Source organism: Prenolepis imparis, unplaced genomic scaffold, assembly GCF_030444845.1.
Source record: "Prenolepis imparis isolate NDT839.2.m4 unplaced genomic scaffold, iyPreImpa1.0 SCAF_4, whole genome shotgun sequence".
Lineage (NCBI taxonomy): Eukaryota > Metazoa > Arthropoda > Insecta > Hymenoptera > Formicidae > Prenolepis > Prenolepis imparis.
In genome coordinates, this window is record NW_028141162.1 from 1170139 (window position 1) to 1413931 (window position 243793).

The following is a 243793-nucleotide window of genomic DNA, read 5'->3' on the forward strand; positions in this document are numbered from 1 at the left end:
GAAATTAAATTTTCCACGCCATGTAATCTTGTATGAGATGAGAGTTTGTACAGTGAATACAATTTTATTCGATAATATCTTTATCCTTTTTTCGGAACTGATTTAATTGCGTAAATGAAAAATACATACGCGCACGTTATTGCATGAAGGATTTCAATTATTAATTATTAATTGTGCTCAGGATGTAATTAAGATCGTGGAAATTTTTCTCCTACATTTGCTCAAGATGATTATTATTTTATATTTCTCATTCTCGTTCCTTGTGCAGTTAATTAATTGCACCACTGATTTCAGTTATATATATATCCGCATTGATTTAAGCATTTTAATAAAGGATATATTTTCATATTTCGAATATGTATTAACGTAGGAAGACTTTGGAAAATTGAAACGTGGCGTCAGTCTTTTCCATGTGAATTTCGAAAAAGATGACGAAGAGAAATATGTGCTGCAGAATATATATCTGCAAAAGAAATGGGATTACAAGAAAAATTGAATAACACCAAACAAATATAAGATGGTCTTTTACCATTTTCCTCTATCTTTGCTTGGAAAAGAGTGTCGGCCAGTTTCAGTTGACGGAAGTGTACTGTATAAAAGAGATATTTCATATCTGAAAGATCTTTCTCTACTCAATACAAATCATATCCTTTCGAATTTGCACGAGATAATTCGCACGAAGTTAGAAGAATTCGTTAAATCTCATACGATTGATTATTCTTCGAAGAGGTCCTCGAAATTCTGTTCACGATCAAGACGACGGTTAAAATAGATCGTGTGTAACGATAAAAATTATATTGTTGTGGCTTATTCTGCTAATTACTATACCTTGTGCAAGCTGAAATTCTTTGGAAATTTTCATCTTGGCTTTGCTCGTGATGAGAGTGCTTTGAATGCTGCTGATGACATCGTTTCCACTTACGCGATTAATATCTAATGTGATATATGCAACTCACGTAGCAAAGGTACGATCTCTTAGATATTCGACGTATATATGCTCTTCTTAGAGACCGAGACTTAAAGAAAGCTTACTGCAGTTTATAAAAGATGAAACCACGAAGATGAAAGAGAAAAAGAGGAAGGTTAACATTATTGTTTTAATTTCGTAATTTTACGAAATTTTTCAAAAATAATATTATATAAATATTTAACAAAATTTATGGATACATATCTATTACTTAAAACTCGCAAATATCGAAAATTTATATACATATATCCTAATCAAAGCTACAAATATCTTTCACGTTAGCGAAAATCTACTTTACGTTTTTATATACTTGAATAAAAACGTTTCAGGCACTTAAAAGTTTTTTTGTAATATTTTGCAACATAATAATATTATCACATTTATTATTATGCATCGAAATTGCATAAAGCACCTCGATACATCGTAGATAAATCGCAATAAGCGATTCCATTACAATTATCGACATAATGGTATTAATAACGAAATGTGAAATCTCGCGTTCCCGATTAATTACGCTGTTGTCAAACAAAGTGTGAGATTAATAATTTTCCCCCTAAAATTACGCTAAATCGTATATACTTATACATAGTGTAACATCGTGGAATTATTGACTCGCGAAACGACTCTCCCTTGGCGACAAATTACAGTAACTTAAATCGCTTTAAGCTAATGTGCAGTGTGTTCTACTTATTCGATTTTCACGTGCAACACGTTTCGGCAACACGCACGTCACATGCATAAAAAATGCGTTTTCAATTCCGGGCGCGGTACATTTCTGACGGAACGATATCGTAATGGATGGGACTTTAATCGGGCGATAATGAATTTGTGAGTGAGAGCCTCTCGCGCTCTCTCGTTTCATTTCAATATTTAAACATAGTGTTTCTCTCGTAACCAGATATACACATCGCGTATACATACACATATATATGCACACGACGAATACACTAATTCTCGGTACAAAATGTTTACTATGTACATACGGCGTACACTTTACTTTACGCTAACCGAGTGCTTGTCACGAATAATGGCTTTTTACCTCTTCACATGTGCAAGCAGCAATGTAATGCAATTAGCCACGTGTCTGATACCTGGCGAAAGATATATAGAGGAAATATTTGTAAGATTATAATGGTGCGAATGTTCGTAGGAATTTAAAATTTTCATAATTTCTCGAAATTCATTCGGGTTTGAAAACTTGATATTATTAAACTTCATTAAATTTTTTGAATTAAATGTGATATTAAATTATTAGATCTATTATTAAATTTTATTGAATTATTCAATTTAAATGATATTATTCAGATCTACGATTTGGAATCCTAAAATAATTTCGAGATTTTTAAAACACTCGATTCTATATATTCGCACATTGTGAAAGAAATCAATATTGCAAGAAATAGTAAAAGCTTTTTGGAAACCCCAAAGATCGTTGTCTAATCTAATTTGTTACTTTACATTGTATTGCAAAGGTGGAAATATCAGAAATATTTTGCGGCCAACATAAATGATTTTGTTGATCGAAATGAAAATTTCAATCTTTTGCGGTTTTATCCGTGCATATTGGGTCTCATGTTTCAATTTAACTGAATTATGCATTTATTTAAATTACTCATATACTCGTGTAATACCTGTAATGAAGTACATATATATATAGATACATATAAATACATATGCGTTTTATTTAATGATAGAAATATATGAATTATAATAGAATATGCATGATATGCTGCTGAATTAATGACAGACCGAATCGGTACAAAATCAGCATAATATTTCGACCGTAGAGAGTTGCAGTTTCGCAAGAAAGCTTAGTAAATTAATTACATTTAATTCTTTTTTTTATTTTTATTTATTTTATTAAAAAGTTGCATTTAATAATTTTATTTTAAAAAATTTAGTTTAATTTATTATTTAATTTTATATCTGCTTTACATGAAATTTTTTTGTGTTATTTTGCAAATAAATTTTTTATCTCTTTTTCCTCATTATTTTTTGCCTTCTTCAAAAATTTTATATGAATAAAATACTGATCATGTGGAAAATGTTGAGCACGTAATGTACAGTATATCAAACAAGAATGAAAAGTGTGTTGGCGTTTATATCAAGGAGAGACTTGAACGCGAATCTAAAATCTCTCGATTCACCAGGATCCTCGCGAAATGATTAAGCTCTCTCTTATTTCTTCCAGTCCGAATTAAAGTTTGCTCCGCAAGGTTTTAAAGAAAGCCGGAGCCAGGTTCTGTTTCTCCCTCGCTTGTGATCGAAGCTTTTTCAAGCCCGCATAATTCGATGACTATGCTTCTTCTATACTTTGAAGAACGTTCGTTTCATGGCGAAAGCGATAACGAGAATCATAACTCGGTGAAGTCCTTCGTGGTAGGTGAACGTGGAAAAATATGATCCGTCTGGCGCTAAGATCCATCGTGGTAGCCATCTACGAATAGCGGTAAATTGTTCGGTAAATCTTCTTAATTTTGCTTCATTGATCATGGCGGGACGAGGGCGAGATATCGTGCTTAATAAATCAGGAAAAGTAATCTGAAAATCATGATTGATTGATATTACTTTTAGATTGGAAATTTATATTTTATATTTATTTTTATAAAAATATAAAAAATAATTAATCTTGTTTTCAATGTCTCGGAATAGCGGTTTTAGCATTTGACGATATATTTTACTTCAAAAGTTTCGAATGAAGATTGATTTGCGCGAGGGAATCTAAATATAAAAGTTTTTAAAAGAATGAATAAATTAAATGTGATAAAGTCTAACTTTAACTTTTTTTTCGCGTATTATCACACTTCAACGGACACAATTTTAATAATGAAATAAACGAAATATATGGTGAATAAAATGAAGATATATATATCGCGAAGATTTTATCGCACGGGAGAGAGATTACCAGAAAAATTTATATAATACGATAACGTTTTTTTCTTTTTTTTTCGTAAATCGTTGACCAAGTTTACTTCACGTTGTTAATGTAGCTCTAATGAGACGTCTCTGGCAGCGTGAATTATTACTCTCGGGCCAATTACACGTCTCGCGTTCGACGGGGACGACCCGTTTTCCGCTTCAACGCAAAAGTTCCCGAGGAAATTCTTTCCGGTCTGAAATTATGTCTCGAGGCAATATCTTCTTTTCGTAGCGCACCGTGATATCGCTTTTTGCAAAGAGACATCGAACACGAACACACAATCGTCTTTCTCGCAAAAGATCAATTTTTTTGCTCGCCAGGATAAGACATCTTCGAACGAAGAAATTTGCTCTCGATAAGAACGAACGCATATGAGAAATCGAGAAACGATATACATGTACGATATTAATTTTCTAATTTTTTTACTTTACTTTGTTTTTATAATGTGATACATGTAATTTTATTATTAATTTAATACACGATATTGCATAAAATGTAATATATATGTATTTGTAGGATGTGTTGCCATATTTCTCGAATTACATATATGTATATGTAACTCTCTAATGATTTCATCGAAAGAAATGTTTCTGAAAAAAAGATGTACTGTAAAATTTGCATTACATCCCCTCAAACTCTGTTTCACTCGCATATACCGCAAGCCAAACTTATTTACTTTTTAATTGAAGTGTTGGGTGCTGTAACTCGGGAGCATTCGTGCATCTAAAGCAAACTACAACAGCTATAGTAGCTATCTTGCGAATGCTTCGTGCAGCTCCTGTTCGAGGAAACGTGGGGAGCATGCCAACGGTGATTTTTAATCAAAACTCGTTAGATTACGTGATCACCTGTGTGTATGTGTGTACGTGCTATGCTTTTTCATAGCTTTTATTATAATGGTGGAGGTTTATTGGAAAAAATGTGTAGCGAGGTAGTTTCTGAGAAAGGAGTATTCTTTCTCACTAAGTATTTTTCACCGTCAACTGTTAGGACGTAAATGTTTCATCACACGCATTTATATAAATCGTTACCTCGCAATAAACAATGTTACTATTTTTAATTATTTGAAAATATCGTGTATTTAAAAAAAAAAAAAAAAATTATCGTAAAAACATCGTACTTTTTATTTTAAAATTTATATTTAACCATTATATTTTTAATTTTAAACATATAATGCTATATATAAAATATGCACATGCATGTAGATAAAAATAATATCGTAAGTGAAAGGAAAATTGACTCTTTTATTTATTATTTTTCTTTTAATTTTGCTCACACATTATAGATTTTCATTAATATTTTTTTCTTCTTTGTTTTAATCTTAGGATTTTTTAACGAAGAAAGTTTCTAGGTCGAATTAAATTTTGAATTATAAAATTTATTTTATAATACATGTCTTATGTGCGCGCCTGTAAGCAAAAAAACAAAGCCGTATTTGTTTTAAAATGAAAATAAGCTAACTATTCTGAAGTCGTAAATGTACAGTCATTCTTGACTAGCAGCCTTTTACGAGCATCCGGCAAACGTGCTGTATTTGCATAGGAAATTTCTCATTTCCCGACATGTTAAGGGCGAATGTAATAATGTTCATTACTAACGTTGACGTTTTCTCTGAAAGGGTGCAAGAATATCGTATACATATATTGGACTGTTGTCTTTAGTTTTTAAAAATATTTTATCTTGCTTCTATCTGTTATAATTTTTTTTTCATTTTCAGCAATTATAAATAAATCATGATTTGAATATGAATGTAATAATCAAAGTGACCCTCTCATTGTCAGAGTTATTACATTTTTTTTGTTCTTAACAAAAGAAATAATAAACTTTTAACGAGTTTCGCAATTACGCGTCTCACAAAGATATTTAAAAAACTGAAAATATTGAAGTGTAAATAAATGTTACTTATTTTAACGCCGTTGTAAAATACAGGTTCTGTAGTTCAGCTTTGCTTTTCCATTACTGAAACAACATTGAGAGATCTTTATTTTATTTCTTCAGAAATCAAAAAGAAGTAAACACTTGACAATCGAAGAACAAGAATCTCGCGTAAGGATAATAACTGTTTTGACGTTTTCTTAATGCATTAGACATGGATAAATAGAGATGATATTGTTCATTTTCCGATGCAACTTTTCTTTTTTTAGAGAAGATAAATAAAAAGAAAATCTTTAAAATAAACTAAAGCTAAATAGTATTTATAAAACTTATTATGGGTTTTCAATTTCTCTGGAAAAGAGCACAGAATTTTATATTAGGAGAAATTAATAATTAACGTTACATACGATATTCCTTGCTATAAAAAGACTACTAAACTGTCTTGTTTATCATGTTTTAAACAAAATTAATGAAAATTAAATAAAGATAATTTTTTTCTTGTTTCTTTCGATAATAAATAATTACACAGCTGATATGAAAGATTATTTAAAAATACACATATAAATAAACCATTGAGTGATTTTAAAAAACAGAATACGAGGTTGTAGCAGTCTTATTAAGTTGATTTTCCAGTTTCGCTCTAGGAATAACGGAAGAATATTTTACGATCGAATGCAACTTGTGCATGTGAAACTCGCGTTAACTTAGATTTGATAGGTACGATAGCGGAAAGTAGATACAGCCTCATTCGTTTCTAGATTAATTCGAGCGGACAAAGAACGCTTCGCGTGCTCGGTCACAATACGGTAAGCACTTTTCCACAAAGGAGCAATTGACTGAGAACGCAGGCTAAAAATCAGCCCGTATATCTGCAAGCGACTTAGAGTTGTTTGTATATAGCGTGTTTTTCAAGCATTGCACGCGGTGCATATGGGAAATCGAGTGGAGCAATCTTTGATTAGATTATTTTACGATCAGATTATTTACCGAAACACTTTTCTTATGTGCGACGTGCAGTGTAAAAAAATTTAGTAAATTTACACAAATAATAGGTGTAAAAATTACATGATTAGTCTTGTAAATATAAGAAATCATGTAATTTTACAGAAATTATGTAATTCCACAAAATTATGTAGATTTGTCTTTTATTGTGTAAATATATCTTCTTTTATATGGAAACTTACGAAATAATATGATATTTTAAAGATTTTATGTAATTATCTAAATTTTTGTAATATTACTCAATACAACAGTAATATTCTATATATCGTGTTTAATAATAATATGTTTAATAATATATTGTGTTTAATAATAATATGTTTAATAATATATTGTGTTTAATAATACGTTTGATAATACAATTATAAAAAATATTTTTACATTATCGTTTTATAATTTTACATACATATTGTAAATTTATTTTTGCAATCAGCTTAATTACAAATGAAGAAATTAATTTTACTTGTATATACTGCAAATTTACAAACGCGTGGAAATTTACAACTATTATAGTGGGTCTTAAAATTACCCACTATAATAGTTGTAATTTTACACAAAATTTTTTTACAGTGTGGGCTACAGTAGGTTTTTCGAAATAACGTTTCGGCGGTTGGATTATATATATAAAATAAAAATGACGCGGATGATTTTAGCAGAGAGTAGAATAATATCGTTACGAATTCTGCGAGAAAGACGAGAGGAGGAGGAGGAGGATTAAAATAGGTCAGTTATTGTAAAGTGGGTAAACAGTTGTAATGTAAATAACAGTTTCTCTTATTCAAAGGACTATAGTGCCTCGAATTTTTCGTCGACTGTACTTTTCCTCCTTCCTTTATCGAGCTATTTAATTAAAAATTGTTTTGTTTGAATTTTCACTTGCATTGCCAAAACTTTAATAAAACATTTCGAATGCAATTATACATGCAAACTAATATAAATGTGAACATGTGGTAGTATGTAGATTTAAAAGAACGGATTAAAGTATCCTCGAAGGAAAATCAGATATGGTTTTTCGATGATAATCCTTTCTTTGCTTCGTGCGAATTATTTGAATATTTTTTTTTAAATACATTATCTGATAATGATCATGATACCTCTACTCATTACTCTTTTTATCATTACACAGTAGAAGAAATTGATAGAACGTCGGAAGATGTCGGCGAGCACGAAATAAAAAAATCGAATGCAAAATATATATTTTTTTCGCACTTGATTGATGGAGAGGAAGCTAGATAAATTTTGTAAATTTGTTCCAAGACGATTAACGTAAATCACGTATTAAATTTGAATTAATTATTTCAAGTTTTCGTAAAAAGCAAGATGGATTAGAGGGAGATTATATCATTATGACTTTGGCGGATTTTGGAATTAATTAATTGTCAGTTACAGTAGCATATAATCGAATCACTATGTTTAACGCGGAGAAGGAACAAGAATCTTGCTCCGTGCTTATATGCAGTGTCATAATTATCGCACAAGTTTGTTCTTTCAGCTGCGATATTAAATTGGAATTTAAATTTTCGTCGCGCGCGACATAATCGAGGAACAAGGTGCAACTAATTTCCAAGTCGAAGTTTTGCATCCGACAGGACACCCTCGCTTCGTTGCTCGCTGTCAGTTCCGCGACGAGAGAGAGAGAGAGAGTTTCTCGTCTTCTTTTTTCTGTCCCTTCTTCTCTATTGTGCAATGACTTTTCTGTGCATGTCGCCTCTCCCGCGAACTAGGCGTATAATCACCAAGTTTCGACCTTATTTATTCAGTAGGGATTCGGATCTTTGCCAGATTTCTGGCAGACAGCTTCCCGTTTCCCAGGATGCTACTGCTGCTGCTGCCCCGCTGTGTGTACCATCGCGTTTGTTTTTATTTTCCCACGAAAAACGACAGCGGGACAGGCGCGGCCATTCCGTAATCCCGTAAAACGCAAAGTGCACTCGGCAAACTGTCGCGTTTATCGACTTTACGCGTCGCGGCAATTAACGTCGCGATGTATCGTGGCGCCAAACCTTTATCGTTGAAACCTTTTTTCACGGGGGCGGGGGGTGCAAAGGCAACGGGATAAATAAATTTAGCGTCACATCGCGTCACACGGTCGACAGAGTATTCAGCGAATGACTCATTTTTCACGATGTGATATGGAGATGGACAGACGGACACGAGGAGAGGAAAGGATGAAGGATTGTCTGATTTAACCTGTATGAGGGGATGCAAGATTGACTCGGAAAGAGAGAGAGAGAGAGAGAGAGGGAGAGAACGGAGACATGAGTGATGAAACCCATTCACGTACTCAATGAAATACGTAACAGACTATAACTGTATTTATGTCGCTTTCGAGTGAGATCGTTCCCCGAGTGAATGAGTAAAACTTTTTTTTTTTTTGCAAGACCACTGTTGGCCGTAAACATATCGACTGTGGCCTGCCGTAAGATATTATCAATCATAGTTCGGCATGTGTTAATACGCGATACGAGAATCGCAAAAGTCATGTTGTATATCGAAAGGATTAGTTGTTGAGGAAAATATGCGTGTGATTTTCTGTTCAGATTTAAAATGAGAATCTAAATGTAGAAGAATATCTGAAGAGATGTTAATTTAATTTTAAGCAAATATCTTGAAGGAATTTGAATTTAGAAATAAAAATTTTCCATCTTTTTATCGTAGTCATTAAAAGTTGTATATAAAATAACTCTGTTGACTTTTTTAGTATACTTTTAAAAATAAAATTTATCGCTAATATATTGTATACACGCCTGAGGAAAAAAACCCACTTTACGCAACTTGGCGTAAAAAAATCGCATCAATGTTAAATAAAGCCATCTCGCCCGAAGCGAAAGTCACCCACTCACTCGTACGTAATCCTGCATCCTAGAATGAGTGTGCTCGTGAAATCTAGGCTGAAAGAGTGCAAGAGTGAAATTAGAATGACAGAGAAAGAAAATAGAATAGAATGCGAGTATTTGGGAACAAGAGAGAGAGAGAGAGAGAGAGAGAGGCAACCCGTGTGGGTTCTCTGTCTTCTTCGCAGATCATCGGAGATCTATCGTCAGCGACACGCTATTTCGAGCCACCGGCGATCCTTGGCGACTAAGGCAACTGGTGCAGGATTAGCAGCTACCTCGACGACCTCGGAATCGCAGGAGAGCTACGCCCTCGACGCCGAGGTACCAGCAGCAGCCAGAAGGCCCCGTAACACGAGGGGTTCGCAAAAATGGAGTAACGTACGCGCGGTCATGGCGTTATATTCCTCTCTACGCAAAATCAAGAGGTATTCCCGCCATTAGTCGATACGGACGGTGACCTCCGCCACTGTCACATCTCTCTCCGCACACAGAAATATATATACCTTTACACTCTCACAGTCTGTCCTTCGGGATTGTCTTGGGAACCTGGCACGATGGCTTGAATTCTCAATCTTGTAGTCGTCTTCTCTCCCCCGTATACTTTTCGGGAGCTTTACTTTCGTTTAATTTTTTATTTCAATATCAATACAGTGTTTTTGAAATAAAATAATCTAAGTAATCAAGTTAACAAGATTGTAAAAAAGAAAGTCTTGTTGATTATTTTTTTCTTCTATGAAGAAAAAAATTTTGACACGAATGAATAATACAGATATTAAAGATATGTTCATCAGTTCGCATTCTATAAATTTTTTATATCGCGCGGTTAATAAGAATCACACGCATGGAAGAAAAAAACATGCGAGAAAAAATTTGAGTGGTCTCGAAAAAAAACCCTTAAAAGTGTCTCTCGACGGTGTCGGAAAATATTGGAGATCTTGCAAGCGCGTGTGTTTGCATCTTGTCAATTATTCATCCCGTGTAGCGACAGGATATGCCGAATATAATCGAGTATTCCGAGAGGGATTTCGATTTTTAGGATCGCGCGCGGAGAACTCGAAACTACGAGTTTTTAAAACTCTCTTACGCGGATTTCAAACAATGGAGTGAATTATTCAGAAATCTTTTCTTGACGCGCGTGCGCACGCACCAAGTAATTCTCATCTGATATTATTTTCATCGCTACCCCACACGATCGCTCGCGATGTAAAACGAAAGGAACGAAAATTTACGAGGACACGAGACTTCCACTAAGTAAATGTACGTAACTGCGATAAATTTTATACGGAAAAGTGTCGCTATATTAAATTCGAAGCCAATATTGTCGGTTTACGTACAAAGTTATCGAGCTTTCTACCTTTCTATTGTTCCGCCGCGCCGGTTCTATCTTTGCAGACTCAAAAAAAAATATTCACATTCACGGCTGGAATACATCAATAACACAGTAACAAATTTAATAAAATGTAGAACTGTGAAAAACACATATTTTTCCAGTAACGCAAATATTCATTAGTTTTTAATCAAATCAAGACAAAATACATATCATGCTCTATGCAGATATATACAATATATATTATTTGCAAAATATAAAATATTGTATACGATAATCTACATAAATAATAATTCATCTATGTACAGTTTTAAACGCCTGTCTCTATCGATGATCAATTTGAACTGAAAATTCCTAATTCAAAATTACACTTGGTGAAGTATAATAAAGTATATTATCGATGATTGATGTGCTACAATGGCAAAGTATAGGAACGAGCTATAAGTCTCTAATGTCGATCGTTTTACGTCGCGTCACATCGCATTCAACATAAAACCGCACGAAAGTACTGGCTACTCTCTCGTCACTGCAACTCTATCCTATCGCCACTCACTACTTTATCTCAGATTACTGACTCGTAGTCTCTACTTTGTACTAGATAGAACTGTCTCTATCTTTCGCTCTCAAATGATATAATATATCGAAACATTTATGATAAATTTATGAATAAATCGATTATTTTTTTTCGCTTGACGATGAATATCGATGCTTTGTTCGCGATTGCCGACGACATTTTGCGCATACTTTTGCGGATAATGAAGTATTGACGCTGCGCGTCAAATTTCTGAACAATAAATATCGCGTAGAAATTATTGGCGATGAGTCCGACGATGAAATGGAATACGTTTCTACCGTTTAAAGAGCAGAGTTCATAAATTTTCTGTCCTTTTATTTCGCACTCGAAAGTGATACGCTTGTATCGATAACGTTCGTTTTCTCCCTTGCTTTGCATCAGCGCGATCCGATTCACCCCGGAAAATGCGATACATTTCAGCTAATAGCGATCGTGAGCGATTGATCTCAAATTAATCTCACGTCGAATGTGAAATATTTCGTTCCATTATTGGCATCGATTAGAAATCTATGGTATATTCCCATTTTTTGCATCACCAGCATCGATCAAATTCTTTTGTCTGTCATTGTTGTTACAAAAATTTCGAGTGTGTCAAATTTTATTACTTCTTTTAAATTATCGGTTAAATATTATCAAAGTTACTCCGTATGCTATTAAAGCATGAGACCTTAATACGATTTGCAAAAGTCGTTACTTGAGATCTTCCTTCATAGTGTTGAAGAGAGTTGAACCTTAAATGGAAAGATTGTTTTGAGGCAAGTAATAATTTTGCCAGCTCTTTAAAACATCAAATAATTACAATCGACTTAATTTTTACGATAAACACATTTCTTGACAAGTGATTAATATTGAGAGTGTTATTTTTTAATAAGAATAAAAAATATAATAATGACACTCAAGAAGGAAATATAATAAAGAGAGCAATCTCTCCATTTGGTGTTCCATTAATATACACGCGACAACACATACATTTTTACGACAGAACACTGTACATGGGTGTTACATTAACGAATTCAAGAATGCGTAGTAGCATAATGACAATTTTTAGTTATTGTCACTGTTTAACGGTATGCGATTTTTCAATGTTACTGTCTCTGTCTGTTTATCTATCTGTCTGTCTGTCTGTCTGTCTGTCTGTCTGTCTGTCTGTCTGTCTGTCTGTCTGTCTGTCTGTCTGTCTGTCTGTCTGTCTGTCTGTCTGTCTGTCTGTCTGTCTGTCTGTCTGTCTGTCTGTCTGTCTGTCTGTCTGTCTGTCTGTCTGTCTGTCTGTCTGCCTCCTATCCATCATCTGATGCTCTAGCTAACTGATCTGATCTCGATTCTCGCTCGATTTCTCACTTTTCTCAAGCAAGAACTACCTATCTTACGAATCTTAGAATTTAGAGAAAATATGATACGCGCGATATACATTCTTTCGATCGAAAGAAAAAGAGAATGATATGTGTTTCTTCCGTTTCGCAGACATTAGGTTGGATCGAACGTAGGAACGAATAGTACATATATCTATATGTGTTTGTGCAAGATGCATAAATCATAGCGAGAACTGCGGAACGAGGTGCCTTGTGATATATCCTATATAGTATAGAGATTTTTGCGTGACACGCAACAAAACTTATGCATGCGTGGTTCGCAAGAAATTCGCGGCGTTATTCAGTCATATGGAATCCCGATTATAAAATATACGTGTGTATGCGTGTGTGTGTATGCGCGAATGTGTCAATCGTATTTCTTTCAGGGGTCGCCATGTGCGAAAAGAATATTGAAATCGCGCGTCGGCTCTTCGTGCGAATAAACTCGGATTAATTGTGTCTATTGTGCAAGCAGCTTGTGTAACGTATAACGCATAATATATAGATTGATTTGACCGCGTTTTACACCAGAGCGATTGGACGTATTTGTCACGTGTCTTTTTTAAGAGTGACACGATTGATCCGTTTTCGCACGCGCGGGATGTAAAAATATCTTCAGACTTGAAAATTTAATAAATTATATAATCGGAGCACTATATATATATATATAATATATCTTTTTTTATTACATCTAAATTTATATGCAGTTAAATTGGATGGAGATATAAAATATTTAGATTATTAAATAATAAAGGATATTTTAGATACAATAAAGATAGGAATATAATGTTGGTGAAAATAAAATATATAATCCAGTATAGATATGCTAAAAAGACAGCGTATAATTAACAATGGATTAATTTGCATTACAGTTTCAAGAATGTTCAAATTTTCATCTCACAAAAGTGTCGGAAGTGAGATTTTGCAATCTCGCGCGTGGCGCTTTTTCTACGAGAGAATTTAAAGGTTCTCTGGTATAATAATAATGACATTGATAGAAAGAATATAATTATTCTCGTTGTCGCGCGTACGAGAGAGGAAGGTGCGATGTCAAGAATAAAATAACGACTCCCGCGATCGATCTACTTCCTTTTACTCGCGATATGATAAACGATTTTACCCCGTTAGTACCTTCATAAATCCGACACGCGTTATTGGAGCAGATTGTTTCCGACCGGATAAATCAGTCTTTAAAGTAGGTACTCGGTTCCTATGAGGATACCAGTATATCACGCGGTTCACTTAATACTCGTAGAGATACACGAGACGGCGATTATTTATGTTATTTATGAAGCTCGACAATCCCTACTTATCGGTTTCCTCTCTTTCGCGACGAAGGGACAGCAGAAAAATAGGATTTGCCACGGAATGAGATCTCTATATATCGATAGGAAAAATATCTACACGAGAGCACATTTTGTATCGCGTATATATTACACGTTTGAAGATCCCCTTATCGCGTTCGAACCTTATCATTTCGCACATGTAACGCCGTCCGATAATTCTTCTAGGTCAGTGCGTACGATTACACGTAAAATAAAGTAACGTGTGACGTAGATTTGCCGCTGCGGATGAAAAATGCATTGATATTTTAAACAATACGATTTCTTTTTAGATTGAATAATTTTTTTTACCGACTTGTTGCGAAATATACTCTATAGATATAATATATTGCGATTTTTTTTTTCATAAATCTTACGAGAAAATGTACATGTATTCTCCACGTGTCACTCTAGAGAATATATATTAAATCAGATGACATAACGTCACACAAGTATTTCAATATTGTGAAAGCTCACGTATATATATATATATATATATATATATATATATATATATATATATATATATATACAATACCCTCGAAGAGCTATTTTATTTTCGCGAAGGATTTTCCGAGCACCGATGTTTACCTAGATCGCAGTTTGCGGATTCGAGCAATTTTCTTTAATCCGACATATGCGGCGGAATTAATGTTTTTATTGCCCTTACGACCTAGCTAGAACTAGGATGACTTTAACTGGCAGTCGTAACATTCTCCTTCGTATCACTTAACGGCCGCCTTTATACGCGGTTTATGAGGTGTGCATTTTGTTTTCTATACATATATCAAGCTGATACACGAACGCGATAACAATTTTATCTCGTTTATTATTCTCTACGATTGTAGGAATATGCGACGAATCGCACGCAAAAACTTGCGCGTTTATATTTCTCTAATTGGCAAATTTCTTCTATTATTCATAGAGTTGAATCTCGATATGTATACAGGGAGGCCGATTCTCATTTGAAGCCTCCGGAAGATTCGCGCTCTCTCCTTTTCCCCTCTCGTCCTTGACTGGCGATCTGTTTCTCTTTCTGCTCGCAGAACGAAGAGCAATCAACGGTGGATGAAACTACGTACGACGGTGCAGCTGACCTCGGCGATCTCGACGATCCAGAAGAAACCGCCACTGAAGCGCGAAGACTCGTTCATGAAACGGTTCTCCACCAGACAGATACCGGAGAGTCAGGAGACCCTGGACACCGGCGAGGGCGAGGGAGACGCGACCGATGGCAAGGGGGCGGGTAGCCGGCGTCGCAGGCGACCCCGTAGGCCGCAGAAACCCCCCAAGACTGTGGTCAATCCAGACGAGAACTTTTACTATTACTGGCTGATGCTGCTGTCGGCCTGCGTCCTCTACAACCTCTGGACGCTGATCGTCCGTCAGAGTCTGCCGGAACTTCAAGCGTTGTCGCCTGCCGCCTGGCTCGCCTGCGACGGCTTCACCGACGTCGTCTTCTTCCTGGACGTGGCGGTGCAGTTTCGCACCGGCTACCTCGAGCAGGGCCTGATGGTCTACAATAACAAAAAACTGGCCGGTCACTATCTCAAGTCCAAGTCCTTCGTGCTCGATCTGATGGCGCTGCTGCCGCTCGATCTGCTGCAAGTGAACCTAGGCAGCAACCCGATGCTGAGGTTCCCCAGGTTCCTCAAGATCTATCGAGTGTACAATTATTACTATATGGTGGAGTCGCGGACGGTCTATCCGAATTTCTGGCGCGTCCTCAATCTCATTCACATACTGCTCATCCTGGCGCACTGGTTCGGCTGCTTTTACTACCTGCTGAGCGAGGCCGAGAGCTTCCAGGGTGATTGGGTGTATCCCTACCGGCCCGGCGAGTACGCCACTCTGACCAGGAAGTACCTCGGCTCCCTCTACTGGTCCACCCTGACGCTGACCACCATCGGCGACCTGCCCACGCCGGAGACCAACGCCGAGTGAGTAATCTCTAAGACGAAACCACTTGCGCTCCACGCTCCTTTCGTTTTTCTTTTATCGCACCGCGTATCTCGCGTCGCCCAATCTCGTCTCGACGAGACTTAAGAGAGAATGGAACGTCGGCATGGTTCTTTTTTCCTTTTTGCGTATCTTCATTCGGAGCGAGAAGATTGGCGAGGAAGGAGACTATATATAGTAAATTCCATTAACAAAAAATAAAATAAGAAAAGAGATAATTTAACATAAATTTTTGAGAGTATCAAAAATAATATGCAATATAAAACGTGAAAAAAATTAATTATCTCGTGAAAGTCACTGATCGTATAAAGAACTGCTTTATATAATATTTAATTATTGAGTTTCAATAACACAGTTTCTCGTACGATGCGATCGGACCTATTATTTTTTGAATAATTCCAGCCAATAAGCTCCAATTAATTATTTTTGGTAAAGCTCGAGAGAATTTGATTTTTTCATATTTAAAGTCGACTTTCTAAAATTCATCGAAAGTAAATTATTAAATCTTATATGATTCTTCATATCGTATTTCCTTTTGCTAATATTTATTGAATTTTGAGCGCAAAGATGGTCTTCAAGAAAGATTCGAGAGAATAAATCAAATCATTTCTTGTTTATTACGTCAATTTTCCAAGATTTTTTCAAAGTAGATAAATAACCGAAAGACTTGTACATTCTTTTCTTGATACCGGGGTATCGAAATTTCCGATCGATCGAAAAGTCATGTATCTCGAGACGTTAGCATTAGACTCAAGGTTAAACTCGCATGGAACATTTATGGCGCCTTAAAAGTCAATAGCTCCTTCGGGCTATGACATGGATCAACAGGTAGCTAGATGCATAATCTTATTTACTTTGCAACATTCGTATCTGCTGGATCCGTGCAATCTCGCGATCTATCGCGAGCCATCCGCGCGTAGAAACTTTCGTGTATAAAGAGAATTGATGAAAACATTTCACGAGCGAGTTTTTCTCGTTAAGAAGAGAAACAAATTCGAAAAAAATACCCGAAGAAAAATATCCGGAAATGAACGATCATTGATAGATATATAATTGAGAGATTATATTCGATGAGATGAAACTTGAACTTTTTTTTTTCGTTTAATGTCGCGACGTTGCTCCGTACATTGAAATGATAAAAAGTATCGATTTATTAAAGTCTTTTCTCGAGATTTTATACAACATTCGCGTACACTTTTCTATTAGTATATTATAATTACTTCGATCTGATATTGAACGTCATAAATCGTTCGCTCGAGAAATTAACGCGAGAGAGAACATTGCTAGTTTGCTAATTATGTTCGCTTCCTGTTTCCGGTTACGAACTGTAGATTCGCTCGTATTTTCTAAAGCACTTTATGTTTATATCGCGGAAAGTATATTATTATCGCAACGTGTCTCTCGTAACAGTGGCGTAAAATTCTGTGTTTGTCCCATTTTAATGCAAATAGGATATTACGTTCAAACATTCAACTGTCATTATGCAGTCATTTATTACATAATAAAATAGCTTGCGACATTATTAATTCCTTGGGGTATATAATCAGAAAATCTGTAGAATAAACGATAAAATTATTTCAAGGGAGAATTAATTATGTGTCTAGAATTAATGTAGGTATCCGAAACTCGGAGGATCGATATTGCATGCAATTCCGTTATGTAACGTAAAAGAAATACGTCTTATTGCGGATTATTATACGGAGATACACTTGCGAAGGTGATAGACAAAACATGCGAATTTTTCGCAACTTTTTAATTCTCTAGACGTTGAATTTTTGGAAAATTTAGTCCGCTCTTGCGAATATTGCGCAATCGCGACAATCGATATTCGACGAAGTTCTGGCATCTCGTGGAATTTCAAATGACATAACTTTCGCATTTCAATGCGAGTTCGCTAATATGCGAGACACGTTTCGGTAATAGTATCACGTAATTTAACGTCGGGATATCGCGTATTAATTTATATAGGAATTATAATTATCGACTAATCTCGGCGCTTAAAATCGATCGATCGAAGCGCCAGTTAAACGTCACACATAATTTACGTTCGGGCTTACGTTGCAAACACCGTTATGTTAATCGTATACGTATTTAAGCGTATTATTTCGCTACGCGCTACGTTAGGTAGAGAGACGAGATAAATGGAAACAATCAGATTTCTCTCGATCAAATTCCGAGCATCGCCCATTTCCCGGATATCGTCAGTCGACGATGACAGACGCCTCTTGCGTGCAGGTGGGTCACGGTCGCATTGTTAAACCATCGTTAAAAATCTGTATATATATGTATATATTTTTTTACTTATTTCTTACTTATTTTTTTAATTTTATGAACTTTATACAGGGTTTCTATAAAGTCTGTTTTCACCCTTATATTTCGCAAACGACTCAAAATTATGAAAAACCGCGAAATATGTGTACGAACTTTTTGAGGGGCTACTCTTTTAAGAAAGTTGGAGGGGATGTCACCCCAAGGGATGCGTGCTTCGCGTATTTCGCGGTTTTTCATAATTTTGAGCCGTTTGCGAAATATAAGGGTGACAACAGACTTTACAGAAATCCTGTATGTGTATAGGATTCATAAAATTGTTGCACGTATTAATCTCGAAGAAAATGTGACTTTGCCGCACGAACCGAATGAAAATGGACGGGAAATACACGCGCAATTTCGCGCGCAGCGCCGGCGATTCCATTGTCTCTTAAGTTTAGTCTCCAGTGAACTTAGGAATTAGACTCGTGAAGCGGCCTTGTTGTTGTTGTGTTGGCAGAGTCGTAGCGGGCGGCAATCCCCGGAGCCTCGCTCGTCGCGGCCGACTGTCCCGGCTTCTGCAGTTCAAGCATAATGGAGGGTATCTGTATCGTTTCCAGAATAAAAAAAAACGAACGAACGAACGAACGATAAGAGAACGAAAAGAGAAAGGAAAAGAGAGTGTGAGAAGGAAAGAAAGGGACGGGGGAGAGAATGGGAAAGCGTGTGAGGGAGAAAATGGAAATCTGAATGACAAGAGGGTGTTGTGGTGGAGAGTAAATGAGAATGCAATGAGGTAGAGAGAATGTTCGTAGAATGAGAAAAAGAGAAAGAGATGAATGAGAGAAATAAATGATAGATACGGGAAATAGAGCAAAAACGATGTGACAAACTCTTTCTCTCTCCATCGTTTCTAAAAAAATTTCATATAAACCAAAAAAGAGAACCAAGAAAGAGATACGGGCTAGAATTTTCGTTATTAAAAAGATTGCTCTATTTGATTCAACAAAACAATTCCTAAAGATATATTTGCGAATCCAATAGAGACTTTAAAGGCGTTAAAGGGAAAGTGATCTTGGCGCGTAGAATTTTTCCGAGGGAGAGAAGGAAAATCCGACAGAGAGGGTGAAGGCAAAGCGCGAACACTTCATTTACCGTCGTAAATTATGCCGCGACGGAGGAGATATTCGTTTGAGAAATGATAGGAACGTCTGGTTGGCAAAGGGCCCGGGCTGTCGAGTTACAAAAGGCAATCGGTGTGAAATCGCGCGCGCGATTTAATTTAACCGGTACATTAATATATAAAATGAACACTCGTACTACGACGGCTGCGTCATCTCGTCGGGATGTCATTTCGTCGGTGAAATGATGAAATTCTACACGAACACGCTTACTATTACACTGATAATTTATATCGCGAAATATCTACGTCATGCAATTAGAAAGACGAGCAAGACGTGCTTCATTTTTAATTGCATTTAGGAACGCGGATTTTTCTTCCTCAAGATGGCAGTGATAGAAGAACGTTTCGTTACGAGGCGAACGTTGTTTCGAGCACACGGAGGAACTCAAATATTGCGATAATGGCTAGATTGTACTGGCATTTATCTCGCAAACAGTATTACGTTTAAGCGTGCTCCGCTTGCGTCTTCCTGCAGATACATGGACAAATAATTATTCGCGCAGATGAAAAATAATGGTAAATCCACATTGATTAGTTTGTGCAATCATATATGGGACGCGTTATATAAAAAAGGTTATATAATTAATATTATATGAAAAAGATAATTGCGTGAATTGAAAATGTATAGATTTATCATTAGTTTTAATATCATGATTTTTGTAGCCCTTTCGTCCTTTTTGATTGAACCTGATTATCTCGATGCCACAGTATTGCTTCCAGAGAATGAAACAACTCGTCTGAATAATTCATTATCGAGTAGTTTGTCAACACATTCTTTACACATCGTTATTCTATTTAGCTCATCCAGAGTATCTCGATATCTAGATATTATTATAAATTATGCAGATTCCTTACATCTTCGCAGTTTAATCATGCAAATAATAATAAACCGTCCGAAGAAGGAACGCGTGACGTTCCTCGCAGTATATGAGAATACTTTTTTCTTCACTTCTTTTTAATTTTTTTATCACGCGCAGCGATTCGCAAGGAATATCTCGAGTCGGAGGAATGAAGGAGGAGGGAGTTTATATGAAAAGGGGAAGAAAACGGTCTCCCGAACGGAGGCGGGAGAGAACGTTTGTTTCGTAACGATATTGCGCCGGGTTATCGACCGGATAGTCGCGCGAGGGTGTAATTTATGCGTCGCGTGTGTATCACGAGCGTGTGCATGTCGGCAAATCGATGAGGAGTAAGTATATTCGTGATCCAGACGCGAACCCCTTTGGCGATAAAACGGAGAAGGACGATAACGCGTGGAGTCTCGGTAATTATCCCTACGGCAATTATCTCCTTATTCGGGCGAAGCCATCCGGTTCCCCCTAGACGGATGTCATCGTTGAAAGATACGCGAAATGAAAAACGACTCGCGGTTTTTCGATATAAAGGCAACTTGGTCTTTTTTCCCCCAGTGTCTATAACCTTCCCTCAGGAAAAGTACACAGTGGGGAGTGCGTGTTTAGCGAAGGTACCCGAGCTACCCGAGCTACCCCCGAGACCCCTGTGGGATCTTTTAATCGGGTCACTCTCCTGGGGATTTGAGTGAAGAGACGCATGGGACGATGTTCATATTTTAGCATTGAAACCGTTGAATAGGCTGATTACATATTCTCATGACGTAGCTTTTCACAAACTTCTTTTCGTGTGATCTGTAAAAATTACGAAAAAATTCTAAGAAAAGAACAAATTGATCAAATACCTGTCTTTGAACACATATTTAGGATAAAATTTGTGATTAGTTGTCTCGTAATTATATGTATATGAGTGCACTCGCTACAAGGATCAGAATAAAATGGTGTCGTTGATGGATGTATAAGCTAGAATAAAAATATCGTTCAAAATATAAATCGTGATACGAAAGTAAGCCGTCCTCGCATAATCCTTGCTAATCGGGAAATTACAAATGACGTCTTAAAATGTAGGTACTTTAAAGATGCATCGTGGATTTATTCAAAAATGTGCTCCGGCATGAAAGTTATATGATACTTACATAAAAGTACTTTATATCACTGTCAGCGAGTAAGTGTCGCCACGATGAGGCGGCACGTGGTCGGAAACGTCTCTCTGCAACTCACGACGGACTCAAAGTGATCGATGAGTCAGCGTCGAGACATTTTATCGAGGAGAGGCCGAGAAAGGTAAAGCGCGGGATGAGAGACGATGAGAGAGGAACCTAATAATGCGATGAGCCACGTCGCGAAATCGTCCGTGGAAAATCGCGCGAATCGACGCGAGTGTAATGAGCAACCATAAGCCGCGAGATGACAAATGATAGGTCCGTGCCGGAGTTCAAGTTGGCAAATCGAGAGACTTTCGCGATTCCGCGATGAAGCATAAAAGATGGTAGTGCACTTATGTACCATACGCACATTTATCTTTACTATTTCTTATCATTATTTATATCTTTATTATTATGTCATTTTATTATTTATATTATTAGATGAAGCGATAAACAATTTTTATCGAGCCAATAAGATTATATATAAAATTACAAATAAAATAAATTACAATTTAATTATAACAATGGCATAAAATCGGAATAAGCGATTACAGTAATGTTCACAATAAAATAAACGCGAAAAAAATAAAGAAACATATTTAGACGTATATTATATATAAAGAATAAAGGATATAGGTATTTAATATTTATTTGAATAATTCGCGAGTATTTACGACGTTCGTGAAGAAGAAGTCGACCGAGATGAGCGATGCAACAAGAAGCTCTCGAAGGGAATTTGTTAGTTGAGGTAAATTCCTCGGTCGCGAGCGGCAAATCAAGGCACATCGGCTATTATTCATCTCCGTGAATACGAGACGGCTACTACTAGTTCAGTCTAAATAGGCAGTCGTATCACGGTTAATTACTCTTTGTTTGCCAATTCGCTGGTGGTGATCGCGTAATAATGGTTCACTAAAGACGGTGGAATATTGTCGAGTGACAATAGCGTTACGATTGCCGTATAACTTCCTTCATAGATACGAAATGTTCTGTCTCAAGTCCTGGCTTCCAAGGACACGTCATGTTCTAAAATTATTTCGATCTCGTATATTCGCATATTATTTTGAATAAAGACATCCACATGAGCTGCATCTCATTATACCTTATAGTCACCCTATACGCGCGCGTCGTCTCACAGAAAATTTAAGCTTTCACACACATAGATGTAAAAAATTAGATTCATTTCTCAGTACCAAGGTTTGACCGTTTTTCCGACGAACGCGACCAATGATACGGGCAACGAGATCTATGCGGAAGGATATTGTGTCGATGCATATTTCCGGCGTCGACACAATATGATCGAAACGGACATGTAATCCATCAGGATGGAGATATTTTCATGACGAGTTATTTTCTTTATTTTTTTTTATGCCAAATGTCGAGCGTAGGCGAATTGCGGCAGACGAGTTTAGAATATTGCTGTAAATACCCACGCAATATTCGCGAAGATAATTAAGTCGCACGCGAAATATCTATTTATTCTCATTCCCGGAATGAGATAATGAAAATATTTTTTTCCTTAACATAAATTATATTTATTTAATTTTATTCTAATTGAATAAAATTGAATAACGAACACAATTTGCATTCTAAATAATTGTTAATACTTATCGATTACATTCACGATATTAGGTGATCAGCTGTTGAGTAACTCGACAGCTACATGGTCTGACAGTAGTTTTATATCATACATTTCAGAGTGTCTAAAATTATCGTAAAATTACATATATATTATGTACATAATATAAGAAAACTCTCGAAAGGTTAACTCTTTATTATCAAAATTTTTCGACTTTAAAAGCAAATATTTTATATCAAAAATAATTGCTTAATCATTTCTCTAGCAATTTTAAATGTGCCATTTTAGAATCTACTTTTTTCAACTCTTTGAATTAAAATAAATTTTAAGTGTAAAAGTATAAAGTATAAATAAATTTTTAGTGCCATATAAATCCAACGCTTTAGACAAAATGGCAGTACATTTTATATCTCATATAATAATTATATCCAATTATATATTTATCTTATTAATTTAATTAATCTATTTATTTTAACTTGTTTATAATACTTCTTTATATAATTTTCTAAAGATTATCTGAGACTGAGTTTTTCTCTCTTACAAGAATCTCTTAAGGCTCCTGGGTGCTCACCGCGGCCATATTGGATTGTGACGTCAGAGGCGAGAAAGCACACGCTGAAAATTCTTATTGTTAGATGCCATTTTTTAATGAAAAGATATTTCGATTAAACAGCACTTCAGATGGCTTTAGCACACTCTTAAAAACCCCCGAAAACTATCCTTTTCCCTTTATAATCAATCAACATCTGTAAAATGATGGAGATATCAGACTTTGACATGCGGAATGACTGCGCATGTGCAAAGACCAGACGGACTGGGCTTCATAATATTACATTTTACAGCTGTTGATTGATTATAAAGGGGAAAGGATAGTTTTCGGGGTTTTTTAAGAGTGTGCTAAAGCCATCTGAAGTGCTGTTTCATCGAAATATATTTTTATTTCGAAATGGCATCTAAGAAATTTTAGCGTGTGTTTTCTCGCCTCTGACGTCACGATTTCGACATGGTCGGAAAGGAGCCAGGAGCCTTAAAAGAATCAATCTCTTCATAATATATGTATATATATATATATATATATATATATTAGGGTGGTCCTTATATGGGTTTTTTCAGAATTTTAATGTTGGATAGTCGTAAATCGGCTTTAAATGTGAAAAAAAAAATCTCTAATTTTTTTCAGATTTTTATTTTGAGCCCTGAGTCCCCCTGTTGGCACGTAATTTTCTTTTTCATTTAAAAAATATTTATTTAAGTTAGTTCTAGTCTAAAATAGCGACATTTTATGAAATACGTTTCATTGCCGTGAAAATAGTAAAACATCGTACATGAGGTATTTCACTCGAGTTGTGTTATACTACACACAAATCGAGTGAAAAAATTTAAATTATTATTTTACGGAGTAATCAATATATCGATTAATTTATTATTTTCCATTGATTTTTTTTTGTTGAAGATATAATTTTTTTTTGTATTCTTTTTTAATACAGCTTATTTTCTTGTATTGGTAGTCCTGATGATACATTGGGCTTTTGTTTTAGGTATTTCACGTGCAAACAGGGAGACTCAGGGCTGAAAATAAAAATCTGAAAAAATTAGAGAATCATTTTTTCTACATTTGGAGCTGATTTATGACCATCCAACATGATCTTCCATTTAACGACCACCCTAATATATATATATATATATATATATATATATATATATATTCTCTTTTTATCTCTTGTTACTTCCTTCTTGATAACAAAAAAAATAGAGAGAAATATATTTTTAAAAAAAGTATCGAAAAATATATTTATGTCATATTTCTTTTTTCTTATAAAGATCCTTAATACCGTTTCTCGATATCGCGACTCTTTCGATAGACAAGAAAGGAAATATGGCGATATAAAATACCCAGTTTTTCTTCCACGAGGAGATAAAATTCTCAATGTTGCCTCGTATAGTATTTCTCGATATCTCTGGTTATTTCGGTAAAAAGGACACCCACTGTGTTCACATTCCGCGCGGGCATACAAGCTCATGGACCGCAAACCACGAAGTGGTATTGTCGCTAATCCGCATAATATATATGTAGATTTAAGCCACGTTGTATCGATGATTTGTGGCGTACGAGGGAATTTATACGACGATCGACTTAAACGCGAAAATATCGTTGGCAAAACAAGGCCAATATTTTCGCGAAAACAAGCACCAAAGTCCCGATTGTCCTATGATCATTCGTCGCGGTCTTCAAATTTGTAGAGTCGTTTCTCAGTCGTTTGTATGAAAAAAAATTGAATAAATCGTGTCATATAATTATTTAAAAAATCGAGTTGCAGAACTGTCGCCTCGTATACTTAATATATCTATACTGCTATATATCTTGATCAATTTAAATAAATTGATCGAAACATTATTACATGATAATATGCAGCTCGCGAAGGTTGGTTTGACTTCCAAAGTGCATCGGTACAAGATGTTTAAGTCGCTTTAAGCAAGTACTTTGTAAGAACATCTTAATTTTCAGCCTCAAACTTAATATTCTTAAAAGCCCTTAAGAGATTGTCGAAAAGGGAGAGAAAGAGAGAGAAATGGCGAACAGTCTAGGCGTATCGGCAACGAAACACTCGGTTTCATACCCGGCAACGACCCGGTTTTTTAATATCCTCGCAATAAGAATTTCAACTGTCCCGCATTACAAATCGTCTCTGTCGCGGCCGGCGACAGTATTCAGCCACACCCGAGGCTAATTTGAATAATACCTATGCGAATGTTCTATATCTCATTTCTCGCGCCGCGTCTCGACGCTTCATGTTTCTCGCCGGGCTTCAAGTTTTATTTTATTTTTTGCATCATTTGCATTAATAATCGCGCGCGATAAGAAAATTACAATTGATGATTGTATATAATGTCGAGCTCCCACACATTAATAAATCTAATGCATAACACGTAATATATATGTGATAATATAAATCGGCATACAAAATTTATATGTATTATATAAATTAATTTTTTTTCACATTTGACTTAACTCTGAATATCGATATTGATTGAACGATCTAAATTAAATATTCGCGGATTTTCTTTAATTTTTTTCTACTTATAACACTTAATTTCTCGCAAACATATTATTTTTTTTTATACTTGATTTGAATATTTTTTATTACTCTCAGTTATTAAGTTATAATGCTCGAATTTATTGCGATAAAAATAAGTTAATGTAATACAATCTGCACATTACATGTGGGTAAAACGCACGGCACATCTGTCTCACTTTGAGTTAATGATAGTTTATGAGCGTTTTCTCTAAGTCTTCTCACAGCTAACATTTGTCTGGGCCTTAACTGACTCAGACTGCGAATGATTTTGAAAAATCCGAGAACGGCAATAAGTTTAATTTATACGATTTTACAAACTTTGTTTTTACAATTTTTTTGAAACTTCCATTATTATACTTGGCACTCGTTCGCCTCCCAAAGTACATAGATATAGTACCTACTCGAGTTCCATTGACCTATATATCATTCATCAGAGTGCGCAGCTAGTTATGTTTGCGCCTGAAACACAAGAATTAAATTCTTTTCACGTCATATAGCTCTATATGATCCATTTCATATGAAAAAAATATTCGAGTAGAACAGAAATAATTATAATAATTATTTCGTTATTATTATACAAGATTAAAGCTTTAAAAAACCATTCTCTATTATCTTGTTGAATATAACAGAGTTATTATACGAGTTTGCATAATATAGAATCGTATAAATCAATATTGTAAACATAAAATAAACGTAATATAACAAGCATTATATAACAATAAACTGTAGAGTCAAATGTATCGCGAACGTAATTATTTTCATTATATTTGGGAAGAGTAAGACCCTCCGGATTTATCTGTTATTAACAATTCCGAAGATAATATATGCGACACACTATCAAATTACCTTTCCGATAATGATAAAGGGTGGATTAGCCTAAATGAACGCTTAAATGGTGCAATATTAGATCGCGTCATTACAGCGACTGTCAATTCAACTTTGATGCCGATTAACTTGAAACGCTATTTATCCACTTGCCCTTGGATTATATCTGTGGCTTCATCGCTCAAATGCAAAACGCAGTTAGAGGTTTTAGCTGACTTCGCAGACACATTAAATCGCACACGTGCACGAGACTTCTCTGCTTCATCGATAATAGCCTCTCTCTGGTGGGAGAAACGAAGATCACTGCGAAATCTGACCGAACGATTAACGTGCCATTGATACGATTAATTCGAATTAATTTCGTCCGAAATCGGCCAAATAGATGGTTATGGTTTTTTAATATCCGCAGCGATTTCCGCAATCTTCATCGATCTCGCGTCGACATGAATCTCTTCGAATGCCATTAATGTTATCCCTCGACTCCGATTCGTCGAGGGTGGACCTGGCGGAGGGCGATATATCGCTTCCGCGGACGATGGTTCCCCGTGATAGCAATTTGCTTTTCCAACGAATAAACCCCGGGAAAGGATATTACCGGTGCCGATGCGGAAAACAACGTTGGCGTGAATAAAATGAAATTTATTGCGCGAGAATATTAATGTCAATTCTCCTCAGCTGTGCGACAAACCCACTCGCCGACAGTGACAAACCGATCCGCCGTTTTACACCGGAATAAATACAAGTAATGTCGTAAAGCGTAGAAATACAATTTAAATTTCACGGTATCGGCATCACGAGATGCGACCTGATCGACAAAATAATTAATAGATATGCGAGACGCAACGTGTGTGACAAGTGACTTGTTAATAAATGCATGCGCGACGATGCTTAACAAATGGAAAGTCGATATAATAATGTCCATTTTCGGACGGCAAACCTCGACTTGGTGAAATTATGGTGTATCTGTCATTCCTCGATGTAATTGCGACGACAAATGCCGTGTTGCTGTTAACGTTACGCATCGCGACGCGACGTGATCGACTTATCGATCGGCGAATATCGCGTCCGCGAATTTTTCACTCCATAAATTAACACGCGGAAAGCTCCGAAATAGCACTGTCGAATACATGCGTATTGTATCTCCGGTATATAGGTTGTTCGCGAAACCATTTCGATAATAATACTTATATCTTCGTCTTTTTTTTTTTCATTTATTGTACCAAACAAAATTACGTGGCTTCCAAAAATATATTATGAAATGAATATTTTAATATATATTCTGTAGTATAGATATTCTTTAATATTTCTGAGGCAATCAATATTTATATGAAAGAATTAATAAATAATATTTAGAATCGTGGAAAATAAAGTTATTCTAGTACTGAGAATAAAAAAAAAAAAAATTAAACTTTCAACTAAATTTAATTAAACTTTTTTAATTAGATATCCTTTAATGTATACAAAAAAAAAATAAGTAATATAACACAGAATAAAGGAACATATTTAATCTCTTCTTCTTCGAGTAATCTTATATTTTTAATTTTAATTTTATTTTTAATATATTCTTTCCCCGCACTTTAACATGTCTTATTATGCAAAGAAGAAAAGTATTATATAATGACGGACGAGTATTCAGGTCACAGAGCTGAACTTATCAATGAGTTCGCAGGGGCGCACAATGAAAAACGAACTTATAGCGTCGCGAGATAATGCCGTGCAAAGATTGCCGTTCTCTTACTTAAGCAGCGGGTTAATTACCAGGCGTAGGCACCCGAGTGCGCATTGTGCATCGCGAGAAACTCGATTTCAAAGTCTCAATGGTGTTTGAAAGTTCAGTCGATGCAGCGCTATTTAAGTACCACCCGACGCGGTGGTTCACGGTGTATATATCCGATAGCGAAAAAAGTTCCTTTATACAGAGTATCCTCTTTATCATTTCGCGATATTAACGATACATTTCATATACTCATATATGTACTATAATTACTCAGTCAACCTACGCGTACTTAAATTTTTCTCTCGCAAAGCGAGAATAATTGCCAATATTGAGGTAGGAAAAAAATATTATTTCGAAAGAGGGCAGACGATTCGTCATCGAATTTTCACCAGAAGGGAAAGGATGCTAATTTTCCGAGAATTAAAATCCGCCTTCCCTCGGAGGCGAAAATACCGCGAGGAGTCGTCTTCAAGATGTCTTCCCTTCGAATGCCCTCTTCTACAAGAACGATTTAGCGGAACGATTTAGCCAGGCGAGATTGCTTTGCCCACTTGATTAAAATATCGGGGGGATTACGACTGTGTCCGTGGTGAAAGGGACTTTTGCGGAAGCCGCCGCTGCCGACTGGGTGGATAGATCTCTTTGCTTTTCAAGTTTGCATCGGGTCGCGCCAATTAGAAATACGATGAGAACGATAAAGTTCATAAGTCGTACATTGGGGAGCTAACGCAAATAGCTGGAAAACTGCCGTATCGTGAGCCAAGTTTTATGAGGGATACGTTCGTATGTGTTCTATATTCTCGACAGAAATTTAATTTAATAGACCCGACCGTGTATAGTGTATACTACAGAGAGCTAAATATTCTCTCAACATTTATAAAAGCATTCCCTGTAGCGATAAAAATAAAATTTCTGTCGAATGCACGCAAAAAAGAATATAAATTTACAATAAACATTGATACAATAAATATTGATAGAATAAATACTGATCTCCTATTTCAGAAGAATGCAAAATATATTTTTTCTTGATTTAAAAAAAATATTCTGAATGAAATTTTATTTCACGTATAGAAGATAAAATGATTAATAGAATCTATATCATCACGTACACAATCGTGAGAATATAAAGATCTCCGTAGAATTTATTCGCAAGGCAAAAAATATTCTCGACGCGAGACGCAAAAAGTTCACTTCCGCGAAATTCGCACGATTCTTAATGCCGGTCGATGTTCCGCGCACGTTTCTTTCCCTATCCGACGTTTTCTCGACTCTAACGACAAGATTGCTTAATGACCAGGCGAGTGGGAACCCGAAGGAAAGACGAATCGCGCGAGGAGCGCCGCGGAAGATCGATTTGTCGAAGGGGCTCTCTTATATAGACGCCGAGAGAGAGAACGCTCAGCGGGAGAGAATCTCATTTTAGCCTGGGTCGGGTCAAATTTGATCTCGCGTTGCCTCGAATACGTCGAGCGAATCGCAAACTGAATTTCCACGGTTCGACGATGACCCGCAGGGTTCCGGATCACGACTTTCGTTTGACCCTTTGAGTTCGCCGCATTTCTGTACATTATCACGGGAAGATTATGGGATTGGAAACTTCCCTTTGTGTATTTCGGTTTACAATTAATGCCCCATACCGAACAATTAAACACACAACCGATATAACTAGATTTTGTCTTAGAATACACAGAGATTAATTACTCTAATTTTATTTTAATTAACCAATTAATACTTTCTACGAGACGTGGATTCTTTCACTTTCAACTTGATTTCCGTTTTACGAAAATGTCAAGTTGCTCTTACAGCTGACATTTAAGTTGTAAACGATTAAATTACATTCAAAAATCCGCGTTCTTCACTGATGATATAATTGATTGCACATAAACAGAGACGAATCTTTACTTAGGAATTAGAAATAAGAAATGAGTGAATTCGTTTCGACACAGATGGATATAAGAGAGAAGCTGCGATTCCCGATTAATTTCAACGAACATAGATATTTGACTTGAATTTTAAAATAAATTTAATTGTGTCCAAACATTTTTATCATATTTTTGCATTATATTGAATCAAATTTTTTTTATAGCCGTGTATCGTTATTACGTTCGCATAAAATTAACTCTCGAAATTAATTAACTTTGGAAACGCGCATTAATTAATTTTTTTTACAATATATAATATATCTAAAAATAATAAATTTATAGCATATTTGAACTTTATGTTTGCAAATCGAGCTTTGTATTATTATCCATCTGTGAATTTTAATATTTGTTTATGTCCATGTTTCGCTTTTGTATATAAACTTTTATAGCTTCTATATGATGAGTTCTGTAGCTTTTGAAATATTTTAGAAAAAAAAACCGAAACGAGAAAAAAAGAATTACTAATTCATATCAATCTCGATATATCTGAAACATATGACACGTGTGAAACGTGCGAATTAAACAAAATCCGAAAAAATTGCAGTTGTAAAAGTAAAAAATTAAACCGTATCATCTCTGTGATGAATAATAATTCATGCATGCTAAAGCCACGCTTGGAAACGTTTGTTCAGCGGTACATTTTAACATGAAACTATTCAACATATTTATATTACGTCTGATTAAATTCCAACTAAATATTTTCCATATTTTTTCCGCGAAAACGCGAATGTATTATAAAAGAATACACGGCTGTTTGATCAGCGAGAAATGACGTGATGGACATTCGCACGCGTGCATTTGAACGTGTATCGATCATCGAACGAATAAGAGTTAAACCGCAGTGCTCGAAAATAAAACTATCCCAAGACAGGAGCGAGAGGGAGAGAGAAAAAGCGAAGGGATGAGCGATGATGAGAATTAAAAAAAAAGCAGCAATTAAAATTGTAAGAAAGGAAAACAAAATTTATCAATTGTATATCTTTGTTGCAAATTATTTTATTTCAAAATATGCATTTGAAATTATAATATCGATGAAATGGAAAAGAATAAAGCGTCGAATATCGATTAATCGATAGCACCATCGCCCATCCCTGGAGCAGACACGAGCTGATGGACTCGAGAGGTAGGGTGAGGCCGTCACGGGGGATGAACGTATGAGAGAAATATTGAAAGGGGAAAGTTCGAGGTCGTCGGAAGTACGAGAATTCCGCGCCGGAAGGGACAGAAGGAAGGAGGGCGGAAAAGTGTTTTTCTTAGAAAATGTACCGAGTCGGTTTGAGGCTGTCAATGGAAAACGAAGAAAATATGTTTGTATGCGTGTGTGTATGCATATATGGATGTTCTATCGTGTGCGTGTGTATGCGTGTGTGTATGTGTGTATGTGTGTACGCGTGTTTGTGTGTTGTGTGTTTGCATGAAAAGCGGAAAGAGTATCTTCAGAAGAACGATGAATCATGAAATATAGACGAGCAGAGTACAAAAGCAGAGCCTATCGGTTGCGCATACATGACCGAGCATGACCGATACATGAATCGGTCAGAAAGGTCGGTGCCATTAGGGTAGAAAATATAGGGTATTTCAAAATCATCGAATGTTATGTAATCACATAATTATTAAAGTAAAATCTGCTGTATCAAATGATTTTCAAGCATACATTGTTTCAAATTTAAACGCTTAGTTTGCATACTTTGCTTAAATTGCGAATGAATCTTAAGTTCCGAGTTCGTTAAGGCACCGATTCGAGAATCGAGAAATTTTACAATTCTATTAATTCTAAAAATTATATTTATTTGAAATTATATTTATTTGAAATTGTAAAGAATATAATTTTCGCGCAAATTTGTTTTATATCCTGCAAAGAGTAGTTTGCTAAAAGTACGGTATTATATTTTCAATCGTGAATTACTTGAAAAAAGTCATAAGATGCCAAATCCATACTACAAACAATATAAATTTAAAAACAAGGTTAAGAGTATTTTATTGACCAACACTGGCTAAAGCAATAATTCTTTTATTACGACGTTTCGACCCTAAATTGGGTCCTCTTCAGGCTATTCTTTAATGTAACGTGGTAAACCCTATACGCACATGATGTTATGTTAGAATGTGAGTTAAAATTGACAGAATCATAGTCAGTATCAAACACAATATAAATTTACTTCAGCAACTTCAAAAATATGTTGGTAAAATCTATAAATTTTACAAGAATCAACAATTGCAAAAATTCTAAACCACCGATGTTGATGGCTTAATCCACCGATTGCAAAATTTCTGAAATATGTATATGAAATGCTTTCCAAGCATACATTGTTTAAACGCTTAGTTTGCATATGTCTCTTACAAACTGTATGACAAGAGGTGAATCCCAAGTTCCGAGTTCGTTAAGGCACCGACTCGAGAATCGAGAAATTTTAACGATTCACAATGACGCTCGATTATTCATCGATTCAGCAATCAGAATTTCGGTCAGAATGTCAATCGCAGACTGACTCTGTGGGCGAATGTAAAGTGCGCGCGTTTCACTCTTTCCGTTTTCGCATCAGTGAAGATCAAACAAAGAGCACTAAAGAGAGAGAGAGAGAGAGAGAGAGAGAAAGTCAATAAATTGTGTGTATGTGTGTGCTTATTACACGTGTCGATATGCGACAGAGAGAAAGGCGAGAAAATGCAGAGAGGAGAGAGCGAAAGAAAGGGATGCACGAGATATGTGTGCGTCGAAAGAGAGGAACGAACGCGAGAGGAAGAGACAAGTAAGAGAGAAGGGAGCAAATAAAAGAGAGAAAGAGGAGGAAGGCTCCGGCGGGGGCCGCTCGTCCATGAACGGAGGACACTGATCACATCCCTCTCGGACTGATCGGCTCTCTTTCTTCCTTCCTGATTCGCAGGTACGTCTTCACGATAGTCAGCTACTTGATCGGCGTCTTCATATTCGCGACCATCGTCGGCCAGGTCGGCAACGTCATCACCAACAGGAACGCGAACCGTCTCGAGTTCGAGAGACTCCTGGACGGCGCCAAGACTTATATGAGGCACCACAAAGTGCCGGGCGGTATGAAACGCCGAGTCCTCAGGTGGTACGACTACAGCTGGTCGCGTGGCAGGATACAGGGTGGCGGTGACATCAACACCGCTCTCGGTCTGCTCCCGGACAAGCTCAAGACCGAGCTGGCGCTGCACGTGAACCTCTCGGTGCTGAAGAAGGTCACCATCTTTCAGGTGAGCTTCGTTTTCCCTCAAACAACTCGTTCCCTTATGAGTAAATTCAACTCCCGCGCTCGCCCAAAGTCGATTTGATCCTAGGAACGAACGCTTCTGCTTATTGTTATTTGTCGAGGCAAACACATTATGAAAAATATCGATAACGATACTTAAAGCGTTTACAGGTAGAATATTGTATAGGATGTCGCAAATAGATACGGGAGATAAAGAGCATTGCGATGAATTGCAATTCTCTTTTATTGCTTACAGTTCGGTTATTCATATTTGTGACGATAGCGATATGCATTTGCGAGGAAATATCGTATTTGAATATACGAAGCGATACTTTGTAGTTAAAGCGAGAGGATTCATTTATTCATGCGATGCTTATTTTCAAGATATGCTTTTGTTCCATTACTTTTAATTTAAAATGAGAATGCTTTTACTTCTCTACCTTGTTATCCAGTTACGAATCTTGTTTTACCTAATGGTCGGATTTCTATCAACGCCCTTCTTTCCTCTGTGAAAAATTTACATCGACCAGATACTTCCTCTCGTCGTGCGAGAGAACAAAGCCGAAGAAAAGATGGGTACGAGAGATGGGGGCGGAGGAGAAGGTGGATTCGCACCGCGAATCGCGAAAAAGTGAAGATAGAATTGGCTCGATAAGAGCCAAGTAGAGATACGATCGCTGTGGACGAAATATTTTCTCGATCATGTTCAAAGTTTTATCGACGATGGTAAACGGAAAAATGAGTAAGGAGGGAAAAAGGTACAGAGAGATATTTTATTCGCAGGAGAGATTCGCTTCTTGCGTGCCCGGATCTCCGTTAAAGAACGGACTTTGCGCGAATCTTTACAACCTTATTGTTCCAAAATATGATTCGCACGCACCGATTGCTCCTATTTTTCAATAAACTGTGTGCTTTGTCGATTTTGCTACTTTTTTTTTACTAGATAAACGGAAAAATATAAGTTAAAATTTCCATCAATGTGAAACGAAATATGTTTTACGTGTTACGAAACAAAAAACGAATTTATCTAAGGGATAAATGCTGGACAGTTTTAAACTATCGGAGTAAGGGAACACGCTAAAATAAAAGAGTAAAATAAAAATAGTTTTCGTAAAATAAATATTTCAGTAGTTTCAAACACGAATAAATATTCTAATGCATTCGCGCTCGTCTACCTCTTTCGTTTATTACGAGAAATAAAAGCAAAATCGTTCGTTCCGCGTTAGGTTCACGTGACCCGATGTATTTGTTAATAAGTGAGTGCGATTTGCTGGGAAAATACGTCACAGGTTTTTCATGCGGGAAATACGATCTCGAGGAAGATTACAGACGCGGGACGTATATGAATCCCTGTTAAGGGAGCGACTCTGTTAAAGCCGGACAAATATTTGAGCGAAAACGTCGGTTTGTGTACCCTACCGTCTGAAGGGAAACTTTTGAAGAGAGTGAAGGAGCGAAACTTTTTAAAGACTCGATGGCCATGTTTACGACACAGTCCAATTACCGCCAATCTTTCCCCGCGTTTATGTGTGCATGTTGTTCTTTCTGATTATGTGTTTCAATTCTTCGTTACTTCAACTCTTTCGAACAAATCGAGAAGGGTCGGAGAGATAAAGATTCTCTAAATTTATTAAAACAAAAAAGAAAAAGTGCGCAAAAGTAATGTTCGAGAATAATCATCATAAGACGATCAGTTCGATCCCCTGCAAGACACTTTACGGATTAAGGACGAGAACGTCTCCCTCGACGATCAGTTTGTACGCAGATCTCATAGGAGGAGGAGGGTGAAAAGGGGGACTTGGGTGACTCGAGAACTTTAATGTGAGGAGATTTATCTTCGCGTAACTACTTAAGTTCCGCTATCGAACCAGTGGCAGCTTCTGTCGGTAATCGGTAAGCCCTCGAGCGAACCCCTTGCAAAACGTAAACACCTTTCCTTCTATTTTGAGGCCGGAAGCTTATAGTCGGATGAAAACGAGAAGAAAAAGAATGCAGGTGCGGAGAACTGCGCGCAAGAATAAGTATTTGGAAAGTTCGCCCGAGAGGATCTCTAAGGAGAGAGGCGGATATGACACTCGCAAGCTCTGCTACAGTGGATTTCCCTTGATCAAGTTTTCGCATAGCATAGAATTCTCGCTAAATGTAATAGTAAAACCTTCGCGTCAAATAAATTTACATTCGCGTAAAAAAAAAATCGCGTAATTATGTTACAATATATCTTCATCATACAATCTATATTTTTTTAAATAAAAATTCGTGTAAAACAGCAACGGGGGGAAAGAGGAATGTAAAAAGAGCACCAGATACAAGAGATAGATCTTAAAAAGTTAAGTCGCCGGAAGCTAAATGGTGCGCACATGATAAACCGATATAAAGAAAAGTGCTGTTGCGGAGGCATCTCGAGAACTTGGTGAGGAAGAAATCGAGAAAAATTGCGACGAATCATACATCTCTCATCCGAGAAATTTCAACTACATTCGATGGTGTGGAAACTCGTCGAGAGATGGAATCTATTGTTAATTAGGGTTACGCAACTCTTGGGTAAGTCTCTCTCTTCTTCTCGTATAATCAAAGAATAAAAGTAATTAAAGTTGTCGAACACGGTTCGGCATCTCTTCGTGATAGATTATCGCGGAAAATAAAGTAAAAAAACTTTGCGACTTTTACTTCAATTCTCCAGGTTATTTGTAACGGTGAACTTTAATAACGCATTATTTACCCTTAATCCTTCTCCGGATATTTTCGATAAATTTTTCGCGTCTTTGAAAAGAAAAGTGACGGATTCATTTTATTCTAGATACATATATTCTTTCATTGTCTACATTTTTTAAATAATCTACAAATTACAATATACAATTAAATTTATACAATTGGACAATTTATATTCTACGGACAATTTATATGCTGTAAAAGCAATTAAAGATAAATATATATATATTTTGAACGAAAAATTGAATTAAAGTAGATTAAATTTATTTACACATTTTGCCTTTCTTAAAAATTATAAAATATCTCGTGATATTCTTTCTTAAATTTCACGAACAGGAAATATCTTGGAAGATTTATTGTGTGTAGGCAATGATTAATATCGCGATAGTAAATGATTTATCGCGTAAGTGCATTACACCACCTCGCGTAATTTATATTACGCGCTTAGAGTTAGACAAATTTTTGCCAATATATTCTCTAACGCAATAAGAAATAAATATGATCTTCTACTCAATATAGATACAGATTTTCTACTCAATACATTATAACTTGTTATTTACGCGAAACGTGCAGCATCTGCACGTTGCGCTCTTGCGCAAACGTAATTAAATTTAATTCTATCTTCCGACGAGAGACACTCATGGCTGAAACTCAACTCGTAGATTAAGTACATTCGACTAGAAACACGTACTAAACGTATATTTTAATTGATAAAATGTTTGGAATATATTTATATGAAAAAAACAATGGCATGTGGTATTTTATAATGATTTCGTTTTGATCAATTTATGTGAATCTGGTTCTCTCTTTTCAACGCAATAAATATTGTGTTTACATTCCGTTGCTTCTCTCTTATTCGATTAGGAAAACTGTCAGATTTTTCTGTCTATATATGAAAATTGCGATTTGATTACGAAGCAGAATATGGCTTCGCACAATTCCTTAGAGATTGAGTCGAGAAAATAAACTCATTCAACTGTGAAACGGAAGCTGCCCTTCCAGATTTCTTGCCGCGAGATGTAACGAGGATCGATATAACAAGATTATCTTTGCGCGACTTTTGGACATCTGTCAAAACAATCTGTCGATATTAATCGAACGTGAAATTTGATTAATACACGAGTCATAAAATGTTCGTTAATTGCTAAAAATAAAATGGAAACGTGTCGATTGCTATGTCGGGATTGTATATACATATACACATATGTCAAGAAGGTATACATAAAAGCACGAGTAATTCAAATGGGTCGAGAAACTTACATCTTTTTATTATTGCCTTATACGTGTATTTCCGATTTAAGTTAAAAACGTGTCAAAATATGATATATCACCCTTCATCGACTTACGTGCCCCATGAAATATGGAGTTATCTTGTGGCGTGGAAAGTTGGAACGATAACAAGGAAACGTGAAATGTATAAATCACGCTGTGGCAAATCTGATCTCAACTCTTTCTCACATATGTATGTATCAGCGAGTCTCGGGGGCCTCAAGAAGGATATAAAATATCCTTTATATGCGCGACGCGCGAAAATCCCACCCCCGTAGGAATCCCCGCATTCGGGGAAATACATATTTAAATCTGTTCAAACGGAAAGATTTGTCTACGTGGTTCACGCGAGATGTATCTTAATAGCGCAATTAACATACTTTTTATAAAAAAAATTTATTTAAATTGATATAAATTTATGGCAGGATGTATACTCTCGGGAAAATCCTTGAAAACCTTGGTATTCTCAGGGAATTTTGTTTTACCTTGAAAAATCAGAGAATCCTCATGGAATTTGATTCGGATTCAATGATTCATTTTTTTTTTAAATTGCCCTTTTGATAATTTTACTCTTATTTAGCACTTAAGAAACATATGTCTAACATCTTTGCAATATTTAAGTTTTTATTAAAATTTTATGTGATTTTCTTTTATTGACGATTTATTTCAGTAGTATCAAAATGTTATGTGAGTTTCATAAAAAATTGTTCAATTTTTTAATAGTTAATGTTTAAATAAATCAGTACTCCTTATTTATTTAATAAATAATTAAATAAATAATAATTTAATAAATAATTAATTTAAATAAATTAATATCCCTTAAGACGTTTATAACAAATTATTTTTTGTTTTCTATTTTTATTTTATATTATATTCTTGCATATATATTTAGCGTTTAGATATTATGATATATCGCACTTTGTTATTGTCCAAATTAATTTTACAATTAATAAATTAATATTAAATGCTAGAAAAACTGCACTCTGGATTACTTTCCAATCGTATGAATAGAAAACATTAAAAAACGTATACAATAAAGGAACTTTTAAAAAGCTGCATCTACAAATTTTCTCATTTTACCTGAAATTTTAAATTTTCAGGGAATTTTTTTACAAAATTTGAGTAGACACCCTGTATGATATTCTCTCAACTTTGAGAGATCGTTTCTTTCTCGTCGCGTTCTTAAGAAAATGAATCATGAGATCATTTTTTACATTAAATTATTCTTCAATTTTATTGCCGAATCGACGTGATTCGAAAATGATTGACTCATTTTTACACCCTGCCTTCCTCTCCCTATTTCGATCAATCTCCCCAAGAAGCTCGCATTACGCGCGATTATTAATTGTGATAATTTGGAACATGTCGCATAACGTCCATTGGACCCTGAACTTGTTTCCGCATTGCTGCAGATGTCATATAATGTTCGTCAGAGTGTTAACACGTTAACCACCATGTCGGCGACCGATGGCTAACACAACGTTGTGTCGGCCACGTTGTGTCAGCCATCGGGCAGGTAACGTATTAAAGCGATACGTCGACAAATTGAATTTCGCAGACCATAGTCAAAGTGCAGTGACGTAACTATAATAGGTAATTTCGCGCCTGGAATAAAATACATGAAACGCACACAGACACACTTGTTGAAAATAATAACAATAATTAAAAATTATTGCAATTTATAAACTGAACGATCAATAGACACGCAGCAATTAATAAAACAGGAAAACTTTATTTATTATATATTATCTATATTTATCAGCTTCTAAAATTGGAAATGTCTGACTTTGACTAATTTGAGGAGAATTTTGCAAAATTATGTGCATAGAGATGAGGTGATTTTTATACAAATGTGTTACACCCGTGTTGTTCCGGAGTAAGTTTGTTTGCGTGTTTAAACGGTGCTGTCAAAGTTCACACCTCGCTCTTTACACAGAACTTCCGCGTCCGATAACCGCAACGGACAACGATGAGAGAGAAACGTAAAAAGAGATCGAAATCGGAGTTGATGAAAAAAGGAAACTCCCTTTCTGTCTTCTCGACCGTCATCTCTCCGTACATTCGAAGAATTTCCATTACCTCGAAATATCCTTCCTCCCTCGCTCTTCTTCCTTACCTCGCCTCCTTTCTTTGTACGGCAGAAGAGAGGATGTTGAAAGGAAAAAGAACGGGGAAAAGTAGAAATAAATGACACCGAGATAGAGTTACGCGTGACTGTATCGAGTTCCAAGTAAATTTCTTTCAAATATTCTCATGCAACCGACATATAAAATCTTATTAGAAACAACATTTCCCAGGTGAACGCGTTGAATGTATCATTTTATAAATTTTTAATATCTAAAAGTTACGTATACGCAAATATTTAAGAGGATTCAAAGATATGAAATTTTGCTCGCGACATTTATGTGAAATTCGCGATATGTTGTCAATATGGGATATGGCTTTCAATTCTGTTAATAGATATTTGAACGATTACTACCGATTTAGGTGAAACTCTTGCGATCGCAAAGGAGGCAAAGTGTCTCATCCGGCTTTGCAGAAGTCTCGTTTTCTAGCGTATGATAAAATTAATTTTATTTTTCAACATTTTATAAATTTTTAATATCTAAAAGTTACGTATACGCAAATATTTAAGAGGACCCAAAGATATGAAATTTTGCTCGCGACATTTATGTGAAATTCGCGATATGTTGTCAATATGGGATATGGCTTTCAATTCTGTTAATAGATATTTGAACGATTACTACCGATTTAGGTGAAACTCTTGCGATCGCAATGAAAGGAGGCAAAGTGTCTCATCCGGCTTTGCAGAAGTCTCGTTTTCTAGCGTATGATAAAATTTATTTTATTTTTCAACATTTTATAAATTTTTAATATCTAAAAGTTACGTATACACAAATATTTAAGAGGACCCAAAGATATGAAATTTTGCTCGCGACATTTATGTGAAATTCGCGATATGTTGTCAATATGGGATATGGCTTTCAATTCTGTTAATAGATATTTGAACGATTACTACCGATTTAGGTGAAACTCTTGCGATCGCAAAGGAGGCAAAGTGTCTCATCCGGCTTTGCAGAAGTCTCGTTTTCTAGCGTATGATAAAATTAATTTTATTTTTCAACATTTTATAAATTTTTAATATCTAAAAGTTACGTATACGCAAATATTTAAGAGGACCCAAAGATATGAAATTTTGCTCGCGACATTTATGTGAAATTCGCGATGTGTTGTCAATATGGGATATGGCTTTCAATTCTGTTAATAGATATTTGAACGATTACTACCGATTTAGGTGAAACTCTTGCGATCGCAATGAAAGGAGGCAAAGTGTCTCATCCGGCTTTGCAGAAGTCTCGTTTTCTAGAGTATGATAAAATTTATTTTATTTTTCAACATTTTTTGATCGCTTTTTCTCTCAAAATAGACTGGAGCTGCTTATCTTTTACGGACAGAAGATCTAAATTACGATTTTTGGGTCGATCGGTATTTTCCGAAGATGTCTCTCTGAGAGAAGGACTGAAACAGGACGAAATAAACGACCCGTCGGACGGAAGGCGTCGAGAAACGTTTTAATCGAAAATTTAGCTGTCCTCTGTCGGGACATCGAGACAAAAATTGTTTCATTTCCAGCTGCATCCGATCTATTTCCTCGCCGATCCTTTTATTCGTCTGGAACAGCCAACTTGCTCTTACAATAGTACGCTTATAGCATTTTATCATAGTGAATCTCTTTCACAACTTTTGAGAGAAATAGACAATACGAAAGATAACATTATACCTTGATAAAAAAAGAGTTAGAGTCAAAAAAGTTTATATTAAAAGAAAAAACGAAATTGAAAAGTTTAATAAAATTTATAAAACTATAGACAAACGCTTCTATTTCGGTCTCAAAGAGTAAAGTTTACTCATCGGAAAACACGTACACACATATAATAGACTAGATTGTATTTGTAAAATTTAAATTAATATACTCTTTTTGCAAGAATGACATTATTTTCTTAAACAATTAATATGAAACGATTATTGCGGCATATAAAATATCAATTTTTGTCCGACGACAAAAATCGTTCGTCATTTACTTCGAACACGCCTTACGAGCAGTTTTCTAATTTACGATTACACTCCGAGTTGGACGAGTTTGATGAAGTACGCGTCGTGGACCATTTAACGTGGAATCCATAGTCAAGATGGAAGAGCGAAAATGCGCGATGCTTAGCAAAATTTGAACAGAAGAGAGAGCATTTTCATTCATTGCTCGAATTTCATTACGGGATTTAAACGGCGATAATTAAATTAGAAAACGGAGATTTAAAGAAAAGGAGAGAAAGAAAGATAGCGATGCGGAGTTGCAGGTCGCGAAAAAGTTTGGCTTCTCGTTAGAGGGAATGACTTGGAGAAATTGTTTTCTAACGTTTAATTAATTTCTCAAGCTAGAGTCACGCGATCACGTAAAAAGGAGAAAGAGTTAAAAATATATAAAAGTTCGACACAAAGAATATATTATATACACATCGCGAATAAAAGATTTAGATATCGAGCGATCGAAACTTCGAAATAGCAATTATCCTCGCGAAATCGTTCTCGTTAGAATTATCCTAGACAATCGAACGTGTGTTCGTTTTCGAAAAAGTTCGCATGGTCGAGATAATGAAGTTCACTCGCTACCGCGAATCTAGATTGAAAAAGCTGAAATTCCCCGAGCTCGAACGTAATCTACTTAGCTTCCACTTGCCCCGCTGGATTACGCGCCTGTGATATTTTTCAGAAACAAACGGTGTAATTGAGAAGGCGCGGTGGCGAACAATCTCGCTGGCGAACCGTCGAAAAATAAAATACTGATGTTTGCATGCCAGATTATGTTGCCATTCTGTTCAAGCGTCAAGAATATCGCTTTCTTATTACGTATAATAAAAAAATAAAAGCATATATAATAGAAATAAAATATATATATATATATATAATAGAAATAAAATATGAATAAAAATATATATAATATAATTAAAGAAAAAAAATTAATTAAATATAATATCATAAAATAATTAATTATATATTTGCTCGCAATAAGTAAAAATGTTTACCGCCTTGAAAAGGTTCTCTGATTGATCGCTAATCGCAAGTATAGCTCATATTTATTCTGATTGCGATGTGTGTGTATGCGTACGAGATATTCCGAGATTGCGGAGATAATGAAGTTCACGGTGCGGCGAATCTAGATTGGACAGATCTCGAATCGCGTGAGCTTAAAGCGGCCAAATAATCCTCGTTCTGCGTAATCCATCGAATCCCTTTATTTTACCTACCTACCTATCCCTCGCGTTTTTTCCGAAGGGGAGCATCGACTGGGATGCATTGATGGCGCGATCGACATTTTCAGTGTATAGGGAACAAAATTTTCGCAAAGTGCCGTATTATGAACCACCTGTAATTGGCGAGTCCACGCCGCTTTTAATTGCTGTCACATTGCGGCCCGTTTCAACAAGATCATATTCCCCTCTTCCCGGATTCCTCCCAGTGTCTCGTAATCACTAATCACCTATTATTGATTGCCCCCCTGAATCTACAGAGCATGTAAAAAATTGCACACAATTACGTCAGATATAAAAAATATCTCTTTCATGATACACTATGTTTGGAAAATAATTATATAATTTAACTGATATTCCGCATCTTTATTCTGGACTACGCAACAGTAGTTTCAGAATTAGCGAAAGCGTCTCTACGAAAAATATATTGAACGCTCAAATATATTTAATTATATTTTTATATATTATGGATAATGTATATGTAGGAATATAGATGTATATATTTTTTTTCAAGCGAGAGATAAATATATGAAATACTGGATGCATTTTTAAAAAACCGTGACTCCGAATATAAAACATAGTGAAAATGCTTTTCATGCAAAAGTGACTCGGCTCACTTACAGTGCATTTAACGGTCGAGTTATTAAAGTTGCAACAACCGACTTTTATGATAAATTCCGGTTTTTATGAGATTATCATTGAAAATTTTATCAAGATATACGGAACATTTTTAAATTAATGTTACACGATTTTTACAGGCATATTCTTTAATTTCGAGCGAAAAGTTGATTCTTACTAATTTTTTTTTAACTTTTAGCATGAAAAATCTCGTCCTAAAAATCAATCTATCACTTTGATATCACCATTAAATATTTTGCTAACAGAGATTTAAAATTCTTTATAAAAGTAATATTCAATTGTTAAATGAAATATAAAATTTTATATTATTTTGTATCTCCCGACTCTAATCGCGCCAAGTCTTTCATTTTTTATTTCACTTATAACTCAAAAATCATCATTATTTTCGCTACAAAAGAACTCGACTTTGAGCTTATCGAAGAATACGCCAATTTCCGCTGTCAATTCAGACAGCCTGTATTTTTTTCCACCTGATCGTTGTGCTTGCACCAATGCGCGCGACCGAGACTGCATTTTAACGAGGTCCATTGTAGATCGGACTGAATAAAAAAATCAGAAGGCCTCAATGATCGAGGATAACAGCCCCGATCGCTCGTGTTCTCGTCTCAAATCAAAGCGCTGGTGCGAGAATGTGTAAAACGCGTCACACTGTTTGATGGTGTACCCCTGTCGATCGAATGAAATATCGCGGTGAAAGAAAGATTGAGTAGGGCCGATTCTATTAGCAAAGGGCTCCGACAAGGTAGCGCGGAAGAGGAATCGTATCCCACGAAGAATTTACGACTATCGTCTGTCGACCATCAAGCACTGCCGAGTGCAAAATGCGACTAAAGATTCCTATTGCGAACAATTTCGCAAACGTCTATCAATCTTCCTCTCTTTTTGTTCCTATTTACATTATTTCCAGATATATTTATATGTCTAATAGGAACGGAGTTTAAATAAAATATATATATATATATATAATAATTTAATTATAATTTTATTTATAATATTTTAATATATATTTATATATTATATGTATTAAAAAAATATAAAAATTAGTATACTATTAAAAAACTTCATGATCTTTATAAAAACTTAAGTCCGGATCGATTTAAGGGGTAGTAGGATCCTATTTTAATTTCTTTTTAATTTTTAATGTTTTTGTTACATATTTAATATATAAATATGCACACTAGCGGATCCTGACGTCGATAAAGGGGGGGGGGGGGGGTTGCAAAATTATTTTATTTAATATTTTTGGGGTTTCATGATTAGCTTTTATTCCAGGATCAACGACGTCGATTGCTCTTTAATGTTTGTTTTTCTTTATTTATATTTTTTAAACAAATTCAGCAAAATTGTTTCTTTTAATTTGCAAGGGGGGGTTTAACCCCCCCCCCCCCCAGGATCCGCCAGTATATATATATATATTATATAGATATAAAGAATTTCGCCTAATTATTTTCATGCAACAAAATTATCTCATCATTTCGTCGTATGTCTGACTTAATCTACACTTAACTCCTTGAATGCGTAATGAGTATAATTTCCAGTGTATCTTATACATACATATTGTATATATTATATAGATATAAAGAATTTCGCCTAATTATTTTCGTGCAATGAAATTATCTCATCATTTCGTCGTATGTCTGACTTAATTTAAACTTAACTCCTTGAATGCGTAATGAGTATAATTTACAGTGTATCTTATACTTTTATATATATATATTATATAGATATAAAGAATTTCGTCTAATTATTTTTGTGCAACAAAATTATCTCATCATTTCGTCGTATGTCTGACTTAATCTACACTTAACTCCTTGAATGCGTAATGAGTATAATTTCCAGTGTATCTTATACATACATATTGTATATATTATATAGATATAAAGAATTTCGCCTAATTATTTTCGTGCAACGAAATTATCTCATCGTTTCGTCGTATGTCTGACTTAATCTAAACTTAACTCCTTGAATGCGTAATGAGTATAATTTACAGTGTATCTTATACTTTTATATATATATATATTTTATATATATATTTTATATATAATATATATTATATATATATATATATATATATATATAAATAAAAGTATAAGATACACTGTAAATTATACTCATTACGCATTCAAGGAGTTAAGTTTAGATTAAGTCAGACATACGACGAAATAATGAGATAATTTCGTTGCACGAAAATAATTAGGCGAAATTCTTTATATCTATATAATATATACAATATGTATGTATAAGATATACTGTAAATTATACTCATTACGCATTCAAGGAGTTAAGTTTAAATTAAGTCAGACATACGACGAAATGATGAGATAATTTTGTTGTACGAAAATAATTAGGCGAAATTCTTTGTATCTATATAATATATATTATATAGATATAATATATATATATATTATATAGATATAAAGAATTTCACCTAATTATTTTCGTGCAATGAAATTATCTCATCATTTCGTTCTATGTCTGACTTAATCTAAACTTAACTCCTTGAATGCGTCATGAGTATAATTTACAGTGTATCTTATACTTATATATATACACTAGCGGATCCTGACGTCGATAGCTCTTTAATGTTTGTTTTTCTTTATTTATATTTTTTAAACAAATTCAGCAAAACTGTTTCTTTTAATTTGCAAGGGGGGGGGGTGAACCCCCCCAGGATCCGCCAGTGCATGCATATATTGATATGGTTTGTATTTTTCAGAATTTAAATGATTATTTTTAACATATAAATACAAACGTTAATAAAAATATTTGTTTAGCAGAAAAAATATGATTAAAAATATATATTTACATATACTGCAATGAGAGATGAACAATAATTATATGGCTCAGATCAAACAGGTGACTTGGCATAGAGAATGAGATGAAAGATGGAGACAACATGTGTTTCGAATAACACGGAGTAGGCGTGTTATTCGAAACACATGTTGTCTCCATCTTTCATCTCATTCTCTATGCCAAGTAGATAGTTCAATTCATGTGCTGAAACTTCTGCTCTTAAAGATGTTGATGCAGTTTATAATATTATATATAAATTAACGTTTTGTAAATATCCTTATTGAGTACTAAACAAAGTCAGGCATTTTTTACTTCACTAGAACAACACAAGTGCGCACCATTCTTTGATATTATGTTAAAAAGAATTATATTAAAAAAAAAAAATAATATAAAGTTTGTTCTAACTCGATTAATATTTTTTGACAGAAATCAGTTGATAACTGTTAAAATTATTAATCGAGTTTAAAGAATTATAACATATTATTTAAAACATATTTTAACACTTTTACAACACATTATTATATTAAAAATTAATTAGCTTATACTTCTTAATTAAATGAATATATTACGCAAAAAAGCTTTTCGAGTTCTATCAAAAAATAATATTAATAAAATATACATACATATACATATATACATATACATATATTATTAAAAAATATTAATATAGCGAGCTAATTAAATTTTAAAAGAATAATATGTTATAATATCTTATCCTCGATTAATATTTTTATATTTATTATATAAAATATAAAGTAAAATTAAATATTAAATATAAAGTATATGATTATTAAAGTTAATGTTCCCATTTTTTTCTTCAAACTAAATAATAGTTTATATTACTTATAAAATAAAATATTTTATTCTTCTATTTAATTTTTTTATATTAAATAAATTATACAAGGTAACACACTAAGCGTGTCTGATCACGAACGTGATAGAGAAACATGGATATATTTTTCACAAAAGCCACTTATCATTAATTTTAGCGAAAGGGTAGTAAGAAGCTTTTTGTGTGATTAACGAAAGATTTATGAGGGCAAAGATAAAAATTTTTATCTCTCACACGAGGATAGGAGATACGACAAGGGCTTAGAGCAAAAATTCCGATGCTTGATGCGCGTTAAATCTTCATAAATTATTTTTTTCTTATATTGTATAAAACATGTGAGAAGCTTTAAACTTTAAGGTGATTATGAAGTCAATATTGTCAAGTGGAATTTTCGCTCTTAAAATTCAAAGCTGATGTAATAAGATCTAAATGGTTGTTCTTATTAGAATTAAAATTTGCATTTTGTTATCCGGAGAAACGATTCTGCCATCCTCTGCCATTGGGAAAAGATTCGGGAATTGACTTTTAAAACTCGATTTTCCAAAGATTAGAGTTTATAAATATATTCATGCAAAATTTACATATATATACATGACAGAAGATAATGAATAATTTATATTTAATATATAACTTATATTTGATATACTAACTTATATTTGAATCTTGCAACAGGAGTGTCAGCCAGAATTTCTGCACGATCTCGTCCTGAAGATGAAGGCCTACATTTTCACCCCAGGTGATTCGATATGTCGGAAGGGCGAGGTCGCCCGCGAGATGTTCATAATAGCCGACGGTATTCTGGAGGTGATCAGCGAAACTGGCAGAGTCCTCACGACAATGAAGGCAGGGGACTTTTTCGGCGAGATTGGTATACTCAATCTGGACGGATTGAATAAGTGAGTGACATTATTCTTCAGGCTCTCTTTCTACATTAAAGATCACCTTTATACTTTCCATATTCCACAATTTATTTTAAAGAATTAACTTTTACAACAGAATTAATATTTAAACACTTGTTACTGACGCGACTCTAAGCTGAGGGAAGCTAAATTTTTCAACTAACTTTCAGACGCACAGCTGATGTTCGTTCGGTGGGTTATTCGGAGCTATTCAGCCTCTCGCGAGAGGATGTACTGGCAGCAATGAAGGACTACCCGGAGGCGCAGGAAATTCTACAGAATCTCGGTCGAAAGCGGCTGATGGAGGCGCAGAGGGTTGCGCGAGCGGTGCACCGATCCACGTCTCCGGGTCACGATTCATCCGACAATAGCACTGGCAAGAGGATCGTCGACAAGCTGAAGAGCGACGTGAAGGGCCTGAAGAACGTCCTGAGGAAGAGCAGGCGTAACACCCGACCGGAGGAGAGCCTGGAGCTGCAGCCGCTGGCACCGAAGGCGGCTCTGAAGAGACAGCAAAAGATCGACGAGAGCCAGGACCTGACTCTGCCCAACAGCCAGGAAACACCGATATCACCCTTGGGCGCCGGACTACCGTTGTTGTCGAGGCTCAGGTTGTTGAAGGAGAAGGAGGAGAGAGAGGAACGACGTAATCTGATGGACACGCCGAGCCACCCGACCGAGCCTCAAGCACCGCCATCCTCGGAGGCCTTGAACCCGACTAATCCGAATTTACCATTCCTGCAGAGGATACTTCTGCTGAAGGCGAAGAACGAACAGGAAGCCGCTCAAACAGAGAAAGAGATGCCCATCAAGGAACACCTGCTGCCCAAAAACACTATTCCCGAAGAAACGAGCACGCAGTCCGACGATCAGCCGTCTTCGGACGGTCAAAGCGGCATCACGAGCACCGTGGCAGTCGCGACCTCGCAGGTCGAGACGCGAACAGCCTACGCGGCCAAGAAGCCCTGGGTCGCGCTGAAGAAGGCGTCGTTGACTACCAAGGACAATTCATCGCAGAAAAGCCCGCCGACCAGAAAGCTGCAGCAGACCAAAATGTATGCCTCTGTCGATGATCTCTCGCCAGAGTATTGCGGCCTGCCGTTTGTCAAGAAGCTCAAAATTCTCAACGAGAGGCAGAAGTTGGCCGAGTTGGAAAAGGCGGTCAGGAGTTCGTCCCTTGACTGTGGCGAGAATGTCGAGTTTAACAGCAATCTCACGAGAAGTCACTCAGAGGCCTGTGCTATCGAATACGCCAGAAAGTTGGCCAAATACAATCAAGTAAGTAGTAATCATGTATTTTTTATTACACGTAATGACTTCTAATTAATATATTAATTTAAAAAAAAATAACATCAAAAGGAGAAAAATTGGATTGTACGTCACATGAGTATACTTTCTGTACTTTCTATAAATTATTTAGAAAGCTTATTTCTTGATATTTTGCTTATTAAAATTATGTCATTATAAAAAGTGCAGAGAAGATTAATAAATAATTATTAATGATAAACAAAGATTTAATTTAAACGCAATACAATTGTTTAGTATTCAATCTCTAAATCGAGTTTTTATTTCTTAACAGGCTCGACAAGCGGCAGCGTCGTCGGCGGAACAACAGCTATCGCCGGAGAACGAGACGCTCGAGAGGCGGAACTTGAAGAGTATCCTGAAGAAGCTATCGGCTAGCAGTAGTAGGGCAGGTAGCAGCGAGACCTCGGCTACGAGCACACCGGATCGGCAAGCCGCGACCGCCGAACTGAAGAGGCTGATGAGAGCGCCGACGATCGAGGGTTACGCCGCGCGGCACTCGAAGCTGTCGAAGAGCGTAACTTTTAACAAATACACGCTGCAGAGCCCGCCGTCCGAGCAGCCTCTGCAACCGCCGCCGTCGAATTCCGAATCCCAGGATCAGCCGTCACTGTCGCCGCCCAATAAACTCAGTTTCCGTCCTGTGGGCAGTGCCGGTATCCTGCAAACGGTATCCCGGCCGCGGGAAGAGGAGTGCCTGGGCGACTTGCTCTCCGGGGTCGGCGAGGTCATCAAGGCAGGCCTGGTGAGTACCACACACGCGACTAGCTTCCTTTGTCTCCTTTGTTTTCGATGGACGTGCTCTGTGGCCGCTCTCCTGCGCTTGCTGTCATCACGTATCTCGCCGAAGTGCTCTTATTATATAGAGTCGCTTTCATCAGCGTGAGGAGATATCTCGTCTCGATGTTTGCAAAATCAATATTTATCGACAGTACAAGTAAAATAATTCTAATAGGGAAAAAAAAGTTCGAGGTATCACATCGATGAATAAATTCACTTCCTCAATTTTAAATGTCCTAAATTTTTTATTACTCTTTTTTGTGAAGAAATGTAGAATCTCTCATCGTTAGTTCAAGAGAGATCACGTAAATTTGAATTCACGTTGATGCATATTTTCCAAACTATTAAACTCTATTCATCGTCGTCAAACTGTTCATCAATTATCCAACTACGCTTGTAGGAGTTCTCATTACACAGTATGACATGTGGCAGCTGTCCCAATTAATCATACTGCCGCCTTGCAGGAGGACATGCAGCGCAAATTCGTGCGACAGTTCTCATCGCTCGAGTCGGAGGTCCGCAAGCGCGACGAGATAATATCGCAGTTGCAGATGCGGATCCAGCAACTCGAGCGAAGAAGAAGAAAGTCGCACGACGACGATGACTCTGGCGGGGATAGTACCGAGCACGACGCTTCCATGGAGGAGGATCTCGATGTCGATCACGAGGATCATCCCTTCATGCGCGACAGTTCCGTGGACACCATCCTGACCGCACGATTGCGCGATCGACGCTCATCTGTAGGCTCGAGCTCGCGCAGCAGGCGATCGTGGGAAGAACACTCGGAAAGAGAAACCCTGGAACTGCAGGAGCTACCAAATTCCATAGTGCCGCAGAGATTATCGCGGGAGGACGTGGCGATCGATCTGGAATCGAACAGCGATAGATCGGACGAGGAGTTCGACGGAGTTTGCGCGCGTCGCGAGGGCGATAGTGATGAGGGCGACGAAGAAGACGACGAGGAAGAGGACGACGAGGACGACGATGATAAGATCTTGCGGCAGGATGGCTACAACAATTGGGAGGTCGCCCTACTGGCTAAGCAGCTCGAGGCGAGAAGAAGAAGCGGCGATAATGCCAGCCCGGGTTCCTAGCGCATTAATGAGATTCTAGAAATACTGTGTTACCTCACGAACACAATACGCTCCGACGGATGGTGCAACCCGCTGGCTGGGTCCGGCGGTAGTGCAGCTTTTTGCGAACACACTCATCGCTCGTACTCACAATTAGATTTCGATAATATGACTAGCTGCAGCGAGACTATGATGTAGCCCGATTAGCAAAGCGTCGTCGTTAATATTTTTTGCTTTTTTTATCCGTTTTCTGTCTTTTTAATTTAGTTCTCGCAGTATTTGTACGAGAGGCAATTTGTACAGAGTTTGATAAATCGGCAAACTTGTATTTTCTTATGTATATACGACGCTGATATTCTCCCGCGTATGAAAGTAATGATTTTTTTTATCATTTTTTTCTTATTTGTTTTTGTACAATACATGATTTTATTATTTAATTATTCGCTGATATAATTAGTTTTTAAATTGTTTGATTTCTCTCAAATTTCAATTTATTATATTGTAAATATTCACAGGTGTGCCTGAGGAAATATTATACTTGGCATATTCACAAGTTATACATATAATAAACATCGTAATTGAATCCGCGCGTACAAAAGTATCTCAGAGTAGCTATGTATCAACACATCAGCAAGGTTGCAATACAGGGAGTTTCTTAAATATGAATTTGAAAATTATCTAGGGCAAAAAATCGAAACTTTATCTATAACGCCAACAATCAGTATACATCATTATATCGCGCCTTTTATTAAAGACACTTGTATCATTCTGCCGCTTTGTTGGCGATATTCTCTTTTTCCTGATTCAATCATATTCCTGAAAAGCTGCACCACGAACGAACGGAGATATATTAGTCAGTTGTACGAAGCGAAGAGAGGAATAAATAATTTTAGAAAAGGAAGAGAGAGAAAGAAAGAGGGAGAAAGAGATAAATATAATTTAAAGCGAGAAAAAAACTTAATGAGAATATATTACGTATACTGACCAGACCAAGCTCAATATTTCTAGAGTCTTTACAAGATACGTCTATTAAGCAACAAATGATTATTAAAGTAAGGAAAGAGAGAGAATTATTAAAAAATCTTGTACATATTTAGTCGATAATTTATTTATTTATGAACGAAAGAAAGAGAGAACGAATGCAAGAGGGTAGGATTATTGAGAAAAGAAATAGGAGATACGAATATATAAAAGTTAGCACGAGAGAAATGAATTTTGTTGGATTACGATGAGGAAGAGCATTTTAGATGCTGATATGTACCTACTATGTTGCGAAAGAAAGGAACATACAATAAAGCAAATGTTTTCAAATGTTATGATTCTTACATCCGCTTCCTGAAGTAATGATAATTTTTTAATAATTGTTTTATATTTAATTTAATCGTAATTTTATTTATGTCTATGGAATATTTATAAATACTAGAAAACTACAAAGCGCGCGCTTCACGCGCGCCATTTATTTCCTTCAACTATACAATATAAGCTGCGGTCGAGAATGTGCTACTAATATGGAACAAAGATAGAATGATGTTTCGAATTATTCGTAGCGCATTCTCGATCCACAGCTTGTACGTTAATTACATATTATACAACAATTATAATATTTATCTTTTCAACTTTTGGTACCATGCAGACACCAGCGTACAAATTTTTTAAATATGATAAACATAAAATAAGGATGCGTCAACAGGCTCCGCATCAAAAAAGTATCGATTTCTAATATTTTAAGACGAGCCAAAAATTCATCGATTATACATTTTAATAGTACATTGATTATAGAATCATTTGGTACCAAACAGACACCAGCGTACAAATTTTTTAACTTGATATACATAAAATAATGTTGCGTCGCATAGGGTCAGCGGTAAAAAAGTATCGATTTCTAATATTTTAAGACGAGCCAAAAATTCATCGATTATACATTTTAATAGTACATTTATTACAGAATCATTTGGTACCAACCAGACACCAGCGTACAAATTTTTTAACTTGTTAAACATAAAATAAGGATGCGTCGCACAGGGTCCGCGTCAAAAAAGTATCAATTTCTAATATTTTAAGACGATCCAAAAATTCATCAATTATACATTTTAATAGTACATTTATTACAGAATCATTTGGTACCAACCAGACACCAGCGTACAAATTTTTTAACTTGTTAAACATAAAATAAGGATGCGTCGCACAGGGTCCGCGTCAAAAAAGTATCAATTTCTAATATTTTAAGACGAGCCAAAAATTCATCGATTATACATTTTAATAGTACATTGATTACAGAATCTTTTAGTACCAACCAGACAACAGCGTACAAATTTTTTAACTTGATATACATAAAATAAGATTGCGTCGCACAGGGTCCGCGTCAAAAAAGTATCAATTTCTAATATTTTAAGACGAGCCAAAAATTCATCGATTATACATTTTAATAGTACATAGACTAAAGAATTATTTGGTACCAACCAGACACCAGCGTACAAATTTTTTAATACGATAAACATAAAATAAGGATGCGTCGCATAGGGTCAGCGGCATAAATGTATCAATTTATCATTTTTTAAGACGAGCCAAAAATTCATCGATTATGCATTTTAATAGTACATTTATTACAGAATCTTTTGGTACCATGCAGACACCAGCGTACAAATTTTTTAATACGATAAACATAAAATAAGGATGCGTCGCACAGGGTCAGCGGTAAAAAATATCAATTTCTAATATTTTAAACGAGCCAAAAATTCATCGATTATACATTTTAATAGTACATTGTGTACAGAATCTTTTGGTACAATGCAGACACCAGCGTACAAATTTTTTAATACGATAAACATATAATAAGGATGCGTCGCACAGGGTCAGCGGTAAAAAGTATCGATTTCTAATATTTTAAGACGAGCCAAAAATTCATCGATTATACATTTTAATAGTACATTGATTACAGAATCTTTTGGTACCAACCAGACAACAGCGTACAAATTTTTTAACTTGATATACATAAAATAAGATTGCGTCGCATGGGATCAGCGGTAAAAAAGTATCGATTTCTAATATTTAAAGACGAGCCAAAAATTCATCGATTATACATTTTAATAGTACATTGATTACAGAATCTTTTGGTACCAAACAGACACCAACGTACAAATTTTTTATCTTGATATACATAAAATAATGTTGCGTCGCATAGGGTCAGCGGTAAAAAAGTATCGATTTCTAATATTTTAAGACGAGCCAAAAATTCATCGATTATACATTTTAATAGTACATTGATTACAGAATCATTTGGTACCAAACAGACATCAGCGTACAAATTTTTTAACTTGATAAACTTAAAATAAGGTTGCGTCGCATAGGGTCAGCGGTAAAGAGTATCGATTTCCAATATTTTAAGACGAGCCAAAAATTCATCGATTATACATTTTAATAGTACATTGATTATAGAATCTTTTGGTACCAAACAGACACCAGCGTACAAATTTTTTAACTTGATATACATAAAATAATGTTGCGTCGCATAGGGTCAGCGGTAAAAAAGTATCGATTTCTAATATTTTAAGACGAGCCAAAAATTCACCGATTATACATTTTAATAGTACATTGATTACAGAATCTTTTGGTACCATGCAGACACCAGCGTACAAATTTTTTAATACGATAAACATAAAATAAGGATGCGTCGCACAGGGTCCGCGTCAAAAAAGTATGAATTTCTAATATTTTAAGACGAGCCAAAAATTCATCGATTATACATTTTAATAGTACATTGATTACAGAATCTTTTGGTACCAAGCAGACAACAGCGTACAAACTTTTTCATTTGCTATACAAAAATTAAGGATGCGTCGCATAGGGTCAGCGGCATAAATGTATCAATTTCTAATATTTTAAGACGAGCCAAAAATTCATCGATTATACATTTTAATAGTACATTGCGTACAGAATCTTTTGGTACAATGCAGACACCAGCGTACAAATTTTTTAACTTGATAAACATAAAATAAGGATGCATCGCACAGGGTCCGCGTCAAAAAAGTATCAATTTCTAATATTTTAAGACGATCCAAAAATTCATCGATTATACATTTTAATAGTACATTGATTACAGAATCATTTGATACCAAACAGACACCAGCGTACAAATTTTTTAATACGATAAACATAAAATAAGTATGCGTCGCACAGGTTCCGCGTCAAGAAAGTATCGATTTCCAATATTTAAAGAGGAGCCAAAAATTCAGCGATTATACATTTTAATAGTACATTGACTAAAGAATTATTTGGTACCAACCAGACACCAGCGTACAAATTTTTTAATACGATAAACATAAAATAAGGATGCGTCGCACAGGGTCCGTGTCAAAAAAATATCAATTTCTAATATTTTAAACGAGCCAAAAATTCATCGATTATACATTTTAATAGTACATTTATTACAGAATCTTTTGGTACCATGCAGACACCAGCGTACAAATTTTTTAATACGATAAACATAAAATAAGGATGCGTCGCACAGGGTCAGCGGTAAAAAGTATCGATTTCCAATATTTTAAGACGAGCCAAAAATTCATCGATTATACATTTTAATAATACATTGATTACAGAATCTTTTGGTACCAACCAGACAACAGCTTACAAATTTTTTAACTTGATATACATAAAATAAGATAGCGTCGCATGGGATCAGCGGTAAAAAAGTATCGATTTCTAATATTTTAAGACGAGCCAAAAATTCATCGATTATACATTTTAATAGTACATTGATTACAGAATCTTTTGGTACCATGCAGACACCAGCGTACACATTTTTTAATACGATAAACATAAAATAAGGATGCGTCGCACAGCTTCCGCGTCAAAAAAGTATGAATTTCTAATATTTTAAGACGAGCCAAAAATTCATCGATTATACATTTTAATAGTACATTGTGTACAGAATCTTTTGGTACAATGCAGACACCAGCGTACAAATTTTTTAATACGATAAACATATAATAAGGATGCGTCGCACAGGGTCAGCGGTAAAAAGTATCGATTTCTAATATTTTAAGACGAGCCAAAAATTCATCGATTATACATTTTAATAGTACATTGATTACAGAATCTTTTGGTACCAACCAGACAACAGCGTACAAATTTTTTAACTTGATATACATAAAATAAGATTGCGTCGCATGGGATCAGCGGTAAAAAAGTATCGATTTCTAATATTTAAAGACGAGCCAAAAATTCATCGATTATACATTTTAATAGTACATTGATTACAGAATCTTTTGGTACCAAACAGACACCAGCGTACAAATTTTTTAACTTGATATACATAAAATAATGTTGCGTCGCATAGGGTCAGCGGTAAAAAGTATCGATTTCCAATATTTTAAGACGAGCCAAAAATTCATCGATTATACATTTTAATAGTACATTGATTACAGAATCTTTTGGTACCATGCAGACACCAGCGTACAAATTTTTTAATACGATAAACATAAAACAAGGATGCGTCCACAGGGTCAGCGGTAAAAAGTATCGATTTCCAATATTTTAAGACGAGCCAAAAATTCATCGATTATACATTTTAATAGTACATTGATTACAGAATCTTTTGGTACCATGCAGACACCAGCGTACAAATTTTTTAATACGATAAACATAAAATAAGGATGCGTCGCACAGGGTCCGCGTCAAACAAGTATCAATTTCTAATATTTTAAGACGAGCCAAAAATTCATCGATTATACATTTTAATAGTACATTTATTACAGAATCATTTGGTACCAAACAGACACCAGCGTACAAATTTTTTAACTTGATAAACATAAAATAAGGATGCATCGCACAGGGTCCGCGTCAAAAAAGTATCAATTTCTAATATTTTAAGACGATCCAAAAATTCATCGATTATACATTTTAATAGTACATTGATTACAGAATCATTTGGTACCAAACAGACACCAGCGTACAAATTTTTTAATACGATAAACATAAAATAAGTATGCGTCGCACAGGTTCCGCGTCAAGAAAGTATCGATTTCTAATATTTAAAGACGAGCCAAAAATTCATCGATTATACATTTTAATAGTACATTTACTAAAGAATTATTTGGTACCAACCAGACACCAGCGTACAAATTTTTTAATACGATAAACATAAAATAAGGATGCGTCGCACAGGGTCCATGTCAAAAAAATATCAATTTCTAATATTTTAAACGAGCCAAAAATTCATCGATTATACATTTTAATAGTACATTGTGTACAGAATCTTTTGGTACAATGCAGACACCAGCGTACAAATTTTTTAATACGATAAACATATAATAAGGATGCGTCGCACAGGGTCAGCGGTAAAAAGTATCGATTTCTAATATTTTAAGACGAGCCAAAAATTCATCGATTATACATTTTAATAGTACATTGATTACAGAATCTTTTGGTACCAAACAGACACCAGCGTACAAATTTTTTATCTTGATATACATAAAATAATGTTGCGTCGCATAGGGTCAGCGGTAAAAAAGTATCGATTTCTAATATTTTAAGACGAGCCAAAAATTCATCGATTATACATTTTAATAGTACATTGATTACAGAATCATTTGGTACCAAACAGACACCAGCGTACAAATTTTTTAACTTGATAAACTTAAAATAAGGTTGCGTCGCATAGGGTCAGCGGTAAAGAGTATCGATTTCCAATATTTTAAGACGAGCCAAAAATTCATCGATTATACATTTTAATAGTACATTGATTATAGAATCTTTTGGTACCAAACAGACACCAGCGTACAAATTTTTTAACTTGATATACATAAAATAATGTTGCGTCGCATAGGGTCAGCGGTAAAAAAGTATCGATTTCTAATATTTTAAGACGAGCCAAAAATTCACCGATTATACATTTTAATAGTACATTGATTACAGAATCTTTTGGTACCATGCAGACACCAGCGTACAAATTTTTTAATACGATAAACATAAAATAAGGATGCGTCGCACAGGGTCCGCGTCAAAAAAGTATCGATTTCCAATATTTTAAGACGAGCCAAAAATTCATCGATTATACATTTTAATAGTACATTTATTACAGAATCATTTGGTACCAACCAGACACCAGCGTACAAATTTTTTAACTTGATAAACATAAAATAAGGATGCGTCGCACAGGGTCCGCGTCAAACAAGTATCAATTTCTAATATTTTAAGACGAGCCAAAAATTCATCGATTATACATTTTAATAGTACATTTATTACAGAATCATTTGGTACCAAACAGACACCAGCGTACAAATTTTTTAACTTGATAAACATAAAATAAGGATGCATCGCACAGGGTCCGCGTCAAAAAAGTATCAATTTCTACTATTTTAAGACGATCCAAAAATTCATCGATTATACATTTTAATAGTACATTGATTACAGAATCATTTGATACCAAACAGACACCAGCGTACAAATTTTTTAATACGATAAACATAAAATAAGTATGCGTCGCACAGGTTCCGCGTCAAGAAAGTATCGATTTCCAATATTTAAAGACGAGCCAAAAATTCAGCGATTATACATTTTAATAGTACATTGACTAAAGAATTATTTGGTACCAACCAGACACCAGCGTACAAATTTTTTAATACGATAAACATAAAATAAGGATGCGTCGCACAGGGTCCGTGTCAAAAAAATATCAATTTCTAATATTTTAAACGAGCCAAAAATTCATCGATTATACATTTTAATAGTACATTTATTACAAAATCTTTTGGTACAAAGCAGACAACAGCGTACAAACTTTTTCATTTACTATACAAAAGTTAAGGATGCGTCGCATAGGGTCAGCGGCATAAATGTATCAATTTCTAATATTTTAAGACGAGCCAAAAATTCATCGATTATACTTTTTAATAGTACATTGTGTACAGAATCTTTTGGTACAATGCAGACACCAGCGTACAAATTTTTTAATACGATAAACATATAATAAGGATGCGTCGCACAGGGTCAGCGGTAAAAAGTATCGATTTCTAATATTTTAAGACGAGCCAAAAATTCATCGATTATACATTTTAATAGTACATTGATTACAGAATCTTTTGGTACCAACCAGACAACAGCGTACAAATTTTTTAACTTGATATACATAAAATAAGATTGCGTCGCATGGGATCAGCGGTAAAAAAGTATCGATTTCTAATATTTAAAGACGAGCCAAAAATTCATCGATTATACATTTTAGTAGTATATTGATTACAGAATCTTTTGGTACCAAACAGACAACAGCGTACAAATTTTTTAACTTTATATACATAAAATAATGTTGCGTCGCATAGGGTCAGCGGTAAAAAAGTATCGATTTCTAATATTTTAAGACGAGCCAAAAATTCATCAATTATACATTTTAATAGTACATTGATTACAGAATCATTTGGTACCAAACAGACACCGGCGTACAAATTTTTTAACTTGATAAACTTAAAATAAGGTTGCGTCGCATAGGGTCAGCGGTAAAAAGTATCGATTTCCAATATTTTAAGACGAGCCAAAAATTCATCGATTATACATTTTAATAGTACATTGATTATAGAATCTTTTGGTACCAAACAGACACCAGCGTACAAATTTTTTAACTTGATATACATAAAATAATGTTGCGTCGCATAGGGTCAGCGGTAAAAAAGTATCGATTTCTAATATTTTAAGACGAGCCAAAAATTCACCGATTATACATTTTAATAGTACATTGATTACAGAATCTTTTGGTACCAAGCAGACAACAGCGTACAAACTTTTTCATTTGCTATACATAAATTAAGGATGCGTCGCATAGGGTCAGCGGCATAAATGTATCAATTTCTAATATTTTAAGACGAATCAAAAATTCATTGATTATACTTTTTAATAGTACATTGTGTACAGAATCTTTTGGTACCATGCAGACACCAGCGTACAAATTTTTTAATACGATAAACATAAAATAAGGATGCGTCGCATAGGGTCAGCGGCAAAAAGTATCGATTTCCAATATTTTAAGACGAGCCAAAAATTCATCGATTATACATTTTAATAGTACATTGATTACAGAATCTTTTGGTACCAACCAGACAACAGCGTACAAATTTTTTAACTTGATATACATAAAATAAGATTGCGTCGCATGGGATCAGCGGTAAAAAAGTATCGATTTCTAATATTTTAAGACGAGCCAAAAATTCATCGATTATACATTTTAATAGTACATTGATTACAGAATCATTTGGTACCAAACAGACACCAGCGTACAAATTTTTTAACTTGATATACTTAAAATAAGGTTGCGTCGCATAGGGTCAGCGGTAAAAAGTATCGATTTCCAATATTTTAAGACGAGCCAAAAATTCATCGATTATACATTTTAATAGTACATTGATTACAGAATCTTTTGGTACCATGCAGACACCAGCGTACAAATTTTTTAATACGATAAACATAAAATAAGGATGCGTCCACAGGGTCAGCGGTAAAAAGTATCGATTTCCAATATTTTAAGACGAGCCAAAAATTCATCGATTATACATTTTAATAGTACATTGATTACAGAATCTTTTGGTACCATGCAGACACCAGCGTACAAATTTTTTAATACGATAAACATAAAATAAGGATGCGTCGCACAGGGTCCGCGTCAAACAAGTATCAATTTCTAATATTTTAAGACGAGCCAAAAATTCATCGATTATACATTTTAATAGTACATTTATTACAGAATCATTTGGTACCAAACAGACACCAGCGTACAAATTTTTTAACTTGATAAACATAAAATAAGGTTGCATCGCACAGGGTCCGCGTCAAAAAAGTATCAATTTCTAATATTTTAAGACGATCCAAAAATTCATCGATTATACATTTTAATAGTACATTGATTACAGAATCATTTGGTACCAAACAGACACCAGCGTACAAATTTTTTAATACGATAAACATAAAATAAGTATGCGTCGCACAGGTTCCGCGTCAAGAAAGTATCGATTTCTAATATTTAAAGACGAGCCAAAAATTCATCGATTATACATTTTAATAGTACATTTACTAAAGAATTATTTGGTACCAACCAGACACCAGCGTACAAATTTTTTAATAAACATAAAATAAGGATGCGTCGCACAGGGTCCGTGTCAAAAAAATATCAATTTCTAATATTTTAAACGAGCCAAAAATTCATCGATTATACATTTTAATAGTACATTGTGTACAGAATCTTTTGGTACAATGCAGACACCAGCGTACAAATTTTTTAATACGATAAACATATAATAAGGATGCGTCGCACAGGGTCAGCGGTAAAAAGTATCGATTTCTAATATTTTAAGACGAGCCAAAAATTCATCGATTATACATTTTAATAGTACATTGATTACAGAATCTTTTGGTACCAAACAGAAACCAGCGTACAAATTTTTTATCTTGATATACATAAAATAAGATTGCGTCGCATGGGATCAGCGGTAAAAAAGTATCGATTTCTAATATTTAAAGACGAGCCAAAAATTCATCGATTATACATTTTAATAGTACATTGATTACAGAATCATTTGGTACCAAACAGACACCAGCGTACAAATTTTTTAACTTGATAAACTTAAAATAAGGTTGCGTCGCATAGGGTCAGCGGTAAAGAGTATCGATTTCCAATATTTTAAGACGAGCCAAAAATTCACCGATTATACATTTTAATAGTACATTGATTATAGAATCTTTTGGTACCATGCAGACACCAGCGTACAAATTTTTTAATACGATAAACATAAAATAAGGATGCGTCGCACAGGGTCCGCGTCAAAAAAGTATCGATTTCCAATATTTTAAGACGAGCCAAAAATTCATCGATTATACATTTTAATAGTACATTTATTACAGAATCATTTGGTACCAACCAGACACCAGCGTACAAATTTTTTAACTTGATAAACATAAAATAAGGATGCGTCGCACAGGGTCCGCGTCAAACAAGTATCAATTTCTAATATTTTAAGACGAGCCAAAAATTCATCGATTATACATTTTAATAGTACATTTATTACAGAATCATTTGGTACCAAACAGACACCAGCGTACAAATTTTTTAACTTGATAAACATAAAATAAGGATGCATCGCACAGGGTCCGCGTCAAAAAAGTATCAATTTCTACTATTTTAAGACGATCCAAAAATTCATCGATTATACATTTTAATAGTACATTGATTACAGAATCATTTGATACCAAACAGACACCAGCGTACAAATTTTTTAATACGATAAACATAAAATAAGTATGCGTCGCACAGGTTCCGCGTCAAGAAAGTATCGATTTCCAATATTTAAAGACGAGCCAAAAATTCAGCGATTATACATTTTAATAGTACATTGACTAAAGAATTATTTGGTACCAACCAGACACCAGCGTACAAATTTTTTAATACGATAAACATAAAATAAGGATGCGTCGCACAGGGTCCGTGTCAAGAAAGTATCGATTTCCAATATTTAAAGACGAGCCAAAAATTCATCGGTTATACATTTTAATAGTACATTTATTACAGAATCTTTTGGTACCAACCAGACAACAGCTTACAAATTTTTTAACTTGATATACATAAAATAAGATAGCGTCGCATGGGATCAGCGGTAAAAAAGTATCGATTTCTAATATTTTAAGACGAGCCAAAAATTCATCGATTATACATTTTAATAGTACATTGATTACAGAATCTTTTGGTACCATGCAGACACCAGCGTACACATTTTTTAATACGATAAACATAAAATAAGGATGCGTCGCACAGGGTCCGCGTCAAAAAAGTATGAATTTCTAATATTTTAAGACGAGCCAAAAATTCATCGATTATACATTTTAATAGTACATTGTGTACAGAATCTTTTGGTACAATGCAGACACCAGCGTACAAATTTTTTAATACGATAAACATATAATAAGGATGCGTCGCACAGGGTCAGCGGTAAAAAGTATCGATTTCTAATATTTTAAGACGAGCCAAAAATTCATCGATTATACATTTTAATAGTACATTGATTACAGAATCTTTTGGTACCAACCAGACAACAGCGTACAAATTTTTTAACTTGATATACATAAAATAAGATTGCGTCGCATGGGATCAGCGGTAAAAAAGTATCGATTTCTAATATTTAAAGACGAGCCAAAAATTCATCGATTATACAATTTAATAGTACATTGATTACAGAATCTTTTGGTACCAAACAGACACCAGCGTACAAATTTTTTAACTTGATATACATAAAATAATGTTGCGTCGCATAGGGTCAGCGGTAAAAAAGTATCGATTTCTAATATTTTAAGACGAGCCAAAAATTCATCGATTATACATTTTAATAGTACATTGATTACAGAATCATTTGGTACCAAACAGACACCAGCGTACAAATTTTTTAACTTGATATACATAAAATAAGATTGCGTCGCATAGGGTCAGCGGTAAAAAGTATCGATTTCCAATATTTTAAGACGAGCCAAAAATTCATCGATTATACATTTTAATAGTACATTGATTACAGAATCTTTTGGTACCATGCAGACACCAGCGTACAAATTTTTTAATACGATAAACATAAAATAAGGATGCGTCCACAGGGTCAGCGGTAAAAAGTATCGATTTCCAATATTTTAAGACGAGCCAAAAATTCATCGATTATACATTTTAATAGTACATTGATTACAGAATCTTTTGGTACCATGCAGACACCAGCGTACAAATTTTTTAACTTGATAAACATAAAATAAGGATGCATCGCACAGGGTCCGCGTCAAAAAAGTATCAATTTCTAATATTTTAAGACGATCCAAAAATTCATCGATTATACATTTTAATAGTACATTGATTACAGAATCATTTGGTACCAAACAGACACCAGCGTACAAATTTTTTAATACGATAAACATAAAATAAGTATGCGTCGCACAGGTTCCGCGTCAAGAAAGTATCGATTTCTAATATTTAAAGACGAGCCAAAAATTCATCGATTATACATTTTAATAGTACATTTACTAAAGAATTATTTGGTACCAACCAGACACCAGCGTACAAATTTTTTAATACGATAAACATAAAATAAGGATGCGTCGCACAGGGTCCGTGTCAAAAAAATATCAATTTCTAATATTTTAAACGAGCCAAAAATTCATCGATTATACATTTTAATAGTACATTGTGTACAGAATCTTTTGGTACAATGCAGACACCAGCGTACAAATTTTTTAATACGATAAACATATAATAAGGATGCGTCGCACAGGGTCAGCGGTAAAAAGTATCGATTTCTAATATTTTAAGACGAGCCAAAAATTCATCGATTATACATTTTAATAGTACATTGATTACAGAATCTTTTGGTACCAAACAGACACCAGCGTACAAATTTTTTATCTTGATATACATAAAATAAGATTGCGTCGCATAGGGTCAGCGGTAAAAAAGTATCGATTTCTAATATTTAAAGACGAGCCAAAAATTCATCGATTATACATTTTAATAGTACATTGATTACAGAATCTTTTGGTACCAAACAGACACCAGCGTACAAATTTTTTATCTTGATATACATAAAATAATGTTGCGTCGCATAGGGTCAGCGGTAAAAAAGTATCGATTTCTAATATTTTAAGACGAGCCAAAAATTCATCGATTATACATTTTAATAGTACATTGATTACAGAATCATTTGATACCAAACAGACACCAGCGTACAAATTTTTTAATACGATAAACATAAAATAAGTATGCGTCGCACAGGTTCCGCGTCAAGAAAGTATCGATTTCCAATATTTAAAGAGGAGCCAAAAATTCAGCGATTATACATTTTAATAGTACATTGACTAAAGAATTATTTGGTACCAACCAGACACCAGCGTACAAATTTTTTAATACGATAAACATAAAATAAGGATGCGTCGCACAGGGTCCGTGTCAAAAAAATATCAATTTCTAATATTTTAAACGAGCCAAAAATTCATCGATTATACATTTTAATAGTACATTTATTACAGAATCTTTTGGTACCATGCAGACACCAGCGTACAAATTTTTTAATACGATAAACATAAAATAAGGATGCGTCGCACAGGGTCAGCGGTAAAAAGTATCGATTTCCAATATTTTAAGACGAGCCAAAAATTCATCGATTATACATTTTAATAATACATTGATTACAGAATCTTTTGGTACCAACCAGACAACAGCTTACAAATTTTTTAACTTGATATACATAAAATAAGATAGCGTCGCATGGGATCAGCGGTAAAAAAGTATCGATTTCTAATATTTTAAGACGAGCCAAAAATTCATCGATTATACATTTTAATAGTACATTGATTACAGAATCTTTTGGTACCATGCAGACACCAGCGTACACATTTTTTAATACGATAAACATAAAATAAGGATGCGTCTCACAGCTTCCGCGTCAAAAAAGTATGAATTTCTAATATTTTAAGACGAGCCAAAAATTCATCGATTATACATTTTAATAGTACATTGTGTACAGAATCTTTTGGTACAATGCAGACACCAGCGTACAAATTTTTTAATACGATAAACATATAATAAGGATGCGTCGCACAGGGTCAGCGGTAAAAAGTATCGATTTCTAATATTTTAAGACGAGCCAAAAATTCATCGATTATACATTTTAATAGTACATTGATTACAGAATCTTTTGGTACCAACCAGACAACAGCGTACAAATTTTTTAACTTGATATACATAAAATAAGATTGCGTCGCATGGGATCAGCGGTAAAAAAGTATCGATTTCTAATATTTAAAGACGAGCCAAAAATTCATCGATTATACATTTTAATAGTACATTGATTACAGAATCTTTTGGTACCAAACAGACACCAGCGTACAAATTTTTTAACTTGATATACATAAAATAATGTTGCGTCGCATAGGGTCAGCGGTAAAAAGTATCGATTTCCAATATTTTAAGACGAGCCAAAAATTCATCGATTATACATTTTAATAGTACATTGATTACAGAATCTTTTGGTACCATGCAGACACCAGCGTACAAATTTTTTAATACGATAAACATAAAACAAGTATGCGTCCACAGGGTCAGCGGTAAAAAGTATCGATTTCCAATATTTAAAGACGAGCCAAAAATTCAGCGATTATACATTTTAATAGTACATTGACTAAAGAATTATTTGGTACCAACCAGACACCAGCGTACAAATTTTTTAATACGATAAACATAAAATAAGGATGCGTCGCACAGGGTCCGTGTCAAGAAAGTATCGATTTCCAATATTTAAAGACGAGCCAAAAATTCATCGATTATACATTTTAATAGTACATTTATTACAGAATCTTTTGGTACCATGCAGACACCAGCGTACAAATTTTTTAATACGATAAACATAAAATAAGGATGCGTCGCACAGGGTCCGCGTCAAAAAAGTATGAATTTCTAATATTTTAAGACGAGCCAAAAATTCATCGATTATACATTTTAATAGTACATTGTGTACAGAATCTTTTGGTACAATGCAGACACCAGCGTACAAATTTTTTAATACGATAAACATATAATAAGGATGCGTCGCACAGGGTCAGCGGTAAAAAGTATCGATTTCTAATATTTTAAGACGAGCCAAAAATTCATCGATTATACATTTTAATAGTACATTGATTACAGAATCTTTGGTACCAACCAGACAACAGCGTACAAATTTTTTAACTTGATATACATAAAATAAGATTGCGTCGCATGGGATCAGCGGTAAAAAAGTATCGATTTCTAATATTTAAAGACGAGCCAAAAATTCACCGATTTTACATTTTAATAGTACATTGATTACAGAATCTTTTGGTACCATGCAGACACCAGCGTACAAATTTTTTAACTTGATATACATAAAATAATGTTGCGTCGCATAGGGTCCGCGTCAAAAAAGTATCGATTTCTAATATTTTAAGACGAGCCAAAAATTCATCGATTATACATTTTAATAGTACATTGATTACAGAATCATTTGGTACCAAACAGACACCAGCGTACAAATTTTTTAATTTGATATACATAAAATAAGATTGCGTCGCATAGGGTCAGCGGTAAAAAGTATCGATTTCCAATATTTTAAGACGAGCCAAAAATTCATCGATTATACATTTTAATAGTACATTGATTACAGAATCTTTTGGTACCATGCAGACACCAGCGTACAAATTTTTTAATACGATAAACATAAAATAAGGATGCGTCCACAGGGTCAGCGGTAAAAAGTATCGATTTCCAATATTTTAAGACGAGCCAAAAATTCATCGATTATACATTTTAATAGTACATTGATTACAGAATCTTTTGGTACCATGCAGACACCAGCGTACAAATTTTTTAACTTGATAAACATAAAATAAGGATGCATCGCACAGGGTCCGCGTCAAAAAAGTATCAATTTCTAATATTTTAAGACGATCCAAAAATTCATCGATTATACATTTTAATAGTACATTGATTACAGAATCATTTGGTACCAAACAGACACCAGCGTACAAATTTTTTAATACGATAAACATAAAATAAGTATGCGTCGCACAGGTTCCGCGTCAAGAAAGTATCGATTTCTAATATTTAAAGACGAGCCAAAAATTCATCGATTATACATTTTAATAGTACATTTACTAAAGAATTATTTGGTACCAACCAGACACCAGCGTACAAATTTTTTAATACGATAAACATAAAATAAGGATGCGTCGCACAGGGTCCGTGTCAAAAAAATATCAATTTCTAATATTTTAAACGAGCCAAAAATTCATCGATTATACATTTTAATAGTACATTGTGTACAGAATCTTTTGGTACAATGCAGACACCAGCGTACAAATTTTTTAATACGATAAACATATAATAAGGATGCGTCGCACAGGGTCAGCGGTAAAAAGTATCGATTTCTAATATTTTAAGACGAGCCAAAAATTCATCGATTATACATTTTAATAGTACATTGATTACAGAATCTTTTGGTACCAAACAGACACCAGCGTACAAATTTTTTATCTTGATATACATAAAATAAGATTGCGTCGCATAGGGTCAGCGGTAAAAAAGTATCGATTTCTAATATTTAAAGACGAGCCAAAAATTCATCGATTATACATTTTAATAGTACATTGATTACAGAATCATTTGATACCAAACAGACACCAGCGTACAAATTTTTTAATACGATAAACATAAAATAAGTATGCGTCGCACAGGTTCCGCGTCAAGAAAGTATCGATTTCCAATATTTAAAGACGAGCCAAAAATTCAGCGATTATACATTTTAATAGTACATTGACTAAAGAATTATTTGGTACCAACCAGACACCAGCGTACAAATTTTTTAATACGATAAACATAAAATAAGGATGCGTCGCACAGGGTCCGTGTCAAGAAAGTATCGATTTCCAATATTTAAAGACGAGCCAAAAATTCATCGATTATACATTTTAATAGTACATTTATTACAGAATCTTTTGGTACCATGCAGACACCAGCGTACAAATTTTTTAATACGATAAACATAAAATAAGGATGCGTCGCACAGGGTCAGCGGTAAAAAGTATCGATTTCCAATATTTCAAGACGAGCCAAAAATTCATCGATTATACATTTTAATAATACATTGATTACAGAATCTTTTGGTACCAACCAGACAACAGCTTACAAATTTTTTAACTTGATATACATAAAATAAGATAGCGTCGCATGGGATCAGCGGTAAAAAAGTATCGATTTCTAATATTTTAAGACGAGCCAAAAATTCATCGATTATACATTTTAATAGTACATTGATTACAGAATCTTTTGGTACCATGCAGACACCAGCGTACACATTTTTTAATACGATAAACATAAAATAAGGATGCGTCGCACAGGGTCCGCGTCAAAAAAGTATGAATTTCTAATATTTTAAGACGAGCCAAAAATTCATCGATTATACATTTTAATAGTACATTGTGTACAGAATCTTTTGGTACAATGCAGACACCAGCGTACAAATTTTTTAATACGATAAACATATAATAAGGATGCGTCGCACAGGGTCAGCGGTAAAAAGTATCGATTTCTAATATTTTAAGACGAGCCAAAAATTCATCGATTATACATTTTAATAGTACATTGATTACAGAATCTTTTGGTACCAACCAGACAACAGCGTACAAATTTTTTAACTTGATATACATAAAATAAGATTGCGTCGCATGGGATCAGCGGTAAAAAAGTATCGATTTCTAATATTTAAAGACGAGCCAAAAATTCATCGATTATACAATTTAATAGTACATTGATTACAGAATCTTTTGGTACCAAACAGACACCAGCGTACAAATTTTTTACTTGATATACATAAAATAATGTTGCGTCGCATAGGGTCAGCGGTAAAAAAGTATCGATTTCTAATATTTTAAGACGAGCCAAAAATTCATCGATTATACATTTTAATAGTACATTGATTACAGAATCATTTGGTACCAAACAGACACCAGCGTACAAATTTTTTAACTTGATATACATAAAATAAGATTGCGTCGCATAGGGTCAGCGGTAAAAAGTATCGATTTCCAATATTTTAAGACGAGCCAAAAATTCATCGATTATACATTTTAATAGTACATTGATTACAGAATCTTTTGGTACCATGCAGACACCAGCGTACAAATTTTTTAATACGATAAACATAAAATAAGGATGCGTCCACAGGGTCAGCGGTAAAAAGTATCGATTTCCAATATTTTAAGACGAGCCAAAAATTCATCGATTATACATTTTAATAGTACATTGATTACAGAATCTTTTGGTACCATGCAGACACCAGCGTACAAATTTTTTAACTTGATAAACATAAAATAAGGATGCATCGCACAGGGTCCGCGTCAAAAAAGTATCAATTTCTAATATTTTAAGACGATCCAAAAATTCATCGATTATACATTTTAATAGTACATTGATTACAGAATCATTTGGTACCAAACAGACACCAGCGTACAAATTTTTTAATACGATAAACATAAAATAAGTATGCGTCGCACAGGTTCCGCGTCAAGAAAGTATCGATTTCTAATATTTAAAGACGAGCCAAAAATTCATCGATTATACATTTTAATAGTACATTTACTAAAGAATTATTTGGTACCAACCAGACACCAGCGTACAAATTTTTTAATACGATAAACATAAAATAAGGATGCGTCGCACAGGGTCCGTGTCAAAAAAATATCAATTTCTAATATTTTAAACGAGCCAAAAATTCATCGATTATACATTTTAATAGTACATTGTGTACAGAATCTTTTGGTACAATGCAGACACCAGCGTACAAATTTTTTAATACGATAAACATATAATAAGGATGCGTCGCACAGGGTCAGCGGTAAAAAGTATCGATTTCTAATATTTTAAGACGAGCCAAAAATTCATCGATTATACATTTTAATAGTACATTGATTACAGAATCTTTTGGTACCAAACAGACACCAGCGTACAAATTTTTTATCTTGATATACATAAAATAAGATTGCGTCGCATAGGGTCAGCGGTAAAAAAGTATCGATTTCTAATATTTAAAGACGAGCCAAAAATTCATCGATTATACATTTTAATAGTACATTGATTACAGAATCTTTTGGTACCAAACAGACACCAGCGTACAAATTTTTTATCTTGATATACATAAAATAATGTTGCGTCGCATAGGGTCAGCGGTAAAAAAGTATCGATTTCTAATATTTTAAGACGAGCCAAAAATTCATCGATTATACATTTTAATAGTACATTTATTACAGAATCATTTGGTACCAAACAGACACCAGCGTACAAATTTTTTAACTTGATAAACTTAAAATAAGGTTGCGTCGCATAGGGTCAGCGGTAAAGAGTATCGATTTCCAATATTTTAAGACGAGCCAAAAATTCATCGATTATACATTTTAATAGTACATTGATTATAGAATCTTTTGGTACCAAACAGACACCAGCGTACAAATTTTTTTACTTGATATACATAAAATAATGTTGCGTCGCATAGGGTCAGCGGTAAAAAAGTATCGATTTCTAATATTTTAAGACGAGCCAAAAATTCACCGATTTTACATTTTAATAGTACATTGATTACAGAATCTTTTGGTACCATGCAGACACCAGCGTACAAATTTTTTAATACGATAAACATAAAATAAGGATGCGTCGCACAGGGTCCGCGTCAAAAAAGTATCGATTTCCAATATTTTAAGACGAGCCAAAAATTCATCGATTATACATTTTAATAGTACATTTATTACAGAATCATTTGGTACCAACCAGACACCAGCGTACAAATTTTTTAACTTGATAAACATAAAATAAGGATGCGTCGCACAGGGTCCGCGTCAAACAAGTATCAATTTCTAATATTTTAAGACGAGCCAAAAATTCATCGATTATACATTTTAATAGTACATTTATTACAGAATCATTTGGTACCAAACAGACACCAGCGTATAAATTTTTTAACTTGATAAACATAAAATAAGGATGCATCGCACAGGGTCCGCGTCAAAAAAGTATCAATTTCTACTATTTTAAGACGATCCAAAAATTCATCGATTATACATTTTAATAGTACATTGATTACAGAATCATTTGATACCAAACAGACACCAGCGTACAAATTTTTTAATACGATAAACATAAAATAAGTATGCGTCGCACAGGTTCCGCGTCAAGAAAGTATCGATTTCCAATATTTAAAGACGAGCCAAAAATTCAGCGATTATACATTTTAATAGTACATTGACTAAAGAATTATTTGGTACCAACCAGACACCAGCGTACAAATTTTTTAATACGATAAACATAAAATAAGGATGCGTCGCACAGGGTCCGTGTCAAAAAAATATCAATTTCTAATATTTTAAACGAGCCAAAAATTCATCGATTATACATTTTAATAGTACATTTATTACAGAATCTTTTGGTACAAAGCAGACAACAGCGTACAAACTTTTTCATTTACTATACAAAAGTTAAGGATGCGTCGCATAGGGTCAGCGGCATAAATGTATCAATTTCTAATATTTTAAGACGAGCCAAAAATTCATCGATTATACTTTTTAATAGTACATTGTGTACAGAATCTTTTGGTACCATGCAGACACCAGCGTACAAATTTTTTAATACGATAAACATATAATAAGGATGCGTCGCACAGGGTCAGCGGTAAAAAGTATCGATTTCTAATATTTTAAGACGAGCCAAAAATTCATCGATTATACATTTTAATAGTACATTGATTACAGAATCTTTTGGTACCAACCAGACAACAGCGTACAAATTTTTTAACTTGATATACATAAAATAAGATTGCGTCGCATGGGATCAGCGGTAAAAAAGTATCGATTTCTAATATTTAAAGACGAGCCAAAAATTCATCGATTATACATTTTAGTAGTACATTGATTACAGAATCTTTTGGTACCAAACAGACAACAGCGTACAAATTTTTTAACTTGATATACATAAAATAATGTTGCGTCTCATAGGGTCAGCGGTAAAAAAGTATCGATTTCTAATATTTTAAGACGAGCCAAAAATTCATCAATTATACATTTTAATAGTACATTGATTACAGAATCATTTGGTACCAAACAGACACCGGCGTACAAATTTTTTAACTTGATAAACTTAAAATAAGGTTGCGTCGCATAGGGTCAGCGGTAAAAAGTATCGATTTCCAATATTTTAAGACGAGCCAAAAATTCATCGATTATACATTTTAATAGTACATTGATTATAGAATCTTTTGGTACCAAACAGACACCAGCGTACAAATTTTTTAACTTGATATACATAAAATAATGTTGCGTCGCATAGGGTCAGCGGTAAAAAAGTATCGATTTCTAATATTTTAAGACGAGCCAAAAATTCACCGATTATACATTTTAATAGTACATTGATTACAGAATCTTTTGGTACCAAGCAGACAACAGCGTACAAACTTTTTCATTTGCTATACATAAATTAAGGATGCGTCGCATAGGGTCAGCGGCATAAATGTATCAATTTCTCATATTTTAAGACGAGCCAAAAATTCATCGATTATGCATTTTAATAGTACATTTATTACAGAATCTTTTGGTACCATGCAGACACCAGCGTACAAATTTTTTAATACGATAAACATAAAATAAGGATGCGTCGCACAGGGTCCGCGTCAAACAAGTATCAATTTCTAATATTTTAAGACGAGCCAAAAATTCATCGATTATACATTTTAATAGTACATTTATTACAGAATCTTTTGGTACCAAGCAGACAACAGCGTACAAACTTTTTCATTTGCTATACAAAAGTTAAGGATGCGTCGCATAGGGTCAGCGGCATAAATGTATCAATTTCTAATATTTTAAGACGAGCCAAAAATTCATTGATTATACTTTTTAATAGTACATTGTGTACAGAATCTTTTGGTACCATGCAGACACCAGCGTACAAATTTTTTAATACGATAAACATAAAATAAGGATGCGTCGCACAGGGTCAGCGGTAAAAAGTATCGATTTCCAATATTTTAAGACGAGCCAAAAATTCATCGATTATACATTTTAATAGTACATTGATTACAGAATCTTTTGGTACCAACCAGACAACAGCGTACAAATTTTTTAACTTGATATACATAAAATAAGATTGCGTCGCATGGGATCAGCGGTAAAAAAGTATCGATTTCTAATATTTTAAGACGAGCCAAAAATTCATCGATTATACATTTTAATAGTACATTGATTACAGAATCATTTGGTACCAAACAGACACCTGCGTACAAATTTTTTAACTTGATAAACTTAAAATAAGGTTGCGTCGCATAGGGTCAGCGGTAAAAAGTATCGATTTCCAATATTTTAAGACGAGCCAAAAATTCATCGATTATACATTTTAATAGTACATTGATTACAGAATCTTTTGGTACCATGCAGACACCAGCGTACAAATTTTTTAATACGATAAACATAAAATAAGGATGCGTCGCACAGGGTCAGCGGTAAAAAGTATCGATTTCCAATATTTTAAGACGAGCCAAAAATTCATCGATTATACATTTTAATAGTACATTGATTACAGAATCTTTTGGTACCATGCAGACACCAGCGTACAAATTTTTTAACTTGATATACATAAAATAATGTTGCGTCGCATAGGGTCAGCGGTAAAAAAGAATTGATTTCTAATATTTTAAGACGAGCCAAAAATTCACCGATTATACATTTTAATAGTACATTGATTACAGAATCTTTTGGTACCAAGCAGACAACAGCGTACAAACTTTTTCATTTGCTATACATAAATTAAGGATGCGTCGCATAGGGTCAGCGGCATAAATGTATCAATTTCTCATATTTTAAGACGAGCCAAAAATTCATCGATTATGCATTTTAATAGTACATTTATTATAGAATCTTTTGGTACCATGCAGACACCAGCGTACAAATTTTTTAATACGATAAACATAAAATAAGGATGCGTCGCACAGGGTCAGCGGTAAAAAGTATCGATTTCCAATATTTTAAGACGAGCCAAAAATTCATCGATTATACATTTTAATAATACATTTATTACAGAATCTTTTGGTAGCAACCAGACAACAGCGTACAAACTTTTTCATTTGCTATACAAAAGTTAAGGATGCGTCGCATAGGGTCAGCGGCATAAATGTATCAATTTCTAATATTTTAAGACGAGCCAAAAATTCATTGATTATACTTTTTAATAGTACATTGTGTACAGAATCTTTTGGTACCATGCAGACACCAGCGTACAAATTTTTTAATACGATAAACATAAAATAAGGATGCGTCGCACAGGGTCAGCGGTAAAAAGTATCGATTTCCAATATTTTAAGACGAGCCAAAAATTCATCGATTATACATTTTAATAGTACATTGATTACAGAATCTTTTGGTACCAACCAGACAACAGCGTACAAATTTTTTAACTTGATATACATAAAATAAGATTGCGTCGCATGGGATCAGCGGTAAAAAAGTATCGATTTCTAATATTTTAAGACGAGCCAAAAATTCATCGATTATACATTTTAATAGTACATTGATTACAGAATCATTTGGTACCAAACAGACACCTGCGTACAAATTTTTTAACTTGATAAACTTAAAATAAGGTTGCGTCGCATAGGGTCAGCGGTAAAAAGTATCGATTTCCAATATTTTAAGACGAGCCAAAAATTCATCGATTATACATTTTAATAGTACATTGATTACAGAATCTTTTGGTACCATGCAGACACCAGCGTACAAATTTTTTAATACGATAAACATAAAATAAGGATGCGTCGCACAGGGTCAGCGGTAAAAAGTATCGATTTCCAATATTTTAAGACGAGCCAAAAATTCATCGATTATACATTTTAATAGTACATTGATTACAGAATCTTTTGGTACCATGCAGACACCAGCGTACAAATTTTTTAACTTGATATACATAAAATAATGTTGCGTCGCATAGGGTCAGCGGTAAAAAAGAATTGATTTCTAATATTTTAAGACGAGCCAAAAATTCACCGATTATACATTTTAATAGTACATTGATTACAGAATCTTTTGGTACCAAGCAGACAACAGCGTACAAACTTTTTCATTTGCTATACATAAATTAAGGATGCGTCGCATAGGGTCAGCGGCATAAATGTATCAATTTCTCATATTTTAAGACGAGCCAAAAATTCATCGATTATGCATTTTAATAGTACATTTATTATAGAATCTTTTGGTACCATGCAGACACCAGCGTACAAATTTTTTAATACGATAAACATAAAATAAGGATGCGTCGCACAGGGTCAGCGGTAAAAAGTATCGATTTCCAATATTTTAAGACGAGCCAAAAATTCATCGATTATACATTTTAATAATACATTGATTACAGAATCTTTTGGTAGCAACCAGACAACAGCGTACAAATTTTTTAACTTGATATACATAAAATAAGATAGCGTCGCATGGGATCAGCGGTAAAAAAGTATCGATTTCTAATATTTTAAGACGAGCCAAAAATTCATCGATTATACATTTTAATAGTACATTGATTACAGAATCTTTTGGTACCATGCAGACACCAGCGTACAAATTTTTTAATACGATAAACATAAAATAAGGATGCGTCGCACAGGGTCCGCGTCAAAAAAGTATCAATTTCTAATATTTTAAGACGAGCCAAAAATTCATCGATTATACATTTTAATAGTACATTTATTACAGAATCATTTGGTACCAAACAGACACCAGCGTACAAATTTTTTAACTTGATAAACATAAAATAAGTATGCGTCGCACAGGGTCCGCGTCAAAAAAGTATCAATTTCTAATATTTTAAGACGAGCCAAAAATTCATCGATTATACATTTTAATAGTACATTGATTACAGAATCTTTTGGTACCAAGCAGACAACAGCGTACAAACTTTTTCATTTGCTATACAAAAATTAAGGATGCGTCGCATAGGGTCAGCGGCATAAATGTATCAATTTCTAATATTTTAAGACGAGCCAAAAATTCATCGATTATACATTTTAATAGTACATTTACTAAAGAATTATTTGGTACCAACCAGACACCAGCGTACAAATTTTTTAATACGATAAACATAAAATAAGGATGCGTCGCACAGGGTCCGTGTCAAAAAAATATCAATTTCTAATATTTTAAACGAGCCAAAAATTCATCGATTATACATTTTAATAGTACATTGTGTACAGAATCTTTTGGTACAATGCAGACACCAGCGTACAAATTTTTTAATACGATAAACATATAATAAGGATGCGTCGCACAGGGTCAGCGGTAAAAAGTATCGATTTCTAATATTTTAAGACGAGCCAAAAATTCATCGATTATACATTTTAATAGTACATTGATTACAGAATCTTTTGGTACCAAACAGACACCAGCGTACAAATTTTTTATCTTGATATACATAAAATAAGATTGCGTCGCATAGGGTCAGCGGTAAAAAAGTATCGATTTCTAATATTTAAAGACGAGCCAAAAATTCATCGATTATACATTTTAATAGTACATTGATTACAGAATCATTTGATACCAAACAGACACCAGCGTACAAATTTTTTAATACGATAAACATAAAATAAGTATGCGTCGCACAGGTTCCGCGTCAAGAAAGTATCGATTTCCAATATTTAAAGACGAGCCAAAAATTCAGCGATTATACATTTTAATAGTACATTGACTAAAGAATTATTTGGTACCAACCAGACACCAGCGTACAAATTTTTTAATACGATAAACATAAAATAAGGATGCGTCGCACAGGGTCCGTGTCAAGAAAGTATCGATTTCCAATATTTAAAGACGAGCCAAAAATTCATCGATTATACATTTTAATAGTACATTTATTACAGAATCTTTTGGTACCATGCAGACACCAGCGTACAAATTTTTTAATACGATAAACATAAAATAAGGATGCGTCGCACAGGGTCAGCGGTAAAAAGTATCGATTTCCAATATTTCAAGACGAGCCAAAAATTCATCGATTATACATTTTAATAATACATTGATTACAGAATCTTTTGGTACCAACCAGACAACAGCTTACAAATTTTTTAACTTGATATACATAAAATAAGATAGCGTCGCATGGGATCAGCGGTAAAAAAGTATCGATTTCTAATATTTTAAGACGAGCCAAAAATTCATCGATTATACATTTTAATAGTACATTGATTACAGAATCTTTTGGTACCATGCAGACACCAGCGTACACATTTTTTAATACGATAAACATAAAATAAGGATGCGTCGCACAGGGTCCGCGTCAAAAAAGTATGAATTTCTAATATTTTAAGACGAGCCAAAAATTCATCGATTATACATTTTAATAGTACATTGTGTACAGAATCTTTTGGTACAATGCAGACACCAGCGTACAAATTTTTTAATACGATAAACATATAATAAGGATGCGTCGCACAGGGTCAGCGGTAAAAAGTATCGATTTCTAATATTTTAAGACGAGCCAAAAATTCATCGATTATACATTTTAATAGTACATTGATTACAGAATCTTTTGGTACCAACCAGACAACAGCGTACAAATTTTTTAACTTGATATACATAAAATAAGATTGCGTCGCATGGGATCAGCGGTAAAAAAGTATCGATTTCTAATATTTAAAGACGAGCCAAAAATTCATCGATTATACAATTTAATAGTACATTGATTACAGAATCTTTTGGTACCAAACAGACACCAGCGTACAAATTTTTTACTTGATATACATAAAATAATGTTGCGTCGCATAGGGTCAGCGGTAAAAAAGTATCGATTTCTAATATTTTAAGACGAGCCAAAAATTCATCGATTATACATTTTAATAGTACATTGATTACAGAATCATTTGGTACCAAACAGACACCAGCGTACAAATTTTTTAACTTGATATACATAAAATAAGATTGCGTCGCATAGGGTCAGCGGTAAAAAGTATCGATTTCCAATATTTTAAGACGAGCCAAAAATTCATCGATTATACATTTTAATAGTACATTGATTACAGAATCTTTTGGTACCATGCAGACACCAGCGTACAAATTTTTTAATACGATAAACATAAAATAAGGATGCGTCCACAGGGTCAGCGGTAAAAAGTATCGATTTCCAATATTTTAAGACGAGCCAAAAATTCATCGATTATACATTTTAATAGTACATTGATTACAGAATCTTTTGGTACCATGCAGACACCAGCGTACAAATTTTTTAACTTGATAAACATAAAATAAGGATGCATCGCACAGGGTCCGCGTCAAAAAAGTATCAATTTCTAATATTTTAAGACGATCCAAAAATTCATCGATTATACATTTTAATAGTACATTGATTACAGAATCATTTGGTACCAAACAGACACCAGCGTACAAATTTTTTAATACGATAAACATAAAATAAGTATGCGTCGCACAGGTTCCGCGTCAAGAAAGTATCGATTTCTAATATTTAAAGACGAGCCAAAAATTCATCGATTATACATTTTAATAGTACATTTACTAAAGAATTATTTGGTACCAACCAGACACCAGCGTACAAATTTTTTAATACGATAAACATAAAATAAGGATGCGTCGCACAGGGTCCGTGTCAAAAAAATATCAATTTCTAATATTTTAAACGAGCCAAAAATTCATCGATTATACATTTTAATAGTACATTGTGTACAGAATCTTTTGGTACAATGCAGACACCAGCGTACAAATTTTTTAATACGATAAACATATAATAAGGATGCGTCGCACAGGGTCAGCGGTAAAAAGTATCGATTTCTAATATTTTAAGACGAGCCAAAAATTCATCGATTATACATTTTAATAGTACATTGATTACAGAATCTTTTGGTACCAAACAGACACCAGCGTACAAATTTTTTATCTTGATATACATAAAATAAGATTGCGTCGCATAGGGTCAGCGGTAAAAAAGTATCGATTTCTAATATTTAAAGACGAGCCAAAAATTCATCGATTATACATTTTAATAGTACATTGATTACAGAATCTTTTGGTACCAAACAGACACCAGCGTACAAATTTTTTATCTTGATATACATAAAATAATGTTGCGTCGCATAGGGTCAGCGGTAAAAAAGTATCGATTTCTAATATTTTAAGACGAGCCAAAAATTCATCGATTATACATTTTAATAGTACATTTATTACAGAATCATTTGGTACCAAACAGACACCAGCGTACAAATTTTTTAACTTGATAAACTTAAAATAAGGTTGCGTCGCATAGGGTCAGCGGTAAAGAGTATCGATTTCCAATATTTTAAGACGAGCCAAAAATTCATCGATTATACATTTTAATAGTACATTGATTATAGAATCTTTTGGTACCAAACAGACACCAGCGTACAAATTTTTTTACTTGATATACATAAAATAATGTTGCGTCGCATAGGGTCAGCGGTAAAAAAGTATCGATTTCTAATATTTTAAGACGAGCCAAAAATTCACCGATTTTACATTTTAATAGTACATTGATTACAGAATCTTTTGGTACCATGCAGACACCAGCGTACAAATTTTTTAATACGATAAACATAAAATAAGGATGCGTCGCACAGGGTCCGCGTCAAAAAAGTATCGATTTCCAATATTTTAAGACGAGCCAAAAATTCATCGATTATACATTTTAATAGTACATTTATTACAGAATCATTTGGTACCAACCAGACACCAGCGTACAAATTTTTTAACTTGATAAACATAAAATAAGGATGCGTCGCACAGGGTCCGCGTCAAACAAGTATCAATTTCTAATATTTTAAGACGAGCCAAAAATTCATCGATTATACATTTTAATAGTACATTTATTACAGAATCATTTGGTACCAAACAGACACCAGCGTATAAATTTTTTAACTTGATAAACATAAAATAAGGATGCATCGCACAGGGTCCGCGTCAAAAAAGTATCAATTTCTACTATTTTAAGACGATCCAAAAATTCATCGATTATACATTTTAATAGTACATTGATTACAGAATCATTTGATACCAAACAGACACCAGCGTACAAATTTTTTAATACGATAAACATAAAATAAGTATGCGTCGCACAGGTTCCGCGTCAAGAAAGTATCGATTTCCAATATTTAAAGACGAGCCAAAAATTCAGCGATTATACATTTTAATAGTACATTGACTAAAGAATTATTTGGTACCAACCAGACACCAGCGTACAAATTTTTTAATACGATAAACATAAAATAAGGATGCGTCGCACAGGGTCCGTGTCAAAAAAATATCAATTTCTAATATTTTAAACGAGCCAAAAATTCATCGATTATACATTTTAATAGTACATTGTGTACAGAATCTTTTGGTACAAAGCAGACAACAGCGTACAAACTTTTTCATTTACTATACAAAAGTTAAGGATGCGTCGCATAGGGTCAGCGGCATAAATGTATCAATTTCTAATATTTTAAGACGAGCCAAAAATTCATCGATTATACTTTTTAATAGTACATTGTGTACAGAATCTTTTGGTACCATGCAGACACCAGCGTACAAATTTTTTAATACGATAAACATATAATAAGGATGCGTCGCACAGGGTCAGCGGTAAAAAGTATCGATTTCTAATATTTTAAGACGAGCCAAAAATTCATCGATTATACATTTTAATAGTACATTGATTACAGAATCTTTTGGTACCAACCAGACAACAGCGTACAAATTTTTTAACTTGATATACATAAAATAAGATTGCGTCGCATGGGATCAGCGGTAAAAAAGTATCGATTTCTAATATTTAAAGACGAGCCAAAAATTCATCGATTATACATTTTAGTAGTACATTGATTACAGAATCTTTTGGTACCAAACAGACAACAGCGTACAAATTTTTTAACTTGATATACATAAAATAATGTTGCGTCTCATAGGGTCAGCGGTAAAAAAGTATCGATTTCTAATATTTTAAGACGAGCCAAAAATTCATCAATTATACATTTTAATAGTACATTGATTACAGAATCATTTGGTACCAAACAGACACCGGCGTACAAATTTTTTAACTTGATAAACTTAAAATAAGGTTGCGTCGCATAGGGTCAGCGGTAAAAAGTATCGATTTCCAATATTTTAAGACGAGCCAAAAATTCATCGATTATACATTTTAATAGTACATTGATTATAGAATCTTTTGGTACCAAACAGACACCAGCGTACAAATTTTTTAACTTGATATACATAAAATAATGTTGCGTCGCATAGGGTCAGCGGTAAAAAAGTATCGATTTCTAATATTTTAAGACGAGCCAAAAATTCACCGATTATACATTTTAATAGTACATTGATTACAGAATCTTTTGGTACCAAGCAGACAACAGCGTACAAACTTTTTCATTTGCTATACATAAATTAAGGATGCGTCGCATAGGGTCAGCGGCATAAATGTATCAATTTCTCATATTTTAAGACGAGCCAAAAATTCATCGATTATGCATTTTAATAGTACATTTATTACAGAATCTTTTGGTACCATGCAGACACCAGCGTACAAATTTTTTAATACGATAAACATAAAATAAGGATGCGTCGCACAGGGTCCGCGTCAAACAAGTATCAATTTCTAATATTTTAAGACGAGCCAAAAATTCATCGATTATACATTTTAATAGTACATTTATTACAGAATCTTTTGGTACCAAGCAGACAACAGCGTACAAACTTTTTCATTTGCTATACAAAAGTTAAGGATGCGTCGCATAGGGTCAGCGGCATAAATGTATCAATTTCTAATATTTTAAGACGAGCCAAAAATTCATTGATTATACTTTTTAATAGTACATTGTGTACAGAATCTTTTGGTACCATGCAGACACCAGCGTACAAATTTTTTAATACGATAAACATAAAATAAGGATGCGTCGCACAGGGTCAGCGGTAAAAAGTATCGATTTCCAATATTTTAAGACGAGCCAAAAATTCATCGATTATACATTTTAATAGTACATTGATTACAGAATCTTTTGGTACCAACCAGACAACAGCGTACAAATTTTTTAACTTGATATACATAAAATAAGATTGCGTCGCATGGGATCAGCGGTAAAAAAGTATCGATTTCTAATATTTTAAGACGAGCCAAAAATTCATCGATTATACATTTTAATAGTACATTGATTACAGAATCATTTGGTACCAAACAGACACCTGCGTACAAATTTTTTAACTTGATAAACTTAAAATAAGGTTGCGTCGCATAGGGTCAGCGGTAAAAAGTATCGATTTCCAATATTTTAAGACGAGCCAAAAATTCATCGATTATACATTTTAATAGTACATTGATTACAGAATCTTTTGGTACCATGCAGACACCAGCGTACAAATTTTTTAATACGATAAACATAAAATAAGGATGCGTCGCACAGGGTCAGCGGTAAAAAGTATCGATTTCCAATATTTTAAGACGAGCCAAAAATTCATCGATTATACATTTTAATAGTACATTGATTACAGAATCTTTTGGTACCATGCAGACACCAGCGTACAAATTTTTTAACTTGATATACATAAAATAATGTTGCGTCGCATAGGGTCAGCGGTAAAAAAGAATTGATTTCTAATATTTTAAGACGAGCCAAAAATTCACCGATTATACATTTTAATAGTACATTGATTACAGAATCTTTTGGTACCAAGCAGACAACAGCGTACAAACTTTTTCATTTGCTATACATAAATTAAGGATGCGTCGCATAGGGTCAGCGGCATAAATGTATCAATTTCTCATATTTTAAGACGAGCCAAAAATTCATCGATTATGCATTTTAATAGTACATTTATTATAGAATCTTTTGGTACCATGCAGACACCAGCGTACAAATTTTTTAATACGATAAACATAAAATAAGGATGCGTCGCACAGGGTCAGCGGTAAAAAGTATCGATTTCCAATATTTTAAGACGAGCCAAAAATTCATCGATTATACATTTTAATAATACATTGATTACAGAATCTTTTGGTAGCAACCAGACAACAGCGTACAAATTTTTTAACTTGATATACATAAAATAAGATAGCGTCGCATGGGATCAGCGGTAAAAAAGTATCGATTTCTAATATTTTAAGACGAGCCAAAAATTCATCGATTATACATTTTAATAGTACATTGATTACAGAATCTTTTGGTACCATGCAGACACCAGCGTACAAATTTTTTAATACGATAAACATAAAATAAGGATGCGTCGCACAGGGTCCGCGTCAAAAAAGTATCAATTTCTAATATTTTAAGACGAGCCAAAAATTCATCGATTATACATTTTAATAGTACATTTATTACAGAATCATTTGGTACCAAACAGACACCAGCGTACAAATTTTTTAACTTGATAAACATAAAATAAGTATGCGTCGCACAGGGTCCGCGTCAAAAAAGTATCAATTTCTAATATTTTAAGACGAGCCAAAAATTCATCGATTATACATTTTAATAGTACATTGATTACAGAATCTTTTGGTACCAAGCAGACAACAGCGTACAAACTTTTTCATTTGCTATACAAAAATTAAGGATGCGTCGCATAGGGTCAGCGGCATAAATGTATCAATTTCTAATATTTTAAGACGAGCCAAAAATTCATCGATTATACATTTTAATAGTACATTGTGTACAGAATCTTTTGGTACAATGTAGACACCAGCGTACAAATTTTTTAATACGATAAACATAAAATAAGTATACGTCGCACAGGGTCAGCGGTAAAAAGTATCGATTTCCAATATTTTAAGAGGAGCCAAAAATTCATCGATTATACATTTTAATAGTACATTGATTGCAGAATCTTTTGGTACCATGCAGACACCAGCGTACAAATTTTTTAATATGATATACATAAAATAGTGATGCGTCGCATAGGGTCAGCGGCAAAAATGTATCAATTTCTAATATTTTAAGACGTGCCAAAATTTCATCGATTATACATTTTAATAGTACATTGATTACAGAATCATTTGATACCAAACAGACACCAGCGTACAAATGTTTTAACTTGATATACATAAAATAAGATTGCGTCGCATAAGGTCAACTGTAAAAAAGTATCGATTTCTAATATTTTAAGGCGAGCCAAAAATTTATCGTATATATATTTCAATAGTGTATTGTTTGCAGATTATCTTTGTACCATAAGCATACCAGCGTACTACCTTTTTGGTCCAATATACGTTATATAATTCTGCGCCGTATGGGATTTGCGGCTTAAAAATTTTAATTTTCGATATTTCAAAACGTGCAAAAAATTAATCTTATATACATTTTAACAGTACATTATCTGCACATTATCACGAGTTATGCGTGACTGCATGCATATATCGCTGTAATATATGTCGAAACTCATTTCTACTGCGCATTCGGAATTCGAATTATATCAAGATTATCGAAAAGTGTCGGACGATATATATTTGTGACTCTAATTAAGAAAATAATTTTTGTTTTAATAATTATATCTACGAAACCTTAATTGTAAATTTGTATTCATGTCTCACTTCTATTCTTAACTTAATAAATATACTACTTCTTAATTAAATAAATATATTAGAAAATATTAATATAGTAAGGTAATTAAATTTTAAAATAGTAATATGTTATAAAAATTAAAATAGCAATATATTGTAAATAATATGTTGTAATATCTTATCCTCGATTAATATTTTTGTTACAGAAATCAGCTGATTAAAACGTTAATTTGCTAATTAATTTTTAAAATAAGAATATGTTATAACATTTAAAATAATATGTTTTAAATAATGTAATATATAATTCCTTAAACTCGATTAATATTTATAACAGCTATCAGCTGATATCTGTCAAAAAATATTAATCGAGTTTAAGGAATTATATATTATTTTAATTTTTATAACATATTTTTATTTTAAAATTTAATTGGCAATGTAATGCTTTAATCATCTGATTTCTTTAAAAAAATATTAATGAAGTTTAAACAAACTTTATATAAATACATCATACTTTTTTTAATAAAATCGAGGAATGGCATAACGCGCGCTTGTGTTATTCTAGTCTTTTTCTAAAAAAGACATATTAAGTCGATTCTCGCAAGTATTGTTGCCTCTTTTCCGCAAAAATATTAATCAAAATTTAAAGTATTATAACATATTATTTAAAACATGTCATTATTTTATTTAATTTTATTTTGGACTAACTGTCAAACTGCTAACTGCTAACCCTCACGATGACAGCCTCTTCATGCTACAAATATAACACATAAGGCGAATGTCAAAAATATTAATCAAGTTTAAAGTATTATAACATATTATTTAAAACATATTATTATTTTATTTTATTTTATTTTGGACTAACTGTCAAACTGCTAACTGCTAACCCTCGTGATGACAGCCTTTCGATGCTACGAATATAACACAACGCGTATCGACAGAGAGTCAATCAGCATCACGGAAAAGCGACAACAATGTCAATAACATGCCTTTTTTAGAAAGGGGATTAATTTTTGGCGCGCTTTAAATATATTTAAAATTGAAATTTTGTAACCGCGGACTCCATACGTCGCAAATTAATTTTAGGCATTTTATATCAAAAAGTTTGTAGGCTCTTGTGCTCTTGGTACCATAATTATCTACTAACTATGTACTTTTGAAATGTATATACGATTAATTTTTGGCGCGCCATAAATATATCGAAAATCGAAATTTTGTCACCGCGGACCCCATTCGTCGCATATTAATTATACGCATTTTATATCAAAAAGTTTGTAGGCTCTTGTGCTAATGGTACCATAATTATCTGCTAACTATGTACTCTTGAAATGTATATACGATTAATTTTTGGCGCGCCATAATTATATTGAAAATCGAAAGTTTGTCACCGCGGACCCCATACGTCGCATATTAATTATACGCATTTTATATCAAAAAGTTTGTAGGCTCTTGTGCTAATGGTACCATAATTATCTGCTAACTATGTACTCTTGAAATGTATATACGATTAATTTTTGGCGCGCCATAATTATATTGAAAATCGAAAGTTTGTCACCGCGGACCCCATACGTCGCATATTAATTATACGCATTTTATATCAAAAAGTTTGTAGGCTCTTGTGCTAATGGTACCATAATTATCTGCTAACTATATACTCTTGAAATGTACATACGATTAATTTTTGGCGCGCCATAAATATATTGAAAATCGAAATTTTGTCACCGCGGACCCCATATGTCGCATATTAATTTTACGCATTTTATATCAAAATGTTTGTAGGCTCTTGTACTAATGATGCCATAATTATCTGCTAACTATGTACTCTTGAAATGTATATACGATTAATTTTTGGCGCGCCATAAATATATTGAAAATCGAAATTTTGTCACCGCGGACCCCATACGTCGCATATTAATTATACGCATTTTATATCAAAAAGTTTGTAGGCTCTTGTGCTAATGGTACCATAATTATCTGCTAACTATGTACTCTTGAAATGTATATACGATTAATTTTTGGCGCGCCATAATTATATTGAAAATCGAAAGTTTGTCACCGCGGACCCCATACGTCGCATATTAATTATACGCATTTTATATCAAAAAGTTTGTAGGCTCTTGTGCTAATGGTACCATAATTATCTGCTAACTATATACTCTTGAAATGTACATACGATTAATTTTTGGCGCGCCATAAATATATTGAAAATCGAAATTTTGTCACCGCGGACCCCATATGTCGCATATTAATTTTACGCATTTTATATCAAAATGTTTGTAGGCTCTTGTACTAATGATGCCATAATTATCTGCTAACTATGTACTCTTGAAATGTATATACGATTAATTTTTGGCGCGCCATAAATATATTGAAAATCGAAATTTTGTCACCGCGGACCCCATACGTCGCATATTAATTATACGCATTTTATATCAAAAAGTTTGTAGGCTCTTGTGCTAATGGTACCATTATTATCTACTAACTATGTACTCTTGAAATGTATATACGATTAATTTTTGGCGCGCTTTAAATATATTGAAAATCGAAATTTTGTCATCGCGGACCCCATAATCTGTATATAATATACTATTAAAAAAAACACACGATTAATTTTTGGCTCTGTTTAAAATATATAAAATCGATACTTTATTGCCGCGGACGCTATATAACGCAGACTTTTTTTATGTGTATTAAACGAAAAAATTTGTACGCTGTAATCTGTTTGATACGAAAGTAATCTGTATAATTGTTGGCTCTGTTTATATTTAAAATCGATACTTTATTGCCGCGGACGCTATATAACGCAGTCTTTCATTATGTGTATTAAACAAAAAAATTTGTAGGCTCAAATCTATTAGATGTAAAAATAATCTGTATATAACATATTATTTAAAAAAACACACGATTAATTTTTGGCTTAGTTTAAAGTATTAAAATTCGATACTTTATTTCCGCGGACCCAGTATAGCGCAGACTTATATTATGTGTATTAAACGAAAAAATTTGTACGCTGGAATCTGTTATATATGAAAGTAATCTGTATATAACATATTATTTAAAAAAACACACGATTAATTTTTGGCTTAGTTTATAATATTTAAAATCGATACTTTATTGCCGTGGACGCTATATGTACAACGCAGTCTTTTATTATGTGTATTAAACGAAAAAATTTGTAGGTTCGAATTTGTTTGGTATATAAAAGTAATCTGCATACAATGTAGTATTAAAAAAAAAACGGACGATAAATTTTTAGTTCAGTTACATATATTAAAAATCGATAGTTTGTAGCCGCAAACCCCACACGGCGCAGACTTATATTATGTATATGATATGAAGGAATTTGCAGGCTCATATTTATTTAATATAAAGAACCAATAATTCATCGCTTGTTTTTTTCGATAGTACATTCTTCGCAGATTATTTTAATACCAATCATATACAAGCGTGCAAATATTTTTATTTAATATACATAATAAAAGTCTGCGCCTTTAACGCTTTAATTTGCTGATTTATGACAAAAAATGTTAAACAAACTTTATATAAAAATATCATTCTTTTTATATAAAATCTAGGAAATGGCGCGTGCATATCGCGCACTTGTGTTGTTTTAAATTATATATTTTAATATGTTACTCGATTAAACTATATATTTTAATATGATCGATATAACTATATATTTTAATATGTAAACTCGATTAAAATATCTTTGACAGTTATCAGCTGATATCTGTCAAAAAACATTAATTGCAGATAATGCATTATAACATATTATTTACACCATTTTATTATTATTTTAATTTTTATAACATATATTATTACTTTGAAATTTAATTAGCAAATTAACGCTTTAGTAATATTTTATACAGAAATCAGCTGATTAAAGCGTCAATCTGCTAATTACATTTTTAAATTATAATATATATATATGTTATAAAAATTAAAATAATAATATGTTATGCCGAAAAAGTTCGCACGTATACGCCGAGATTTCTACCACTACGACCTTGGCCTTGGCGTGCTGCGCGTTTCGTAACTGGCACAAGCCTGTTTGTTGTTAGATGCATTTTCGGTTGTTCGTGATCAACGTTTTAATTTTATTAATGACATTTCATTATTTTTGCAGAATGCAATCAAATGGCGAAAACTATGATAAAACGCTCGAATGATACTTGTATTGAGAAAAATTCTAAATTTATTTAAAAAATAATATTTTAATTTTACCCGCTCTTGAACGGGTAATAAAAAAATAATAAATTAGTAATTTACTCTTATTTATATTTCTCTTTTCTATTTTTTAATATATCGAGATATTTATTATATATTAGAACAACACAACTCGCGCTTGCCATTCTTCGCTTTTATGTTTAAAAAAAATGGTATATTAAAATAATAATTATAAAGTTTGTTTAAATACGATTAATATTTTCTCACAAGAAATTAGCTGATTAAAGCGTTAATTTGCTAAATAAATTTTAAAATAATAATATACCGCCGAACGCCGAGCCGAGCCGAGCTCCGAGCGCGCACGCCATTCTTACGCTGGACCCCCACCACTACGATTTGGGACTCGGCCATCTTGTCGCACGTGTCACGTGTTGCGCGCCATACTTACGGTGGACCCCCACCACTACGATTTGGGACTCGGCCATCTTGTCGCACGTGTCACGTGTTGCGCGCCATACTTACGGTGGACCCCCACCACTACGATTTGGGACTCGGCCATCTTGTCGCACGTATCACGTGTTGCGCGCCATACTTACGCTGGACCCCCACCACTACGACTCGGCCATCTTGTCGCAACGTGTGACGTGTGCGCGTTGCGCGTCCCGTAACTGGCAGTGCCAGTCCGGCAGTCCGACACTCGACGTCAGTATTGCTGTTGCTAGGTACACTTTCGATTGTTCGCACGCGCGATCGACCTTTGCGCGCTCATCGCCGATCCGCGACAGTACGAGCGCGAATTTAGTGTTTTTAAGTGCTTAATTATCATATAAATCCGATCGCGTCGCGAAATCGTGTACCAACATCTTGGTCGCGATCGCACGAGCGAGTCTATTTACATGGGCGAGTTTATTACACGGGCGGATCGAATTATCAGCTGCGACGCTTTCGACGCGAATTTCCCGAGTTTTTCGGCGTTGGCGATCCGCGATTTCTACGTCGTTGAATTGTGAAATATAAAACTCTTGGAATATCGACGACTCCTGACCTAACCTAACCTAACCTAAGTGCGTCGCGGGGAAGTCGCCGCATCATCGTCGTTCGATGAGGCCCTCCGATAAGTGGGCCTAGAAAAAAGCGGCGACACGAAAACAGAGCATCGGTTCTATTCGCGCGCGAATAAGCTCTCGCGATTCTCGCGTTTTACCGAAACGCGTCGCGAACGAAAAAAATAACGCGAGTCCAAGTGTTTAGAGTGAGTGCCATAAAGGAACGGTGCGGAGAGAGAGAGAGAGAGAGAGAGAGTGAGAGAGAGAGAGGTGGCCCGGGGTGGCATCGTGCAACTGCGGAGCAACGATAGGGTAAATATAATTTATAATTTATTTAACTTTTCATTTTTTATTTGTGAGATTAAGTAACTATTTATCTTCGCGATAATGATTCAAATTTTACATTGTTGTATAATAATGAATATAAAATATCCTGGATTTTATATTTTGAAATACTTAGAATATTTAATAATAATAATAAATATAATAATTTTTAATAATTTAATAATAATAAATATAATAATTTTTAATAATTTAATAATAATAAATATTTGTATATGTATAAAATACAATTTCTACATTGTATTATATTTAAGAGATATGTAGATATAATTATTTATATGTAATGCGTACCTAGATTCTTTCACTATTAAATATTTTAATTTAAATATTTTTTATAATTATTTCTATCTTTCTTTAAAAAATATTTCTTTGCAAATTATGTAGTTTTTTAATATCTTAAAGCAAATAACAAAAGTTAACTATGCGCATAATATAATCATTTTTTGAAACATTGAAATTAATATTTAAATTTTCAAATTAATTTTAATATTTCAAAAAATGATTTAAAATATTATAAATAATTTAAATATTTTAATAATTGTTTTATATAATATTTATACGTTTATATTTTACAGATTAACATTGTCTACAACTCCGCACATCAAATTGGTGAGTGTTGAATTATTTAAAAAAATTTTATTATTATTGCGGTTAATATCTATGAATGTTGCCGAGAGTCTCTCTTACTAACTTAGACAAATTTTCAAGCGTATCAAAAGATACAAACATATATATTTTTGATACATTGGTGAACAATATATCTTACATTGTCTATTCCGAGTGCATTTTCTATGCACAATAGCTTACAAATTAAGCGACTGTCAATTAGCTCACAATTATAATTTGTTATTTTTTATAATGTAAAATTATCTTTAAGTTTTAATACTTAAATATTTAAGAAGTCATTTATTAATAATATAAAAAAAAATCTTTATTTTTATAGTAATATCTTATTTTATCAACTGTAGTAATAAATATGTAGGTAGATAATTCCATTAAAAAGTAACTCAATAAGCTTCTTAGAATTATTTTCATGATATAATTTATTCAAATAATTTATTTAAATAATTTATTCAAATAAATTATGTCATGAATATAATTCTAAGAAGCTTATTGAGTTACTTTTTAATGGAATTATCTACCTACATGTTTATTACTACAGTTGATAAAATAAGATATTACTATAAAAATAACGATTTTTTTTTATATTGTTAATCTCAATCTTAAATATTCAAGTATTAAAAATTAAAAATAATTTTACATTCTTGAGAATTAAAACAAATTTATATCTAAATATCTATTTAAATACATTTTTTTCTAAAATAAAGGCATGTTCAGTCGATTCTCGAAAGTCTCGAAATATTATTGCCTCTTTTCCGCGATGCTGATCAACTATCTCGATACGTGTTATGCATTATATTCATAGTATCAAGAGGCTGTCATCGCTCATCGCGAGGGTTAGCAGTTTAACAGTTAGTCCACAATAAAATTAAATAAAATAATATTAATATGTTTTTAATTTGTTATAATACCTACTTTAAACTTGATTAATATTCTTGACAGTTATCAGCTGATAACTGTCAAAAATTATTAATCGCGGAAAAAGTATATATTATAAGTACATATTATAACATATTATATTATTTACAACATATTATAATTAAAATAATAATATTTTGTAAGTAATATAATGTGTTATAATACTTTATCTGCGATTAATATTTTTGACAAACATCAGCTGATAACTGTCAAAAATATTAATCGAATTTAAAGTATTAAAATATATTTTTTTAAACATATTATTTAATTTAATTTAATTTTGTTTAAACTGTCAAACTGCTAACTCTCCCAATGACAGCTTCTCGATGCTAGGAATATAACGCACAACGCGAATCGAGACAGCCAATCAGCCTCGCGGAAAAGAGGCAACAATACTCGCGAGAATCGACTTAACATACCTTTTTTAGAAAGGGAACACATCGATAAATAATCTATAGAAAAATATAATTACTTATTTCTATTTAAAATTAAATCAAGTTACAAATACTTGTTATCTATTGATCTCTCATATTAAGTTTTTCTTAATTTTAACTCGATAAAGTTAATTCTAATTTGAATGTAAAATATTTTGATTTAATTTAAATTTTATTTGCAGTTTTCTTCAAGTTATAGATTGCTAAAAGCATTAAATATAGTGGTAATAACGATAATCATCAAAAATACTTGGTCGATGCTACGATGCAGAACAATTTGAATTTCGCGCCTTTATTGAGCGGCGCACGGATTTAGAGTGTGTTCGAAAATCCTACTCACAATTTTTAATTGGCCAATCGGGATAAAAGGAGCAAAGATTTCCTCGTCATGATTGGTCAATCAAATGTTACTTTTAACCTACGGGTAAGATTTTCGAACGCACCTTAAACGATGATGTAGCGCCACAGAAAGCTCGCGCACATAACCTACAATCATAATAATAACAAAAGTGTTGCGCAAGGGACTCTTGTTATCAAATATCGCGAAGTCATATATATCTCTCTGGTTCTGCACAGTACGCACGATTTCGCGCGTGATTCGCGCTCCGTTGTGATGCTGAGGACGTGAGTCTCCGTCAGGACAGGCTTCGACAAGATGGGCGACATACGGGCTGGTCTCGAGGATCTGAAGCTCGACGGTGCTCTGTTTGCCAACGTCAAATACTACGTCAGCGGTGAAGGCGATCCCAAGGTACGGCAATCGTTTCCCGCGTTTTTGTCGGACGGATCGAGCAAGAGCAAGTGTGAAACTCGCGGCGATTGTACGATGTTCCCGATAATTATAATGATTCTTTCATCATTTTACTTCGAAATCGATATTATATTCACCGTTAATGGAGGTTATAATATGATGCGTATATGCAAATTGATATAACGTCTCGTCTTCCTTTTTATCGATCTATTATAGTTTCCCTTTTCTTGTAACACTTTTTGTAATTAATATTGTAATCTTAAAGAAACTTAAGAAACATTAAATACTTTTATATGCTAGATATACATGTATACATATATACATATATATATATATATATATATATATATATATATCTCGTGTTAAAAATCAATTTGTTTATAAATCATAAACAATGGTTTTGTAACTATTTACAGATTTTGAATCTGCTGCAAGAAGGTGGAGCTGAAAGGTCCAATTATTTTAGCACTTTTGTTACACATCTGATAGCAGGCTACGAAGCGTTAGAAAATGATATTTCTCAAGCAAAGGATCTGTATGAAATTCCAGCAGTCACACAAAATTGGATCTTATATTCTGTTAAATGCAGCAAACTTCTGCCGTATCCTTCTAAGATAGAATATTATTTTAATATTAATAATTATTTGCAGTTGTTAATATAAATTATTTTTTGAATTTTTTGAACTCTAATATTCATTGCTGTTAAATGTTTTCAAATTCTATTTATAAATAATATTAAATAAGTAATTTCTCAATTTTTGACAAATTTTTAAAATAAAAATATATTTTCTTAATAAAGCAATTTATATACATAAACAGAGTGCAATATTTTTCACCAGAAGAGAATCAATTATTCTCAAATCTACGCATCTGCCTATCCCAGATAAGTCGAACGGATAGCAAGTCACTCTGGGCAATGATAACATTGCAAGGTGGCAAATATCAGTTACGCTTGGATAGATATTGCACTCATTTGATCACGGGTAAAGCGAGTGGCATAAAATATGAAACTGCCACGAGACATCGTATACCTATTGTAACCCCTGATTGGATAACAGAATGTTGTAAGAAAGGCACTCTTGTTAACGAAGTGGAATATCATCCCAGATTACTATTGTCTGCAAATAGCTCGACGGCTATGATCACTGGATTTATGGACGAAGATACTGATAACAAGATCGCGCAAAAGGAGCAGGATCGGACTAAGGCCATGTTGGAACAACTCAAGCAACGCATGCCGTGGAATCAACCAAGTCCACCCGTGTCATCGAGTACTACGCATAGCCTTGGTGCAACCAGCACAGCAACTGTTTCTTATTCGACGAATGGACAGAATACCGTGAATATGCAACAGCAGCAGCTTCCACGATCAGTTCCCTCGTCTAGTTTAGGGACATCCGCAAACGTTCCGTCAGTTTCTGATCAAAATGTTAATATTAATCAAGCAAATTGGCTTTCACAGCCTTCTCAGCAAAGCAATGTTTCTCAACAAATAAAGGCTATACCATCGCAAATGCAGCAACAAGAATTACCTCAACAACAACAAATGAATATGCAACATCAATTGATACAGCAGCAACCATTAACATCACCACAGCAGCAGCAGCCGTTAACGCAACTCGCGCAGCATCAACAGCAGTTGCAACAGCCATCATATAATCAACAACAAATTCTTAATCAACAACTATCACCTCAGGTACAACAACAACAACAGCAGCAGTTAATAGGACAACAACAGACATTGATGCCGCAACAGCAGCAGCAGCAAATAAATTCACAATTACCTCAACATCAATTAACTGCACAGCAACTATTAACAACACAACAAAAGCAATTGAATCAACAACATCAGATAATCCAACAACAACAGATAAATCAACAACAGCAGTTGCCAACGCAACAGCCACATTTGACGCCACAACAGCAGCAAGTGCAATTAGCAACACAACAACAGCAGCAGCAAATAGTAATGCAACAGCAGCAGCAACAATTACCTTCTCAGCAACAACAGATCGCTACTCCACATCAATTGACCCAACAACAAGCTCCAGCACAACAACTCGCCGCCGAGCAAAGACAACTTATTTTATTACAACAGCAGCAACAACAACAAAAAATTCAACAGATTTCGCAGCAATTACAACAATCCGCCCCTCAAAGTTCACAATTTGTCATAAGAGACGGCCAATTACAGCAACAGCCGCAGAATCAACAACAATTAATCGGACCAAATCAGCAAGGATTTATCGTAAAACGAGATCCGCAGTGGCAGCAACAACAGTACCACTTACAGTTGCAGAGACAACAGCAAATTGGACCTCTGAGATCCGAAACGCAATGGAACCAACTTCCCAGACATTTGATTCAATTGGATAAGCAGACACATCTACAATTGCAACAGATGGACACTCAACAAAGGGCCCAGTTCATCCAGAAACTTCAGAAGCAGCGAAATCTGCTATTGCAGAGACAAGTGCACAATCGTCAACAAGGCCCGCACATTGCTGTTATCAGGAATCCCGGTAAACCGGTGCAATCAACTAGTTTACAATGGATTCCACAAGTTCAACAACCTCAGATGATGGGACCGCAACTAACGCCAACTCCTGGACAGAAACCCGTGCATTCCGGGGTACAGCCACCGGCGTTAACTCCGATAAACTCTTCTAATCCGGTCATTGTGCCGACTGGACAGGCTGTTCAAGGACCGCAGGTGGCGCAGACGGGACAGACATTCCAACAGGGACAATTGACGCCTCAGCAGTTGGTGCAGTTACAAATGCAGAAGCAGCAGCAAATGGCTAGATTGCAGCAGCTACATCTCCAACAACAACAACAGCAGCAGCAGCAACAGCAGCAGCAGCAGCAAGGCGCGCAGCAGGAGACACCGTTAACGTCTCTGTCAAATAATGCGCATATTCCACCGGATCAACAACTTGTCGTGAACGCCAAAACGAAGACCGCGCTGGCTAATATGCTAACCAACAGATTGCAAGGCGGCACTACCGAGGGTAGCGCGGCTGGTCAATTGAGATTGATGACCGCGCAGCACAGACCTCCACCACCTCCTTCTCAGGATCCACAGCTCTTGGCTGCTTATCAAAGGAGAACTTTGGGAAATATAACGAACGGTGCGCCGACAGGAGCACCAATAAAGATGCAATATCCTCCAGTTATGCCGCAGCCCAAACCTCAATTTTATGGTCACAACCCAAACTTGAAACGTATGTGTCTATTTTTCATATTATTATTATTATTATCAAAATAGCTAACAAAAAGATATAAAAATTCTATATAATTCTATATAAAATAACTATTTGAAATGTTATTTAATTTACATTTTTATATTACATTGCTAATAATGACAGTAGAATATTTGTATTTTCAGTGCCGCCAGATCTATTTTTGTTAGGATGTATTTTCGTTATTGTCGAATACGAAGTACAGCGTCCGAATGAAGTCTCAGTCTGGAAGCAAGTTATCGAGAGACATGGTGGCGAGGTAGAGCCGCAATATTGCGGTCGTGCGACACATGTACTGGCCATTACGCAGAAACATCCGATCGTGGTACAAGCATTACGCGACGGAAAACGTTGCGTCAGCGCGCATTGGCTTTCTGACGTTGTCAGTAAGCAACAAGTGTTACCACCTTGGCATGCCTTGCACTTTCCAACGCCGTTCAGTTTGACTGAGCTTCCATGTGTCAAGCAAATTGTATCGTTTTCCGGATTTGAGGGAGAAGAACGAGCAAAAGTCAAACATATGTTGGAAGCTTTGGGCGCCAAGTACACAAACTACTTTTCCAAACATAATACTCTCCTCGTTTGCAGAAGGTACTGATCGTTATCGCGTGCCAGTTTTTAAAACTGTTTTAACTATATTTTAAATGTATTTGTATCGCGATTGTTCACGTTATGTGTTACATAAATATTACAAGATAAATACTTGTTAAAATGGATTTTAGACCAGATGGACAGAAGTATAAAAAGGCACGCGAGTGGTCAATTAGCGTTGTAAACGCACAATGGTTGACAGAGTTGCTTTGTGGACAGATGAACGCTTTGCATCAACTTGAGAGTCAAAAGTTTCAACAGTTTAGTCTGAGTAATCCTTTCAGACTAGATTATTCACTTGTGCCTCATCTCATGGGTATATAACATATAGTTACTAAATAGATTAACATTAAATAATATAAATTATACTTCAAGTGATTCTATCGTTATATACAAAGCTCTGTCAAACTATTTTCTATATGATTCTTTGTCTTTCGTAGCTTCTTGGAAAGTACCAATAAACATTAATCAAGAATCATATGACAAGGTAAAACAGGTTGGTCAGGGACCAAATTCGATCAGAAAATACAAAAAGCCACGTTTGGATGGCCCATTGTTGAATAAGGATCCACATCTTTTGGGTTTGGAAGAACCAATTGTCGTTAGCAATCCTGATCCTCCGCCACCTGATAAACAACCCAGAATATTATTTTCTGGTATTAATCCCAGAAAACATGCTAAGGTATTATATAACTGTTTATTTGACCTTCCGGAATACATATAAAGACATACTCTTTTACAATAATTTTTTTACTCTTGTCGTTCCCACTTTCTCACTCTTGCATTTCTTAATTGCTTCCTGTCTTCCCATTCATATATTACGCATCTCTTATCTTTATGCTTCCATCTGCTACTAAAAGAAAGACTATATGTAGTCCATATGATTTTCAGAGAATTCGAGAACTGGGAGGCGCTTTGGCTGCTAGTTGGCGAGACGCCACTCATCTGATAATGTCGGCACCATTACGAACAGTGAAGTTATTGTGTTGTCTATCGCGATGCAAATTTATCGTCAGTTTACAATGGTTGCTCGATTGTTCTACGAAAAACACCTTCGTAGATGAAAGCGCATATATGCTTGGTGATGCGGAATTCGAGAAGAATTTTAATTGCAATATTGAGAAAGCTTTAGCGAGTCCGAATCGAGGAACAGTACTTAAGGTAATTAAATCAGATTTCTCGATCGCAATAAGAGAAAGTGATTTTTAATCACTATTCTTAATAAAATAAATAGTATAGCTATATTTCATATTTAAACACAAAGACAAAAATATATTATTTTCAATATTTATTTTATCTAATTAATTTATTATTACATTTTTTATTTGCTTCTATACTGCCTGCATTCAAATAGGGTAAAATATTTTTCGTCACACCGAGTGTGATACCATCTCCTTCTGCGATGGCAGAAATAATAGAAAGTGCGGGAGGTACAATGGAAAAAACGCGTAGAACAGTTACGCAGATACAAGAAATGAATAACGGGAAATTAAATTATGTCATCATAACTCATGAAAGTGATCTTCATCTGCTTTCTGATGTCTTACGTGCAAATATTAGTAAGTAAATTAGAGAAATCAGCTTTTTTCTAATTAATACTTTACAATCTTATCGCTCTCTTTGTATAAAAGAGAGTTAAAAATTAAGTGAAGCAAATATTAAGTATATAATAAAAATCTTTGATAAAATTCATATTTTGTTATTTGAAAAATTTACAGATGTGTATAGTGCGGAAATTGTATTGGGCGCAATTGCACGACAATACTTCCAACCTGATGCGAGTCAAAACTAAAATATGCAAGTTACATTACCGTATTTTTATCCCTATTATGGACCTATCATTTCTTAGTGAGTTATTTTCAAGACAAAAATCTTTGCTTACCTTCAACAATGGGACAATAAAGAACGTAATTTTATGATACAAATAGAAATTATTTTTATACGTTTACACCCATACTATCTTTACAGTTGTGATTTGATATTATCGATATATGTATTTGATGAATTTAACATCTAATACATCTCTCTTTCTTCAACAATTTATTTATGTTGTTATGTCTGCGATATATATATATATGTATAATTAACATTGTTTCTTTTTTTCACAGATCACACATTTATCTTTTACACATATATATCAATAATCGTAATCGTAATTAATTGTATAATATTAAAGTTTGCCAGCAGAATTTTTCTTATAATCCTGAAGACGGCAGACATTTCTAGCGTTGCAAAAGAAAGAAATATAATATTTGTATTATTACGCCGAGTACGAAAGTCGATGAATGACGATGTGTTTTTAAGATCAATTTCGAACATAAGAATCGAAATTAAGAATCCGCGTAATGAATAATGAATTATGCTGCAAAAGTTTTCGCTTAACTTAATCGAAAAAAGAGAAAAATACTTTGTTTTTTCTCCTGTAAAACAATCTTAGAAATCGTGAAGAAGAATGAATTTATAAATAATAAGATTCGAATTTCTAAGCTAATAGCAAACTCAGCGATAGTGATATGTATGTATTTTGAAATGTATTTAAAGGAACTATCAATTTTGATATTAATTAGATTATTAATACAATTGACCTATGTATATTTTTTTCTGTTCTTGTGTGTGAAATATCAATGAATCATCAGATGTAGATGTAAGATTTATTTAATCAAAAATGGTGAAAAAACGTGCTCATTCTCAAGCTAACTGGAACGATACAGCAAAGCGCCAGCGCCGTAGCCCTCGTAAGCCACATTGTCAACAAATTGCTGAGCCAAATAACGAAGACTATCATCGATACCATCGTCATACCCTGTCATTTGCAGTAACTGTGCCAGCAATCTACCCCTGGTAGGATGTGCTTTTATATCAACTTGTCCTATCTTCGCTTCCAAGTCCCTTTGCGACAAAAAACTTTTCAAACTTCTATACTCGTCCGTATAGACGTCCAAATCAGGTAGAGCCTGAAGAAGATCTTTGATGTCAACATTCTGGATCGTCATCTTGTTAATCGCGCTGTCTACTTCAGTAAGATTAGTCAAATACATCTCCAATCGATTGACACATTCAGCTTGCCCTTCATTAATTCTGTTATCGTACGTAGTCACTAATTCAGCGATGTTCATGAATAAGGTAGTCTGGCCAAGAAGTCCCGAAGCTAGGAAAGCCTTCAGCGTCTTCAAAACGGCGTCCATCGGTCCACTGATATCCTCCGAAGAAGCAAAAGCGAGAGCCTTCTGCCAGACTTCCGGCCCGATGCTTCTGTCCAAAGCCACTTCCATGAGGAGTCTTCGGATCCTAGAGGAGCTCTCTTTTCTGGCTATGGCGGTAAGAACTGGTGTAGCGGTAATAGAATTCCTCAATAGTTGCCAATGCTTTCGAACGTTTTTCAGAATCAGTTCGCCGTAGACGCTGTCAACGATGTCCGACACTCTATCCTGGTGAGTCTGCCGACGTCTGAGTTGACTGATGAAAGCCAGCAGCAAGTCTCTCCAGGACGCATACTCGAAGGGCGAGAGTTGTTCGACGGTGTCTTGAACGTCCGTATTATTTTGCATCATGGATAAGAGCTCGACACCGGCTTTCGACCTGGAGATCACTCTGTCCCTCAAGATCAGAAGTGTATAGTTTATGGTATTATTTTGAAAAAAGCTGGCAAATTTCGAAGATTCCCGACATTCCGCGGGCTTCTTCAGAAACGGCAACAACGTGTGTACGTCAATCAGAATCTCGTTCTGTGAAGACAGACTCGAGATAGCATTGGCGACCAACACGTATGGATCAGGTGACATGCTGAAGTCGACCAATTCGCGCTCGCCATGGGATTGCAAGTGTTCGACGAGAAGCGCGACCGATTCTCTCACCTCTGGCGTCGCATCAGGTATCCTCAGATTCGCCAACATGTAGGCGATCAGTTCGCGACGCGGTGGGATGATCTTGTTATTGATCAGCGATGCTGTCTCGCCGATTATTTTCGGCCAAGATCCCACGAGAGCCTTGATCGGGTTGCGGTAGGACAAAGGCGACGCTGCTCTCTTCAGCTCTGCCAGAGGAATCTTTTCCAACGGATCGGCCTTTGGTGGTCCGAAAGTCGGTCTGTAGATTTCATCGGCGTCTAAAACACCTTTCGACAAGGATCGCCTGATTAAGGATATCGCTGGGAGGACATACTTGGGCAAGTTATTCTCCATGGATTCGAGAATAACGTCTATCTGCTCCGCGATAGGCGCATACATTATGGAAGGTAAGACATCGAGACACTCGATCAGCGAACCCCCGTTCTTCAAGTAATCTTCGACCGTCTTTACGGAGTGGTACAGCTCATAACTTTGTATCTGTGAGAAACGAACTGGATAATATATCTCGTATAACTTCTAATAAGTTATGCATAATTACATACAAATTTCAATTTGATCAAATTTATTCATATAATTGTCAAATTAATTTATCTCGAAAGCACTCGTGAGTCTGAATTACTTGAACTTACATACTCTCTTGTTTTTTAAAAGATAAGATTGCTTACCGGTAACTCGTGAAGAATCTTCCCGAGATTGTGTTTTAACCGTGTCCCCGTTTTTAATTTCAACGTTAATTTTCTATCCAGGGACGAGGAATATCCCGCGGCATCGTCGAACTTGGGCGATTTTGCGAGGAGAAGTCCAAATATGTGGATCAATATACCGCAATGAAGCCACATTTTCCGTATCAAGATCCGTTGATTCAATCGTACTATCGAGTGGTATCCAGATCAAGGTATATAAAAAGTTTTAGTTGAACATATACGCGTGCACGATCGTAAATAACTTTTATTAAAGCATGCAAATGCGCGATAATATGAATTGGAATCTCGCGATCGAAAAACCATATAAAGATTCGTGATTACATGCTGAATTAGACCCAAGATCCTTTATGAAGCGATCTATGCGAGCCTAGTATTCTTTTCTTTTATCGATCTCTCTTGTCTGATCATGACTTACATATTCTCTGAATATCCTAAAGAAATAACAAGACAAAATTTTTCAAAAATATAACTTTTATAAATGTGTTATACATATATGTGAATTCTTAAGTATCTTTATAAGCTTTACAAAATATATCTTTGTATATATTACACATAGAAAAATAATGTACATAAAAATTCACATTTATAGAGAGTTTGTAAATTTTAATTTTATAGATTTAATTAATATTATATGTAAATTCTCTTAAAGAATATTTTTATACGTATTTAAACATTTTAGAGACGTCACATATTATATAAAAGAGTATTGCGCTATATAAATTATATTTAATTATATGTCCCTATTATAAATATAAGCATTGCTATTTAATATTTTTGTACTTGATAATAGACAAAAGATATTTATGAAATGTTCGATAAAGGTACATGATATAAATGTATGGCGGAAAATGAAATTAACATTACTATAGCTATGTCATATGTGATATGATCTATTCTTAATGTCTTTTCTATTAATAGATCCGTCATTTGATAACTACATTTATTTTTACGTACATATATGTATATATATTTCGGCCTAGTATCACGATAAATGCATTTGATAAGAAGGATTAATGTAAAAATCTAAAACAGAAATATTTTAGACTCCTAATAAACTATCCCATATATACTAATCTTTATGTTACATTTTTTCTAGAGCTCTATATATAAACTATTGTAGAAAAAAAACTTTGTCGACTAGCATATTTTACACATCTACGATAAGACTATGAGAGTATATTAGAGATACGTAGAGATCTGTTGTTGAATCCAGGGCAAGTATTTGGCCACGTCGACGAAGACGACGTACTGAGTGAGATCGCAAGTCATCTGGTCGCGGTCGTACAGCGACCGTGAAACGATGCCGCGCAGCTGAAAACGGCCTGTCGTAGAATCGTGAATCACCAACCCGCTTCCGCTGTCACCGTTGCAAGGACCGCTGCCGTTTTGCGAACCAGCGCAAAAGGTGCGATTCGAGGTAAAGAAGACGAAACGTGGGTCGCTCCAAAGACACACCTCCTGTAATTTGCGCAATAATTAGAATGAGAGTTTTTAAATCTATAATATAATCAAAATTTTTTTATTCTTCGACGATAATTTATAAGAATCTATATTAGTTCGACGAATTTTTTTAATTAGTATATTTGTGTATAAAATATATAGTCACATAATCTCAAGGGTTTACGAAAATTTGCGTCACGTCCATCTTGATCGCGGTTAGCGGCTGCGTTTTATCGCATTAAAAAAGCGATTCGTCACTCCAATTCTAAGCATATAATGATTCCGACAAATCCATCCGTTATGGATATGGATAACGAATCGCGATGCAAAAGCATCATCGCGCGTGAGAATTTCTAAAATGTTTTATTTAATGACGTAATATTCCCAAATACGTCATTAAATCTCGACGATACGTCATCTTGGAAATATTTTTTCCTCCGTTTAAGATAAATTCTTCGAATTGTGACATAACGATGATGAAAGATCATCGAATGGGAGATACTCTTACCTGACTTACTATCGGCACCTTCGCCATTCGCGGTTCCGCGAGATGAAGATTGCCAAACTCGTCCCGACCCCATCCCACGACGTATCCTATCTTATTAACGGCGCTCTGGAGATCGGTCGGGCCACTCCATATGCAGACAGGCTTGATCGTAGGGCTAAACTCGACGGGTTCCCTCAAAATCAAAATCGCCAGATCGGAGTCGCCGGTTACTTGGTGGAGATAGTCGGGATGGATAATGTATCTCGCAATCTCCTTATTCACGGATCCTGCTTTGTGATAATCGCGCAGCTGATATCGTCCCAAGGATACGACCATCGCACTAGGAGGTATATTGGTCTGGGCGTCCAGCTTGAAACAGTGGGCCGCTAAACAAGAAAACAAACGCGAATAAAGCATTTTTCAACAACAACATATTAGAAAAGGAAGATTGAATTTCTGAGAAATTGAAGATCTTCTGTGAAGAGTCTCTAATGAGCCACAATTAACCATCCTCCTCGCAGGTATCTCCTTGAGCATATGTATTTTTATTTTTTCTCTTTAATTTCTTAAAACGCACCTGTTATAACGTGTTTGTTGGTCAGAACGGATCCGGCGCATTGAAACTCGTACGAGATTTTGACGACGAAGAGTGCCGCCAGCCATGGCCACTGACCCAGCGTCGCCTTCATTCCCTTGGCGATTAGCAGATTAATGTGAGTTGGTGAGTTGCTGAGGTGAGTGCTGACACCGCATTCATTGTTGTTATTGCTTTGTCGAGGAGGTGGATTTAGGAATATATTGTCGGCGATTCTGTCGGAGAGTTTGACAGTGGTCGAACGTGAAGTGGTGGATTTCTCCTTCGGACGTTGAGTGGTAACGGGCCAATTCGGCGGACGTTGAGTGGTAACGGGCCAATTTGGAGGACCTTGAGTTGTAACGGGTCGTTGCGGAGGAGGTGACGTCTTGTAAGTGATGGACGGTGGCGTGAGGCGCACCACAAAGTGCGTAGTCTGCAAAGAGGTATTTAGTTGGTTCGGCGGCGAATTATTGGACAAAAAGTACGAAGTCGGCAAAAAAGTATTTAATTCGGAAACCATGGGCAAATTCTGCAGCGAATTATTGGATAGGGAACTATGCGAAAGCGGCAACGCATTTGGCGGGTACAGAGTGTGCTCCAGCTGGATGGAAGTCACGATCTGGCCAGTCGCTAAAACGAAATACGTTCTGTTAAAATAAATTTTTTTTTCTCGAGAAAAAAAATAATCTTCCAAAAATAAAGGATAATCCTTTTTTTTCCAGGTAAAGATAGCAATAGTTTTTTATGAAACTAATGAACATAATGAACTTTATATAACTCTCCGTTTAGCTTTGTTAACGCAAAGCTAAATTATTCCCTTGAATTATGAACGATGATAATATGAAACAAGATTGCGTTTCAAACTTGACGTGGAGAAAATTGGAGAACGTGTAAATCTTGCGACTGTACTCTTGAAATTTTGTGCAAAGCATTAATATTGTCTCTCAAATCATACTCACCGCGGGGACCTGAACAATATTGTTGATGGTTAAACCATAATCCGGTCAATAATGGAATCGGTTGACGTAGGGGAAAACGGATGTAATACAACAAAGGTCTACCCTGTTGGACTATCCGAACGGATTCCTCTTTCGATTGCACTAATTCCAATTGGCCGACATATTTCTGAAAACGTAACGACATTTGAATATTACTTTATTAACAAATCACAAAACGATATATGAAACAAAAAATTATATTTTCTTAATTATACAAAAAAGAGCACGTACTCGACTAATCAAATTTTGTTTCAAAGATTTAATTTCTGGTCATATAGTTATAAGCTTGACATACTAGAAATTGCTAAAGATGGCTTATACATTGACGAAACTCTATTATTTCTTTCACATTATTGATAATAAAGAATGCTTTTACTGTGGGCAGAGCAACGGCGATGCTTAACGCCACTTTCAGATGAAGGTTGACGTTTTTTGGCGGGGATGAGATCTGGACCTGACCCTTCACTTCATTCGTCGCAGGATCGCTTACATACGTGAAGTATTGAGGACATGGAGATTGTTGTCCGGATACTTGTAGCAGCGTGTAAAGTAGCTGCGGCAGCAACGCAATCAAAATAGGAACCTTGGCCATCGTGAAGCTCTATCGCAAACACAACGAAATGGATGCACGTAATTTTCATGAATAATTTATTGATTTCTTAATAATTATTATTAAACTTTTCACTACCAATTTTATCTTCTCATCTAGGATATGTATATGTCCTGTTGATAGTGAAAAGATTAATCAAAATAATAATAATAACAGTTTATTTTCCATCGAGAAACGATGAGTTTGTCGATGTCTTTAGTCTAAAAAAACTTAAATATTATTTGATTTTATTCAAAGTAGTATCTAACAAAAAAGAGACAAAACTATAAATATATATCTTTGAGTGACACATTTGCATAATAAATATCCATATATCTATTTGTCAATCATTAGAGAAGACAATCTCGATATGTATTGCGAAATGCAACGTTTATTGTCATTCACTACAAATGAACCAAAAAAGGTGATGAAACATACAGATAAACTCGAATTGTTGAACACATTTCGATTATTTTGTAAAATAATCATATATATTTCAAAAATTATTCCGCAATATAATGAACTTAACATCCCAATATGAGTAATAAATTGTTTATTAATAATTTGATAAATAGGATATGATAGCCCAATGATACTTTCTTGAAAACTGAAATAATTTTTTATCTAACGAAATTTTCAACATTTAAACATTTACGAAATTTTAATAATTTAGTAACTTATTTTCATTTTTTTAATTTAATCAGCACAAAATCACTTCTATTTATTTTCATTTAATTATTTCAGTTTTTTAATTTGATTGCAGCTTAAAAATTATATTACATTTGATTAATACAAGATTTCCATTTTTAACAAAAGCAATTTGTATAATCATGACATTAAATTATGACAAGTGCCTATTATAGTTGCGAACTCTGTACCTTCTACTCGATAACCCTTCTCAAAGATCAAATACTTCAATATGCCTATCGAGTACGTACACATTGACAAATCAAGTGAGATAATGATTTCGCTCTTATCGCATTTATTTACGTTCATTGATTTTATTTACATTTTCTTATGATCGGTATGAATATATTTGCTTTTTAATCCAATATTTTAAATCAATTTCTGCTCGAAAGGACGATCAGCTCAATTGCATTTAATAATGAGTTTTCAGATAATGTTATTTGTTCTTTTTATGTTATAGGTATTTATGATATTACGATTGCTATTAATTTTTGCCAATGTTTCAATATGCATATATAAATAGTATTTAATAACATAATATAGAGCGCACAAAACGGTTTTTTACTAATTTATTATTAATAAATGAGAAAAACATTTTTTTAAAGAATTTGGATAATTATTTGATTTTTAATCATGTTATTGGATAAAAACAATCCGTTAAAGTTAAACAATCAAACAGAATTTTTTATAAAAAAATATTTTTAAAAAAATTGCTGCGCAAATTGAAGCTTAAATAAAATAGTGACTTTAAATTGTTTATATTACAGATGAGACAGAGAGAGAGAGAAGAGAGATGGTTTTGGAATATTTATATCACGAATAAGACAGCTGGCAGACTCACGATGACATTTAATGTACGAAGCTAAAATGCGAAGTTAAAATTAAGAAGATGAGAAACGTCAAGTTAAGGAGATCCGCTCTGGGTAAATAGATGATTTACGCAAATGTATGCAAATTCTGACCAAATCCTCGCACAACAATAAGGACACGTATTCCGGAATCTTTTTAATGCTAGTCTCGTTTTCAATCGATTGCGTTCAAAAGGAGAACAATTCCATATGACGGTGGATTAAAGTATCTTCCTATCGCACATTTCGCAAGCTATGTATTCACCTTACACCTTGCTCGTTTAGCAGTCGTCGAACCGGTGATAACAGGTCGCGTTCACGCACCGCTTCATTAATCAACGGATTTAAAATTCAGATGAAAATCGATGCGATTTCCGCGAATAACTATCCGTTTTCTCTTTATTATTATCGCGTGATTTTATTGATTTTTTTGTATTATTTTTTATTTTTTATTTTTAAATGCTGATTACTATACATTTTTTATGTAATTTATCACTAATATACGCTGCGAGCACTGTTTGTTATCTGCTTTTGTATTTGAAGACGTTATTAATAATCCGGGTTTCCCAACAGGTCGCGAGGAGCAACCAACTCTAGCGGATTAATCCTCGCAGCTTCGATCCGACGATCTTCGCTCTGAACCTTCGTCGAGACACTAACTGACCAGTTTTGCGCTGAAACGTCTTGATGCTTACATTTTCCGCGTCGAAGACACGTTCTGCAGTGGTTGCGGTAGTGGGGCATCTCATCGAGTCGAGGCGACCATGACTGGGTCGTCATTTGATGAATCTCCCTTGCGATACAAGAGAACTTTAAATGTTCGGGCCGATGAACGCAACGAGGAAAATAGTAAATAAGCATAGCGTTCTCTTCTGAACAATACCGCGATGCAAGCAGGAAGATTGGAGAAACCGTAGACGTACGTCCGATGAGTCATGGGCTTTGTTCGACAGCTTCGGCTATCATCAAAGCAAAGTCAATAAATTATTATACTTCAATGACATGTGTATTCTTTTATAGTTACGTAAGCGCGTATTCGACAAATTATTATCGTGCAATTACGTTTCTTCCTTTTTTATTTGTTTCTTTTTTTTCTCATCCGTGTTCCTCCATATCTTTTCAAGGATATTTATTTTTCGGATACGTTTTTTCTTACGAATGCGCGCTTATTATTTCTAAAAAAAAATTTGGGAGAACATTTACGCTAAAATATCTCTCGAAAAAAAAGAATGAAGATGGAAAGATATACTATGTGCTTGAACGTTTTTCGTACCGAATGGGAAATACTGGTATATTTACTAAAGTTATCCTTTAAATTCTTTTTTTAGCATATGTTGGTTGTGTTAGTAAAGAATGGTGTTAGTAAAGAATAGAAAACGAGATTTCGATTAGCTCGATGGGTGGATGGGAGAACTGGGGATTCCAGGATGCTGGTCAAATGTCCATTGAGTCATGACGAGAAAATATTTTACATGCTGCAATGGAAATATAGCACGAAAAATTAGCAAACGAGAAATGATCAACATTATCGAAGTATTTTGTATATTACGCGATAAAAATATATCACGAAAAAAATAATCAAATATATTTTATATTTTATTCACGTTTCTTATTGACGTCATTATAATTGTACGTTATACACCGCAATATTGTACACGTTATTTAATGACGTCAGTTAATTAAATTCATAGAGATTTTTACGAAATTGACACTTTACGTACACTTTAACGATTTCGCTCATCGCCTTTGACACATCCAGGAATTCTACAAATTGTCAGTTTTCCCGAACTGAGAAGCGTACTTATGCTCAATTAATGCCGATCAGAAATAACTTTAATTGGCAGATAAAAAGAATCTGTGCTTTCTACTTATGTATTTTTCCTGACATGGAATTATTTAGTCTGTGCAAAAAAAATATCAAAACATTTTTATCTTAATTACACTTTATGTCTAATTATCACGAAAAAGTAAAATATTAAAGGAAAACGAAGAATTTCGTTATGTTTTTTTAATATAATAAATTAAATTATAGTTATATCGATAAAAATGTCGGCCTTTCTTTGAAATTTTATATTATTTATACTTATATTTATATCATTACTCACCAAATTATATCTCCAAATGCCTTTTAATGATTTTTAAATGATGTTTGCATCGCAATGTTATTTTATATACTTCTACAAGTTTTAGGTAGCATCTGTGAAATATAAAGGAAACATTGTTATACAGAAATATCTTTGACTTTTAAAATATTTGCCAAGAAATGATAGTTCTGATCTTTCTAATAATTACATTTTCATATTAATATACTGAAGTATATACTAACTTTGATCCTTTTAATAGGTTTATAAGCAATTTTCACATATGTTTTACAGCAGTTGGAACACATCCTGGATAATTTTGTTTTTTTAAATTTGCTTTTGCTTGCCTTTACTGCTTCTGGAAAATTACATGAAAAATACAATCATAAATAATCACCAGAGATTTCTCATCTTTTTTATCACATATACTTTCAATCACTTTAACTTGGCACTAAAGATGTATATTTTCACAATATTATGGAAAGATACGAGAAACGAGAATAGATATGATTTAATGATGCAATTGTTCTCAGACGTTAATCAACGCGACACGAAATGTATACATCGGAAAGTGATCGATAATATATTGGAAATACTAGATATTTCCAATCATATGTATTTAATTGTAAGTGCAGTCAGTGTTGTGCTTAGATGATTTTAAAATTAGCTAGATAAAGATGAGATAAAAATATGTAAATTTATCTTATGTAAGATAAAGATGATTTTGTTTTAAATGTATCTAGATAAAAGATAAAATTATATGGCGATTCATCTAGATAACTTCCAGATAATATTATTTTTTGACTGATTATGTAAACAAAAAAATGTAAATTTTAAAAGGGATATAAAAATATATTTATACTTTTATTTGTAAGTTTTTATCGCTTACTGTTTAAGTTTACTATTTAAATATTTTTATGTGCTATGACTCTAAATCAAATTATCTGAACATTATTCTAGATAATTTAATAAAGATAACACATTTTTTCATCTAAGATGTAGATATAGATAATACATATTTTTATTATCTATATAAAGATAAGATGCTGCAAAAATTTTATCTAGATAATCATCTATATAATTTTATTTAGATAACAGCAAACACTGAGTGCAGTACATTTTAATTCAATTTTTCCTTTACATAAATATCAAGCACCAAAACTTGCTTTTAGTTATAAGCAACAAAAAATAAAAGATTCTTTTGTAAAATAATTCTCGGTAATTCTTTTAACAGTTTGCAAATGATTTTATCTCATAGAATTTAATATAAATTTTTTTCAATGTGATTGAGACATATATATATATATATATATATATATATATTCAACTTTGACATAAACATACTTAATTTAAAAAATGATTTTACAAAATGACGAAGCTTAATGATTCAGAATGCATATAATCCTGTAATTCTGTGTGCAAAATGAACATATATTGTAATTGCTATCTTCCACGAATTCATTACATTTTCGTTATATTGATTGACTGTCAGTTTTTATACGTTCCGAATCATTATAAAGCTTCTTCATCGTCTTTATCTTTTTTTTCATCATCATGCCTCTATATGTCAATTATATTAAATTTTATATTATAGTTCTATGAGAAGAGATAAAATTGTTTTCAAATTGTTTGAACTTTAAAGAATTAATAAGTTTTATTGTTATTTTTTTTGTTAGCTATATTCCGAGATTTATTTCGAAATCTTCAACTTTAATTTCGCAAAGAAAATATCTGTTTTTAATTCATGGAATCACAATTCTAGGTTTTATTAAATAAATTTAATTTAATAACCATATATATATATACTATACAGCTTATTTGAATTTAAAAATCTGAGAATTTATATATATATACCTGATATATATATATATATAATTCTCTTATGGAAATATATATATATTTTTTTATTCTAATAACTTTACTTTGATGATTTTTCGAGAGTATTTTAAAAGACGCATTTATTACACGTAAACTGCATTGCTGGTAATATTTGCGGACATACAGAGTCATCGAAAAGTATCGGACCCCCCTAATATTTTCAGTAAGAATGCATTTTGGAAAAATGTCCAATAGCAAAGTTGTATGGCTTCAAGCGGGGAGTAAGATGATGACCTTGATTTTGACCTTGACCGTGTCCTTCAAGGTAATTTGAAGGTCAACTTCAAAATTTTAAATGAGAACTATTTTTGACCCCGGATTCCGAAAGAGCGTGAAATTCTACGTCAAAATACATGGTCATACCATGGGATCAGGTCGTAGGGATCATACCAAGATCAAACTTAGCAAATAATAAATTTTATCGGTCCGATACTTTTCGATGATTCTGTATATGTATATAATGTGTTCTCGAAAAATATAAAAATTTTTTCAACATATTGAAAACTTTTTGAATTATGAAAAAGCCGATTATGTACAAATGGCTATCGTATTTCTGCGCACTCGGTAAATGCGCAACTACGTCTCTAGATGCTGCGAAGAAATACATAAATATAACCTCTACGTTTTTCCAGTTACGACAGAATTATATTGAGAGCGGACGAATCTCGTTGATCTCGAGAAAAATGGAAGAGGAGATGGATGTCGCGAACGAGGAAGGCAATGCGAAAGCTTATCGAGAGAAAGTCGCGGACGACGTCGAGGAAGAGATGCTGGAAAGCGAAATGGAAGAGGAAGCCGATAAGAAAATCGGCGAGGACGGATCTGACAGCGACGACTACGACGTCGACGACGACGACGAGGACGACGACGAGGACGACGAGGCCTTAAATGAAGCAGAAGTAGCATCCCTGCAAGCTTCCCTGGCGAAGAATCCGTACGATTACGACACCCACGCAGATCTGATCAAGCAGTTGCACAAAATGGGCGAGCTGGATCGCCTGCGAACCGCCCGGGATAATATGAGCAACATGTATCCGTTGAGTCCTGATCTCTGGCTCTCCTGTATACGAGACGAGATCAAGCTGGCGGTCACTTCGGAGCAGAAGGCCGAGGTAGTAAAACTATGCGAGCGTGCTGTTAAGGATTACACTTGTAAGTCTTTATTGAGCGCATTGAGTTTGAGAAATTTAAAATTGTCCTATTTATTTCTCTGCGCATAAGTGTATTGCAGGCAGATTATAACATATGTAATGTACACTTTTAGCTGTAGACGTGTGGCTGGAATACCTGCATTTTAGTATTGGAAATATGGGGACAGAAAAGGACGCGGCTAAGAATGTTCGTGATCTTTTTGAACGTGCGCTGACTGCCGTTGGATTGCACACTATTAAAGGGGCGATAATATGGGAAGCGTTTCGAGAATTTGAAACTGTTTTACTCACACTGGTAAGTAGATGTAATAGCTTGTGCGTACAGAAGTTCTCTATTAAGCATCATCTCTCTTTCTTCATTTCTTTTTTAAATAATTATTCTTAAATTTATGTATTTAGATTGATACTGCAAATGTAACAGAGAAGAAGGAACAGTTGGGACGTATTGGCAATTTATTCCGACGTCAATTAGCGTGTCCTCTTTTAGACATGGAAAAGACTTATGAGGAATATCAGTCCTGGCGCACAGGAGATGGTGCAGAAGCTGTTATCGATGACAAGATTGTATTGAGAGGATACAAACAGGCTTCCGCAAAGCTAAACTTGCTTATTCCTTATGAAGAAAAACTTAACTCTGTGCAAGGGGAAAGCGAGCTGCTTGATGCTTACAAAGGATACTTACTACATGAAAAACAGCAGCATGATCCAGGACGTGTTACAGTTCTGTATGAAAGGGCAGTAACTGATTTAAGCTTAGAAAAGTCAATCTGGTTGGACTATCTTACCTATCTGGAAGATACAATAAAGATCGAATTTGTATTAGATCCAGTTTATCAAAAAGCATCGAGGAACATTCCGTGGTGTGTAAAAGTTTGGCAAAAATGGATAAGATCATACGAAAGATGGGAAAGACCTGTATTGGAAGTACAAAAGTTATTGGAGAATTCCTTATCGGGTGGCTTCATAGCGGCAGAGGATTATCGAAATATGTGGATTATATATCTCGAGTATTTACGGCGCCGAATCGAACGAGGTTCCGACGAAGAGAAAGAGAAACACCTAGATATCATTCGTAATACATTCAACAAAGCATGCGAGCATCTTGCAAAAGATTTTGGCTTGGATGGCGATCCCAACTGTGTCATCTTGCAATATTGGGCAAGGACTGAAGCGATACACGCAAATAACATGGAAAAAGCTAGGACTTTATGGGCCGATATTCTTTCGCAAGGACATTCTGCGACGGTTTCTTACTGGTTGGAATATATATCGTTAGAAAAGTAATTTATGCTTATTTATAAAAAGTGCTATTTAATAATTACTTTTATTTGTAACTCATACGATTTTTCGATTTATTCACAGATGCTACGGAGATACAAAACACTTAAGGAAATTATACCAGAAAGCTTTGGCTTCCGTAAAAGACTGGCCAGAAAGTATCGTAAATGCATGGATAGATTTTGAACGTGATGAAGGGACTTTAGAACAAATGGAACTCTGCGAGGCAAAAACGAAGGAGAAGCTTGATAAAGTTAATGAAGAAAGGCAGAAAGCGCAACAAGCTCTTTCTCCAGATGAATCGTCTATGCAAAACAAGAAAGCGAGTAAGAGAAAGGGAGATGATATGGGCAAGTGGCAAAATTTAGGAGCTTCTCCATCGAAAATTGTAAAATCTGATGTGCAAACGAAACCTAAATTACGTGAAAGCCGTTTGAAATTTGATGCTAAAGCAACAAACGACAGCACTCGAGAGGAATCGAAACCAAAAGTTGCACCACCGCCCGGTTATAAAGCGGATGATGATGCAAACGATAAAAATGACCATCATGAAGTGAATAATAACGTTACAGTTTTTGTCAGCAATTTAGATTATACAGCGACTGAAGACGAAGTAAGAAATATTCTGCAATCAGTTGGACCAATAATATCATTCAGAATGATTAAGGATTTCAGGGGACGCAGCAAAGGATACTGCTATGTACAATTAAGCAGCGCAGTATGTATTACTTTATTGATTGATGAAAGAAAGCTATGAATGAAAACGGAACCACACACACACACACACAGATGCAAAATAAAGTAAGAATTACAATAATTGAAAAATTATACCTTATGTATAATATAAATTATTGTTATAATGTCTTTAATTCCGTTTTCATCTCATTTGCAAATTTTAAAGCATTTAAATAAAGAAATGGTTTCACATTGTTTTAATAAACTCGCTATTATAGGAAGCTGTTGAAGAAGCTTTGAAATTAGATAGGACATCTTTAAAAGGACGTCCTATGTTTGTCTCAAGATGCGATCCTAATAAGAGTACTAGAAGTTCTGGATTCAAATTTAGATCTACGCTCGAAAAGAATAAACTCTTTGTTAAAGGTATATAAAAATTTTTACACTCAAATTACACAATATATAATAAATTACAGTTACGAAACTGTTTTCTTCGTGTAACTACAATTTGTTATCTTATTTGTTCATGCAAAACTATTTAATTGGATTTTCTAAATATATTTTCCAATAATATTTTCTTTGTACATTCGATATTGTGTTTTGCAGGATTGCCGCTTACGACGACAAAAGAGGAACTCGAGGAAATATTCAAAGTTCACGGAGATTTGAAGGAGGTTCGTCTGGTTACTTACCGCAACGGACACTCAAAGGGCTTAGCTTATGTCGAGTATGTCGATGAGACGACTGCTAAGAAAGCTCTTTTGGCTACCGACGGTTCAAACATTCAGGACAAAGTGATCAGCGTCGCGATAAGTCAACCACCCGATCGTAAAAAGACTCTGACGGAAGAAAATGAGAAACAGATCAAGTCATTGGGCGGAACGACGACGAGCCGTACGACATTTGGTTTGCCTAAAACCTTACTATCTATGGTACCGCGTAACGTTAAAACGAGTAATAGTAACGGCAGCACAGCTTCGAAAAATGGAGTCGCACAATCGATGAGTAATCAGGATTTCAAGAATATGTTTCTCGATAAAAAATAAGTTACTATTATATATAATCATGTCTCGAGTTACCGATCAGTTACATCGCGTATTAATATAATACAATTTCACGTGTGTCAGTATGTTGCAGTATGTGCCGTTATGGTGAATCTGTCTTACAGTGAGTTAAAGATTAATCTAATAAAAGTGCAACTACGTACGATGTAGGTACGTATTGAAAATTGATAATATATCTATTGAAAAATTAAATATGTGGTAGCTGTGAGGAATTCTGTACATTAAACAGTCTATAAATTTTATGAGTATAAATTGTACTTAATTACATACTTTATGCATCACTTGAAAAATTGTTTCTGTGCAAATGCTAAGCTACATATTAATTTTTCCATTCCGAGTGATGTTGCAGGAGGGAAAATATAAATCACAAGGAAGAGATATTACGAGAGATATACGATTATGTATAAAATAAATACTTTTAATATAAAATAAAATTGATATATACAAGAAAATACGTGCGTCTAATATAAAAATGTTAATATTACGTCGCTTGAGATACGCGATTCGATGATGATTCTTTATGGGTTTGAATCTGCGATGACTACAGAATTTAGGAAGGAAAATTACAAGCGTCGCGAGAATATCGTACATTGATCCATTCGAAACGTAACTATCCTCTTTTCCAAGATGTGTTATATCGACAATCGAATGCTTAGTTCTACAATTGCAGCTGCGTGTCCGATACGTGATGATGCCTTTTGTGTCTCGGCGGGGCAACCGGCGGCGGACTCTCTTGCGCCAGAGATCTCCTCGCCATGAGCCACTTTTTGGCTCTGCCGGCGTGATAGTAGTACGTGTAAAGCAACGCCATAGCAGCCAGCACCACCAACAGGCACGTACCGGCGATGACAACGCTGAAGAGCCAGTACGGCCCGGTGGACTTCGGTGACGGTGAGCTCGTCGACGATTCGTCATAGGTAGACGTGGACGTCGGCTGCTTCGGTAGCCTAGGCGGCAACGCCGCTTCGTTGTCGCCGATCAGAACATCGGCACAGGCTCGAAACTCCTCCTGAGGCCCGCATCCGACCGCCCCTATAAACATCATCGTACAATCCTTATAAGGAGAGAAATTCGATCTGACGTAAGAGACGAGACAAGAATGTTTTCTATCTGGTCGTATATAAATATTATGAATAATGTTTATTTATACTTTCTTCCCAAATATGTAATCAGTTTAAATCTTGATAAAAATATCATGGATTATATTAACGCACTAACTTATATATATAGAACAAACTAGGCTTTTAGTAAGATGTTGTGCAAGGTAAACTCTTGAATCATTCTTATTATGCAGAATAAAGTAACAGCACTTTCTACTGCGTCGATAGAATCTTGATGATATTATATATTAGCAATGACATCAATAACGATTTAATTCTTGCAACATGATTGATACTTTAAGCACTTTCTAACTCTGTTACATTTGATATACAGACAGTAAATACATACAGTAGGCGTCATTTTTTCATACACCAATTTGTCGACCTACATTGAACTAATCTGGTTCGCTTTAAAGTTCATCAAACAAGTTTATTTTTCATCTATCGCATGTTCAACCGAGATATCAACTTTCGTTTACGTTTCAGCTACGTTATATACATGTATATATGCATTCTACGAAACATGAAGAAATATGTTACCTGTGCCGTTGCCGCAGTCGCCCCAATTATTGCCAGCGATGTATCGCCATTGGAAGACACATTGGGCGCAAGTCAGACCTTCCGGTAGTTTGAAGTAGCCCTCGAAGACCCGGTTACCAGGACCCGGATAGTAGCGGGTGGATCCGTTCTCGGCGGCCAGCAGATGCTGGTCCAGGCACTCTTGGGTGACCTCCCGATCGCGGTAGGTCATGGCGCAGGTGCGGAACTCGAAGTAGCCGTGATGGTTCGCCGTCAACTCCACGCGGACCGGTATGACGGATCCGGTCCGGTAACGTCGGACGATCACGCCGTTCCCATATTTGCCGCCCGTCTCGTGAACACGTGGCTGAAAAAAATGATAAGATAAAATAGACTAAAATCCTTTCTCTCTTCATGTATGTATCTTTTTCTTATTTATTATATTTATTATTTTTATTATATATTTAATGGAATATATAATTGTCTCGAAGTATATATTGTCAAACAGGAAAGAAACTGACGTATCGAGAAAAGAGAAAAAGAGGAAGAAGACGGATTTCACTTCTGTTTCGGGCTACTTTCGTCCGTACGATATCAGATGTATATATCAAGGTCAAACGTCCCGCATAAAAAACCGCGCAATGAAAACGCGATGGTGGAACGCGAGACTGGATCACGAAAGTCCCAAGAAAGGCAACAGAAGCGATTAATTAATGGTTTTTTTTTTTCATCCATTCGTGCGTGGATTCTGTAACCCAGTTTATTTCCATAATTCGTAATTATTAAGGTGAGAGCAAAATTCTGCCCCTATAATCTTGTATGTCTGTAATTTTATCATCTTACGATCTTATATGTCGCACACATGTGTAGAAGATTCGCAGGATTATTTATATTTATTTATTTATATTTTTATAGTAACGCGTTATATTAATTATCAAACAATAACTAATTCAAGATTCAGGCTTTTATACTCTTATGTTTAACGAAGCCCATCTTATATTTGATTTATAATTCACAATAGGAGACAAAATAATCGGCATTAGAAGATTGATTGAAATATTTTCTATATTTTTTTAACGCGCGACTTCGTATTCGAGTGCTTGCATTTGATTTATTAAGGCATATCAATGACTAGGTTGCGAAATCGCTCTATTATTATTATGTATAGCGAAGAAAGTAATTACATCTCCTCTCTCTCGTCACGAATCATTACGCGCAACTTTATTCAGAGTAATAAAGCATGTGCGCTTCGTGACATTCAGAGTGCATTGTACTCACTTTCGTAGGGATAAAAAGGAAGAAAGATGAATGAGTATCTAACAACAACGTCGAAAATGTTATTACTTTTAGTTTACTTCGTAAACTTTTCACGAACGGTGAAAGTTTTGCTTGCTGATGACTAGCAATTAAATACTAATAGTCAAATCAAGGCTACTATAATTAATTCACGTTAATTGTGCAATACAATCGATATTTATCTAGTTGCTTGCTCTTCTAATTGTAAGCTTTTTGTGTAAATAATTTTTAACTACGTAATTTAATTGCGTTAATATATTTAGAACGAGAGAAAGAATTTGGGGTCGAGATGAGTGGATCTTCTATTGCATTTGTACCGTACAATTTTCCGAAACGTGTCGACATTAGCGGTATTGTGTGATATTCCACGGTCAACGGAGCGAGGAATCGTACGTAATGGTGTGTAGTCGCAGTGTTGCAAGAAACATGCCAAGAAATAATTATATAGTGCAGCCGGATTATCATGTTTCTCGAGAGACTAACGCTACCTTTGCAAAGACTTTCCATGTCAACCAGTGTACAATTCATAAATTAAAATTCTCAAATTTTTACTATCATTCGTAAGGCCGATGAAGGACAAGCAACTTGATCTTTAACTTTTACTACAATATATTAAACCGGTATATCTCTTTAACACTACATATATGTAAATTATGCGAACTGTTTCAAAACCTTTTTTAAAACGAAAGAAATAGAGTTTATTCGAAACTTTTTAATTCTTGTTTTATGCCGTTTTGCGATTTCGACTGACATTTAGCATTTTTTTTTTCAGATGGACTCACCGTTGGAGAGTCCCAGGCATCTCCGCAGATACCGCATTGCCCTTTGTTTCGCTGCCATTGCCTGGTGAAGCCGCCGCAGTAACATTCGTGGTCATTGTAATCGTGAGGCGTGTCGAACCCATATCTCCACATGGATGCCCTCGAGGGTGGCTCTATCAGTCTTCCGTGGGCAGAAACTCTTCCAACGACCAGCAAGTTGATTAATAATATCAGATTAAGTACGAGGAAACGCATGTCTGGTCGCGAGACAAGCCGGCCTCTGTAAAAAGATTCGAATTCGGATGAGAAATCTCTTCAGGTAAATGTCAATTGAACGATGCAATCGGCGGGGAAAGTGCAATCTGTACGCGCGCTAGAATATGCATTCAAATGTGAAATTTTTTTCTTATGCATATACAATGCAAATCGAATCGATTCTCTAGATCGTTAATTATCTATACGTTAGCTACAATGATTCACGCTGTGCCAACACCTAGAGAAAGACTGCTTCATAAAAAAAAATGTTAACGACTTTTTTATGTATTTTTCTTTCATATTAATCTCTATTTTTGCATTGCCATTTCCGCTGTATATTTTGTCATGTGTTTTCCGATTAAAAAACATAGTTTAACGATTTATTATTTCACATAGGAGTGGCAACGACGTATTCGTGAGTCAACAACCATAGAGGTATCGAGAGATCGCGCGCAGGTTTGATGACCTTTCCCACTATACGGAACCACAAACACTGCTTGAAAAGTAACGGAGAAACGCGCACGCAAATTACAAATCGACGATGACGACGATTAACACAAAGTCGACAAGATGCATTAGAAATCGTCGTAAGAACACGCGCGCATATTAATCAAGGTTGAATAGAGTCTCGTCCGAAGCATACTGTATAGTTTGGAGTCTATTGTATGCTAGACTGTCGTAAGAGCAATTAATTTCATCGATCGCGGTCTCACCGCTGCACGAAGGCCCGTAAAATCGTCGTTTATGCCAGCAGCATTCGAAAGCCACAGGACACAATGACGAAGGAGCTCACTGAACCGGTTATTACACACCGACACACCAGCACACGCGAGATATCCCAGATAGCGCGGATTAAAACATTTGCTTTGAGAGATAAGAGCCTAGAAATATAAAAATGATATAAAAAAGATTGAAAAAAACAAGCGATGACTCGTGAGAAATCATCCTTTCGTGAGAATTTTCATTTTGGATTTAAATAACTGCGTTTAATGATTCATATATGTTAACTCGGCTCCACACATATGAGCTATTCTGACTTTCCTGTGAAATATTGTGATTGCAACAAGATAAGATTGAGTGACAAACCGTACTTTCTCATAAAGTTTCATATTCTGGGAACTTTTAGAGCCACATGATATTGTAAAAATTTTTCTTGCTTCCATATAAAAGTTTCATATATTTAATGCATCGCATATTAATAATACATGTATAAATTAATTATAACAATTAACTTTACTTTCCTTCATTAATATACAGAATGAAAATTAGAATTATGAATTCTTTGACATTGATTTCTTTTCTGAATAAATAATTAATACTAATAAACAAAAACAAAAAATATAAGATATAAAGCAATTATAATAAAACATATAAGATTTAACTTTTTAAATTGTCAATTCAATAATATATCGCAATTTATTCTTTAGAAAACTTGACACGAGTTTAATTTTTTCTGACTAATTAATAAACAAATCGACGTGCTTTCTTGGATGATCGATAATTCGAATTAATGTTACATCGATTACAAATTTTGCAAATGAAAAATTACGGTTCTCTCTTTGTAGGTTCTTTACTTGGCACTTACCTTGGTTGGTGTGAAAGAAGCGAAGGCCCCGCTTTCCCGCATCGGCCGCGACGGTGATTCAGACCCGTTGTAGCGAACAGAGCCCGGAACCGGTCGCTCGACGACTGAACTCGACACCTCACCGGAGGACCGACCGACCGGCCAAGCGAGCGAGTAGTCTGGCCGATCGGTGTGGTAGTAGGTTATTAGAACGAGGCGCTCGTCCGCATTCACGACACGAGGATGGTACAGATGGTTGTAGGCAATTTAATTTTTCGTAAACCAGACCGTACGCGTGAGATCAAAATTCGATTTTGGATCGCCATCCAAACTTTAATATGCATTATAGGCGTATTTATTCAGATTGTTTCATTATAGACATTTTATAGAAGAATTTATATTTTTTAATAGTTTTTAGATATATATTATTTATATATATCTAAATTTATATTATTTAGATATATATATAAATTTTATTAGTTATGTTAGAGAATTATTTTATGAAATTATAAGTTGATTATTTATATCCAATATTTTTTAATTTTATTTAGTTTATTCTTTTTATTTAAATTATCTTTACTTTGATTATATGCTATTAAAATCTGTGTGAAATTTTGTTGACAGATTCTTAAAAGTACGTTAATCAAATGCAAATGGAAAAATGCCTGTGCCTTTGTGGAACGTTCAGATGAAAATCGGGTTCAAGGATCGATAGCTTCCTTCCTCTGCGAAAAGATCCGCGAAACTATTGGATAATGTATGAGGCGTTCTAGAAAAAGAGAATCGGCGGTAGTGATAGATTCTTCAACAAATCTAAAGAATACAAATATAGAGAAAAAAATCTGATTCTTTAATTATTTATAAATATTAGAAATTAGTGACAACTTTTTAATGAAACTTTCAAAGAATATGAGAAATAATGCTTTTATTTTATGAGATCAAATATCTCGCATTTTCAAGCGATCATCGTGAGAGGACAAAGAAACTTTTTTCATTTCTCAACGAAAGACGAGCACCTTTCACGAACTTTTCTCTCTGTCCTCGCCGATATAACGAAAGCGTTCATGCAATATACCCGTATGCGTGTTATATCTCGAGCAGCTGCACTTTCGCACTGGAAGATTGAACGGAAAGTAGCTCCAGAGCTTGCGGCAAACGCAAGTTTGTTTCAACAGGAATACATTCAGCAGACGCGCCATGACCACTCTCACTCCATCCGCAGGATTCTCTCTTTCGGCTTTCCGGCCGACAATTATAGTTCGCTCGACACGCTCCTTGTTCGCTTCCGGCTTTTGTAGTCAGCGCGTACAATTGAGATGTTTGGAGTTTCGTCATGATGAATATACAAGAGGGTCCATCCTCTAATGTTATTGACTAGAATAATGTTTGACTCGAAGAATAATACACAATATATTAGAGGTAACAATTTCCAATCTTTTCTCTTTATATGTATATATAATATTTATATGAAAAGGATAATTCTTATATATATATATATACAATATATATAAAATATGTAATATAAATTATTATAAAATATATATTTATATAATTAATTAATAAAATATTTATAATGTATATAATTTTCTAACATATTTTTATATAATACTTTTATATATTATATTTATACAATACAGTTATATAAAATATTTATAAGAGAGTTATATTTGTAAATCGATAAATTCTGTATTATTCTTTTGAAAAATTGTAAATTTCACCTTCTATATCGCCAATAGAATGCCTTTGATCGGCATGGAATAAACATTACAATTCGCGATTGTGTCTCTTCTCTGCAAAACGCATCGCTGCATCGCATGAATCGTCCCGCACGGATATCCGTATCGCGAGCGGAACGAGAATACTTTCCCACGACAACGGTGGAAATTGAGCGGAAAGCTACCGCGGTCAGCCGAAATGCAAACATCCTAGAAAGGAAGAGAATCATGCGGGTATTCATTTTTTTTGTCTGTCGCGCGCAATTTCTATAAATTTCTAATCGACGGAGAGATCCGCACGGTTCACGAATGACATGGCTCCTCGATTTTACATCCAGAACGCGGAAACGAAAACTTCTCTTCTCGTCGGTCAACTAACTCGGAACTGATCAGAGAACATCTTCAAAGTCACTCTTAAACGCAGCATATTCCAGAAGCCCTAATAAAACGACACACAATCCGTAATTTTAATTTTATTCTTCGATTATATTTGACGTCAATTTTTTTTTTCAGGATCAACGTCGTTGAGGAAAGTCATCAGGAATTTTAATTTTAAACTTTGCTACGAAGATATATATAACGATTGAAGATTATGGAAAGTTGCTAATGAATCTTCCTCGACACTTTCGCTAAAGAAGACCAGACTACGAATTAGTCTCGGAGGCTAATGATTAAAAAAGACATCAAGCAATTCCACGGAGTAATCTGTGTACATTTTCTAATTAATTAATGGCAATTCATTAGAATAGGTTGTATTATCCGCGTCAAGTGTAAGAGGATCGCATTTGGTCAAGTTCGCGATGCAAGGTCATTAATATTTATCGACGAGCTTACAACTGCATAGGAAATACATATTGAATGTACATTGTAAACACGTGCCTACATATTCTAACACGATGAGAGGATTCCATCGTAGGCGAAGGTCTACAACCTCGCCTCGCTCCTATTTGAGAGAGAGAGACGCTTTTCCTTGATCCGTGCACAGAATAACCGGTTCTCGGATCCACCTACGAGGTCAAATCGCTCGCCGTTCTCTTGTGATGTTTTGGCACAGCATATTCTCCGACCTCACCGTCAATTATAAATATATGCAGTCATAGTTAATGAATCATACGCGAGTAAAGTGGAGCAGATTCCTCTTTCATCTATGTTTCGTAGTAAGACTGAATCCAGTGCTTTCCTAATGCATCTTTTAGTTTCTCCCTCGAGATGTTTGGCGTTCAAAATAAGTACAGAGCTCTTTGAAAAGTGCCTCTCCGCAGTTTGCGAAAGGAAATGAGTAATTGATTAGGCTCTTGCTTAACTTGCCTGAGCTCGTACCTGACATTTAAAGTAACATCGCTTCGAAAAGCTTCGTTTTTAAGAGAATTTGGTTTCGTCAAAATGTGAGTCTCTCAGAAACAGAGCTGATCAATTCCACTTTGTGTAAATTGTTTAATTTTTGTATTTTCTATTATTGTGTATTATATTGTATTATATTATTTTGATATTATTATTTTATTTGTTATTTTTTACTTGTTAATTTCTTTTTAACAATTTCTTAATTTTACTTTTAATTTATAAAAAATGATGTTGATTAATTCGATTTTTGAGAAACTTATTCTACTCGATCGCTCATAATTATTGTTATATTAGCACTATAGTAATTAAAAATATCGGACTCTCGTTTGCTACAGAGATAATAATTTATTACGTAATAATGCGATAAATATCTAAAAAGATACAGTTTCTGTCAGATCGTATTTGTTAATATACATCGAAATTTTGAGCAATTGTATATAATAGATTGACAAATAATCGATAAACTTTAATATTTTGATTTATTGCAATTATATATATGTACAATCTATTCCAGTACTGAGTACATCATTCAAATTTCAGTAAATGAAAAACTCATCTCTAGAAATCAATTTTATAATAAATTTATATATATTATGATGAAATAATATATCGCACTTTTCTCCCCTCCTATAACTTATTCTTTAAATACTTTTAGTTTTGCGCGCGCAAAATATAATAGAATTATATAAAGAAATATAATTAAAATTCATTTTAATATCTTACATCTTTAACATTGGAACTGTAACTGTATAATATTACATCATGTAAATATATTCGCGATTCTAATAAGAATAAATTGAATAATGTATTATCAAATGCGAGATTGATACGTTGTATCTATGCATGCAACATGCAGCGAATTGTGATTGTATGTGCCATTTATTAGCAAATATATACAAGATGTTTATTTAAGGACGAAGCACATTTATAATCATGATAAGCGAACCGGACAAATATTTAAATGTTTAGAATGCTATACTTCAACTTCTCAAATGATGCGTCATGAATTCTTACGTGTTGTGTCACGCGCGAAATAAAAAAAATGTTATATATTTTTCTTTGTTTCTAAAAAATAATTTTTAATTTGAAAGAAAAGTAGCTAAACGGATATTCTATGCAGCGCCCTTTAATAAACCAATATGCTCTTACATTAAGTAATCTTGTAAGTCAATCTTGTAAGATTAACATTTTTTTTAATGAAAGTTTAATTTACGAATCTCTTAGGAATATCTTGAGAAAAATTGCAATATTTAAAAGATTTTCAATATGATATGTAAAATTCCAGAAGAGGAAACAAATCATGAGCAATTTGTTTCCGGTGAAATAAACAATGTATTGCTAATTGATCTAATTTTTGGCACGTGTTCTAGATCATTTTTCTCTTAATTTATATCTTAGGACTATTTTATTTATATCACGTGTTAACAAACAATAAACTATTTATCAATAGATTCTTTATATCAACAAAGTCATATGTATCAAAGAATAAAATTATTAAATATATATTGCAATACGCATTAATCATGTAGGTATATAAAATATGTATCACTGCAATATTGAAGATTGCAACATACATATGAACAAATTGTTGAATCGAAAAATAATGGATGCATATGACTCTGGTCTGACAGTATTATACATATTCTCTTTTTCTATCAAAATAAAAAAAAAATATTTATCTATTAATTTTTCAGATATTTTCAGATAAAAGCCACAAAACGAGAACAATGACTGATTTATATCACGATTAATACAAGTGCAATGCAAAAATTGACTTTCCTTCCATTTTTTCGACCAGACTACATCTTGATTAATCGCAATACAAGTCAATCATTACAAATCTAATAGTAGTAATGCGAGTTACTGAGTATCAAAAACACTTTTTTTTCCATAATAATATTGACTTGGAGGAGTTTCCCGCAGGACACCATTAATCGACTAGATGTAAGAATACGAGTCGACAGCGTTTTTTATTTATTTATTTTTTTTTTTTTTTTGAACGAAATAACGCGTATTTCATTGCATGTGTAACAGCAAACAATACATTTACGATCATGAAACTCAGTTACTCTATGAAAGTTCAAGTTTGCGCTATACATTATTTATTCCGTTTATCAATTGATTGGATAATAAACACTAATATCGAATAAATTCGCATAGTAAATCCATACAGATAATACATAATACTAAATAATTGATCACATGTATTACAACATGTTCAATATAAGATGGTTTTATGTGTAAAAACACAAAAAACAATTTTTTAAAAATTATAAATTCTATTAGTTCAACAGTCGAACAGGCTTCTTGAAAATACATTAAGTAAGTTGTTGCTCTAGCTTATATATAGTGCGTGTAAGTGTTATATATCTAATTAAAGAATATACACGTAAATGCGTATCTATGTCTTAAGGCAATAGTGTTTTCCATTTCCCGAGCTTTCAACACGCTATTTTTATACATTTATCTCGCCTTCTCCTCATCTTTCTTCATATTACATTCATTTTTTCTGCAAATTAGAAAATATTGAAAATACTCTGTGTATTTTGAGAAAAACATTGAACGTGCTAAACACATAAGCATTTATGTATACATGATATATTGAAAATCTATGGGAATATTTTTGAGACTTTTTTGGATTACAATGCTTTTCAATTGCACGTACATATTATTGAATAAATTTGTATTATAATTGCGAAAGTTATTAATTCTATGCATGAGAAAGAAAAATAATTGTTTATGTGCTTGTTAAAGTTATATATAGCAAGACTAATATATTATTAATATCTCTCTGAGGATTATTCATAAATTTGTTAGCTGCTCTACATAAATATAAATTAAAGAAAAATATTTTTCTTTTTCCGGTTCAATATATGAAACTATTCATCGTTTAATTAATATTAAAATTTATATACAATTCTCTCAATAAGAGCAAAATATAAAAATATTACTACATGTGTCACAAAATGTAATACACGAAGAAACAAATTAAAAGATGCATTTACAAAATAGAAGATATATCATTATATAATGCTATAATACTTGCAAATAAAATTCTACATGATATTAATGTATCTTTTTATGGTCAATTACTTTGAACACAATCAATATAGTAAATATTATGTATACGCATAATCTATGCATGTTGCACTATGTGTAACTTGCATACTATATATGCAACACAGACGTTATTAGTAGCTAAATAAGACAAAAGTATCACCATTTACATTGTTTAGCATTTCCAAAATACTGAAATTGCTATCTGAAATTGAAAATTCGTATTACGAAAGCATAAATATCTAACTCATCTAAAGCTAGATATGAAATGCACAAAGATAACATGCTAAGCTTGTAATTTTGAGGTGTTTCAAAATTTCACGATTGATACACATAACCATTGTCCTCAAAATGGTATAAAAAGATATGTACAAAAATAAATTGTAATAATAATAAAAATATACAAACGTCACTTTTTAGCCATTCAATTAATGCACTACTGAGAGATTTTAATTTCTGTATGCAAATTGAACATAATATAGCATTGTCTGTTAATATGCTTTTGAAATATTGATTGAACAAATAATAGGGGCTGTAATGTAGAGTTTAATAAGAAATAATCTGACATGTGTTTCAATACTGTTCTCAACATACCATCATATAGATTGGCCCCCATTACTACATTTAAGGCATAAGTCAAATAAGTTATGTATCAATAATATCTATTGATCCCCCACTCCATTTATAAAGAGTGCAATCTTAAAATTTCTAAAATTTTTTTTTAAACAATATACATATAAGAAAATAATATAACAAATATTAACTGTAATATTGTTAGATGTTATTAATTATAACATTATTAAAGTTTTTAAGAAAACGTGCAACATATTTTTGTTTCTCTAAATTGTGGATACTATACTATTTTTTTGCAGTTTGTGCTATCTTTATGTGTTAGAAATAACTTTATAATAGAAAGTGTGAATACACATAATTCTCCGATGAGATGTGATCTTAATTCGTATCTTACGAAAACTATGTGCAAATTTTTTCAAATAATATCCTAAAAAATAAATCAGAGATTTTTTCCAAACACGTGACAAAGTTGATTTTTATTTCAGCTGTGGTGATTTATGTCCTACAATCTTATTGCGCAATAAATTAAAATGTCCGTGCACCTGTGTAAGCTGAGCTCTAAGTGAATCAGAAAGCTGTTTCTGTAACTGCTGAACTTCCAAAATTTCTTGACGGAGATTTTGATAATCTTTCGTAACCTGATGAACAGAGTGTAATAGGCGAAGCACAGATATCTGTTGAAAGCACAAAATGAAAAGCGGTTTGATGATTGAAGATCCGAAAACATGGCAAACAATAAAGTGCACACGTAAAACTTTTGAATGTGACGTCGCACAGGACATAATTAATGCCAAGTGAAATGGAGCATCCTGGTTTTAAGCAGGAATTGTCCAATAAACGCAATGTGACATCATTTATTCAATATATACTGTCACAGAGAACTCCCTGTGCAGATACAACACAACATATTTGTTCTTCTTAATTGTACTCTTTTACTTTCTTTTCCCTTCTTCCAAATCCAAGATACACTCAGGCATCCTATTTTTATCAAATAAATATATAATTTTAGACCAATTTGTCAAATTGTTTGAGATTTATTTATACATTATATATCGTCATAAGATTTTGGTCTCCAATTTATTAAAGAAACTCAGAATTAATAATTAATTTAATAAAAAATTTGTATTAAATGCAGCAAAGCATTTAAATGCAAAGCACAGCTAAAAAGAACAAACTTGAGAAGAGTATAAACTGATTCTATATTTGTGTGTGTCGAAAGGAAAAAGATTCCTACCTCGTCTTCCGGATCCTCGACAGCTTTCTCGAAAGCGTCTATCTGCCACGCGATCATGTCCAACTTTCCATCGGCTTTCTGTACCTAGAAAACACGAAAACATTCGTCACTCGAATAAGACAGCTTTGACAGTTGTGGACGGACGTCACAACAATCTCTGCACGGATCATCGCGATTTTATGTCAAAAAAATATACGCTTAAATTATACGTACGCTTTGCTCGAGATGTCCGATCGCGGATTCCATATCTCTTGTCGTTTTTTCCCCTTTTCTCTTCTCTTCCCAAATAATCGGTGAGCAAATCGTCTGCCGGGCGTCGAGGAAGCTGTCAACTATTATTCTATCGCATCGCGGGATCGATTTGCTCTGCGCTCGCGTTTGAAAAGCTCACCGGTTGCTGCAGTTTAATTGCACGTGACGTCACGTGGCGGCAGCACCGTGGTATAACCTTGTGGCAACTTTACCGTTAATGAAGAAATCACACTTATCGATTTTACCGATTCAGTTTTATTTACCGTCATTCTACATTTATACAATTCATTGTTTTATTGATTTAATATTGATTGGCAACGATTTTCTTATTTATAAAAAAACATTATTCATATTATATATTCATTCTTTGTTCGCTCTTACAGTCCTGTAAAGACATGTTATATACCGGGTGTCCCATTTTAAAGGACCTACTCAAATATCTCAGAAACACTGCGTTAAATCGAAAAATGTTTCCTACAAAAGTTGTAGGGTTTCGAGGGGGACATAACATAGTAATATTCATATGACTTTGGGCGGCGTCTCCAAGGTCAAATGAAGGTGAGAATGAATTTTGAAAAGAAGAAAAAATATTAGGAAAATAAAAAAATGCTTCAGATAAAAGTTGTTCAAATTAATTAGTAGAAAAAGATGTTATAATAAAAAATATGGGTTTCCATTTAAAAAATTCATTCTCACCTTCACTTGACCTTGGAGGCGCCGCCCAAGGTCATATGAATATTACTATGTTATGTCCCCTTCGAAACCCTATAACTTTTGTAGGAAACATTTTTCGATTTAACGCAGTGTTTCTGAGATATTTGAGTGGGTCCTTTAAAATGGGACACCCGGTATATATAAATTACAAAAGTCTATCATTTACGAACAAACTCCACAACCTAACCTAACCTCAAACTGTTTTACCGACAGAGCAGGCGACTGACTGACATGAAATATAGGGGACCTGATGCTCTTTGTAGTGTATCTGTCATTACATTACTGCGTTTTTGGAGTTGTTGGACAATTTAATGAATAATCGGATAAACAGCGGATAAGTTTGGATAAATAGATCGTTGCTCTAGCTTGTGCAAGTCAATCCCTTGGAGAGGAATGTACAAGTCGAATCAGGAACCGGATATACCCGCGGCACTGGGTTTATTGTCTCATCTGGATAACGATGAGCTGAAGGAATTATTGAATAATGATGGAAAATTTGAAGATATTGTGAAAGATATAAAACAGGTATGATTTTGATATTAAGTCTATGTTAATTAGGTGTCAAATTCGATTTGACAGAAGTCTAATATTATTTAGTACTTTGAGCAATCTTATATATGTTACTAAATTATTTTTGTATATACATTTTATTTCCTTTGTATTAAAATTCTTTGCGTATATTTATTATTATTTTTTTTATATGTATGTATTTACATAATGTGGAGAAAGAAAGAGATTTGTGTTACGTAGATTAATTGCAAAATATGCGTGAAATCATTTGTATATATTATTATAAAAAAAAAGTTTGAAACTTGACTCTTATTATTAGTTTAAGAATCTTGAGACTGAGAAAGAAATGTTAATGGCAAGCAATAGATCTTTGGCTGTATTTAACTTATCCAAACAACCTGAATTGGAAGAGGGCAAACAAATATTAAAAGAGCTGAGCGAGCAGGCCAACCAATTGTGCACTAGTGTTAAAAGCAAATTAGATGAATTGCGTAAGTTATTGTTTATATGATGTTTATATGATGACAATATTTATATAAAACTGACTCTATATATATTTACAGGTGATAAGTCTGGTACAATGACTGTCGACACCGCACTTGATCTATTGCAAGCAGCTGCTGCTGAAATTGAAGAAGAATCAGAGGTATAAAAAAACTTTTATGCACCTATTTAATTTATTTTTGACAAAATTTATCTAAATCAAATTATTATCTTTTCAATGTGTAGACAGTGGCGGAGAAGTTTCTAGCTGGTGATATCGAAGTAGACGAGTTTCTAGATCAGTTTTTATCGCGCAGGAAATTCATGCACTTACGTAAAGTCAAGGTGGATAAACTGAGAGAAATTATACGAAAAGGACATTCTTCGAACACTCCTGGCTATCCAATCGCTTCGAATTTTCCTGGAATGACGCCGTCTATACCGTATCCGACCGGACCTGTAGCTATGCCAATGCCATTGCCATCGGGATTACCAGTTTATATGCCATATTAAATAATTGGAAAAGTTATATGTTGCATATTTATTTGTTTTTAAAATATATCTATATTTAGTCATAGCACACATGAGCTCTAATTTTACTACACACATTATTCTTTACACGTATAACTTGTTTTGCAAATTAATTTTTCACTGCTTTTTTATATCAAGTGATTTACATATTGCATATCCATTATGTATAGTCTACAATCTACAATTATACATTTACCTCGAGTCTTATATTCGTGATGATAACACTTCTGAAATATTTTCTAGATTTACCGTGCAAGGGAGATATTTGATTTTTTGTATCATAGTTTTAATGCACTAACATACTAGTTAATCTAATAACTATGTGCTCTATCGACAACTTTTAACATGTATGTATATCATCTTTTTGAGGGATATATAAAATAATGTAATTTAATCTTTTTTACTATAAATCTATTTAATTTTCTTTATTTTACTAGTGAGTGTAACAATAAGAGGTTGGCATAAAAATAAATTTGTACATTTAATCTTAAAACAAATATTAATTTGTACAATTCAAAATAAATACATTGACTAATTTTTTGTACTATTATCTTCTTTTATATTTTTTTCAGTTTTAGATACCGGTTTATCTAACCTTTGCTCCATATACATAGCAGCTATCATTACAGTGAATAATAACATAAGTAATTCTATGTTGTGAGAAGTACCTCTACGATTTAACTCTTCCATCTGTTTGTATTGCTCATACCTCTCCCTCCTCATACGAGTCAAATCCATTTGCTTTCCATAATGTGCCTGCGTCCATTCATCAAAATTATAAATTCTGGAACTTCCTGAATAGACTTTTTGTTTATATTGAGACATAGGCTCTTGAGCAGTATCGGACACTGGTTGTTGATGAATCATTATATTTCGGTCGTAATTCTTGCGCAATTCATAATTGCCGAGTACTTCGTAGGCATCTGATATGTCTTGGAACTTCTGCTTTGCATATCCGCTTTGATTTTTATCAGGATGATACTGGAGAGATAACTTGTAGTATGCTGATTTTACTTCAGTCTGAGTAGCATGTGGTGTAATCTTCAATATATCATAATAATTTTTTGACGATTTAACATTTTGCTTACTGGAATAAAGACGTCCTAATGGTGACTTTGAAGGCTTCAAAGTATTAAATTTATGCATATTAAAACTCAGATGTAAAATTCATTCTAACTGCGCTATCTTTCTCAACGTCGACTATCTTGTTCCTTTATTATATATGAATCGTAAAACTTTCTGAAACGATATATGTATCGATGAGAAATTTGATTTTTTCAGAAAAAAAGCAATCATCGTCAGATTGACGTATTTCACATACATTACATAAAATATTTTTTCTGTTCAAGTGACAGATCATTGTACCACAGTTGCAAAAAAGTTATATTACAGAGATAAAAGAGGTTACTCTCTCATGAGGTTTGTTTTTTATTGCTGAACTTTCTGCACTAGTGTACACTAGTGACACCAAAGCGTTCTTTATTGCAGTGCAAGATAGCACTGGTCCGTTCTTTATTGCAGTGCAACGAAATTTAGTGCACTTCACTGTACTCGTTGCACTGGGCCTTGAGGAAGGACAAGCAGTACAGGAACTGATAAGTTCAATAATGGTGGCGAATTTAATTTTATAAATAGTAATAGAAAGTAAAGTTCTGCGCAAAATAGGAAAAATATTGGGAATAAATATTAAATATTAAAAATAGAAATTATTTAAAAATAAAAGCTAATTTTGTATATATAAATTTTTTGAAGAAATATAATTAAGAAATAAAGAAAAATTTCAAATTAATGTTATTATATTGACTTTTTAGGAGGGGACAGAATTTCAAGTTCTTTACAAAGAGATTGATTTTAATTGTGATACTGTAAATTGTAAATTGTACTGTAGCAAATAAATCAATATTTATTAAATTACATGAAGATACAAATATGAATAACATTGAAAACAATATAGAAGAAAATATACAAGAAAATATACAAGAAAATGAAAATGATAAAGAAAATACAGAAATATTTGCATGGACGGATGCTAGTACCAAATTATTTTTATGTTTATATAAAGAAAAAATTAATTTAGTTATAACTAGAAAAATAAAAAAAAGTCTTATGGCATAAAATATCAGACATTAGATTTAGGCCCTGCGCACAAGGAAAAATATTAGGAATAAATATTAAATATTAGGAATAAGAATTATTTTAAAATAATAAAATCAGAAAAACTCTAATATAAAAATACAAATTCGGGTATAAAGGACTCTTAATAGTTTATTACTAATCCTTTATACTCGAATTTGTATTTTTATATCAGAGTTTTCTCGATTTTATTATTTTAAAATAATTCTTATTCCTAATATTTAATATTTGTTCATGCAAATGCAAGCGAGCGAAGCCGAAAAAAGGGACGAGATCCGGCGAATCTAATTGGCTATCGGACGTATTGACGATTTCGATGAGTCGAGAAGGAAGCGCAGGGATTGGTCGACGCGTCACGGTGTCCGCCGACAGCTATCAGCTATCAGCTGACAGCAGTGCGCACGCGCAGCTAGTCTCGTTTCGGAAACGTTGATCCGCATTCACGCTACTGCCCTTTTCGAACGAGCACGGCTCGCGGTTCGCGGTGCTGCGGTGTTGGCGGTGTACGAAGTACGAAGATCGGCTCCGTACGTGTGTGTCTCGTCCTCTCGGCCCCTTCTTCTGAAGAAACGAAATCTACCCGATACACGAAATCTTGAAATACACGATCTACGACGACGGCGTTACGGTGCTCTCGCACTAACCGCGTAAACCGGGCGAAACGAATGTCCTTTCCTCGACGCGAGGTCGTACGGAGTACCGAGAACTCGACGACGGGAACTGGTCGCCGCGAAGGACAACCCGCACCTCGTCGACCGATCTGACTGATTTTTGAGATCCGGTCACCGAAAACTTCCATCATTCCGTCAATAACCGTGTGCCGACCCGCAGGGTGGCGATCGTTCGATAAGGTACGCATCCTCGTGGTGAGAGAGTCGCGATGCAATACGGCTCTTTGTGATGTGTGTACGATACGCGCGCGCGCGTGTGTGTGTGTGTGTGTGTGTGTGTGTGTGTGTATCTCCCTTGGGCGAAGGGGGGTGGGGGGTGCTATGCTCAATCACGTGAAAATCACATTTATAAGTGATGATTCATAAATTCCTTTCTTCGCTTTTTTTACATTTTTTTCTTATCAAGAGAAAGGAGGGAGAGAGAGAGAGAGAGAGAGAGAGAGAAAGAATGAAAGATTATTTTTTAATTGCATAATGATATCCGAGTCAAGTTTTGTTGAAATTGCATTGGTTCTGTTTACCCCATCTTTCAGAGTTCAAAGTTCAGTGATTAACATAATTTTCCTGGTATAATTCACTAATCGCTTTAATATTTATCGTTTTAGTGCAAATATGGTTCTCGCATTGTATTGGTCCTGCGACTTAATTATGCATTATGTTTGCACATTATTCTGTTGTTTATGTTGTTGTGCGATGCACTATAAAAAAATAATATGTACTCATGTACTTGTACTAAAAAGAACATACTTTGCAAAATAGTCCAAATATCTATGTTAAATATAAACTAATTTGTATGAAATATAAAATAATTTTGTGTACTTTTAAGTATATACGAAAAAAGCACTTTTTGCGAATTCTTTTTAGCATATTTATCTCCTTGTTTTAATAAACTTTAAGCGTATATACATAATAATATATAATGTGAACGATAGATTAATTTTATTGATTTTAATGCCTATTTATATTTTGTATTTTATATTCCCCAATTTTATATATGTATTTTTCTAGCAAACTAATTATACGAATTAATTATTATTAAAGTAATATATTTTAAAAGTACATATATATAACTTGTAATAAGACATGTTTTTTTAATCTTCTCGCTTGTTCACATCACATGTTTTAATATCAATGTCTGTAGAATGGCCAGTATGTTTACTCATATCTTGAAGCTTGTACTATCCTATTCATGTCAGACCGATATTTCTTCTTCAAATATTTCTTCTTCCAGTAAAGCTATTGTTACGTTATATAAGAATTCTGCTTTCTAGCTTTGTCTGAGCTTTTGTGTTTAAAAAAATTAAGAATTTGGTTTCTAAAAATTTTAATTCTAAAACATTTATATATATAAAAAAATATTTTGTTATATGTTTTTATATCATTGAATTATACTCCAATTTTATTTTATGATTATACATATAGAAAAAAAGAACTCAACAAAAGAAAACATCTTGTATTTTGTAATTATACACAACTTATTTACAACATATTTTAAATTCATTTTTAAATTGTCAAGAGATATTTCTTTTTACATTTTAGAATTGTTATTTTTCAAAATATTTATTTTATATACAAATGTTACAGATTCTTCTTACATTTAATGGAATGTTTATTTTGTGAAGATATTGTTATCAGTTAATATTTATATCAGTTTTCGAGCATTTTGAATTGATAATCATAATTTAAATGTAATAGATAAAATGCGGTATTTCCCAGCCCCCCCCAGTGGAGTTGGACTCTTAATCTTGAGTAGATTTTATATCATCCATTCACTCTAAATCGGTTTACATGTACTTCTTAGTTGTCAGATAATTTTATATAAGTAGATTGAACCACGCAAAGCATGCCTGATACTACTTATCTCCTTGATATAAGTAACGGCTGAAATAATTGCCTCCAGTTCAGTATTACATGGAACTTCGATCCGTTCGAGCTTCATTAGTGAACAAAGCTTTTATATTGCTTATAACACTTGTTAATTAAGTTTTAAATACTTTGTGAAAAGTTCTTTTCTTTTATATTTTATTTTTATTTTGCATATATGAAACACATGAAAGTGGCTAAATTTTAAAACCATTATAATAACTTTTAAATAGCTGTAAACATAATTTAATGTATGTGCTGTGTGTATAAAAAAACGAGAATTACTTTCCTTCAGGTAAGATCAAATTTATATATTTTATGAAGTTAAATTTTGATATGAAATGATTCAAAATTAAAATATATATGTAATATAACAAAGCAAATTTTAATATATTTATATTTAATATATTTACACACACACGATATGCAAGGGAATTAACAAATTAAATTAAATGTGAAACATATCTTCTTATTTTTTATATTTAATTAATTTAATATATTGATTTCACAGAAGAAATATCAAGTTTTAATAGTCAATGCCTTGATAAAAGTAAGATAAGCAGATAAGATAAACGATTTTGTGTCCAGTAGGCAACCAAATACTTTTATTACAAATTATGCTAATTTATGAGAGAATATTAAATATTTAGACAGCTGTTCTCTCTCTTCTCTCTCTCTCTCTCTCTCTCTCTCTCTCTCTCTCTCTCTCTCTCTCTCTCTCTCTCTCTCTCTCTCTCTCCTCTATCTTATTAATAATATATTGTCGACTTTAAATTTATATATATTTAGACATTTTTTATGTACAAAATTAGTATTACATGTATATGTATATAGTAAGTAAATTTTAAATAATATTTAAATTGTATTTATTTTTGTTTAAGGGTTCTATCTGCGATAGGCTGGTTGGCCAGTCTGCTGGTGGGTGCTTGAATAGCTGCGGCAACTGGAAGTTGGCCCTGAATGCAGAGCCTCCGTGGCTTTGCTAGCACCCCCACAGTGATCTTGTCTTAATCCGCTTCCTCACGACTCACACAACTAGCATTGACAGCTGCCTCGTACGTTTCTTGTTGTATTAAAACGTGCAATATACAGAGTATAGAATATTGGCATTTATAGTCTGATAAAATATATATTTATTTAATTTTCAGTTTGCTGCCTAGCACCTACAGAGTACTGATTAATTAACAAAATTCAATCAACATGAAGGTAACAAATCTAGACGAACGCATCCATGTATTGGATAGTGAGTCCAACGTTATGACTGTTATCAAAAATATTGCACTGAGTGGTTTACAAGAAGAAGCTTTCTACGTATTGGATATAGGAGATATTGTACAAAAACATCAAATTTGGAAAGAAAAATTGCCACGAGTCGAGCCCTATTATGGTAAGTCATTTATATATTTAGGATTTATATTATTATATGTATATATAATGGTTATTCATATACAAGTTTTTCAATTCCAGCTGTGAAATGTAATGATAATTTGATAGTAATCGAGGTATTAGCGGCTCTCGGTGTCAGTTTTGATTGCGCATCTAAGGTAAATATGATTAAGCTTGAAATGTACATTTTATATGTTAAATGTACATTTTATAAAGAAACATCTTTCTAACATGTATATTTTGTTAAAAGTGTGTCTATATATATGTATATATATTTAATTTTGATACACAATTTTTTTATTTTATTTTATATAGAATGAGATAAACAAAGTATTAAGTATTGGAGTGGATTCTTCAAGAATTATTTTTGCTAATCCGGCTAAACCAGCTTCACATATTCGTCACGCTGCTGCAATGAGAGTGGATACCATGACAGTAGATAACGAAAACGAGTTATACAAAATTAAAAAATTGTTTCCGACGGCCAAGGTAATTGTCGTAATAATTTCATAAATATTACATTTTTTAAATATATTTATGGATTTCTTTATTTCAAAAAATAATTATAGTGATGATATTTTTTAAATATTATTGTTTGTATTATATTATATATATAAAACTATGTATGTAAATATATTTTCTTTTCTTATATATTTTTGCAGATTGTTTTACGAATTCGTTGCGATGCGGAAATGGCCCAGTGTCCGCTTGGCATGAAATTTGGCTGTGATCCGATACACGAGGCTCCTAATCTTTTACACCTTGCATATACATTGAATCTTAATGTAGTTGGCTTTAGCTTTCACGTTGGTTCTGGATGTCAAGATCCACCGATATATCATTGCGCTATTCATCATTGCAAGGTATTATTTGATATGGCTATCAATCTCGGATTTAAGCCATATCTTTTGGATCTTGGTGGTGGTTATCCCGGAGACAAAGGCACAAGTGACAAATTTGACAAATTTGCTGAAGTTATTAACAAAGCTCTCGACGAATATTTCAATAGTAAGTTTCTTTCTCTTACTTATGTAAGTATATCCTATTTGAAATTGTACAATTTATAATTAAATTTTTTTAGCTGATGCTGTTCATGTGATTGCTGAACCGGGCCGTTTTTATGTCTCATCTGCGTTTACTTTGGCAACGAATATTCATAGTAAACGTTCTATACGCAGAGACGAAAATTCTTCCAACACTGTTACACATAATATGTATTATATCAATGACGGTGTTTACGGATCATTTAATTGTCTGTTGTATGATCATCAACATGTAACTCCCATTCCTCTCGAGGTAATCTTATTCAAACAAGCTTCAGTTAATTTCAATATAATATTTTTTTCCCTTATCTCTTTTACTTATATCGTCTTTATCATTAGAATGGTTGCGGAAAGATGATTCCTTCAAGCATATGGGGACCGACGTGTGACGGATTGGATAAAGTTGTCGAAAATATTATGTTGCACGATATGGAACTTGGTGATTGGATAATTTTCGAAAACATGGGTGCTTATACATTACCTGTTGCTTCTCCGTTCAATGGATTTCCCATTCCTAAGGTTCACGTTGTTGCTGATGAAGATATTTGGTAAGAAAACTTGCATGTGTTATTTGAGATACGAGTACTAACATTAATCTTTTTTTTTTTAATGAAGAATTAAATTTTTTTGATCTCCCTATTCAGGCTTTTGCTGAAAGACGTTCTACCTATAACTGAAGATCACTTTGTTATTGGCAATACACCGGCTAATTTGCGACTTGGTCTAGATATTGGAGGAAACGATATTGATCCATGGAGGGACGCTGATCCACCAATGGAATTGACATCGCCTGAAATATTAACGGACACTCCTAATAATCCATCACATTTTATCTACGATTTTATCGAACCGCCACTAAATTAAGTTTATTATTTCAAAAATATTTTGCAGTATATATGCATTTCAGAGCAGATGAACTTTCTAGCTTTTGCTGTATCAAATAATTTTACTTTCTTCTTTTTTTTCTTAACTTCAACAGTAAATGTGCACACACAGAAATTGGTTTTTAGTAATATATTATTTTGTTTTTTTTTTTCTTTTTAATTTTCTCTTTGAATATATTTATAGCTAACTTCATAAACAAAAATTTTAGAACAACTTTGACATGAGTTTTGCATCTTTTTTTCTTGGACAATGATTTATAAATCACTTTCTTTATTTACTCTTATTAAAAATACATTTATTTTAGTAGTAATAAGAAACTGCAAATTAAGTAGAACATTAAAAATGGCTCTTCTGATATTATTAATGAAGAATAATATTCGTGTTTTTCTCGTTGCATGATACGCAAAAATATCAGAATAGATCATTTATATATGCCTCCTTAAATGTGTAATAGAGCATATTATAACTTCTACATACATTTCTAGATATAAGAATTGATATTTCAAAGAGAAAAATTGCTTGTCAAAAATAAACTCTTCAAGTTTTTTGCAAGCAATTAGCGCATTTAACATAGAACAAATCATATATTTCGACATGAATCATATATGTATATATAGAGCTCTGACAATGCAAAGATGTATCACTCTTTCTACATTACGAAAAATCAGGCGGCCAATACGTAATAACGATATAAAAATATTATAATTTAGTTTTGAGTTTTGAATATTTAAGATAAGAGAAAAGAATAAATCTTATAAAAGTTTTGGGCATCATTCGCGGGGCAAGTCAACAAGTATTTTTCAAATTATATATTTTTTATTTATATTTTAAGGCATAAAAAAAAATAAAAAAAATAGAAAATTTATGAAAAATAGACACGTACACGTATATATGTGTGTACTATACAAGATGCACAAATGCATTCTCTAAAATTTACTTGCTACTATAAGCAAGCAAACTCTGTAGGATTGCTAGGAACTTAACGGCATTGAGGCAGCTGTCATAAGAACCGAAAGCAATTAATTTTTTATTATTACTCTGATTATATATCTATTATTATTATTATTGTAATTATTATAATTATTATGGTGAATTATGATCAATTAATGAATGTAATAAAATACAGTATCAATATAAAATTACATGTATATTATATTTATCACCTTCATCATAGTCTCTCTACTTTGATAAATGTAGATAAGTAAATGTAATAATATAAGCAATATATAGAAGCAATAATTCTTCCGATAAAGGATAAAAAATCAAAAGTATTTGTTTACATCTTATAATGCAATATTTTTCCATGACATTTACTTTTGCTTGCATTTTTTCATTCAATATGAGAAAAAATATAATTTTTTTCGAATCTATGTTAAATAATATTTTTCTCCTAACTTTATCGTAAATCCCCGAAAACTGAGTTGCTTCTGTACTTTATATATATTATACATATTATATAAAACATTGCTCCTTTATATACATATATTATATTTATATAACATTCGTGTATAATATATTTTAATAAGCGTAGAAATTATGTGTTGCGAAATAATTTGGATAAACGTAATTTTCATAGTTAATTTTGAGATAACAACTTGCAAATTCACAAATATTTTTGATGACGTAGTCACAAACGTATGACACCGCAATATATAATAGATGATCTTCCGATAATTTTTATCGAAGCGAACTGTGTCACACGTATATAACATAATTTTTAATCATAATTTTTTCTCTGCCCTAGAGCCGCGCGTGTCAAGGTAATTAAAGATTATCCTCCCTCGCGCATGTCGTTTTTTCTGTAAAAATTTTATGTAAAAATACTATGTTCAAGCATCTGCCGAGAGAAAAAACGACATGCGCAAGGGAAGATAATCTTCAATTATCTTGATACGCGCGGCTCTAAGGCAGAGCAAAAAATTATGATTAAAAATTGTATGTTATATATTACACGTGAATTATCTTTTAGAATTACAAACATTACAAGTTTTATATTAACAAAAATTTTGATAATTAAATAAATTTTGTTAAGAATATCACTTGTTAAGAATCAGCTAATAACTGTCAAAAATATTAATAAAGTTTAAAGAATTGACATATTATTTAAAATATATTATTATTTTAATTTTTATAACATATATTATTTTAAAAATTAATTAGCAAATTAACTCAACTGATTTCTGACAAAAAATATTAATAAGGTGTTAATTTGTTAATTAAATTAAAAAATAGTAATGTATTATAAAATGTAAAATAGTAATATGTTATAAATAATATGTTATAATGACTTATCTGCGATTAACTGCACTGCCAGTTACGGAACGCGCAACATGTCAAGGTCGTCAAGTCGGAGTTGCTCGGACCGCCGAGTCGAGCCGAGCTGAGCCGAGCCGAGCCGAGCCGAGCCGAGCCGAGCTCCGAGTTCGCACGTACGACGCGACCACCGCCATTCGCCATTACGACCTTGGCGCTTGGCGCTTGGTGTGCTGCGTGTCCCGTAACTGGCACAAATCTGTCTGTTGCATTTTCGGTTCGCGGTCAACGTTTGCGTGCTCATCGCCGGTCCGCGACAGTACGAGTGTGAGTTTAGTGTGTTTACATACTTAATTATCGTACTAATCCGATCGCGTCGCGAAATCGTGTACCGACATCGTGATCGCGATCGCACGGGCGAGTCCATTACGCGACGCGACGCCATTACACGGGCGGATCGAATTACTTGTGCTTTCGACGCGAATTTCCCGAGTTTTTCGGCGTTGTCGATCCGATTTCTACGTCGTTGAATTGTGATATATAAAACATATTGAAATGTAGTGGCGATTTCTTGGAATATCGGCGACTCTTGTGTGCGTCGTGAAGTAGTCGCCGCATCATCGTCGTTCGATGAGGCCTTCCGATAAGTGGGTCTTGAAAAAAGCGGCGACGCTAAAACAGAGCATCGGTTTTATTCGCGCGCGAATAAGCTCTCGCGATTCTCGTGTTTTACCGAAACACATCGAAATGTGATATCTAAAATCTGGGCGTCGCCGCGCGTCGCGAACGAAAAAAATAACGCGAGTGCAAGTGTTTCGAGTGTGTACCATAAAGGAACGATGCGGAGAGAGAAAGAGAGAGGTCGGTGGCCCGGGGGGCATCGGGCAACGGCGGAGCAACGATAAGGTAAATATAATTTATAATTTATTTATCTTTTCATTTGTTATTTGTGAGATTATCTATTTATCTTCGCGATAATGATTCAAATTTTACATTGTTGTATAATAATGAATATAAAATATTCTGGATTTTATATTTTGAAATACTTAGAATATTTAATAATAAATATAATAATTTTTAATAATTTAATAATAATAAATATTTGTATGTATATAAAATACAATTTCTATATTGTATTATATTTAAGAGATATGTATATATAATTATTTATGTAATGCGTACCTAGATTCTTTCACTATTAAATATTTTAATTAAAATATTTAATAGTGAAAATAAATAGTAAAATATTTTAATTTAAATATTTTTTATAATTATTTCTATCTTTCTTTAAAAAATATTTCTTTGCAAATTATGTAGTTGTTTAATATCTTAAAGTAAATAATAAAAGTTAACTATGCGTATAATATAATCATTTTTTGAAACATTAAACTTAATATTTAAATTTTCAAATTAATTTTAATATTTCAAAAAATAATTTGAAATATAAATGATTTAAATATTTTAATAATTGTTTTATATAATATTTGTACTTTATATTTTACAGATTAACATGGTCTACAATTCCGCACATCAAATTGGTGAGTGTTGAATTATTTAAAAAAATTTTAAGGTAATGTATTTGTGAAAATTATATCAGAAATATTTTAATACATATATATAAGATAAAAGTATTAGGAATAAACCTTTTTTCTCTGATAATTATAATATAATTTGCAATAATAGATGTATCGGTAATGTTCTTTTTATTCTTATTTTAATTCTTGCAAATTGTTTGATATCTTAATTTACCTTTTTTTATTTTTATACTTATTACACATTAAAAGAATTAAAGTCTCAAATTAATCGTAATATTATATATAAATATATATTATATATATCACAAGTTCATTATCTTGAAATAAATGAATTAAGATAAATTATTGTATATATGTGTATTTAATTTTTGAATGTGTATCATAATATAGATGTTTCAACGTGCATATGTTATAAACATAAAAATAAGAAATGTTAAATGTGTTATTTTATAACACATTTCAATTAATTTAATATAGAACGCGCGTTAATAATTAAATTATATATCTATTTTTATAATGCGCTAATTTTATTTTTTCTCCAAATTTATCTTGCATTCAATCTGCCGATTTTACCGTTTCCTTGGAGAAAAAAAATCATCTTACGTGACAGCAAAATGCAAACTTCTTTCACGATCCTTATGCAAGTCTATGATCTATATGTATATATAATATATCTATGACGTGAAGCCACGTGCAGGAAAAATCAAAACGATGTGACCTATGTGAACTTAGCACCCGACTTTTTAAAAATTAATTTTTTAAATTAATACGGAAAATGATAGCATTTCGTTTGCATTGCAGTTGTTTATAGTAATAATAATTAGTTTGTAGTTTTATCAATTAAAAAATTTTATTTTTTAAATGACTCGCATCCGACATTGAGATATCTCAAATCCGCTTGCGCAGTGTTTTTTAGAATCGTTTGTAGTTGTTTGTAGTGATTTTATAAACAATGTTTATAACTTTTGAACCGCTCGACTACAAACGAGATAAAAATCACTACAAACAATTACAAACGATTCTAAAGAAGGCTGCGCAAGCAGATTTGAGATATCTCAATATGGAGTGTGCAAATCATTTTTAAAATTTTTTATATTTTTTTAATTGATTTATTTGTATTTTTTAATTGATAAAACTATAAACGAAATTATTGCGTTACTACAAACAACTACAAACGAAATGCTATCATTTTCCGTATTAAAAAATTAATGTTTAAAAAGTCGGGTGCTAAGTTCACATAAGTGCGGATGTGTATATTATACATAATATTATGAGTAAAAAAATTGAAAAAATATTTAAAAGATATATAAAAAGATATATAGAAAAAATCGAGATTGATTCTGCAATGCATTAAAGATTCAATAATATATGTACCTATATATGCATCGCCCGAATAAATGTCTGCGCTTTTGTTCGCTATTCGATAATAAACATTGTGTACTGCGTTTTATTGCATTTAACCGCGACATAAAAGTTCAAATGATAATAATTATCCAGTATTAATTAAGGAGTATTCATTAATTAGGTTGCGATAAAATATCGACAATCTGATTAACAAGAATAATATCCGATCCAAAAATTCGTTTAAGGATTAGATGAGCTTAACGAATAATATTAAATCTTCAATCGAATAATGTTGACATTTTATCTTAATTTTAACTTGAAATTTATTTTTAATAACACATTTTCCAACATTTAATTAGAAAAATGTATTCGTACGATAATGATGTAAAGATTTGTATAATCACGATGTGAAAAGGCACGATGTGAAGACACATTTATCTCGAGTACAACAATTAAACATAAAGATAATATATCTGATTTGATTACAATGCGGGTGGCCTATTAGAGTCATAAATAATTATCATCAATTTCGTAATGTTATTTGGAAAATACGCGAGAAAAAGTCGAAATAAAGATATTATCAACTCTTCGAATGTTCGGTCAAAAATGTAATCGCCTCTGCGATTAATCAATCGACTGATTTGTTATCACGCACAAATCCAAGCATGACAAATCAATTGGGGAATTTTGTTATAGATAACATTCTCTCTTTCTCTTTTATCTGTTACAGACGAATTTTATTCTAAATGCAACTGCGAAAAGAGATTAAATAAAAATTACACGTGCGCTATTTATATCGCAGAAATAAAAATATTAAACATCAAATAAAAATATCACGTTAATAATTTTATATCTTAATAAGTAGTGTAAAAAGATATAAATCTTTACGTCTTTATTGAGACCTCTATATACATTATGTTTACTGTATATTTACTTTGAAACCTCATCATACATTTTTTTATTTTTCATATATGAAAATTCTTAACTTCTTTAAAAAGTAACGCGCTTTCTCGAATTATAATATACTATCTATTTATTTCTTACATTATCTCTGTTGAATATTTTTTTAATTTCTAGTTTTAAATAATTTTTTTTAATACAAATTCTTTAATACAAAAAAATTTTTCTTTTTTTTTTTTTTTTTATTTCAGGACTATATATGTATATATATACAGGGTGTTCGCGGTGGTTCGCGTTTCACCAGTCGTGGGCAGATTCCTGGGATCATTTGGAGACGATTTTTCCTCAGCGCAAATGTCGAGGGAAGTCATCATTTTTTGCATGTTCCCAATTTTTGTCATCATGTATCTTTGTAACTAAGCCTTAAATTAAAATTCTATTAAAGTAAACTCTATCTGAAATTAACTGAAGAATGTGATTTTGTTAATATTTTATTTCCACACAAGGCTTAGTTTGTGAAAAACCCTTTATTTTCAATCGCTTATAACTCGAAAATTATTGGTGCCTCACCATTGGGGCGAACCCCCCCATGTATATGTATGAATGTATATATTTGAGCTTTGAGTTAATAATAACATGTGCGATATTATCAACGATCGATTTATCTAATTATCTTTGGGCTCGGTGGATAATTAAACAACTTTATCTTTAGAGAGAGTATATACAGGGTGTTACAAAAGCATCGGATTTGCTTGGCACCATGCGATAGAGAATGAAAATCTAAGAAGATTTTTCCTCAATGAAAATGTCGAGGCATCAATAATTTTCGAGTTATAAGTGATTGAAAATGAAGGGCTTTTCGCAAAATAAACTTTATGGAATGAAAATATTAACAAAACTGCATTCTTCAGTTAAGTTCAGGTCGAGTTTAATTTAATAGAATTTTAATTTAAGGCTTAGTTACTAAGATATATGATGGCAAAAATTGGGAACTTGCAAAAAATGATGACCTCCCTCGACATTTTCGTTGAGGAAAAATCTTCTTAGATTCTCTATCGCATGGTGCTAAGCAAATCCGATGCTTTTGTAACACCCTGTATATATTAAATGGCGTAAGCGCGACATAAACAGTCACAATTTCCGCTATTCATTGTGAAAGGCAGAGAGAGAAAGATTGCAGCTTTATTAGCAACGCACCTCACCTAACCGGATGATTATACAACGTCACCAATCTTTTTTCTATATACAAAATTTATTGTTTACACGCGACTATCACAATAATGTGCTTATGATATAAATAAGGATGCATATGTTCGCTGCATAATTTACGAAAGAAATTCGAAAAGCTTTTCACAGGTAACCTATCAATTTCGAAAATTATTATTGTATCTTTGCAAAATCAATCATCTCGTCATTGTTTAATTCAATTCGCTTAATCATTTTAGCAAACAATGACGTAAACATGCAAAAGCGATACACCGGAGGCGACAGTGAAATCTTTACGAAATTCTCTTGACTCGGTCGATCGATTTTGCGAGATCGAATTAGAAATTTGATTACGAGGCAATGGAGACAGAGAGAGGCCGTATAAAAACTCGGTTTCCGGGTTTCTGGTTACCGAAATTCACCGACGGGGCTGGTGCGAATAAATGACATATGAGGAAATCAGGTAGGGAGACAAAAATTATATAAAACTTAAATAATTGCGAGTTTTTAATAGAACTAGAAATTTCCAGGAAATATATTTAAATTTTACTCCTCTGGAATAGTCCTTTAAAAAAAGAAAAAGGAAGCACTTTAAAGTTACTTAAAGGTGAAATGCTGAATATTTAATTGTAAGTATTATATAATATGCTCATAACTGTGTTCGAATTCGGTAGACTTATATCATTGGATTATTTCCCGAAATTTTATATTAATTCGCGAATTTTGCAGAGAAACACGTGTCTCTTTCATTGACGCGCGCAACTCACGGATGTGCGCGCATGCGCACGCAGACGCGGTCAGTCCGAATGAAAAACGGTAACAAGATCAGCGTGGGTTACGTAAACGGCGGTGGAAAGAAGACGAAGAAGAAGAAGAGAATATTTCTTTTTATTTCATATCCAACATCGCGAACGAGCTGTACTTTCACTTTCATAATTAACGCGCGATGGCTTATATACACGCGCTCCTAAGTCCGACGTGGAAGGAGAAGAAGAAAAGGGATCGACACAGAACACGCAGGAAGATTCGGACACGGATCCTCATCCGAAATATACTCGAAGGAGAGAATATAGAAGCCGCTGCTTCTATCAATGTCACGAGACAGTTAACCGCGCACCACCTCGGGGCGACCGAGTTACGTTTCCAACTCTCGTAACAGCAGCCTCAGGTATCCGTTCAGATAGCCCGTTCCGCACGGCTTAAATAACATATAATAACGGCTATGACGGTATATAGTCGATTTCACTTTTAGCCAGACTTGTATCAAAGAAACCGTGTTGCTGCTGCATCTCTTTCTCTCTCTCTTCCCGCTCCGTGTTTTGTCTGTCTCTATATCTTTCTCTCTTTCTTTCTCGGCGCGAGTTCGTTTTATCATCATCTTCGAGCGATCGATTATTCCATCGAAAAGCCTTCGTTACTAGGTTTCTTCATCAACGCGGATAAGAATTTCATCGCGTGCGATGACGATTCCGCCAACCGAGGAATCAATGTTAAAATCTCAACTGCATAGCTGCGAATTTATGTGACGCACGAAGAATTTTCTTTGTTTTCATTCCGCATAAAGAAATAGTTGCGAAACATATTCGATATCTCGTTTGGACCGTGTATTTGGGACGTGTGCATATGCGTGCAGATGTTTTTGCTTCATAACTATCGATTGAAAAAAGTTCGAAATTAGAGATTTTCATTGAAGTTAATTGAACATTGACTGTGTGTATAAACTATTATTCATTTCTATCAAGTATTATATAATATTTTATATATAAAATATAATATTATATTTAAAAAATACCATGATATTATTGTATCTGAAAAATTATGTATACACAAGTAGATTAATTTTGCTTATAAATCTCTAGTAAAATACAATCGGGAAGAAAGGGGAGAAAGAACAGAGCTTGTATAAAGGATCTCTCATTTATTTGAACATTTATATAGTAAAGAAAAAGATGCGTTTCGCGTTATATGATCTCAAATTACACTCAAATTTTGACATTAAGTGTCTTGCATTTTTTCGGTTTTACTTTAGAGACTTTTTGCGATAACATGCATAATATCGAGCTTGCTTAAGCATTCGATCGCGCAAAGTTCACGTCAGGATGTAAACTTGTAGCGAGAGCGTGCAACAATTCGAGCACGGCGTCGAGTTACACGGCGGGCAACGCGATATATAGGTTCACGAAGTTAAAGCACAGAAATTAGGAGCGAACCGTGTCCCCTTTCTCTTGCCAAGCCAAGCGTGATATAAAATACTTTCCCTCTCGCGCGAGACAGGACAAGAGCGGAGGGTCGAGCGCTCGAGAGAAGTGATACAGACAGAAAAAGACAGATGGAGAGGAAGAGAGAGAAGGGGAGAGATAGAGAAGGACGCAGAGAGGTGGTGGAATTGTGCCTTGCGAGAACGGAAAACCGGAAAACGATCCGCCGGGACTCAGAGCCCACGCCGTTATACCACTCCTTCGTATCTCTTTTTTTTCTCCTTTTATATCTTTTATCCATTTCTTCCTCCTCCCCGGATCCCCCTGCCCCCTTCACTCAACACCCCCGCCATTGTACGTGTTCGACTCTCGTAGAGAGTCATGTCCAAATCCATCCGCGTCTATTCTATACCTAAACCTCGACTTGGGACTTGACGGCGCAACCGGTCACGCGAAGTTTAGACACACTTCCGGCTACGCGAAAGCCTGCAATTCTCTGCGATCCCGCAATCCGTTTCCTCTCCCAGAACGAAGATCGCGCGTTATCACGCGATCGGTATTAGTTTTATAAATGTTCAGCACTGCGAGCGTTTCTCAATAGTCTGTGTGTGTGCGAGATAAATTTTTAAAATGATTCCATCGAAAAAACGATATAAAGAGATACGAACAAAAATTTTAAATTGTACAAAAATTAAATATTGTATAAAAACAAATGTAAAAATTAATTCGACGAGTCGCTCTTTGACGTAAACAGGTGTATCTAATATCTCTGTCACAGGTAAAATTGGAAACTAAACTCTACAAAGATTGTCTCGCGTAAACGGTATATGACTGTCGTGGAAACGCTTTCTCAATAAAGCTCGCCGTCATCCGTGTACCTCTGTGCGACATGAAATCGAAAGGAAATCTTTCAATTCGAGGTTATTACCCATTTACTTGTTGCGCAACTTGTTGTAAGCGGCCGTCCAACCGTGGATGTAATTCGTGGATAAGAAGCAATTCGTCTTGTGCGCGGCAGCTGTCAATAATTAAAGTTTCCGCGATGCCGATTCAACGTTCATTTCCGATCCTTGCATATTTCCCAATTTAATTAAATATTAGATTATAATTCAACACCTTGGAAGTAACCGTTGTTACATGAATATAAATGAATGAATGTCGTATACATGTAACATTTTTTTTCTAAACTTAGTGAATAACGCATTGATTATTTTTGTTTCAAGGTATTAGAATTGAAGCATTAATTTTCTAAAAAATTATATATATATATATATTTCTTTTTAATTATATATATGTATATGTATTTTTTGACAACGCAGATATTTATATATAATTGTGTGCTTTTCCATTATATATACATATAAAATCGAAACGAGCTTTTCTGATAATCTTATACAGATATCTGTAGCAGACATCCTTGAGATTGTATTTTGCTATGTCAGCAACTGTATAATTCATAGTCATAAAAAAAGGAATATCTATGTTTCAGAATCAAGCCGACACGCCGATTTTAAATTTACCGGTAGAGCTGTATCGATTATTGCGCAGTAGTTCACATATCGCTTTCGACTGCGCATCTCTCTCGGTCGAGTCATCGATGAATTCAAAGAAGGCGCCATTTTACATCGAAGCGTCGAGAAGCGCAGGTATCTATAATTCAATTTACTAAGGTTATGCACTTTTCTCTTTCAAACGGGCGCGATTACCATCCTTTATCTTATGTATAAAAATTACAATAATTATATATATAGTAGTTTTTAAAACTAACATACACGTCTTGCATTTTGCTATTACAATTTTTTTTTTTTTGCAATTAAAATTTAGATACGAGTCTTGTAACCTCAAGCATAATTTCTCGTTTCAAATAAATTCTCATAGCGCGTTACGTTGTCTAAAGTCTGGGTTCGAGATATAGAGACGTTTTACGCTCTAATTTGATAAAAAAAAAAAAAAAAAAGAAAGATCGCATATTTTTGTATGCCGGGCGTTCCTTTCATGTCAGACGGTGACGGCGCGTCTCGTCGCGCAGGTCTCTCTCTCTCTCTCTCTCTCTCTCTCTCTCTCTCTCTCTCTCTCTCTCTCTCTCTCTCTCTCTCTTTTCTCTCTCTCTCTCTTTCTCTTTCTCGGAGACGACCTTCTCCGACTGCGCGCGTGCACGGCCGTGTAACGATCGCGATCGCGGTCCTTCTTTCCCCACGGTTCGTCGCGGTTCGGGGTCCCCACCTCCTCCCGCGAGGACTCTTGCCACCCGCCGACGTCGACGGCCACCGTCGTCCGCAGTTACACCGAGTCCGCTCGCGCACTCGCATTAAATTTCGAATCTCCGCGCGGCGCGCGCGTGTGCACCTCGCCTCACCTCGCTCGTCGTCACTGACGTCACCCCCCCTCCCCTCTTCCCCTCCGCCATCGCCCTGGCGCCGCGCCGGTTCCTCGCGAGGGAAATTTTCAAATCGGCGCCGCGCGCGTGTGTGATCGAGCGCACGTGTCTCGCGTCTGTCGTCCTTAATCGTCGTTGTCGGGTGTCGCGATAATATAGATATGTCCGTCGTGTCGAGTATCAAAGGTAGACGTGTAATTCGTGTGCGCGTGTAAAAGTTACACAGGGTTATGGATCAAGAGGAATTATAATATTACGACGCGACATTACGGTGAGTTTGAATGTCGATGCTGCGAGAGTATCTTAATTCTATATAGCGAGAATTATAACTCGTGCGACTGTAACAAAGAGGTCCGGTTCGGATCCCGCGTTTTTCTGCACTCTCGAGTTGCAACTTTTGCCGCGAGTGCAGCGAGTGCGCGCGACCCGAACGGATCTCTCCGTGCGATTTCGATCATTTTCTTTATATCCGTGCATCGATATTCGGATTCACGGAAAAAATTACACCGGTTTTGATCCTTCGATTAGAGAGAATCCTCGTTTTTCATTTCTCGGAAAATCGTGTGTTCCAAGTGCTAGGAGATAACGAGGGAAAGAATCTTGCAAGGACACTTCCAGTTTCCGTGTAACGATTACGTTATCGAGGAAAATAACAGGTATACGTTCAATTTTCTACGTCGCGCTTTGAAATTCGAGAACGAAATATGTCTATATATACTTTGCATAAATAATTTATACACGCTAGGAAAAAAAAACATTTACTTTTCGCAACGCGAGACGCGCATTTGACTTTGCACATAACCTGTAAGATTATTATTTTTCTTATATTTTTCGCGAGCGCGCTTAATCAACTTTTTCATATAAAAATTTTACTTTGAAAATTGTTATAGCAGATAGATGGATACACATATAAATGTAAAACAATCTGTTATCTAACTGTGAGAGAGAGAGAGAGGGGGGGGGGAGAGAGAGAGAGAGAGAGAGAGAGAGAGAGAGAGAGAGACCGCGATTCGGATATCTGAATGCTCCATCGCGATTGAACTTTCAGTCATCTTCTTCCGGTAATTAATGCGAAACGACATATTCCTCTTCTTCGTGTTTCGGCGTAAAAATCGCGCGACTTTTATTTCTGGTCGAAGCCGAGCGTCCGCGACTTTGCGTAACTGGGAAGACGAGTTTTTTTAAACGATCGTTCTTCTTTTTTTTTCTTTTTTCTCGCTTAATCGAGTTTTGTGTCTCCATTCCCGCGTCGTCGGAGTCTGACGGAATAAAAAGCTCGAATTTTCCCCGACTCTTTGCATTCTGACGTCGAGGTGCATTCGATGAACATAAACTCTCTCAATCTCGAATCAATTTTCGTTTTTTTTTTTACACTTTTCTCATATTTTTATCCTTTTTTATTTTAATCATTTATTTACACAACTCTTGTATTTTTTATTAGGAGATACTTCAAACGAGAGGCATTCTTGTGAGATTACACACCAACTGCGTGGTCCGATTTTCGATCCATCAGCCTTTATCCTCTCTCCGTCGAGAATGCAAAGAGCCTCGAGTCTCGCGAAATTCGACGTGAATCTTAATCGCATCGTAGACCATCGACGAGGATAAAAGCCATATCTCTCTCTCCTGCGGCAGTGTGTTGGTGTACAGTGATCATACGGAAATTGATGCGTACGGGAATCACGCGGAAGCGAGAAAACAGCTGCCGGAAACCTCACGCCGGAAGAAGAACAAGAAGAAGCACCAGCAGCAGCAACAACACGCGAAACGCCGATCTATCGCGGGATCGTCGTCCATACATGCACGTCGTACATACTTGTCGAGAGGAGAGCGGCTTTACATTAGGACGACTCCCCCGTTAGGTTCGTCTCATCGTGACGATGCTGAAGATCTCGTCGGCCGCAGCGATGGAAACATGAGGACCGTGACAGATCGCGCATCCGATCGACGAAGCTCCACTCCTACCGACTATAAATGACGTAAGTACTCCTTCTCGTTTCATTGCGATGTACACAAGTCGCACAATTCGACTTTCATGCCCGAAACACTGCGAAATCGCAGAGCTCACTTTTAAATCCAGTCAGAATGGATTTTGACAAAATCAAGGTTATGCATGGCAATAATAAGTTCATGAGCGTTTCACAATCTTTTTTTTTTTCAAGTATATATTTAATTGACGATTTCGAAATGAATTCTTCGATCGACGATATGAACGATTGATTGAAATAAAATGCAACATTTTGTATAAATTATTTATGTAAAAAATCTCTTTTTAAATGCAAAATTATTTGATAAAACTAGCCAAAGTATTGCAACTATAAATAATTTTACAATAAAGCTCGATATTAATAGGATCAGATTTATGCAAAAAATCTTGATACCTTAAAATAAAATTCTAATTAGCGGATTTTTGTGTATTTTACCATATGATTTTCATTTATTTTAAATTCGATTACATTTATTTAATCGTAAATTATCAAGCTGCTAAAATAAATTAACGCCGCAATTATTACGAATCAATATAAATGTTATCTACATTAGAGAGTATTCTTTTTTCAATAGTATCTCAGACATTTTAGCGTTAAGAATCTACTAAATACGTCGCGAAAAATTATTATTTGATAAAACTGGCCAAAGTATTGCAACTATAAATAATTTTACAAAAAAGCTCGACGTTAATTGAATCAGATTTATGCAAAAAAATCTTGATATCTTAAAATTCTAATTAGCGGATTTTTTTGTGTTTTTGCCATATGACTTCCATTTATTTTAAATTCGATTATATTTATTTAATCGTAAGTTATCACAAGCTGCTAAAATAAATTAACGTCGCAATTATTACAAATCGATATAAATTTTATCTACACCGAGAGAATTTTCTCTTAACATTTACCCTGAAAATCATGGTAATCGTGGGATAATATGGTATGAAAAGAATTTTATGAGAATTTCTCTGAATAATATTTATCACAATAAAAATAATAATATCTATCACAATAAAATATAAAACATGTTTGAATAATTTTGCTAAACTGCATGGTAAAATTAATCAAACATGTTTTATATTTTATTCTAATAGATTTTATTATTTTTATTGTGATAAATATTAATCAAAGAAATTCTCATAAAATTCTTTCCATACCATATTGTCCCACGATTACCATGATTTTCAGAGTAAATTCTAAGAGAAAATTCTCTCTGTGTATATATTAAAGAGTATTCTTTTTTCAATAGTATCTCAGACATTTTAGCGTTGAGAATCTACTATAAATACGTCGCGATTTCCACACGTAATACCCGAATAAGTCAATTACTATATCCTGCAGACCACACACAGTGCGTCTATCTGGCACAACGCTTACATAATATTGCGAATAGTTGGAATAAATACCTAATTAAAAAGTATCACGTGAAATTACGAGCCTAAAGGAGCTAGCAGATAACATTCTTGGCGACGTTGCAAAACTATCGATGAGGAATGTAGCGAAGAATGTCACTTATCGCCTCCGCTTATTCTAGTCTTGCATTTTACGTAAAAATAAGAGATGGAAAGACACTTTACGATTACTTTCAATAATGTAATTGCTCTCTAATACATTTTGTGCAGAAATTCTGACCGAGCTCTCTCGATTACTCGTGTTTCAGTTCGTATCAATCGCGAGATTTGCGCGAGTAAATATTCTTTAAATATTATTAATCGACCTGACTTTGATTTCTGCATGGTATGTCACCACGAAGAATCGAAAGTACATCTGTATGTCTCATCGTCGCGAAGCACGTGGCGGTCGCACGGAGCGCGGTTGTTTGCCAAACAATCGTGTGCTCCGAGCGATTCCAGGTCTCGCGTTACATGAAAAGAGAGCACACCCTACCTCTTCCGTTCTTAGACTCGTTTGTGCGGCGTCGAAAGCGAAAGAGATTTAATCACTCTCGTTTCTTCTCACCAGAAGACTCACTCGCTCTCTTTGCTAGTCTCTCGAGAAACGAAACGTTTGCGTGTCTCGTATTTTTTTATCTAGAAGAAGGAAGCGGAATCTCTCGTTTCGTTCTTCTTCCCGTTGTGTCCTCGCAACCCAGATTAAATCCGCGTTCATTCTTATACAATAATCTCGCATAATTTGCACTTTCACATTTTTTTTTTTTACCAATTCGCCAAAATCCGACTAATCATTATTTATGAATTTGCGAGAATAATGTGTTCCTTGGACACAGTAGTCGCTACAGTTATACGAGCAACGTAAGAACAAATATACGTAAGAGAGCAGGATATAGGAAGAGAAATGCGGGTATGTTTTAAACGGGCGGAGAATAAAACTTTCGTTTTCAATATTTACAATCTCCTCGTATGCACACGAACCGGTGCGGATCGACGTTGTATAACGTACATACGTGTTTATGTGTTGCTCATACGTTGCTCCCATTAACTAGAGAATTGCTAATCGTCTCGATCAAGCATCGTACTTCCAAAGTAGAAATACCGAAAGGATATTCGCGATCGTTTGAAACGATAAACAGGATATAAACAGTATATCAGCAGCTGTGCGGGGAATTTAAATGGCCACGGGAGAAAATCAGGAAAATTGCGGTAAATTTTAGCAGCATATTGAGTTGTCTATAATAATAATTATACTTTTCAAGTAGTGCTGATTTTTTTTTTGTCATCTTGTGTGCCTTATTTATGACCGTCTGGCTACACAAACATTAACCTAAACTTGCGTTACGGGTTTTGCTGTTGCAGCCTGTAGTCGCGGGTCCATTAAAGTTTCAAAACTCGAGATAATCAAGAATATAAAACAAGATAATTTTTATCATTAATACACTTCTTATATAACTTTGCATTTTACGTCTGTGATATATATATATACGTCGATAATATTTTTAATGGACGCGATGTTACAAAAACTAATTAAATTAGTAATCTCTTTTTGAAATCGAAGAAAAAGCTACAGACTCAAAGAGAACAGAGAAAGAAAAAGATATATATAGAAGGAGAAGAGATAATATAATAAATTCTGCGTTTTAATTAACATGCATAACGTTTTCCAGTTACGTTTTACGCGTGCGACGCATATTAAAATTCATTTCCTCCACGCATTACTTCTATATCTTTAAGTATTGAGACATATTACGCACTCTTGTTCGCAAATCGTTTTAATTAATTTACTCAAAATGATCGTACCGAGTTAATTCACTTTTGCATAACGCTGCGCAATTATAGGTTGATATATACGCGACTCTATTATATATATCGCCGAGAGGTTGCTTTCTGTTTCTTTGCTCTAACGGCTGATTTAATTTACTGCCTACTTTCACGTACAGGCAAAGCTGCTACTAATTGCGCGGAAATATTCAACTCGTGCCGCGAGTTTCCTTCCGCTCTCTCAGAGTTCCATTTCCTCGTCGCCTCTTGCGGATATTTGATTTGAAGCTTCTAAAAATCGGAGTAGTTTTGATGTACACGTCGTTTTATTAATCTAAAAAAAAAAATCTCATCGCGCTGTTCTACGAAAGGGGAAAGGGAAGAAGGGGAGGAAGGGGCACTTTCACACCGGGGAGAAAAGCAGCGTTTCGATAAGTATTCGCGGTGAATAGTTCACATACACGAAGTAGGACACGCAAGTATTGCGTCGAGCTCTTTATTAATTCTTTGAGAAATTTTATACACCGTGTGTTCTCTCTTTTGACATAAATCGATTTTATTTTACGCGTGAATATAATAATAATAATTTAAAAAAAGAGAAACTCAACTTTTGATTTTATTGTACTTGATTTAATTTTGAAAAATATATAATCTCTCGATGAAAAGTATCTGACAAATGAATCGTTCGCCACTCGAAAAATGATTTAAATCGACTTAAACTTTGCACAAAATAAAATTGACGATTCAACTATGATTCAAGTTATTAAACATTTTGCTACTCAGCAAAATAGGACCGTGTATATTAAAAAATATAAAAGCTGAATAGCATAATGTTTAATAATGTTGAATCTTTAATTCAATTTTTTGTGCAAAAACTTAAGTCGTTTTTGAGTGAACGACTCAAATACATATTTACTCAAATACATATTATACTCAAATACATTATGTTCAATTTTATATATTCGATATATAATAATGCAAATGATTAGAGGTATACCTACACAGAAAGAATTTTCTCTTAGAATTTACCCTGAAAATCATGGTAATCGTGGGACAATATGGTATGGAAAGAATTTTATGAGAATTTCTCTGATTAATATTTATCACAATAAAAATAATATCTATTACAATATAATATAAAATATGTTTAATTTATTTTACTACGCAGTTTAGTAAAATTAATCAAACATGTTTCACATATTTTATTGTGATAGATATTATTATTTTTATTGTGATAAATATTAATCAGAAAAATTCTCATAAAATTCTTTCCATATTGTCCCACAATTACCATGATTTTCAGGGTAAATTTTAAGAGAAAATTCTCTCAGTGTACGTATTAGAGGTGTATCATATATCTACGTATCAAAAATAATACGGAAAAGGATTAAACCCGCAGTAACTTTCCCAAAGAGAATGTATCGAGTCGCAAAGCGGAAAATCGTCTTAATCCCGTCTTATCGAGCGGTTCATCGTGAATCGCTCGATATCCCTCGTGACAGGCGTGTCAATGATGAGAAAACGGCGCGCAAGCGATCCTGCCGATATGATAATAAAAATATACGTATATGATGTATGAACGTTACGTCCGGGTTGGCAGTTATCTCCGCCTGCAAATTCCACGAGACAAGTAGAGTCGCCGTCGGGCACGTAAAGGACATCGCCGATAGTTATTGTGTTGGGTAATATGTAAGTCCACTCGCGGGAAAAGGTTACATTCGTGCGGTCGTCTAGATTTTTTATGCTTTTGATTGAGGCGCATATAATCCTACTATTTTTTTTTTCCTGCTCCTTTGTTATATCGCCGCAACATGCAAAGCATTTTACGTACATAAAAACAATGAAAGTTCTTTTTTTAATGCTCTAAACAAGATCGTTGCATGAGATTGTAATTAAGTAAATTTACACAGACAGCGTATAACTCTTTTTATGTTCTCTACTAAAAAAATGTATTTCTTCTTTTCTAGAAACATATAACTATGTACATATTTTTATCTTTTATTTGTTGTAATAGTTAGGTAAAAAAAAAGTATATATTGAAACACTTAGTGCAAACAAAATAAGTGAAATTAATATTAACAATATATATGCTTTGAGAGATTAAAGATATCGTTTAATGATTGAAGGAATTTAATTTATAAACTGAGATGATTATATATACGAAAGATCGTGTTTATCCGCGTGACAACCGTATCATTAACCGCGTATATTAATGCAATTTATAATTAGATGCACGAAGCGTGAATAAAGAGTATATCTCGAATCCGTGATGTGACTGTAAACAAATTAAATCATAAATCGCAATTATAAATATTCTAATTTAATGCATGAAACCTTGAAAATGTCAATTATCATGTAATACAAGCAATATATTGATATTATACGAGGACTGCATTTATGATGCAAAAGACTATGAGATTACGCGTTCTCCATTTGATATATCGCAAATTGAAATCGCGCCGTTTTAACTACCACGATTGCCTCACTGTGTTCTCCATTACACAATCTTGCTCCATCTCACCCGCATCTTTGAAAGGGGTTGAACATATTGCGGAGTATGCAATCTCGTAACTGCATCTTCGCTCGCGGGTTAACAGCGCACATATTTCTCGTATCTTCCGTGTAAATCCATCCGAGTACGAATCTTCTAGAAAGCGTAGCATTTTATTCTGATTCTTATTTAAGAAAAAAAAATATTTAAAATATATATTCTTTGACGTCGACACTCGTGATTCGGAAAGAATCTAAAAATATCCTTACTCACGAGAAAACGTGAGAATAACGTGTAATGATTATATATAAGAATTTTATGACTCAGATTGGATTTTGTCGCGAATAGTCCGGTCGTTTAGAATTTTCGTGCGAGAGAATCTGCAATTCAGAAAGAGTCGAGGTTTCCTACGAGGTACATAATAACATCAGTCATCGTGTAACGGGGCGATGTAGGTGACGGTTAAAAACGCCATTGCCGGCGTAGTAGAGAAAATTACGATCCGTATATACATATATATACAAACTTGGCGCGGCGAGCCAGCTGGATCAGCTGTGCGCTGATTGTACGCTCGATGATTGCAAAAGTGAATCGGCGATTTCTTGAACGTCGAAAGTCCTTTCCCGCGAGACGTCGAATCGCGCCGGCTCTCGCTATACTTGATCGACGTCGTTCCGTGAAAGAGAGAAAGAGAGAGATAGGGAATGGTGCCAGCACACGCGATGGACGAGGTATTTCAAGAGTCACGGGCATTGACCCGTATCCGGCAACTAATGCCACAGCGCATTAGCATGTCACAAATAATGATTAAGATCGATTAATTATTTGACACATTTAATTAATTAAATAAACAGGGAAACAAGAGAAAAGATATTCTTGCTCAATTTCACGTAATTTCAGGCTTATTTACATGGGTATCAATTTTAATTATGTAAGAAAATTTAATATGTACATGTCATATACTTTTAACGATGATGATATTTTTAAATTGGTTAATTTTAAGTGGAGTTTTTTTACCTGGATTTTACCTGGACTCATCGTATTATTTACACATGTTTACTAGAATAGATGTGATATAAGGATCTGCTAATTAAAAAATTAAAGAATAAAATAAAAAAAAAACAGTCTCTACAAATAATTGTTCCAGCTGTTATCGCGTATTTGCTTTAATTTTTATTAAGGCCGATTGCACCAACGTCATTTTGGTTTTAAGTATATGTACGAGACTTAAATATATGTTTGTCTTTATTTATTTAGAAAGATAAAGATACACGGAGAGAATTTTTTCTTAGAATTTACCCCGAAAATCATGGTAATTGTGGGACAATATGGTACGGAAAGAATAATTTCTTTGATTAATATTTATCAAAATAATTAATATCTATTACAATAAAATATAAAATATGTTTGATTAATTTTACTATGCAGTTTAGTAAAATTAATCAAACATGTTTTATATATTTTATTGTGATAGATATTATTATTTTTATTGTGATAAATATTAATCAAAGAAATTCTCATAAAATTCTTTCCATATCATATTGTCCCACGATTACCATGCTTTTCAGGGTAAATTCTAACAGAAAATTCTCTTAGCGTAAATATATTTAAGTCTCACTTAAAGCTAAAATAATATTGGTGCAATCGGGCCTAAGTGACAAACACGAATCGCGAGAAAAAAATGTTTAACACGTAAAATAATAGTTTTTTGTGTGATGTATGATTTGCAAAATATCGCGATAAACATCAGTATTTACAAGTATCTTTCTTTCTCTCTCGCCGGTAGAAAAAGAAGAATTTACTTTCAATCGCCGTAGCATTGAGCCACGTCGCTCACGTGGAACACCACGTGAACGTAGGTGGCGAGAACGGCCGTTCTAAAGAGCAGTGCTTCACCTGCAATTAGGGATTTACGGCCGCGAATGTCTACGGCCCGTAACGGGATCCTTGGGATGTGATGAGTACCGTGACTCTCCTCCTTCGATTTTCGCGACTTCGATCAGACGCACGTATATGTGTGTTTCTCTCTTACGCAATCATCCCGATTCGTCCGAATGCGCCGAGATGTTTATTCCCGGAATTTCTTCACGAAACGTTTTTTTTTTTTTTTTTTTTTTTTTTTAATAAATACGTCTGCACTGACGAATCGCCCTTTTTTACGTAAATATTTTCTCACAATGAAAAATTGTATAATTTTTGCAAAATTAATTAAATGATCATGACTAACAAGTAACACTACTCAAGTGCCATTCGCCGATATTCTTGAAACTTTGCACACACGTAGTACATCGAAAAACATTAAACACGTGTTTTTTTATTTTGGTTAACAAGGTGTTTTAAGGTCGGGTATAGTACCACTATCTTGCCTTCACTGGTCGGGTATAGTACCACTATCTTGCCTTCAATGGCTGGGTAGACCTTCCCAATGCCTTCAGTTTCCGCCATTTGGATGCGTCATATTGAATTTTTCATCTGCCACCTCTAGACTGATATAACTGTTGCCAAAATCGTAATCATGTATCTAATAAACTTCGCAAGTGGCGTTAAATAAAGTGAAACTTCTGCGATTTTGTCCACCATTTTGTATTTGCCATTCTGAATCTCGTTAAACTAATGTCAAAATCGTCATTAGCGATCTCAAAAACACGCAGACAATGGGAAGGTCTACCCAGCCAGTGAAGGCAAGATAGTGGTACTATACCTGACCAGTGAAGGCAAGATAGTGGTACTATACCCGACCTTAAAACGCCTTGTTAGCCAAAATAAAAATGTTTTTCGATGTACTACGTATGTGCAAAGTTTCAAGAATATCGGCGAATGGCACTTGAGTAGTGTTACTTGTAAGCCTCGCGTCGCGACGTGATGTCTATATACTTTCTGAATCTCGTATGTTTATTTTATTTTTTTGCGAAGTATTCATCAATTTTCTCTTCGACGTCTGTTTTTTTGTTCTACACATCGACAGCTTATTTCAAATATTTATTATTTATTCCTCTATTAACTCTTCGATTTTTTATTCTTTTGCATATGCTTTATATACGGAGAGAATTTTTCATTATATTTTAAATTCACTACTTTTATCATGTTTGGTAACAAACTGAAAATTATACTGCATGTTAAAAGTATCATAAGTGATTAAGCTGAAATTATACAATATATTTTAGTAAAATTAATCAAACATATTTTATTACGGTAGATATTAATATTTTTTATTGCAGTAGATATTAATCAGAGAAACTCTCGTGAAATTCTTCAAAAAATACCATGACTATTACATCATTTTCAGGATCAATTCTAAAAGAAAATTCTCTCTGTGTATAAATAATAAGCAGGGTACCGCTATAATATATAAGATAAGATAAGATAATAAGATAAAGATATATACCAATTTACATGAAGAAAACGGCAACTATATTGACGGATCAATTATCGGCCCGTGTAATCCTGCTGTTGGCGAGTCAAGGATGACAACGACGACGACGATGACGACGTCGTCGTCGTATACATTGCTCTCGTTACCTCTCGGCTTAGTGCCGATATGGTGAAAGCTGATATTTTGTAACACGTTCATGCTATTCCGTTCCGTTCCGTTCCATTCCATTCCATTCCGTGATAGTATTGCCCGTTGCAACCGTTCGTTCATTCGTTGGTTCTCTCTCTCTCTCTTTCTCTTTCTCTTGTAATCAAAGAAAACCCCGGTGTCGACAGAGCACAATGGTAGGCGCACCTAGAATACATTTTTTTCCCTCTTGTCTACGTTCCGCAAGATTCTTGTTTCGTGAACGACGAGACAGTTTATGAGATCACATATGTCGCTGGCGGAAGGCATGCTGTAACAAGAACGATATAGTTGGATGAAATGAGAACGAGTCGAATAAAAGCGAAGGAATTTATTCGTAAGAGAAGGTAAAAGCGCAAAAAGAGAAAGATCACAATTTATCGTAATTTTACGCTCGCTGTTATTCCTTCGTGCAATGAAAGCGAGAGAGAAACGCGCTTGAGGTGACTTGAAAAATCAGTTCAGAATCAATGATTGTTAACTTGTTGTGTGACTCGAATATTCAAGAGTCCAGTGACTGTTCGATCGGCTGTCACTCGCTTTAAGTATTCAGTGTCGGGAAAATGTGCGTGACCTTGACACGTACCTTCCAGACTGCAATCTCTTCGCCAAGAGACACACCTTGAGCGTGCAGATTATATTGACAGAAGCCGCGTTCGCGAAAATTGAACCACGATTGTTCGTAAATTAAAACAGCATTTGAGAAATATTACGGACGTTATTAAAATTACCAATTTTTATTTGCAACAGAACTTACAATAGTGAATATTATAGTTTTATTATGAAATTAAGAGTCAAAATGATCTTAACATATATGCAAAATTATTGATCGCCCCGAGAAACGTTCCCGAATCGAATTGGCTATGTAACGATAAATTATAATTATCTGTCGTTAAAAGAAGTATCGTGCAATAATTTCCTTGTTTTTTTTTTTTAAATATTATTTTTCGTGGAAAAATTTTCTATCCGCTATTATTGCTGTAGAAATCGTGTAACCGGTGGATTAGTGAATAGCACGGTTGCATAATATTAAATAACAATGTTACATAAAATTATTCTGTTTTTTTTTTGTATTAACCGAGCTCGATTCGGTTTCTGCACAACTTGCATAAACATCGATCGCATTTTTAAATTGATAATGCAAGAAGTGTGCTCTGAATTCAAAAATACTTGTACGATATTTGGGCAAATATATACAAATATAAAGCTTATTTAAAAAAGTTTGAAGCCATAAAATCAAAGAAGCAAACAATATATATTTTTTCGTTCTCTAATAAATTTTTCAAAATAAATTTTTCTTTTTTTTTTTTAAAAGATATTTTCCTTTTTTTTTAAATTTTCTCCGGTAATCGAAAAATACTTTTATAATTTGCTGACAGTTCTATATCGTTTGAATATCTCTTAAATACAAAATGCGAAACATGTATTGCATAAAGCAATCTATTTATCGATCAATATGCAAACTTTGCAACGCAGAAGTAGTTCAAGCATCACGACCCTCATATTAGAGTGAGGGTGTTAATTTGTTGTTTTAGTACCGGGAGGCGCAAATTATAATTTGCGCGCGATACATTGATACGATTGATTTATTGCGTCTCGATATATATAACGTGTCCTCGATTGCAAGAAACTGCCAAGTACATTACACAGCGAAGGGAACAATCGCGTAAAGCAATTTTCTGCATTTAAGACATGTGGTCTTATTAACGGAGAGAGAGTTCAAGCAGATCACAGATATCATGAGTAATCTATTCATGTTTAACCAAGCGCAAAGACCTATGGGAGTCGAGTTTTTGCACGAATAATTTCGTTCCACAAAGTTCTTATGAACATCTAACGATATTATTGTGCTACATAATCGCAAAGAGATAATAAAAATATGTCTATAAAAATTAATACGGCATATAGTAGAACGTGACGCAGCATAATATAATTTTTTTTAAATTGAAATAAATTAATTAGATAAGAGGCAACGAGATGATACGAAAGAATAAACCCAAATTTGTGTGAGACAATAAAAAATTTCAATTACATACAATTTAAATGCAAAATTGAGATAAAGTTTCCAAAGAGTTTTATTTAAAAAATTAATTTTGTTTTCCAGTGCTATTATTTTATAAAACCACTTTTATTCATCTCGCAATTTAAATTCACTCAGCAAAAGCACTTGGAGGATTTATTACAAGAGATTGCAACTCGAGTGTGTAGCAACCGAAATTATAATATAACAGATCGCAATTTTCATTTTCTCGGTAATAGAAATCATTTCTCTTTCTCTCATCATCTCTCTCGGTGCATCACTCACAGAATCTTACAGTCAATAATCCTCAATTGCTCAAAATTGCACTCTATTTATTTATTATTGCGTGAAACACGTGTTACAATTTGGACTTGAATTTAAGAAAGGATTTAAAATGCGTATCGCACACATTCTTGAAATGATTGTTATATTTTTACGTATAGATTTGTCTAGCATTATTATTGTAAGTCCTGTCGTTATAGATAGCTTCAGTTACATTTGCATATAAGTGGTATTTGCAACTGCAGCTTTAACGATGACTATTCCGAAGAGATATCTGCATATCTTCGTGAATCTGACATCTAAACATCTATCATTACGCGTTATTCTTCGACAAATTTCTACGAGTCTCATTCTATTATATACTATGATAAAATGTCAGATAAATATATACATATACACAAGAGTAAATTAGATTAGAATTAGGAATTTTACCTTTCGAGAAAATATCAGAATGAACTACTAACATTCGAAATAACATTTCGAAATATACATATGTATTATTTAGAGAAAGCTAGAATAATAAGACTCGTCAAGAAGTCTTTTCCCCGTATGAAACTTTGGTTTGTTTTTTCACGAAATTTGATGAAATCTTGAGGCAACGTGGCCTCGAGCCCTTAAATCACAGAAATGCGTCACGTGAATCTGAAAGATTTATTTTCGCGCCGCCGAATTTCGTGTGTGTCACGCACGCGACGACTTACATACCAAGCTCTTAAGTCCACCACGAAGAAGCCCCGAAAAAGATAATCATCTTAGATCCTCGACACAATTCGACGACGACGAACCACGTTCTTCATTCCTGCGCATCGCACGTCTCGTCCGTGGTTTGTGAACATGTACATGGTGTTTATAAAATATACAAATATACGGTTGAATTCGCACTAAATTTCGAAGGAATTAAATGACACGCGAAAAGCACAAGTTTTTATGTTAATATAACTTCCTATATTTGAAAATATATCTAAAAAAGATTATATATAAACTATCATTTAATTAAAATTCAAATATTTCATTTTTTATCTTAAAAATGTGAAAAGTATATTTTATGCCAACATTTGTCTTTTTTTCTCTGATCTTTCGGAAGTATATTTCTCCTAAATCCGCATTAACTTAGATATCATATCTGAGAGTCTTTTTATCACTCGATGTTTTCGATATATTATGGAAATCGCATTATTTTATTTACAATATGTCAGTTGACGTGTGGGCGGAATGCAAATTTGTTTCATCATATCGGTTAAATTCGGAGGATTCGGGCGCGAGTCTACGATATTTGAACACAGGTCAAGGTTGAGAACCGCTGCACCGATTGAAAAGAGACTTTAGTGTTAGGTAAAAAAAAAGGTAAAAAAAAAACCGTTGTCGTCATTAGTCTTCGCGCAGGAAATTGACGGAAAAATATATTGTACGATGGCTGGTATTTTTTTTCACGCACAACGTGCCGCTCGATCGATGAATGACGACGACGTGGCTTGCAAAGTATACGAGTTTTGGCCGTAAAAGAATTAAAATTTATTTATGCAAATGCGACTTGGTTTCCAATCTCGGATTTATGGACGTGTAGTAGCATAATAGCGTGTAGGGAAATACGAAAATTGAATGTGAATGTCAAGGGGAATATTAGGGATTGATATTCTTTTTCGCTTATTTTTGTATACATGGTTACATTCACAGTTTCTCAAATAGGTATTATATATTTTTTACATATCTATTTAATCTATCTAACACAATAAAATCAAAATTTATCCATTTATTGTAGCTTATATAAAACTTTAGAGAGAAAGAGAAGGAGATAGAAAGAGAGAGAGATATTCAAGTGTATAAATAATATTTGTTTTCTTAATTAATCCCCGATTATAATTTTTTCTTAACCAAAGTATCGGAGAAAATAACGTCGATCGCGGTTTTTTCAATCTTTTAATTAGCTAATAACAGCCATTAGCTAATTTTCATCAGGGTTTGACTAAGTGGGCCCAACCCAATAAAACCCGGTGGGTTTTATTGGGTTAAACCCACTTTAAAAAACTTACTTAAAAACCCATTTATAAAACCCATCCAAAAATGCTAAAAATTTAATAATATTATAAATAAAGTATTTAATATTAATTAATTTTTATTTAATTTTTCTTATTTATTAATGTAATAGAAGGTCTATTACATTAATAAATAAAAAAAATTAAATAAAAATTAATTCATAATAAGGAATTGTGCCAATTAAATAGCCAATTTTCTTAATCATTAGCGAATTATAAAAAATTAAATTTAAAAAATTTAAAAACCCAACAAAATCCCAAAAAACTCAATAAAACCCAAAAAAACCCAATAAACCCCAAAAAACCCACTGGGCTGGGCTTTTTAAAAAAAACCCGGGTTTTTTCAAACCCTGATTTTCATACGCATTGAATTTCGAATGTTGAAAGAGTCGGGTTTGCTGTTAACAATCGCAATCGTGTATACCGCGGTGTGTCACCGGTAATACTCAATGTCGTCATTGTCATTATGCTACGCACATATCGAGTGTGTGTGTTTCACACCGCCATCCTAATTATAATCTGCTAACCGAGGAGATTAAACTCGCGGTATATTGCCGTTCCATAGACGGACGTACTTCTGTTTCATCATCACGCGAGTAAACTGTGCATTAAACGTTGATTAACGGGCATTCGATATTGCGCAAAAAAAAAAAAAAAAATAAGAAGAAGACGCGACTTTATGGCGAAATTTTAATTTCTTCCTACAGCGAGTCGGAGGAAAATTCCGAAATGTCGAGTATTCGTTGTCTAAAAATATTAGTTGCAAATATAAAGATTCGTGAAGATATTTAGGTGCACTGAGAGAATTATCTCTTAGAATTTACCCTGAAAATCATGGTAATCGTGAAACAATATGGTATGGAAAGAGTTTTATGAGAATTTATCTGATTAATATTTATCACAATAAAAATAATAATATCTATCACAATAAAATATAAAACATGTTTGATTAATTTTACTAAATTGCATAGTAAAATTAATTAAACATATTTTATATTTTATTGTAATAGATATTAATTATTTTGATAAATATTAATCAAAGAAATTATTCTTTCCGTACCATATTGTCCCACGATTACCATGATTTTCAGGGTAAATTCTAAGAAAAAATTCTCTCTGTGTATCTTTATCTTTCTAAATAAATAAAGACAAACATATATTTAAGTCTCGCTTAAAACCAAAATGACGTTGATGCAATCGGGTCTTAATGAAAATTAAAGCAAATACGCGATAACAGCTGGAATAATTATTTGTAGAGGCTGTTTTTTAAATATTTTATTCTTTAATTTTTTAATTAGCAGATCCTTATATCACATCTATTCTAGTAAACATGTGTAAATAATACGATGAGTCCAGGTAAAATCCAGATAAAAAAACTTCACTTAAAATTAACCAATTTAAAAATATCATCATCGTTAAAAGTATATGACATGTACATATTAAATTTTCTTACATAATTAAAATTGATACCCATGTAAATAAGCCAGAAATTACGTGAAATTGAGCAAGAATATCTTTTCTCTTGTTTCCCTGTTTATTTAATTAATTAAATATGTCAAATAATTAATCGATCTTAATCAGAATCTCTTAGAATTTATTCTGAAAGAATATTCTGAAAATCATGATAATCGTGAAACAATATGGTATGGAAAAAGTTTTATGAGAATTTCTCTGATTAATATTTATCACAATAAAAATAATAATATCTATTACAATAAAATATAAAATTGATTAATTTTACTAAACTGGATAGTAAAATTAATCAAACATATTTAATATTTTATTGTAATAGATATTATTTTTATTGTGATAAATATTAATGAGAGAAATTCTCATAAAATTCTTTCCATACCATATTGTCTCACGATTATCATGATTTTCGCAGGGTAAATTTTAAGATTGTGAAAGAAAACGACTTGAGTATCGAGCGTTTATAAATGGTTAATAAATGGCTTAAATCGCGCTATTCGGAGAAGGTATGTATTCTATTGGTATATGAAAAGAACGAGAACACACTACGCGCGTGAGGCCACATCACTTTCCGACTCGAGTCACGGTCGAAGTGAAATTGGTGTTGGAAACAGCGTTGCGAAATGTGCATACGTACTTACCTACTTTAAGGATCGATCTAGTTCGATACGGGTCAAGGTTGTCGCGTCGCAACGGAGACCCTCGTCGAATTAATATCAACCTGCCAAATTGATCCAATTAACATGATGACGAAGCACACGCATCGAGATCGAATTGCCGTTGTAAGCATTCGCGAATCTTGTATTAGTAATAGTGACAATTATGTCAATTAAATTTAACGCGAGTCATCGAATTTTCGTTTATTGTCTTTCAATTTCGCAATCAATCAATAGGCATATCATTATTCAGTCAGATGCATTAAAATTTTTTTTTATTTTCTTACAAGAAACTTTGTCGATCTTATATATATTTATCTCGTTTTGAATTATTCAATACAAGAGTTTTCGAAAGATTAATTAAAATTCTGCATTAATATTAAAATCTGAAAATTGCTTTTAATGGCGAATACGCATGCAAAATATATATTGTGCAAAAAAGTTAATTTTATTTTTCCATCTGTTTTGTTAGAAAAACTGCATTCTTCCTACATGTTTAAAGCGCGATATAAAACGGAGCGAACAGCGTGATGTAAACCAATATCCCGCGTGTGTACATGCAAACATGTGTGTGAACCGATTGGCCGTATATCTGTCCTCATTGTCGAGGTCTTTAACGTTGCACAAAACACAACGACGATTGCGTCGCTCGCAAGCTGAAAACTCCGCGGCTTTCCGAGAGTGTCCTTGCGTAGATAGGTCCCGCATGAGTGACTTTTGCATCGTTGCATCTTACATAACGGCGAGGCGCGATTGCGAGGCGGGTGTGCAGCCCCTGATAGAGGTGAACGATGCGGTGTCCCTCCATCGACATCCTTTACGCAATCGCAAATTTCTCTGAAGCCACCCGATTATCGGTACATGAAAGGTCACTTACCTCTTGCACAAAGTAGTTAGACTCGTTCGACTCGTACGCGCGCACACACACACACACACACACATACATACATATACATTCATACATGTATCGAGTCGTCCGAGAAGCGATTAGACGTTATTGCGTTGACAGCGAGGTATTCGCGGAAACTAATCGCGCAAAGTTGTCGAGATAATTATTACGATGAGGTGACGGATACATTATTGCGAATACCGTAAATTAATTCACGAGTATATCTCTCGTTATCTTTCGCTATTTTACACTTAAGTCATGTATCCCATTAGCACAATAATTTGCAAATAACTGTCGCAAAGAATAGCGTAATCTTTAACTCGTAGATAAGTCCTCGCAACAGGACTGATGTGAAAATGCATAGAATATGTACCGTGAGTCACGAGTAATATGCATTAATACGACGATATTATGCGTATTAATGGACTCCCCGATAAAATATACGCGTAAAATAGGCGCGAGACTCGACGATTTTATTTCCTGCAGTTCACAAAAAGATATACATTTTTATTGCTCCGTAGCAACTTTATATCGAACGGAGATCGCGATTACAAAAGTCAATCTACAAGAGACAGAAACATCTCAATATTAATAGCATGACTCGACGAATTGGCGACTAATTAAGGCGAATGTATAAAAAAAGTCGAAGTATACTTAAATAATTTCTTCTCTCGTCGGGCGCGAGACAAGTTTTTTTCTTTCTTTCTTTCTCTTTTTTTTTATCTCCTTCCTAATAATTCAATTCGAAACACGTTTGCTGAGGATGTGAGGCAAGCGCCCCTAAGCGTGTCTAATTAGAATAATATTAACCGATTCGTGGAACACTGTCGGGGGAAATTGCCGTCGATCGACAACTTATATGCCCATTTTGCGGTTAAGAGCAATCCGCGGGAAGAAGGAAAGAAAAAAAAGAAGAGTCTCGATTGCTTTATTGTGCCGTGAGTGCACAAACGGGTAGAACCAGTTCACGCGAGTGAGCAAAAAAATACACTTTCGACAAATACTATATCATTCCTCGGGTCCACCGTCTCATCCGTCTCTCGGAAATTATTGCCATGCGCAGTGGGTGATGTCTCTCAAGATCACGTGTTTCCCGAAATATAACCATAGAAGCACGTATATATAAGTAATAGACCTGACAAATCTTGATAGTGTCTTCATGTCTGTCAATCCAACTCGGATAGGTCTCTCCCTGAAGTCCGACAGTTTCATATGAGTACCGTCGATTACGTGAGTCTCTCTTCCTTTCTCTCTCTATTCTGATTATTCTATCATATCCAAGATTCATTGAAGTCTCAATTTGCAAATATAAAATGACTTAAACTTAGCAAGCTGTTAACGGAAACTTTTTGATGAATCAATTATTTTTTTGCAAAACAAAAATAAATAAATAAAGTATTGAGGAAAATTATCATTTGTTGTAAACTTTTAATTCTCAAAACATTAAATATTTTTGTAATTGATTTCCATATTACAGATCTGTCAAAATTTGCTTGAAATTAAACAAAGAATAAAAATTTCCACATCTATAAAATGTAATCAATCTTAAGTAAGCAATTTTTAATTGCTCGTAACTTGAAGATTATTAATCTCTTTATACATCTTTACGTCGAGGAAAAAATCTTGACTGGTCAAATAATAATCGTACATAAAAGCTCGTAGTCGGGTAGGTCTGGGACATTCTGCATATCAACAGCAGTCGATAATTTAAAAATCTATTGATCACTGGTTCTGATCGTCTGAAAGAACATATGTCAGGGCTCGATAAACCAAATTGTATTTATAGCAAACAGATATAAGGAATCGTGATTTACACATACAACTTCTCTCGCAAGAAAACGACCCAAAGTTTCGATCCGCGTTCAAGGCGATCAACTTGGTAGGCGTTTTCTTGGGATGTAGAATCGTGGTAAATTAAGAGAAGAACAAAAAAAATATTTAAAAAAAAAGAAAGAATGAATGAAAAGATGTCACTTGTGTTAGATCGATATTGTCGCCGTCGATTATTAAACTATATAATTGAATCATTTGCACGAATAATGTGAAAAAAATGTTGTCGTGAATAAACGGGATAGATAGATAAGATCGTATTGAACTAAAGTGCATAGGAAATATTAAAAGACACGTGTAAGTGTTTTGTAATATTGAGGATTAACCGGATGAATGAAAGATCTAATTTTTCCGCAATCGCAATCATCGCGGTGAGCATGAAGATTTTTATCTCTTGCAAAATTTGGCCTTGTCACTTACGACGTACGTTACGTAAGCAATTATTCAATCGCAAGATTCTGATAATGATAATTTTGTATAGTATTACAAATGTCGATCTATCTGAGAGGTACTTATATTCGATGCAAACGGACGTGAAAAGTTGAATCATAAATAAAAGATTAAAGTGTTGCATTGCTGATGCAAATAGACTTGCGCTATAAATTTACTTCATACTATACGCGACGTCGTGTACGAATCTATAGTGACAATGCTATACAATTATTAAAAGTTAACTGTATAAAATGACTGTATAACTATTAATTAGTTGTATAATTTTTGTCAAGAATACGTACTATTATTAAAAAACTATGTAGCTATAATATTCTCAAAAATAAATTATACATAAATTTATACATAAATTTTCTTTCAAACGGGCCAAATCAACAGGTCATAAATTCATTAAAATTAAATATCTTATTTATTTCATCACATAATATATCTTTAATATCTTTAACATTTATAAAAATAAATCGACATAAAATGTATTTTTTTTAAACATTTTATTATTATATTATATTAATTTAAATTTGGTAAAAAAGCAATATTTATATAATTAATCAGATCAGATTAGTCAGCGAACAGTAACAAATTACGATCAGCATTAAACAACGTGGACAAATATTTTGAAACTTGATTAGAAAGATTCTCTTACGCGACATTATGCTTTGTTTACTAATCAATGTCATAAACACAGTATTCCTTATGTAAACGCATAGTCGTTTATATCATTAGAGAGAAAGCTTTGTCGCGACCTACGAAATCTGCATTAACTTGTACGACTTATATAACGACGTGTGTGCGTATATGTATATACATACATCATTCAGTTATTTTTTTTTTTTTTTTTTCTAATTCGTAATTTTTCACTTCTATAGATTATTATTATAAGAGAGAATAGAATCGCGTCGTTCAATTTCTCACATCTCGTATGTAAAAATAAGTTATAGCTGCGCCTACGAAATATATAGTAGGCTATTTCGATAGCCGATATGTACTAACAAGAGCGAAATTCTTGCGAAATGTTACTTTTCCGCGAAACGGTCCGCAATCAACCGGTCCGTGAAATATGCGATAGAGAGAGAGAGAGGAAAAAAACAGAAGGACACGAAATTATAATCACATGTTTTCGCGAATCCTCTCAGACAGTTCGGTGCCCGTTATTTGCCAGACTGCGCGCGATCCCCTTTTTTTCTTGTAACTGTCCACATTAACCTGGAATAGTGTCCCGTCTTTCTGTTGACTAACTAATGAGGGGTAAACAGGGGAAACTTTTACCACTGCGATCCATAATGCGGAGATGAGACCTAATAGGTAGAAGCTACAAAAGTGAATGCATTAACGCGGCTTTTCGTAACAGACGCGTCTCCGGTGTCGCACTTTTTTGCATGTATCTTTTTTTTTAATTTCGTAGAATCCTGAGTCCGGTCGATCGAGCGTCAGCATATGGCGTCACAATCGGCAGTAAAACTGGCAAAATCGGTATTTAGTCACTGCATTTCCATTCGGAATACGCCTTTCTTTTTCCCTCGAGGGCATATAAGAATATCGTCAGATATCTTATATATATACACCTATGTGAGAAAACCAGTTTTTATAAAATTTGCAAATTTCGATGATCACGGCATTCATTGATTCGCAAATCTTTCAATGGAACTTGAAATATAACGAATTATCCTGTCAAAATGATAAGTGTGTCGGTGATCCTCATCCGAGCAGCGGTTAACAAAGTTTTGTCATTCATACGATCACGATACACATTGAATGTATCATAAAAATACGTGGCAATGCTCTAATAATTAAAATAATTTTTCCTTAACACGCAAAAAATATTGAGAAGAATATATTAAAAATATTGAAAAGACAAAAATGTAAAAATATTGACAAATATTGTACGAAATTTTTTAAATCTCTTGATCGCGATCTTGTATTTTGAGAAATTAAAAATATTCCAAATTTTTTTCAGTCACCGCTGCGTATGCGATCAAATTAATGTGAGCGTTAAAAGTATTTTTCTATAAAACGGCGTCTTAAAGATATCACGATGGCGCAATATAGGTATTTTTCCAGATACATGTAATACGCAGATACATTCGCACACGTGTACGATATGCATGATTATTTATAAGCGTTTATAACGGCGCAATAGATTAGTTTAGAAATGCGTAGAAAGAGAATTTACAAAGTTTTAGGAAATGATATTTCGATATCTCGATCGTGATTTCGCGAATCGTCGTCGTCGTATACCGGTTTTACGGTGACACAGATAAAGGAGAGGCCACCGCCGCCTTAATCACGGCATAAAATAATGTACGTTATTACGCGACACGCACGACTTCCGATTTTAGATAAACAGTTCATTAATCGCTTATCCGCTGTTTCTTTAATGCCACCGAAACGGAATAATCTTTCAACACGTACTACAAGATTAGTTCGTGACTTGAAAAATAATTAAATGCCGATAGTCATTGTTAAAGTCATTCTTAAATCGCATAAAATTATTTTTAACTAAAAGGCTTAACTTTATTAGTGTACTAGCAGATTCATTGTTAGTGCGCTCGTTAAAATCTTCGTTGCTCCGCGAGTACGATACTATGTCGCTTGATCGCTCATTAAAGTTTCCGGAGATTTCAACGCATGTAGTGAAGATGTTAGTCATATTAATAAGCAAGATAGAAGATTTTATTGAAAATATTAATATTTTTATAGTTTATATATATATAAAAATTAAAAAAAAATTTAATGCTTCATTTTTATTTGAGAGAGAGAGAGAGAGAGAGAGAGAGAGAGAGAGAGAGAGAGAGAGAGAGAGAGAGAGAGAAATATTAACAAATTAAATATTTGTTTAACAAATATCGGCTTCAATTTCTTTTAACAGTATTATTATAGATATATCTCAATTTAAAATGCACATTCATAGGTTTATTTATCTCATTACGACGTGTTAAAATGTTCGTAAAATACAGACGACGAAGTAATTTTATTGCAAAAATGAAAACAATTTTAACGTTCATGTTTCTCAATAATCAGTAGTGGCAGCAATTGCATATTGCATTTATCGCGGCAGAATGCAAGTGCAATTCGACATATGAGAGAAAACGCAAGGTGACTAAAAATCAGAGACTCCGCGAAGGTGAAAGGAAAACTTCTTTCGCCGGAAGTTCGCTCGTACTATCTGTTAGTTTCTTCGTTCAAAACGCATTTCCTATATACATACACATATATTCGAGGGAGGTCGCTGATCAACGGCAGGACCTCGATTATCTCTATCCGAGGGAACGGTGCACACTCGTGATTCTCATAAAACCGATTTCCGGGCTCCTTGAGCGCCAATCGTGGCCGTCGACCGTCAGCCAGGTAGGACCTGAAAAATGCACCAAGGCGGAGTGGTTCCCATATATCGGCGACACCGCCGTAAGTTGCGGAATGCGTGCGGAATGCGAAACGCAGGAAGGAGTGATTTCAGTCCGCAAACATGTCCCTGAGAGACAGAGGACAGAAGTCTCACAGCCTGATGAAACGACAGAGATAAAGAAAGAAAAATAGCTTTAGATAATTATCTGCTTGTCCTTTTAATTAAAAAAAAAAAAGATATGATTACGAAAAATATTTTTTCATCAAATCTTTTAATGCGCGATTTAAATACGAATAACGCAGATATAAGTTTGTGAATGAAAACATAAATATGTCATTTTATGCCATTTAGTTTAATATGTAGGGAAAAATTCAATAATAATTTAATAATTTGGGATTCAATTAGTAGCTTAAGTAAATAAATAAATATTCATCTGTTTGATTTAATTATATATCTTAAGATATAATGAACTTGAAAAAAATTATCAAGAAAAATTAATCAAAATTATTAGAAGAGAGGGAAAGAAAGAAAGAGATGTAGCAAAATGAAGAACAAGATTCAATTTGTTTCTGTCGGGTTGTTTCGCGGACGCGTTTGTAGTCACGAATCACAACAGATTATCTCTGACGACACAATCTTGTCACGATACACGCCTCGTTAAGCGTTTTGTTTTTTATAAACCGGAAGCGTTGAAACCAGACGAGTAACTCGACTCGAAGAAAGATGTACGCGTAGTTAAACATCGAATAGGAGGCGTCGACGCAACACAAATAAGACTTGTGTAAATTTTGATGTGTTCCCATGTTCACACACAAATTTGCACACACATACACACGGTTTTCAGAATTAGGATATGTATAAATCTCCCAACAAAATTGAAGTATTTCATAGAATCAAGTTAGCAAGAATAAAGTTTATAATTTGTAATTATGTTATATGTATGTATGACAGAACAAAGAAATTTATAATTTCTCAGAATCACTAGGTATATTTCTTCCTGTATATTAATGTATATATATATATATTATTCATATATAACGTTGCATTACAATGTTGCATACAATTTATATAATGCTGCAAGAAAAGTCAATATTTCTCTTTCTCTCTTTCTCAATATTATTTTGCAAGTCTCATATTCTATAAGACTGTTTTCTATTATTACATATATAAAGATAAATATAATTGCCGTTGGCATATGTGACAGTTGAAGTTTCTATCCGTCAGTTGTACGATGTAATGTGCAAGGCAATATGACAGTCACACGGTAATTGCGTTTCTGTTCGATCGCAACATTCATGCAAAGAAATGATTTTTTTACGATAAACCGGAAACGCGACGAGACCAGCTAGATCGGTATAAATTGATGTCCGCGAAGAGATGACGAGATGAGAATCGGTGCCTCGCGGCTGTGAGCGTCCTCGAGAGAACGGCTATGTATTCCAAAAGCCACTTTTATGGTACTGTCCTCTCGTTTAGACCATAAGAGAAAGTCCGACTTTTGCGTTGATACCGCGAATGAACCATATTGCGCGACGCATGTTGTGTCGGCCATTCGCGAGATACAACATTGGATATATTTAATCTTTAAATGGAGTCGCGTTGCCAAAGATAGTTAATTATAGAAATATACGATTGCATATATATGTTGACAATTGAAATATGTATCCAACCATTCTTCATAGGTTTTCTTGTTACGTAAAAAGAATGAAAAATAATAACTATGCGTTTCTATAAGACACTTTGTCATCGACATTACTAACAATATAAGGTAGAGGAAAGAGCTATTAGAGGATATTGACTTTTATCAGTGATCGCGATTTAATATTTATTTACCGATATTGTTTCGTAGACATTTGCCGGTTCAGTATCTCATTCTCGATTTTTCATACATCGTTGATTAAACCCGACCTCGACTCGACCACCCTTTCTTACAGAGTCATTCCATCAGCCGCGCAGATAAAATCGCTACGAAATAACGCTATGAAAGCAGAATTAATCGTTTCGACATAAAAAATAGAGAAATAGCTGTTATAAAGCAGCCTTGAAACGCGATACATGTGTCTCGCGAGTTGGAATTGTTATTCGAGGCTCGTCGTCCGGCATGAATGCGTCGTATTAAGAGCCTCACTTTAATTCCCCGACGTGGCATTGGCGCGTTCTCGAAATATCTTCCTACTTTGCATAATACAATCTTTTTTTTCTTCGTCCTCGATGCATCGATTCACAAATCGCGACGAATAATATCTATGTCGTGTTTAGTGTCGACTGCTTTCTTGATGGCGCGTGTATTCAGCAGAATTTCGTCTACTCGCGAGTAGAAAGCAAAGAGAAAGAGAGAGGGAGAATCTGATTGACCTAATCGCGATCCAATAGCGTTTTCACGAAGAAATGCATTCGGTAATGCATCGCAAAGATCTCGTGTCGAACGATTGGATATAAATTGATTACAGCGAAATCGAGAGAGATTTTTTGCGCATCCTATAGCATACATTAATAAAACGAAGGATGAGCATTCGTATATCATCTACAACTATTACTGAACGGAAAATAGTTTCTCTATATTAGTTTCGTCAAATTTATATCATATTGATAGTTTTCCAATTACGAGCGATCAAAAATGAAAGATGCTTAAAATAACGAAACTCTAATTACGCCATTTTATTTTAACGATACAACGATCTCGTAATGATAAAGTTTACCGGCGAATTATACGGCTAAAATTCTAGAATTTCAACTCAATATCATATTATAGTAATTAGAAGCGCTTGCGATTGCTGTCGCGATTTCTCACGACACTCGATCTATCCCGACCGGGATATTTTCACATTGCGGAAGTAAGTAGTTTTCGTTACTTCCTGTTATCCGCGTAAGCACACGGACTGAAGGAAAGTCATTGAACGCAGGATGGAACTACTGTCGATTAGCTCACCACATTGTTTGTATCCGTTCGTTTTGCGAAACGAGCACATTCGCACCGTAATAAAATTAACAATTCTTTCTCTCCTTTCGTCATAAAAGAGAGGCCCCCGACAAAATAAACATCATAAATTTCCGCCAAGTCACATTGTTCGAAATGTATCGAATAATTTTAATATAAGCAATATAAAATGAAACATGTTTAGGACTTAACATAAAACTGGAAGCTTCTAGGAAACATAAAATTTAATAGATTGCTTCTGCATACGAGGAAAAAAATCTTTCATAAAGAATTGTATATTATTAAGAGTGAGTAAACTGCTCTATGTGACAATAACCATAGAATAAAATTTAAATTATTAATTAACAAGAAATACAATTCTTTTAATAATAAAAATTTTATAAATATATATAGATATATTTATATTGTAATAATAATAATCTTTTAAAATTCTAATTTTCTTTTTACACAAATGTGTACAATATCAATATTCATACATTCATATGAATTTGATCTATATATACACGTGTGTATATATATCCGTTTTAAATTTCGTAATATCTGTAATTTTGTGAATATGAAATAGTTTAATCCTTGAGATGCGATGCCAACAACTCACAATTTATCTATCGCAATCTGCGGTTTTTGCTCTGCATAAGTATACAGGGCCACCCTATTGCACATACAGGATATGATATTGTATATATGATATATTGTAATGTACAAGTTATATACATTTGGAGGTTGAGTTACGAGCTAAGAGTTTCTTTTTAACGTTACGTGGCACGGAAAGTGGATAGATAAGAATTTAATACGGATATCAAACCACTTTCCATTGCTTAATCCGAAATATACTGGTCGCAATCTCTGTCTATTCTAATTCGAAAAGAAAGCGATCGAGTACAACGGTACATACGCGGCGAAAAAAAAAAAAAAAAAAATCGACTTGACTTTATCCGCCTCTCGATGCCCTCGTCGAGATGGTGGATGAAATCGCGCTGCATCTTCGACGAGGAAGGCGAGGAATTATTTTTCGCAATCGCGAGATGCCCTCCTCTCGCTTTTCTTTCTCTCATCTCTCGGTTGTACGTAATGCGCGATGAAGCCAGTTGCCCTTTACTTGACTCTTCGTCTTCGGTTCTCCGAGTGTAACGTTGACATTTATAACCCGCAATTATTCTCCCTGTTAATTAACGCCGTCGTAGAATGAGGACCGCGATGATTAATTTATTCGCTTTTGCTCGTCCACTGAAACCGACAATATGGCAAATTAGGCATCATCGGGAATAATGACCTAAATTAATTTTTTTTCTGTGCTCACAAGCAGCGAAAGTGACATTCCTTTGTGATTTTTATTTCGACTTTTAACGCATTTGGGATAATTTAATATCTGTCACTTTCTCATAGCGAGATTGCCGGATCGCCTTTTTCGTGAAAAATGTATTCTAACTGGCATTGCGCCTTATCTGCAAACCGCAGAATTTAATTTCACCAAACCGACTAACGATCGAGTTAACTAAATTACATGTCTATTTGTTCAGATATAAACGGATTTCTATTTACATAATTAGGATAATTTCATCTCTCTCTCTTTCTCTCTCTCTCCTAAAGTCTCTTGTCGAGTCGACTTCTTCGTGAAGTAGATGTATTTTTTTAGCTCGACTAAACCACAATAAGATAAATAAAATGTCATACTGATAATGCAAGCAATGGCGCAAACTCGTTTCTGCAAGGTCAGGTAAAAACTAATGTATTAAATGCGATTTCTACCTTACAATTTCGTACAAGTTAATCATCTTTTTTAAGTAGTTAATTATTCTCTTTTATTCTTTCTCTTATAGCTGTCGCGTGTATCGTTGGAATTGTTTTTTATGAAATTTTAACGCACTTTACGATATATTCTATTTATTCGTATAAAATTTTAAAGTCTGATACGATTAAATCAAGCGACAATGAATTAAATTGGACGCTGGGAATGCAAACAATAGTCTAAATTTATATTCTATTGTTTGGCAGGTTTCCAGGTGAAAGCATTTCTTTTTCCGGACCAATTATGTTCTAGACTTTTAGATCTTTGCGATATGACACACACACACACACACACACACACACACACACACACACACACACACAGTGTTCTTTTATAAATCTATAAATTATAGAGAAATAGATGTAAAAGTTTTATTTGAATCAAATAACTTTGCACAGTATCTGTAATCACAATAATTCTGTAATTTGCGCAAATTTTCGTCTGTAATTGAATGCTGTTTACTCATATTTTAAATGCATAATAATTATAATTATATACATATTACAAAATTAAATATTACGAAATTATATTTTATGGTTGCTTCCACATTATTTGAACTTTAATTGTAAAAAATGTGATAGAAATTAATATAAGATCTTTTTGAAACAAAATAATTTTTTTATGCAAAAGCAATATTAACAGCTGAAAAATAAATATATTATTTTATAAAATCGATGATGTTTATCTTCTTCTAGACTCTAGACATCGCGAATTGATCGTAAGTAAGAATAACGATATGAAGATCCGCGAACACGGTATGCTATGAATGTAATTTTATGATTACTTAACGGCAGCATAAATAACTTTCAATAAAAAATATTCATATACAAAACGGCACAATGGATCCCTTTCTATAGCGTTGTCTATGACATTCTATATGGCGTGTGATTCTCGATTCTCTCGTGGTATCTAGAGTAACCTATGAAATTGCTTATTATCGTTGCACACGAAGGTCGAATATATTATGCTCGGTTGGAAAGTTTTATTTCTTATTAAAACAATAAGACACACTTTTTTTGCTCCAGTGTGTATATGTAACCCCATTGCTTTTACTCTCATAGATTTCTCCGCGTCCACGAATTATTCTCTTTGGTTTGCGGCCTTAATTCTTCCTTACAATTGAGAATTTTAGAAAGGATAGCTCTATGGAAAGTAAACTGTTCAGGAAGAAACAATTTTAATTACTTAGACGTCTTTTTTAAGAAAAATTATACTATTAAATTACTACGAACGAAACATTTCTCCGGAAGAAAATAAAGTAATATCTTTGACATTATAATCTTTCTCTCTGAAATAATTTTTATTACAATAATTTTTATACGAGTAATTTTTTATACAAACTGAAATATTTTTCATAAACATGTTTTAATTTGTGTTTTATGTTTTATGTTTTAATTTTGACATATTTTACATCTTGATGCACATAGCTGAATAAAACACTAAATTAAATAATGAACATTTTAAAGTTAAAGCGCATTAATGTGTTTATATGCCATTTAAATTACGAAAGATCAAAATATACATAACACATTTTATGATTTAAAATTAATTTGCATAATTAGCTATGCAGGTTACTATCTTTTGAATGATCTCGTGTAACGATTTAACTTTGCCTTTTAGCTTATTCATCATAATATTAACAAGTTATTTATAGCATATCGTTTTCATAAATATTGATTAAAGTTAACTAAAATTCAGCTGATGGTTTCGCACGATTCTTCTTTAGTTCTCTCTCTCTCTCTCTCTCTCTCTCTATATATATATATATATATATATATATATATATATATATATATAAAAGATCACACACAGAATATTATTTATATCTTAATTAACTCGAACTGATATCTCAAAATTTTCCATAGCGTCAAAAAACGCAGTTATACTTTAGCATATTGCATATTTGACTTTTCGAATTTAAATTTTCGACGACTTGAATCTGGAAATTTTCCACGAGTTGTCACTTAAAAATTTTGTTCTAAAATCTGACATTTTGTTAGAAAAGTGTTGAATCCATTTACGTTCGAATCGTTATTGCTTTCTACTATTTTTTTTCTCCGCAACGAGAAATCGACTTTTGTAGAAATTCATTCACAGATACGCCATATACTCTATGTTTGAAGCTTTTGGCGCGAATCCGTCGGCATTAATAATCCGTCAGCGTTAATAATGAATTCAACTAAACTTTCCTTCCGGGATCAACGTCGTTGCACTTGCTGCACGCCGCTTCAACACATTCGCAACTCTCTCATATTTCTTCGTGCAGTTTTCGGTTTCATGCACGCGTGAATTCATCGCGAAGGTTAGTTTAGGATTCTTCATTTTCGCATTTCGCCCACCTGGGTGTGGTGGAAATTATATAACCGCGGAATTTCCTCATCGCGCTATATTACATGCCAGTGAGCAAAATACCTCTCTTTCTCATTTTCTCACATAATTAACACTCTCAAATTTTCGCAAATGTGTTATCGGATGGAATATCAGAGATGGGATGTCTCAATATCACGCGTTAAATATTAATTGTGTCAGTCAAAGAGAAAAAAATGTTTCTAAATAATAAATATTAACTCTATAAATTCGAAGGAAACGATAGGAAGTGTAAATGTCTTCGTAAATGAATAACCGTGAAAAAGCGAGACGTGATTTTAAGATATTCGCGTTTTTGTCGTCAAGATGTGTTTACCGCAAAGCGCTAATTACTTTCAATTACGTTTTCATTCACGAGGAAATGATATTTTCTGTTTCAGCGATGTGACGCAACCAGTCAGGAATATTTTTATGCAAAATGACTCGCGCCCTTGTCCTTCTCTGCATGGCCATCATTCTACCTCTCTTACGATGCCACAAGGTAAGATCGCAGTCAAGACACCCAAGGACACGCTGTTATCCTACATGCAATTATTTCTTTTAAGACAAAGAGCGCTAGTACGAGCACAGAGGTAATTTTAACCGAATTATAATAAAACGGCGACAAAAAAATGCGATGACGACTCTAATTATTAATCGCCGCTAAAAAAACAAGGTAAAAAAAATTCACGATATGCAAAGCAATGCGTCTTGTGTGTGTGTGTGATGACTTACAAGCATATCTTTATTTATTCAAGTAATACCTTCTTATCCCCGCTTTACATCGTGTAAATTCTACAGAACATAATTTCAAATGTCTCGTTCTCAAGGGACTCTTTATGGTATACGTTCCTTTGCGCGAACTTTAATTTACGCGTATATACAGCTTTAACGTTCGAATATTATTTACAGCGTGTTATGACACGCGAAGAATTAATTAGCTTGAAGCTCCATAATGTGGGGTGAGAAAAATTAATGACGCGTCATAACTTCGCGGATTGCGCGCGATAAATGTTGGGTGCGCCGAGTATATTTACGAGAAAATTACATGGACGATCGTCGACTTGGACGATCGCGCTTGTAAACCATTTGTCATAATTCTCAATTCGCTTTTTATCATCCGAAACTTTTATTTTCAGTCATCGAATCGGAAAAAATCAAATTTACATATTTATATATTTTTTTTTTCTTTCTTCATCTCGGTAATCGATTCGGTGATGTCGGAAAGAAATCATGCGTATAAAAGTATCATATAAATAGGAGATACGATAAGCGGTACATTTAATTACACAAATTTAAAATCTGCATGTGTGTGCGTGTTTGTTTATTTCGACATCGATTTATTTTTATTTCCGACGTGCGTTATTAAGTGAATTTAGAATTTACTTCCTTGAAAGACCGGCGATACAAAGTGCAAACACGCATTTTTACGCTTGTACACGCACCGGCAGAAATGGTGTCCGGCGTTAGATGTGTGCGAATACGTGTATGACAGCCGAAAGTCATACGCACACATACGTAACGCGACATACGTATTCGCACACATCTAACGCCGAACACCATTTCTGCCGGTGCGTGTACACTGAGAGAATTTTCTCTTAGAATTTACCTTGAAAATTATTGTAATCATGCACAGTTGGAAAATTTGTGTTTTCTTGTTAGAAACGGTCCCCGTTAAAATTTTTGTGTTAAATATTTAACACATTCATGTGTTAAATTAACATATTGCTGTTGTGTTAATTGAACTCAAATGTTAAATTATAAAAATAACTGAAAAAAGTGTAAAAATAACACAATGTGTATTTACTTTTAATTTTACACAATAAATATGTTCGATATTATTAGTGACAAGATTTATCTGTTAAAATTTACAGAAAAAAATGTTAATTTTACTTTATAATATAAGTGGGGATGATAAAATGTAAAATTAACAATTTTTTTAGTTAATTTGTACATTAAAACTATGTTAATTTAACACAAAATTTATTTTAAGTTTACTTGAAGTTTGCATTTATTTTATGTTAAAATATTAACACAATATTCGTGTCATCATTTAACATATCCGTATTATGTTAAATTAACACAAAAATTTCTGTGAACCGTTTGGGACATGTGATATTTGTTAAATTTAACACAAATTTTTCAACTGTGTGGGACAATATGGTATGGTAAGAATTTTATGAAAATTTTTCTAATTAATATTTATCATAATAAAAATAATAAAATATCTATATCACAATAAAATATAAAACATGTTTCATTAATTTTTATTGTAATAGATATTATTTTTTTATTGTGATAAACATTAATCATAGAAATTCTCATAAAATTCTTTCCATATACCATATTATCCCACGATTACCATGATTTTCAGGGTAAATTCTAAGAGAAAATTCTCTCTGTGTAAAATGATCTTGTTAATAAGGGAATATAAACAGGATTACGTGCAGGGTTTGAAAAAACCCGGGTTTTTTTTAAAAAGCCCAGCCCAGTGGGGGGTTTTTTTTTTTAAAAACCGGGTTTTTTGGGGGTTTATTGGGTTTTTTGGGGTTTTATTGAGTTTTTGGGGATTTTGTTGGGTTTTTTAATTTTTTAAATTTAATTTTTTATAATTCAAATGAGAAAGTCTTCTACGCTCGTGTAATGTTCAAAACGAATTCATATATTTAAGAGGCCAACTTTTCGAACCATTATTAGGGTGTTATATTAAACTCAAGTTTATTCAATTTATTATACAAAACATAATGAAACGTTTATACTTTCCATTTATATTTTATTATGTTTTGTATAATAAATTGAATAAACTTGAGTTTAATATAACACCCTAATAATGGCTCGAAAAGTTGGCCTCTTAAATATATGAATTCGTTTTTATAATTCGCTAATGATTAAGAAAATTGGCTATTTAATTGGCACAATTCCTTATTATGAATTAATTTTTATTTAATTTTTTTTATTTATTAATGTAATAGACCTTCTATTACATTAATAAATAAGAAAAATTAAATAAAAATTAATTAATATTAAATACTTCATTTATAATATTATTAAATTTTTAGCATTTTTGGATGGGTTTTATAAATGGGTTTTTAAGTAAGTTTTTTAAAGTGGGTTTAACCCAATAAAACCCACCGGGTTTTATTGGGTTGGGCCAACTTACAAGTAACACTACTCAAGTGCCATTCGCCGATATTCTTGAAACTTTGCACACACGTAGTACATCGCAAAACATTTTTATTTTGGCTAACAAGGCGTTTTAAGGTCGGGTATAGTACCACTATCTTGCCTTCACTGGCTGGGTAGACCTTCCCATTGTCTGCGTGTTTTTGAGATCGCTAATGACGATTTTGACATTAGTTTAACGAGATTCAGAATGGCAAATACAAAATGGTGGACAAAATCGCAGAAGTTTCAAAAACTTGATTTAACGCCACTTGCGAAGTTTATTAGATACATGATTACGATTTTGGCAACAGTTATATCAATCTAGAGGTGGCGGATGAAAAATTCAATATGACGCATCCAAATGGCGGAAACTGAAGGCAATGGAAAGGTCTACCCAGCCAGTGAAGGCAAGATAGTGGTACTATACCCGACCTTAAAACGCCTTGTTAGCCAAAATAAAAAAACGTGTTTAATGTTTTTCGATGTACTTACGTGTGTGCAAAGTTTCAAGAATATCGGCGAATGGCACTTGAGTAGTGTTACTTGTTAGTCAAATCCTGATTACGTGTCAATGATCGCAGCGTAATTAAGAAAGCGCGTGAAAAACGAAAGGATTGCGATTAATGGCACGTTACGATTCAGCACGCGTCGGTCGAGCGCGTCATCTTGTCGTAGATAATCATCACGAACGTGGTCAACGGCCGGCTCTCCTCTAACTTACGTAACAACTTTGCGCACGAAATTGCAATAAAATCATCGAACCGTTCGATGCTGTTTAGCTGTATCATCTTGCTTTCGTTTTCTTTTTCATTATTTTTAAGAAGTTTAAACGCGAATAATAATTGCGCGATTTTGATAATGATGTCGGACACGCGCGAGATAACGATAAACAAAGTAGAGCAAAATAAGCGAAATAAATAGTCAATTGAGACAAGATATGTCGGTAAAAATAAATATAAAATTAACAAGTTTTAATTTATTAATTATTGGTGTGAGTTTAATAAACTTTTGCGAAAAAAATAACTCTTGAATACTTAAATGGCATTTGAAATTTGTTAACGTAAAACGTTGTTGAAAAAATACGCTATTGACAAATAACAATTACAGTAATATTTTTAATCGAACATCCGACATTATATATCTCATATATTATTTCATACATTAGCATTTATTAAGATACACATGTTTTTTATTAGACTACAATCAATAAAATATTGAAATGCAACATAAAAGAAACATATATAAATAGAATATATGCTGGCTCATTGAAATATACTTGACCAGGTATAATAAAATATATTTTATTATCTGAATATATATATATATTTTATATCGAGCACGTGTATATATTAATAAAAACATCAGTTTGCCTGATTAGTCTTATGATGCGAGCGCTTGTTTAGTCATCAGCAAAGTACGAAAGACGAGAAAGGATCTTGATACGTAAACATTATAATTAACAAAAAAATCCTCGCATACTTTCATCAATGCCTGCCTGCCGATATATTTATGCAACTCTCTTCTCGTTAGGAAATGATACAAATAATTACTTTCCTAGACAGTTTCTCGAGTGAAACCGTTATTTCCGGCAGCCGTTCCACATGATCGACACGATTTACATGATTTCGAGATGTATTCATTGGTCGGGAAAGATCGAAAGAGCGAAACCGGAACGCGATCCTATCTCTCAAAGTAGTAATCCACTTTTCTCTACTGACTGCGTCGATTATATGCGCGCGAAATACATTATGCGATTGAAACGTGCGACTCGCCGTTACGGTTAACAGATTATTGCAAAATGAATTGCTACTTGGACCAAGAAACCATCGTGTCGTTGTCAGAAATTCATGATTATCAGATTAGCTGTCCGATTTGACAACGGAATCGCCGATGTTACGATATGCGTATTCGAAGTAGAAAAGCATCATATCGAGTAAAAAATTAATTCAAAAAGTATCGATATTCCGTGTGAAAGTTCAAGATTTCACGCAAGAAAATTACGTATTTTATAAAAATTTGATATTCATGAATGTGCGACCGTCTTTTCAAGGAATTTTTACCCCACGAGGAAACAGACGCACACACTCGACGCTTTGTTAGGAATGAAACGATCATTTTGCGAGCGCAAATCGATCAACTCTCGATCGGGCACTCTAGTAATGAGCGAAAGTGATCGACCTTAGAAGCCCCAGAGTCCCCCTTTGATCGTTTCGCTTAAGCTCGACTTCTGCGACACCGCGTGGAGTAAGTAAACTGCTGCTAAATGGTAGAAGCAGACCTTGAAATCCGATTGGAAAACGGAATATGCGCGCATACCCGTCGATTACAAGACTGTCGTGACTCCTAGAACACTTGAAAAATCACTGTCTTTTGATCCGAACAAAGTCTATCGATCAATCGCAACGTCAAGAGTCGCACAATGATTGGCATGACTATATTAAATAGAATTTGCATTAATATTAATGCCCAGTTAATTATTTAATTATTAAACTAAATAATTATAATTATTAAAGTTAAATAATTATAATTAATATATTAATTATCTATACTATATTAATATGAATTTAACCAGGGTTTGAGCTTCACTTTATATTATTCTATTAGCATAAGCAATGTTAATATATATGTCATTGTAATGCGATATATAATCGATTAAAAATTGTTACTAATGTACAATTAAATTCGTCATTACTTAACAAATTACTCGGCTTAATAGCACGTGTTGTGAAATGTAAAATTTCAGTCGTGGATTAATTTACAAGTAATTCCACGCGCACCAGTACTATACCATCTGTGACATAACTTTTTGCGACACGAAACGTGATGTCTTTTCGCCGCCGGCGTTACCATTCCCGATTACATTTTACATTACATTACTGCATCGCTAGCTATTAATTCCCACTGCTATATCGGCAAGACAACGCGATCGAAAAAGTATCTCGTGCGAAGAAACGGCAAAAAATGAAAATTAAAGTCACAGAACTGTCAAGAGAGAGGAAAGCGGCGAGCGAGCGAGAAAAAAAGCGACGAAATGACACATAATGGCACATAATGATGAAATTGCGAATCCCGGAAGTTGGATTCGCTTACGAGATGTCTCGCGCAAAGATCTCTTTCTCTACATTCTAGTCTCGCGTTTCCTCATTCGAATAATTACGGTGTTTGAGCGAGTAAATTTCTTGCGATTTATTTACTTCATCTTACATGCGCGCGCAATACGTATTTATTTTTTTACGTTTCATCTGTTGTACATTATACGTATATGTTTATACTTGAAAAATTGAGTCCACACCTTCCGATCGATCCGTATCAGCGATATTAGATAGAACGTGAGATAGATATTACGACGATCATCATCTCGATTACGTAAGAATATTGCGACACCCGTGTGTTCACCTAAACTCATTTGTGTTTCAGATCCACGAGCATATGACAAGGGAAGAGATGCTATCAGTATTTTACACGGGACACGAGTCCGGTAATAACAGCAAATAAAAAAATAACGGTGTAACTCGCGCGGTTATCCTTTGACGCCTCGTTCCTTCCGGCGACGCGATGTAATAAAAAAAAAAATACTAAAACATCAGGTCATCGGCTAATGCGATTCTAACAAATAGTGGAGACGCGTCAAGGATTTTTGCCGTTCGAATAGATTTATCTTACGCGTGCGATATCTCTGATAATAATTAAAGGGAACATGTATGCACGATCGTTTGCCCTTCGTGAAGTTTGGAGTTTGTTTTTTTCTTCGGAAAATGTCGAGAAAAGATTATCATTCTTTACACAATTAAACGCATATTAAATGAGCGAATTAAATACTGTTGAAATAAAATTTGCGCAGAGTTTATAATCGGGCGAATAAATTTTCTCCGAGACTTTTCCTACATATGAGGAAAATTTCTCAACACTCTTACTTGACACATTTCGAGAAGAAATCGAATATCAGAGACGCGAATAATTTTTCAACGAGGCCGTTAAACTCAAATTCTCCGTCGTGAATCATTCTCGATGAATATTCATCAACTCCATCGCTCATACGAGAATATGTAATTGAAGACTCGTCGATGACCTTAGAAAGGGTCTCCTGTCGTCAGTTTTTCGTGTCAAATGACGGCGAGGTTTTTTTTTAGCGACATAAGAAATCAATCGCGAAAAGATAATTAATCTTAAAATCCCTCGTTCATTACTTGCTAGTATTATATGATATAATATTATAAAACATATACTGTTCGAAATATATCTTAGTGTTTAAATGGAAGGAATTTTTTCACATCTTTCTCATGAAAATTATCTCAATTAAAATTACATTCGCATGATATGAATATGTATACAGAGAGAATTTTTTTTTAGAATTTACCCTGAAAATCATGGTAATCGTGGGACAATATATAGAATTTTTAAAATATGTTCGATTAATTTTACCATAGGTACTTTTAGTAAATTTTACTATACTTTTAGTAAAATTAATCAAACATATTTTATATTTTATTGTGATAAATATTAATTAGAGAAATTTTCATAAAATTCTTTCCATACTATATTGTCCCACGATTACCATGATTTTAGGATAAATTCTAAGAGAAAATTCTCTATAAACCTGTGTTTTGCAAATTTTCCTAAAACCATAGTGCCGCCGTACGAAGTCGTGCCTGTGTTGCATACGGTGCACAAGAGGAGCGTGGACGCGAAACCGCAGATTCATCTGAAGGCCTTCGGCAAAGACATCAGCCTTTCGTTGAAGCCTACGAAAGGATTGTTGACGGCCAACAGCCTGCCAATGTGGACCGTCACCAGAAACACGTCGCAACCCGATGGCCTTCATTACGAGAGGGTAAAGGATGTAAGTGATCTCTTTTATCGCGGAATCTTAGTCTTTCTTCAAACTTAAATTCTTTCTTCTAATATTAATCATTATATCAGTCTAGAATATCCGAAGAGATCGATTACACATAATTATATGTGATATGGAATTGGTTGCCATTTTTGGAATCTTTGGTTTTTTGTTACAAAATGTTTTTAATAGTCGAAAGAGATGTAAGATGTAATTTTGGAGAGTTATTATTGTTTAATTATTTAGTTATTGTATTATATAATTATTATCTCTAAACCGAGTTTCTCTAATTGTTCCTTTTATTTTAGGTTGATGTAAATATCGGTGACATCTATCAAGATACGGAGAACATGGCTTCCATTCTACTACACCGGGACGCGAATGGGAAAGTGCGCGTTGTAAGTGGCCATTCTTTCTTAATGTCCCTTTCGTCACCACCCCATTATTACGGGTCGTCTTTCGTCAATCCGACACGACTCGCTTAGAGCCTGTGTGTTATAATTATAGCCATATCGCAATTCGTTGGTGGATACTGCATTTAGCTGTAGCAACATTTTTACAACGAGATATGTATAAAGAGTAATTATTAAAAACAATCGCCGATACAATTTTACGGTGAAAAATTCACGGTGGAAATTTATCAGATATAGCGATTTATCGAATAGTTTTCTTACAAGTCAAGTTAGATCACGTCAAGCTTAATTTGTAAATTTGTTCGACGAGAGAATACAGATTACCTCTTAATGCTTAATTTATTAATTTTTATTAAATGAACTTAAACGCCTTTATCTCGCATTGTAAGATTGATTTACAATCGAGCGGAAATCGCTGACTGTGAATACTATCGCGTATGCTGAATAAGTAATTAAAATGTTGGGGCGAGTTTGTATCTCGCCGTCGCCGAATATTAATATACAGAATTTCTGGAATGCCGTCCCGTCGTGTATAGTCGCCATGAGTTATGATAATTATATTTTATGGATAATAATACATAATCTAGCAATTTTGCTTTCCTCGCGAAACAGTCGTAAACTGCTCTATCATAATGATCAAAGCGGTATTTAGTAAGCAATCTCAAGCAGTCAAATTTCTTACTTAAATCTGAGACAAATATACATATCAAACATTCCTGTGGAAGAAGGACGTCGATATAGATATTTTTTTATTATGAATGATTAAATATAAAAATCTTTTAAGCTTGGTAATTTTTATTCTTTATTCGACTTTTTATTCTCTTTTTTTATTCAAAAATGTACAAAGGCTTTATTAACGAGCAGATAATGGTTGATGCTTAATAAATATATTTTAATACATGATATACAATGATTAAATTTCGCGATACGTTTCGACACTTACTTGTGTCTTATCAGTCGCTGTGTTTCTTAGTTACAATTTGTTCATGTTCATCGAATTGATTAAATACTGGTCGGAATTTAAGTTAGTCAATATTAATATAGCAGTAGCACTCACATTTTTTATCTTAGTCTGTGTGTATGATGTTCTATTATGTGATATTATTAGAATGTATAATCTTTTGATGTATATCTTTTTTTATTTTTTCTCTTTATTCTTTTTTCCCAAGAAACTTTAACTGACGTCTCTTAATCACAGTTGTCGATCTTTGATATTGAAAATTAAAAGATTACGTCGCTTTTGCATAATCACGGGTATTATAGTCACACTTATAATCGTGACGAGTTATATGTATACGATTAAGTGTGCTCAGCGAGGCATACAAGGCGAGGTTACTTAAATACCGCGATTTTGACATTTCCCCTCTGCGCTCGCAACCGACGTTTTCTTCTAGGGATATAAAGTCCTGCATGAAGAAGATGTATGGTGTATTTGCGAGAGATAGAAGCCAATAAACTTCTCCCCGTGTCGATCCTACCTTTCGCCGCGGTCTGCAATTTTTGAGAGAGAGAAAGAAGGGAAGAGGACGTTGTGTTCCTGATAATTCCACGTTCAAACGAGCGTGACTTGATTTCTCTTATGAAGTTCTCATTAATTGCCGTTTTTGTGAGGAAGCAATACGTGCTCTCTGTATACATATATACGATATCTTCCTCATTCTCTCTCTTGTATTTATCACATGCATACATAATTTCGACGATACAGGGATCTCTGCCTTACGTTGTGGTAGCAAATATCGCAATGATTCCTATAATCTGACTTAATCGAGGAGCTCTCTTGCAAAATTCTGAAATTTTGAAAGTTTCGAAAATTACATGTATAAATTTTCGCTATACTATATATTTTTCAAATTGTCGCGCTAATTTAATTTAATTATTCCTAATTATCGCGTTAAAATCTCGACGTTTTGTGCAGAAATAGGCTGGAAAATTTCGCAAGAAATCATGCTACGTGAATCGACGTGAATTCTGAAATATCCGCGTATCTCTTATCGGAAAGAGATCGTTATATACTATCTCTAAATAACGCTATTACGCGCGCGAGATCATTACGTCGCGATATAAATGAGTAATATACCTGGTATGCACATGTATGGGGGTGAACGCACGAATATGTATTACAATTACGTTATACATATACTTATACCTTATAGGAGTCGTGAAAGTTTGAATCTCTACGAAAGAACCTCTCTTTCATTCATCACCCACCTGCATAAGGATTTGCGAACGCGCGAGGCGACGAGGATAGGATCGAGATCTCGCGATCGGCTCAACCGCGTGTGTGGGAGTTTCGATGAAAATTTTAATGAAGGCGGCGAAGCCCCGTAATATCGTCCAAACGCGGGCTTGTAACGTAATATCTGCTCGGTTACATAATACACGCCATATAAAAGCGTTGTTCTAAGTGACCTCCTCGCAGCGTGTCCTGACCTTTCGCTTTCACTCCCCCTCCTTCCTCGAGATCTGACCAATGCACCTCATTCTCTCGCGGATCGAATCGCAGGCTCGATCGTGATATCCCGGATCGGGAATATCGCGAATAATTCGCCTCGTTGTAAAACCTCGTTTGTTCAAAACCCACTTTGGATGATGGACACGCTCGATTTAACGCGCACCTCAACTATAACACGCGCAACGTGATTCATATACTGTAATGTTTCCACGTCTACAGTTCAAACTTTACGTAATTCAAAGAATACAAAGAGACGCACAAATCTGAGATAATTTTTAATATTATATAAATAACGTTACATTATATACTCGTTTTTATATATCGAAAAATGTTTCGACGAGTTTAAAGCAGTTGCTTAAATTATTTCGAAATTTAACACAAGTGTCACACCTAATTTTGTTCGAATATACGAAATATTTTACGTAAACTCTTTTTTTCCCTTTTTTTTTAATGTGTCAACGTCTTTTTTTTATTCGTACAGAATTTATTTACAAAAAATCTCTTACAACATACGCTATATTAAGATTTCTTTAATTTTCATCAAATTATAAAATAAATTTTGCACTATCAAAAATATATCAAGATTGATAGATATTCCATATATTGAATAATTAAATGTTCTTTTTGTTCAGGACGGAACCATCGGTTCAGAATTAGTCATTCGACCACTGCCAGAACGACTACAGGAAGTAGTGAGCGAGGCATCAGCCCTTCACGAACCCGAATTACTGCCCAATGTAACTAAAAGCGAAAACTTACAACGCACAAGTCATCATATCGTTTTCAAAAAAATTGATCGACCTGTCGGCGATGAGTATAATGATTTTTGTAAGTATATGCATTATTCATTATCGGGAGAATTTCTTACATGGATTCCATTTTAGTTTTATAAATTAGTTTTATAATATATAAATTATTTTTTTATATTAAATTAGATTAATTTAAAAAATTTTATAAATTAATTTTTATATATTCAATTAAATTAATTAAAAAAATGTTTTTAATTAATTTTTATATTGGATTAAAAAATGAAAGAAAAAAAATTGTAAAATTACAAATACAAGCACAAATATTTCACAGCGTTTATGGAGCCGGATCGCTTAGCCAAGAGGTACAGAAGCAAACGTTCGATCAATAACAGATCGAGACGCGAAGCACCGTACGTCATTTATCCGGAAATCCTCTGCATCGTGGATTACGACGGGTACAGGTGAGTCGACGTATCATTAAAGCTCTTTAAAACAGCGAATATATTCACAGTAAATTAATAAATATCCTTCTCTTCATGTGGATATTCTGCGAAAATTTGCATTGACATTTATAATCTCCAGTGTATCTGCGCGCATCTTAAACAGACGCAATCTTCTCTCTCGTTTCAGATTGCACGGCGGCGACAACGTACAGATAAAGAGATACTTCGTATCCTTTTGGAACGGAGTAGATCTGAGGTATAAGTTACTGAAGGGGCCAAAAATACGTATCAGTATAGCGGGAATAATTATTTCACGGGTAAGAGACGGTAGCGGAATTAATTTATTCGCCTTTAATATTTTTTTTCCTCTTTACCACGATAACTCGACGTTTAAAAGATGTATATAAACTTTTTATTTTATTTTTAATTTTGTAATTAAATCGAATCTCGTAAAAACTGAATCATTAATTTGTCAACAAATTTGCGATCTGTAAAATAAAATGCGACTTTTTTTATATATGTATAAAAATGTAAAATAACGGTAAAGCAATTGTAATAAATGTTTATTATATTATATTCAAAGGGACGGGACGCGACACCGTACTTGGAAAGGAATCGCGTGGGAAGAGACGCGATCGACTCGGCAGCTGCTCTGACTGACATGGGCAAATACCTTTTCCGAGAGAGGAGACTCCCCGTGTACGATATCGCCGTTGCCGTAACAAAGTAAGAGTGTCCAATTCATAAAACGCGATTATTTACATCCATTTACGTTAACTCAACTCATAAAAAAAGTGCCCGCAGCTGAAAAACGATGCTCTCTGACAATCCAGATTTTTTTATTCATTGTTTTGTGACAACGAACACTTAATTAACTCTCTGTCGACGTAACGAGAGAAGCATAATACGGTAATGCATCGTCGAACATTGAATTACTTAGTATATAGCAATTAATTTCAATATTCTCTCTCCCATTTCTATATATAAAGATAATATTATTTATAATTATCACGTTTTATTCATGATGATTTCATACTCTCGATTTTTATCCCGCAAAACAGGTATGATATGTGCCGTCGTAGGAAAGGCGGCCGCTGCACTAAGGGAACTGCCGGTATGGTTTATTACATAGTGATCACACACGCTTCATTTTTTTTTCTAAACTTTTGTAATAAACATTTATATGGTACAGCATCCTCGCTAGCTTGTATATAGTTTGTCGGTATTATTGACGGTACACGCAGTAATGGTATCTAACGGGTATTAGTATTGCGTCTTGTGGAGAGTCTCTCGAGGAAGATATTTTTTTTTCATGCTAGAATCAGCATCGTATCGCATTAATATTTTAATTCAGACGAACGGCGCGTCGGATTGGCGAGAAAAATTTGTCACTCTCGATAACTTTGTTAACAAGAATATCTCCCTCGCGTGACTTCGTAATGTACAGGCAACGAAATTAGGGACTTGTAATCAATTTGCGTGACAATGCACCAGAGCTTCTTACGCACACGCTCGAACGAGAAGCGAATGAGGAGCGGGTATGGTACCACTAATATTAATTTAATTAACAACACGTGATTATCTCACGAATGCCTTGTTACCGTAACGCCGGATTATATCGTGTAGCGCGCGAAAACACTTCTATAAAAAAAATTGAAGAAAAAAAATGTTATTGAATATATATTAATTATTAAAAGATCACGACAGATTCTTTTAACATTTGCATCGACAAGTCGTAAAAATCAACTCCTGACTTTTTAAGAATGTGCATAATTTAAATTCATATAAAATACACATATATAAATACAAATTATTTAAATTGCACAATTTTGCGTGCAGAATTGAGAGCTGGCTTTAATATATAAACATAAGCTTTCCTTTTCTGATGAATCTGTTTTATATTAGTTTTATATCAAATATTTTATACTTCCAAGCAAGAGTTAACAAACCAAATCAAATCCAATTAAATGTAAAAGTAAGTGCAAAAAAATAAGAGAGATATTAAAATATTAATCTAATTAAAAACTATAAACGAATCTATTAAATATTGAATTTTGTTTAATTAAAGTTTGCATCGTGCTTATTTTACATTTAATCATAATTATGTCTAAAACCAATTAATCAATTAGCGGATTACAAAAATTAACGAAACAACAAAAAGCAATATATATTTATATTGAATCTTAAAATTTAATGCAACTATAATTTGTTTTAGACGAATAATAATTTGTAGATCCCTTTTTAAATTATTAAGTCTTACTCATATATAAAAATCAGAAATCTTATATGCGATAAATCGAGAATACACGTTTTTCCTTCTTCGCGATTTCTGTTCCGCTGACAGGCTCGATCGAAATGCTATTTCGCGATCGCACAAAATTGATTAATCAATCTCACGTGCGATGCAAACGATCACCGCTTAATAATCGACGATTATTTATTTACGCACCAGGATCGTGTAATAATGTTTTTGCTTTGATTTTTTTGTTTAATATATATATATTTCAAGACACACATATGCTTCCGCAACACGCGTGTATCTTGGAGATACATGTCTTCTGCCTCCGGTAAGAAGAATCTTTTTTTTCACACGCAAATCGGCATTATTGATCGTCGCAAAAGCATTGTCGAATTTTTTTTCTCAAAATGCAGGGTAATGTTACACTTTTTGTTACGGTAACGGTTTTCTCGAGAGGATGGTTATCATTAATATATTTTGATTTCTTTGGATCATCTAGCGAAATATACGAATTCGTTTCGTATCTCATCTTCCAGCTCCTGGCGACGAATACACGATTCCGTATATTTATGCTTATTTCTTCTTTTTTTTTTGTTATTTTTTGTTATTTTGTACAGTCGAAAAAACTGATCCGAGCGGCCGAGTTTCGTCCCGTCTGTCCCGTGACCAGGTCAGAAACTTTTGCCGAGTATGAATTTATATGATAAAGAGTATTTTTGTTATTGCATTGCAGATTAGATATGTGCAGGAGGCAATACGCGAATGATGTGTGCAATAGAGGAACCGCAGGTACGTTTTTTTCTCGGATCAAGAAGAAGAACTTTTTTTTTTGTTTTAGCTTTTCCAACTTTTTTAAGTCTTGCACATGCGCACTATCTTAGTCTGAATTTCCAGATGTCCAATCGAGAAAGAAAGAAAAAAAGAGAGTGAAAGATTTATAAGATTAATAAATTAAAAAACATGTGAATAAAATAAAAGTTAGATAAAAAATTGAAACCAAATCAGAAATATTCATTTTGTCGAGTCAAAATTTCTTTTTTAGATGTTTATTGAGAATTTCTTGAGAGTTAGAAAACAATTATTATTCGAACAGCTTGCTTTATATATATATTTTACTTATTTTTATATTTATTTATCTAAATGTACTTTCTTCTAATGGGTGTGCCTTATGTACTCTTCTTCATACGCGAATCATATCAGATTGCAATCCAATGACAATTGCATCAAGCAGTTGCCTCTTTCGAACTCTGCTGTTCCCTCGCACAGTCGCTTAAACTTTACTTCCATATGTGTTTATATCTATTGCATATAATGCTAGGTCTCAATGTTTACATACATTGGCGGATCCGAGATCATCTGACACGATTTTTCGGCACTATGAAATTCGATATCATATTCTCGTACATTTTCGACACATAAAATTAAAAAATTAAGAATTAAAAATTTTTTTAAAGTCAATATAAAAGGATAAATACGTAAAACTTAATAAATATTTTCTAATATTCAATTATAATCCGCCACTGTATCTTTTACACGAACTATTACTATATATTTCCGCATTTATATATGTACATATACTATTATTTCACAGTCTTGTACATTGAAAATCGTTCTCGAATTTGATAACACACGTTATTTCGGTCGTGGCGAAAAAAGCACGCAACACACGTCGTCGCCAAAGAGAAACGATCGAATTCAAAATTCAATTCTCTGTCGTCCTTTTCTCTATTTTTTATTTTTTTTATTTTTTTATTTTTTTACATCGCCTGTATACTCTTTTTGTTCTGAATAATCTCTCCCGAATAATTCACGACTCTTGTACTCTTTGGGCTGCATTACTGTCACGGATCGTGGTCTTTGGTAAGTCTTTTGAAATCACAGCAACTCTATCAAATACGTCGAGAGATGTATCTTCCATGCCCATATTTCGATATCGAATCAAGGGGAAATCGGGGGGAGCGAGAGGGATTCTAATCCGTTAATCGTCCGATTCGTTACACAAACACCTCTTTAAACTACATGATGTCTGATATTCCGGCTAACTCTCTCGTTAACTATTAATTGGGCGAATTAATGCCGAATGCATGCCGCATACAAGTATATCTTGATGACTACTCAATTTTAACACACTTTCGAGCGAGTTAATATATTATCATTAATTCTCATAACTCGAACGCTCTCAGATCAATAATATCTATGGCAATAATTAACAACAAGCGCGCTTTTTCATTCTGAACATAAAATACAATCGAAAAGACGATTGATAAAAATCAATCGATTATACTCCCGAGTAATTACTCGATCGAATACTCGCGCGAGTATTTACGGTGGAGATAGATACTAATTTAACGAGACAGCTTTTGTTTAACGCCAACACTCTTATTGTTAGTAGTAACTTAGAATTAGCTCAGTTCTCTATTCGAGATATATTGAAGGAGAAGCACAAGTTAAAAGATTTTTTCTATACAGGATTCGCCTACGTCGGCGGAGCATGTGTCGTGAATAAGCGTCTGGAGAAGGTGAATTCGGTCGCCATCATCGAGGATACCGGTGGATTCAGCGGTATCATCGTCGCTGCGCACGAGGTGGGCCATCTGTAAGTACTCGAGATTATTCCGTCCGACATTTTTTTTCCATCCTTCTGTTCAGGTGCGTCTATCAGAGCTCTTATCTTGGAAAAAAATCGATAATATCGCGCGATCTTTCGTAGATTGGGCGCCGTCCACGACGGTTCACCTCCGCCGAGTTATCTAGGCGGCCCGGGCGCCGAGAAGTGCCGATGGGAAGACGGATACATCATGAGCGATCTCAGGCACACCGAGAAAGGCTTCAAGTGGTCCCACTGCAGCGTGTCCTCCTTCCATCACTTTTTAAAGTAGGTAATTCCCGTGTAACATTCATTCCAAAACTACACAGAGAGAATTTTCTCTTGGAATTTACCCTGAAAATCATGGTAATCGTGGGACAATATGGTATGGAAAGAATTTTATGAGAATTTCTCTGATTACTATTTATCACAATAAAAATAATAATATCTATCATATAAAAAATCATATAAAAAATAATAAAAAATAAAATATAAAACATGTTTGATTAATTTTACTATGCAGTTTAGTAAAATTAATCAAACATGTTTTATATTTTATTGTGATATTATTTTTATTGTGATAAATATTAATCAGAGAAATTCTCATAAAATTCTTTCCATACCATATTATCCCACGATTACCATGATTTTCAAGGTAAATTCTAAGAGAAAATTCTCTCAGTGTAGCATTTATCATACAAAAAATTATTTACGACGTAAATAACATTCTTTATTCCTCTTCTATAGTGATTTTTATTTGTTTTTTCAATAAATTTTAACAGTACATTAATAATGTATATAAAAATCTCTTATTGTTATAAAGTAACATATATCGTGCGCACATAAAATACATTTAATCAATTTTCATAAAATAAATATCCACGAGCGCTACTGTGCTAGGAACTTATAGATCTTATTTAAAAAATCCATTTTATTCTCTTAATAGTTTTCTCGATTTTCAGTGGTGACACAGCGACCTGCTTATACAATGCGCCTCACGAAGACGAGGCGTTGCCCAGAGTACTTCCGGGAAAACTTTTATCCTTAGATGCGCAATGTCGGAAAGATCGTGGAACAAGCGCTTGTTTCGTACGTTTACTTACATTGTCTTTATATATGCACTTGGATTTTTACAATAATTCTCTTATTTAAAATATCGTCACATATTTACATTTTACATTCGCGATTTTAGAAAGACGATCGAGTTTGCGCTCAGTTGTTCTGTTTCGATGCTGGATCCGGATACTGCGTGGCGTATCGTCCAGCAGCGGAAGGTTCGCCCTGCGGGGATGGTCAGGTAAAGCAAAATAAAATCTGTACGCTTTACAATAATAACATTTTCTCGCTTCGAAGAAGTGTTTGCGCTTTTAGCTTTTACGATATTTATATAAAAATTCCATAATACAACGTGTGTAATGTCATGATACAGCTTCCGCGTGCTGTCGCGTACAATGTTATAACATGTAATTAACAGAAGTAATCTCATAAATCTCGATAGATACGTTAAGCAATGACACATTATTGCATTATGTAATTTTACGAGATAATGTAATTCCGTATATACATATATGTTATCCCGGAATGTCTTTGCACAGATGTTTAATCACATTGATGTTGATTTTTCAGTACTGCCTGAATGGAAAGTGTGTGGCGGAGCACGAGAACATAATACCGGATTATACTCAGAACATTCCGACCTACGTACGTCGAGACAGCATATTCAATCCTACGCTGCACAATCGGCCAATATTCGCTCAGTATAACAACACAGATTACAGGTAATACAGAGGGATTCTCCCCCTCTCTTCATAACAAGAATCGCGCGCATCGCGTAGGTAGATGTTATTAATCCTTTAACGCAGTGTGTGATTAACACTGAAAATGTACACATTTAAACGCATCATATCCTCGATTCAAGGACGTATTTATGATAAAAAGCAACTGTTCATTTCAACAGAATACAATGCAATGTAGATACACAGCTTCAGCACTGCAGCGCATTATGTAGTAATGTCATAATGATATGCCACACAGGTATCCGTGGGAATCAACGGCACTCAGCCTCAGCACATCATTATCGAACGTAACCGCGTCGACGACACCGACGACAATAACGACACCGTCGGCTAATCCTTACAAACACGTCACAATACCGGTCGTAACTACGCTGTCGAATTATACACAGACAACTATTAATAATTTATACACCGATCAATATAAGACTAAATACAGTAATAATAATAATAATAATAATAATAATAATAATAATAATAATAATAATAATAGCGATATTGGTGGCGGCGTCAGCACCACCACTCGAAGAAGCGTTACCAATTTCTTCAACTCGTACTACACTGTCAGTACCACTCCGAAGATCACTAACGGTCCGAAAATTAATCCGTTCGAGTATAAAAGCGTGATGTTGCTTTCCACGACGACCAAAGGATATCAGAGCGGCCTTCGAAATGACGGCCGCGGTAAGAGAATTCTGAACTAGATCTGTATCATCGCGCTATTTATTTTTTCTCTCTCTTTTTCTCTGTCTCTTATCGAGAGTCGAGGGCTTTTGCATGTCATCATTCCTTGTCGTTAACGTCTGCGCGGACTCCAATATAATTTCTCTCTTCCTATGTGTTCCATCTATTCTATTTACAGTTCTTCGACGACAAACTCTGAAATTGCGAGGAACTTTTCGAGAGACATTGGTTCCGACACGTCTCTGGTTTAGGTTGTTTTTGTTCAGAGATATTTTGTATAATATATGTATATCTATTTTACTTTTGTGTCTCCTTCTATGTTACTAATGGAATATGGAGAGGAGTTGTAGATTTCCGTCTCATACGATACGATCGATCTCATCTAAATCGATAAAAATTTGTGATAGTTATCGTTAAGGCTCCTGGTACCTTGCCGACCATGTCGGAATCGTGACGTCAGAGGCGAGAAAATACACGCTATTTTTTTTTAGATGCCATTTCTAAATAAAAACATATTTGCATAAAATAACACTTCTCTTTAATACACTTCTAAAAAACGCCGAAAACTATCCTTTTCCCTTTATAATCAATCAACAGCTGTAAAATGTAATATTATGAGGCCCAGTCCTTCTGGTCTTTGCGCAGTCATTCCGCATGTCAAAGTCTGATATCTCGATCATTTTAGGGTTGTTGATTGACTGTCAAGGGAAAAGAATAATTTTCGGCGTTTTTTAGAAGTGTATTAAAGAGATCTTAAGTGTTATTTTATGCAAATATGTTTTTATTTAGAAATGGCATCTAAAAAAAATAGCGTGTGTTTTCTCGCCTCTGACGTCACGATTCCAACATGGCCGCGGTGAGCACCCAGGAGCCTTAAGTCTTTCTATTTCGTTAACACAGGTTCTCAAGTTTATCTTCAAAATCAAAAGATAATAATATCAATAAAATTAACATACAGAGATATATATGTATTAAAATTGATCACTTCTCTGGTTTATAACAGTTTATCTCTCTTTTGCATACATATATTTTATATATATACAGGATATTTTCAACTTTTATCAATCTTTAATCGCAAATATTTTAAATAAATTAAAAACAAATTTAATCAATCCGATAAAAGTGTGAAACATTTGTATAAAAACCCTCATTATTTCTTCGACAAAAATGCATATAAGCATTACAAGTGTATACAAGAATCATCCCGCTTCTTCTCTCATTTCCCGATCGAATTCACTAGTAGGACAGTGAAAAACATGTGTAATATTTGTATATATGATACCTGGACACATTTACATATACATATACATAAAAAACAATAGTGATTTTTCTATTATGGGAGACTAATATAATTTTGCATTGTTTATTACACAATACTTATAATCCTCTATTTGTTTCAGGCTAATATACAATTACACTAATCGAACGCATTTTGTTAAAATCGCGTTGAAATCATGAATCCTGTACATACATAAGTCGTGTAATAAATATAATTGTCATATAATAATATATCGTATAATAATCCGTCCGTTTGCTTTCAGAAATAGAGGCCGGTGAGTGCACGGACGTGGGGTCAGATTGCGCGGAGATGATTGACAGGCTGAGAACATGGCTGTGCCATCTACAATCTGTGAAGAGTCGCTGCTGCGCGTCCCTGAAAGCTATCTGTGCTGACTAATATGTAATGACATGAAAAAAAAGGAAAAAGAAAAATCAATGTTCGATAGTTTGCTCGGTGATACAGCACTTAAACGCTCGCCACGAGGATACTGTCAAACATATGTTATCGCTTCGCCGTCGTGACGCATCCGGAAAAAGAAGTACTGACGGAAAAGAAGAAGCCCCGAACAGAGAATTTTTCTTCTCTTGTTATTTCTCTCTCATTTTCTTTCTCCTTCTCTCTTTCTCTTCTCTTCCTTTTTTTCGAAGAAATCGTCAATATCTTTATATCGTACTTCGATTGCTACTCTCCAAGTAGCTTCAAGTATCCCATACCTCTAGATATAATTTGTTACGTTGTAATATAGTACCGCGAAAGCGCTTCGCAACTCGGGTGTACCGAAATGTAGCGAATCTAAAAAAAAAAGCAGAGCGGATACTGTCAATTGGTAACGATATTTCGGCTACGTTTATATTTATTCGATGTAAGGAACGATCTCGCAAAAGACTCGTTACAGGCACAGGTGCGTCATGCACATGTTTCGCAAGCGTAAGCGTGCGGATGGATGAGCTTAGAAATAACAGAAATTGTATAGCGCAAGACAATAAATGGGAATAATTAAAAGTTCCTTGGTGTTTTTCATATTTTATATATTTACATATATAATTATCTAATTTATATATGTATTAAATATCTATATCGCTCTCTGGAACATTTCAAAGAGAAAGAGAAAGAAAAAAGAACTTTTATTATTATATATATTCGAATATATGTCTTTATTAAATGGAATCTAAAAAAAGTATATTGAATAATTTAATGAAATATTATATTTATTATCAACATATTTATGCCAAGAATCATTTATTTCAAAAATAGATAAAGAATATAATTAGTATGAATATTATTTCCTTTTGTCAATATATCATAATGTAATTATTTTAATTAATTACGTTATAATATAATAATTATTAATATAAATAAATACTAGTTTTAAAGAAAATATTTATTTGGCTCTAAGTAATATAGTCTTATATTACTTATCTATAATATCTTCTTAGTAATATTCTTAGTGCATAATATCAAACTTTTTTGATCCGACATTCTTTTTTGTCAACATATAATCGCATATGCAATATGCGCGGCGCGAAATCTGCTATTACGAGAGAGAGAGAGAGAGAGATGCAATACATATATTTAAATTGTTTCGTGCACATATATACGAAGGCGTATGTTCGTAGCTCATGATGAACGATTTATTTGGCAGCCGACAGACACGCAAAAATATATCAAGCAAATGTCATTAACTATAACGAGATCGGAAAAATTCGTGGATTGTATGTACGCACGCGTGAGATATATGTCCTTCGAGAGAAATAATTATTTATGTGATCTTGAATTATTGAGCAAACATATACATCAATCACACATGGATCAATGTTACAAACATCACACGCAGAATCTTTTGACACAATTATCGCAATTAGCTTTTTTTTTACATTATGAGCGAATTACGTCGATGACGCTCTTAATTATTAATAGCTTTAATAGCTCATTATTAATAGCCTCGAAACCAATTAAAGTGTTTATCGCGAATAGCTTATCCATTCTTTAAACATCTTAAAAGTTCAATTTTATCTTACTTAATTCTCATTCGCATAAAATTGCCCAATCTTTATCTATTTTGTACTTTTGATTTTTCTAAATTTTATATTAGGAGATAATCTTATTTGTTAATGCATTTTTATTGCAAAACATATGCTGTTTTAAGTGATGAAAAAATATGAGATAAACAATCACCCAAAGCGATTCTTGACAGGATCTGATCTGGTTTAATTCACATAATTGCGAGTGTCACTGCGCCTGTACATATGTCATCTGTCATGCAAGAGAATTATGAATTTGTATAAAATTCCTTCTCGATTATCTTCGCGACTCTCGCAAATGCGTATATGTACAAGTGTTTTGCCGTATAATGCGCGAGCAAATCAAACATTGGCCATTAATTTATATTGGGCCGCGAAATAGGCCCTTTCGAGTATTCGAGCTACGAACTCTCTCGCAAAAGGTCTGGTGAACCGCGGATATTCGCGAATATCCGAGGCTACACGCGAGAGAGATCGCAGTTTGCAAGTTAGATCAATTTAATTTGGAGTGTATCTATCGATATTAATTAATTGTTACGGGAAAATTTTTTAAATCGCGTTTCTCGCGATCTGTTTATCGGTGAAAAAATGCTTTTCGCGATATTTCTGTTGTGTCTGAGCGGAATACCGTTCATACAATGCAAGCAGGTAATTTTAATAATATTTCCATGATTTAACTATTCGTGATTGAGAGCCGCCTAAAGAGAGAGAGACAAAGAATCATATACAAAATATTAGCGATTAAAAAGAGGACTTATTTTTAGCTTCACGAATATATGACGCCGGACGAAGTAATGTCCGTTTTTCACACCCCGCCTCAGCGTGGTAAGATAAAAGTTTTGTTTAACAAAAAGTATTTTTTTGTTTCACTTTTCCATAATATTTCATCGTTCGATACACTAACTCTTTAGTCATGTTAAAATTACTCTTACAATTAACTTTATATATAATTGATAATATATACATATATGTATAATCACATATTAATTATTGTACTATTGCAATGTAGCAACAGAGTATATTATTTTTTATCTGTGTACTAATTTATAACATTTATTAACTTTTAGTACCCAAGTACGAAGTAGTATCCGTGTTACATCGTTTAAAAAAGAGATTAGGAATCTCCAAGGATGATGAACCCGAGGTGCAGCTGAAAGCATTCAACGAAAGCGTTCGATTGTACTTGAACCCTACGGAAGGTATTCTTGCTAGTGAGAGTACACCCGTATGGACTGTCACATCCGATCCGGAGGAACCCGAGGGATTGTTGTACAAGCAAGTACCCTCGGTACGGTACTCAATTTATTTGAGAGCGTAAAAACACATGATACATCTTTCAATTACATGTATAATCTCTATCTCCTGAGAGATACCCAGACAGCACCATGTCCAAAATTGGAGCATAAGACATCTTTAAGAAATGTTATGATAGTCTTATAGTTAAGAAGTCTTATGATATGATATCCAAAAGACAAACTTCTTAAAAATATCTTAAAGATGTCTTATGCGTCGATTTTTTTGGATATGATGCTATGTAGGTAAATACAAGAAAAAATTCACTGATTAATTATCTCTGTCGCAGGCTATGAAAGCTATGGGGATACCGCTTCAAGATGTATACAGCAAGAGCGCAGTTGTATTGACACCTGCTCCAAATGGTCAAATACATTTGGTAAGGAATTTTGGATCTTTTAAAATATTATTCAAGCCAAGAATACAATTTTTTTACGTTCGATTCCTCATTGCAGGATGGAGTGTTGAACGATTCGTTCGTTATAAAATCTTTGCCGCATCGAGTCCTGAATGAAGTCGTCTACGGAGGACATAATCTCTACGAACCGCATCATCTGAAGAATGTAACGAGCGACGACGAATTCGCTCATACGCATCATCATGTGGTGTATAAACTGCCTGAGTCGAATCAATACAATGATTTCAGTAAGCTCTGTCTTTTGTCTGATTTTAGTAATCTGGAGATATCTATATGAGAATTTAAATATATATCGTATATATATTTTGCTGCAATGTTTTGTCATTTATATCTCTCTTTCTAAGTGGGTTCTGATAAACTATTAACGTATCCCAATATTTCAGAGATTGCAGATCCTGTGAGTCACAGAGCAAAACGTGACGCTCCGGAAATCATTTATCCGGAATGCCTAATAGTAATCGATAACAAATTATACAAGTAAAGTTAAAAAAATATCTAATGACAATATATCGTAAATTTTAAGAGAAATGTATTAATTACACTCTTTATTTTGTAGATCACTTGGTGAAAATATCGAGAAGACCGTAAGATACCTGCTCTCGTTTTGGAATGGAGTCGATTTGAGATATCGTTTGTTAACCACGCCTAGAATTCGATTCAATATCGCAGGAATAATTATAGCATTGGTACGTATTAATTTGTACTTTTATTTCATGTGTACAATATATAAATAATTTTACATTAATTGTTTTTCCATTATGCATTAAAAATAAAAAAAAAATTTTTTATTCGAGTATGAGATATAGTTAATTTAACATATATTTAATGAATATATCTTTTTTTCTAACAAAATTATATATATTTTAACATAATAATTTTTTTATTCTAGGATGATCACGCAACTCCGTATCTGGAAAAGAGTCGTTTCGAAGATACATCCGTAGATGCAGATCTCGCTCTGCGTGGTATGGCAGATTATTTTTATCGCGAAAGCAGATTCCCAACAGATTTCTACGACATGGCGATTGCTTTAACACCGTAAGTATTATTTCATTTCTTTAAATTTTATACTCAAAAATATCGTACAATATACGATAAAAAAGAGTAATACATGATTCATAATTTCAGACTGGATATGTGCAATATGATCACCGACGACTATTGCGATACGTCAACTTTGGGTAGGTCTGCTAACGTAATCAAGTGCGCGAATTATTACCCAACACTCAAAAATATTCCTAATTGTCTGTACATAACACATTAATTTTAACTGTTTAGAAAGGTAAAACAAATATGAAATAACAATAGATTTTGTGTATCATCGCAGGATACGCGTACGTAGCTGGTGCATGCGACAGAAACGCAACGAAAAAATCATCCGAGGCCGTAGGAATCGTCGAGGATAAGGGTGGATTTGCCGGGATCATCCCCACGGCTCACGAAATCGGCCATTTGTAAGTCGATCTTTTTATAGTTTAATTTGTTCGTAATATATATAATTTTTTTTAATTAATGTGAAAAGTAACGCTTAATCTTAAGATTGAATAGAAAAAAAATTAATTTTATCTTGCTTGTCTTTTAATATGCATGAATATTCGCTATAGTTAATACTACTTCTTCGCAAGTACCTATTTAATACTTATTCGTAAGTATAATATGCGCGTAAGTATAACAATTTTATTATTAATTTAAAATCGTTCGATGAATAACAGAATCTTTTTTTTGGATTGCAGAATAGGAGCGCGTCACGATGGCAATCCTAAAGGAGCTGGTGACTGTACGGCTTTCGACGGTTTCATCATGACTAGCGGACTTATGTTACACGATAATGGCTTCGAATGGTCCTCGTGTAGCATAAATGCATTCTACGATTTTATCAAGTATGTATATAATTTATATGTCATTTACATGCATGAGAGATACGCAGATATTAATTTAAAATTTTATTTTAGCGAAGAGAGAGCAAAGTGTCTTTACAACGAGCCTGCCTCAGATGAAGGGGTGCCGCGTGCTTTGCCCGGGAAACTGATGTCTTTAGACGAACAATGCAAAAGGGTCTTTGGAACAGTGGCGTGCAATGTAAGTTTAGTATAAAGCGCAAAAATGTCCTAATATGTGAATTATTCGTGCAAATTTATAACTCGCGCTTTTTTCTTTTTTTTTTTTTACAGAAAAATTCTACAGAAATCTGCACTCGCTTAGAGTGCGAATATCCTGGATTTGAAGGCTATTGCAGGGCAACAGCTCCAGCAGCCGAAGGCTCTTCATGCGGAGAAGATTTGGTGAGACTACTTTGCCTCTCGTATTTTAGATACAGAAATTCTTTAAAAGTTATTGTCATTTAATGATAAAAATGTAGTTGTAAAAACTATTTATATATATTGTAGAATTGTTACTTTCAAATACGCAAATTGTTGTTAATTGTTAAAAAACTTTCAACTATAATGCTTATTCATCTTTGTATTTGACATTTCTTTAGTTCTGTTTGAATGGCAAATGTGTACTGGAAGGAACAATGGTCAAGGATCCGAAGAAGAAATCACTCAAGAGATTTATGCCGAAATTCAGTATTCAAGTAATCAAGAAAATTCCGTGGATTAGCGAATTGCTGAAAAAACTGAAGAAGAGACTGGGGAGGAGATTTTCGTAAAAATAAATGTACATATTGTTAAGGTAAATGTTTAATTCAATTGATTTTGTATCAGGAAAAAAGCGTAAAAATTTAGTACTTAAAAATTTACTTGAAATAATTATACTTTTACAATTATCTTCAATTGAAAGAAACATTCTCAATTTACTCTTACATGTAATTGCAATATGGTATTCAGTCTTTGACAGTATATGCTATTTTACGCAAGGTTTTTGAACAGTTAAAAGTTCACAATTTGAACAGTTAATATAAAATAGTATTCTAATCTGTTACAGGACATTATATATGCTGATATATCGTCGTACTCTACGTTGCTGCTGCTTTCATGAGATATCGTATAAAAAAAGATACGAACAAAATGTTCAAAATACAATTCTTAAGAATGTTATTATATTCTACTTCGCTTGACTTTTCAATCCTTTGTACATAGTAGTCTATGCTTGTAAATACGTCGAGGGAGTTATGTATGCACGCATAATTCGCATAAAAATATCAGAATATATACCAAAGGTCCGGAAACTATTACACATTCTCTTTCAGTAGTACATTCTTGAATAATTTTTTTTTTATTTTTTACTACCATATAAATTTCATCATACTTTGCAGATTGTTTATATTCTCTGCATTAAATATCTTGATACTCAAATTGTAAATTAAAATTTCACCCAGCTAAAATCTCAGTTAAAAAGTTAAAAATTTTTAAAAAAGATTTTAATAATTCTATATTTTCTTAAAATTAAAGAGTAAATTTTTTTTATTTGACTAACTCGTGCTTTTATTTTTACAAATACAGAGAATGTGATAGTTCTGAAATGTCCTATATATGATGCGCACACTTATAAAAATAAAAAAAAAGAATGTAAACTAAATGTAACGCACACAAAATAATAGTTGAATTATCTGCTGTACAAATTAAACATTTAAATATATTGATTATATACATTTAACAACTTAAAGTAATTTTATTTAAATAATAGCACAAACACTATTGTATAATCTCTAACATAAATAAATAGTATTCACTTAAAAATTTTAAAACCAAACGTTTAAACATGTAAATAAGAGTTAATACTTAATACTTGACTTGGTACTTCAAAATTTTAATTTTTTTAATATAAAAATATTCTTATAGTAGTCTTCATGCATTATATATAATGTTATCTTATATAAAAGAATGTAAGAAAGTAATGAAAAATGACTATAAAATATTAACTGTAGAAATTAATAACTCTTATCTTTGAACTTATTATGTCGTTGTTGAATCTATGCCTATTTCATCATACAGTTTATCTTTGCTACCAGGATAATTATCCAAAATGCAGTCTAGTATTTCAGTAACTATCTTTTTTCTTTTCAAATATGCACGTGTGTATTTGTCTAGAGTGTCTTGTGCCTTTCGTTTAGATACTGTGTAATCGTGTAAGTCTACAGTATTGCTGTTTTCCATCAATTCATCTAGTTTATGCGTTAACTCTTTTATATTTTTCTGTAAAGTTACCTTTTCTTTTTGTGCATCTCCAAATGATAAACTTGACTTCAGAGAAGACAAACTCCCTTCCAGTTCTTTCAACTCTTTTAAAATCTCTTGATATTTATTCTCCTTCGCACGACATTGTGCTTCTTTCTCAATCCTTAATGACTCATCAGTGTTATAAGTTGAATCTTGGACGACGCAGTAGATTTTCTGTTTGCCATAAATCTAAAGATAAAATAAGAATTGATTATTTTTTAAAATATTTTATATCCTTTTATATATGTCCATTACAGATATATTAAACTTACTTTTTCAAACAGCTTCTTATCCGTCACCAGTTCATCAACAGCTTTTTGAATTACAGTTTTGCTGTATTTGTTATTCAAATATGCAAGTATATCATTTAAATTGTGAGGTTTATTTTCCGTCTTCATGTAATTATATACAGCATCCGTAGCCATTATTATATCTTTAATTATTTACTGGAATAAAATATACAATTGAAATATACATTACATTGCTCAAAACGTTTGAAATATCGTTGGATATATTATGCAATGTACAGTATTTAAAAATAATAAAAAATAAAAGTATTTCATAATAAATTATACATACACACTAGATGCAAATTACAAATTCGACATACCTATATATTTATATCTACATCAACTTATATGCAGAAAGTACTGTTTAATAAACGTAGGAAAAGAACTATTTATAATAATAATAGAAAATCACTATAGATCTATTCATCGATTCGTTTCATCGACTCGTTTCATTTATTATTTGTTTATGAACTATGTTATCGACAATATTAAAGAACGAAAGTTGAAGGAGGTTACGCGAATTACCGCAATGTGTCCGAGGTTTGTTCTTTATGGGTGCATTTTCACTTGACGCTGTGACGCTGGATTTCAGCGTCAAGCATCAATAAAAACAAATTGACGTTAGCGTCTGTTGACGCTGGCGTGAAAACAGCCTAGCGTCCAAGTTACAACAACTATGACAAGCGTTTCGTTCTTCGTTCTCTGAAAGCTGAACAAATCAAGCTTTTTCTTCTTGACGCTAGCGTCACAAATCAGATCACGTGATCAATTAGACGCTAGCGACAAATTGATAGTGAAATCGCACCCTTATATTAAAATTAAATCAAACGTTAACTGGTTAACTTCACTTCGCTCACCAGTATATACAAAGTGCAACTAACGCATTTGATATACAACTGACAATGAGATTAAATTAAATTAACGCTTAAATTGACGCTACAAATATTTGATCGATCAATCGGGATGGAGAAATCCTTATCTCTTTCGCTCTGATCAATCAAATGATTCAAATGATAGAAATAATTGAAAAATTCACGTGCCATAACAGTAGGAAGGAGGAATAAAAACACGGCCCACAGACGTAATAAAATACGTAGATGGAACATCAGCCACCGATATGCGCGCGCGTTCGACTGTAACCTTCAAGTGGCGCTGCGTCACGTGGTCGCGCGGCGGTCGGAATTCGGGGGCGCGGAGTGGGGGAGAGTGGTGGGGGGTGCGCCGTGCGCCGCGCGCGCAACCCCCCACCACTCACCCCCACTCCGCGCCCCCGAATTCCGACCGCCGCGCGACCACGTGACGCAGCGCCACTTGAAGGTTACAGTCGAACGCGCGCGCATATCGGTGGCTGATGTTCCATCTACGTATTGTAAATGTAATTTATGCTGCCAATGCTACCAAATGTAATTTATTTTTTAATCATTTTCATTTTCTTGTATATTTTCTTCTATATTGTTTTCAATGTTATTCATATTTGTATCTTCATATAATTTAATAAATACTGATTTATTTGCTACAGTACAATTTACAATATCACAATTAAAATCAATCTCTTTGTAAAGAACTTGAAATTCTGTCCCTCCTAAAAAGTCAATATAATACATTAATTTTCAATTTTTCTTTATTTCTTAATTATATTTCTTCAAAAAATTTATATACACAAAATTAGCTTTTATTTTTAAATAATTTCTATTTTTAATATTTAATATTTATTCCCAATATTTTCCCTATTTTGCGCAGAACTTTACTTTCTATTACTATTTATAAAATTAAATTCGCCACCATTATTGAACTTATCAGTTCCTGCATTGCTTGTCCTTCCTCAAGACCCAGTGCAACGAGTACAGTGAACTGTTGCACTAAATTTCGTTGCACTGCAATAAAGAACGGACCAGTGCTATCTTGCACTGCAATAAAGAACGCTTTGGTGTCACTAGTGTACACTAGTGCAGAAAGTTCAGCAATAAAGAACAAACCTCCATATGATCCAGGGTGGCTGATGGCTGATGATGGCCGACAAAGATGGCCGCTTTGATTCCGAGATACTCTTTTCAAGCAGCGAGTAAGTGTCATTTATTTGACATTTTGTGACAATGTGATTTAGCTTCTTTTTTGAGATAGAATTATATAAATAAACTTATGAAAAAATCACCTATATAATTTTGTCTCTTTTATATCCATGTATGTGACACACTGTTTTGCAATTACATAACTAACAGTTTACATTTGTTGTGTATATTTTAGGAAAGCAGACAACATGCACCACGGTTATTGCATTGCAGACGAATCATTATTCGTCGGAACCACGAATCATAAAACATCCCACTACTGCATCCTTAAAGAGAGGTACAGGTGGTCGTAGTTCTTTCAATGGGCTGGTGTGCACAGTGTTTGGGTCAACTGGATTCGTTGGACGTTATGTGTGCAATGGTCTTGGCAAGATTGGCACACAGGTACACATATAATAATAAAAATACTAAAATACAGAAAGATCACACTTGTTATAATAACACAACTAAAGTATAGGCTTAGTTAGCTTCTCGATTGATTTGCAGCTAATACTGCCATACAGATGTGACATGTATAGATGTTTGCCTCTGAAACTATGTGGAGATCTCGGGCAAGTTTTGTTTCATCCGTTTCATCTGCGCGATGAGGATTCGATAAGAAAGTGCATCAAGTATTCCAATGTTGTTATAAATCTAATTGGGCGAGATTGGGAGACTAGAAACTTCACCTATCATGAGGTACATGTTGAGGGAGCCAGAAGGCTCGCTAAACTATGCAAGGAAGCTGATGTGGAACACTTTATTCATTTATCAGCTTTAAATGTGGACAATAATGAGGTAAATTAGATATATTTTTATACTATATCATAATGTTAAATTTTAATGTTTTAATATTTTCTCTCTGTGTTAGTCACTTGTGTTGAAAGATGGTTCTAAATTCCTTCAAACGAAATTGGAAGGTGAGTGTGCAGTGCGAGAAGAGTTTCCCGAGGCTACAATTATTCGGCCATCGGATATATGGGGTCAAGAAGACCGATTTTTATGTGTCTACTCTGGTATAATGAGACATCATATGGGGTATATATAATTTCTGCGCAAATAAATTTTCCAGCATAATATAAGCTACAATCGTTAAGGTTTGATAATTTTGTCTTCTTCTACAGGAGTGTACCACTATGGAAAAAGGGTGAGCAAACAGAAAAACAGCCAGTAGCTGTATACGATGTCGCTAGAGGTATTACGACTATTGCAAAAGATCCTAAAAATACTGCTGGCAAGACTTATCAGTTTGTTGGGTGAATATAATGCGTTTATCTACAATCTTATAACACATTGAATGTAATTATTTTTGCATAACGTAATATTATATTTGTATAGGCCGAAACGTTATAAATTCTCAGAGTTACTTGACTGGTTCCATCGAATACGGATGCGTAATCCAGCAGACTATAATTATAGGAGAATGGATTTGAAATATGCTCCATTTTTCAAAGTTAAGGTTACTGTGAACGAATTGGTAGCCCCCGCATACCCTGTAGGATACTTACAATGGGAACGTTTAGAAAGAGTATGTTTCAATCTTATTATAACATAAATGTAAATGCTTACATATATATACACGACTTAAATGGTATTTAATAATTTGTCATCTCTTTATATAGGAAGCTATATCTGATAAAGTATCAAAAGAGCTGCCAACTTTAGAAGACCTTGATATTACATTAACATCAATGGAATCACGAATCCACTGGGAGTTGAAACCATACCGTAAAGACCCTCAATATATGGAGAGTGTTGGCGAGTTCGACCCTATTCCGAATCCACCAACCGTTCCAGTTCTTTAAACATCTCGGAAATGTGCTAGATTAAAATAAACATAGAACGAAGTATGTACTCTTACTGTAAAGTGATATTGTAAAGAGTATGTTGTAAAGAATAATTAAATAACGCGGTTAATTAAATACATATTAAATTATTCAAATATTTATGCTCCAGCTGAGATTTTATCAATTTTAAGTATAATATTAGTCAATTTATCGAATTTTTCTACGATATTCGCGCAAGTAACGCTAAAAGTCAAATTAATAAAAAACGTTTTTGGAATTTATCGGAAATTTTACATATAAGGCTATGTTAATATTTCATTCCATTTATTATATGACAGGACATACTAACTACAATGAAAGATTACAATATAATCGTATCTATTAAATGCTATTTTAAACATTGGTAAAAAATATAAGCTAAGTTGGTCCTCGGTTATTATGCTGACCGAAGGCCAAGCAAATCTTCCATTATGAATTGCAGCGAAACACGCTTTATATAATTTTTTTTTTAATTATAAGCATAGCATTATTTCGTAACTCTGATTCAGTCCATATGATATATTTATAGCCTTTGGACGCCAATGTATTTTTATCTATGAAGCAGAGTACTTTTCTCACAAACTTGATTATTAAGAACAAAACATTCTGTGGGATATATCGTTTAAGAGAGATTTTCTATTTATATTAGTACTTTATATATATTTTCCTCTTTTGCATTTCCAAGTATTTACGTGAAGTAAATACGCAATATTGGCACAGTAAACTTTTTTTTTTTATACAAATCGTGTATACAACTGGTCACAGTATCAAATGTAACTTGAAAGTATTTCGTATATCGTGATTGTGTTTAGAAGTTAATATTTTGTCTAATTAATGATTTTAATGGAAGCAATTTTTTTCGCAAGCAATATTTTTTTTTTTAAGCGCCGATAAGTATCGACAATGCGGTGATATTTTAACACCGTATTCCATATATTTTAGCACCAAAAATTCCATATGAATAAAAATCTTTCACTTCGATATCATCGATTTTTATAGACTTATATATCATTACAAAAGAAAACCCATAAGATAAATGCTATTCTAAAGTAGACTAAAGTATTGAGCATTAAATACATTTGTTACCCATTTTCGATTCTAAAATATGTTGCATTCCTACAATTAATACACGAATTAAAAGAATTTAACAAATATATCGGTTTGAAAATTCAATTGTGAAGGATTCGGATATTTCATTTTTATACAAAATTTTAGAAACATATTGCTCTTTTTTAAAGTCTATTTTGCGCAAAAACATTTCAAAATTAGTTTAAAATTAATATCTGATTATAATAAAATATAATACAATTATTATATTAGATGAAGAACACAGATTTTTTGTACGATAAATCTCTGTCGACAAATTCCTTTTAAATCACGTATTTTCTTTTGTAGGAATCCTAATAATATATTGAGCGTTCTCTAAAGATCTTAGACGTCAACGCAATTAAATATATATATACTTAATTGCTAGATACTTTCATCATTTCCGAATTATTTAATTAATTCCTTAGTCTATTAGTGGAATCGGGATAGCAGTTGTGAATAGGGGCATAGCTCGGATTTCTGGACCCGGAAGTAAGATTTGTAATATGCCTACCATAAAGATTATCTACTTCCAAAATATTATACCTAGTTCGGTATTTATATTTTTACATAAAAATATCTTACAAGGCAAAACTTTACATCACAGTAACTAATATGTATATATAAGTTATAAAAAAAATATTTTACGCCAAATAATTGTAAAAAAAAAAAAAAATGGAAAGACTTCCCTTTTTTCTTTTCTTAGCGAATCTAAAAGAATTATTTTCTTTCGCCTTTCTTCCGTTTCTATGCCCCGAGCAACGTGTCTGTGTTTATTACGGTGTAATATTCATCCAAAGCTCGAAGTTTCAAGTAAGCTTCAATCAAGTGGATGCGATAATTGCTGGTCCAGAATGTCGGCCAGTTAAAGCTCGCGCGTGTGACACATTATCTCATATAATTATGTATTTGCGATCGACGATCGCGAATTAATTTTATCAATCGTTTCGATTGATCGAAAACGGATCGCTAAAACGTATACGTGTAGGCCTGTGTTATCGTTATACATTGAACGCTTATAATCGAATGCTCTTTTTTTTTTTAGTTTTAATATATTTAATAAAAAGATGGCATTCGCGAGATACAGCCGTAAGATGAGAGAGATCGCGTTCAGCGATCAAAGTTGCACTATTGTATAAAATAGTGACTTGTAACAGTCAAAGTAACTCATCGTATGTACAGCTAAATGCAGTATGTTTAACAGTGTATAGTAGTATAAAATTCTATTGATAAATAATAATAACTTAACGCTACAACACGCATACCTGCTCGGATATAATAGATAAATATAACAGAATTTTACACTTTTCAATCTTCTTAAACATTAGACCGAAATAACGAGAGTAAAGAAATATTTTTTTTTTCAACAGCGACTATAAACGATATGTAAGATCACGCTTTTGTTCACTTTCATATGTGCGAAAGGATATGTATCTCCATGGCAGTTGCTTTTCGTATAAATAAATTGTTAGATATTGCATATTCAATTCGATATTACCGAGAACGAGATCGGTAACATGAATAAATGATGCAAGAACAGCTTCTCTTATTTTTGCATTTTTTTCGTAGCTCTGAATTTATATCTCTGCAATAACGATACTTTTTTCGATTAATGTTATTCATGTCATAGCAATCTGTGAAAAACTCTTATTTCCGTCCCTGATTATTTTTATCGAGATGCAATATATTGATTCAACTTTCTCGAAGCAAAAGCTAATACATTCTTTGTTCTCTAGATTTTCTAGATAAGAATAATTCACAGCGGAATCCATAACGATTAATTTAAGAAAGTAACTAAAAATAACTAAAATAAGTAAAAAAAAAGATTTTTGTTAAAATTTATAAGTTTATGTTAGAATTTCTTGAAGGACGCTCGATAAGTTAAAAGAATAGATATCTCTAAATATTTATAAAATTATAAAAATTTATAAAAAATTTTAAAAATTAACTTTACATTTACATAGACTCACACTCGATTTGTTATTTTAATAAATTAATAAATTGACAATTTAACACACTGTAGAATGAAATTTTAGCCATCAGCTATAATTTCATAGATCTAACTAAAATTCGCCTAATTTTGTCTTACAGATTTATCTCACCGAGTTGCAAGACTATTTTTTTTGCAATCCTTTCGAAGTTGTATTAGATCGACAGAAGAGATCGATACAATAATCTACGATAACGATGAGGTACATTCAACGTAATTCGTGCGAGATACCTTTTTCTGACTTCGCCAACTTTACCGGAAGTACTACATGAGAACAAAGGCATGGAGGAGATGTCTCTCGATAAAGCCAATAAGCGCGCGCATAAAAATCTGTGGCCATTCCCTCATCATCTTCGAGCATCAAAGAGTGAAGGACGATCGTTGAATAAGAAGAACGACGCTCATCGCAGGAGATTCATCGAGAACCAAAAGGTGATCAGCAATGTAAACAACGCTGATACACTTACGGACAACAGGTCGACGTCGCCCGAGCCCAGGTTGTCCTGGATCACATTGTCGTGGCATCGGGCGACGAGCTCGAAGTCGACGATGTTCATGGGTTTGCCGTTGTACTCGAACGGCGAGATGCAATAATTTCGACGCTGAAACTCGACGTTGTTGCGGCGGGCGAAGTCGCTCTCGAGGACGTTGTGCGCTTGGCAGTCGCACGGGAAGTGATTTTCGATCGCGCTGATCGTCTTCACCTCGAGGACGACGTCCTTGGCTTGACGCGGTGCCTCCAGCACGTGATTGCCGTGGAAGCGCAGCATGTCGATGTAGTTTTCGGAGCGCAGATGCAAGCGCTGAATCAGATCTACCTTGTTGTTGAGTATGTTGAGATAGCCCACGTGGGCGAGGCCGGCGAACGCGTCCCTTTGCACGACACCCAGGTCGCTCTCCTGAATGTAGATCGAGTGCACGTGCGAGAGACCGTAGAAGGTGTTGGCCTGCAACCCGGCTAGGTCCATGTAGCTGAGCTTGAGCTGACCGACGTATTGCAGGCCGTCGAAAGCGTTTTCCTCGATGATACGGATGCCGGACGGAAAGATGAGATTGTTGACATTGGTGAGGCCGGCGAACGCGTGGCTGCGGATGATCTGTAGCGGATTGTTGCTCAGCAGGATGAGATTGACGTTCGACGCGCCGGCGAACGAGTTTTCCTCGATGTAGCGGATCTTGTTGTTGGACAGCAGCAGGACCGAGACGTTCTGCAGCGCGGCGAACGAGAACCTCTCGATGTAGGGTAACGGGGTGTACTGGATCGACAGCTCGCGCAACCGATTCAGACCGCGAAACGCGAACGCCCGTATAGACGAGATGTTGTTACCGTCCAGGATGAGCTTACGCAGCAACTTCAGACCCTCGAACGCGTCGGTCTTTATCACCTGGAAGTCGTTCTTCGTCAGCGACAGCTCCTCCACGGTCTGAGGTAGCTGCTGCGTCGGAATGTCCTCGAGGCCGCCTGTATTGCAGAGTATCTGTTGGCGTGACAGAAGACGTGGAATAGATATTAAAAACATTATCGTTATTTGATGTTGGTAATATCATAAGGAATAATTTTTTTTTTATAAAACGTTTGCATAAAAAAATACTTATGCACATACGTATGCCAGAAAAGATTTCTCTTGATTTTATTATTACCTGTTTCGGAGAGAGGCAAATGCATTCTGATGGACAACCCCGACTTTTCGTCGTGGTAATCTCCAAATTGGAGGTAAACGTCAAATCCACTGCTGCTATGCATAGCAGGTAGTAAATGCAAATCTAAAAATATACAGTTTAAATAATAAATGCTATATATATTTATTTGTACACTACGACTTTCAGAAATAAGTAATTAAACTTTAAGATATTCTATAATTTGGAAAGAAGACATGACTTCTTTTCATCCTTAGAAGAGAATGCTCTTAGAGTTTGGCTACCTTATTTCTGAAATACTTTATATATATTTCAACATTCTGGATTCGCGAGGCAATTTTTAATGGAATGTATTATATATTTAAATGGTCGCGTATCACAGCATTAAAGGATTAAAACTTCTATACTTTTTGAATCTAAAATAACTCGTGTAACACGCCATTTTTAAAGATCGAGATTAATTGAAGGAGCCGATGCGCGGCGAAGCCTACCGGGTTGCCGTCCGACAGGCGCGTGCGGCAGCAACCCTTATTAAATCTCGCGCGCGCGAAACGCATGCAAATGCACGCACGCGAGATGTGCATAACCGCTGCATGATGCTGCGTACCTGCGCCCTGCGATACATCAATCCCGGGATTTTTACGGCGCATGCCTCGGCATATCCGGGGTGAGAATGTCACGCGAGGCGATGTGGGCGATGTGTATATATATATGTATATCCCACTAGAAGCGAAACGAGGCCATCAACCGACCGGGGGAGAGAGAGTCGTCGACACGTATAGCACACCACCGAAAAAAACGTTTTTTTCCTCTCCGTGTGCGTATGATATGTGTGTGTATGTGCTCCTCCCGGGAGAGGAGCACGCACCTCCCCCGCGCGCACGCACGCGTGACGCACACGTTGCGTGCGGATCTGGCCTGCCTCGCGGCCCTCGCGCGGACGATGCACTTTGCGAGAGGATGGCACTCGCCCCCGGATTCCACCTTTTCTCCCTTGTCGCGAAGCGCGAAGAAAAGCGCGAGAACCCTGAAGAAACCGCGAATCGAGGATGATGATGATGATGACGATGAGCGGACGGAGCGGAAATTCCTGTATCCGCGCGGCCGTATTCGCCGGCTGGGCTCGGGGCTTTATCACCTCTCGGAGTCAGCCTCTCGCGTTGTACCCCTCCTTTCCCTCCCTTGCATCGGGTCTTCCTCTCCTGACCCTCCCGCCGCCGTCCGAAGACGTGAACTGCGCAAGCCCATAATTATTCTCTCCACGCGTATCGAGGAATGAGGCTTATTAACGAAACGTAATTGTGTGCGTCTTACCCTTCTCCGTTTCATTATCGTAACTATAACAATCGCTGTTGAAAATCGCGATGATGAATTCCGCGGATGAGTGCGCAAGCTGCCACGCGAATCTCTTTGTCATTTTTATTGTTAGATCTGCGCCAGATGCCTTTGAAAGAAATGATTAGAATTTTCTCTCCTTATTTTATTAAATTGTTTTACTTAATTCTAGACACTATTACTATTATTGGCGCATACTATCGATTTTTTGTCGATTGATAGTTTAATAGTTTAATCGAACTTAATTGAATTAAAAAAGCTTAGTTATTTTAAAAACATGCATACTTATCAACTCGACTCAACTCTAAAAAATTAAAAGACAGCTCGATGGCTTTTCGAGTCGGTCGATTGTATTTATATATAAAAAATCGATTGTCGATTCTATAAAAAGTTATGCAAATTTATCATTTATATAATTTATTAATTATTTATATTATTTATATAATAGTTAAATTATATATTATATAAATATTAATAATAATAAATATATATTTATATATATTTTATGTATAATATATATTTACGTAAATTTATATTTTTGCAGCGTGATCAACTGTCTATCGATTGTAATATGCAAGAGTTCTCGATTAAACTGTTTAATCGCTAAAAAATAATCGTTGGTGCTATTCAACATCGAAAATAGTACAATTGATATTATAAAAATAGAGTAAAATCGATAGTATGCATCCCGCCTAAAAATAATTTAATTGCGACATTAACATCTTTTGCTCGATAAAAATTTTATTTTCTTCTCATTTAATTATAATGTTAGCATGAGAAAAAATACAAATATAAGCAAACATATATACATATACATATATTGCGTGCATCTCTCTATAAAAAGATGATGTCACACAAAGTTAATCATCATTAAACTTGCCTTTAATTCTTTACTTTTCTTTTTATTATCAATTATAAGAAAGATATAAAGCAATCAAATTATCCATGAGGGATATAAGGATTATAAGGATCGTATTATAATTATATATTGCAGCTAGGGACTCAAACTTCCTTAATCCATCCGTTGCACGCGCATACATACTCGCTCACGCATACAAAAGGATCAGTATTACAAGGATACGCAACCGAACTCGACATGCATACCCTAATTAAGGTAAACTTAATTAGTGGAACTGATCAAGGCAATAGATAACAACGGTATATAAGATTATACAGTTTATTTCATAACAAGCTTGCACAATTATTGATAACATGCATTTTGTGGCAGCAAGTGTAAACATATACATACATAATACATACACATTATATATAAATATATTTATATATATAAATTATAATATATTTATATATATTTATATATGTATTACTATATATTTATATATAAAATATATAATATATATTTATATATATATATAAATATTATATATAAATATATAATATGTATGTAATTTGCAAAGATATGTAATACACGCACATACACATAAGTGCGCGTATTATTTGTCCGTGTGCATGTGTGCGTGTTTTCAACGTAGTAAAAATCAGTCTTACAAATAATACATCACTAGTCGTTATAAGGCAACGTCATTCATTTATGACTATTTACAATTAACGGATATTAACGGATACAGTAAACGGATAAATATGGATATAAAAAATCGAGCAATCTAACTCGATCTGTGATCTGTCCGTGTTTACAAAATGACCGATAATAAGATATTATGCAAATTATTATATGATAACAGTAACTTGATAATAATAAGTAGCTTATTACTGACGACAAATGGTATTATAGAAAAAGATCAGTGCCATGATTTTATATTTATTCGATTAATGTGATCCGCGTTCAAGTCAAGTGAAATGGTGGATGCGCCATATATTGTACATCGGTCGACAGATAAAGGCACATGTTGAAAAATTTATCAATGCCTATACAAGTGCACGTACAGATGCATTAGTAAAACATAAGTTAAAAATACGCTTTTGCGGAGAAAAATACATACGCGGATTTAAAAAAGGACATATTTTGTAAAAAAACGTACTTCTCTCTCTCCTCTGTTCTCTCTCATTCTTAATACTCTTTACAATATAATTCGATAAACTAATTGGCCTTCAAAAACAATGTGCATCGCAGCCAGGCATATATGAACGATATATATTTTTTCAGACATATAGTTTCTCTTATTGTTAAACGTACATAATCATCTTATTCGCATAAACTGTCCCATTTTAGTCTGTATAAATAAGTGGATATTTTGGAAAATAAGCACAGTGGAAAAAATCGAAAATATCAAGAGAAATCGAAAACAAAGGAAAATATTTTATGACAGACATAAATTTTTTGTAAAGTAAAAAGAATTTTTAAGTATTGAAAAAGTTAAAATGGGACATTTCGTACATTCCTTATTTACTTCGCACTTGCTCAACGCACAGATATAATATCTATATAATTAGTGCATATATTTATATATTATACCACACCAATAAAGAGGGATAGATTAGAATTAGATTAAAGCTTATGTAATAACGTGTAACTTACTTACTATTGTTGTACCATTGTACTTTTATAGTGCACTTTATAATCAATAAAAAAAAGACACATCGCATACATGTCGATAACAATGACTTATAATTAAAGTAATATGCGCGTTTAAATAACGTATTAAATGGTAGCGCTTTGTCTTATAAAATACGTCAGCTTGACAGATTGGCAGCTTTCTTCTGAGATACTTGACATTGTACTGGCTTTTTATGATAAACTCGATCACATAGCGGACAGGTACTGTATTATATCATATGGTACTATTTCGTGTTTCCATAAATATCTATCTTTTGCGCTCTACAAAAATTCTTATTGTAATATATGTATAATAAATATGGAATGACTTGTGTGTTGAGGTAGATACGATGGAGGCAGCTTTGGTTTATATTTTCAGGAAGACAAGATATCGACGGTAATCTGATATTTTTCATTGTCCTTACGTTGACTCGTGTCTTTTCATTCGTTTTTATATCCACTTAATTATGCATATTCAAATTTAAATCGAACGCATATTCTAACGCGTTTCTCTAATCGTATCTGTTATTTTGTCTATCTTACATTTCATAAATAAATACATATTTCGGAATAAAAATCTATAAAATTACGAGATCTGAAAATCGAGAGAGTTACAAAGTTATCGTATTTTATTTAAAAAGTTTTGAAATATACATAATGAAGGGAAAGGAGAAGAAAATTTATGAGTCAGATACACTCGTTAAGGACTAGTATGTAAAAAACACAATTTTGAACAATTTGATGCATTTCCTGTGTAATACTATTAAAAAATCTGTTTTTCAGTTTTGCTTCAGAACTTTGCGTCAATATCTTATCTTGATATTGAGTATTTCAATGTGAATCGGGTGATTCTCCTTCGTCAGGAGAATCGAAATATTAAAATATTTCTAGCGTTGAGTAAAATCTATTTTTGTACGTCACAAAGCGTGAAATCTCATATAGATGTAAATATAACTGATCCTACTGACAATAATCGTTATAGTTAAACGCAAAGTGCCACGTAAATGTCACGTTTAACGACTATAGCGATGAACACACAGAAACGCGAATATATAAACTGATAGGTTCAATCGTACTTGTCAGTTTATTTATTCGCCGGGTTATTATTATTTTCGGTGGGCAAATAATAGATACAGTCAAAAATACAGAGAACACTCGTAAATGCATTATTACGGATCTCTCGCACAGCTGAGTAAGTCCATAAATGCATTACGGTGAATCCATTAATGCTTTATCAAGATGCAGGATTTATCCTCGCACATTAAAGAATGCGAAGAAATAAGGCAACTATAGTATAATACATATATGTAAATTTCGTCTGGGAATTGTAAAATTGCTAATTAAAAATTTGTTTATATAACATAATAGAGCTTCTATAACTTATATTATATATATATATTTCTTTTTTTCATATGTATATATATATATATCTATATATATATATATATAATATATATCTATGTTTATATATCTCTTACTTTAACACCTCTGGATTTTCAATTTATCTGTATTTGGATTCATCTCATCAGTCTTACGTTAATGAACTTGTAGTTCATTGTACAATATAATGAGGTAGTTTATTATCATCATTGTTGTTGATATGCATTGAGCAATATTGCAATTATATCCCAGAGCCATGGTTCAGTTAACGAAATGAAACACAACGCTTACGCGATATACTACAATTACTAACAAATTAACAACGATATCTCGATTGTTAACAAAAAAAAATTATACGAAGTTTTACAAACGAAATCCCGAACTACACACTTATTAATGCTACAAAGTGTACAAAGTAATGTACAAAGTGTTTCTTCACTTTTTTGTTATATCAACGAGGACGCTGACAGTGACGAAAATATCTTTTATAATAAAAATTTATGATAAAAATACAAGTATGAAAAGACATTCGGAACAATGTTGCTCACATATTTGTTTATTCTTTCCCTTGCACACACTTGTTCCAAAACTTTACATACTTGTATGCTCTCTTTTCTCGTTCTACAAGATTGATCTACAAGAGCTAATATATACTAAAAAACCGCAAATCAAAATCACAATAATAATAGATAATAAATGCAAGACGTATTCACACGTGATCCCAAAAATGTTTAAAAAGCTTAATGCAAATTACGGGAAATTATCGTATTTATCGCCAGACATTTTCGCGATTATATAATAAAACAAAATAAATACACATAAATGCAAACACATTCTGAAACTTTATAAAAATTCAAGAATAAAAAGAAAATCTTGCGCGATATTGTCGAGAAATTAGGATTCAAATAAAAATTAAAATAAAATAAAAATACACACATATGTACCTATATATGTGTGTATGCGTGTGTGTTTATATTTGTGTGTTAATGTTTGTGTAAGTCAATTACAAGAGAGACGAATCTAATTTAAAAATGCGTAGTATATTATCTGAAAACATTCTTCTCGTCTCGCGATAAATTAATTTGCGGCTCGTCTACCGTAATAGCATTGAGCTTTAACAAGTTTGCGACGCGAATACGTGCTAATACATGCCTCAGTCTCTTGAATCTATTCAACGCATATTCAGTCTTGTACAAGGCAGAAAGTTAGGGAGCAGCGATACGTTATTGACACGCGCCAGAGGCAAATCCGGATGATTTGCTCCTGCGTCTATGTATTTGTCGTGAAAGGAAAAATGAAAATATACTCTATATATAAAAAAAAAGAAACCTATTTTTTTATTTAATTTGGACGGCATCGCGGACATCGCGATTTTTTTCGTGTAGGAATTTTACTATTTCTTGAATTTTAATTAAAAATCTATATAGAGTATATAATAGGGATGAAATGGAAAAATAAAAAAAGGAAAAGCCTAATTATAACTACAGTCATTATTGTCTGCAGTATCCTTAGGCTCATCCTTGACGTCCGATGATGTCAAGTGATGCACGATCACCGGAACATCGGATTTACGACTCACCGATAAGTCTTCTACCTCGTCATCAGAATTCTGTTGCTGCTGTTGTTGCTTCGTATTGGCGCAATGTATGACCGGACTCAAACTGCAACGCGCCATCGTTTCGGACATCGAATCCGATGCATCCCTCGCTGATTTACCGTAAAGGGCGTCGAACGCGGCGTTCGACGTGCTGCTGGCTGTGTTCTCCATGTTTACGTTGCTGCTGGTGTCGGTCTCGTTCTCGGAGGAGATCACGCTCCTGTTGTTATAAATATTGCCGTTCACGTTACCGCCGATGCCGTAGGGGAAGCAGGCCGCTCTGCCGTTGCTGACCGACGAACGCTTGGAGGGCCGCGACGTCTGGATGCCGAGTTTCTTCACCTTGTCGTAGAGCGTGCGAGACGGGACGCTGTATTTCCGCGCAGCTTGCACAGCGCTCATGCCTCTTTTCACCGCGTCGATCGCCGCCGCGATGTCATCTCGGGTGTATTGTTTGTACCGTTTCCATTCGGGCTTCGTATTCAAGCAAGTCGCGTTTCTATTCGGGCTACGTCTGCCAATACCTAAAATAAAGAGAAGATTAATATATTAATGTGTATATTTGGCGATATCAAAAAGTAAACAGAAATTAATAATAAAAGCCAAATGCGAGATAAAGACGCGACTAAAAAATCTAAATAATTTGAACTTTAAAGATCAAAGACAAACCGCAACAGCAACATAATTCCGTAGATGAGGTGAAAGATTTATCGGTGAGTCGTAAATCCTACATTTCGGTGATCATGCATTTAACACCATTTAACATCATCGGACGTCAAAGACGAGCCTAAGGAAACTACAGACAATAATGACTGTAGTTATAATTAGGCTTTTCCTTTTTCCATTTTTCCATTTCATCCCTATTATATACACTATATAGATTTTTAATTAAAATTCAAGAAATATTAAAATTCCTACACGAAAAAATCGCGATGCCTGCAATGCCGTCCAAACAGAATTAAAAAATAGTTTTCTTTTTTTAGTTTCAAATTAAACGTTTCGTTTTTCGGACCATCTTCAATGACTGTAGAAACAAAAAATAGAAATACGAAAAAATAAACAAAATTTATACAAGAAAAGTGGATGTCTATAAAATCAAAGTAATACATACATTAAAAGTGGACGAGATAAAAAAATAACGGTGTGTGATCATATAGATACATGATGATTTCGAAATCCTTCGCAAATTCCCTTTATTAGAGATACTTCCCATCGGTTCCAGCCGTGGAAGAAAGATATAAACCGTAATTATATATATATATATATATATATATATATATAATGCAATTCATTCCTACATTAATAGAGAATAAAAGACGCTAAAGACGATTGTGAAAATAGCCGAAATTATGGTGAAGAAGAAAACGCAAGGGCGTGCGAGAAGCTAGGAGAACGAACTTGTCAGAAAAAACATAGTGAATGGTCGTTGAACAGTTCAAACATGATATTGTGTATCCTTTGAGTCAATAATACTAACCAAACATAAACGATTGTGAGATTTATCGATACACAAACGTGGCAAGATCAAATTTTTGGTACGCTCTCCAAAATTGGAAAATATATGTGGTATAAATGTTTGATGTCACTATGGAGATTTAAACTATTTTTTCTCATGCATCTAATCGCATGATATATGCCATATTTTTTTTATCTCGTCCACTTTTAATGTATGTATAATTGGTTTTATATAGACTTTCCTTGTACGCATTTTCTTTTTTAATTTTTTATATTTCTATTTTTTGTTTAAACAGTTACTAAAGATGGCTCCCAAAATATTTAATTTTAAACTAATAATAAATAGCGTAAAATTACTTAGGAGGCTCTTTATTCGCGCCTTTATCTCGCGTTTGACTCTTATTAATTAGTCCCTTGTTATTACTTATATATGATATAATCAGAGCCTTGTTATTTTTAATGTATTTGTTATACTCGAGAATCTTTTCTAAAAAAAAGTTGAAAAGGAAGAAGTTGCCTTTCATCGAAAGTCAATGCAATTTTGTAAAAAAGATCTATTATTACCTAACTTGGACTCCCCGGTGTGCGACTGCGGCGACAATTGCTTCATGTCCTCTTCCACAGAAGGAGCATCCGCGTAGGAGCTGTGGGCCGCCTCCTCGTGCGTCAAATCAAGGCTGCTGTGACGGTTGTCGTCGTTTGCGGAACCATTGCTGCTCGCGCGAAAATGCACCGGTTCGTGGCTGTCGGGCTGCAACAACGGCAGACTCTGGACCGAGCTGTCGACGTGACCTTGGCCAAGGACGGTGCGCAGGATCGGCGTGTCGCGATTCGTCAGCAGGGTCGACTGCAGCGTCTTCTTGATGCGCTTGAGCGACGAGTCGTCGAAGCCGTTGTCACCGAGAAGCGAGGGAACCGGAGTGGAGTGATACAGCGATGCTTGTTGAGTGGTGATTTGATGGTGCAACGGGATGGGTAGCGACCAGAGGGGAAACGCTTTCAGTTGATCGTGAACTTGATTGATCGCCGCGCTCGTTGCCGAGGACTTGCCGTAAGGATCCCCATAACTACCACCGGTGGAGTGCGGTGATGACGCGTGACCGCTGCTATGCACCGCTACGTTGCTTGTATTAGTGCTGGTGCTGATGGCCGGGGGCGGCGACAACGACATCTCCTTGATATCGTCCTGTCCTCGATATCGAAAATCGAACGCCGAGGATTGTTCTTCACCGCTACTACTGCTAGTATGCTCCACTAGACCCTTCACCTGCAGCATCTCCGCGACCCTGAGTAGACCGGCCAGCTTGTCCTGTTGCACGCTCACCTCGCCGCGATACATGTACTCCAATATCGCCTTTAAATCCGCGTACTTGACGTCTTTGAGCACGATTACAGGGTGCACAGTAGCGGGCAGAGCGAGGAACAGATTCTGGAAGTAGGACGAGCACGCAGCTAAGACGATCTTGTGGCACTTGATGGTCCGACCACTGTCCACGGCGAGGCTCACGTCGGTGAACGCCTCGGTATGCAGCAGATCATCGAAGACGTTCAGCAGATTCGAACGATGATTATTCCAGCGGAGGCAGTACTGTTGATTCGGATTCATGATGTGAGCCATAATTACTCTCTGTCTTTTTCTTTCTCTCTCGCGTAGAACCTGCGACGAAAAAAGTTTCCCCGTATAGTTATATGTCGTTCACCGGACGCGCAATGAAATATTCCCAGTGCGAACTCTGTCCTACGACTGGCGTTTCTTATCTGACTGACTCCGACTGAGAATGAATCATTTCGAAATATTCGAAAGTCCCCCGGAAAAGTCTAGGACAGCTTCGCTGATTGACAGCTTTGCCTATAGCGATAAGGGCTTAGGAGGCCCAACGATCAAGAGTCAAGTCATAATCATTTCGTGCATTCACTCACGCGTTATCTCGCCGTTTTCCATACCTGTGCCCCAAAAATAATACGCTTTCTCTCGACCATTAAAAGCTACGTTAACGCGAATGCCATTCCTAATTGATGTCAAATTATCATACCTATCTTTCGAATAACAGCAATTAAAAATGAAACAGTTTCGATTTTAGGAATGCGATTTGATTTAATGTTATAGAAATTATAAAAAAATTTGTCACGCTAAAAAAATTTTAACTAAACCCACATTTATCGAAAAAAAATTTTTTATGACTCGTATTTTTTTTTCTCCAATTATTTCTGATTATTAATAAGTTTGTAAGTTGAAAATTTTGTTTTTCTCTAAAATATATATATAATTTGATTGAAAAAACTTTATAAGATAAAATTACACAATACAATTATATTTTTTATAGACGTCTAATATCTATATCTTTAAAATCTTAAATAAAAAAGTTCATAATAAAATATTATAGATTATAAAATTAATAATATAATTTATATATATATATATATATATATATATATATAATAATGTATCTGTTTATATAATTGAAAGATGTAATACAAGCACATACATACATTTTCAGATTTTATATGAAAATGAAAATGATTCGCATCTTTTAAAAGAAATAAATGTATCATTATATTTAAAATGATAAACTTTTAAATTTATTCTATATATAAATCATAAATGACTATATCTATATAGGTACGCAATAAATACTTTGTTTTTTTCTCGCTTGCCACTCCTTGCTAATTTACTTTGATTAATCATTCGAATACTTTAGCCTCGAGACTGCTTTCCAAACTCGCATATTTACGTGAAGGAAATTACGTGTCGCGTTTTAAAGTAATTAACAGGGGAAAATGCTCGCGTATATAATAAAGAAAAACTAAAATAAAAACGCAATAAAGATACTACGTAAGATATTTACATTAAATTACATGTAACTCCCATGCTGATATAATTTTGCGCGCGACAAATTTTTGTAAATTTATTTTTTCTTTTCTAAATTTATTTTTTTTCTAAATTTAATTTTTTTTCTAAATTGCGACGTGCGTATTGTAAGCGGGAGTGTGCGATCGGGTAACGGTGTCTCATCGAGATGCAAGAGAGACTTCTTGAACCTTTTCTAGGCTAATGGTACACAGGATATTCCCTAATGTACGATCGTAAATTCGTAGCACGTATAAACAAGAAAGGAGATTCACACGAACCTTTGTCTTACTTGAAAATAGAATTGTAATATCTCTTCGGTAAGTTGTTTTCGTCACGGAAGAGAATTACGAACTGGACTATACCACAATTGGAAGAGACTGTACACATTCTCTTCTATTTACAAACAATATATACTTAATATTTTACGAGTGTTGCATTTCATTACCAACTGTTCGTTAAGATTTTCGTAACGTTTTATACGAAAAACTCACAATTCAGATAAAAACCGTAATAAAAATAAAAATTTCTAGTCTTTTGTAATATGTTCAAAGATAAAAGAGATTATACAAATGGCAGATTAATATTATGGTGCATTTGATAGACATTCAATGTCTCGTCGAAGGCAACGTTTCATTTGCAAATATAAACGTCATTTTTTTCTTATTTTTGCACATCCAACAAATTAGATCAGTGTACTAAACATCTTGTATATAATATGTTTCTAATATCTCGATATAGATACATATATGTGATATATATAAAAAAAACTTATGATTTGTTATATATCTCTATATTATATATATTTTTTAATTTTTATTTTTGATTCGCGTTTGGCTCTTATTAGCCCGTATTTGATTCGTTTTGTTGATAATCTTAGACCCTTTGTTTTTATTTTATTATATTCTATTAGATTTTACATTTATTTGTTGCAATATTTATCAATATTTTTACTTTGTGTGCGCATATTGTAATATTTTCTCCAAATTCATAATTTCTTAGATCACAAATTCTTCGCTGTTTAATTTCCATTTTCTTTTGTTGTCCACCATTAAAAGATTGAGTTAACGAGATAATGAAAATGGAACGATCGATTTGTCACGGTTGGGGTACGATCGTGCCTCGAGGGGAGGCAGTCGATATTTGCATTTCTCGCGAGGGATGATTCATCGCGCGCTCTCACCGAAACTTTTCATCCCGATCGAATTCCGTTGAAATTACAAAAACGTATAAGAAATTGTGCGCAATCATATACTGGACACGCTAAAGCGATAATATTATACCGATTCAATTATTTTGAAATGGCCCTTTACAGATTATACAATCTCGCCAAACAACGAGATAGACTGATGGACAATCGTGGAAGGAAATAGATGCATGACAATAAGTGATAAGATTGCATTTCAATCTAAATGTAAACTCGAGTCAGGTAAAATTCTGGATATTTCTTAAAAAAAAAAAAAATAAATATGTTGTCTAGAGTCTAGATCCTAATATAGATAATAACCTATAGATACGTCAGTCAAATAGATAAATGTCAAGATAGCAATGCTTACCTTATTAGTCTAGTTGCAATTGCCAGATGTCCCTGATCTTCGAAATTCGATCGTCCTCGATGTATCTCTCTTTCGCTCTCTGAACATTTACAAAAAAAAATTTCTATATTTTATACATTTTATAGTTATATATTTTATTATAGAAAAAAGAAACTCATTTACTCTTAAATATTCTTTGACGAAATCGAATTAAATTCACTTATTTCTTGCGAGTCGGATTCAAAAGCAAAAGACATAATTTTAATTAACACTTCGCGATATTCCTTGCAAGCTTGTCAAGAGAAGACGCAGCAGAAGACGCGTCTCGCGTTTCGAACTTTTTTAATAATAGACAGACTATCTAACGATTGTATTTCTATACCGATCTTTTGGCAATTTAATATTTACAAAAAAAATGCATACATATATATTTAGAACGCGCTGTCGCTCCTTCCTCTCTCTTTCTTTTTTTCCGTGTATCATCTGTAGACGTATACAGACGCATGCATATCTCTTCGCGCGATGTAAAACACCCACACACACATACACACAGCACACACGGAAGAAGACAAACGTCACATATATACGAGCGCACTCTTATATTCACTTTCCCCCCCTCCCCTCGTCGTTGACCGCACCGCCTCCTAGGGTGCAGGGGGTGCAGAAGTGCCACTGACAACGAGAACGCACTGACTTGCGCGCCTAAGAGAGATCGTACTCTGGAGGGACAGAGTTACGCGCGAACGTTCGTTTCCCTGTTCCGCAACGAGGAGGCTAAACCTCTTCCTGACCGTCGCGTCGCTCGACGACCACTGACGAATGACCCGAAACCCGAACCGCAGCCGACTGCACCTCACAGGCACAGCCACAGCGCACAGTTGCGCCCCACACTCTGCCGGGCGCGCACGAATCGGCTCGTCTCGCCGCCGGCGGGCTGGTACCCGTACACGACGACGATCGCACAAGGGTGATGAGCGTCCGTGAGCTTTTTCGATGCGTAGGGCGCAATGGCGTCGCAAAGGCCACGGCCAATGGCCCTTATTCGAAGTTCAATGTAGAATTTGTCCCGTCCTCGTCGTCGTCAAGGAGAGAGATAACGCGCCGGAATCGGAGGAAACGAGGAAGGTCAAGGGACGGGACGTGAAAATGGGAGAATATACTTTTTTTTTTAATCGGTCGAGATTTATGCACGCCGCTCTCCGCGATTGTCAAAATTGCTCTGAATGTCTCACGGTCATCGCGAAAACGATATGTCACGCAGGTTTTGGAAAAAGATCGATAAGATTATTTGGACGTACGTCCTTCTACAAGACACATTACGATAATAAATTATATGAAAAGATATTGCATTTGTAATATATTTAAAAAATTGTAATCGAAACCCTGCCAAAAATAAAATATTAATATTCTTTTATAGTAAGATGCACAATGCAAATCTTTTGGATGAAAAGAAATGGATATTTTTTTATTTGTTTTTTAAAGATGTACTCGATATTTTGCGACAAAGTCCTGTTTCAATCCGAAGCATCAAAGATATACTTTCGATGCATAAAAGCTCTCTTTATAGAAAGAAATAAAAACTATATGTATAACTATGCAGTTTTGCTTACAACACGAGATATTAAACAAAGCGCTATTTGTTCTATTATTATGAATAAATAATAAGGTGATGAATAGTTTAATGTATTGTAATCGATACTTTTATTATAATCAAACTAATTAAATAGTGTAACGAATATATATGTATCGCGCAGATATAAGAGAATAAGAAAAACAGACGCGGATAAAAGAATCTTATAAGTTCAAAGTTATACGAGTAAAAAAAATCAAAGAAAATCGTAGAATGCATCGATTTTTATCTGTAATTTTTCACGAATTTTCGCTTCATCCCTTGTTCGCGCGAGCGGCTTAGGATCAGAAAGCGATTACGCGCGCAATTCGGATAAATTTGTCAAACTTACGCCATTGTATGCGTATGTGTGATAGTGAAGCATTTCGGCGCATCACACGCGTGCACGCGGATCACGCACTCCGCCATCGCCGACACTATTCGCCTATATGCTCGCACTATCGGCCAATCACGCGGCTCCTAGGCCAATATCCTGCGGGATATATCACGCGCACGGACACGCGTGCGTGCAACTGTGTACATACATGCGTGCGTGTTTACACACGACGATGGTGCATGGAAACCATATTCCGCACCCACATCGTCGTCTTCCCGCACGGCCGATCTAGCGCACACACATACATACGCATATATGGGCAACGTACGCGGGCGCGCGAAGAAACGAGGGGGAAGATCGTGGTGGAAGGAAAAAAAAAAAAAGAGAGAGACCGGAGAAATGCGCTTAAGCGAGCATAGTGTACGTTCACGAAAATTGCGACCACGCCCAAATTCTACGATGCATCCGCCGTTGGCTTCCGTATGCGTGTATGTGTGTGCGTGTGTAATTTCGGCACGTCGCCCTCTTGGCAACACGCACGTTGACCCCTACGCACGCACACACACACACGGCAAGTGCCCTACACACGAATTTGGGGTAACGTTACCGTATGCGGGGGATGAAGGCATGACGCGGCTTCCACTCGAGTATCGAGTATCGTGAGAAAATCGCAAAGCTCAGGGTAGGAAGGGAAGGAAGGTATACTGCGGAAACCGTCGGACGGGGAAAAGTCGGCCGGGTCACTTAATTAAGCTCGTAGATCCGTTAACCGTGAAACCATCGAGGAGGGGGACAAATATGTGCGCGCGTGTGTGCACATTTTAATTATATCCGCGCTATTAAAAGAATTTCGTCGAATTTCGAAACGATCATTTTTGAAATACTACAATGAAATTTTATGAAATATCCTTGATTAAGAACAATTTTAACATGTTATACAAATTAAAATTATTATAAGGAAAAAGATAAGAGGGGCAATCTACAAATATCAAATATGTTTACTCTCCGGCATTTCGAAACAACACGGTGTTTACCTTACAAATACAGATCCAGACAGATTAAGGCTGGGACATACTATTATCGGGAATATAATTGGGAATATAATCGCTAGTATAATAGGGAATATAATCGGGAGATCGACGGGAGAAATATTGATCGAGCATTGTCTAAAATCTCTCATTTTGCCGAGTCACTGCTCCCTATTTAATTTCGCTGATGCAGTCGCTCGCTCAGGAAATAGCCGAAAAATATGCGGCTTGATTCCTCTTATCTCGTGACCGAGTCTAAAAATGAAGCACAGAGCGACCAGATAAAACGAACGCTAGTCGAGGAAAATCGCTTCCACACCGTGTTTGCGAGCACACATTTGTGTGTGTGTGTGTGTTTGTGTGGGTGAGCGTTTCCCTCTACGCAACTCGACGTCGACTCTGATGACGATTTCGTAGAGGGGACCGAGAAGACGAAGACGACAATATTGAAGGAGAAAGGGGAGAAAGAGAGAGAGAAAGAATGCCGTGAGACGGCGAGGTAAAAGTCCTGTTGCGCCATCGAAAAAAAATCTACCTATATATTTCGGAGGTGGTTAGGAAGAGCAGGCACACAGGCAGATGCACATACGGGCTATGACTACAATCGATGCATATAAGGGTCGGTCTGACGCACCGCAGGGTGCATCTTTCATATTTTTATACCGTGACGCGTCCCACCGATCGCGGATTAGATATTATGATATTCATATAGTCATTGTAACGATTATAGTCTACGATTTTTGTGCGAGTCTATCCCGAGTCTCGTCTGGTTGTCGTTAAAAATATATAAATACAATGATCCCTGTATAATGATTCAATCTTGATGACTCAAGCTCCCTAATTGAGTCGCAGTCGATTTTCTCTTATTGTTAGCAAAATATTTAGGAAAGTCCCCCCCCCCCCTCGTATGATTCATCGCGAAAATTTCCGATTCCATTAGTGCTCATAAGTAAAACTTATGAGAAGAATCTATATTATTTATATATGTAGAATAGATATTTATAATATTTTAAATTTTAAATTTAAAATAGAGAGAAAGAGAGAGAGAGAGAGAGGAGATTTATAATATAATATTATAATTATTAATATCTTTAGAATAAAAGTGATCTTTTTATTTCACTCGACTTTCTTAAAGTTTACTTCGTGAAAAGTTTTTTCTTTTTCCTCTTCGTTTATAACTCGAAAATGGTGTTCGAATATTAATAAAGGAAAAAATCTACTTAAAATATTATAAAAATAAAAGTATAACTAGTATCAAGAAAAGTTTTCGTAACGAGTTTCTGCAGTTATATACGAAGTTTTATAGTTATATACAATTTTTAGATTATGACCCTGCAGTTACTATAAATATATGTATATATATATATATATTTGTGAAGAAAATAAGATTAAAAATATCTATATTATTGATTTACTATTAGACGAAAAAAAAATATTCTCTCCGTTGAAAAATTAATGCATCTATTATGAGAGCTTTCTGTATTTTAATCTCTCTCTTGCCCTCTTCGCCGACATCCCTTACAGAAATAGAAATAATAATTATATACAGAATTATATACAAAATGCCAAAAAAATAATAATTTTATGTCTGAAAACGAAAGATTTTCGAGGGAAAGGCTTTCCCGTAGCGAACTAGCCTTCGGCGATATTTGGAAGTGCATCATCGAAACGATAACACGACGATAAACGTTACATATTATCGCGCGAGTCTAGCGATATAGAACGACGCGGTTCCTCATTGTTTGCGTTCTTGAGACTGCCCGAATATACAAACTGATAGATAGTTTTCGTGATTGCGTGTATCTTTCAATGCAATGGCGATGGCGAACGCTGTACATATAAGGAATCTCCATTTAGCGCAACTGTGCACACAATCTTTTCTACGATAAACAACGCACGAAAATCCATCCTATATCTGTATTCCTTAGCCACGTAATCTTTCAGAATATTTAGCCATTTCGAAAAAAAAAATATTTTCGTATCGCGTGACAAATAACTTTTTTCTAATTCTAAAATATTTGAACAATGAGACTTATAAATGTCTGCGTGAGAGCGGCATAAAAACTATGGAAAATATATTTTCTAATGTCGTATTATAATTTTAGTTTTTTAATCACATTTTATAAAATATTATAACTATCTAAAAGATTCTTTGCGAAACGTTATTTCTCATGAAATCTGCGGAATCTCCCATCTTTCAAAAATTATTTATCGAAACACTGATAAACTTTTAATTCATTCCAAAAAATAGCGCAAAAACGCAGCTAATTTTTGCACTTATATAACTTTGTATGATATAATTATTCCGTTAATGAAATCACAAGTTTTAACGCGAATATATATGGTATAAAGTTCTTTTATACAAGTCTCATATTGTCATTAGTATTTTCAAAATCCTAAGAAATATGCAAAATGCTTATCCTTAAAATTATAATTAAGAGTAGTTTTATACCGCCAGTGGAGAAATTAAATAAATGTATATATATTTTTCGACGAAACTGGCAAATTGATCTTTATTAACTTGTTGTCATACAGACGACGTTTCAACCTTTGGTTCAGGTCCTTTTCAAGTCTCTAATTACAATATAATAAAAAAAACTTGATAGAGTAATTAAGCGAGGAAAAGATAGACTTTATAAATTGAACAGTACTGAAATAGTATATAAGATTGATTGTAAAGATTGTGACGCAACTTACATAGGACAGACGAAAAGGCATTTAGACACCCGAATTAAAGAACACATAAAAAATATTAAAATGCATGTTAGCAATCATAATGTAGGGCTGAATAAATGCATGATTTTAAATGGACAACGCCTAATATTTTACATTGCGAGAAACATACAAGAAAGAGAGAAATTGCTGAAATGTTTTTTATTAAAAAATATGAAAACACAATCAACCTACAGAAAGATACAGAAAATCTAAATCCTGTTTATAGCAATATTATTAAGGTCGTTTAAAAATACCTCTTTCTTTTATGTGTCTCGTCATCGTGCTAGACGCAACGATGGAAGTGATAACGAACTCGTCAACTATGATTTAATTCATGTTTCTGGAATTTATACGGTTTATTTGAGGTGCGTTTCATGAATATTATCATTTACAATGTCCTTAAGTAAGATTTTTGTTTTATTAAGTGTACTACAATTTTAATTTTAATTTTATTATATTGTAATTAGAGACTTGAAAAGGACCTGAACCAAAGGTCGAAACGTCGTCTGTATGACAACAAGTTAATAAAGATCAATTTGCCAGTTTCGTCGAAAAATATATATATACATTTATTAAAATTATAAGTATAACGGAGGTAACGAATGTTATATTAATATATTTTTTCAAATAAAAAAAAGAAAAGAACAATACCTTCAATTAAACTTTCCCAGGAGAGGTCTATCACGCTCGAAGAGACTTGACGAAAACGATGTCGCCGAATTGCAATGTAACTATAACGGGAGACAATATAATACTGACCATGCACTTTAATATCCTCGGTTTTTATACTATCACTACTTTATCGCTCTACAATATCATTGCACAAACATCTTTTCTGGGAGGTCAAAGACGAAACTTTTGTCCAGCTAGAAGTTTGCGTTGGTTCGGTTCGAGCCAATTAACAGAAGCTATAAGTGTTGTCGCGATAGCGTTTATCCCCACTTTCTGGCTAAATTCGATGCAGAAGGGGCTAGTATGACCAGTCTCTTCCAGACATTTTTATAATAGGAAACGGAACAATAATTTCTCCAATCGCAAATGCAACTTGGACTTATAAATTAAAAAATAGCCTGATATGCATCGAATTAAAGTGCAGATTTTTTTCGCAGAAAAAAGTCACCCCTTTTTTTATCATTGACTTTCAATCTTACCCGCCCTTTATATTAAATTTTACTTCATTCTTGCAATCGTCGAACTATAGAAAAATTCGTACAATTATTTGCGACAAGCAACATTAATCGAGGGAGGTTGCGTTAATATATAAAAAGTCTAGCGCGAAGACTTTATTTTCAGGATCGCTGAATAGAATCTTCTCCGCGATTCGGGGGAATCGGATTTTTGATCGACACAAAAGTCGACGGTCTCGATCAAAATGGAAAGGGGACGAGAAATTTTTTCTCCTCGAGCACATCTCTCTCTCTCTCTCTCTCTCTCTCTCTTTCTTGAAAGAGAAAGACCTTCCCCCTTCGTTACGGTGTTACGCTGGCAAGCGAGGAAGGACGAGGTGGAAATCGTATAAAGGAAAACAGGTTCCTCATAAGCCCTGAAGCTGCTTGGTATCGCGCAGTTAGCTTTTCGAATATAGTATTCCCTCTCTCTCTTTTTTTCATAGGCGAGAGATGCGTGTGCGATGTTCCCGGCTCCTCCACGCATTCAATGTCCATTGCAGCGCGCGCTTATACAAGTTAAAGTATGCATATATATATTATGAACATAAAGCAATTCCCGTACAATCGGGCCCATTAATAGTACGCGGATATATATAGGCTCGTGCGATTAATTTTTTACGTTTCTCGCGATCGCGCGTCAAATCGAGATCGACTGCGTAAAGGAGAGAGAAATCTCTTCTTCTCGGCCCTCTTATTATAATTAATTATTAAAGATGAAAAATATCGATCTCTGATGGATCGTAAACTTACCGCAACAAACCTCTATTAACGCATGCGACTGTACTCCCCGGACTATTCACGTAACAAGGCGGCCTCGCCCTTTGCCAGGCACATTGCACAAGGCCATTGACCGCGTGGTCCCCGATCGATGATCAGCTACCTGCTGATACATTGTCGCCGACACAATGGAAGAGGTATACCCTTCGTCTGGTGGCACAAGCACCCCTCGGCAGAAATGCCGCACCCCTGCGAGCGTCAAGTGCAATTATTCCTTATGACTGAAAGAGTATTAGGTCTCTGACTCTTTCTTTTCTTTCTTCCTCTATTCTTTCTTCCCGATGTATTTGTATATCCGCTTCGTTCTGCCTTTCGACGCCTTTCGATACTGACCAAAACCACTGACCGTAATGCCCTATTTACCGGAGAGTTGTAACAGGTGTTATGTAGGTCGACCTCACATTGTGCAAAAATGCACAACACGGAGATTAAAATGATGCTTCCGGATGAAAGAGAAATGCGGATCACGCAAAAGTGCTATATGTAAATCGATCTTGAGGAAGAATTCGAATTTCGCCTCTCCCTGCAATTATATCAAGCAGAATAGAATTTTAATAATTTTGATATATACATACTTTATATCATAGGATATAATTGCACACACATACACACATAAATATTTAAATCTCGAGAATATAATAAATATGTCTAAGAGTTTAAAATGTATTAATTATCTTAAGTACTTGTTGCATTTTTATTTGAAAAAAAATATTATAAGAAAAGAGAAAAGAAATTAAATTTTAATTTTTCGATAACGAGATTATTGCAGGACAGCTTGTTTTCTAATAGGAAAAATGTTGTACAAGTTAAATTTGTTTAATAAATGCTACTTAATTAAAATTGTATTAAATAGTCTCCTATTTGAATTTATAAACACATGAAATAAAATTTTATTAGTTAATTTTCATTCCTGGAGAGAAAATGATCTACAATAAATGCTTTCATTTTCAATCGCTTAAAAACGTTTCAACATCCTTCTATAAAATTTTCTCACATGTATGTACATATATAAAGAAGCTATATCCAACGCGCGCTTTCTTGTATATTTACGCTTAATAACTTACAGAAATTATAAGCGAAAGTGAAAAAGCGACAGATATAAAAAAATAGATATAAACGAGACATTTATAATTCTTTACAGCATTTACATAAATATCCGCTTCTTGTCGTAAGATAAACACGTCAAAGCTGAAAATCATATAACATTTAATCAGCTCATTCACTTCTGCCAATCATCATCCGGTCACGAAGGATATGTGGAAATCCTACCGTTAAATCCATGGAATTCCTAAATAATCGCGCCTTTGTCGCAAGAACTCTGGTAACGGCACGATGATGAATCATAGTAAATACGGATTAACTTTCCCAAAATTGCACGCATTCCATTTCTAAAAAATGTAAATGGAAATCTAGGAAATATATGTCACTCTAATGGCTATATAATATCGGTCTATTATCGCATTTCGATAAACCATTAGCAAGATAGCATAAAAACAACTACGCACAAATTAAAACAAACTTTCGACTGTCTTTTCGAAACATAATCCTAGAACACAATATAAAAAATATGAGAAAAAAATATGATAAATAATTCTCTTATAAATAATAATATAATACATATATTTATATGTATATAGATTAATGTAGCGTTATATGTATATATACATATAAAAGTACGATTTTATGGACCTGTATCTCAAATTTTTTAAGGCGAATTTAGAAGTGAAATGCAACAAAATAAGGGATGTCTACGAAAAAAGTCTACTATAGCAAGACAAAGTGTTGGGGTCATAAAAAAGCATTCACCGTTCGCTGGACCCTGATATTCTCAAGCTGCTCCCCTAGATATACCACTTATAATTTGGATTAGATGAAACAGCAGGTACGCAAACAGCTGTATCAAGCATGTGTGCCTCTGAGCGAGCTTACAAGGGAAATGTAGCATTTTCTAAGAAAATATTATAAAATTATCATTATACAATCTTTAGATAAAGAGAGAGAGAGAGAGAAAGAGACCTTGACTTTGAGAGAAATATTTTCCTTTTCTTTCAAAAGTCAATCGTTCACCAACTGTAGTCTACTTGTGTGATAATTTATATAGTTAATGATGCAATAAGTTATACGATAAAAATATATATAATAAAAATATCGATATTAATATTGCTATTAAAACATTAGAATAATTAAAAATTGACTTGTCGATCTATACAATTTTAAAAATCGATTTGTCGATTGTTTTACAATTACATCGAACGCGTCGCAATTGTTTAAATAATATAATACTAAGTTTCGATATTCCGTTGCGACTGCAAGTTTACATAATTGCACACTATCGAGGAAAAGAAAACAAAAGGGCCTCAAAAATAGCCTGGTATCTCTTCAAGGTTTGATAACAAAATGTTATCAAACCTTGTAGAAATCACAATAGCGCGGCGATAGCGATAGCGTATCGCGCCAAATATGTCAATACAAAAAAATAAAAAAAAAGAAAGTCTAAATGACGTTTGGAAAAAAAATGTCAATTACAACAATTAATTAACATTAATATCGTTTTAAATCTTCACGCAAATTATAAATACATTAGCGTTTCCCGTCGCGTTATCATCAAAGTCGATGGGCCGAGAGATAGTTTCTTGCATTAATAATCGAAACCTGGCGTCGCCAAGTGGCGCATCGAGAAGCCCCCAGCCAGCCCCCCCTTCCCCCCTCCGACTCCCTCTGCCCCCTCATCTCCTTCTCTCTCGCTCACTCTCACAAGCCGCATATAATTTTAGGCCAGCGAGTTATTCCTTTTTTTTTTTTTTTTCGACTTTGAAAATCGGTGAAGCACCGCGCGGCAACGCAGCTCTCGGGCCGGGGCCCCGAGTCGCAATAAAAAATAAGCGACGTGTATACCCCACATATAGGGCGTGGGTTTATCTGCATTAGACGAGTGGTAGTGGGTCGGCAACCCGCAAACCGGTCCTGGATCACGTGGAATGTTAGACCGCGTTGTTGCCACGTATATATATGCGCGTGATTTCCTAAAACTGCATCTACGCCAGGCGCGGCTCTTCGCTGCGACGCACGCACGCACGCACGCACGCACGCATGCATGAGCACATATGTGCATACACGTATGTATGTACTCATGTGTATATACGCGTGTGATTTTTCCCGACCTATTCGC

General features: G+C 34.2%; 17 protein-coding genes across 40 annotated transcripts in view; 9 read left to right on the forward strand and 8 right to left on the reverse strand.

Annotated features, from left to right (window-relative positions):
- LOC145935653 (uncharacterized) overlaps positions 1 to 52803 on the forward strand; it is a 131921-nt gene extending 79118 nt beyond the window's left edge. For 9 of the 10 annotated variants that reach the window (XM_083037146.1, XM_083037147.1, XM_083037149.1 and 6 more), the window contains 7 exons: positions 15217 to 16110; positions 18897 to 18977; positions 33561 to 33891; positions 48108 to 48331; positions 48505 to 49612; positions 49914 to 50384; positions 50884 to 52803. In XM_083037146.1, the coding sequence (XP_082893272.1) occupies positions 15217 to 16110; positions 18897 to 18977; positions 33561 to 33891; positions 48108 to 48331; positions 48505 to 49612; positions 49914 to 50384; positions 50884 to 51513 (3739 nt within the window). In that variant the 3' untranslated portion in view covers positions 51514 to 52803. Of the gene's footprint in view, positions 1 to 9487; positions 10024 to 15216; positions 16111 to 18896; positions 18978 to 33560; positions 33892 to 48107; positions 48332 to 48504; positions 49613 to 49913; positions 50385 to 50883 lie in introns of those variants that run through there. The other variant, XM_083037145.1, reaches the window with a different exon arrangement.
- Positions 52804 to 93723: 40920 nt separating this feature from the next.
- On the forward strand, positions 93724 to 99981 carry Ptip (PAX transcription activation domain interacting protein). Its single transcript, XM_083036856.1, has 9 exons — positions 93724 to 93843; positions 94260 to 94444; positions 94663 to 97067; positions 97232 to 97676; positions 97808 to 97992; positions 98117 to 98358; positions 98568 to 98837; positions 99031 to 99235; positions 99395 to 99981. The coding sequence occupies exons 1-9, from the start codon at positions 93748 to 93750 to the stop codon at positions 99466 to 99468; spliced, it is 4107 nt and encodes a 1368-aa protein (XP_082892982.1). The 5' UTR covers positions 93724 to 93747; the 3' UTR covers positions 99469 to 99981.
- Positions 99982 to 100369: 388 nt separating this feature from the next.
- Positions 100370 to 102418, reverse strand: LOC145935454 (uncharacterized). The gene is made up of 2 exons (XM_083036832.1): positions 102190 to 102418; positions 100370 to 102001 (listed from the first exon to the last, which is right to left on the reverse strand). Exons 1-2 carry the CDS (start codon positions 102361 to 102363, stop codon positions 100370 to 100372), a joined length of 1806 nt encoding a protein of 601 aa, XP_082892958.1. The 5' UTR covers positions 102364 to 102418.
- A 453-nt stretch (positions 102419 to 102871) lies between these two features.
- On the reverse strand, positions 102872 to 108839 carry LOC145935455 (serine protease gd). 3 transcript variants are annotated; one of them, XM_083036835.1, is made up of 7 exons: positions 108550 to 108836; positions 106107 to 106331; positions 105692 to 105857; positions 105250 to 105362; positions 104733 to 105165; positions 104177 to 104541; positions 102876 to 103686 (listed from the first exon to the last, which is right to left on the reverse strand). In XM_083036835.1, the coding sequence occupies exons 1-7, from the start codon at positions 108601 to 108603 to the stop codon at positions 103408 to 103410; spliced, it is 1635 nt and encodes a 544-aa protein (XP_082892961.1). In that variant the 5' UTR covers positions 108604 to 108836; the 3' UTR covers positions 102876 to 103407. The 3 variants fall into 3 exon arrangements, with proteins under 3 accessions (XP_082892959.1, XP_082892960.1, XP_082892961.1); XM_083036833.1 differs by having other exon boundaries at positions 102872 to 103686; positions 104733 to 105362; positions 108550 to 108839; XM_083036834.1 differs by having other exon boundaries at positions 102875 to 103686; positions 104733 to 105362; positions 108120 to 108837.
- Positions 108840 to 111982: 3143 nt separating this feature from the next.
- LOC145935451 (spliceosome associated factor 3, U4/U6 recycling protein) lies at positions 111983 to 118016 on the forward strand. The gene is made up of 9 exons (XM_083036821.1): positions 111983 to 112078; positions 112446 to 112965; positions 113078 to 113259; positions 113364 to 114244; positions 114327 to 114960; positions 115196 to 115343; positions 115524 to 116587; positions 116652 to 117062; positions 117568 to 118016. Exons 1-7 carry the CDS (start codon positions 111983 to 111985, stop codon positions 115961 to 115963), a joined length of 2901 nt encoding a protein of 966 aa, XP_082892947.1. The 3' UTR covers positions 115964 to 116587; positions 116652 to 117062; positions 117568 to 118016.
- LOC145935461 (uncharacterized) lies at positions 116582 to 121621 on the reverse strand. Its single transcript, XM_083036844.1, has 4 exons — positions 121498 to 121621; positions 119679 to 119937; positions 117622 to 117967; positions 116582 to 117013 (listed from the first exon to the last, which is right to left on the reverse strand). The coding sequence occupies exons 2-4, from the start codon at positions 119910 to 119912 to the stop codon at positions 116640 to 116642; spliced, it is 954 nt and encodes a 317-aa protein (XP_082892970.1). The 5' UTR covers positions 119913 to 119937; positions 121498 to 121621; the 3' UTR covers positions 116582 to 116639.
- Positions 120689 to 124686, forward strand: LOC145935149 (uncharacterized). The gene is made up of 4 exons (XM_083036260.1): positions 120689 to 120712; positions 121515 to 121722; positions 122101 to 122895; positions 123705 to 124686. Exons 1-3 carry the CDS (start codon positions 120689 to 120691, stop codon positions 122106 to 122108), a joined length of 240 nt encoding a protein of 79 aa, XP_082892386.1. The 3' UTR covers positions 122109 to 122895; positions 123705 to 124686.
- Positions 124687 to 125226: 540 nt separating this feature from the next.
- Positions 125227 to 129811, reverse strand: LOC145935466 (uncharacterized). 2 transcript variants are annotated; one of them, XM_083036853.1, is made up of 4 exons: positions 129610 to 129811; positions 129397 to 129480; positions 128705 to 128836; positions 125227 to 127041 (listed from the first exon to the last, which is right to left on the reverse strand). In XM_083036853.1, the coding sequence occupies exons 1-4, from the start codon at positions 129640 to 129642 to the stop codon at positions 127033 to 127035; spliced, it is 258 nt and encodes an 85-aa protein (XP_082892979.1). In that variant the 5' UTR covers positions 129643 to 129811; the 3' UTR covers positions 125227 to 127032. The 2 variants fall into 2 exon arrangements, with proteins under 2 accessions (XP_082892979.1, XP_082892978.1); XM_083036852.1 differs by lacking the exon at positions 125227 to 127041 and having other exon boundaries at positions 127801 to 128836; positions 129610 to 129810.
- A 773-nt stretch (positions 129812 to 130584) lies between these two features.
- Positions 130585 to 131937, forward strand: Vps37b (vacuolar protein sorting 37B). Its single transcript, XM_083036846.1, has 4 exons — positions 130585 to 130887; positions 131192 to 131363; positions 131436 to 131518; positions 131602 to 131937. Exons 1-4 carry the CDS (start codon positions 130756 to 130758, stop codon positions 131866 to 131868), a joined length of 654 nt encoding a protein of 217 aa, XP_082892972.1. The 5' UTR covers positions 130585 to 130755; the 3' UTR covers positions 131869 to 131937.
- LOC145935464 (uncharacterized) lies at positions 131882 to 133455 on the reverse strand. Its single transcript, XM_083036848.1, has 2 exons — positions 133208 to 133455; positions 131882 to 133125 (listed from the first exon to the last, which is right to left on the reverse strand). Exon 2 carries the CDS (start codon positions 133030 to 133032, stop codon positions 132418 to 132420), a length of 615 nt encoding a protein of 204 aa, XP_082892974.1. The 5' UTR covers positions 133033 to 133125; positions 133208 to 133455; the 3' UTR covers positions 131882 to 132417.
- A 994-nt stretch (positions 133456 to 134449) lies between these two features.
- On the forward strand, positions 134450 to 141006 carry LOC145935458 (ornithine decarboxylase 1). 2 transcript variants are annotated; one of them, XM_083036840.1, is made up of 9 exons: positions 134450 to 134870; positions 137435 to 137608; positions 137702 to 137940; positions 138021 to 138097; positions 138255 to 138428; positions 138602 to 138947; positions 139021 to 139235; positions 139322 to 139530; positions 139627 to 141006. In XM_083036840.1, the coding sequence occupies exons 3-9, from the start codon at positions 137754 to 137756 to the stop codon at positions 139844 to 139846; spliced, it is 1428 nt and encodes a 475-aa protein (XP_082892966.1). In that variant the 5' UTR covers positions 134450 to 134870; positions 137435 to 137608; positions 137702 to 137753; the 3' UTR covers positions 139847 to 141006. The 2 variants fall into 2 exon arrangements, with proteins under 2 accessions (XP_082892966.1, XP_082892967.1); XM_083036841.1 differs by lacking the exon at positions 134450 to 134870 and adding an exon at positions 136613 to 136848.
- Positions 141007 to 150792: 9786 nt separating this feature from the next.
- Sona (sol narae metalloprotease) lies at positions 150793 to 204559 on the forward strand. 8 transcript variants are annotated; one of them, XM_083036831.1, is made up of 19 exons: positions 151578 to 151951; positions 152209 to 152336; positions 153122 to 153659; positions 183318 to 183418; positions 189499 to 189559; positions 190710 to 190921; positions 191221 to 191310; positions 194410 to 194605; positions 194858 to 194987; positions 195157 to 195286; positions 195553 to 195695; positions 196031 to 196083; positions 199678 to 199804; positions 199919 to 200083; positions 200758 to 200884; positions 200988 to 201092; positions 201422 to 201573; positions 201830 to 202272; positions 203814 to 204559. In XM_083036831.1, the coding sequence occupies exons 4-19, from the start codon at positions 183356 to 183358 to the stop codon at positions 203948 to 203950; spliced, it is 2334 nt and encodes a 777-aa protein (XP_082892957.1). In that variant the 5' UTR covers positions 151578 to 151951; positions 152209 to 152336; positions 153122 to 153659; positions 183318 to 183355; the 3' UTR covers positions 203951 to 204559. The 8 variants fall into 8 exon arrangements, with proteins under 8 accessions (XP_082892952.1, XP_082892957.1, XP_082892949.1 ...); XM_083036823.1 differs by lacking the exon at positions 196031 to 196083 and adding an exon at positions 197942 to 197997; XM_083036827.1 differs by lacking the exon at positions 196031 to 196083 and adding an exon at positions 197942 to 197997 and having other exon boundaries at positions 153316 to 153659.
- Positions 204560 to 204922: 363 nt separating this feature from the next.
- On the forward strand, positions 204923 to 210731 carry LOC145935467 (A disintegrin and metalloproteinase with thrombospondin motifs like). The gene is made up of 15 exons (XM_083036855.1): positions 204923 to 206223; positions 206340 to 206400; positions 206643 to 206863; positions 207158 to 207247; positions 207324 to 207513; positions 207670 to 207763; positions 207843 to 207972; positions 208176 to 208324; positions 208415 to 208467; positions 208614 to 208740; positions 209020 to 209166; positions 209239 to 209365; positions 209458 to 209568; positions 209766 to 209959; positions 210212 to 210731. Exons 1-14 carry the CDS (start codon positions 206164 to 206166, stop codon positions 209934 to 209936), a joined length of 1731 nt encoding a protein of 576 aa, XP_082892981.1. The 5' UTR covers positions 204923 to 206163; the 3' UTR covers positions 209937 to 209959; positions 210212 to 210731.
- Positions 210732 to 210831: 100 nt separating this feature from the next.
- LOC145935465 (homologous-pairing protein 2 homolog) lies at positions 210832 to 212882 on the reverse strand. 3 transcript variants are annotated; one of them, XM_083036851.1, is made up of 3 exons: positions 212777 to 212882; positions 211719 to 211892; positions 210832 to 211635 (listed from the first exon to the last, which is right to left on the reverse strand). In XM_083036851.1, exons 2-3 carry the CDS (start codon positions 211869 to 211871, stop codon positions 211183 to 211185), a joined length of 606 nt encoding a protein of 201 aa, XP_082892977.1. In that variant the 5' UTR covers positions 211872 to 211892; positions 212777 to 212882; the 3' UTR covers positions 210832 to 211182. The 3 variants fall into 3 exon arrangements, with proteins under 3 accessions (XP_082892977.1, XP_082892976.1, XP_082892975.1); XM_083036850.1 differs by having other exon boundaries at positions 212262 to 212882; XM_083036849.1 differs by having other exon boundaries at positions 212057 to 212882.
- Positions 212883 to 213639: 757 nt separating this feature from the next.
- Nd-39 (NADH:ubiquinone oxidoreductase subunit 39) lies at positions 213640 to 215728 on the forward strand. Its single transcript, XM_083036843.1, has 7 exons — positions 213640 to 213798; positions 213981 to 214189; positions 214292 to 214582; positions 214656 to 214822; positions 214909 to 215040; positions 215123 to 215312; positions 215407 to 215728. The coding sequence occupies exons 1-7, from the start codon at positions 213759 to 213761 to the stop codon at positions 215587 to 215589; spliced, it is 1212 nt and encodes a 403-aa protein (XP_082892969.1). The 5' UTR covers positions 213640 to 213758; the 3' UTR covers positions 215590 to 215728.
- Positions 215729 to 217728: 2000 nt separating this feature from the next.
- LOC145935459 (uncharacterized) lies at positions 217729 to 221505 on the reverse strand. The gene is made up of 3 exons (XM_083036842.1): positions 220932 to 221505; positions 220328 to 220450; positions 217729 to 220164 (listed from the first exon to the last, which is right to left on the reverse strand). The coding sequence occupies exons 1-3, from the start codon at positions 220947 to 220949 to the stop codon at positions 219088 to 219090; spliced, it is 1218 nt and encodes a 405-aa protein (XP_082892968.1). The 5' UTR covers positions 220950 to 221505; the 3' UTR covers positions 217729 to 219087.
- Positions 221506 to 222855: 1350 nt separating this feature from the next.
- LOC145935456 (uncharacterized) lies at positions 222856 to 243286 on the reverse strand. 2 transcript variants are annotated; one of them, XM_083036838.1, is made up of 5 exons: positions 241894 to 243286; positions 240598 to 241147; positions 233011 to 233089; positions 229171 to 230263; positions 222856 to 227675 (listed from the first exon to the last, which is right to left on the reverse strand). In XM_083036838.1, the coding sequence occupies exons 4-5, from the start codon at positions 230222 to 230224 to the stop codon at positions 227026 to 227028; spliced, it is 1704 nt and encodes a 567-aa protein (XP_082892964.1). In that variant the 5' UTR covers positions 230225 to 230263; positions 233011 to 233089; positions 240598 to 241147; positions 241894 to 243286; the 3' UTR covers positions 222856 to 227025. The 2 variants fall into 2 exon arrangements, with proteins under 2 accessions (XP_082892964.1, XP_082892962.1); XM_083036836.1 differs by lacking the exons at positions 240598 to 241147; positions 241894 to 243286 and adding an exon at positions 233413 to 234646.
- Positions 243287 to 243793: the final 507 nt, after the last annotated feature.

Bases quoted from the DNA above. Each gene is read 5' to 3' on its own strand.
- Sona (XM_083036826.1), top strand. From the start codon at position 183,356: ATGACTCGCGCCCTTGTCCTTCTCTGCATGGCCATCATTCTACCTCTC. The intron at 194,988-195,156 runs GTGAGTCGACGT...CTCTCGTTTCAG, and splicing joins GTGGATTACGACGGGTACAG to ATTGCACGGCGGCGACAACG. The intron at 201,093-201,421 runs GTAAAGCAAAAT...TTGATTTTTCAG, and splicing joins CGCCCTGCGGGGATGGTCAG to TACTGCCTGAATGGAAAGTG.
- LOC145935149 (XM_083036260.1), top strand. From the start codon at position 120,689: ATGACGAAGGAGCTCACTGAACCG. The intron at 120,713-121,514 runs GTTATTACACAC...TTGGTGTGAAAG, and splicing joins CGAAGGAGCTCACTGAACCG to AAGCGAAGGCCCCGCTTTCC.
- LOC145935459 (XM_083036842.1), bottom strand. The intron at 220,165-220,327 runs GTAATAATAAAA...TCACGCCAACAG, and splicing joins TTTGCCTCTCTCCGAAACAG to ATACTCTGCAATACAGGCGG.
- LOC145935456 (XM_083036838.1), bottom strand. From the start codon at position 230,224: ATGGCTCACATCATGAATCCGAATCAACAGTACTGCCTCCGCTGGAAT. The intron at 227,676-229,170 runs GTAATAATAGAT...TCTTTATTTTAG, and splicing joins CACCGGGGAGTCCAAGTTAG to GTATTGGCAGACGTAGCCCG.
- LOC145935461 (XM_083036844.1), bottom strand. From the start codon at position 119,912: ATGCGTTTCCTCGTACTTAATCTGATATTATTAATCAACTTGCTGGTC. The intron at 117,968-119,678 runs GTGAGTCCATCT...CATTTTTTTCAG, and splicing joins ATGCCTGGGACTCTCCAACG to CCACGTGTTCACGAGACGGG. The intron at 117,014-117,621 runs GTAACATATTTC...TGATGTTTATAG, and splicing joins CGACTGCGGCAACGGCACAG to GGGCGGTCGGATGCGGGCCT.
- LOC145935454 (XM_083036832.1), bottom strand. From the start codon at position 102,363: ATGTGGCTTCATTGCGGTATATTGATCCACATATTTGGACTTCTCCTC. The intron at 102,002-102,189 runs GTAAGCAATCTT...CGTTTCTCACAG, and splicing joins AGATTCTTCACGAGTTACCG to ATACAAAGTTATGAGCTGTA.
- LOC145935466 (XM_083036852.1), bottom strand. From the start codon at position 129,642: ATGGAATCCGCGATCGGACATCTCGAGCAAAGC. The intron at 129,481-129,609 runs GTACGTATAATT...CGTGTTTTCTAG, and splicing joins TCGGACATCTCGAGCAAAGC to GTACAGAAAGCCGATGGAAA. The intron at 128,837-129,396 runs GTAGGAATCTTT...TGCTTTCAACAG, and splicing joins TCGAGGATCCGGAAGACGAG to ATATCTGTGCTTCGCCTATT.
- Vps37b (XM_083036846.1), top strand. From the start codon at position 130,756: ATGTACAAGTCGAATCAGGAACCGGATATACCCGCGGCACTGGGTTTA. The intron at 130,888-131,191 runs GTATGATTTTGA...TCTTATTATTAG, and splicing joins TTGTGAAAGATATAAAACAG to TTTAAGAATCTTGAGACTGA. The intron at 131,364-131,435 runs GTAAGTTATTGT...ATATATTTACAG, and splicing joins AAGCAAATTAGATGAATTGC to GTGATAAGTCTGGTACAATG.
- LOC145935458 (XM_083036840.1), top strand. From the start codon at position 137,754: ATGAAGGTAACAAATCTAGACGAACGCATCCATGTATTGGATAGTGAG. The intron at 137,941-138,020 runs GTAAGTCATTTA...TTTCAATTCCAG, and splicing joins ACGAGTCGAGCCCTATTATG to CTGTGAAATGTAATGATAAT. The intron at 139,236-139,321 runs GTAATCTTATTC...CTTTATCATTAG, and splicing joins TAACTCCCATTCCTCTCGAG to AATGGTTGCGGAAAGATGAT.
- LOC145935451 (XM_083036821.1), top strand. From the start codon at position 111,983: ATGCATTTTGGAAAAATGTCCAATAGCAAAGTTGTATGGCTTCAAGCG. The intron at 113,260-113,363 runs GTAAGTAGATGT...TTATGTATTTAG, and splicing joins AAACTGTTTTACTCACACTG to ATTGATACTGCAAATGTAAC. The intron at 114,245-114,326 runs GTAATTTATGCT...ATTTATTCACAG, and splicing joins GAATATATATCGTTAGAAAA to ATGCTACGGAGATACAAAAC.
- LOC145935467 (XM_083036855.1), top strand. From the start codon at position 206,164: ATGCTTTTCGCGATATTTCTGTTGTGTCTGAGCGGAATACCGTTCATA. The intron at 206,864-207,157 runs GTACGGTACTCA...TCTCTGTCGCAG, and splicing joins TGTACAAGCAAGTACCCTCG to GCTATGAAAGCTATGGGGAT. The intron at 207,248-207,323 runs GTAAGGAATTTT...TCCTCATTGCAG, and splicing joins CAAATGGTCAAATACATTTG to GATGGAGTGTTGAACGATTC.
- LOC145935455 (XM_083036833.1), bottom strand. From the start codon at position 108,603: ATGAGATGCCCCACTACCGCAACCACTGCAGAACGTGTCTTCGACGCG. The intron at 106,332-108,549 runs GTAAGCATCAAG...TGTTTGCGATAG, and splicing joins GTGTCTTCGACGCGGAAAAT to AGCTTCACGATGGCCAAGGT. The intron at 104,542-104,732 runs GTGCGTTTTAAG...TTTCTTGTTTAG, and splicing joins CAACAAACACGTTATAACAG to CGGCCCACTGTTTCAAGCTG.
- Nd-39 (XM_083036843.1), top strand. From the start codon at position 213,759: ATGGCCGCTTTGATTCCGAGATACTCTTTTCAAGCAGCGA. The intron at 214,583-214,655 runs GTAAATTAGATA...TCTCTGTGTTAG, and splicing joins TAAATGTGGACAATAATGAG to TCACTTGTGTTGAAAGATGG. The intron at 215,313-215,406 runs GTATGTTTCAAT...CTCTTTATATAG, and splicing joins AATGGGAACGTTTAGAAAGA to GAAGCTATATCTGATAAAGT.
- LOC145935464 (XM_083036848.1), bottom strand. From the start codon at position 133,032: ATGCATAAATTTAATACTTTGAAGCCTTCAAAGTCACCATTAGGACGT.
- LOC145935465 (XM_083036851.1), bottom strand. From the start codon at position 211,871: ATGGCTACGGATGCTGTATATAATTACATGAAGACGGAAAATAAACCT. The intron at 211,636-211,718 runs GTAAGTTTAATA...TTTTATCTTTAG, and splicing joins ATAAGAAGCTGTTTGAAAAA to ATTTATGGCAAACAGAAAAT.
- Ptip (XM_083036856.1), top strand. From the start codon at position 93,748: ATGGGCGACATACGGGCTGGTCTCGAGGATCTGAAGCTCGACGGTGCT. The intron at 97,993-98,116 runs GTATATAACATA...TGTCTTTCGTAG, and splicing joins ACTTGTGCCTCATCTCATGG to CTTCTTGGAAAGTACCAATA. The intron at 98,359-98,567 runs GTATTATATAAC...TATGATTTTCAG, and splicing joins ATCCCAGAAAACATGCTAAG to AGAATTCGAGAACTGGGAGG.